Genomic DNA, 231948 nt, shown 5'->3' with positions numbered 1-231948 from the left:
TAAAATGTGAGCTCCACTTGGGGCAGGGACTGTGTCCAAGTCGATTTGTTGAATCCACCCCAGCACTTAGTACAGTGCCTGGCACAAAGTAAGTGCTTAACAAATACCATTATTATTATTATTATTACCATAAACATTATTATTACTATAAACCTGCCAAGTAAGAGGTGTCAGCACTCCCTCCTGCTTGTCATTTTGGCCCCTCAGCAATCTCAGGGCCAGGATGCCCTTGGGGCTGCAATTCCCAGGCAAGTATGGGAGCTGCCTTCAGGAAAGTTAGATAATGGATAATGCCAGTGCTCTCAACCTGAACATGAAGAGTGGGAGCTTTAACTGTTGTTTCTCAAAGAACTTGGCCTAGCTGCACACCAGATGTTGAAATATTATTCAAAGAAGGGGCATGTCAAGCCCCATTCTCGTTTCAGGTGGGAGACCTGAGTTCTCCAAGACTCATTGGAATCCTCTGTTCCATAGCCTTGCCACATGAAGATGCCTGAAGATTATTTTTGAAATTAAAGAATCCTATGAGGGCTGTTGCTGCAGACTCCCACCTGAAAAAAAAATCCTAGCTGGGCTTATCAAAACAACCTTGGAGGATATTTCCTTTGGTTGTAAGTATGAAAAGAAAACACTGCTTTACCAGTAACTGGTTCATTAAACAATGTTTCAAGGAAGAAATGGGCCTCACTGTTACTTTTCTCCTCATCAGGCCTACCTAATCAGGCAAATGCCTGAAATAACATGCCTGAAAAGTTAGTTCCTAAAGGACAAGAACAGAGATAATGCCTATTTATAACATAGTAAAGGCTCATTGGTGACAGCTTGGAAAATGCTAACCATGGAAAAGGCTTCATTGTCGTCATTCATGCCTTAACTCCAGGGGGAAATTGTTCACATCCAAGCATTTGTTCGAGGGGTGATGAGTTCTCTTTTTATTTAACAATAATTGTGGTATTCGTTAAGTTCTTACCATGTGCCAGGCACTGTACTAAGCGCTGGAGTGGATACAAGCGAATCAGGGTGGTTGTGGGGCTCACAGGCTTAATCCCAGAGGAGTGAAATGACTGCCTAAGTACACACAGCAGACAAATTGCAAGGCCAGAATTAGAACCCAGGTCCCTCTGACTTCCAGGCCTATACTCTTTCCATTAGGCTTCTTTGCTTTTATATGGAAAATTCTGGAGAAAGATGGAGGGTATAGTGGCCAAGAGAGAATCCCCATTCTAAAGATGAGGAAATGGCAGCCCAGAGAAGTTATGTGACTTAACTGAGGTCACACAGCAGGCAGGTGCAGAGAGGGGATTATAGCCCTGATCCTCCAACTCTCAGGTCTGAGATCTTTCCACTAACTACCTAAGAGCTTAGTACAGTCCTCTGCACACAGTGAGCCCTAAATAAATACTATTACATGATTGGGAAGTATAATACAATAGACATGCTCTCTGCCTTCAAGGAGTACATGCTAGTGGTGTTTACAACCTAGTGATGGCTTGCACTGAGCCATCTATACTTTCTCAGCTAGTTCCCCTTTAACCAGAGTTGTTAAAAAGAATGCTTGCTAGGAGGGATAGACAACCATTAGGATTTACTGCTCTGCAGAGCTAAGCCAGATCAGAATCTCTTTGGGTGAAAGGCTGAACAGATCTGGATAAGTGATTAATTTGGGGTTGGTTTGTTTTTTTAATCATATTTGCTAAGCACTTACTATGGGCTAGACCCTGTACTGGGCACTGGGATAGATACAAGCTAATCAGGCTGGACCCGTCCCATGTGGGGCTTCCAATCAACCACATGTAACAGATGAGGTAACTAAGGTATAGGGAAGTTAAGTGACTCGTCCAGATTAGATACCAACTCCCTTCTGGCTCCCAAGCCTATGCTGTATCCACTAGGCCACACTGCTTCTCTGAATCTATTTTGATGCTGTGAATTCAGGAATCTTGAGAAGGCAGAGTCACATCCAATTATTACAAGCATGTTGGGGGCTATTAGGATGGTTATTAGGCTTCCTGGACCTATTTAGAGCACATTTGGATGACATGTAAACTTAAGTGGGAGGGTGTTCATGTTCCCTGCCCATAACAAGCTTTCAATCTAGAGGGGGAGACAGACATTAACATAAGTAATTTACAAATAGATACATATGCTAATAATATGAACAGCTACAGTATTTATTAAACACCATTTGCCAAGCGCTATCATAAGTGCTGAGAAGCAGCATGGGCTAGTGGATAAAGCATGGGTTTGGGAGCCAGAAGACCTGAGTTCTAAGTCCAACTCCACCCCATGCCTGTTGTGTGATATTGGGTGAGTCACTTAACTTCTCTGTGCTTCAGTTTCCTCAATTGTAAAATAGCGATTCAATACCTGTTTTCCCTTCTACTTAGACTATGGGCTTCATCTGGGACAGGGATTGTATTGGACCTGATTAACTAGTATCTACCCTGATTAACCAGTATCTAGAGTAGGAGCATCCCTCAGTGGAAAGAGCCCGGGCTTGGGAGTCAGAGGTCATAGGTTCTAATCCCCACTCTGCCGCTTGCCAGCTGTATGATTTTGGACAAGTCACTTCACTTCTCTGTGCCTCAGTTACCTCATCTGGAAAATGGGGATGAAAACTGTGAGCCCCACATGGGACAACCTGATCACCTTGTATCACCCCCAGCGCTTAGAACAGTGCTTAGCACATAGTAGGTGCTTAACAAATACCACCATTATTATTATATTACCCCAACATTTAGAACAGTGCTTGACACAGTAAGCACTTAGCTGATAGCCTTAAAAAAACTCTGGGGTAGACATAGGTTCTTAGTTCCAAGCACTTCATACAGTGCTGGGTACACACAAAGCACTTAATAAATACCACTGATTGATAATCAGGTCAGATCTAGGCCCAAGCTCACATGGGAGGCAGACTTGCTGGCTCTTCCCCTCAACAGCAATGGGTTGGAGGAACCCAGGGGGGCCTGCCCCCGGTGCTGTGGTTTTTAGGGAGTTGGCAGTAGTAGTGCTTTGTGCAGTAGCTGCCCCATGCATTGAGGAGTGTTTGGTCTCGCCCCTGCCCCTCTCTTCTGCCCAAGATCCTGGGCAGGGGTTCTAAGAAGAACCAGATCTGGTTCCTGAGTCAGAAACTGCCTACCCTTAGCCAGTGTAATTCACCTTGGCCTTCGATCTGTGGACTAAAACCTTCTTTCTGGATCATGGTTGGTTCTCTGGAGGATGGGGTTCTGGGGTTCTGATTGCAACACTCCTAGCCGGTGGAAGAATTAAGACTGAACAGCTTGTGCCCAGTCACAGAAGGACAGGGAGGTAATTAGTGGGCTGATCCCAAACACTTCTAGCCTGTTGCAGGTGCCCTGACTTGCTTTTAAATGGCCGGATGATGAAGAGGCCTGGTGAAAGGGGTGCCTAGGGAAGGTGGGGATAGACTCCCTCCCTATCCCTCCCTCTCCCTCCCTATCCCTCCCTCTCCCTCCCTATCCCTCCCTCTCCCTCCCTCTCCCCCCCTTCCTGTCCATGTGTCTGCCAATCAGTCAGGGCTGGTTGTCTGGGGATGTGTAGTTCTATCCAGACCCTTCTCGGTTTCAGCAGCTGCCTCTGGAGGGAGCAGGGGGCTGGCAGACTTTACAGCGACTTGAAGGATTGAGTTCCTGGCCCTCCCTGGAACAGAATGGGGCTTGTGATCAAAGAGGGTCTGGCTGAATCATCCTCCCAGGATAGGGAATGGCTAAAATGACTGGTGTGTGACCTGCATGCCTCCTCTCCCCTCCTCTCTCCTCTCTTACCACACACAGACACATAGAGACCCAGATGGAGACACAAACAGAGACTTCCCTAGAGATATGCATACTGCCCCAGACCAACATATACACCTTGATGCACATACAGCAGTTGGGGGGAGACTTCCATAGAGACACCCTGACCAACCCACACTCTTCCATACACACAGCAGGTAGGTGAGCTGCTGACAGATCCCTTGAAGATCACTCTGCTCCTCTAACACCAACCTACTCTCTTATACCTCAACCTAAACACCAACCTTCTCCCCTGGAACTCCCTTCCCCATCTCATCCAGCAGTCCACCACTCGCCTCACCGTCAAAACACTCCTGAAAAAATCACATCTCCTCCAAGAGGCCTTCCCAGACTAATATAAATATAGATATGTACATAAGTGCTGTGGGGCTGGGAAGGGGGATGAATAAAGGAAGCAAGTCAGGGTGATGCAGAAGGGAAGGGGAGAAGAGGAAAGGAGGGCACAGTCAGGGAAGAACTCTTGGAGGAGATGTGCCTTCAATAAGGCTTTGGGGCCGGGGGGGAGTAATCGTCTGTCTGATATGAGGGGAGGGCATTCCAGGCCAGAGGCAGGACATGGTTGAGAGGTCAGTGATGAACTAGATGAAATGGAGGTACATTGAGAAGATTAGCATTAGAGGAGCGAAGCAGGTGGGCTGGGTTGTATTAGGATAGTAGTGAGGTGAGATAGGAGGCTGCAAGGTGATCCAGTCCTTTAAAGCCATTGGTGAGGAGTTTAGTTTGATGTGGAGGTGGATGGACAACCACTGGAGTTTCTTGAGGAGGGGGAAAGATGACCTGAACAATTTTGAAGAAAAATAATCCGAGCAGCAGAGTGAAGTATGGACTGGAGTGGGGAGAGACACGAAGCAGGGAGGTAAGCAAGGAGGCTGATACAATTATCAAAAAAAAAAATTGTGGTATTTGTTAAGCGCTTACTATGTGCAAAGCACTGTTCTAAGCACTGGGGGATACAAAGTGATCAGGTTGTCCCACGTGGGGCTCACAGTTTTAATCCCCATTTTACAGATGAAGTAATTGAGGCCCAGAGAAGCTAAGTGGCTTGCCCAAAGTCACAGAGCTGGCAAGTGGCAGAGCCGGGATTAGAGCCCATGAGCTCTGACTCCCAAGCCCGCGCTCTTTCCACTGAGCCACGCTGCTTCTCAAGGAGGGATAGTATAAGTGTTTGGATTAACGTGGTAGCAGTTTGGGTGGAGATATAAGGGCAGATTTTAGCACCATTGTGAAGATGGAACCGACAGGATTTTGTGGTGGATTTAATATGTAGGTTGCATGAGAGAGAGAGAGGAGTCAAGGATAACTCCGAGAATACAGGTTTGGGAGACAGGAAGGATGGTGGTGTCATCTACAGTGATGGGAAAGTTAGAGAGAAAATAGGGTGATAACTGGAGGGAGCCATGGGGTCAAGGGAGGGTTTGTGTTTTTTTAGGATGGGGACGTATGGGCATGTTTGAAAGCAGTGGGGAAGAAGCCATTGAAGAGCAAAAAGTTGAATGTGCCAGTTAGGGAGAGAAGAGAGAGAGTGCTTATAGTTTATCCTACATACTCCTGCTGACAGTAGTTTCAGTACTGGTTTCTCTCACTGTCCCCACCCCCCCACCAAATATTTGTCAATAATTTTTGTCTGCCTGCATTCCCAATCTACTGTACACCCCTTGAGTAGGGATCTTGTGTCCTATTTTTGTTGTGCTCTCTGGATTTAACCTATAGGGCTTAAAATAGTGCTCTGCAAATACTAGGAGCTCAATAAACACTACTGATTTATCTGAAGCCATAAAGGCCAAGTTGAATTTAATCAGGAATTCAGATTTTAATCTCTTCCAAGAATCTTAACTGGGTTCTTCTGCTGACGTGGGCAAGTTAAAATAAAAGCTAACTAAAGGGATAAAGCAGCTTCTATCTAAGAATAATAGTTTATTTGTAAATAAGCTGATGGGGTTTTTTTCTGGCATTTTAGGGACTAATCCACCAGTTTTTGGAAGAAGCAGAATTTTCCATTTTTTGTGGCAAATTTTACCCTTCCTCCAGCCAATATAACAGCAAAGCAAGTGCCACTTGTGTCTCCTTTCAAGATGACCTGCACTTTCTAGGTCCTGCTATCTCTTCAATCTGCAGAGAATCAATATTTAAATGTCTGCTTACTGGAAAAAAACCAGTGTAAATTACATCCACCAGGGAAGGCAGATTTCACCGAAATGTGGAGCAGAGATACAGAAGTGGTTCAAGTGTGCAGAAAAAAGATGCCCTTTGGGTCCTCTTGCCACATGGCAATGCAACACTTCCATGACCTAGTGGATAGAGCATGGGCCTGGGAATCAGAAGAACCTGGGTTCTAATCCCAGCTCCCCCATTTGTCTGCTGTGTGACCTTCACTTCACTATTCTGTGCCTCAGTTACCTCCTCTGTAAAATGGGGATTAAGATTGTGAGCCCTATGTGGGACAGAGACTCTGTCCAACCTGAACATCTTGTATCTACCCCAGTGTTCCCCTCTCGGGATCGCACCTGGAGAGTTTCCAGTACTCTACCAGTCTCCACTACAGGAGGGAAAATCAAGCAAAGGCATACTCATTCCAGTTCTAGCTTGGTCAAAACCCACCTGTACTGGGCAGCAGCGGCATGGGAGAGAGTCGAGGGTGGAAACTCAAGTTTACTGCACTGAAGAAGGCAACGGTAAACCACTTCTGTATTTTTACCAAGAAAACTCTATGGATACACTACCTGAATGACTGCAGGTGGAGGTGGGGTGTTCTGGGAGACATGTGTCCATGGAGTCGCTATGGGTCTGAAATGTCTTAACAGCTGGAGACAAGATGGAGATCCCAGTGCTTAGAACAGTGACTGGCATATAGTAAGTGCTTAAAAAATACCGTAAAATAACCTTCCCTACAGGTTGATTACCCTCTCTCAGTTGCCAGACCTCCTCTGAAATTGGGGGTTTAGTCCATGAAATTCCCACTGGGCCTTGTGCCTTTTGCTGACCAGGACGTTCTGTCTAATGTGACTGCCCTAGCCTGGATGGCATGTGATCATCCATCCCAGGAGAATTGAGGCCACTGACGGAGAGAGAGTTTGAAGAGGACAGATAAATATAGTCACCCCCTGGAATACAATATGCCGTGGCACTCTACTCCATAAATAATAGAAACGAGAGACCGGAGGAAGCTGGTGGAGTCAAAATGAAGAATTTTCTCTCAGAAGATTAAACTCACAGCACCTTTGAGGAGAAGGAATGAAGAAATAGATGTAAGTTTCCTCATTAAACCCAGGGAAGGAAGTTGGTAGCCTTTGGGTCTGCATAAATGGTGGCCTGAGCATTTCTGCTGTCGAGCTCTGGGAATTGGGAATCTTTCTGGGAGTCAAGGGTCTTAGTTGAAGGGGAGCCCTGAAACTGAGGTCCTGGGAACCTAGTTATTGATTCAAGAAGGCTGTGACACCAGCATGGCAGCTACCAAGACAATCTAATTCTTCAGTATGCAATTACCCAGATACCTCTCCGGGGCTTTGCATCCAGTAAGTTCAGAGCTCTTCTTAGGATCTGACGAGTTTTCGCAACAACCCTATAGATCATGGGCCTGGAAGTCAGAAGGACCTGAGTTCTAATTCCGGCTCATCCACTTGTCTGCTGTGTGACTTTGAGCTAGTCACTTAACTTCTCTGTGCCTCAATTACCTCATCCTTAGAATGGGGATTAAGACTGTGAGCCCCAAGTGGGTCAGGTACTGTGTCCGCCTGATTAGCTTGTATCTACCCCAGTGCTTAGTTCAATGCCTGGCACATAGTAAGTACTTAACAAATACAAAAAAAACCACCCCTTCATTCATCAGGGAATATTGTTTTTAGTGATGTGTACCAAGCAGGGCCATCAGTCAGTCAATCAAACAGTGGTATTTACTGAATACTTACTGTGTACAAAGCACTGTACTAAGCACTTGGGAGAGTCCAATAGAGTTAGTAGACACAATCGTGGTCTTTAGGGAGTTATAGTGCTTACCTGGATCTGGATGATAATTTCAATTCTGTGTCCCACCTCTTTTTTTTTTGGCATTTGTTAAGCACTTACTATGTGCTAGGCATTGTACAAGGTGCTGGGGTGGATACAAACTAATAGATTGGACACAGACCATGTCCCATGTGTGGCTCACAGTAATTAATCCCCATTTCACAGATGGGGTAACTGAGGCTCAGAGAAGTGAGGTGACTTACCCAAGGTCATCCAGCAGACAAGCGGCAGAGTCAGGATTAAAACACAGGTCCTTCTGAGTCCCAGGCCTGTGCTCTTTCTACTAGGCAATGCTGCTTCTTTACCTCTTGCCTTCTGTTTATCCTACCCCACTCATCTAAAGGAATGGGAGCCTGCCCTGCCTCCTCTACTATACTGTTTATTTATTGTGGTATTTTAAGCGCTAGGGTAAATAGAAGATATTCAGGTTGGACATAGTCCCTGTCCCAAACAGGGTTCATATTCTAAATGGAATGTGTCCTCCAAAAGGAGCCTCACATGGCTCTGTATGGCTGACAGACTAGAACAGCTCCCTCCCCAACACTGTGAGTCTGCTCTCCACCCCAGGCTGCTTTGGCTGTGGGTCCTCTTGGGACCAGCACTGTACCCACCCCAGACATGGAGATGGAGGCTCTTGTTCCTCCGAGAATGTACAGTGGGACAGTCCACCCCAAAGCCAGGGCAATAGTCATCCTCAGGGTAGCCTAGTGGAAAGATTATGGGCCTGGGAGTCAGGAGACCTGGGTTTGAATCTTGCTTTGCCACTTGTCTGCTGTGTGACCTTGGACAAGTCACTTCACTTCTCTAAGCCTCAATTTTCACATCTGTAAAATGGGAATAACCTATTCTCCCTCCCCCTTAGAATTAGAGCCCCATGTGAACAGTATTTGATTTTCCGCTACTGTAGCTACCCAGTGCTTAGTACAGTGCTCGGTTGGAAAATAGTAAGCTCTGAACAAACACCATAATTAATACTAATAATTGTATTTGTTAAGCTCTTGCTATATGCCAGACACTGTACTAAGCACTGTGGGGGGGTGGCGATACAAGCAAATCACTTTGGACACAATCCCTGTCCCAAATCGGGTTCACAGCCTTAATCCCCATTTTAGAGATGAGGTGAGGCCCAGAGAAGTGAAGTGACTGGTCTAAGATCGCATAGTACTCATGTAGCAGATCTAGGTCTAGAACTCATGACCTCTGACTCCCAGACCTGTGCTCTGTTCTGCAGAAGCACAGCCTGGCAGAATGTTGGAGAGGCTGTGGGAATCTGCAGCTACCTGATGTCAAAAAGAGCCTAAGGGATAGAGGACCGTGCCTTCTAATAATTTCACTGCTTTTGCTTTTTTTTCACACTAGCCCATTTCCTATTTGTTCCCCTCTGTCTGTCCCCTCTTGACACTTTGAGTTCATGAGCCCCTCCAGAGGGCAAGGTCCAAGTCTGATTAAACAGCTATGTGGTTTCCCCAGTATTCAACACCACACTGCACACTCTGAATGCTTTGATGACTGGTTATTGTTGTTTCTCCTCTACCTGCCTGCCCCACCACACTTGTCTTTAGAGGCATCCAGGAGAGCCCAGACTCCTTCACAGGTTCATACCAGAATCAGTCGGTTGCACCCCCAGGGAAAATCAGGTTCACACTGCTAGTTGAAGCAAGATGACCAGCTTTTATCAAAGTGCATTTCCTTTCCACTTGCATTTCAAGAGATTTCTGAGGTGAAGGGAGATTCTGCCCAGAGATCTTTCACCTCCACTGACAACAGAGTCAGAGGACAAGTGTTTCCCTTTGGAATGTAAATCCTCCAGCGTGGGGACTGTCTTTTGCCTCTCAGACATGCTCCTTAATGTCCAGGATGCCAGTGAATAAATGAATGCTCTGACAAGCGGATTCAAGTGAGCCATCCGCAGTAACTTTCTGAGAAGGTGCGTTGTTAACCTCTGGAAAAGAGCACTAGGTTAGGTTGTGGATGCTCATTTAATGATGATCTTTAAGAGCAGGATAGATGACTCTGTCTTGGATGGTGCAATCAGAGGGCTGCCCTGGATGACCCCTTGAAATCCTTTTGAGAGTTAGTGTTGTCTAAATAAATTACCTTTTCCTCAACTTGGAACACAACACATCATTCAACTTGGCAATGTCCCTTTGAGGTAACTAATCCTAGGTTCCTTAGAGAGAATTTGGGGATGGAGTCCATAAAAAAGCCCTCCTTAGTACTTGGAGAAGGAAATGGAAATGCTACAAAAGGAAGTTGGTCACATCTTCACTTTACTGCCAATTTTCTCACTGTACCTCAATTTCATCTATCTCACCGCCGACCTCTTGCCCACATCCTCCTGCCTCTGGTATGGAATGTGCTCCCTCTTCATATCTGTCAGACAATTACTCTCCCTTCCTTCAAAGCCTTATTGAAGGCACACCTCCTCCAAGGGGCCTTCCCTAGCTAAGCCTTCCTTTCCTCTTCTCCCATTCCAGTGTCACCCTGACCTGCTCCCTTTATTCATCCCCTACTCCTGGCACTTATGTACATATCTGTAGTTTTATTTCTTCATATTAATGTCTCTCTCACCTTCTAGACTGTAAACTCATTGTGGGCAGGGAATGTGTCTGTTACATTGTACTCTCCCAAGCACTTAGTACAGTGCTCTGAACACCTCTGAAATATAATTGACTGACTGGCTGACTGACACCTTGGGGGATGTGAGGAAGCCATGGCGAGCAGCTGGAAAAGCAGGGTGGTCTAGCGGAAGGAGCATGGGCCCAGGAGTCAGAGAACCTGGGTTTTAATCTTGTCTCTGCCACTTGCCTGCTGTGTGACCTTAAGCAATTCACAAAACTGTTCTGTACCTCAGTGTTCTCACCTGTAAAATGGGGGTTAAATACCCATTCTCCCTCTTATTTAGACTGTGAGCTCTGTGTAGGACAGCAACTGTCTGCCCTGCTTATTTCATGCTTACTATCCGTGGCACATAGAAACTGTTTACCAACTACCACAGTTAGTATTATTACAGAGAAAGGCGCTTGCTAAAGGTAACCAAAACCCAAACGACTTTAGGGTAAGAATGAAATCTTTTTAATGGTCAACAATCTTACAGAGACACCCAAGAGGTGTTTCATCCTTACAGAAACCTAGAACTAAGGTCAGGTCAGATTTTTAAAACTTCAACCAAATTGACTGGAAAAAGAAAATACCTCAGGCACTCACCTCAGTGTAAAAGCTACCCATCTTGGCTTGTACAATTGAATAGGCCCCTCAAATAAAGGGCTACTTTCCAAGAGAAACCTCATGAAATTTTTAAAAAAAGATGTTTATTTCCATATTTACAGAGGAAAAGACAGATCATTTTCAAGTGCTACGTAGGGTTGCTGGGGGAAGGAGGTTCAAACCTAGATGCCAGCCACGCCTCACAATGCAGTCTATTGAGTAGCGCCTCAGAACTCTTCCACGCCTGCAGATGCTCTGCTTCTTCCCACCATCCCATTTTTATCGCAGAGCCTCTGGCACTTCCACCTACAAGAAGAGTGGACAGAATTTCTCATTCAAATGGTCTACAGATAGGGGCAGAGAAACACATTAGCCTGTCACATTCCTAGTCCCAGGGGGCTGGGCCCGAGTGGGAGTCACAGTCAGTCAGTCAATCTTTTTTATTGAGTGCTTACTGCGCGCAGAGCACTGTACTAAGCACTTGGGAGAGTATGATATAACAATAAATAGACACGTTTCCTAGCCACAACGAGTTTATAGTCTAGAGGTGGAGTTGGACAACAATATAAATAAAATGACTGATATGAAAATTATTGCTGAGGAACTGGAAGGAGGGATGAATGGAGCAAGTCAGGGGGACAAAGAAGGGAGTGGGAGAAGAGGAAAGGAGGGCTCAATCAGGGAAGATCTCTTGGAGGAGATGTGCCTTCAGTAAGATTTTGAAGGGGGCAGATCATTGTCAGAAATGAGGAGGCCGCGCTCCACTGCCTGGCATTTTCAGGCCTGCCCTTGGCCAGGGACTTGGAAGCCCAGGCCTCTGGCAGTGCCACAGCAGGTCATTTGGAACATCGACAAGTATTTTGGGAGCCGGCGGGGCCACTCCATGGGCAACAGAGGCTGACAGCCACTGGGCTAAATTTGGGCCAGCTGGGCTCAGGTTACTCACCCTCTTTAGCTGCCTTATGCTGCTTCCCCGGATGGCGTCCATGAGGCTATCATGCAGGGAGCGCTGAGGGGTGGATGGCCGCGAGCTCTCTTCCATCTTCTTCTCTGGCACGGTCTTTAAGGAACTCTTTATCTCCTTTAACACATGGTTCTGGGACGACTTCTTGCCCTTCTTGCCCTTTTTGCCCTTTTTCTGTCCATTCAGAAATGCCCTCTCTTGCTCTTTGATGACCTCAGCAATGTTCCTGGTGGGTAGCTTCTTCTCTGGGGGAGGTGGTGGTGGTGGAGGGGGTGGTGGCGTTGATGGGTGGGGAAGCTGCGGGGCCGGTGGTGGGGGCGGGGGCGGGGGTGGCGGTGGCGGGGCGGGGGACGCAGGTCGGCTCCTCGCCGGCTGGGCCTTCTTAGGCAGCTTGGGGGACGACCAGGGGGACGGCCGCGGGGAGGCGTAGGGGGACGAGCCAGGGGTCCCCCTCTGCCAGACTTTGGTCCTGAGGTTGGCCACACCCTCGCCACCTTCCAGCTGCTTCTGCTCCTGCATCCGCTTCTGCCTCTGCCTGTCCATGTTCCTGGTCAGAATGCTCGTCATGCTCATCCTTGGGCCGGCCAGCTCAAAGTGGTAGCCCAGCCGGATCAGGGTGGTGTTCTCTTTCAGCAGCTTGGCGATCTCCATCTCCACCTGGCTGCCCATGATGTGCCGTTGGTTGTGGAATCGCAGTTCGGTCAGCACCGTGTTATGCTGCAAGGCCCTCATGATGGCCAGGATCCCCTTACCGGTGATGAAGTTGGACTCGATGTTGATGTTTGTGATGTGCCGGTTGACCTTCAGCATCTCTGCCAGGGCCATGGCTGCGCTGTCGTCAGCCCGGGTGTTCGCCAGGTTGAACGTCCTGACCACTGTGTTGTCCTTGAGGGCCTCGGCGAAGCGGCTTAGGGTTTGGGTGGTGATGTTCTCAATGTTGTTCAGGTTGACCTCGGTGGTGTCAGGGTCATTGGCCTTGACCTTGTCCAGAGCATCTTCAATGACGGTGGGGTTACCGCAAGGATGGATGGCGGCGGGGGATTCCGTGTTCCTTCCCCCATGGCCATTGGTCAGATTTATGTTTTCTATTTGGCTTTTGTATGTTTTTTGCTTGGGGTCGTCAGGACTGCCACTTTCACTCCTGGGTGTAAGCCCACAGCCCTCCACTCCGGCGTTCTTTTCATCCACCTTACGGTCTTCATCGCTTTCCTCCTCCTCCTCCTCTTCCTCTTCTTCTTCTTCCTCTTCTTCGGTATACACCTCTTCAGAAACCTCACTGTTGCTTTCGGTAAAGATGAGTTCTTCCTCGCTGTCATCTTTGTTGTCGTCTTCCTTCGTATCCTAAACGGCAAAGTCATCATCAGCCATTACACTATGGTTTTCTACAAGCTAAGCACCACCAAAATCAGGTGCTTGAACAAACACAAAATGGAGGCAGTCATATAAAGAATGATTCAAAGAACATCTATGCATATAGGTCCAGGCTTTAATATTGAAAAAATAAAAAGCTACAGGATTCTCCTTTCCCTTTACTTCCTTGATCAAACAACCCAAAAGACTGAGGCCCCAAAGGAAGTCCAGGTACGAGTACAAGCTGAATGCATTTGATAGGAGGTTCCATTTTGAACTTTCTCCTCACAGTTCAGGACATCAGAATGCAAAAGACAGCCGTGTCTCTCTCAAGTTTTAGAAGTTCAAGGTGGTGTGTCTGGTGACCTTTTCAGATGTAAATTTAAATTTCCTTCCCATGCTGGATTCAATGGAGACCTGAAACTTTTATAACTACAAGATCAATTTTCTTTATTGCATTTAAAAGTTTTGTCTTTTTTATCATATTTGTTAAGCACTTACCTGTGCCAGGCTGGGGAGGATACAAGATAATTGGGTTGGACCCAGTTCCCATACCACATAGAGCTCACAGTGTCAATTCTCACTTTACATACAAGATAATGGAAGCACAGAGAAGTTAAGTGAGTTGATCAAGGTCACACAGAAGACAAGTGGCAGAGTTGGAATTAGAAACCAGGTTTTCTCTGACTTACAGGCCTTTGCTCTTTCCACTAGACCGTGCTGCTTCTCAATCTCTCTAAATCATAAAGGTAGAGCAATTACAAATTGTCCCTTATGCAGGTTAATCTGAAGCCCAGGATGAAAGAGCTGGTGAGTGACTTTCAGGGGAATGAACTCTTTCTACAAACTACAGTTGCTACCTCCTGATTAAAAGCTCCTTACTACATCTAACTACTCATTTACCCAATGGTCAAATGAATTAATGTACAGTTTGTTTAGCTATAAATTAATTTGACCATTGGGTAAATGAGTAGTTACATTTTGAAACCAAACCCAGAATTAGATCCTTATTTTTTAAAATGCCTGTTTGGGAAATGTACAAGACTTCCTAAAACACTTATTTAATTTAGGATTCCTCCTCCTAATCTGGCTGGGCAATTCCCACTTAACACACCTAATTCACCTAAATGTGGTTGGAAGAGTGTGGAATCATTCCTGAGCATGTTGTGGACTTGTGTACTAAGGAATTTAGAATATAAATTTAATAATAATAATAACAACAATAGAAACTACAGATTGTTTAACAGAAGCAGTGCAGAAAAAGCTTGGGTTTGGGAGTCAGGGAATCAGGGTTCTAATTCCAGGTCTGCCACTTGTCTGTTATGACCTTAGGCAAGTTACTAAACTTCTCTGTTTCTGTATTTCTTCATCTGTAATTCTATCTGATGAATTGTATATTCTCAAGCCTTAGTACAGTGTTCTTCACATAGTAAGTGCTCCATAAATTTGATTGATTGGATACTTGTTCTTCAGAGACTCTGTGGGGCAGAGACTCTGTTAACCCTCCTATCAACCCCAACACTTAATAAGCTACTTAGCACATAATAAGTGCTTAACACATACTGAAATTATTATTTACATAGCTGCAAAAAGGTTTTGCCCCTCTTGCATTTTTTTACTACCTTCTCTCTGTCCTCCAGTGAGTGCTTTGGGATGAAATTTCCCAACACTGCTTTTAAACACTGATGAGTAGAACTCCTGAGCCCCTAGTACAGTGACCTGCCCTCAGTAGTGCTCAATAAATACACTGATAGAGCTAATTGATTGATAGTAGGATTTAAAACTTTTTAAACCAATTCAGAAAGAATTCCCTCCTGAGGTAATACTAACTTAGTTGGTTATTGATGCTTTCATCTCCACATAGTCTCCATCCCAGAGGAGATTTTGAAAAGACTAAGACTTTATTCATAGTAACCTCAGAATCAGAGTCCTGCTGGCACGGAGCTAATGAATCCTGCCTTGCTGTCTCCTTTATACTGTTGGAGCCTGTTAATAATGATTGTGTTATCTGTTAAGCACTTACTTCGTGCCAGGCAGAGTACTAATCGCTAGGAAAGGTAAGAGTCAATCGGATTAGAAATAGTCACTCTCCCTCTCAGGGCTCACAATCTAAGGACATGGGGCTCACAGTCTAAGGACATAAGCCTCACAGTTGAAGGACATCGACACTTGTATTATAAGGTCATGGAGCTCACAGTCTAAGGACCTTGGGTTCGCATTCTAAGTTGTTCCAACTCCAGGGCAGTGACTCTTGAGAAGATAACCTACTGCTTTCCCTGGTCTAGACTCCAGACTAATTGTGGGGTAGGGATGAGTCATAGAAGAGGTCAGAGGGTAGACCTGGTTAAAAATAGACACTGAGGCTAAAGATAGAGATATGCTGAGCAAGAGGACAGAAAGAGCAGATGGTTGAGAAGGGAAGTTGCTTGGTCCCCAGGGGCCTATTAGAGGAATCATGGCATTCCAGAGACAAAGCCCCTCACCGTTAGGAAGAGTCTGGGAGCAGAAGTGGAGAGTAGGCAGTTAGTTGAATCTGCCCAGGAGTAATTAACCAATTGATTTGCTCAAAGTGTGAATCAATCAATCAGTGGTATTTACCAAGTGCTTACTATGGGCAGAACATTCTATTAAACCTTTGGGAAAATACACTGCAAGAGAGTTGATAGACATGATCCCTGTCCAAATAAGTAGAAGCCCATCCAGATTTTTCTCATCCTCCCAAATCCACTTTGAAGGCTAAATCATCTATCAGGGCCCTCTGCAAAGAGCCTAGCAACTAGGACACTGACATTTCTTGAGGTTTGGCAGACTCAACCAGAGAAAGCCAGAGAGGAATCAAGAGTAAACACAGATTCTCTAAAGCCAACCTGAAGACTTACACTTCTCTAGAAAGTCAAAGATGTGGATGAATTGATTGATATTAGTGTTTAAGATGAATTGCTGAGAGCAACCAGAATCTTCTACCACTTGTCTCTATGTGACCTTGGGGAATTCACTTCTGTATGCCTCAGTTCCCTCATCTGTAAAATGGGGATTAAGACTGTGAGCCTTATGTGGGACAGGGACTGTGTCCAACCCAGTTACCTTGTATCTACCCCAGTGCTTAGTACAGTACCCGGCACATAGCAAGCACTTAACCAACACCACAATTATTATTATTATTATTAGTAGTAGTAGTAGTATTGTCATTAGCAATGGACAGACCTTAGTTCTGAGGCCTTGGAACTGGGTACCTACACAAAGAGCTGCGTTCCAAGTGCTGGTGGTTTGATCAGTGCTTTGCACATGTCCTAATCCTTGCCAGTCATGTATTCACAGTAAAATGGGTGAAATTAGCTATTCTGCTGGGTAAGGTGAGGTGGCACTTGGTTCTGTGACCTTTGGGCACTTGATATTCATCCCACCCCCAACTCCGCAGCTCTTATGTACATATCTTTAAATTGTATATTAGAAAGTCCCTATTTGTATTAATGTCTGTCTCCTTTCCCTCAGCCCACAGCATTTATGTACATATCTTTAGTTTATATTAATTTCTGTCTCTCCCTCTAGACTGTAAGCTTGCTGTGGGCAGGGAACTTGCCTACCAGCTCTGTTGTATTGTACTCTCCCCAGACTTAGTACAGTGCACTGCACACAGTAAGCACTCAATAAATGCTTTTGATTGATCGATTGAGGTAGGCAGTAAGAAGGATTAAAGGCAGCAGCAAATAGGCATAGAGCTTTGCTTTTTCCTGAAGCAGCATGGTGTTCATGAGACTGGGTTCTAATTCCAGTACCATCATTTGCCTGCTGTATGACCTTCTACAAGTGACTTAACATCTGTGTTCCTCAGTTTCTTCATCTGTAAAATGTTGCCCTCCCTTCCTCTTAGACTTTAAGTCCCTTTGGGACAGGGACTAGATCTGATCTGATTGGACTGCACCTACCTTGGCACTTAGTGCAGTTCTTGGCACATGGTAAGAACTTAACAAATACCACTCTCATTACTAGTAAGCTTGTGAAGAGATTGGGGCATAGATAAGGGAGTCATAAATCAAAGCTATCTTCAGGGCAGAGCTAGGAAATAACCGTCTGGCACCTGGCTAGGGGAGTAAGAGAAATCCTCATTATTCTTGGGTTGTGAGACCCTTGAGAGGCAAGGACCGTGTCCAATTCGCCCCTCCATATTCAGTCTGTCAATCATATTTATTGAATACTTACTGCATGCACTGTACTAAACACCTGTGAGAATACCACAACATAACATACCCATTCCCTGCCGACAATGAGTTTACAATCTATTGTGTATTCTCTCCCAGTGCTTAGTGCAGTGCTATATAAATACTATTGTAACTATTCTTTTGACTTGCATTGGTGGAATGTCAGTGATTCGCCAGGTCCTCTAGCGAACATTAGTGAACATCACTGCCATCATCCTTTCCGATGCCTGCCTGCCACATTAATTAGGAGAGACTACCACACAACCTCATTTGACTCTAGCTATCTGATTCTCCACTGTCTGAAGAGTAGTATCCTGGTCCAAATATCTTCTAGGCAAAACTATATCTCCTGCTCATCTTCTCCTCCAGGGGCTGTTTGTTGCTTTTGCAATCTCTTCTAAATTTCCCTGATATATAAATCCTGAGTTATAAACTTTCCCATAAAATTCCCCTCTCAGAATCCACTTTTAAATCCATTCACCAGATGTTTCCTTCCTTCTTCCAATGTGAGCAGTGATGGCTGGAACTCTGTCCCCAGAAATCAAGATTTCCCCTGGTTAGATAATAACTGTGATACTTAAGTGTTTATCATGCATCACTGTTCTAAGCGCTGGGGTAGATAAACTTTAATCAGATCAGACACAGACCCATAAGGCTCAACAGTCTGAGAACGAGGGAGAACAGGTATCAAATCCCCAATTTACAGATCAGGAAACCTAAGCATAGAGAAGTAAAGTGAATTACCCAAGGTGCCTTAGTAGGCAAATGGAATTAGAACACTGGTCCTCAGGTTGGGTGAAGGGGAAACCTACAGGGGGGCACTATACTGTTAACCCAAAGCCACCAGGCAGTTATGGGGGCTCCATTTGGGGCTCCATTTGGAACATAAGGGAGATGTTGCCTTTCCCAAGCAAGATCTGTTGAGTGCCTTCACCTGAGTATCAAGTCACATCTTCTCTCCCATCCATATGAGCCACCCAAATCTTTATAGGGACCTGGAAGCTGCCATGATAAATGCTGGTTGGTTTAGCCTATATCACCCTCACCCTTGGGGCGGTGGTGGAATACCTCTAAGAGGTTGCTGTTTTCAACTCCAAAGAGCAGCCACAGAACAGGCTGTGACTTTCACCATCCTGGCTAGTTCCAAAGGAGTCTCTGCCACTCCTGAGCCAGCAGTGTCATGGCACAGAACCCCATTAATCAATTAATCAATCAATCAATGGTATTCACTGAATGCTTACTGGGGGCAGAGCACTGGGCTAAGTGCTTGGGAAGGTACAATATAATAGAGTTGATAGAAATGATCCCTGCCCACAAAGAACTTACAGTCTATTGTCTATATCAAAGCAAAGATGGCTGTTGCTTGAAGTCTCTTCAGTGACGGGCCCCATGCTGAATAGTTTCTAACAGCTCCATGTAAAACACCGATTAGGAGATCACTAGCCCCAGATCATTGTGCTTTGAAATTCCTTTAGTGTTCAGTCTATGCCAAGAACCCCATCAAACGCTTAGGGATTCCTTCTCAGCCCTGTGCAACCCTAATAATAATAATAGTAGTAGTATTTGTTAAGCATTTAATATGTGTCAGGCACTGGGGTAGATACAAGTTAATCAGGTCGGACACAGTCGCTATGCCACCTGGGGCTCACAGTCTAAGTAGGAAAGAGAAGAGGTATTGAATCCCCATTTTACTGTGATGAAACTGAAGCACAAACAAGTGAGTTGCCCAAGGTCACACCACAGGCAACTGGTGAAGCTGGGATCAGAGCCCACATCCTCTGACTTGTAGACCTGTGCTCTTTCCACCAGACCACACTGCTTCCCTGTAAACCTAGGTCTCCCTTATCTGGGCTCATTGTCTCTGACCCTGCTCCTTGGTTCCCCCTCAGAGCTCATCACTGTCCTTTCTCTGGTTTTTGTTTCTAGCCTCAGGGAAGGGTCCCGGCCCTCTTTTCTACCCTTTTTGGGCTGGTTCTTCATTGACGTGAATAAAGAGTCATAGTTATTGCTGGACCTGTTGTCACCGCTATGATTGGTAACAACCACATCTATCATCTTGGAATAATCCTCTGTAATGGAGCTCAGACAGGAGGCTCCAGCTGGACGTACTGACACCTCTCTGGCCAGCCGCCCTCCCTGCCTCAAGGTCTGTAGACCACTCGCTCAATCCATTCCTTTCCCACCCAGTTTTCCCCACCAAAGCCCGAAACATTTCTCTTTCTACCTAGTTTTTTTCCTTCCCCGATTCTCTCTATTCTCATTTCCAACTAAGAGTTTTCACTTTTCCAGGGGTCCTAGAGGCAGTAGATAGGGAGGAAAAGGGACATGAAGGAGTTACAAGTATGAGAAAACTTCATGGAGTTGGGGGCCTATGGGAGGTTGGGGGTTGGGGGTGGGATGGGGAAGGGTGTCCAGGTCTGAGGCTCCTACCTTATCGCACTCCCCCAGCCTCTCTTTTTCCAGGAGCTTCTTAGTTTCTTTCTCCCAGTAAGCCATCAATGCCTCCCGACTGAAGTTCCCTGTGGGGGTTTTCTCCGTCAGACTCTTTTGCCTCATTCCCACTGGAAGGCTTCGGTTTGGCTCTATGTCCTCCAGCTCCCGCTCCAGCTCCTTCAGCTCCTCGGCTGACAGGGAGGCCAGGAGCTCGTCCTCGTCGATGGACTCATATTTACTGAGCTCTCGCCGATAGCCGAAGGCAGACATCGTCCCTTCCTGGCTGTGGGAGAACTGGGAGAACTCGGCATGCAAGGCGGCCGGATCTGGCAGGTGTGGCCTGAGAGCTTCGGGGACTGTTCCACACACTGGCTGGGACACGCTTTTAAGAGTAGAGATACAGGGTTATGACAATGCAGGGAGGAGGGGGGTGAAGCCATACACCATTTTAAGCCTCAGACGTCAGCTAGACATTTGAACACAAAGAATGTCACATCTCTAGTGGCTGGTGGTCTCTAAAGCAGGGGGATTATTAACACATTGACCATTACCATATTTAGCTTAGCCTGATAGTGGGAGAATGCCTCTCCACATGTACGGCAGCGAGAGGGGAAATGAGCAGGAGAACTACACTCACACACACAAACTCAGAGCAAGTAATTGCACTCACTTTGTATTCAAATAACAACAGAAGGAAATATGTTTTGAACCCCGTTGCCCGGGTGCCCGTGGAGTCTGAATTCTGATGGTAGGGAAGACTTTGGAGATAAACTATTACCAGGAGGTGGAAGGTTGGGAAAAGTCTCTGGAGTTTGGGTGGGAGAGGGGAGACCACTCAGTCACTCAGGGGTGCTCTGAGATGGCCAAGCCCTTACAGTCCACACCGGGGGAGCTAAACACCCTTCCCCAAGAGCTACAACCTCATGAAGCCTTTGACACTTCCCAAATGACTGTGAGGACTTCTCAAAGCAGGAGGCTTTCCCCTGAGGCGAAAAATGGGAAATGAGTGTGAAATTAATAGGACTTCTACACACACACACACACACACACACACACACACACACATAATTATTTGACTATTTTTTGTGTCCCAACTCATTTGTCTGTATTAACTGTATAAAAAACCATTTCCCCTCCTTTCCCCACTTGCCCCAGACCAGTTTCCCATGGTCTATTTCCCTTTCCTCTATTTCACCCTGCACACCCATCCCCCACCCATCCCCAGCCCCCCTCTGGACTCTATCTTCCCCGCAAAGCCCAATCCAGGCCCAATTCCCTACTCCAGACACCCCAACACACAGCTACCCGCTAATCCAGGTCCCAGAGCTTTCTCCAGATTTTCTCTGGATTTGTTCTAGGACTATGTGTGTGTGTGTGTGTATAGATGTGTGTGTGTACGGATGTGTGTATGTGTATGTGCTTGTGTGCACGCACATATACAAGAGTGTGTTGGTGTGAATGAGGATGTGTTTGGGTAAGTGTGTGAATGTTTGTGTGGGTATGAGTACAAACAAATACATGTGGGGATAAGTGAGTGACTCCAATAAGTGAGTCTCTTCAGTGGAGTGACAGCATATATGTATGTGTGTCTGGTTGAGTATATTTGTCTCTGACTATGTATTCCTAAAACACATTTTAGGTTTTTTCATTTATGATTTTCCCCAATTAAAAAAAATTATCTATTTATAAAATGGGTATAGCTTTGAATATGTGTTTTTCTATGTATACACCTAAACATTTACATAAACATTGCAATAATAATAATGATCGTGGTGTTTAAGTGCTATGTGCCAAGCACTGAACTAAGCACTGGGGTAGATGCAAAATAACCAGATAAGACAGTTTCATTTGGGGCTCACAGTCTAAATAGAAGGGAGAAAAAGTATTGAATCTTCATTTTACAGATGAGGAAACTGAGGCCTAGAGAAGTTAAGTGACTTTTTATAGTACTTGTTAAGCACTTAATAGGTGTCAAGCACTACTCTAAGCTCTAGGATAGATACAAGATAATCAAGACAAGACATAGTTCATGTCCTATGCGAGGCTCACAGTCTTTGATCTTTGATCTCATTTTACCGATGAGGTAACTGAAGCACAGAGGAGTTAAGTGACTTGCCTAAGGTCACATAGCAGGCAAGTGGTGGAGCAGGGGTTAGAACCCAGGTTCCCTGGCTCCCAAACTCAAGCTTTTATCCACTAGGCCATGCTGCTTCCCGTAAATTAAGTGACTTGCCCAAAAGCACTCAGCAGGCAGGTGGAAAAGCTGGGATTAGAACCCAGATCAGTACAGTAGTGTGTACTGAGCCCCTACTGAAGGCAGAGTCCCACACGAGATGTGGGGGTGCATAGAGAAGTATCATATGATCCTGGCCCTCAATATGCTTTCACACTACTGAGAAAGACAAGCAGATGTTAATGAAGGAATATACCTTCATAAAACCCTCTCAGGGTGGCACCTGGAGAGTTTCCAGCACTCTATCAGTCCCGACTATGGGAAGGAGAGTCAAGCAGAGGCATATCCATTCCATTCCTAGTATGGCCAGTGGCTAGCGAGTGGAAGGCAATTTGCTACAAATCAAAACTCACCTATGCTGGACAGCAGCAGCTCAGGAGAGAGTCTAGGGCGGAAACTCAAGTATACTGCAAGGAAGGAGGCAATGGTAAACCACTTCTGGATTTTTACCAAGAAAACTCTATGGATATGCTACCAGAATGATTGCAGATGGAGGTGGGGTGTTCTGGGACAGATGTGCCCATGGTGTTACTATGGGTTGGAGATGACTCAGCAGTATAAGTCAAGACAAGACCTTCATAAAAACAACATGCAAATAGGTACAGATAATAAACACAAATGGGCAAACACATTAATAACAAATAAACAGATAACTATTTCTGAATGCTGAGTTGTCTGGGGGTTGTCTTGGTTTAATATATACACAGAGTCTATATTCAGAAGGCATACAAACATCCATCTGGTATGCATATACACATGGCCATATGCATATGTGTATATTAACATCTATGAATGTGAATGTAGTATAAAATCTTTCACATATATAGAGCACATTCAGTTCAGCAGGATAGTGATAAATGCTTTGGCAATGAATATTCATTTATGGAAATTGTATTAAAACCACCATGCTGAGAGCATACATCAGATTCCCTGTCTTAGATGATTCTATTTTAAAAGAATTCATGTGGAACAGTCCAAAGCTGAATGTGACACAACAAGGGGAGACTAACTGAATTAAACTGCGCAGAATTGATCTGCTTTCTTTTTTCAATGGGGATATATCAATCAGTATCAATCAATAATATCTATTATTTCTTATTCAGTGCAGAGCATTGTACTAAGTGCTTGGGGAGTACAAAAGACTAAATAGGCATGATTACTGCCCTCAAAGAGCTTTCAATCTAGCAGAGTGACAGGAAGATAGGACTAAAATAAATTACAGGAGGCAGGGAAGCAAAGTTTAAAGATATGTACATATGTGGTCTGAGGAGGAGGATGGGAGTGAAGAATAGAAGTTCTGAAGTGGCAGTAGGTGGGGAAATAGGTTGGAGAGGCGAGATGAGTCGGATAGCTTGAAGCATCATCTTGAATTTCATCTCAAGTAACTTCAATAGGGGTGGAGCACAGATCATATTTTCAAAATATTGTGTGCATGTATGAATGGAATGGTTCTAATTAATATTTGTTTTTTGATTACTGCTTATATTCATGCTGCTTTTATTAGCATAATAAATGGATCTCCAATCAAAAAAGGAGTATTGAAGGGCTGGTTTTTTGTTGATTTTTTTGGTGTTTTTTTAATGGTATTTGTAAAGTGTTTACTATATGTCAGGCACTGTACAAAGCACTGGAGTAGATACAAGATAATAGGGTTGGACACAGTCCCTGTCCCACATAGAGGTCACAATCTTAATCCCTATTTTATAGATGAGGTAACTGAAGCCCAGAGAAGTTAAGTGCCTTGCCAGAGGTGACAGCTTATAAGTAGTTGATTCAAAGTTCAAACTCAATTCTCTAATCCACAGAATTTGGAAATTCTTCTCCCCGATCTTGGTGTTTTTGCACTGGTTAGTACTGATACTTGAACAGTAACATTGGACATTCCCTGCCCAGCCAGTTTGGCAACACCCCAAAAGCCATGCCATTAGGCAGAGCTGCAAAGAGGTGAGACTTCTGGGGATATTGATGATGGAGCCAGGCCTCAGAGACTATTCCTCTCTCCCCTGGATCAGTTATAAAGATCTGAGTGTACCCTAAAACCTACCCAGCAAAGGCCCAAATCACTTTGCGGGAAGTCTGATCTAGGTTTTTCTTTTTTCAGATGGTATTTGTTAAGCACTTACTATGTATCAGGCACTGTACTAAGCGCTGGGGTGGATACAAGCAAATTGGATTGGACACAGTTCCTGTCCCAAGTGGGGCACCAGAGTCTCAGAACACATTTTATGTGGCTCTGCGCAAAGAGCCTGGGCTCAGGAGTCAGAGGTCATGGGTTCAAATCCCCGGCTCAGCCACTTGTCATCTGTGTGACTTTGGGCAAGGTGCTTAACTTCTTTGGGCCTCAGTTACCTCATCTGTAAAATGGGGATTAAGACTGAGAGCCCCATGTGGGACAACTTGATCACCTTGTATCCTCCCCAGTGCTTAGAACAGTGCTTTGCATATAGTAAGTGCTTAACAAATGCCATTATTATTATTTTACAAATGAGATAACTGAGACTCAGAGAAGTGAAATGATTTGCCCAAGGTCACAAAGCAGACAAGTGGCAGAGTTAGGATGAGAACCCATGATCTCTGACTCCCAGGTCCATGCTTTATCCACTATGCCATATTGCTTCTCGTTACTAAGGCTTTCTCCAGCTGCCCCATGTTCTAGTTCTCAGGCAGAAAAGAACACCTCAAGCAGAAAAAAACGTGGTTTCTAGATAGGCCCACCTCAAGTCTTTCTGACTGCTTTATTACTTCCCCAGTCTCAGGTGACTACAACTGCTGCTTCAACCTAAAGTAGAAGCAACTTAGAAAGTGAAGAAAAGCAGAGTAGGAATTCAGGCCATTGCTTACCCAGCTGAAAAAATATCCCAGCCACTGCCGATGGAGGCTGGGAAAGGTTCAGAAACACCTGGAGCCATTTGGAACTACTTGAGTAGCTAAAGATACAAAAGCTACCATATCTTGTGGAGGCAGTGAAAGCCGGTGAGTTTTTTTATGGTATTTGTTAAGCCTTTATTATGCCCTTACTATTTTACTACTGTACTAAGTGCTGGGGTAGATACAAGATAAGTTGGCTATAGTCCCTGGCCCACACAGGGCTCAGAGTCTTAATCTCCATTTTATAGATGAGGTAACTGAGGCACAGAGAAATGAAGCGACTTGCCCAAGATCACACAGCAGACTATGGTGAAGTCAAGATCGAAACCCAGACCCTGTGACTCCCAGGCCTGTGCTCTTTCCACTAGGCCTGCTGCTTTTCACTGAAGTATTATGAAGCATCATTAGGCCCCAGCCTATAACCTAAAAGAAAGGCTATGAGTGATAAGAAGCAGCATGGCCTAGTGGATACAGCATGGGCCTGAGCGTCAGAAGGACCTGGGTTCTAGTTTAGACTCTGCCACTTGTCTGCTGTGCAACCTTGGGCCACACACTCAACTTCTCTGTGCTTCTGTTACCTCATCAGTAAAATGGGGATTAAGACTTTGAGCCCCACGTGAATCAGGGACTGTTTCCAACCTGATTTGCTTGTATCTTCCCCAGCACTTAAAACAGTGCCTGACACACAGTAAGGGCTTAACAAATACCACAACTGTTATTACTATGAGCAAGAACCACTTCCAGCCAGTAGGATTCAGTGTACCACAGGTTGTAAACTAAGACCAGAATTCAGGTAAGACACAGGACAAATGGGCACTTCTAGTTTGGTTTGCTCCCTGCGTGATCTTTTTATACTGGGAAGCCGTGTTGGACTGACCTCTCAGAGCTCTCTCTGTCTCTAGACCTACTTTCTAGTGCCCCTTTCTCTCCTCTCAGCCTGAGCCCGGTGAGGTATTACAATGATGATGAATAATTCAGTTTTCTGACTCTTATAGGTTACAAACTTCTATGCCCCTGAAAACAATCAGCTTGGATGTTTTCCTCTTTACTGTAGTTCAACAAGATATCAGTTTATCTCAAGGAGGGTCTCAGGTGGCTTTGGGAAGTCTGATGCTCTGGGACTAAAAAGCAGTCAGAGTTGGCCTAGTTCTACAAATTCTTCAATTCTGCTTTTTTCCTGGAGTAATTCTTGGCACTTCTGTGACTACCCCAGCCAAAAATATTACACTCATACAGTCACACCTCTGTCTTCTTTTTCATCTCTCTCTTCTTTCATCTCTCTCCCTCCCTTTTCTCTCCCCTCTCTCTTCTCACACACTTCCATTTCCACTTCCATTTCAGAGAATCCCCATGACTTTCATTTAAGCTCAGTTCTTTTGAAAATCTTCAAATTCAAAGACATCTTTTTCACCGGGTATCTTGCCTATCCCATTCCCTATTAATTACCTGTCAGGAGGAAGTTTTATCAAAATGATTCAATATCACAGTGAGTCACTAGTTTAGAATTATACCATAAAAAATAAATTCTGCATCTCAAAGGTGTTATCTAAATATGAATGAACATATGACTCCTACATTTAAACATCTTTTTAGACCTAATACTGCATGGCCCATCAGTGTATAATAACAATAATAATAATAATGGTATTTGTTAAGCACTATGTACCAAGCATTGTTCTAAGCACTGAGATAGTGCTTACCGCTCCTGTTCTGAATTTCTCTGCTCCACCTGATCTCACAGTCTAGGCAGGATGGAGTAGGATTTAATCATCATTTTATAGATAAGGAAACTGAAGCACAGAGAAGTGAAGTGATTTGCCCAGGGCCACTCAGCAGACAAGTGGTAGAGCTGGGATTAGAAGCCAGGTCCTCTGATTCCCAATCCAGTACTCTTTCCATTGGTTCATGATGCTTATCTAAGGTATGAAAGGAGAAGCGGTGGGGTTGACAAGAATGTGTTCACAAGAGTCAAAAAATAATTGTGGGCCCTTTTTCTCCACTTCAGTGGGCAGCTAGCAACAAGCTTGGCAGCTTCCAGGTCTGGATCATTAAAACCTCAAGAAGTAGATGTTCTTTTTAATGAATGTTCCATTCATGGTGTTAGATTAGAAGAACAATCCATTCTTTAAACAAGAAGTGTCTTGGGTTTAGAGTTAGATTTAGACACCCCATGCAAGTGAATCAGAAAATGGAACAAACTGAACTTTTACCTTCCTGTTTTAGATTCCTTTCTCCTCCCCCTCCCCTTCTTGAAAATCCTTCTTCAACAGCCATTCCACCCTGTTCCCCCCTCACCACCAAAACCACTAACTTGACAAAATTCAGAAAGAAGGGTCAAGTCATTGCTTCTTTCCACCTGATCACTAAAAGATAAATCCCCAAAAGATCAGCATTCAAAAATGTAATAGAAAATTTCTTTTGAGAATTTCTCTAACTGTAGCCCCATTTTCTGGAACCCAAAAAGGCGAGGGAAAGAAGGAAGGAGAAATAACAGGCCTCTTACCTGTGCCATGGACCACTGCCTTGTTAATGAAGTCCACATCCAGGCACTCCTGCTTAAGTGCCTTCTGATACCCTATGATAACAGGAATATACCCACCTGGTGCCAGGTGTGTGGAGGGGGTGTTGTGTTTGCAACTGCTGGTCTGTAGCCAAGGTAGCAGTGTAACTGATCAGGAGTTTACTGCAGCATTTATCAGGGGATCTCTCTGCTCTCCATTACTGGCCAGATCTCCACCAGAGTCCTTCTAGATCAACTACTGCCCCAAAATGACCTGCCAGAATCGCAGTGGGGCAATAGACTGCAACACAGCACAGTGGAAATGATTTCCCGTGACAGGCCGACCAAGGAGAAGCACAAGGAACAACATCCAGAAGCACCGGACACCACTGGTAGGCCCAAACTCTGGTAACTTGGAAGGCTTTGAAAAGTTCGCCAAGACCTATGGCTACCCAGAATGCTCTGGCTGCTCCTGTCTGCATGGGAGGTGCTCTGTTCCATCTCCTCCCCATTGACTGATTTTGTCTCCCTGTCTCCCTTCTTTTCTCCCTCCTTTTTTCCTCATCTTTTTTACCCTAGCCTAGCCCTCTCCTTCCCCTGTAGCTATCCCTCTCGGCTCTCAGCTTTCAGTACGTGCCCCTGGCCTCTACCCGTGTCTGGGTCTTCTCCCTCAACCTGACCCTGGGAGCCTCACTAACCCTCAGTCCTCCCACCATTAGCCTCCCACCAGTATCCAGAAGTCAGGCCTCCTCCAGACCCAAGCCTCTTCTTCCCCTTGGGTGGTCAGTGATGGCACTGCGTGGGACTACTGGACACCCAGATGCATGTGATACATCATACATCATATCAGGCCCACACTATAGCATAATGACATACAGAATGTTTCACAGAAATCCATTGGAACCGTGAGCTTTTCTCCAGGGTGGAATCCCTGACCCCCATTTTGCTCTAGAGCTTTTGCACTCCCCTTCCAGTCCCCTGGAATACAGGGACCACTTCTGAACCGTGGCAGGGGAAAGCTATGTGTTTATAAATCAATACACTAGACATGAAGGCCTCCTGTGCTTTTCCATTCATTCATTCAATTGTATTTATTGAGCGCTTACTGTGTGCAGAGCACTGTACTAAGCATTTGGAAAGTACAGTTCGGCAACAGATAGAGACAATCCCTGCCCTTTCCATAGTAGGCAGAGGAGAGACCAGCTGAAAACTAATCTGAAACTAGATGAATGGTTAGGTTACAAAATCCCTGAAGCCAAGGATCATATTGACTTATTTTACTGTACCCTCCCAAGTTCTTAGTGCAGAGTTCCGCATTCAGTAAGCACTCATAAAATACCAGATTGATTGACTGATTGAATGCCCACTATAACATCCTATCCCTATTTCTCCTGTGCCCCCCCATCCCCCGTAGATCCACCTTTGCTATCTCAAAGGGCTCCATTTCCCTTCCTCCCTCAGTCTTAGGTCTGCCAGGCTGCCTGCCCCATCAGGGATGGTTGAAAACAGCAGCCTGACATTCAACGGGGAAAATGCACTGGAAAATGCACTCGAGAGGAAAGTCAGACAGAGGTCAGACAACACCCAAACAGAGCAAACAGATAGGGCAAGTACCGGCAATGTTCTTTACTCCTGAGTGATTGGCGGCTGACAAAGAAATGCTAGCAATGTCAGCTGGCTGCAGTAGGCAGTGAGTCCCTGTTTTTCTCCCCCAAATCTTCAGCTTCTCCACGCATCTGCTACTTGGTTCTTGCTAGCCCTGAACAAGGTGTTCTTCTCACACCTCCTTAATACTCTGGCTGTCCTAGAGAGCTGGAATGTTACTTGCCTACACAACTTGTGGGGACGTTGTATAATGCCACTTTCTTCCACGGCTGGATTACCTTCAACCAGCAGGCTGAGCCAATTTTTATGATGCCGGGATCGGAACAGAGCTTCCATGGGTGGCGGGAAGGGGTCTTGAGAATGGTAACATCCCTGGAGACGTGATTTTAATCAATCAATAGAATAGATTGAGCACTTACTCTCTGCCGAGCACCATATTAAGTGCTTAGAAGAGTACAGTAAACACAATCCCTGCCCTCAAGAAGCTTACAATCCAGCAGAGGATTTGTATTTGTTAAGCCTTTATTACATGCCCTATTATTTTACTATTACACTAAGTGCTGGGGTAGATACAAGATAAGCAAGTTGGCTATAGTCCCTGGCCCACACAGGGCTCAGAGTCTTAATCTCCATTTTATAGATGAGGTAACTGAGACACAGAGAAATTAAATGACTTGCCTGAGGTCCCAAAGCAGTCAAATGGTGCTGCTGGAATTAGAACCCAGGTCCTCTGCCTCCCTGGCCCATGCTTTTTCAACTAAGCAACACTGCTTCCCAATGTACATATCTTTCAACTATGTTTCTTCTCCTTGGAATTCATTTTAGTTTCCATGTCCCCCACTAGACTGGGGATTAAGATTCTGAGCTGATGTGGGATATGGCCTATGCTCAACCTGATTATTTTGTATCTTCCCTAGCTGTTAGAACACTGTGTTAGGCACATAGTATGTCCTTAACAAATATCATTTTAAAAAAATCCATCTTAGTTTACCCATCGCTCCATCCCAGAAATGGGTGGTATTTACGAGATTTAGATTTCTTTCATATGTCCTACATTGAAACTTTGTTTTCTCAATCTGGGTCCAATTCTCTCAATGCAAAGCCCCGAAGTTTCCCTGGGGTCTCTAGGCTCAAGGCAAGAGTGACTGCTATGGTCTGTGAAAGAAACATCAGTCAATCTACCAGTGATATTTATTGAGTGCTTACTGTACTGTACTGCAGAGTACTGTACTAGGTGCTTGGGAGAGTACAGTACAACAGAACTACTAGCAGACATGTGATGCTGGGGAATCCAAGAAACTGAGTGGACTGTTTGTTCTCTGTAAGTGGCATTCATCTTAAACAAATGCCAGTGGGAAGGACATTAGATTGATGAATCCATAGTACACTCCACTGAGAGGACTATCACTCTAATACTGTAATGCTGGCGCTTAGCACAAGGAAATATTATTAACAGAGAGAGGAGTTCTTGTTGCCCTAAACAAGTGTCTACTGGGAAATCTGAATTTAGAATTTGATATCTGGATCCAAGACCAAATTATGAGTCAGGAGTTTCTGAGGAAGAAACTGACAAAGAGAAGCAGATTTGAGTAGGCTTGTTAGGTTATTCCAGCTACAGCATGACACCCTTTAAGCTTGGAAGAGTCAGGACAGATTTCAATTTCTAATTGGATTTAACAATTAAAAATAACCACCCACACGAACCTTGGAACTGTCTTCCTTGAAGTATCTTTTCTTTACACTGCCTACTCCTAGATTCTGCTAATGTAATCAGGAACCGCATAACTACATCAAAGGGAATATATACTCTCTAATAGTAACTGTGAAATATTTACACAACGATTGGCATAATTTTCATAGCCCTTTAATTAGTTCTGTGGCCTACAAATTTCTTTCCTAGTCCTGAAAATGCTTCCATGGCTCTGGATGCTTTTAGGAGGCACGTTACTCTGACAGGCTAATTGAAATTATTTTTAACCGTGGAAATGGACACCTTCTTTAATTAGAGAATGTGTAAGTTACACTTCACGACAGCCTGCTGAAAAACACAAGCCAGTGAGGATTCACAATCCGCTTAGTCTCCCCAGACCCCTTGAAGAAGGTTGAACCGACCACACATTAGTTCTGCAGCAAGTGAAATGAGAGCTGTGGATATATGTTTGGCTTCTTGTTCAGTTCCTCAGCATGATGCAGCTGTTCGGTTCTCCCAGATAATGTATCAGATTCTCAGAGAAACAGAAACATAATTACATAGAAACATCTCCTCCCCCTTCTGACCCTGCCTCCTTATAAAACCAGAACACCATTAGTGAAAGCTACAGTCCGGTGAAAGAAAGGACGTGTTTCTTTAGGATACCACTGATTGCTTAAATGACACAGGCAGTCAAGTAATTTTTTTTCCACTTCTGTTGGTACCAGGAATCCCTTTTTATAATCGTCTGCAGCACAGATAACCGAGCACAGATAATATTTTTCTCAGCTCATCCTCCTTAGAATGAATGAAAGACTGAGGCTGAAAAAGGCAAGGTTACCAAAATGTATTTAGCCCCTCACTTTGCTGATGTTTGCTTCTTTAGAACCATGCTTACGATAAGTCATGTGGCAGGATCTGATTTGCACCCCTGACCAGATTCAAGTCCCATTGCTTTTAAATCAAGCAATCAATGGCATTTATTGAGCACTTACTTTGTATAGAGCATTGTACTAAGTGTTAGGGAGAGTATAATATTAGAGTTGGTAGACAACAAACATGAAATACCATTTAGATATAATAGAGTTGAAAACAATATTCCCATAACAAAAGCCATTTACAGAATTAGAAAAAGATTTTTCTTTTTCTAATCCACCTAAAGACCTGTATATTACACTCTCAAGCCTCATTAAAAAATTCTAAAGAAGTACACTGAGGAAAAGAGCCATAATTAAGGAAAAAAATACATCCAAAAAACCTCTTTTCAAATTATGACAGCTTCAGCCCTTGTCCATAAAGGTCATATTCCTTAAATAAGATATAGGCTTTGATGAGGGGTGGTACAGGAAGCATCTCGATTGATTCTGGTCTCCACAGCCTCTTTACTCCCACAAGTCTCCGTATTTTCAGCCGACACAAGTGTTTTAATGAATAGGGGTTCTCTAAAAACAACAGAAACCCCCCCAAATGAAGAAAAATTTAAATTGTGATTAAATATAAAGCAGATTTATAATATCTAAATTACCTGCATTGCAGTGACTTTTCCCTTAGAATGCTTGATGCCTCTTTGATAAACATATATGGACTACTTTCAATCTGATGCAATTTTCTCAGGATAATTTTTAAGTGTTTACTATGTGCCAGGCACTGCACTAAACACTGGGGTAGTCACAAGATAATCAGGCTATTCATGTTCCCTTTCCCACCTAATCCCTGTCCCTGCCCCACATAGGGCTCTGAGTCAATCTCCATTTTATAGATGAGGTAACTGAGGCACAGAGAAGTTAAGTGACTTGCCCAAGGTCACACAGAAGCTAGGATTAGAACTCCGCTCCTCTGATTCTCTGGCCTGTGTTCTTTCTGCTTGGTCATGCTGTTTCTTTTTATTTGACTCCCTAATAAATACACCCTAATAAATATGTGCTGCTTTATTGAAATTAAGAAATGGTGACTGTCAGTGACTAAGAATGTGTTTCACCTGATTCAAACACAGTCAAATTATATACGATGATGGCAGCTACTCCTGATTTATTTTGCAGCGAGAGTTCACGGGCCAGTTTAGTGCTTCCTATTTTAAGAATAACTATCTCACTCTCCAGCCTAAGAATGGGTGGTATGTCTGTCTCACCATCTTCTCTGCTTCTGCCTCTGTTTTCTGTGATTCTTCCATATGTGTTTATGTCCTCTGCCCTGTTCACAGTAAGTCCTCAATAAATACTACTGATTGATTAATGTTCCTCTTCTCTTTTGGTTTGTGGTTTTGTCTTTGCCTTGACTCTTTCTCTTTCTGTGTCTCTCTTTGCATTTCCACTACCTTGACTCTCAAACAATCTATCAATGGTATTTATTGAGCACTTACTATGTGCAAAGCACTGTACCTAACCCTTAGGAGAGTACGATAGAGTAGATAGACCTGACCCCTGCCCACAGATAGATTAAGAAAGATACAGACATTACTATAAATTACAGATGGATAAGTACTTAAGTAGGACTGGGGGTGGGGTGCCTATGGATGCATGAGGAGTGTAGACCTTATCTCTGGATTTCTGCTTTGTTTTTCCATAGGCATCTCTCTATCTGAAACACTGTCTCTTCCTAAGCATCCATCGCTATTTATTGAGGACCTACTGGGTGTGAAGCATTGCACTAAATGCTTGGGAACGTATACTAAAAATAGAAGGGGCAGTACCTGCCCTCGAGGAGCTTATCATCTAATGGAGATTTCAATCGAATGTCTTTGTTTTTGTTTTGTCTGCATTCCTGTTCGTGTGGATCTTTGGCTTTGTTGCCCATCCCAGAATGAGTGGCAGAGGTGGTGCAAGGGCAATTAGTCCCAGAAACCAATGGGACATAGCTCTCTCAGCCTGGAAGAAGTTGGTATTTGTTAAGCGCTTACTATGTGCAGAGCACTGTTCTAAGCGCTGGGGTAGACACAGGGGAATCAGGTTGTCCCACGTGGGGCTCACAGTCTTAATCCCCATTTTACAGATGAGGGAACTGAGGCACAGAGAAGTTAAGTGACTTGCCTACAGTCACACAGCTGACAAGTGGCAGAGCTGGGATTCGAACTCTTGAGCCCTGACTCCAAAGCCCGTGCTCTTTCCACTGCGCCACGCTGCTTCTCAGAAGTGAATTAGAAGTGAATTCACTAAGTGAATTAAGGCGTGGAACAATTGCAGTAAACCAATCAATGGTATTTATTGAGCACTAACTATGTGCAGAGCACTGTTCTGAGTGCTTAGAAGAGTACAAACAACAAAGGAGTTCTGCTCCCTAATCGGAGTTCTGCTCCCTAATCCTTCCCCTAGATTGCGGTGATCTGCAGATGGAGCAGGCCATCCGCTGGTCTATTAGTTCAGGTCAACACCACCTAAAATCTGACCTGCCTGGCTCCATTTTTCTTTGCGTTTTTACTTAGCCTTGTCCCCTTTTTTAGCCAAATTTAGTGATAGGATCAATTGTTTGATATGACATTTACTTACTAACTCTCAGGACCACACTCATTATATGGTAATTGGTGTTTATACTCTGAAGTCCAAGACATATTTGGATGGCCTACCATCTGCTTGTCAGGATTGCCCCAAATTAGCTCTTGGGCAATTCCCCTTCACACTAAAGACTTGGTTTCTTCAGATCAAGTTATTTTTTTCACAGATGACTTTCTCTCACTTTCCTTTTGCTTTGGTGTAACTCAAATTGCACCTAAAATGGACCAATTTTTATTAAGGACCAAAAAAAACCTCAAACCCTCACCACAGATTATGTCATATACAAACTTCCAAAGAAAGTGGTGCATAAATTACAAACAGACAGTAAAATCTAAAAAGAACAACCTTATTCTCACCTGTATCAAAGAATTCCTTTTGGTAGAAACTAATTTTAGAGGATTAGTGATATCATCTAGCAGGAATGTCATCAAATGCCATCAAATGAGAAGAAGGGTAGCTTAGTGGTTAGAGGATGGGTCTGGGAGTTGGAAAGACCTGGGTTCTAATCCCAGGTCCACCACTTGTCTGCTGGGTGACCTTGGGCAAGGCACTTAACTTCTCTGTGTCTCAGCTACTCATCTGAAAATGGGGATTAAGACTGTGAGCCCCACTTGGAACATGGACTGTGCCCAACCAGATTAGCTTGTATCTACCCCAGTGCTTAGTACAGTCAGTGCCTGGCACATAGTTTTTAGCAAATACCATAAAAAAAAAATGTGGTTCTTCTTTATTATGTATTCTAGAGAGTAGTAAACACTGGGAGAGTCAGAGGCCACTTACCACTTTCTTCCATGGATGATATTTGCTAAGGTGAAAGCCCAAACATTCTTGAAGATGGAACAATATGTGGAGCTGATAATTATACTGAACACAACGTCAAGAATCAATCCATCACATTTGAGCGCTTACTGTGTGTTCTGCATTAAGCACTTGAGAGAGTACAGTCTATCTTACAGACTCGACACAATAAAGAAAATTCAAAGCCAAGGTCAATTATGATGTAAATGTTATGAATGTTTAACTCAAGAATCTTTGGTACCCGATAAATTGTGATAAAGTACAGATTTCACAGGCAAAGCACAGTTACCTAGAATTTGTCGGATATCTGGCCATTCTTTCTGAACCTCCAGGGCTGTCTTCAGTTTACTACACAATGGGACATAATCTGTGTAATCTATCAAAATTCGAATGACGTGTCCCACAAGATGCTTCATCCAGGGGACCGTAATAAACTCGCAGAACTGAAAAAAGTTAAGAAAAGCATTTTAGATATTTAAAACTCTCTGGGTACAAGACATCTGGCCATTTGGCTTCCATGAAGTTATAAAAAGTTTTTTGACCAACTGGACTAGGAATAGTTCCCTCAGTAATTCTCATTTCCAAACTCCAAATCATTAGATGACTCTTGTCCCCAAGCAGAGCTCTGAAGGTAGTATGAGCTCTATTTTGAAAGGGAATGCTCAATCAATCAACCAATGGTATTTATTGTTTACTGTGTGCAGAGCACTGTACTTGAGAGAATATGATCAAAAGAATTGGTAGACACTTTCTCGGCCCACAACAAGCTTACAGTGTAGACAAGGAGGCAGACAATATTAATGTTACAGATATGTATACAAGTGCTGGGGCTGAGAGTAGGTCGAATATTTAGGGTATAGATCCAAGTGCATAGATGATACGGGAGAAAGGGAGTCAAGGAAAAGAGGGCTTAATCAGGGAAGGCCTCTTGGAGGAGATGTGACTTAAATAAGGCTTTGAGGGTGGGGAGAGTGGTGGTTTGTTATATATGGAGGGGAAGGGAATTTCAGGCCAGAGGGAGGATATGGAAAGGGTCGGTGGTGAGATAGATGAGATTTGGGCACATTGAGCAAGCTGGCACTAGAGGAGTGAAGTGGGCAGACTGGGCTGAAGTGGGAGATCAGTGAGGTAAGGTAGGACAAGGTGAGCTGTTTGAGTGCTTTAAAGCTGATGGTAAGGAGTTTCTGTTTGATGCACAGGTTAATGGTCAGCCATTGGAGGTTCCTGAGGAGTGGGGAGGCACAGACTGACAGTTTTTTTCAGAATAATGAGCCATGCAACAGAGTGAAGTATGGACTGGGGTTGGGGTCGGTGGGACAAGAGACAGGGAGGTCAGTGAGGAGGCAGATGCAGTAGTTAAGGTGGGATATGATAAGTGCTTGGAGGTCTGAAGGCAGCATGGGATCCATTTTGAGAGGAAATGCTCAGTCGGGGAATAGAAATTAGGCTTCAATTTAATCCTCTATCCTTGCCCTCCACCTGCATCACATTTTGGATAAGTTTAAACCAAATTGTTTATCTTTCAACATAATTATTCAGATATCAGCTCTGCCACTTGTCAGCTGTGTGACTGTGGGCAAGTCACTTAACTTCTCTGTGCCTCAGTTACCTCATCTGTAAAATGGGGATTAACTGTAAGCCTCACGTGGGACAACCTGATTAACCTGTATCTACCCCAGTGCTTAGAAAAGTGCTCTGCACATAGTAAGCACTTAACAAATACCAACATCATTATTAGATATAATAATATCATTTTGCAGAAGACCAGGAATTAAAGCTGTATTTTCCTCCTGCTGAAGTTAAAGCAATTCACAACCCATGTGGATACCACTATTTTCTGAATAAAAAAAGGAAGAAGATGGCCAACTTTCTTTCACTGTACACTAATCTTCATTCAAATAACCTCCACAAATCTAGACATTCCCACTCCTCTTGGCTTGCTTCAGTTCAAAAGAGATAAAAAGGGACTTACTTCTCTTTCTTTCCTTTTATATTTTCATGTCTTTGAGAGCCAAAGGACCGAGAAATAGAAATGTTCATGATTATTAATAGCCTTCCTTCCTTCTTCTGATGCACATGTTCCAAGCACTTCACTAAGCATTGGCATTGGGGTAGATAAAATGCATTCAGATACAGTCCCTGTCCCTCATGGGGCTCACAATCTAAATGAGAAGAACCCAATTTTACAAACTGAGGCATATAGAAATTTAGGGACTTGCCCAAGGTCACACAGCAAGCAAATGGCAGAGCCAGGATTAGAAACCAGGTCCTCTAACTCCCAGGCCCGTACTCTTTCCACCACACCATACTGCTTTTCTAAGATATCTTCCAAGGCACAATTACTTTCATTTTGGAGTCCCTTCTTTGTAAGCAATTCTGAAAGGATAAACTAGATTAAGGAAGAAGATGATAAAATGGAGAAAAATAGAGAGAACTCCACTTACCGGATTATCTTTTATTATGCTAGATGTCCATCCTGGAAGGATCTCCTCTTCTATTGAAGACCAGGCAAACGAATTTCCAAAGATGTCCCCATGCATGCAGTCAAAGCACATCTCCACCTGATAGCCATTATTTAACAGGAGTCTTAGCATCACCTCATCAGTCAATGCGTACTGAATGGCACTTGGGAAGCGGGTGTCATTCACGAGCATGAAATAACAATTGACATTGGCTCCGTGAGACAGCAGCAGACGGACGATTTCATAGTTTCCGGCTCTCACGGCCACCAGGAGGCAGTTGAGGGGGTCTTGGTTTGGGTCTGCCCCAGCTTTCAGGAGGGTCTCAGTGCAGAGGATGTCATTGTTGGATACAGCAAAAAACAGGGCAGTCTTCCTCCCGTCATCGTAGTTCTCCGCAACGTGGTCAGCCAGGAGGGAATCGACATCAAAACCATTTTCAATGAGCAGTTCCAGGCACTGCACATTCTGACCTTCTGCTGCCGAATGAACTGGACTCAATCCGCTTTTGTGGATTGCGTTTTGGGATGTGACAGGAATGAGGTATTTCAAGGCCCTGAGAAACCATCAAATAAACATCCATGGGGTGGGGAGAAGGAAGAAACTAATCTACAGTTCAGAACAAATCTCACAGACTGCTCTAACTTCTGCCTTCTTTCTCCATATTCTAGACCTGAGGGATTGAGGCCTTGTCTCTCATTCTCTTAAGGCTTTCTAGCCTTCTATAGGATAATGTTCTATCCAGCAAGGTTGGGGTCATTTTTGGCCTGGGATTCTTTTTTCTTTAATGACTCCCATTCCGGAAAAAACATCTCTATTGTGAACTGGATGGTATTTGCCTCTAAGCAGTTAGGCATGCTGCCTCTGGCCTGGAACTCCCTCCCCCTTCATATCCAATGGACACCAACTCTCTCCACCTTCAAAGTCTTATTAAAATCACATCTCCTCCAAGAGGCCTCTGCCAACTAAGCCCTCATTTCCCCTATTCCCTCTCCCTTCTGGTTCGCCATTGAACTTGGGTTAGTACCCTTTATTCACCCCACCCTCATTCCCACAGCACTTATATACAAATCCATAATCTCTTTTAATGTCTGTCTCCCCTTCTAGACTGTAAACTCATTGTGGGCAGGGAACACATCAACCAAATCTGTTATATTGAACTCTCCGAAGCGCTTAATCTCCCAAACGCTGAATACAGTACTCTGCATGCAGTAAGCACTCCATAAATAAAATGAATTAATTGATTGAATCAATCAGTGCTTGATTCAAGAATGCAAGAACATTTGTAATACCATTCCTAGGTCCAAACCAATGGACCATAATATGTCACCAGAACCAGAGACCAATGTCACTTCCTCTCTCCAAAATTCAAAATTCCCACCATCCATCACCTTCCCATGCTATCCGACCTTAGGGTGGGATTTCAGTGGGAGAAATAGAGTCCTTGTACCACATGGGGCTTGATCTAAGTGGGAGGGAGAATAATCGGGCCCTTCAACCCAAGCCCACAATCTTGTCTCTGTCAGTGGCACCAGAACACTTGAGACACATCATTTGATGGTTGCCTCCTGGTTATCCATCCGTCCGATGAAGGAAACTACTTTCCCTAACTTATTCCCTCTCTGTGCCTCCCTTTCCTTCTACTGAAAAATATACGACTTTGTGAAACATAAGAATCTGAGAATTAAGGTGCAATGCCATATTAACATAGCAGTGTGGCTTAGTGGAAAGAGCCCGGGCTTGGGATGAGAAATTGTATTCCCTCTAGAGCAGGAGATTGATAATGGACATTTGAATTACATTAATCATGAAACTATAGTATCTTTGGGCCAGAAAGGATATAAGTGGTCGCTGTGGGCAGGGAATTTGTCTAATGTTATATTGTACTCTCCCAAGTGCTTAGTACAGTGCTGTGAACATGGTAAGCACTCACTAACTCTTGGGAAAGAGTTCGTGGGTTCTAATTCCAGCTCTGCCACTGCTGTGCTACCTTGGGCAAGGCACTTCACTTCTCTGTGCCTCAGTTACCTCATCTGTAAAATTGGGATTAAGACTGTGAGCCCCACGTGGGACAACTTGATTACCTTGTATCTACCCCAGTGCTTAGAACAGTGCTTGGCACATAGTAAGTGCTTAACAAATACCATCATCATCATCATAAGAGACCTCTCCTTGAATTCTTAACCTGAAAAGGATGAGAAATCACATCTCATGAGAGGGATGTTTGCTCCATGTGTCCCTTTACATAAATCTAGTGATGGTATTGAATGATTACATGATCCACCTCAGCTGGGTATTATTTTAAGATGGATTTTCCATTAAATTGATTGATTGCAGGAGCCGATTCCATGCAGGATCAGCCGGGTTTCTAGTAGTTTCTAGTTACAGACCTTGCACATTTAACAGATTCATTTATTCACCTAGAGGTGTTTGAGTGACATAACGAGAGCTTGATCTCTTTTCAAGGCTATCGAATGTGAATTTAACACCTTGCTCAAGGCTGCGCACCCTGCCGACACTCACCAAATACCTGTGGATGAAGAACGTGACGCTGATGATGAATTTATGAACACTGGGAGGGAATCCAAGTGAACTCCAGTTATATGTCAGTATCCATTTAACTTTGCTACTGTGGCTGTTGATGGAGCCTGAGCCAAACTATTTGCTAACTTGACTTTTTGTGTGTGGAAGGCGTATTGGATTACATGCACCATCTTCCATCTCAGGATGAGTGTTGAGCAGCTTTTCGTTAACTACCGAGGAAATGAAGCCATATTTACAGATAAAATTCCTTCAGCTCTGGGTACATCCCCGAAACAGAAAAAAACCCTTCTTTGAGCAGAATCCTTGGGAAGTTTAGTGAGAACAGCAAAACTCTGAGACTCGGGGTCCCCGTGCCTTACTCACAGGTAATGTCCCTCGTAGGCGGCTCGATGGATAGGGAGATGGCCAGCCTTGTTGGGGACATTGCCACTCCCTCCGTATTCCAACAGGAGAGAAATACAATCCGGATTGCCACCTCCTGCTGCCTCAAACAATACTGAAGCCCCATCATCTGCCAAAGCAAAAACATCACCACCTAGAGGAAAATGCAAAACTATGTAAGCTCGTAATCATAATAATTATGGTATTTGCTAAGTGCTTACTATGTGCCAGAGACTGTACTAAGCACTGGGGTGGATACAAACAAATTGGGTTGGATACGGTCCGTGTCCCACATGGGGCTCACAGTTTCAATCTCTATTTTACAGATGAGGTAGCTGAGGTACGAAGAAGTTTAGTGACTTGCTCAAGGTCACAAAGAAGGCAGGTGGCAGAGCCAGGATAAGAGCCCATGACCTTCTGATTCCCAGGCTGGTGCTCTATCCACTATGCCATGCTACTTTTCACTACACCATTCTACTTCTTACTATGCCATGCTGCTTTTCACTATGTCATGCTGCTCCTCATGGGCAGGGAAAATGTCTGTTAATCGCATCATATTGGACTTTCCCAAGTGCTTAGTACAGTGTTCTGCACATAGTAAGCCCTCAATAAATACCTTTGATTGATTAATTGAAGAAAATCATACATTGATTTCATATTTTTTATTATATTTTTTAAGCACTTGGTCTGTGCCAAACACTGTTCGACACAGACCCTGTCTCATGTTGGGTTCACGATCTAAGCATAGAAATTGGATCCCCATTTTACAGATGAGGAAACTGAGACCCAGTTGCCCAAAGTCACACAGCAGGCAGGTGGCAGAGCTGGGATTTAAGCTCAGTTCCCCCGATTCCCAGGGCCGTGCTCTTTTCCCTAGGTCATGCTATTTCTCTGTGCTGTTATTTTTCCAAAGGGCTTCCTCATCACTTAACCCATCATACCCTCACAACATCCCTTTGAGGTAGGGCAAGGTAGGCATGATAATGGCTGTTCTACAGATGAGGAGGGTAAGGGACTTGATTAAAGTCATCCAGGAGGTCAAGGATGAAGAGCTAAAAGCTGAACTCTTCTAACTTTCCACTAAACCACTCCCATTGCAAAGAACCTGGGAGAACTCTCCCCTGTTTTAAAAATTCATTGAAATTGTATTCCCTCTAGAGCAGGAGATTGATAATGGGCATTTGAATTACATTAATCATGAAACTATAGTATCTTTGGGCCAGAAAGGATTTAAGTGGTCACTATGGGCAGGGAATTTGACTGTCTATTGTTATATTGTACTCTCCCAAGCGCTTAGTACAGTGCTGCAAACACAGTAAGCACTCAGTAAATACAATTGACTGACTAGAGGTCATCCAGTCAATTCTCCTGCCTCCCAGCAGACAAGCCGAGACCGTTCCCAGTCAGAGAGTGTTATCATTTTATAAGGACTATGCCGACTCCTCTCTACTTGTTCCAACTGTAAGACCCTGCTGCATACCTTTATGGATGAGATGTTCTAGCACGTCACTGTGACCAAACTCTGCAGCAACTCCCAGAGGTGTGACCCCATATCCATCCCGCAAGTGGACGTCGCCCCCATTTTTCAGAAGCAGAGCAACTATGTCTCTGCGGCCTTGCTTGGCCGCTTCATGCATCGCAGACCATCGCTTGACGCATGGCTGGTGGAGGCTGCTGTTATGCTTAATCAGAGTGGATACCATGTCATAAGAACCCCTTTGGACAGCTTGACAACATTGAAAAGGAAAAACAAGACTGCATTAGGGTATCTTACTGCAAACATTCTGCGAAGTTTCCATGAAAAAGATCATCCAAGTTCCCCAAAACCAACTAGAAAGGTCCCTTTCAATTCTCACCCTCCTTCTTCTTCTAGTTAAATATCTAAGGAGACATTGGCTTGGTGATAAGAAGCTATCACTACCTGCTCTTCAAGACCAAACACTTTTCTTTGGAAAAGCCAGATTTTCCTGGAGAATGCTTGCTCAGCAGAAAGACAGAATGACTTACATGCAAAGTCTATAAGGGTACATAAAATCCTCTGAGTTTTGGTCAAGCTGTTCTGTTTCAACAGCTACTTATTAGCCCTGTAATCAATCAATCAATCAATCAATAGCATTTATTGAGTGCTTACTGACTCTTAACTGCCACTGGATTAATCAGGAGCTGAGAATGAGTAGCTGAATAATGTTTGATTGCTATTTCCCATGGAGCTACAAACCAAAGTCAGATTGGTGAACCACAATGGAGACGGATGAACTGTAGTAGGGAATGGACAGGACTCCAGCGGAAACAAAAGAATAGAATGAAGGTGAAGTTGAACAAGGGCTTTCTTGTGGCTCAATTTGTTCAGGCCCAGCTCAACTTGGAGTGTGGCAGGTCTTCTCCCGCTTTCTCCATATTCCCCTTCATCTAGCGAAGTCTTCCTGAGCTCCAACACCTGAAGAAGCTTTATCTTCTTTTTCTCCAGTCCTTTCCCAGGTCTTTGGTGTGACTGTGTTTCAGCCATCCAAAGACAGTGTCAAAACTGATACGTCATGTCCTCTCCTAGTTGCCTGATGAAATGCCATCAGGATGTTGGGACTCCCCCTGGGTCAGTCCCACAAGTGGAAAACCAGATGGCCTTGGCCTTGCAACAAGTCATAGGTTCAACTCCATTCAGCACTCCCAGGGTGAGCAAGGGGCTCATTTTTAACCAGTGCCTTTAAGAGCTAGAAACACCTGGAGAGTCAAACTGAATGCTGGAGGGAGGTACCCCAACAAGCAAGCCTTCTTCACCCACCCACTCTCTGTAAGGAGAATAATACTAACATTGGCATATGTTCAGCAGTTACTATATGCCCAGCACTGTAATAAGCGCTGGAGTAGATACGAGTCAATCAGGTTGGACACAGTCCTTGTCCCATAAGATGCTCACAGTCTAAGGGGAAGGGAGAACAGGTATTGAATCTCCATTTTATAAATGAGGAAACTGAGACATAAAAATGTTAAGTGACTTATCCAAGGTCACACAGCAGGCAGTTAGCAGAGCTGGGATTAGAACCCAGGTCTTCTGACTCCAAGGCCCATGATCTTTGCATTAAGCCATGCTGCTTCCCCGTGTCTTCTCTGAGAATAACCTCACGCAGCAAGTCTCAACCTCTAGTCACCAGGAGCTGTGGAATGTGAGCTATGCCCCTGGGAAAACAACTCTTGCTAAGGATCCCGGCATCGGCAGGAATATCCCGGGAAGAGTCCAGAGCTACATTTCTGAAATGGTTTTTTGAAGACTGTAGGCATATTTGTAGTCTTGTGACTTTGTCATTTAGAAGGGGCCATGTATTAGGAAATGTCAGCAAATACCAGGCTTGATAACCTTGCAGCACTGAAGACTTACTTCACTTAGTGGTTTGGAGTTTCATTTTTCCAGCAGATTGATTTCTTCAGAATATGTTAAGGAGTTTCTCTTTAAATAAATCTGTTGAAAATAGTTCCTGGCATTTAGCTCAGATGACTAAGTAATAGCCGTATTCAAAGGCAAATTGATTTTTCAATCAGCCTGGGTTAATGCACGATCTTTACTGCTTAAATGGACTTTATTATGCCAAGTGACATACACTGATTCCCCACTGCAGTATTTTTTTTTGAGCAAGAAGAGGAAACTTTAGAAGCTCCTGTAGACTGTAAGGTCCTTTTGGGCAGGGATAGTGACTCCCCCATCTATTGTATTGTACTCTCCCAAGCGCTTAGCATAATGCTCTGCAAACAGTAAGTGCTCAATAGATATCACTGATTGATCAACAGTTTGAAGTTTAGCACATCCACTAGCGCCATATATCCCTAGGGAAGAATCCATGGCCTCCTTGATCTGTGGGGCAACAATCAATCAATCAATCAATCAATTGAATTTATTGAGCGCTTACTGTGGTGTAGACCACGGTTCTAAGTGCTTGGGAGAGTACAATACAACAGAGTTGGTAGACACATTTACTGCCACAAGGAGCTTACAGTCTAGAGGGGGAGATAGACATTAATATGAATAAATAATTTACAGATATGCACATAAGTGCTTGTGGGGCTGAGGATGGGACATAAATATGTGGCTCTCTGAAGCAAAGTAAGGAAGTGGCTAGTCTCTGCCTTCATAGTATTAGTGTCCCAACCTTGAACTTTCTGCCCTTAAAGCAGAAAGGGAAAAAGTTTGATGTGCTAGGATGTTTTCCTAGGGACTCTGGAAGGGGGACCCCCATTTACCCAATACATGGAAAAATGCCTGGGTCCATTCTAATGTGAGTCATGAAGGTAGGTGAGAAGCAGTGTGGTCTAGTGAATAGAGCATGGGTGTGGGAATCAGAAGGACATGGGTTATAATCCCGGCTCCACCACTTGTCGCCTTTGTGACACTGGGCAAGTCACTTAATTTCTCTGTACCTCAATGACCTCATCTGCAAAATGGGGATTAATGCTGTGAGTCCCATGTGAGACATGGACCATATCCAACCTGATTATCTTGTAACTACCCTGGAGCTTAGGACAGTGCCTAGCACATAGTAAACACTTAACAAATACCATCAATACATGGTGGTAAGTGAGCTTTTGGGTCGGTGAGTGGTTTAGCATCTCTTGAAATCTAGAAGTATAGGGAATGAGTTCTGCTTCTGTTGTATTGTACTCTCCCAAGCTCTTAATACTGTGCTCTCTGCACATAGTAAGCGGTTAATAAATACCATCAAATGATTGAGATGAGAGGTGGAGAGGAGGCTGCAGAGAACACCAGGAGCAGAGGTTGTGGGTTCTAACCCTGACTCTGCCACTTAGCTGAGTGGCTTTGGGCAAGTCACTTAACTTCTCTGTGCCTCAGTTACCTCATATGTAAAATGGGGATTAAGACTGTGTTGATCCCCACGTGGGACAACCTGATCACCTTTTATCTACCCCAGTGCTTAGAACAGTGCTTGGCACATAGTAAGTTCTTAACAAATGCCATCATTATTAATAATGGGGAACAACTGGCTATGACAGGCTATGGGGAGGAGGTGGAGTGGGTCAAGAGGTCATTTATTTACTTATATTAATGTCTGTCTCCCCTTCTAGCTGTAAATTCATTGTGGTCAGGGAATGTGTCTACCAACTCTGTTGTTCTGTACTCTTCCAAGCTCTCAGAACAGTGCTCTGCACACAGTAAGCACTCAGTAAACACCACTGATAATGATGATGATCCTGGCTCCTTCGCTTGCTTCAACAGTCATCCTCCTCCCAGGAGAGGGCTGGGCTGATCTGAGGTGGGTGAGAGCTGGGGGAGGGGAGGGGACGTGTCAGTGGTTAGACTAATCCCAAAGCAGGTTGAGAAGCTGTTACCAATCAGTAGAGGGGTTTCTCCTTTGCCGTTTTTGGTGTTGGGCCAAACTCCCTTTTCCAACAAGGTCATTACGTTTCCCACCAGACCAGAGTTGATTGCCAAAGTGAGCGGTGTTTCTCCATCGCAGGTCTTGAATTCCCAGAGGGATTTGTAGGAGGCTTAGTGGACAGCATTCAGGGCGGGGAAGACAAAAACAATATTCACTTGAAGCACAGTATCAGTAATGTTCTCTGCCCATGTCAACACATTTAGGTTACCCATCACGAAACACGTGCAATACACTTCAAGGGAGTATCAGTCACAGGTGCCAACTCCGTGAGGGTAATGGCTGGAGGAGAAAGGTCGGGGGAGGGGAGCGAGCCCCCACAGCTTTGGCAACCAGTCTCCCAGCCTCACATGCCCCAGATCTCTGAAAAGACCCGAGATTTTCCAATGAGAACTGGAAGAGCCCCAAACAATGGCTTACTGGCCTGCTCGTTCCTTGACGTTCCCTGTCCCCCCTCCTCCTATCCCCAGCCCCCTAGTATCTCTGACCCCTCTGCTCCTGCCCTCAAATGAAAAGCTGCCACCTCAGGATCAGTGCAAGTCCCGTAATCCTGGCTGAATAATAAGGCTTTCTAATTTCATTGTTTTTGCAATCTGCAATTGTTTCCTAAAGCCTGAGGTTTTCTGAATGTGGCATTAAAAACTCTGAGGGGTTTGTTGCTCTTCTTAAACTCCAAGAGTCAGAGTGACCTAGTGAAAAGAGCAAGAGATCAGGAACTGGAAGGCCTGGATTCTAATCCTGGCTTTTGCCACTTGCCTGCTATGTGTCCTTAGTACAGTACTCCGCACACCATAAGCATCTAATAAATATGATTGATGGGTTAATTGATTGACCTTGGGCAAGTTTCCTCATCTGTAAAATGGGGATAAAAGACCTAGTCTCCCCTCCCCTTAGATTGTGAGCCCTATGTAGGACAGGGACTGTGATTGATTGGAGTATTTTGTATCTACCCCAGTGCTTAGCATATAGTAAACATGATTGATGGGTTAATTGATTGACCTTGGGCAAGTTTCCTCATCTGTAAAATGGGGATAAAAGACCTAGTCTCCCCTCCCCCTTAGATTGTGAGCCCTATGTAGGACAGGGACTGTGATTGATTGGAGTATTTTGTATCTACCCCAGTGCTTAGCATATAGTAAACATTTAACAAATACTGATATAATCATTGAACAACCCCATCCTGCTCTGCTTTGCCCTTGCTTTCTGTTGAGCTGGGGTCATCTCAGTCTCTCCTACTGTACCCTGTGTCTCCCTGGGGTGGGCCAGATAGTTTGGGGATTTTGGGGGAGAACGGGGGGGAACGATGGGAGCTCCAACTCACCGTCCAGAACTATTTCAAGGATCTGCTGAATGGGCTGTACCGCTGCTTCATGCAACGGGAACCATCCTCTGTCATCAGCTTCATCCAGAGCATATTTATATTGTGTACAGTCTTGTAGTTCAAGGATTTGCCCTAAGAGAGACAGACATGATTGGTAGTAAATAACAGCTCTCAGGATAGCAAATATTTTATTTCCAGCCAGACAAGTTTATCTGGATATACCTTGTTTAATGGCTTCTACTAGCTTTCTGTTTTGGTCACTGGTAGGCACAAACCTATTCAATGGAAAACATAAAGCAGTTAAATTGTAAGTTTCATTTATGGCATTTCAACCTCAAGCATTCTGAGAAATTGTGATTTTCCTGGATTTTTCACATGTGGTTGCTCATGAGAATCTGTGCACTGATTGATTTGTTAGTCATCCATCAATTTCTATAGAAGCCTCAAAGGAGAGGATTGTGGGTGTATTTTGGGACAGATACTAACATCTGGAGTACTGTGGCCTGTGGCCTATGGCCTGCAAAGTTGTGTTGTTCTTTTTGGGAAATTCAAAGTTACCTCTTGGAGGAACAACTGTTCTGCAGACAAACCTGCAGAAAATCTAAGAAGATGCAACTTGAACTGTGCCCCAAATCCTGTTTAAAGCCACCCCACCCCTCTCATCCACTCTGAGGAAGGTGCTGCTCAGAGAACACAGTGTAGAGAACACAGTGTTCTGGACAATTGGTCATTGCTCTTGCCATATTGAATTAATCGATGTGCCTCCATTTGAGGCACTGGAAACACAGGGTGGGAGAAGAGATTGTACTCTCCCTAAGCACTCCGTAAATGCTCAGTAAATACCCTGGATTGATGGATTGGTTGATTGATTTGAGAATCGTCCCTGGATTCTAGATTTTGGGCCAATTTCCAGGAGGCCACTGAAAGTAAACTTTGTACAGAGCATGTGGAAGCAGGTTCACCTCAAAGTAGATGGAACATCCATTCTTGACATCGTTACTACCACTATTATTATTGTATTTGTTAAGCGCCAATTATGAGTCAAGAAGTATTCTAAGCACAGGGGTAGATTACAAGTTAATCAGGTTGGACACAGTCCCTGTCTCACATAGGGCTCACAGTATTAGAAGCAGAGCGAACATGTATTTAATCCCCATTTTATAGTTGATGAAGCAGGCACAGAGAAGTTGTAACTTGCTCAATGTGACATAACATGTGGTTGGTGGAGCCAGGATTAGAATTTAGGACATCTGACCCACAGGCCCATGCTCTTTCCACTAGGCCACGCTATTATATTAATGTCTGTCACCCCATCAGGACTGTAAACCCGATATGGGCAGGAAATGTGACTGCCAATTCTGTTGTATTATACACTACCAAGCATTTAGTCCAATGCTTGGCACATAGTAAGTGCTCAATAAATACCATTGATTGATTGATTGATTGTTCCTGATGACCTATGGCACAATGGGTGATGGAGATGATCTGCTGTGCTATTGTCTTCTACTTTTTCTGCCCCTTTTGTCCCTTTCTAGTACTCCTCCTCATTTCCCTTTCTCACTGTCCATTTCCTCCTCTGCTTGAAATCCCTCTCTGCCTCACCCTGCCCACAGAGTGCTTTGTCTGGAACCTCATTGGTCAGTCTGAGCTCTGCAGAATGGGTGAGGTGAGGACTTCCCCCCTGCACCATGCCTCTGTTCCTTCTCCGCACTCTTGACCCTTGTCTGCAACCCATCCACCACCTCTGCCCCCAGACAGGGCAAAACTGGGGGCAGGGCAGTGGGCATGGAAGTAAACAGAAAGATGGGAAGGGTGGTAGACGGGGCTATTGTGGTCCTCTGAGGCCACTCACCCAACTGGGTTTGCTTAGTGCTTGGTCTAATCCTGCAGGTTGGATTTGGGGTTGGCGGGGGCGGCGTCATAGGGATCTAAGTAGCCCACATGGGCTCCACCAGTCCTCTCACCAAGGTCTCTGTCTCCAAGTCTCTCTCTCCATGGTCCCCATGGATTACCACCTTCCTGTTTGGGTGGTGAAATACAGTCACACGGAAAACTTGAGCCAGATAAAGTGGCCACTGGGACCCCTAGTGAATATCACACTAATGGACACATATTCCATGGCATGCATTAGGCTGGGCATGCAACACAATGGATTGACTTTGTAGGCACCATTTTGCAGAAGTCTTTCTGAGGCTACCTGAACCTAGAGGGATTATCCAGGAGGAACTTCCTAAATCTCTGTGAACCTGGACACTGTTTTGTTGCTATGGGCATCAGTCACAAGATGCAATAAAACAAAACCAGCCACGAATACATCCGGGGCCATAGACTGACTGAAATCCAGACCACCCAGTATAAAACCTGACAAATAACCATTCTAGACTGAAGGCAGAGATCCAAGCAGCCTAGATCCCAGGATCTTGATGTGACTTTAGATCCATAGACTTGAATTTTTGCACCCTGATTGTTATGCCATAAAATTCAGTCCAAACCAAAAGTCTGCTTTTTGTCCTGAATAATCCTGTTGGACTACCTGAATTTCTTGAATTCACCAGAGAGCAGGCCATTCTCTAAATCAATCTACACATGGTCAGAACATGGCAAATCCCATTGATTGATTGATTGATTGATCAATCTGTGCAGCATCCATCTGACTCAAGGGGAGTCTCCCTAATCTCCCAATACTGAAAGCTCACCTGGAATGAAGTTTAGCCCAACACTGCCCAATAGGTCAGGACCTACAACCACATTTCCTGCCTCTTCCCTTGGAAAGTTTATGGAAGTTGATTCGCTCAGCATTCATTCATTCATTCAATCATATTTATTGAGTACTTGTTGAGTGCAGAGCACTGTACTAAAGCATTTGGGAAAGTACAGTACAACAATAAACAGTCACATACTCTGCCCACAATGAGCTTACAGCCTAGAGCAGGGAGACAGACATCAAGACAGACATATAAAATTACAGATATGTACATAAGTAATGTGTGACTGGAGGGAGTGGGAGATGAGGAAAAGTGGGGCTTAGTCTGGGAAGGACTCTTGGAGGAGATGTGCCTTCAATAAGGCTTTGAAGAGGGGTTTGAGGATGGGTATTCCAGGCCAGAGGCAGGACGTGGGCTAGGGGTCGGTGGTGAGACAGATGCACAGTGTGACTTGAGTCACAGTGAGAAGGTTAGCACTAGACAAGTAAAGTGTACAGGCTGGGTTGTAGAAGGAGACAAGTGAGGTGAGGTAGAAGGGTGCAAGGTGGTGGAGTGCTTTAAAGCCAATGGTGAGGAGTTTTTGTGGAAATGGAGGTGGATGGGCACCACTGGAGTTTTTTGAGGAGCAAGGTGACATATTCTGAACGTTTTTAAAGAAAAATGATCTGGACAGCAGAGTGAAGTATGGACTGGAATGGGGAGAGACAGGAGGCTGGGAGGCCAGCAAGGAGGCTGATGCAGTAATTCAGGCGGGATAGGATAAGTGACTGTAGTAACATGGCAGCAGTTTGGAAGGGGAGGAAAGGACAGATTTTAACGATGTTGTAAAGGTGGGACTGGCAGGATTTAGTAATGAATTGAATATGTATCAGCAGAGCAGATATACATGCTGAAGAAACTAATGCCTCCTCACAGAGTCCAGAGGACCCTGAGGAGAAAAAGGAGAAATGAAGCCATAGGAAAAAAAGCTGGGTTTGAAAGGCACATATAAAATAGTATTTTTCTATAAAATATTGCTTTGTATATTTCAAAAATTACTTATGGCCCAAAGTTTTCAAATGGAGTCATTTGAGTTTTTTTTAATAAATAACAATGTATTCTGAAAGCAATATTTGGGGGTTTGTTTTCCCTGGGGTACAAGCACAGTGTGGAATGGGTTGACAGTTACACATGTCTTTTCAGCCACACCTGCTGTAACAGATTGGACCTCAGTAGAGTCATCTTGAAAAACTAAAGATAGTTCTCATCTCTCTCCTCCCCATCTCTCTCTTTCTATCTCTCTTTTTAGCTCCATATAGATATAATGTATAAATAATATATATATATGATACCCCCAAAATATCCAGCCCCTCTACTTTTATTCATTTTATTCTAGCCACTGATATGTCTCATCCATTTTTCTTTGTAACTTTTTTTGTTTTCGATTTACAAAGGATTTACAGCATTTTGCCCTTTCATTATTGGTCATCTGGTTGAGCAGATGAGTCATATTGTACCCATTTTATAGACTAGCAAATTGAGTCGCAAACAGATTGTTTAGGCTATGATGAACAAGCGTTTAGGTTATGATGGGCTATTGGTAAAAAAGGGAACTGGATTCCCGAGTCTTGTGGACTTCTACCTCCAATTGTTTTTCAAACTGACTGTTCACATGGAACCTGGGAAATGTTCCCTTCATCCCCTTGTGTCCCTGACATGTTCATAATATGAACAGATGACAGTTTATATATTTGCCACTTTCCAATTGTGTGCTTCAAGGGCGGGGTAGCACCAGGGCCTAGCTTAAAGAGCATGGACCTAGGAGTCAGAAAGACCTGGGTTCTAATCCCAGCTCTGCCTCTTATCTGCTGTGTGACCTTTAGCAAGTCACTTCACTTCTCTGGGCCTCAATTACCTCATCTACAAAGTGGGAATTAAGAATGTGAGCCCCATGGGGGGCATGGACTATGTCCCACCTGATTAACTTGTATCTATCCCAGTATTTAGTACAGTGCCTGGCACATAGTAAGCACTTAACAAATACCATTAAAAAAAGTAGGAAGAGGAACATGAAATCATTTTGTGAATGCTATTTATATGTTTCTTTTAGGTAGTCAAGTCTAGATGCTTTTCTAAACAACTGAAAAATATTTCCAACCATTCTACATAAGGGTGCTGCTCTTAAGGAGGTGTTTTTCATCCATTTTAGCTGATAGTTCATCACCCACACTTGCTTCACTTGTACTATTACCTTCCAGGATAAAGTGCAGTTGCTGGCTTGCTGGCTTCAGTGGCATCTTGAATACTAAGCTGAATGTCATAGGAGGTTAGGCAGTCTTCTTCGGAACTGTCATTTTCCTCCATGTCTTTGTATCATGTGGAGAGAGATCATTTTGCTAGTGTCAGTATGTGACAATCAATCATTCAATTGTATTTACTGACCTCTTACTATATGCAGGGCACTTTACTAAGAGCTTGGGACTTTACTAAGAGCTTGGAACAGTACAGCACAACAATATAACAGACACATTCCCTGCCCACAACAAGCTGACAGTTCAGAGGGGGGAGACAGAAGTATAAATAATTTACTGTTATGTACATAAGCGCTGTGGGGCTGGGATGGGAGGTGGGGGGTAAAAAAAGGGAGCAAGTGGCAGGGAGCAACACTTATAGTTTACATAAAAGCTGCAAGATGATTGGCTGGAAAGGTATTTGGTCTTCTCTCATTCTACCAACAAACCCAAGAAAGTCCCAACAGATGGCCTGAAGCCAAATCAATGTCACAAGAGATTTAGGGAACAAAAATGTGCCAAGTCAGGTCTCCTTTGTGTGATTTCTTTTTTAATACAGAAATGAGAATTAAATGCCAATTACTTGTCCTTCCGTTGACTGGGCAGGCAGGTGTTGTACTGTTGGGAGAGAGGGAGGGTTTTGTGACTACTCTCTTCCTCCCTGCTCTTGACCTCTTCTGATGCTGCTACTACCAAAGCTCTTCAGTTACTCCAGTGGGGCCCCTTAGTGCTTGAAAGCCTGAGAGAGAGAAAGGGAGAGAGAGAGAAAGGTGAGCCAGAGGCAGCATGAAAGAATAGAAGCAACCACTCCTTTCAAGTCTCCTTTCTCCTTATAGTTAGTATCTCAGTGGGAAAAGAGGAATTTCACAAGTTGACCAGTGTAATCTCATTCTCAGGTATTCTTGGGGCAAGGGAGATTGAGGGAAAACTGAAAATAGAATCAACTGACAGCTTCCAATGTCCAATAGCCTCATGGGACACTGGAAGATTTTGATATCTTGAGATTTAAAAGATGGTGCTTGCCCCTGAAAGAAACCCGAAAAAGGAAAAATTATAAAATGGTCACAAATGCCTACTTCCATTACTTTCAATCAATCAGTCAATCAATTGCATTTATTGAGCTCTTATTTTGTGCATAACACTGGGCTAAGACCTTGGGAGAGTACATAGTAGACTAGATTATAAAGTCCTGAGACTGAGTGGGGCTATGAATAAAGGGAGCAAATCAGGGTGATGCAGAAGAGAATGGGAGAAGAGGAAATGAGCACTTAGTCAGGGGTGGCTTCTTGGAGGAGATGTGCTTTCATTAAGGCTTTGAAGGGCAACCACGAAGGATCGGGAACCCTCAATCTTCTCATTTTATTTTTACGGCACTCGTTAAGACTTACTATGTGCGAGGTGCTATACTAAGCGCTGGAGTAGATACAAGCTAATCAGGGTAGACACAGTTCATGGCCCATGTGGGGCTCACCGTCTTAATCCCCATTTTACAGATGAGGTAACTGTGGTACAGAGAAGAGAAGTGACTTGCCCAAGGTAACACAGCAGACAAGTGGTGGAGACATTAGAACCCAGGTCCTTCTGACTAACATGCTTGTGTTCTAGCCCCATGCTGCTTCTCTGATTGAGGTCTACACTGATTGAGGTCTAAAACCCTCAATTCCCCCCAGACTTCTTCATGTTACCTCAGCAGCTACTTCATGGTGAAATGAAGGCAGATAGAAGAAATCCCCTATGGCTGTTCCACAGCCCCATTTTAGGCAATGCAGCCTGGAAGGGGAATCCTGGGTAACAGCAAGAGTGCTGGGTAAGAGAGACAGCAGACAGACCAGATTAGCATGCAGCAATCAGACACTGGGCAACTCATTGGAATCAAAGATGCTATGACTCTCGTGAAGATGAAATATGAGGTGTGCAACAAACCCCAGAGACAAAAGGGGGAAAGACACATGTTGTCATTGAAGCCATCATTTTGGGATCAGAAGCCCCTGGTCCATCAGTCTTGAAAGACAAATACCACCAACCTCTATGTGAATCCTGGGCACTGAGACCCCTCGGAGCCTCCCGACAGAGTCAAATGTTGTATGTTCCTAAAGACAACCCCAAGTGTTACTTTATTTCCAGGACCACACATGCACTGGGTCTTTGCAGGCTGCACAGTTGCCTAATGAACACACACTGGTAGTGTTGCCTGAGAACTAGTCATACCATGGAGTTAGAGGGATTGGATGGCTCAGGGGATTAGTAATGAGAGCCTGAGCTTTTCGCCTCTTTAAATCCCAGGGTTAAATCTAGCTCTGCAAGGCTCTTCACTCAAGGTATTGCCACAGGATGGAACTTCCCAGGATAGTGGGGCTGATTGCTGTATGGAGACTGGAGACCCTGTCTTGCCTTTTCTAAGTACCTAGAATTGGGTTATTGAAAGTGACAGTAAGCTCCTTGAGAGCAAGGATTGTGCCTACCAATTTTATCATAATCAGTCAGTCGATCATATTTATTGAGTCCTTACTTTGTGCAGAACACTTTCTAAGCTCTTGGGAGAGTACAGTATTACAATATAACAGACAAATCCCCTGCTTACAACGAGCATACAATCTAGAAGGGAAGAAAGATGTTAATATATATATATAGAAGGTTGCAGATATGTACATAAGAGTTGTGGGGCTGGGAGGGAAGATGAGTAAAGGGAACAGGTGCCTTGCTCAGAGTAAGTGCTCAATAAATAGCACTGATTGATCGATTAGTGACCTAATTTGTATTAGATCATGGTATTTAAGCACTTAATATGCACCAGGCACTGTACTAAGCACTGGGGTATATTCAAGCTAATCAGGTTGGACACAATCCATGCTCTATATGGTGCTCACAGTCTTAATCCCCATTTTATCGATGAGATAACTGAGGCACAGAGAAGTGAAGCAACTTGCCCAAGATCCACAGCAGACAATCGGTAGTGCCAGGATTAGAATCCAGGCCCTTCTGATTCCCAGGCCTGTGCTCTAGCCACTAGACCATGATATTTGGTATAGTTGTCTGCACAGAGTAAGTATTCTTTGAGCACTTATTCTGTGCAGAGTACTACACCAAATAGCATATTTGATTGATAGCTGATTGATTCACTGGTGACCTATTTTTGTAGATCAAAAGTTGGGGGTATTGGATTAGTGCCATACTCCAGGGGGGTCCTGTGGTAGATGGGAAGCAGTAAATACAGTTCCTGTTACAATTTCAGATCACTACAGGGACTGCCCACTGAAAAGCCCCAGACCACACAGGAATCGAGGGAAACTTTTGAAAATAACATTAGCAACTCGGCCTAATTATTGTCAGGCGTTCTTATCCATAAATCTAGGAAAATTCCCATGATGCTCCTTCCCAAGCTTCTGATGATTGATTAAATCTTCTGTGTTGTCACCAGGAGGCAGGGCTAGAGTCAACTGACTGGCTCTTTTACCTACCCAAAGCTCCAACTGCCCTGCAGGCCTCTGGACAAAATTCCAGGATTGTCCTGTGGAAACATCAATCAGTCCATCATTCTAATTTATTGAGCCCTTACTGTGTGCAGGGCATTGTACTAAGCGTTTGGGAGAGTATAATACAACAAAAACCAGACACATTCTCTGTCCACAAAGAACTTACAGTCTAGAGGAGTAGACCTAAATCTATTTTGGAAGGCTCTATCTACCTGAGAGGAATAGTTGAATGTAGTTCTGCCTGGTGATTTTAAGAAAGACCCTCGATCAGCACTCTTCACCACTCAGGTGTGGTACTGATACCATCCTTTGTGCCCAAAAGTCCTCCACAGGGAGACTGGAAATCCTACTAGATCCAGCACTGGAATTAAAACCACACTTAGAAAGGCACAGAAGATTTTAACAGTAAAAATTCCCTTTAATATAAGAAATCTAAATTATCTAAAGCAAACAATCAATCACTCATTTTTATGGAGTGCTTACTATGTGAAGAGCACCATACTAAGCACTTGGGAGAGTACAGCATAACACAGTTGATAGACATGTTCCCTGCCCACAGCGAGTTTACAGTCTACAAATCATCTTCGTCCTCCCTTAGCAAAGTCAGGACTAGTACCATCTAATACCCTGGGAAGTCATTTGAGAAGCAGTGGGGCCTAGTGGAAAAAATACGGACCTGGGAGTCAGAGGACCTGGGTTCTAAACCCAGATCTGCTGTTTGTCTGCTGTGAGACCTTGGGCAAATCACTTAACTTCTCTGAGCCTCAGTTACCTCATTCGTATAATGGAGATTAAGACTGTGAGCCCAGTGTGGGGCAGGGACTGGATCCAACCTGATTATCTTGTACCGGCCTCAATGCTTAGTACAGTGCCTAGCACATAGTAAGCTTTAACAATACTATAAAAAAAGTCACTATGGTAGTCCAAAGAGTAAGATCATTGAAAAGCATAGAACTTGACAATCTCTTGAGTCTGTTCCTGTCTTTGATTCTCAGATGACTAAACCATTCTCTGGGAGCAAATTTATTGCCCATGTTAGTAAGGTGAATTTGCTTTTGACCCTTGAGTGTGCTCTGCAATTTCCCTAGGAGAGTCCATTCTCTTTGTGGAGGGTCACAAGGGTCACACTCTGTGATTGGCTGCTTAAAGGCAGAGTCAAAGTAGCTCCACTTGGCATTTAGCATTTTTCACCTGTGGAGTCCGATAGGCTCCTCTGTCATTTGAATAATCACTGGAGAGCAGCGCTGACCATGAGCGCCATTTTGTGGCTGAGGAAATCCAGGGCCAGAACTTAGATCGCCTAAGAATGGCAGTTCCAGATCACAGTTGGAGACAGAAGTATTTTAGCCCAGGACAAAACACAAGATTTACCAAAGTTCTCAGAGAGCTTTTGTGTCGGGACAGAACCGAGAGTCCCTTAGTCTCTAAGGTCTCTTTGAAAACCCTCTGGAAAACATCTCCACGATCCATTGCCTTAAAGGGAAACAGACATGACTCTTGCTTTTAACAGCCAGCTCTCGCAATAACTTCCCAAAATAAAAAATAGTTTCTGGGGACACATGAATCTTTATTTTGACCACTGGGCAACGGGGTGTTTTGTCGCTGAGGGTGGACTGGGGTGTTCTGAGGTAGCCTCCAGCCTGTCCTTTTGTGTCTAAGTAGATAGCCTACACATAACTGTCCAAAAAGAGGCTATGCATGCCAGTTGGTGACCACAAAGGGACTGGGATGAACAGAACTAGAGATTCCAAGGCCAGAGGCATGAGCCAGCAAGACGTATAGAACATGCTATAAAAGCAGCATAATCTAGTGAAAAGACCACAGGCCTAGGAGTCAGAGGATCTGGGTTCTAATCTTGGCTCCATTGCTTGTCTGCTGTGTGACCTTGGGCAAGCTACTTAACTTCTATATGCCTCAGTTTTTTCATCTGCAAAATGGGGATGCAATACCTCTTCTCCCTCTGCGGGAACTGATTATCATCATTAGCGCCATTTGGTACCTGATTATCCTGTGTCTACCCCAGTGCACAGTACAGTCCTTGGCACATAGTAAGCACTTAAATGCTACAGTTATTATTATGCTATGTACCCCTTGAGCACTTTTATACTCACCCCAGCCCCACAATATATAAATAATCTTTATTAGTTCCCTTATTCCTAATCCATTTTAATGTCTGTCTCCCCCTATACACTCTATGCTGAGGGTAGCGATCATGTCCACCAACTCGGCTGTATTGTTCTCTCCCAAATGCTTAGTACAGAACTCTGCACATGGTAAGCACTCAATAAATACCATTGCTTGATTGATTTGTTGATTGATCATTGTCCAGCAGATTATCTAAAGGACTTGGAAAACACACCAGTTTCTCTGCGACCCTGGAAGTGGAAGCAGCTCTTCACACACAAGCTTCTACAGAGCAAAGCTGAGGTCATCATCAATGGAATTTATTGAGCACCTTCTGGATGCAGAGACCTGAATTCTGCAGAAGGAAAGTTCACAGTCCCTGCCCTCTAGGAGATTCTTTTCTCATTCATTCTGCACGTATCCTTGGATGTTGAACAAATATCACTTCAGCTTGATGTGAGGGATGTAGTGCTTAGTACAGTGCTTTGCATACTTAAGCGTTCAATAAATACCATTGACTGATTGATAAGGAGCCACAGAGACCAAATCTACATGGGAAGAGTGAGTCCCAGACATTCTTTTATGGATGAGGGAAGAGGTCACCACCTCAGCATTCTGGCCTGAGGCAGCAGATAATTTGGAGGGGAGAGGGGAGAAGAAGGGTTGGAAGGGGTGATACCACAACTTTTGATGGTGCTTTGTGAGACATGAAACTGTGACTTGTCCAACACAACAGACAAGTGGAGGCTCTTGGGTTAGAAACCAGGTCCTCTGACTCCAAGACCTATGTTCTTTCCATTAGGCCATGCTGGTCCATCTCCTCACTGGATGTCTCCCTCTGACCTGCTAGGAATTTTGGCCCTTACAGTACCTTTATCTAATTCTCACTCTCCATTTAGCCCTGATGCAACCAGAGGGTCTGCTATGTGACATTGGGTAAGTCACTTAAATTCTCTGTGCCTCAATTACCTCATCTGTAAAATGGGGATTAAGACTGTGAGCCCTATGTGAGGCAGGGATTGTGTCCACCGGATACACCTATTTTGTATCTACCTCAGTGCTTAGTTCAGTGCCTGGCACATAGTAAGTTCTTAACAAATACCACAGAGAAAGAAGGGGAGCATAATCCAGAGTCATGGTTCTGTCACAAAAATTAACTTGTTGTCCACCCCCCTCAAATCAACAACTGTTTAGGGTTAAGATCAACTGTGGAACTGAACTCTAAGCCAGCCAAGTCTTGGAAAGAACATTAGAAAACATTGTTTCTAGTTTAATTTATGAGTGAGAACAATTCTCCTGCCCCTCTAACATACTTAGGAGAAATTATTCAACAATTCACAAAGTGACTCAATTCCAGTCTCCTAAAAACCCATGGGCCATATTTGTTCAAGGCAAAAGTGTTTCCCCAAGATAATCTCTTGGAAAAAATCCGTTTGGGGTTCAGATCTACCGAATTAAACATCAAGCAGATTTCTAACTGGTGGGAATGACACTGTGTAGACAAGACTCTTTTATGGATGAGGGACTAGGTTGCGACCTCAGTATTCTGGCCTGAGGCAGCAGATAATTTGTGGGGAGAAAGGGATAGGAAGGGGGATACCACAGCTTTTGATGGTGCTTCTGAGCTCTCAGAGTTCTCTTTCCCAGGACCCCATTATCAGCCTCATCCCAAGAACCCTGTCTGGCCAGATTCATTTTGACCTTTACCATACCCGGTCCTGTACCCCCAACCCACCACTACCAGTGGACTCTGAGGAAGGCCACAGAAGACAGGCAGCTGGTGGTAAGGGATTGAATTTACCTAGAGTTCTTTGTATTTAGCCCATTTGGAAAGAAATTTGCAAATCACATATGAAATATCAAATATGTCTCTCTTAGCCACAGAAATAAGGTTCAGTACTTCATCTGCCACCCGACCAGGGCCCCTTCCCACCCCACTCCCAGCATGCACCATGTAAGTGTTGCTCCAGTCCTTGCCAACTCCATAGGATCTTAAAGGCGAGTCACTGATGACAGAAGACCTGGCATTCAGGTGGCCTGTTTGATTTCCCCCATTTACAGAAAGCTGTAAGTTCCCCAGGGACATGGCTCATATCTTCTAACTCTATTGTACTCTCCCGAAGGCTTACTACAATTATGGTCAAAAGGAACTGTGAGACTTTGGAATAGTCCAGAGACTGGAAGAATTTACCTCCTCCAAATCCAAATGTTTAGGTGGGTCAGGCTCCCATTCAGGATACCTGGCCTTTGCCTGTAAGGTAGTCCATGCTTTCCTTAGAGGACAGGAAGGAGGAAGAGGGTGGCCCGTTATGAGAAGCAGCATGGCTTAGTGGAAAGAGTACAGGCCTGGGAGTCATAGATCGTGGATTCTAATCCCGGCTCTGCCATTTGTCAGCTGTGTGACCTTGGGCAAATCACTTAACTTCTCTGTGCCTCAGTTTCCTCATCTGTAAAATTGGGATGAAGACTGTGAACCCCTTATGAGACAACCTGATTACCTTGTATCTACCCAAGCGCTTAGAATAGTGCCAAGCACATAGTAAGGGCTTAACAAATACCAACATTATTATTGTTATTATCTTCACCCTCCCTTTGCCTTGCCTCCTAATGACATCAAAAAGGATAGCACTAAATACTGGAAGCCCTAGCCCCAAGTGCTGTGCCCTGTGGGAAACACTGACTAGCTTACTGGGCAGTCCCAGGGGAAAAGTGTACACACACACACACACACACACACACACACACACCCTTTATATTAATAAATGATGCCACTGTTGTTGAAGAGTTTACCTATGACGTGAAAAAGCTAATGTGGGGAGGGCAGTTTCAACCACCCAAAGATTGCCCCTTGCTATATTGAGGTAGTTACTGTTTCAGTACCTCGTGCTGTTTCCATTTTTACCTTCAGCCCTCTGAGCCTCTTTAAAGAAAGGAAAAGAGGGGCTCGGGAACCTCATTAACTATTTGGCTCCTGGTCTTGGGAACCAGCTTTGGTGCTGTGGGGTTGTGGGATGGTCAGTGATGAATCAGCTTTCAGTCAGCAGCACACGTGTCCCATTTGACAAGTTACATCATCTGAGGAGGTTGCCTTTCCCACAAATCCCCTCTCTCCACCTCCCTGCTGATTTCCCCCTACCCTGCCAATCGGCCTTGAGGTTTAGACCACCATTACATAAATAGTTCTGGAAATTCTGTTTACCCCTCTGGAAAGAAAACTGTTTAAAATAAGGGTCTGGATCATGACATTTCCTCTGACAAAAGTATTTAAGCTTGAACTAATTGCTTCATTCTTATTTTATCCTTAAAACATGCAATCATTTGCTAAAGGAAGGACTTTGATTCTGGTTGACTCACGTTTGTCTTTCAAAACCGTTTGTTGTCCCTACCATCACCAATCAGTAATCTGAAAAAAAAAAATCTAAAGCACCTTTTCCTAAAGCTGCCTCTGGCACTCTCCCAAAGCCTTAAATCTGCAGAACGCAGTGGAAATAAACTTCCAATGCAAAATGAATCAGCCCAAGATTTCTTACCATTAAACATCCCAGGGATGTGCTTAGGAACCCGAGTGTGAGTGGTGATAATCCGAGTTGATATTTTAAAAACAAACCAAGCCACCCTGGCTTTGTGTTGTAATTGGTCAGATTAGACATACAAGTCTGAAGATGATATGCTCGGCAAAAGAACCACTCATCTCTGCCTAAATCTGGATTTGGCCAGCTAAACCGTCTTCCCATCCCAATGCTAAGCTTCTTTGCTGTTAGGCTAATTGGAGAGGTACAAATAAAACATTTCAGGTTCTCACCTTTGTGATTGTTTGTGATTCAGGTCCTGTCTTTCTAGCCAACAGGAACAGAGGCCCCTGCAAGCCAATGTGCTCTGCAGTCAATCTAAAATTAAGTCCCCAGTTGGTAGTTAAATTAAGACCTGACCTTGTAGACCTGAAACATTAGCAGACACCAGCATACAGGAAAGTTTTACACATGACTTCTCTAGAATCTCATCAAAAGTAATGCGAGCTCTGCCTGGTATAATAAGATTATCTGAGCCCTGATTGGTTTAAAAAGATATAAGTAAGAAAATAATTGACCCACCAATATAACCGAGTGCACTACACTTGTTGAAAGAACAAACCCCAGCAATTTACGTTGTTATACAAAATATTTTAATCCACAAGACAGTGGCCCAATGAAGAATGGAATGATTCTTAAGCCTAATTTCCATAGTTATTTCATGCTAAAAAAATCTAGTGCCTAAAATAATAATAATAATAATGGTGGTATTTGTTAACCACTGTCTGTGCCAAGCATTGTACTAAGCAGTGGGGTAGATACAATACAGACCAGACCAAATCCCTGCCCCACATGGGACTCGCAGTCTATGGGGAATGAAGAACAGGTATTTAAATCCACATTTCACAGATGAGGAAACTGAAGGACAGAGAAGCTAAATGACTTGCCCAGGGTCACACAGCAGTCAAGTGCGGAGCCGGGATTAGAAACCAGGTCCCCGACTCTTAGCCCCATATTCTTCTCAATAGTGCCACAAAATTCTCTCCAGTCCTCAAAAGCCTCCCAAAAATTATCTCTTCCTCTCCACATCAAACAACTATGCTTGTCTACTGATTCTGACTCTCCATTAGCTCTCTTCCCCTTACTAACTACTGCTCTTCTCCAACTATATTCCAGCTTCTACACTTTGTTACTTTGTGACTCTTGCTCACATCCTTCCTCTTACCTGGAACTCCCTGCCCAACTCAAATCCACCAGATCTCCTCTTTCTCCCTCTCAAATCTTTCCTGAAACTCTACTTTCTTAAGGAGACATTATCTGATTAAATTCTCCCTTCCAAGGTGTGTCTATCCCACAGCTGCCCTTATTGTTTTTATGCCTACCTTTACCGCTTATGCATAATCATGATTTATATCAACTTACACTTATTTATATATCTTCCTTACATCCTGCTATAAACTGCTGGAGCTTTGTTTCCTTTCTCCTCCAACTATTTGTGAAGGTATTCGCGTTGTCGGTCTTCCCCATTATATTGAAAGCCTCTTAGACTGTAAGCTTGAAATGGGCAGAGAACACATCTGCTAATTCTGTTGTACTTTCCCAAGCACTTAGTACAAAGCTCTGCACATAGTAAACACTCAATAAATATCACTGATTGATTGATTGAGAACAGGAATCATGTCCCTTTACTCTACTGGACACTGTAGCTACTCGGTAAATATTATGGATTGACTGACAGATTGATTTCAGTTTTTTTGCTGGGTCAAGTTTTCTATAATGGTAGGCTAGTGACTTTTCAGATTCAAGGAATCCTAATGCCTAGATTGTATTTGATTACTAAGAAAAACTTCAGAACATCCAGTCTGACGCAAGAGTTCGGAGACTTTATGTCAGTCAAATCCAGTCAACCTCTCCTAAGTGAAGTCCTTAGGATGTAAGTTCCAGCAAGTTACATTTCTGAAAATGAAGAGGGAGTGGATTTGGGAAAGGGGATCCAGGAATGTCTCCTCAGTACAGTGTTGTATTAGAGAATTTTGTTTTTATTCATTCAGTCATTCAATTATATTTATTGAGCATTTACTATGTGCAGAGCACAGTACTAAGTGCTTGGAATGTTTCTAGTCTTCCCCATTTATAGGGTTTCTTTCCAAAGGAGGAAAGCAGTAATGAACTTCCCAGTGGACATTGCAAAATCTAGTGCCAAACTTCCCTTTGATTAATGTCTGTTGCCCCCTTGATTAATGTCTCTTACCCCCTGTAGACAGACCATAAGACTCCGTGGGCAGGGATCACATCTACCAACTCTATCGTATTGTACTTTCCCAAGCATTTAGTATAGTCCTCTGCATCCAGTAAGCACTCAATAAATACCATCAAATGATTTGCTGGAAATTTAGGCCTCACATGGAAGGATATCAAGACAGTTTACTGATCATGTTCCTTAAAATCCTGGAACAGTCTTAGAACAGAAGAGCGTGGGCTGAAAGCAGGGATGATGTACCCGGCCAGTAGATGGAGTACTGTGGGCATTGGTTTTTATATCTTTTTTACCAATTGTATCTACCTCAGGGCTTAGGTCAGTGCTTGGCACATAGTAAGTGCTTAACAAATGCCACAGTTGTTGGTATTACTGTACTTTATGGTGACCCCTCAGTTTATTCTGTGTAATTATGTTTCCTCTCTGCTTACTGATTTATGATTGCAGACTCCTTGAAGACAGGAAATGTGTGTCTTCCTTCTGTTCTACTCTTCCAAGCACCTAAAACTGTGCTTTGTTCAGTGCTTACTATATGTCAAACACTGTTCTAAGCGCTGAAGAAGGTACACATTAATTGTCAGACACAGTCCTTGTCCCACATGTGTTCACGGTCTAAGTAGGAGAGAAAACAGTCATCCCAATATTACAGTTGAGGAAACCAAGACAAAGAGAAGCTGATTTACCCAAGGTCATACAGCAAGCAATGTATTCATTCACTCACTCACTCACTCACTCACTCACTCACTCACTCACTCACTCACTCACCCATTCATTCAATAGTATTTATTGAGTGCTTACTATGTGCAGAGCACTGTACTAAACGCTTGGAATGTACAAATTGGTAACAGATACAGTCCCTACCCTTTGACAGGCTCAATCCAAACTCTACCAAGTGTCGGCTGTGAGAACTTGGGCAAGTCACTTCTCTTCTCCGGGCCTCAGTCCCCTCATCTGTAAAATGGAGATTAAGACTGTGAGCCCCACTTTAAAAAAAAAAAAACACAGGAAAGCTACATATAGTGAAGCTGGCAACCACACGCATGTCTCTGCTATCTATAGAAGGTGATGCTTGTCCTGTCCCCAGGAACACAATTCTGGCAACAGATTCAGGGAAAGGCTGAGATGTCTGGGGCATGGTGCTAGAAACTCTTTCCTTGGCACCACCCATATTTATTTTTGGAACAGGGAACTTCGGCGGAGTGGAATATGGCTCTGCAGCAGACACTGACCTTTGTTTTCACACTATTGGTGCTGGTGAATGACTATCCTGGGGGAATGTGCGTTTCCCTGGGGTAGATATGTTCTACATGAGTGTTCAGCAACTCCCTACACCTATGAAGAGTGAACTGCAGCTCTAAACACACTAACTTCATGTGAAGTGCATGTTTACATCAATCACTTGCCATGGCTTCCAATGCTTGCTTCCAAAAGGCTCCACCTGTTCCCAAGTGTCTGCCTACCACATGATTTTGTTGTTGTTCAAAATAAGCCACCTTATCTCGGATGACCGCATGGCGGTATAATCTACTGTTGTTGCTTCCGAGTTGTTCACAACAACTTTAAATCGTTTCAAGTTCAGATTCATTGGGCGGGCCTGCACGTCGGTCTGAGTTGATGTTTTTGTCTCAGATTTTCAGTACTAACGGAACATTCTGCCTAGGTTTCCAGCACTGTTGGATCGCAAGGTTGAACCCGGCAGTGAAGACACTCAGACCCTTGTTTTATCCTCACAACACCAATGGGAGACAGGGAGAGGCAGGTATTATTGTCTCCATTTTATAGATAAGGAAACTGGAGGACAGAGCGGGCACTCTCTCCACTCTCTCCACCTTCAAAGCATTATGAAGGTCACATTTTCTTCCAAGAGGCCTTCCCCAATTAAACCCTCTTTTCCCTGGCTCACTTTCCCTCCTGTGTCATCTATACACTTCGATCTGTGACCTTTTGGCATTTGTTATTTGCTCCACACCCAACCCCACACCACTTACGTACATAACTTTAAATTATATATTATAAATTACTTATTTATTCACATTAATGTCTCTCTCCCTCTCTAGACTGTACACTTGTTGGGGGCAGGGGACATGTCTAATTCTGTCCTATCGTACTCTCCCAAGCACTTAGTATAGTGCTCTGCACAAAGAAAATGCTCAATAAATACGATCAATTGATAGGTTGAAGTAACTGCCCCAGGATTAAACAGGCCGGCCCGGGACAAAGCTGGGACTAGAACCCAAGTCTCCAGACTCCCAACTTTCATTCTCTTTCCACTAGACTATGTTCTAGCTGTAAATGATGACACTGTGGGGTGATACTGTTATTCAAGCAGATATACATGCTTTATTTTTACATGGTTTACTTGACCCATCTGATTTACAGATAGCTACCCCTTTGTGACATTATGGAGGATTTGGTCTAGCACATTTTTTTCTTCCTATTTTCTTCCAAAAGCAATCCAGTGAAGTTTAACTTCCTTGAACAAGTCTCTTGGTCTCAATCCATGTTATTTATTGAGTGTTTAGTGTATGCACTAAAGGACTTTAGAAAAGAACCAACAACTTAATTTTAACTACTACTGGATGAATTCAAATTGTCCTAACTTTATTTTTCTTCAGCTCAGGTGGAAGTGGCTACCTAATGAGTTTGCCTTTAAAAACTGTGGATTTTGCAGATGCACAGTTGTGGATAAAAATTGTCCAGTTTGGAGGTCTCCACAGCCTAGATTCACCTAGGGATGGACAGCTTTTAAATAGGGTGGACACTGACAGCACTGCAGAATGCCGGACACACCAGTGCTGACTCTGTAAAATAACTTGGATTACTTAAGGAAGGGCATCATCAGGACACTCAGAAACACACTCTAACAGGTTCTTTGTGGAAGTTCACAGGAGCTCCTTAGTTGCTGAACGTATTGCTGAAAGTACAGCTGATCCCAGCATTTTGTTGAGTTTCTCCGCTAGAGCCCTGTAAACATGGGTCTCTCTTCCGAGCCACAGAACATGGCAGCAGGAGCTGAGGCAGAGGAAGGCAGATATATGCCATATCAGTACTGGACAGGGGACAGATAATAATGATAATAATAGTAATAATAATAATTATGGTATTTGTTAAGCACTTACTATATGCCAGGCACTGTACTAAGTCCTGGGGTGGATTCAAGGCAATTGGGTTGGACACAGTCCCTGTCCCAGTGTGGGGCTAACAGTCTCAATCCCCATTTTACAATGAGGTAGCTGAAGCGCAGAAAAGTGAAGTGACTTACCCAAGATCACACAGTAAACAAGTGGCAGAGCCAGGATTCGAACTCACTACCTTATGACTCCTAGGTCCCTGCTCTATCACGATGCCACAGCTGGAGATGCAGTAAAATCATTTAGTAAAGGACCAGGATGACCACTTAGATCTTCAATTTATATATTTATTCCCAGTTAACCAAAAAAATGAATTTAAGTTCAACAGCAAGTTTATTTTTACAAATCTGTAAGGCAGACTAGCAGGAAATGATTTTTTAAGTTATTGCAGGGATATTGTATCCTCACTGACTTTTCACAACTTGATATTCTCAATCCTAGTGAATGTTTACCCTTTAAAAGGAATTAAAGAATGGTGGCATTCATTAAGCACTTATCAAGTGTTAAGCCCTGGTGTAGCTACAATGTTATCAGATGGGATAAAGTTCTTGTCCCATAGGGGTCTCACAGTCTATCTTATTCCCATTTTCAGATGAGGAAATTAATGTTGGTATTTGTTAAGCATTTACTATGTGCAGAGCACTGTTCTAAGCACTGGGGGAGATACAGGGTAATCAGGTTGTCCCACGTGAGGCTCACAGTTAATCCCCATTTTACAGATGAGGTAACTGAGGCACAGAGAAGTTAAGTGACTTGCCCACGGACTGAAGCCCAGAGAGGTTAAGAGACTTACCCAAGGTAACACCGAAGGCTCACAGGAGACCTGGTATTAAAATCAGATTCCCTGATTTCCAGTCCCATGCTCTTCTCACTACACCACACTGCCTCCTCTCATTTGGGTGTACATTAGACAGTGATAATTAATTTGATGACTTTTGAAGAAAGAAGTGAGTTGTTGAGCTATAGTATCAGGTGTCATTAAAAAGAGATCCTTCCTTTGTCTCCAAACCACTGCACCTCTGGTTCCGGTTTTTGCCACATGAGTATTTGGGGGGTGAAGAAAGTTACACTATAAAGGCAGTAAAATATTAGCCTCTAAATAAATGCACCTTTCTTTATACATCTGTTAGCTGTAAAATGACATCTCCTCATCGTGCAAGTTTTCAGAGCTTTTCCAAAAATCGGCAAACAATTCTGGCTCAAGCAAGATCCAATTTTTAATGGACTATGACTAGCAGCTTGGCTTAGTGGAAAGAGCACGGGATTGGTAGTCAGAGATCATGGGTTCTAATCCCGGCTCCGCCACTTGTCAGCTGTGTGACCTTGGGCAAGTCACTTTACTTATCTGTGCCTCAGTTACCTTATCTGTAAAATGGGGATTAAGATTGTGAGCCCCACATGGGACAACCTGATGACCTTGAATCAACCCCAGTGCTTACAACAGTGCCTGGCACATAGTAGGCGCTTAACAAATACCATCATTTTTACAGAAGCAGCAAGGTCTTGTGGCAAGAATATGGAGTTGTGAGTCAGAGTTCGTGGGTTCTAATTCCAGATCCGCCACTTGTCTTCTGTGTGACCTTGGGCAAGTCATTTCACTTCTCTGTGCCTCAGTTACCTCATCTATAAAATGGGGATTGAGATTGTGAGCTCCATGTGGGATGGGCTGTGTTCAACCTGACTGCCTTATATCTACCCCAGTGCTTAGAACAGTGCTTGGCACATAGTAAGCACTTAACAAATACCATAATTATTATTATCAATATTAATTAAATTCAGGCTGCATCAAATGAGTTTTCATCATCCCCACCATCAACATTATACCGTATTTGTTATGTACACACCATGATCCAAAATATTCATAGTAAGATGCTAATTTGAAGGGTTCATCTAACCAAATCAAAGGTCAGATAGGCATCCATCCTCCCCAACTCCAAGAAAAACACTCTATGGGAAAAACTATCAATCATCAATCAGTCAGTGGTATTTGTTGACCACTGTTCTTAGAGTAAATAGACATGATCCCTATCCTCAAGAAATTTGCAGCCTAGTGAGAGAGAAAGACACTAAAATACATTACAAGGTAGGGTTAGCAACTATGTATAAGGATATGTATATAAGTAATACTGATGGGTAGATACAAATTCAGATATTGAAATGGCACAGTTTTCAGGTCTAAGAATCCCTTCACTATTGTGGAGAAGCCAAAGGTATTTAAGAGGATAGTGGAAAAGCTAGGATGACCAGAGTCTTAGGCAAATTCAAACAGATGGAGATTTTAAAACATACAATTACAGTACTTTATTTCATTTTCCCAGGCTCTATGCTCAATGCAGACCTTCTTTTTGTAAAACTGAATTGTTCCTTTGCCATTTTGCAACATAAATTTAGATAACAGGCTGATCCTGGCAAAAGGCTGATTGAATAGCTCTCTTGGAATTTCCTTGAACCACAAGATCAGCTTGTCTTTCTGAAGAATTTCAACCTCAATCTTGGTTACTCACCATCTCCCCTCCCAGCCTTTCCCTTGCCCTGTTTAGATTAGAAGAAGATATGCCCACAGCCAAACTCTAGTCCAATCCCTGGGAAGCATTTCACTGGGCAGTATTAAGGCAGGGCCCTCTGTCTCCTAGCAGGCCTGGCCTCAACATATAATGTGGTTGGTCTGGTTTAGGTCTATCTTCTGGCCTAGCTGTGGATCTTCAGATTCTCAGGAAGCTTCTTCAGGGGAGGGAAGTGACTGGCAATTTGAATTCTAGAGATAGAAACTTCCTGAGGAACAGTGTCTCCAAATGGTCAAGTGGACTGCTCCTTAAAAATAAAAAAAAAAACCAAAAAAAACCTTGACCCCATCCAGAGTAAAATGGTTCTAAAGTGGTGAATGGATGCTCTTTATTGTCTGGCAGTTTAATATTTCAAGGGTAACTGGAGAGCAAAGCAGAGGAATGAATACAGAGAGCAGGTCTTATAATAATAATAATAATAATGATGATGGTACTTCTTAATTGCTTACTATGTGCCAAGCACTGTGTTAAGATCTAGGGTAGATAGAAGCAAATCTGGTTAGACTCAGTCCCTGTCCCACGTGGGGTTCACAGCCTCAATCCCCATTTTACACAGACCCAGAGAAACTGAGCTGAAACTCAAACTGCTTAATGAAACTGAATGCTTACTGTGCGCAGAGCACTGCACTTAGCACTAAGACAACAGAGTTGGTAGACGCGTTCCCTGCCCACAAGGGGCTTACAACCTGGAGGGGGACACAGAGGTTGCTGCTGCTGCTGCCACCACCACCGTCACCAACGGTCATCCTAGCTCTAAGCACAACCCTTAATGGCTTCCTCCTCCAGCCTACTGGGTGACGGGATGAAAATCCAAGAGGTGTGACTGTCCCGCCAAAGATGGAATTTTCCGTCGCTTTGGCCCATTGCCTAAGCCAGGCTACACATGTCAAGGCAGCATCAATTTCAAAAAGTTGTGAGAGGAGGGGTGAAGAAGGGGACACCAATGGAGGAGCCATGCTAGAAGCATATGAAGTCTAGGTGGGCTTAGGACACGGACACACACACACAAACACACACACAAATACACGAAACTTACAATTGAGTAAGATTTCCCAAGGATCTTGGCTCTGGCCGACTCAGGTAGACTTGGGTAGGATCAGGTGGGAAGGCTGAGGAATACACCCTGAGCACGCATTTTCCTGTTAAAGCCCTGCTTATTCTGTTCCACTTCCTCTTCCCTTCCGACTGTTGTAAACACAGTCGGGTGGGTTAATTAGCATGCCAGTGAATGAACTGAAATATACTAATTACCCCGTGATGCTAAATTGGAATATGAGGATGTGGGGAGTACAGAGGGTTCCCTTATAATTGCCAATAAGCTGCCCGGAAGCTGTTTGCCCTGATGTGAGGGTCACTCCCTAGAACCCTGTGTTGAGGTTTGCCATTCACTCCTAGCTCTTAGAGCCAGGCTGAGAGTTCCTGGCTACTTTCTGCGAGCTGAAGGCAATGAGCAGATGAAACTTCAAACTCATGACTGCCGATCGGATTGCCAGCGAATCAACAAAGGTCAATAACAAAACCGAGGTCAGTTCCAACCAGCTAAGGGATAAGGGTGGCACATTGGTGTCAACTAGCTCCATCTAGTCTAACAGGAAGAATAAATAGTATCTGTCTTGTCTTTTTGTTAGATCGCCCGGGCTTTTGACCTTTTCCTAAATTCTTGGTCATAGACACAATGAAGAAAGACCTTGATCATAAATCAGGACAAAGGGAAGAGTCCAGAAGGAGGAGAATGCTATAGGCTCCCGTTTTCCTACTGGAGAGAGGTCTCCTTTTTTTAATGGTATCTGTTAAGTGTATAACATGTGTCAGGCACTGTACTAAGCACAGGGGTAAATACAAGATAATCAGGATGGACACAGTCCATGTCCTACATGGGGCTCATAGCTTTAATCCCCATTTTAAAGATGAGGTAAATGAGACACTGAGAAGTCGAGTGACTTGCCCAAGCACACATAGAGAAGTGGCAGAGCCAGGACTAGAACCCAGGTCCTCTAATTCCCAGGCCCATGCTTTTTCCACTAGGCCATGTTCCTTCCTTACTGTGTAGAGATTAGAGTCCCATATTAGCTGAAACCTTAATCTGATGGACCTTCATTCCTTGATTGCCCCTACAAGTTTCTTCAATGTAATTGTAAGTTAAGGTTACAATACAACAGGTACACTATCAAAAATATGAGTTCAATAAATACTACATTTAATGTTGGTATTTGTTAAGCGCTTACTATGTGCCGAGCACCGTTCTAAGAGCTGGGGTAGACACAGGGGAAGTACATTTGATTGATTGATTGATTCATGTCTATGTAACCATTTCCTATCCAAACTCCTCAGCACAACTTGATATAAAGAAAGGGTGATAATAATAATTGCATTTATTAAATGCTTGCTATGTGGTAAGTACTAAGTGCTAAGCACTGGGGTCGATGTAAGATAAAGGTAATCAATTAGGACATTGTCCCTGTCCCACATAGGGCTCATGTCGAAGTAGGATTACTCAATCAATAAATCATATTTATTGAGTGCTTCCTGTATGCAGAGCACTGTACTAGGTGCTTGAGAGAATGCAATTTAACAGAGTTGGTAATCACGGGCCCTGCCTACAGTGAGCTTACTGTCTATAGTGGGAGACAGACATTAATGTAAATAAATTACGGATATGTAATGTCCTGTGGGGATAAGGGAGGGGGTGAATAAAGGGTGCAAATCCAAATCCAGAAGGGAAAATACATATTATTTCTGGCTAGCAGCATCATTCCAAGGTTCGAAAATGGTCTGATGACCGTCCTTTTATTGTTCCTGAACCTCCTTCAGTCAGGTGTAATAATAATACTACTAATAATGAGAATGTTAATTGTTAAGAGCTTACTATATTCCAGGCACTGTACTAAGCACTGGGGTGGCTACAAGCAAATCGTGTCGGACACAGTTCCAGTCCCGCGTAGGGCGCACAGTCTTAATCTGTGCACAGAGAAGCAGCGTGGCTCAGTGGAAAGAGCCCAGGCTTGGGAGTCAGAGGTCATGGGTTCGAATCCCGGCTCTGCCACTTGTAAGCTGTGTGACTGTGGGCAAGTCACTTCACTTCTCTGTGCCTCGGTCGCCTCACGTGGACAAACCGATTACCCTACAAGTTCCACCAGCGCTTAGAATAGTGCTCGGCACATAGTAAGCGCTTAACAAATACCAACGTTATTATTATTCATCTCCACTTTTCAGGTGAGGCACCTGAGCCCCAGAGAAGAGATTTGCCCAAGGCCACACAAGAGATAAGTGGCAGAGCCAGGATTAGAACCATGATCTCCTGACTCCCAGGCCCTTGCTCTTTCCACTATGCCAAGCTGCTTCCAAGTGCTTGGAAGAGTGCTCTGCACATAGTAAGCACTCAATGAATACCAATAACTGATTGATTGGGAGGGTAGAGGCCAGAACAGCAGTTAGGCTGGTTGACAGCCCGATGGATGCCCTGTGAGATATGCTTTTATCACCACCTGCTGGTAAGATTCCTGCAGGGCCCAATGATGACATCCAAGAGCTCTGGTTCTTTGAGAACCCACAAGGCACGACAAAGAGCATTCTGCACAGGCCAGGGCTTGAGTTCCGTGGATTGTGCAGCAAATAATCACTGAGTATCAGGGGCTACTTTTATATCACTTTATCCTAGTTCTACTTGTGCTCTTGGGGAGAAGAAAGGCTCCTCGAGAGAGAGCTAAATATCACAACTTTAGCATTTGGATGAAGTTTTATCCTGAAATTCACCAATTTCACTTTAATTTTCAGATTTTTTGAATCCAAGACCAGTAGGTTCATTTTTAAGGAATGATTTGAGATGCACAAGGATAAAAAACATTTTAAACTCTAAGCTCGTTGTGGGCAGAGAATGTTGGTATTTAAGCGCTTACTATGTGCAGGGCACTGTTCTAAGCGCTGGGGTAGATACAGGGTCATCAGGTTGCCCCACGTGAGGCTCACAGTCTTAAACCCCATTTTACAGATGAGGGAACTGAGGCACAGAGAAGTGAAGTGACTTGCCCAAAGTCACACAGCTGACAAGTGGCAGAGCCGGGATTCGAACCCATGACCTCTGACTCCCAAGCCCGGACTCTTTCCACTGAGCCACGCTGCTTCTAAACGCTTGGCAAATACCATCATTATTATTCTTATTATTACTGAGGCCTAACCCTCCCTGGCTCTGCGTTTACCGCGCATGCGCCTTATTCTCACTGCCTTGCTCTGCTAGATTGGGGAGCGCATGCGCATTCCTACTACTACCCCCCCCACACACACACACACACGCGCGCGCGCGCGCGCACACTTCTGTCTTTCTCCCTCCCCTCCGCCCCACGAAGGGCAGATTAATCGAGCCCGGCTCTCCGCGTCTCCTCTCCTGAGGGATCCCAGGGGAGACAGGGGCTGCTCGGGGATAGATTGAGCGGGTCTGGGCTGGCTTCCTAGAGAGCCGCGGCGGCGCATGCGCGGCGGCCGCGACCATGGCGGGGGTGCTGAAGAAGGTGAGCGGCTGGAGGTCACGGCGGGGCGGCCGTTAGCGGAGCGCGGGGGAGGGAGGAGAGGGGAGAAGGCGGCGGGGTGGAGCGGGACTGATTGTTGTGTTTGGTTTGTGCAGACCACCGGTCTCGTGGGCCTGGCCGTGTGTGCGACCCCTCACGAGGTGAGTGACCGGCCGGGGGTCGGGGGGCGAGGGGTCGGGGTCTGCGCCTGCGCGGGAAGCCGCGGACCGTTACCTGTCAATCATCCCTTCCCCCGAGGGCCCGTCCCGCTACTCAGCGCGCACCTCCTTTGGTCCATCCCGCGCATGCGCCGGCCAGGGCTTCTGATAATAATAATAAGCCTAGTAATGAGGGTGTTTGTGAAGCGCCTACTGCGTGCAAAGCACTGTTCTAAGCGCTGGGGGAGATCCAGGGTCATCAGGTTGTCCCACGTGAGGCTCACAGTTAACCCCCATTTTACAGATGGGGGAACTGAGGCACAGAGAAGTTAAGCGACTTGCCCAAAGTCACACAGCTGAGAAGTGACAGAGCTGGGAGTCGAACCCATGACCTCTGACCCCGAAGCCCAGGCTCTTTCCACTGAGCCACGCTGCTTCCCCGATACAAGGTGATCAGGTTGTCCCCCGTGGGGCTCGCAGTCTTGGTAACTAAGGCCCAGAGAAGTGAGGTGACTTGCCCAAAGTCACACAGCTGATAAGTGGAGGAACCGCGATTAGAACCCATGACCTCTGACTCCCAAGCTCGTGCTGCTTCCACTAGGCCACGCTGCTTCTCTAGAAGGGGGAAGACAGACAAAACAAGTAGGCATCAATAGCATCAAAATAGATAAATAGAATTATAGAAGTCACTTCACTTCCCAGTGCCTCAGTTACCTCGTCTGTCAAATGGGGGTTGAGATGGTGAGCCCCACGTGGGGTGGGGACTGTGACCCACTCGATTTGTTTGTAATAACAGTAATTATGGTATTTGTTAGGCGCTTACTATGTGCCAGACAATGTACTAAATGCTGGGGTGGCTACACGCAAATTGGGTTGGACATAGCCCCTGGCCCACATGGGGCTAACAGCCTTAATCCCCATTTTACAGATGAGGTTACTGAGGCACAGAGAAGTCAAGTGACTTGCCCAAGGCCACAGCTGGCAGAGCCAGGATTAAAACCATGAACTTCTGACTCCTAGGCCTGTGCTCTCTCCACTACACCATACTACAGTGCAGTGCCTGGCACATAGTAAGCTCTTCGCAAATACCGTCATTATTATTAGTTTACTTCCTTTTCATTTATTTTCACTTTTACTAATTGGATCCGTGGTCCAGTGAAAAGAGCACGTCCCTGGGAATCAGAGGACCTGAGATTTAATTCCTCTGCCACTTGCCAGCCATGGGACCTTGGGCAAGTCCGTTTGCTGTGCCTCAGTTTCCTCAGCTATAAAGTGGGGATGAAATACCTGACGTCCTTAGACTGAGAGGTCCACGTGGGACAAGGGACTGTGTCTGACCTGATTCTCTTTTGTGTAATAATAATATTGATGGTTTCTGTTAAGCACTGACTGTACTGTGGGGCAGGCGCTGTACTAAATGCCGGGGTGGATACAAATCAGATTAGACACAGTCTCTGCCCCTCACAGGGCTGACACTCTTAATCTCCATTTTACAGACGAGGCAACTGAGGCACAGAGAAGTGAAGTGACTTGCCCAAGGCCATACGGTGGACAAGTGGTGAAGCTGGGATTAGAACCCATGCCCATCTGACTTTAGGCTTTCTCCAGCGCACCATGCTGCTTCCCAGGATTACCCCAGCAACAGTATTTTTGAAAGAACAGGGTGATGACATCCAGCCTTATTGCTAGGACTAACAATTTTAACATCCTTAACTTTCCCTTACTTACTCATTTATCCCAAACCTTCTTGAACCTGCTACCAGCATAACTTCCTGGAGTGACATTAATTCACACCCATTGGATGAAGTGTTCCCCTTTGTTTTGAACCTGGCACTTTCAAGCTTGAGTGGGTACCTAGGTTTTGGGGATTTGTGAACAGCAGTTCTGCATCTGTTTGTCCTTTCCATTATCCTGAGGAATTTAGGAGGGTCTGTCTTTTCTCGTGGAGCCAAAACCACGTTTGGTCCAAGTCCCAAACTTTTTGGTCCCCATCAAACATAGTGGTTTTCAAGGTCTGGAATGAAGGTCCCATATTATAGGAGAACTGATTAATTGAATGTGGATCTTCCAGAGCATCATTTTTAATGTACATAATCTTGTTTTTATCAGCAGTGCCTTGAGAATTAGATAGTTATTAACCTGTCCCTCTCATTTATAGTAGGGAGTAAGACCAAAGAGCAGTTCTGTAGACTCTCAGTTCAATTTTCTTTTTATGAGGTTTCACTGACTATAGTCAATGAATAGTATTTATTGAGCATCTAAATGACAGAGAACTATACAACCCCGGGGAGAGTACAGTACAGGTAAAAGAGACAATCAGGAGCTAATAATCCTAACAGGAGATAGATCCAAAATTATTTTCAGTTTCTCCACAACCCTTTCTGAACCTGCTCCTTCCTCTCTACCCAACTGCTCCAGTTCAAGCTGTCAAGAATAAAATGCTTTACCAGCCTCCTCCTTGGTCTCACTAACCTCCATCCTCTTTATTCTTCAGTTTATACTAAACTCTGCAGCTCATTTGATCTTCCTACACCATCATTCTGCTCACATCTGTCTCCTCAAAATCTAATGTGAAATTGCAAAATAAGAGAGTGATTGGAACTGGTGAGGCAGATTTGTAAGTTTTCCTCAAGGATCTCAACAAAGCTTCAATGCGTGGCTATTTAGACTTTTAATCGATCATATTTATTGAGCGCTTGCTCTGTGCAGAGCACTGTACTAAGAGCTTGGGAAAGTACAATATAACAGTTGGTAGACACATTCACATTCACTCCCCTTCTTAAACAACTCCAGTGGTTGCCTATTAACCTCCACCCCAAACAAAAACTCCTCACTCTAGGCTTCAAGGCTCTCCATCACCTTGCCCCTCCTACCTCTCCTCCCTTCTCTCTTTCTACCACCCACCCCGCACGCTCCGCTCCTCCGCCGCCCACCTCCTCACCGTCCCTCGGTCTCGCCTATCCCACCGTCGACCCCTGGGCCACGTCCTCCCGCGGTCCCGGAACGCCCTCCCTCCTCACCTCCGCCAAACTGATTCTCTTTCCCTCTTCAAAACCCTACTTAAAACTCACCTCCTCCAAGAGGCCTTCCCAGACTGAGCTCCTCTTCTCCCTCTACTCCCTCTGCCACCCCCCCCCTTTACCTCTCCGCAGCTAAACCCTCTTTTTCCCCTTTTCCCTCTGCTCCTCCACCTCTCCCTTCCCATCCCCACAGCACTGTACTCGTCCGCTCAACTGTATATATTTTCGTTACCCTATTTATTTTGTTGATGAATTGTACATCACCTTGATTCTATTTAGTTGCCATTGTTTTTACGAGATGTTCTTCCCCTTGACTCTATTTATTGCCATTGTTCTTGTCTGTCCATCTCCCCCGATTAGACTGTAAGCCCGTCAAACGGCAGGGACTGTCTCTATCTGTTGCCGACTTGTTCATCCCAAGCGCTTAGTACAGTGCTCTGCACATAGTAAGCACTCAATAAATACTATTGAATGAATGAATGAATGAACTATATGTAACTAATGTTCTTTTGTCTTTTCAGAGGCTGAGGATATTGTATACCAAAATTCTTGATGCTCTTGAGCACATCCCTCAAAATGCAGCTTACCGAAAGTATACCGAACAGATTACAAATGAAAAACTGCAGATGGTGAAAGAGGTAAGTTCAAGTCTGTCTCTCTATAAATTTATACTTATACTGAACTTATATACTCTGGGAATTAATTTGTACTTGCCTCATTGTATATCTAACTCCAGGATTCAGAAAGCACAGGTGGTGGGCAAAGTAAGCTCATTGTGGGCAGAGAGAGTGCCTATCATTTCTTTTGTATTGCACTCACATAGAAAGTGCTCAGTAAATACCACTGATGATGGTGGGCTTGTGAAAATTTTGCTTGATGGCAGCAAATGCACTTCCCAGGGCCTGTTCTGTTGGAAAATTCCTCAGTATTATTTTGTTTTCCTGGCATGATTGGAGCTTGGAATAGTGAACAGTAGTGTCTTGTTTGTTGCCAAGTGTCTGTCTATGCAGTCCTTCAATGCCATCCCTTTTTTTCCAGGGGTTCTCTCTATCACTTCACAGCTGGCTCATTAGCTGTCCTCCATTCTCTTCTTCTCCTTCAGCTCTGACTCCCTTTCTCCTTTTCAGCCTTTTCTCCAGCTCCCCCTCCTCACTCTACTCTCTTCTCTTAGACCCTTAATGATGCAAGAGGCTTCAATAATGAATGGAAACAAGTTTCAAAATCAAATATAGAAAAGAAAATGTTAGATGGTTTTCTAAAACCATTTATACAGGGGCTGTTTGAGAGAGGCATGGCTTCTTGGCTCATGGGTTCTAGGCTACCTTTCCTTGCAGACTTGGTCAGTCCAGGCTTAAAAAAATCAAAGCAAAGCCAAGAAAACGCACCCTGCTAGGTCTTCTAAACCCCACAAGTCCATATGTAAGAGACTCGTTCTGGGCTAAGGCATAAAGCAAGGGCCCATTCCAGGGAGAAAGCCTAGAAACATTTCCCGTAGGTGCTTCTTGGCAAGATTGTTCAGAGCAGCACAGAGATTTACCATCTCCTTACTCTTCTCTTCCCCCAGCCCATTATGGAGGAAAAATTTCCCTGTCTAACTTTTCCAAAGACTACATGCCTTTATCTGTTCTCCCCCCTTATTGAGACAGGGATCAGTGCCATGTTAGGCAGTGGAGCCTTGGCCCAGGACATGATTTAAGCATGAGTTACAAACACAGGAGAGCAAACTATTTCAAGGAGCCCTACTGTCTTTAAAACCCATGGCCAGATATTCCTAGAATCTAATGAGCCCCAGACCAATTCTTAACCTGTTAAATGTAAGCTTGAGCAGGCAGTATATGTTGTTTTTGTGACTCTTGATTTTGAAGCATCTTGATGGGAGGGGCTGGGCCTATAACTTGATAGTACCTACTAGCATCCTTGGCACACTCAGAAGGGTGAAGAATCATAGCATATCACAGACTATTACTGTGATCTGGTTTTGATTTAATATCAAAGTCCCTCACATCAGCATTACAGTAATGGTTGCCAGGTCATGCAGAAGTGTAATTCAAAAGGTACACTTTCTGATTTCCTATCCTGCTCCCTGAATATCTAACACTTCAAAAGGCTCTGGCGCCTTCACCTGGTTATGAGCACCAGCAACATGTGCATTTTAGATTCGGGTTCTGTATTTGAAGGCAGGTGACTGAACATTGCTTACCCACTACATAGATCCTAGGATCTCAAGTCTTCTCTGTAACCTATAGTTTAGAATAGTGGCACATATTAGCCTGTTTCTAAAGCTTAAAAAGTCAGGTGGCAACCTTAAAGTGCATTTACTAAGTTCTGCCTCTCCTTTCCTTTAGCTGAGATTTACATATGCACAAGTAATTTGGTTGTCTTCTTGAATTTTACAAATAAAGTAAAGGTGAAATGTTTTGGGATGGATCTTGAATGGAAGCACAGTCATAGTAAAGATGTAAACAAAAGCCCCTAATGCATAGGATAGTATTACCTTCTCTTAGAGTTCCAATCAGTCAGTTGTATTTATTGAGCACTTACTGTGTGCAGAGCACTGTGCTAAGCATTTGGGAGAGTACAATACAAAAGAGTTGATAGACATTCTCCATGCCCAAAAGGAGCTTACAGTTTAGAGGCTGGGACAGGCATGGTCCTGGGAGTCAGAGGACTTGGGTTCTAATCCTGGCTCTGCCACCTGCTTGCTGTGTGACTTAGGGCAGGTCACTTAACTTCTTTGTGCCTCCATTTCTTCAATTGTGCAAGAGGGGATTCATTAACCTGTCTGCCTCCTCAGACTCTGAGCCCCAAGTAGGGCAGGCCTGGTGAACTTGTATCTACCCCAGCACTTAGAACCGTGTTTGACACATAGTAAGCACTTAACACAAGTCCTAATTGTTGTTGTTATTGAATTTAAAAAATGCTCAGTGTTTGTCTCATCTGGCCCTAATTCCCTCTTGTTTCATCTTTCCCCTTGCTGGCACTGGAAGCTTCCCAACACAGTGCTCTCTCCAGGCTAAGGCCCCATATCACTCCCTGTGAGCCTTCCCAGCACCCTGAAAGGTCGGAATGACTTAAAACCATCCCTGGGGCCCTGGGTGAATTGGTGGGGATTGGGAGAGCCCAGTCCACCAGCACCCTGAGGGCAGCCGCTGTCAGCCAGACACAATCATGATTCATTCGGGGTAACCATACCCGGCAATCCTACTCTGGGGCCTGCTGCGTAGCCCCCTTCTGTCTATGGCATATGCCAACATGCCAGCGCCATTCAAGTAGGAGGAGCCTGTAAGTCTGTTGGGGTTCAGGTTTATCTTCAAACAAAAACACATTGTTTCTCCTGATCTCCAGTTTAAATGTTTTTCTGCACTTTGCTTGTATTTGAAATTCTAGGAAAGAGATGTACAAAAACTGGAAGACAGACTTCAGGGAGGCCAGATTGAAGAGGTGATTGAGCAGGTAAATGAAGAATGTCAGTGTTGAGTGTTTGCTAAACAAAAAATTCAGACTGTCCTCATGAAAGGAAAGGTGATAAGTTTCTTGTGATTCCAGGACTTTTCGTGTTATCCTTTCATTTTGTACTCTGCTTTGTAAAGTTGCCTCCCCTTGAGTGATGCTGTGTCATTTTTACAAATGAGGGAGTTGAGCACTTTTTAAAAAAAATTACCGATTACTTAGACTTTGCTTCTCTTCATATATATGAGGGTCTTCAGAAACAGATGAAAATCCCACTGTCTCCTGCATCAGCATGTGGCTGCAAGGGTTCCAGGAGTCGATGAAGTTTGTACTAGGATGGGGAGCTAAAAGAGTGATGGAAATCAGCCTGCAGGATCTTAAAATTGTCCTTCAATATTCACAAAGATCACTAATCTCTGAAATTCCTTTCTCTTGCTAGATTTCAATCTAGTTTGTAGCCCTTGAAAGGGCAGGTCCATGTTTCAGATGAGGAAATATAGGGATTTTCTTGTAACCTATCCCCTGGGAACCTGATTTTTTGTGGGTGCAGTCCAGCTTCCTTCCTACCCCACTCCTTCCTTATCCAGCCCCTAGTCTGTCATTGGAGAGCTCGTTGTGGGCAAGGAATATGTCTGATGTTATATTCTACTCTGCCAGGCACTTAGTACTGGGCTTTGCACACAGTGCTCAATAAATACAATTGAATGAATGAATGTTGCTTGTGAGCTTCTGTGGCAGAACTGTTGGGCTATGGAACGTTCCATAGTTAGTGAAGCTGGAGCTCTGACCACTGACTGAACACTCCTGCCAGCTCAGTGGTGACTACTTGTAACTAGCATGTCCTCCCCTCTTCTTCCTCTCCCCTTCTCCCCCGCCAAGGAGCTTAAGGCAGGGATGGAGGGTCTAATTCGGACTCCACGTGTTTCTTTGAGAACTGTCCCTAGGGCTGGGATGGTTTCAGGCAAATGTCTTCAAGGGCCAGATCTTTTAGGGATGGATTCCAAGTCCTTCCAAATCCTTTTCTGTCTCGTCTTCTTGTGGGCTCTCCTACTGACACTCCTCAGAAGGAAGCTCAGGTAAGGATGCCAAAGAGACACATAGATTTAGCTGTGGAGAGACAGAACACACCCCAGCCATGCCCTCAGCCCTGCCTGGCTGTGCACTTTTGGCTGAGTGGAGATACATTTTCAGGCAGAGTGGGCAAGGACCTGGTGCTCTTGAGGGAAGGGTCCCAAATCACCCAGCTTTACTGCCCTTGTTAGGAGGGAGTTGCAAAGGCCCAAGTATGGTTGTGTGCAAGGCCTGCTTATGGTGGGACTTTGGATTGAGGAAATGGGCATTTTCAGAAATGTAGGCTTCAGATTCCCTCGTATATTTCTGCATTGCATATTGTTGAGCCTCCAACTGCCTGATGTGCCTAAACTCAGGTCTATTTGGGAGTCTTACCTGATTTGGTAAAACTTGTGTTCTTCTGATTGCTATTCTTTGATTAATTTAAGTGTGTCTAAATTTTTTAATGATAAAGGCATTTAAATGTTGGAGAAGCAGCATGCCTAATGGATAGAGCAACACCTAAACCCGGTATGGGCAGGGATTTTCTCTCTCTTGCTGAATTTTCTTTCCAAGTGCTTAGTACAGTGCTCTGCACACAGTAAGCACTCAATAAATTTAGTTGAATGAATCAAGGACCTGGTTTTAATCCTGGCTTTGCCACTTATCTCCTGTGTGACCTTGGGCAAGTCATTTAACTTCTCTGTGCCTGTTACTTCATTTGTAAAATGGGGATTAAGACTGTGACCCCATATGGGATAGGGACCGTGACCAACCTGATTATCTTGTACCTACCCCCAGCATGTAGTACAGTGCCTGGCACATAGTAAGTGCTTAACACTTAAACTGTTTTAAGAGTCCTAAATGGAAATATAGGTTTGGTCTCTTTGCAGTTGGATCCTTTCTAAAATAAACATATGAAGAGTCTGATAGTTTTGACTATGTCACTTGACAGGCTTATACTTCATCCCTATTTTGTGGGCACAGTTTCTCAGCATCATGGTGTAAAGATGTCCTCTTGAATAATGTTAATGTTGAGGTCAAAGGCAGCATTGCAGGTTTCATCCACTTTGGAGTTATAGGAAAATTTATTCCCAGCTCACATCATTTGCTCAAGTTAAGTAAATGGTTGTCAGAGCTGGGTGATTAGCTGGACATTTAGCTCAACTGATGTTTGGGAGTTGGTGGCTCACAAATATGCAATGATGAAATCGGGACAGTTGATAGTGTTTATGAACTTTCAGTATAAATTTGATTAGAGTAAGTAGATGATCTTTATGTTTGTGCCATTTATCCACAGGCTGAAAGTGAATTAAATCTGGCCAGGAAGATGTTGCAGTGGAAGCCCTGGGAGCCTTTAGTGGAAGAACCTCCTGCCAACCAGTGGAAGTGGCCAATATAATCTATGGTATTACCTCGCATTATTGTGAAATCACTTAAATAAATATTTCCATCAAATAGTATGGCAAATGTATTTCTTTAAAGGAAACAAGGATTTGGTAAAGGGTTCGTCAAGTTCAAAGGAAGTAAAATCCCTTTTTAATAACAAAAATGGTGGAAGATGAAGTTTCCCATTAGTCTCAAACTCCCTGAACACTTTTAAAATACCACGCTAAATAACTCACCATGTAATCCTTTCTCAATCATACTTATTAGGTGCTTACTGTGTGCAGAGCATTGCAGTAGCTCTTGGAAGAGGACAACATGAGTTCAGCAGACACAATCCCTGCCCTCAAGGATCCTCTCCCAGTTAGGTCCTGTAGGTTTTGAATACAATTATAGATTTTTAAAATTCAGTGAGAAACTTCTTCCTCTTCTGGTGAAAGAAATCATGGCATTTTTGTCAAAGTCTTTGGATCCTTTTTAATTAGTCTACTCTCTGTTTGATTTATTTAATGACTTCCCAAATCTCTTTAACATTCCCATGAGAAGGTGATGTATTGTCACATGTCTGAGATTGTAACATTTTGGAGTGAACTGGGGAAAGCTAGTCCAACCCAGGTGGCTGCTATTTACAAAATAAATATTCATCTGCAGCAAAAAGGAAAATCTAGAAAACAAACATGGCTGGGAGATTTTTTTAAAAAAAGTCTTTAAACATTTTCTTAGAGTAATTTGAAAAGGAAAGGGTCAGATCAAATCATAATAAATTATCTTTCATTAAAGCCCTCTTTTGCATTATTCATGTTTTAAAAGACAAGAAAAGTAGAACAAAGAGGGTGGGGACTTGCCCAAGTCAGTGAAAGAATGAAAATTAAAATTCAAGATTATATTAGCTACCTTGAAACACTTTGTTTAATTGAAACACGCTTGCTTGTAGAATAATTTTGAAGATGGACATTGCCTCAGAAAAGATTGCAGGAGAGCCATTTGGAAAAAGTGGCTAAAGGGAAAAAGAAGAAAGCCTCAAGTCTCCTATCTGAAAATAAAGGGAAGCAGACAGGCCATTAAAACCTCTTAGTGCTGATATGAGCATAGTCCTGTCTGGGATATATCTCTTGTTATTGTTCTACATCCTGTTACAAAGATAGGTTATAGTTAAGTGTGCTTCCTTTCTGAGGAAGAGCAAAGTGTCTTAGCAAAAAGATACGATTGAATAGAGGTATATTTTTTACAATAGTGAGTGGCTGAGAAGTGCCTTCTGATTAGTGAAGATACAAAAGCTTAACTAAAATCTCATTGGTTAAACTGAAAATAATTGAAGATTGAGCCAGACCTTAATTTAGATCCTTTGACTTAGTGAAGGAACCAAAACCCAAATTTCATATTTTCTGGAGAGGACATATTGCCAAATAATCAATTTAATTCAACTACCTCTGCCCTTTTACCAGCACTAAACTCCCTTATCCCAGAAGAGGAAAGTCTGGTGAAGTAGGCAAAGAAAAGCAAGCGATTTTATGGCAGGGGAAGCTTGCTAAAGAAGGATGATTCTGGAAGCTCTCATTTGACCAAAATCTAAGGTTTGTGTTCTCTCTTTAAGCTTCTAAATTACTCATCTGATTTCATCACAACTTAATTTCTGCCCGTTCGTCTTGGGCTCTGCTGAAGAGAGAGTGGCCCTCAAGAGTTCACCCAGTTGAGTTGAGATGGCTGGTGGAATGAGTCAAAAACTGACTCCAATTGCCGACTCTGGGAATCGAGCTTCGTTTAGTCTCTAGCTTGCTGCCCTCTTCACTAGTTCCTAACCCTCAGAGCAAACCTCACGTGAGTTGCCGGTGAAGGTGAAGGCACCGTATCCACACTTCCCTCCCATCCTCCCTCATTCCCTTCCCCGCCGACACCGTCACCAGTCTCTTCTGATCAGACTTATAACTGAAAGTTCATAAACGCTATCAACTGACCCGATCTCATTGTCATATATTTGTGAGCCACCAGTTTACAGACATCAGGTGATGAACCCTAGTTTGAGGTAAACACCCAGCTCTGGCAACCATTTATTCATCTTAAGCAAATGAGGTGAGCTGGGAATAAAGTGTACAAAGACCATGAGAGAGCAAAACTTGGCTTTGCTCTTGGATTTATTAATGACAGATTAAGATTATTCCCAATAAATATTTATTATATCATTTCCCAGTGTTCACATTGTTGGCTAATCTCTGAAGCCACATCTTGTCCCTTTATATTTTTTATGTGTCTTCTCTCCTCACATTCAACATTACATAGTTCTGGGCTACCAAATGATATTCACAGTTGATGTCCCATGCAGATCCCACCCCTAAAATTGCCTCATCAGCCACTCTGCAGTAATAATAATAATAATGATGGTATTTGTTAAGCGCTTACTATGAGCCGAGCACCGTTCTAAGCACTGGGAGAGATAGAAGGTCAGCAGGTTGTTCCACAAAGGGCTCACAGTCTTAATCCCCATTTTACAGATGAGGTAACTGAGGCCCCGAGAAGTTAAGAGGCTTGCCCAGGGTCACACAGCGGACAAGTGGCGGAACTGGGATTAGAACCCATGTCCTCTGATTCCCAAGACCGGGCTGTTGCCACTAAGCCATGCTGTAGTCATGGTGCGGTAGAGACCAGTGCTATAGGTTGGGCCAGTTGTAGAATGGAGAGGCCAAGCTCATCACTCCAGGGCGTTTCTTGGGAGTAACAGGTTAGTAACGGGACACTTAAATTCTACAGAAGGCTCCACCCCTCATTAGCCAGGCAGGTATTCCTGGGAACACAACTTGTGCAGCTGCCTGCTTTGGATGCTCAGTCTCCCAAAATATGTGCTTTCCATCTTGCAGGAGGGTCCGCTACCAAAGCACCATGGCACATGAGCAGGGCAGACTTCCTAAGACATTGTTCTGGCCTTCAGCAATATTAATGACCAATAACTGTCATTAAATCCATCAGTGGTATTTATTAAGTACTTATTATGTGCAGAGTTCTTGGGAGAGTACATCAGAAGTAACATAATGAACTTACAGTCTAGAGGTGAAAATGCTTAAAATGTGCAAGCCCTGGGGAAGATACAAGATAAGCAGGTCAGACACAGTCCCTGTCCCACAGGGGGCTCATTGTCCAAGGGGGAGAGAGATTGGGTACTGAATTCCCGTTTTACAGTTGAGGAACCTGAGGCACAGAGAATTAAGTGATTTGCCCAAGGTTACACAGCAGGCAAGAGGCAGTCGAATAGAAACCCGGTCCTCTGGTACTCAGCCGTGTGCTCTTTCCTCTAGCTCATGCTGCCAGGTGTTTTTTTGTTTTGTTTGGTGTTTTTTAATGGTATTAAGTGCTAACTATATGTCAAATACTGCTCTAAGCACCAGGACAGCTACAGTTAATTTGGTTGGACACAGCCCCTGTCCTGCGTGGGACTCACAGTCTAAGTAGGAGGGAGAACAAGAGAACTGAGGCTCAGAGAGATTGGTTAAGTGACTTGCCCAAGGTCACACAGCAAGCACTTGGCAGACTGCAAATTAGAACCCAGGTCCTCTGACTCCCAGGCCTGTGTTTTTCCCACTAGGCATGCTGCCAGTTCTAGTTAGCAGGTGAATGTGCTGGTCAGGATGATAGGCCCGAGTTAGATCGGAAGTCTTATGTATGTTTTGCAGGGATGGTCCGGTCACTGTGGCAAAAATGTATGTCGGTTTGGGTTGATTGGGCAACTATATACTTGAACTGCAGATGATGGTTGGGAGTCTCCAGCATCTTCCCACCCTCAAATCATCTCCAGCACCTGTTCCTTTCCCCAGGGAATATCCTAAGACTTTATACACTCTCCTTCTCCTCACCCTCCGCTTCCCTGTGCCGTTCCCGAGTGTCCACTCCACAGTTCTGACCCACATTTTTCTGAATATCTGCACAAACAGGAGGGCTTCTCAAGTGGGCTTGGGAATTCATTATGCTAAATACAGATGGACTAGCTGAATAAATGCTTGCTGCAGCTCATTTGTTCCCTGAAAGTTAAGCAACGGGAAACTCCTTAGATCCCAGAAAATCAGAGGACAAATAAATAATATAAATCCTTTCAAGTTCATAACAGTAAAGATTCTTCTCTTCGGGCAGATGCGACTTGATTCTGAGGCTCATATTTAAATCTTACTGTGATGCCTATTATGAGGTTCTGTTGCTTTTCATGCAGGTTAACAAACCCAGGTGTCCAGGTGCTTTTTAGAAAAGACTGAGCTGGTCTCTCCTGATTCTGTAAGTAAGGATCCTGTAAAAAGTTATTTGTGAGACTCACTTCATGTGATGACAGAGAGGCATTAGTGTTCTTCTTGGGAGATATTGGAATTTTGCTACCTTGGCAAAAGTTTTTCTCATCTGTAGGCACCGACCCTTCACTGGGCAGATGCTGCTGAATTGTACATCGCCTTGATTCTATTTAGTTGCCATTGTTTTTACGAGATGTTCTTCCCCTTGACGCTGTTTAGTGCCATTGTTCTTGTCTGTCCGTCTCCCCCGATTAGACTGTAAGCCCGTCAAACGGCAGGGACTGTCTCTATCTGTTGCCGACTTGTTCATCCCAAGCGCTTAGTACAGTGCTCTGCACATAGTAAGCGCTCAATAAATACTATTGAATGAATGAATGAATGAATTGCTATTCTTCCTTCTCTCCACAAGTGCATTAGAGAAGCAGCGTGACCTAGTGGGTAGAGAACGGGTTTGGGAGGCAGAAGGGCCCGGGTTCTAATTCTGGCTCTGCCACTTGTCTGCTGCATGACCTTGGCCAACTCAATTAACTTCTGTGTGCCTCAGTTACCTCATCTGTAAAATGGGGATGAAAACTGTGAGCCCCATATGGGATATAATAATAATAATAATAACGTTGGTATTTGTTAAGCGCTTACTATGTGCCAAGCACTCTTCTAAGCGCTGGGGTAGATACAGGGTGATCAGGTTGTCCCACGTGAGGCTCACAGTTAATCCCCATTTTACAGATGAGGTAACTGAGGCACAGAGAAGTTAAGTGACTTACCCACAGTCACACAGCTGTGACTATGTCCAACCTGATCAGTTTGTATTAATGATAATTATCGTATTTGTTAAAAGCTTACTATGTGCCAAGAACTGTTCCAAGCACTGGGGTAGATACAAGGTAAGCAGGTTGTCCCATGTGGGGCTCACAATCTTAATCCCATTTTACAGATGAGGTAACTGAGACAGAGAGAAGTTAATTGACTTGCCAGAAGTCACACAGCTGATAAGTGGCAGACCTGGGAGTAGAACCCACAACCCCTGACTCCTAAGCGCATGCTCTTTCCACTAAGCTATGCTGTGGGAAGCAGCATGGCTCAGTGGAAAAGAGCCTGGGCTGCTGAGTCAGAGGTCATGAGTTCGGCTCCCAGCTCTGCCACTTGTCAGCTGTGTGACTGTGGGCAAGTCACTTAACTTCTCAGTGCCTCAGTTCCCTCATCTGTAAAATGGGGATTAACTGTAAACCTCACGTGGGACAACCTGATTACCCTGTATCTACCCCGGCGCTTAGAACAGTGCTCTGCACATAGTAAGTGCTTAACAAATACCAACATTATTGTTATTATTATCTGCCCCAGTGCTTAGTAGAATGCCTGGCACATAGAAAGTGCTTAACAGATGCCATTAAAAAAACACGACAATACCTTTAGAAAAAGTGCATAGCAAAATTCCCTCAAGCTATTCAAGTAGATATTTTGCAAGATTGTATTTGGAATGACTTATATTTTGTCTACCCAGTCCCATGCCAAATTCTTCCTTAAGCTTATACCCTACTTGTAGGGTATAGCCTTTGGAGAATGTTTTTCAAACGTTTTCATTCATCAGCCCTCCAAAAGTAGCAACAAGTTTTTGTACTTTATAAGATTTATGCTTTTCGGGTTTAAGCCACTAGGTGGTAGTCTCTATAAAAGTTAAAGCAAGATTCGTTTTCTAAAATAAATGAGGAACCGTTATGAAGGGGAGCCGTATTGGGTGTTGGAGGAGTCACTTTCAGAGCAATAAACACTGAGATGGGAAGTGACTAATGACTAGATTAAGTAAAGTAAAGCTAATTTACATCATCCAGGAGAATTACTTGTACTGACATTTATTCTTTAGACTTTTCTTTGTTTTTAGCCTGTGAAATACAAACATTTCTTGTTTGGAGTCTGAAGAAGTGCTCACTCATGATACAGTGATGAGGATTACTACCTGAAAATTGAAGATTTGTTTGATATCTTTCATCTAGTCTCATCTCCCCTATCCCCCATCTCTTTTTAGGAGGCTAAAATGGGATTTTCTGTCCTTTGGAGGCTCCTTTTATAAAAAGTTAATCTTCTCCCACCCACAAGACTAAGTAAAGTTCTACCCACAGCACTGAAGATACTATTCTATGGCACATCTTACAATCCTAACCAAATCACACCTCCTACCTAGTCTCAGTCAACTTGCTAGGTTAAGGTCTAGTCATAGGAGGGAGAGAGGGAGGGTGGCGAGACTTCTTCCATCATGGAACAATGATGCCTCCGATTCTTTTTACTTCTACTGTTCAAGGATTTGGTATATGAGATACGGCTCGCATGAGGGCTGGCGATTGCAAACAGTAAAAATTTCCACTCCATCAAGAATTCTCTTCTGCTTCGAGGTCACATATTTTCCCCGTCGCAGCATCAGCCTCACCAAATTAGAGAAGGGTGGCCGATTTCTTCTCTAGAACTGATGACAAGTGGCCTTGTCCCCAGCCACTAAAGACAAAAATGGGAAATACTAGCCATTCTATGCATGAAGGAAGGAGCCTGATTCTGCCCCACTTGAAGGAAATGAGAAAGGCTCACCTCAGCAGATACCATTGGTTCTCTGGGACAGTCACCTTAGGCTTTATAACCTGAAGTAGGACTTTATCACCCTTTCAGTGCCCAGCCTCTTCACTATTTCACTAATAGCTTAACTATTTACTCAGCTTTTACTGCCTCCAGCTAATTCTCACCTCCTTTCTCAGCTCACAACTTTTAAGAAAAGCCAACAGTTTTTTCACTCTCACAGAACACAGTTCCCCCTCAGACTTATTCTGCTCAGACTATTAATGAAAGGATAAAGAATAATAAAAAAAAAGAACAATCCCATAAGATCCTGCTGTAATATGAGAATCCCTAGACTCCTCAGTGAGATCTCCAGGTAATATGTTTTTCACAATTTTAATTTTAATGGTATTTGTTTGTCACTTACTATATGTCAAGCACTATTCTAAGTGCTATGGGAGATTCAAGTATATCAGGTTGGACACAGTTCCTGTTCCCATGAGGGCCACAGTCCAAGTAGGAGGAAGAACAAGCACTGAATCCCCATTTTATAGTTGAGGAAACTGAGGCCCAGAGAGATTAAATGATGTGCCCAAGGTCACGCAGCAAACAAGTGACAGAACTGGGATTTGAACCCAGGTCCACTGACTCCTAGGCCTGTGCTTCCACTAGACCATGCTGCTTTTCAAATTCTACAATAGAATTCCTCTTCAGAATTCTTTATTTATTTGTTATTGTGTTATTGGTATCTCTCAAACACAATATTAGCAATCTAGGTTTATATATCTGTAGTCTTTCGAGCTTGAAGAAGGGGCAACTGGTGATAAAATTTACCTACAGGAGTGTGTATATAGGTTGCTGTAAAGGCCAATGCAGGATTCACAGTCATAACCACACTGCAAACACATAAACATTTCTTGGTTGTGTTGTTGTGTTAGTTGTTTATGGGGTCTGTGGTGCTGTTTTTGGTTTTGCCTTCCTTGTCTCAATCCTTGCAAAAGCTACTCCAAAAGCCGCATCTTCCTTGCCTGCAGTGCACCACGCGGACTATCTCAGGCAAATAACTCTGGTTTAAAGCTGAAAAGCTGCATCATCTGAAACTTTTTACTGAATCAATCAATGGTATTGAGCATTTACTGTGTGCGGAGCACTTTCCTGAGCATTTGGGGGAGTACAGTATAACAGAGGTGGTAAGATACGGTCCCTCCTGAATCCTTAAAATATTACAATCTTTATTACAAAATTTATTACAATCCTTAAAATATTTCCTCTGTCTTCCTGGCTTTTGGTTTCTCAATTTCAGATCACCAGGCAACAGCTGTCTGGTTATTCCCTGTCATCCATTCTCCTCTCATGTTCCACCTAGTGGAGCTTTGTTTGGTTGAGCAAAGCTTCAGTGCTAGGAGACAGACTTCATTGTTTGTGATTCTGTCTTGGTATTTGATATTGAATAAAGCCGAAATGTGACACTGATGCAACAAATTAAGGTTACCTGAGATTCAGGGGAAAAAAGTTCAACAAGAATTGTATCAGCCAGGCAGAAGTCCATATGTGGTCCAAGTTCAATAGCACTCGAGGACTCCTGGATACCTTCTTGAATGGACTTTTCAGAGGCTTCAAAGGGAGCCAAAGGAGAAAAGTCCTTATACAAAAGGAACATGAATAGGATAAAATAAAGAGTTGTTAATTCTCTTGGAAGTCCTTTTTAGTCTGGAACTTGTCTGTGAAGTCAGAGGAAATTTTGCAGGCATCATTTAAAAGTGCTTTTTTGAAGATTTCATAAAGCGTTGCATATGTCATGCAGGAGGAAATGAAATGTTAAAAATATATCGAAATGCATAATTGGTATTTAAATCCTAGTCACTACAGGATCAAATACTATATAGTGGAGTTTGCTGAGAAGGTTATAATTTACTGTTAAATTCAATTTTCACTATATGATTGGTAACAAAAAACAGTGCAACTTCTCTGCAAGTGTCTTACCATCTGGGGCTTTGATAAGCACTTATTATCAGGTTATACTAACCATAATGAAAATACCTGAATAATAGATGTTATGATTACTTGATGCTGTGTTTAGCCATCCTGGAAGCAAATTAAGCGTACATTTTAGAGCTGAGATTTTTTTTTTCCTTGTAGAACCAATGTATTAATATTTACTACAGTTAGATTGCTTTAATTCACAGACAACCAATATTAAACCAGGCGCTTACCACACCAGTAATGCATATTAGTGCAAAACCATTTATAGGGCTTTTCATCCAAGGCCTTCAAAAGGCTTTTACAAACATTTGATTAAGCAATACAGTGCTTATTCAGAGGTGTTATTTACATTCATTTCAATTCATCCCATAGATAGGTAGGCAGAAGCTTCACAGCTGATTCATAATAAGGCTCATTACTTCCTATTATACTTTTGCATGATTCCTGCTTTGGGACTGCTGATCTCTTTGCAATTACGCTTGAAAGATATATGTTCGATACCTAAGCCATAATAAATATGTCAAGGAAACTGTTAAGGGTCTGATTAAACCCACACTCGAGGAAATTGAGTTGACTCTATTCTGAACTTCGGGGTTTTAATGTGAGCTTAATGAGAGATCATACTATGATGCATGAACTGAATCGCTTGCCTGTATACCCAATAGATGTTTGAAGTTTTCTCTCCATGTATGGAATTTCCACTGAGCAAGTGATCCAGCTAGGTATCAGGTGTGCAGTAGATTTGTTATTCTGTCCTTTCAGTAGGTGGAAGTACAGAAGCGAATCCACGTCTTGGTTTAAATGATCTGAGAAGCAGCATAGCCTAGTGGAGAGACCACGGGCCTGGGAGTCAGAGGAACTTGGGTTTTAATCCCAGCTCTGTCATTTGTCTGCTGGGTGATGTCGAGGAAGTCACTTAACTTCTCTGTGCCTCTGTTACCTCGTCTGTAAAATGGGGATTAGGACTGCAAGCCCCATGTTGGACATGGACTGTGTCCAGCCTGATTAGCCCATATCTACCCCCAGCACTTAGTGTAGTGCCTGGCACATGGTAAACGTTTAACAAATGCCATTAAAAACTGCCACAGAATTGCATATCTGGCCAGGCCAAAGAGAGGGAAAGTGTGTCGAGTGTGAATAATAGCACTGTTATTCAATGGATTTGGATTATGCAAACCAAAAAAAAAGGCAATGGTATTTATTGAGTGCTTACTGTGTGCAAAGAATTATATTAAGCACTTGGAAGAGTACAACACAATAGAGTTGGTAGACACCTTCCCTGTCCACAGCGAGCTTACAGTCTAAATCCATGAACTATTCAGCCCCAAGTCACCGGTACACTTGGCTGTGGCAGTGGTAGGGGGACAGTGACTCTGCACAGAGTTGGCCTCAGGAAACACTCTTGATGAGGACCACTGGCATTATGCTGCAGTCGCGTTGATCAATGCAGGAATTCCTGCAATCCCTTCGCGATGTCCAGCACTCCAGCCTGCCTACTCACTTGCTACAACCATTCCCCACACTGGAAACTTGACTGGCAGAGACGAGAGAGTGAGAGGGGCGCTGCACGAATCAGCACTTAATCAGCACTTGAATCAATTTTTTCAGGCCAGCTGTTTGTTCCAAAATCTCCGCAGCTCATCGGTCGCTTACATCGGGAGACTCCAATTGCCACCCATCCTTTTATTGAATGGTTACTGTATGCAGAACCAGGGTGCCAGGCACTTAGAGAGTGCAATAAAATATAGAGCCCCTGTCCCCCAGGAGCTTACACTGTGAGTCCTTTGGGGCCAGGGATCATGTTTAATTCTCCGTGTATTTCTTTTCCCAACAATTAGTTCAGTGCTTTGCACACTGCAGGAGCATGATAAGTAGTAGTATTACTATTACAACAATCTAAATCACCACTGCTCATTTCATCTTTTCCAATGTTTTTGCTTCTCTCCCAATATTAAAACGACAATGAAAAGAAATCATACTAAAAAATCAGCCAATGTACCGCACTGTAAGGGCTTGAGAGAGTGCAATACAACAAGGTCGGTAGACACGATCCCTGCCCTCAAGGAACTTACCGTCTAGTCATCATAGGATTGAAGAGGTTGAAGATGAAGAATAATCATCTTTCCTGTTAGCTTAAAGGCGAGGAGATAGGTAAGTAGATGGATACATAAAGAGACCTTGTGTTTTGGCAATCTAAAATCCCCAGAGAAACAAAACAAGCAAGTTACATATCAGAGGATCCTTTCACACGGGACTCCTTACTCATGACTAACAGTAAATATCATGACCAAAATCAAAATCAAGCCTAAATCCAGTAAGTAAGTTTGAACTCTTTGCACCTTTTGCCAAGGGAAACACTTGATTTTTCTCTCTTTTTTCCTTTCTTTTCCTTCCTTTTGTTCTTCCCTAATTTCCTTTGCTTGGCTGCCCTAGGCAACTCCTGGTTTTCCAGTCCCTTCTGTTTTCAACCTTTGCTTTCAAGGCAAAGTTCCTTCTCCATCTTTTGACCTCATCACTACCTGCTTAAACCTTTCTCATTTGATCCAGACTCCTTGGTTCTTCTTCTTCCTCATAAGGGTCTCCTGATCCACTTCGGTCTCTGCTCCCTCTTGGTCCTGAACTACCATAGTTAGTTCACTTTGCCTGTACCTGATTCAGAGCCTCTTCTGCCCAGCTCTCTCCATGCTTCCTGCCAGTAGCTTTTTTAAGACTGGCTTTTGTTAACTATGATCAGGAAACCCTGGCCTGTCCACGGTAAACAGCCCTCATACTGTGTTAGGATTAGTAGTGTTGCCTACTGAAAAGAACCCAGTCTTGGGAGTCAGAAGATCCAGTTTCGACTTTGAGTTCTGCCACTTGCCTGCTGTGTGACCTAGGGGCAATTGCTGACTTCTACGCCTCCGTTTCCTCTTCTGTAAAATGGAGATTAAATACCCGTGTTACATCCCCCTTGAATCGTAAGCCCCATGTGGGACAAGGACTGTGTCTAATCTGATCATCTTGCACCTACCTCAGTGCTTGGCAAATAGTAGGGGCATAACTACCACAATTATCAATTGTACTTATTGAGTGCTTACTGTGTTATTATAAGAGAATAAGACTAGTAAAAAATAACTCTGTTGGGTAGATTTATGGTTTAAAGTTTGTAAGATGATATATGAACACTTTGGCAAAGACACATGATGTTTCCAAACACAAAGTGCAGCTTTTTTTATGTGACAGGCCTAAATTCATAATCTTACACAGCAAGGGTCACATTTGAAATATAACAGTGGCAACTACTAGCGTTTTTACTGAAGAATAAATTACTGTAGTTACCCAAACCATTTGAAAGTCAACCCAATTAAAAGTTATTGTTAATGCAAAATGAAAATTTATGAAATTATGCCCAAAAGCCTATTAACTGGGCTATAAATTCTTCATGGCAAAAATCTAGTCTTTAGCATGCTTTTAAGATTCCCCATAGCCTTACAGTGTTCTTTAAATCCTAATAAGGAACAAGCATAAATGGTGAAGTGACTAAGAAGAAGTTAAAACTGAGCTGGCCTGTCCAAAGAACAGTGGATGTAGGTTGAAAGCTTGGAGGATTGGAACTTAAAGAGTTGATTCAGTGCTCTGCACACAGTTAAGTGCTCAATAAATACAACTGATTCATTGATTACTTTCACTGTCACCTTTGATCAGTCCCAGTCCTTCCCCTGCCTGGAACTTCTTCCCTCTTCAAATCCACTAGACCTCATTGTTTCCCACCTTCTCAGTCTTCCAGAAACACCACCTCTTGCAAGAGGCACTTCCTGCATAATAATGATAATGATAATTGTAATGATAATAAAAATAGTTATTACTGTGGTATTTGTTATGCACTTACTTTGTGTCAAGCACTGTTCTAAGTGCTATGGGAAATATAAATTAATCAGATTGGACACAGTCCCTTTCCCACATGGGGCTCACAGTCTAAGTAGGAAGGAGAATAGATATTGAATCCCCATTTTATAGTTGAGGACACTGAGGCACAGAGAAGTTGAGGGATTTGTCCAAGGTTACACAGCAAGGAGGTGGCAGAGCTGAGATTAGAACCCAGATCCTCTCACTCCCAGGCCTGTGCTCTTAAAAACTAGGCCATGCTGCTCCCTACCTTCTTTGGTCTTGTCATCCCATTGGCTACCTTTAATAAGTTGATTTGATAATTGTGGTCTTTGTTGAGCACTTACTGTGTGCCAAACATTGTGCTGTACATACAACCAGATCAGATTCAGATCCTGTCTCTTAAGAGGTTCACAGTCTTAAGGGGATGAAAAACAGGTGTTTAATCCCCACTTTACGGATGAAGAACCTGAGACACAGTGAAGTTAAGTGACTTGACCAAGATCACACAGCAGGCAAGTGGCTGAATTGGGATTAAAATCCGGCTCACTTGACTTCCAGTCCTGGGTTTTGTCCTCCTTAGAAAGTGAGCCCTGTGTGGGACAAGGAGGCTTCCTGACCTGATTATCATGGAGCCATCTCAGAGCTTAGTACCGTGCTCGGCACAGAATATGCACTTAAATACAATTTAACTCTGAGTTATTAACTCTGCAAACATTCAGATCAGGTGAACTGGTGCAGTGCTGTGCATGCATTGGTAGGAGGGTAATTTTGGGGGGATTTTAATTGGCCTGCTGGAAGTCTTATACCACATGCCTAAGGGCTTTATCGTTGTTTGTTTTAGTAGTATTTGTTAGGCACTCACTATGAATCAAGCGCTCTACTAAGCACTGGGGTTAGATACAACAAGCTCATCAGGTTGGACCCAGTCCATGTTCCACATGGGGCTCACAGTCTTCATTGCAATTTACAGATGAGGTAACTGAGGCACAGAGAAGACTTGGCCCAGGTCATACAGCAGACAAGAGATGGAGATGGAATTAGAACCCAGGTACTGGTTCCCAGGCCCTTGCTCTATCCACTAGGCCACGCTGCTTTTAAGTTGTATCTACCTCCAGACACAAAGGATCTGGAATCTTTTATTATTCTTTTAGTGTTATTATCATCATCAATAATTATAATAATTGTGGTGTCAAGCACTTACTATATACCAGGCACTGTATTAAGCGCTGGGGTAGATACAAGCTAATCAGGTTGGACACAGTCCCTGTCCCACATGGGGTTCCTGGTTTTAACCCCATTTTACCAATTAGGTAAGTGAGGCCCACAGAAGTTAAGTGACCGGCCCAAGGTCACACAGCAGACAAGTGGCAGAGGACGACTTAGTATCCTGGTCCTTCTGACTTCCAGGTCTGATTTCTATCCACTAGGCCACACTGCTTCTCACTCCCTGGTTCCGGGGCGAGATTGATGCTATTGATGCCTGGTTACTTCTTTTGAAGCCCGTCTCCCCCCTTCTAGACTGTGAACCCGTTGTGGGCAGGGATTGCCTCTCTTTATTGCTGAATTGTACTTTCCAAGCACTTAGTACGGTGCTCTGCACACAGTAAGCACTCAATAAATATGATCGAAAGCAGTGTGGTTCAGTGGAAAGAGCGCAGTCTTAGGAGGCAAAGGTCATGGGTTCTCATTCCGGCTCCGCCCACCTGTCAGCTTTGTGACTTTGGGCAAGTCACTTCACTTCTCAGTGCCTCAGTTACTTCATCTGCAAAATGGGGATTAAGACTGTGAACCTCATGTGGTACAACCAGATTATCCTGTATCTACCCCAGCGCTTAGAACAGTGCTTGGCTCATAGTAAGCGCTTAACAAATACCATAATTAAGAGCCCAGGCTTGGGAGTCAGAGGTCATGGGTTCTAATCCCGACTCTGCCGCTTCTCTGCTGGGTAACTTGGGGCGAGTCACTTCACTTCTCTGGGCCTCAGTGACCTCATCTGTAAAAATAGGGATTAAAAAATGTGAGCCCCACGAGGGACAATCTGATGACCCTGTAATAATAATAATAATAACAATAATGGTATTTGTTAAGCGCTTACTATGTGCAGAGCACTGTTCTAAGCACTGGGGTAGATACATGGTAGTCAGATTGTCCCACGTGGGGCTCACATTTCTTAATCCCCATTTTTACAGATGAGGTCACTGAGGCACAGAGAAGTTAAGTGACTTGCCCAAGGTCACACAGCAGACAAGTGGTATAGTCGGGATTAGAATCCACAACCGGTGACTCCCAAGCCCGTGCTCCTTCCACTAAGCCACGTTGCTTCTCTACCCCAGCATTTAGCACAGTGCTCTGCACATAGTAAGCGCTTAACAAATACCGTAATTATTATTAGAGAAACAGCATGGCTCGTGGCAAGAGCCCTGGCTTAGGAGTCAGAGGTCATGGGTTCGAATTGTGGCTCTGCCACCTGTCAGCTGTGTGACTGTGGGCAAGTCACTTCACTTCTCTGGGCCTCAGTTCCCTCATCTGTAAAATGGGGATTAAGATTGTGAGCCTCATGTGAGACAACCTGATTGCCCTGTATCTACCCCAGCGCTTAGGACAGTGCCCTGCACATAGTAAGCGCTTAACAAATACCAACATTGAGAAGCAGCATGGCTGAGTGGAAAGAGCCTGGGCTTGGGAGTCAGAGGTCATGGGTTTGAATCCCGGATCTGCCACTTGTCAGCTGGGTGACTGTGGGCAAGTCACTTGACTTCTCTGGGCCTCAGTTCCCTCATCTGGAAAATGGTAGGAAGACTGTGAGCCCACGTGGGACAACCTGATTACCTTGTATCTCCCCCAGCGCTTAGAACAGCGCTCTGCACATAGTAAGCGCTTAACAAATACCAACAGTATTATTATTAGTGAATAGGAAGGAAGGAAGGAATGATTCTTGATGTTGTTTATTGCTATTGTTATTGTTTGTCTCCCCTGATTAGACTGTAAGCCCATCAGAGGGCAGGGACTGTCTCTATCTGTTACCGATTTGTCCATTGCAAGCGCTTAGTACAGTGCTCTGCACATAGTAAGCGCTCAATAAATACGAATGAATGAATGAATGAATGAATGAACGGGGCTGGCTAACAGGCGGGCCGGGTGGAAGGGCTCCCCCTGGTGGCGAGAAGAGGGAGGCGCCGGGCTCCCCGCCGCCCTGGGCTCTGCTCCCGCCGCGCTCCCACCTCTCGCGAGAGTTTCCCCTCCTCGGCCGTTTGCCCGGGCAGCGAGGGGGCGGGGCCTCGGTTGCCATGACACCGCCGGCAACAAGCCGCGGAGAGGCCGAGCCGGGCCGGCGGAGAAGGAGGTAGGGGAGATGGCCCGGTCCGCCCACTTTCCTACCCCGTCCCTCCTCCCTCCCCCTGTTGCCGATTTGTCCATTGCAAGCGCTTAGTACAGTGCTCTGCACATAGTAAGCGCTCAATAAATCCTATTGAATGAATGAATGAATAATCGGTAGGCGGAGCGCTGGGCTCGCGCGGCCTCCTGGGAGTTGTAGTCCCGAGCACGTGGCCCCGCTCGCTCACCCCGCTCCTCCACCTCCTGCTCCTCCACCTCCTGCTCCTCCACCTCCTGCTCCTCCACCTCCTGCTCCTCCACCTCCTGCTCTCCACCTCCTGCTCCTCCACCTCCTGCTCCTCCACCTCCTGCTCCTCCACCTCCTGCTCCTCCACCACCTGCTCCTCCACCTCCTGCTCTCCACCTCCGCTCCTCCACCTCCTGCTCCTCACCTCCTGCTCCTCCACCTCCTGCTCCTCCACCTCCTGCTCCTCCACCTCCTGCTCCTCCACTCCTGCTCCTCCACCTCCTGCTCCTCCACCTCCTGCTCCTCCACCTCCTGCTCCTCCACCTCCTGCTCCTCCACCTCCTGCTCCTCCACCTCCTGCTCCTCCACCTCCTGCTCCTCCACCTCCTGCTCCTCCACCTCCTGCTCCTCCACCTCCTGCTCCCCACCTCCTGCTCCTCCACCTCCTGCTCCTCCACCTCCTGCTCCTCCACCTCCTGCTCCTCCACCTCCTGCTCCTCCACCTCCTGCTCCTCCACCTCCTGCTCTCCACCTCCTGCTCCTCCACCTCCTGCTCCTCCACCTCCTGCTCCTCCACCCTCCTGCTCCTCCACCTCCTGCTCCTCCACCTCCTGCTCCTCCACCTCCTGCTCCTCCACCTCCTGCTCCTCCACCTCCTGCTCCTCCACCTCCTGCTCCTCCACCTCCTGCTCCTCCACCTCCTGCTCCTCCACCTCCTGCTCCTCCACCTCCTGCTCCTCCACCTCCTGCTCCTCCACCTCCTGCTCCACCTCCTGCCTCCTCACCTCCTGCTCCTCCACCTCCTGCTCCTCCACCTCCTGCTCCTCCACCTCCTGCTCCTCCACCTCCTGCTCCTCCACCTCCTGCTCCTCCACCTCCTGCTCCTCCACCTCCTGCTCCTCCACCTCCTGCTCCTCCACCTCCTGCTCCTCCACCTCCTGCTCCTCCACCTCCTGCTCCTCCACCTCCTGCTCCTCCACCTCCTGCTCTGCCCTTCAAGCCATAGGGCAGAAATCACCAAAGCGTCCATAATTCCGGCCGTCCAGATCTGAAGATGTATCCTTAACAAAATAGCATGGGTTTTATAAACCGCAGGAAAAAAAAAAGATCTAGTGGGAGCTTCCAGTTTTGTGCAGACCTACCCTGATGCTCTCCAAAGGGGCAAGAGGAACAAAACTCCTGCCCAATTTCTTCAGTTTTTCCATTGCTTCCTAGATCTCTTGAAAAACATGGGGAAAAACGCTTAGACTGTGAGCTCCATGTGGGACAGACCGTGTCCAACCCAATTAACTTGTGTCTGCCCCAGTGCTTAGAACAGTGTTTGACACATACTAAGTGCTTAACAAATAGAACTACTATATATATATATATAGAGAGAGAGAGAGAGAAATAGAACATATATACTGAGGAACTGTTGTTAAATTCAGGTGCAGGAGGATGCCTAATTGACAAGCTAGAATCCCTACTTTCATTCATTCATTCATTCAATAGTATTTATTGAATGCTTACTACGTGCAGAGGACTGTACTAAGCACTTGGAATGCACAATTCGGCAACAGATAGAGACAATCCCTGCCCAATGACGGGCTCACAGTCTTCCAGTATTACAGGATGCAGTTTGGCTTTTAGATATTAGCAGAAGGTTTTCTGCTGCGTGATGGCAGGATATTTAGCATTTGATGTCCGTCAGTGGTATTAATTGAGCATTTACTGTGTGTAGAGCACTGTACTAAGTGGTTGGGAAAGTACAGGTCAACAGAATTGGGAAATGTGATCTCCACCTAATATATGTGGAGATATATATATACATATATACAAATATATATATACAAATATATATATATATGTGACTTGCCCCTAATATATATATATATATATATATATATATATATGCACCATGCATTTTCTAGCAGTAGGAGTAGTTGGAGTACTTACTGAACACCCACTGGGTACAATGGACTGTTTTAGGAGCTTGGGAAGTGCAGAACAAAAGAAAGGTCTTGTTTTGTATGTAGAACCCCTGCAATGGTAGTTCCTTAATGAGGCCCGAGGAGAGCTGCCCCCAGCCGGATGTAGTGGAGAGTAGAAGAAGACACAAATTCCCTTTATGGTTTATTTTAAATCCACCCCTACTCTCTTTCCCTTATAAAAGACTGTGCCATTTCACTGTGATACATTTCATTTGAGCCAGGCTGGTGTGGGACAATATGAAAACTTCATGAAGCAGTTTTGGACACGTACAGTGTTTTTCTGGCCTGGTTGTTTAAAGAAAAAAATCTCCTAGAAGGTCTTGATATTCTGAAATTAACAGACCAGCTCCTCCCTCTTGCTCTCTCAAGCAGCAAGGAAAGCCTTGCATTTTTTGGTTGGTGGTTTCTGGTGAAGACTACAAAGGTGAGATTCTTCTTTAGCTACTGTATAATCAGGCTTCCCTAGGGGGTCAAGGTAAGAGTGGCCACTGATAGCACCCAAGAATATTAGACAATGCCTCTATTTGCCAACCCGTCTTCCTCCCCTCCTCCCCTAAAAACACACTTTCAGGCAAGGTATAGACCAGCTGCCTGCTGGATGAAAGGATGAATAGTTATTCTATTATTATTATTTTCATTATTTATTATTATTATTGTTACATTTTAAAATGTTTTTTAGGGGCCTGCTATGGGCCAGGTACTGTACTAAGTGCCGGGGTAGATACAAGCTAATCAGGTTGGACAGAGTCCAGGTCCCACATGGGGCAGATGAGGTAACTGAAGCACAGAGAAGGGAAATGACTTGTCCAAGGTCACACGGCAGACAAGTGGCAGAGTGGAGATTAGAAACCAGGTCCTCCTGACTCCTAGGTCCGTGTTCTATTCACTAAGCCGTGCTGCTTCTGTGTTTCTTAAGTGCTTACTATGTGTCAAGCACTGTTCTAAGTGCTGGGGTGGATACGAGTTAATCAGGTGGGACACAGCTCCCGGCCCACTTGGGGCTCACAATCTAAGTAGGAGGCACAACAGGGATTGAATCCCCATTTTAGTCAAGGTAGAATGCACAAAGCTCATTTGATTCCCCGGTTTCCTTCTGAATGGATGGACAGCGAAGTGGACTGCACCTCTGCGTTATCCTGTGTGCTTTTCTGGATGGAAACACCGCTGACCTTTCATCCATTTTGAGCACTGTGGGTTGGTCCTTTCGAAATCCTTGAGCTTTGAGAACCCTTGTTACATTTCCAACTGTGCCAATGCTTCCTCTACCGAGAACAGAAGTTTGAATCAACTCAATACCCTGGAGTGAAAAAGGAGCCAGAAATTAAATGGAGCCCCCCCCCCCCCCCCCCCGGGGAGCAGAGGGGCCGTCAGCCCTTTGGGAGGAGCAGTAACTCTTTCAACAAGGAGGGGGCCATTCGTAAATACACTGCAGCCTTGCACACTAAATCGTTCCCGTGAAGTTAGTGCTCTATTCATGGGGCCAATTACCAGGAACGAGGAACTAACTCTGGGGCCAGGTGGAATTGGGTTCATTAACTGTGTTCTTCATGCCATGCAGTTGAACTTCCATTTGCAGCAGCAGTTACTAAGCATCTGTATGCAGAGAACTATTCTGTGGACTTGAGGAACATCCATTGTAAGTGGAAGACACTAAACCTACCCTTGAAGAATTTACCCTCCAAGGAGGGAGGGAAGTAGCCACAAGTTACCAACTGAACCATAAGTAAAAGAGGATGAGCATGGAAGCAAATGATGAAAAAGAGCCCTACAAGTAAGTAGTTAAATTATTAACATAAGTAAAAGAGGATGAGCATGGAAGCAAATGATGAAAAAGAGCCCTACAAGTAAGTAGTTAAATTATTAACACGCAAGCAGATCTAGGCAGGCTTGATGAAGAAGCTGATGGGGTGGCATGACTAGGACGCTAGGGATCGACCAGAGAACGCTTGTTGGAGAGGCAGCTATTTGGGGGGCTTCGAAGGAGGGACGGAACTAAATTGGACAGAGCAGAGAGAGAAGGGCGATCATCGGAAAGGCGTGAGGAATGGGTTGGGAGTCATGAACAAGGTATTGTTGGAATGGTTAGTTTGATATCCCAGTGGTTTTCTTAGAAACATCACAGTGAGGTACATTCAGTTCTGCCAGCACACAATTCATTGAGCATTTTCCTTAGACTGTGTCAGCCAAATTAGGGAACATTATTTCACCATCACACGTGGATACAACATGTCTCAGTATCAGAAGAAACGGTCACGCTCATGCACGTGGTATAGGATCCAGGGAGAATATTACAACTCGAGTGTTTTTTAGCACAGGCTTCTTTCTGCAGGAACAGAGCCACCTGCATTGTAGGAGAACTGGGAGCATTCCTATCCTTGTCAGTGCTAATTATCTCTCAAACCTGGATTTCACTGACACTGTCCTCTCCTGCTTCTCCTCTTACCTCTCTGGCAACTCAATCATATTTAAGGAGCACTTACTGTTTGCAGAACACTGTATTAAGAGCTTGGAAGAGTACTGTATAAGAGAGTTGGAAGATACATTCCCTGCTCCTCGGTCTCTCTCTCTCTCTCTCACTGACTCTTCCTCTGCCTCCCACACTTAACTCCAGAGATCCGTCAAGGCTCCATTCCGGTTCTGTTTGCCATCTACATGCACTCCCTTGGAGAATGCATTTGCTCCTACAACTACAACTCCCATCTCTACCTGAATGACTCCCAAATCTAATTCTCCAGCCTCAACCTCTTTCCTTTTCTACAGTCTAAATTTCCTCCTGCCTTCAGGATTTCTCTATTTGGATGTTCTGCTGTCATTAGAAGCAGTGTGGCTTAGTGGAAAGAGCCCGGGTTTGGGAGTTAGAGGTTGTGGGTTCTAACCCCGGCTCTGCCACTTGTCAGCTGCGTGACTTTGGGCAAGTCATTTAGCTTCTCTGTGCCTCAGTTACCTCATCTGTAAAATGGGGATTAAGACTGTGAGCCACATGTGGGACAATCTGCTTACCTTGTATCTACCCCAGCGCTTAGAACAGTGCTTTGGCACATAGTAAGCACTTAACAAATACCATAATTATTATCACTGTTACCTCCAACTCGACATTTTCAAAGCTGAACTCATCTTTCCTCCCCAAACCGTCCCTGCACCCCCGGCTTTCCCATCACTGTTGACACCATCACCAGCCTCCCTGTCTCAATCCTGCAAATTTGAGATTTTCCTTGACTCATCTTTCTCCTTCTATCCACATAGTCAGTCACCAAATCCTGTCTGTTTTATCTTCACATTTCTAGAACCCATCCCTTCGTCTCTATCCAAACTGCTACTACGCTAGTCCAAGCTGTTGTCACATTCCGCCTAGATAACTGCATCAGCCTCCTTGCTGACTTATCTGCCTTCAGCCTCTTCCCTCACCAGTCCATACCTCACTCTGCTGTTCCGATCGTTTTTATTAAAAAAAAAAACAAAACCCTGTGCCCATCTCCTCACTCATCAAAAACTTCCAGTAGTTGCCCATCCATCTCCACATCTATCAGAAACTTCTCACCATTGGCTTTAAATGATCAATTCTCTCCCCCTTACCTACAAGGGAAGCAGCATGGCCTAGTGGAAAGAGCATAGGCCTGGGAGTCAGAGGACCTGGGTTCTAATTCCAGTTATGTCACTTGTCTGCTATGTGACCTTGGGCAGGTAACAATTTATCTGTGTCTCAGTTTCCTCCTCTGTAAAATGGGGATTAAATCTACTCTCTGTCACTTGTCTAATATGTAAACTTGCGCAGGTAACAAGTTATCTATGTCTCAGTTTCCTCATCTGTAAAATGGGGATTAAAACCTACTCTCGCCTACTTAGACTCTGAGCCCCATGTGGGAAAGGGACTGTGTCCAACCTGAATACCTTGTATCTATCCCAGCACTTAGCTCAGTGCTTGGCACATAGTAAGCTCTTAACAAATTTTGCCCTAATAATAATTATTACGCACCCTCACTCCTCTCCCGCTACTTGTTCTACAGACCAGCCCTCTCTCCATCTTCAGAGTCCTACTAAAATTGCATCTCAGCCAGGAAGCATTTCCTAAGTTCTCATCTCCTCAGCAGGTTTTTCTTCCCTACTATATCACCTGTGCACTTGAATCCTCACCCTCAAGCTCCTGGGTATTCACTACCCTCCCCTTCCCCCCCAGCACTTACATACATATCCTTCTACTTAATTGCTTTCCCTACCTGTAACTGATTTTAACTAAATTATAAGCTCCTCGAGGACAGGTATCCTTTCTAGTAACACTGTTGTACAGGAGCACAGTACAGTGCTCTACATACAGTAAAAACTCAATAAATACTATTGAATGATTGATTATCACTTCTAAATATCTTACTAAAGTAATAACCCTTAACCAACCTTCTACTGCCCTTCTCCTCTCCTTCCTCTGCATGACCTTTTTCTTGTGCATCGTGCTCTGTTGATTTACACTAGTTCTTCAAATTCATCTGATGTTTTAATTCCTAGGTCCCTAGAAATACCCTCTCCTTTCTATTACAGTTGCAAAGATGAAATGTGCAGAGGGTCTGTTGCTTCTTCTTGCCAAGGAAGGAGACTATTTAATGATGCTGGTGGTCATCACTGGCCCCTGTGTTCTCCCTTCTTCCTTCCCCTGGCAAACATCCATCATTACCCCGAGAGAAACCATTTATGCCTCATCCTGTTACCTAACATTCCCTCATTCCACAGGCTTTTCGACAAAACACGTTGTTCCGATTTTGTGAGACTTCTAAGTGGGTCTAGATTTACTTCCTTTCTGAAGTCTAGACAGATGCATTTTTGAGACTAAGCCCTGTGAAATGGCTTTGAAAATTTCAAAATCAATGGAAGTCGAATGGTGAAAAGCCCCTTTGGACTGTGAGAACTTTCATGACCCTGTCTCCTACATTCTTGTTAAACTCATCTGCACAGAAAAAGAATATTTTAGGTCTGTGGAAGAGAGGTTCTTCTGAACTGCCTCTGTCTCCTCTTTGTCTTTTCCTGAACCCTCAGAATCTCGCCATGTGTAAGGATATTCTTGCCCCTGCTGTGATTTACTCTCTACTCTTCTCCAAGAGGGACTTAGAGTAACGTGGGGAAGCAGTGGGCCTAGTGGGAAGGGCATGGGCCTAGGAGTCATGAAACCTGCGGCTCCAGCACTTGCCTACTGTGTGATCCTAGAAAAGTCACTGAACTTCTCTGTGCCTGCTTCCTCATTTGTAAAAATGGGGATAAGATCCTTGTTCTCTCTCCCCCATAAACAATGAGCCTCATGCGGGGAAAGGGACACTGTCTAATCTGCTTAGAGTGTATTTACTAAGTGCTTAATATTTAGTACTTATTAATAATACATTATAATGATGAAAATTTGTGGTATTTTGTTGTGCGCAGGGAACGTGTCTGTTGATTATTATTGTACTCTTTCAAGCGCTTAGTACGGTGCTTTGCATACAGTAAGTGCTCAATAAATTCAATTGAATGAATGAAAATCCTTACTATGTGCCAAATACTGTACTAAACGTTGGGTAGATACAAGATAATCAGATCCCACAAGAGTCTCACAGTCTTAAGTAGGATGGAGAACCAAAATCGAATCCCCATTTTGTAGAAGAGGGAACCGAGGCCCAGAAGTTAAGTGACTTACTCAGGGTCAGACAGCAGGTACATGGTGGAGCTGGGATTAGAATTTAGGTCCTTTGACTCCAAGGCCCATGCTCTTTCTACTAGGCCACACTGCTTCCCTAAGAATTATCACTAATAATAATAAAAATAATAAAAAATTCAAAAGGAACTTCCAGAATAGTATAGTATGAATTATTTATTTATATTAATGTTTGTCTCTCCCTCTAGACTGTAAACTCGTTATGGGCGGAGGATGGATCTGTTAATTCTGTAATATCATACTCTCCCAAGTGCTTATTACACTGCACATAGTAAGTGCTCAATAAATACCACTGGTTGATTAAGATGCACAGCAGTGAAAAGTTTGAGTAAGCTTTTGTCTGGGGTTGACTGTGAACCCAACAGCCTCTCCTTTCAAGCTTCTCTTGGCTGGTCTTGAAATCAAATTTTTCATTCACCTCCTATCTCTGTGGACATCCATCCATCTTTAAAAGGGCCCACAACTAGTGCCCAGTTAGATTTTCTTTGCCATTTGCTAAATAATCTCCAGTTTTACTTGGAGCAGGGAAGTGCTTGCCTGTACGTATATTTCATGCTCTGTAGCTGCACTAACTCAGAGTTCCGCAGCCCACCCGATTTCTCCTACAGGAGGCCCAGCTCACTGCAATTGGAATGACATTCACGCTCTGCCTTTGTGCTCCCTGTGGCGGGGGGATGTCCTGGTGGGCCTACTTGTCTTTTCAGCCCCTGCTCCTGTCACCTGACCTCCCCGAGAACCAGTGGAACCTGAGAATCCCACAAGGACTCAGGTTCTTTTACTGAGACACAGGCTGATGATTTTCAGAAAGAGGGTGAGGAACTCCAATAAACACGGTATTGATTTGTCAGCCCCACACGGTCATTTTTCTTTTAATTTTGGGCCCAGAGTAATTACTTTTCTGATGAATTCCATTCTCCTTAAAGGTGAGTGCCTGTAGTAAGGTCTCTCTTTTTATTAAAAGTTAATTACTCTTCCACGACTCAGTCAATGTAGCAAAACCCATCCGTGGGCAATATCAGGATTTTAATGATGGGGTTTCCTGTGGGAATGACTTGGTGATCAAGGGTTAACCAGGCTGAGTCAAGAATAGAGGCCCTGCTGGGCTGGGCTGTGACATCCCCTCACCCACTGCTGGGGCCAGTCAAGGTGGTCAAAAACACCTTACTTTTGACCATAAAGCTGTCAATAACCTTGCCCCCTCCAATCTTATCTGTCAGATTTCCTACTACTACACTTCGCCCCTCTAATCCGAACCTACTCACTGAACCGCTGTCCCATCTATCTCACTGCTGACCCCTCACCCACAGCCTGCCTCTGGCCTGGAACTCTCTCTCCTCACTTCATATCAACTATAAAAAAGATTATTACAAATGCATGGGAACAGACAATTACTCTCCCCTCCTTCAAAGCCTTAATATAAGGCACATCTCCAAGAGGCCTTTCCTGACTAAGTTCTCCTCATTTCCTCTTCTCCTACTCCCTTATCAATCAATCAATCATATTTATTGAGTGTTGACTGTGTGCAGAACACTGTACTAAGAGCGTGGGACCTTCTGCATTGCCCTTGAACTTGGATTTGCACCCTTTCTTCACCCCACCCTCGGCTCCACAGCTCTTATATACATAGCCATAATGTATTTATTTATACTGATGTCTCCCCTCTAGACTTTAAGCTCACAGTGGGGCAGGGAATGTATGTACCCAACTCTGTTATACAGTGCTTTCCCAAGTACTTAGTACAGAGCTCTGCATACAGTAAGCGCTCAGTGAATACAATTGATTGAAGGCTAGACCCCAGTACTGCCCATCTGGTCTCCTGCAGCAGCTCTGTTGGTCGGTAAAGGGAAATAAGAAGGGACGAGGCCAAGCCAGGGGAGTTTGAGAAATTGCCTGGGCACTAAAATGGCCAATCACACTCTCTGCTCAGTTGCGACCGTGTTGACCTCAAGAATATCCCAAAGAGTCTACACTGTATGGCAGGGGATTCTTGGTCCAGAAACGATCTGTTGCCTTAATGTAATCAATCTGTTTTCCCCTCTTGCTTCAGGGAAATGGGAGATCCAGAGGAAAGGGGTGAGAATCAAAGTGGAGAAGATGCTGCAGACACAGGCCAACAAGTGACTGGGAGTGAGGCTGCCCCTGAGAAGGAGGGAGCAGAAGAGGAGGGGGCAAAAGAGGAGGCGGAACAGGAGGAGATGGAAGAGAAGCCTGCTGCCTCATGGGACCTGGGACATCACCCTGGGGACCTAGAACCACCAGGAGAGGAGCTAGAGGAGGCAAAGGAAGAACCAGAGGTGCCAGACATGTACCAGGAACTAGAATTTGAGGAATCAGGAGAACTCTTTGGAGATCAGGAGCTGCCCAGTACAGACGACCAGCTTAGAAGCCAGGAACCCCTCCGGGACGAGCAACAAGACATCGGAAGAGAAGCTGCTGAAATTCAGGGCGAGGTGACAGTGGAAGAGGGGCCAGGCCCCACAGATTTCCAGACTGAGCCAGTGGAGGAAGACTTTTCCCAGGTGTTTCTAACTAAGATGAAGGCAGTCCAGGAGATTTTGCAGTCTCCCACGAGTCTGTTACAAAAGATGACAGAAGCCACTGCAACAGGTATCAACTCTGGAAGATGAAGGGTGGACCTTTTTATGGCTTCCCAAAAGGTGGACACTGGTCGTTGGGTGTCCACAAGGGACAGGTGGGGAAGAATCCATCTGCACAGGGAAGGATTGGCCCAGTTCTGTGCTCATTATGGGCAGGGAACATTTCTGTTAATTCTGTTGAATTGTAGTCTCCCAAGTGCTTAGAACAGTGCTCTGCATATAGAAAGTGCTCAGTAAATGCCATTAATTGATTGATCCATTTGGGATTCCTCATGGAGGCAGCCTTGTGGCCATTTGGATTTTCAACCGGAGATTCTCTTATTTATGCTGCTCCTGCTCCCTCCTATCCCAGCCAGGAAACCAGCTGAAGCAGCCCTGGACTGCCTTTTTTTTTTCCAAGGTATTTACTAAGGTCTTACTATGTGCCAAGCACTGCACTCAGGAATTGGCGTGGATGCAAGCTAATTTGGTTAGACACTGTCCCTCTCCCACATGGGGCTCAAGGTCTTAATCCCCAATAAATCACAGTATTAAGAGCTAACCCCTCTGATTTATCCAGGCCAGATGCCATAATGGGATGCATTTTTCTTCTTTTTTTGTTTCTTAGTTCAAGTCCTGCTAATCCCTCTCCATCAGAGGATCACAGTGTCTTTTAATGTTGGCTTTATGCTAGGACTCCTCAAGCAGCAATTTGCCAAACAGTTAAACGTTCCTCACGATGTCCTGCAGTTCACATTTGGAGGTATGTCCCAAGAACCAGAGAATGTCTTCTGGACTTTTCTAAGTTCTTTAGCTTGAAAATATCTCATAATAGGGGACAGAATAACAATAATAAAAATGAGTGATATCAATCGAGTGCCTAGTAGGTCCCCAGCACTCTTCTAATCATGATGGTAGGTTCAAGATTAGACACAGTCCCCGTCTCACCCGGGGCTTGTGATTTATATGGTTCAGAGCAGAGCATCTTTATATCAAAAACAGGGCAGGAACTGTAGATTTCAGATCCAGGCTCTGAGGAAGAATCCTCCATCCTCTTGGTCCCAGAGACCAGAGCTAGGAGACTGAATGACTGTTGGGTGAGCCAGAGACTGAACTGTTCCTTTTACGAAGCTAAGCCCTCCTCCTTCCATCCCTCCCTCCGTGTGTATCTTCCTTGCCGGGGTGTTTGCCGTTAACATTTATCAGGCTCCCTCTGTAGATTTTTACCTCTTTCATTAGCAGAACCTTCAGAACTCCACTCTAAAGTATTATTTGGGTTAAACAGACCCTGCTTTAGGACCCAAATCTTCCCCTGTACCATCCTTCACTGTTGGACATCCCTAATTGTCTTCGAGTGCTATTAGAGTTTGTCCAAGAATTGGCCAGGCTACTCCAGTTTTATTAATCCGATAGGTGATTTAGACTCATTGACTCTTGGCTCAGTAATTAATGATAATTACGATAATAATGACAGTAATACTAGTGGTATTTGTTTAAGTGCATACTGTGTGCAAGGTACCAAACTAAATGCTGGGGCAGATACAAAATAACCAGGTCAAACACAGTCACTATTCCACAGAGGCTCATAGTCTAAGAAAGAGGGAGGGCAGATATTGACTCCCCATTTAACAGATGAGGAAACCGAGGCACAGAGAAGTGGTATTTGTGGTATTTGTTAAGTGCTTACTATATACCAGACACTGTTCTAAGCACTGGGGTAGATACAAGGTAAACGGGTTAGATACAGTCCCTGCCCCACAAAGGGCTCACGGTCCTCATCCCCATTTTTCAGATGAGGGAACTGAGGCCCAGAGTAGTGAAGCAATTTGCCCAAGGTCACAGAGCAGACAAGTGGCAGAGCTGGGGTTAGAGCACAGGTCCTTCTGACTCCCAGGCTAGTGCTCTATCCACTAGGCCATTGCCCAAGGTCACTCTGCATTAGCTTGCAACTGGGGGAGAGATTCTTCAGTCTATTAAACTGCATGGGGATTCTCTGACGATGTATATCTTGTTGTTTGATCTCCTCAGGGCAAGCCTAGGCGTGGTCAGCTCTGTGGCCTAGGAGGCAGTGCTGCTGCTGCAGCTACCTCTCAACTCAGGCTTCCCTACATGGGGCCTGAGAGCTGAACAAGCTGATATTAATACTACTCCTAATTATTACTAATAATACTAACAATGCTATTTGTTATTATTATTGTAGGAAGCAGCATGGTTTAGTGGAGAGAGCACGGGCCTGGGAATCAGAAGGACCTGGGTTCTAGTCCCGGCTCCTCCACTTGTCTGCTGTGTGACTTTGGGCAAATCACTGCACTTCTGTGTGCCTCAGTGACCTCATCTGTAAAATGGTGATTAAGAGTGTGAGCCCCAAGAGCAACAGGGACTATGTCCAACCTGATTAGCTTGTGTCTACCCCAGCGCTTAAAACAGTGCCTGGCACATAGTAAGCACTGAACAAAATTCCAGTAAAAGTATGCTGGTCATACTACAGCTGACCCTGGAAATGTTAGAATTATGATGTCATGCTTTTCTTCATCACAGGGGTCGAGTCCCCACAGGCATATGTAATTGAGGCACACTCTCTCAGGTATTTGAGGCCCAGACCTGTGTTTGGTCTGCAGTGCAGAGAAGGCAGCCCAGATGTTCCATCCTCAGTTGGACACATCAGTTCATACATTCATTCAATTGAATTTATTGAGTGCTTACTGTGTGCAAAGCACTGTACTAAGCACTTGGGAAAGTACAACAATAAACAGACTCATTTCCTGACACATTGAGCTTATTTGACAGACATCAGTACAAATAAATAAATTACAGATAAGTACTTAACTGCTGTGGGGCTGGAAGGGGGGGAAAACAAAGGGAGCAAGTCAGGATGATGCAGAAGGGAGTGGGGGAAGTGGTAAGGGAGGGTGCCTATCAATCTGCTTGCCAGCTGTGTGACACTGGGCAAGTCACTTAACTTCTCTGTGCCTCAGTTACCTCATCTGTAAAGTGGCGATTAAAAAAATCTGTGAGCCCCACGTGAGACAACCTGTTCACCTTGTATCTCCCCAGCGTTTACAACAGTGCTTTGCACATAGTAAGCGCTTAAGAAATACCACCATTATTATTATTATCTGCAAAGGGGATGGAAATTCAGTAGTGACTTTGAGCAATAGGAGATAAGACTTTGGGCTAATAGTGACTGTTATCTAGGAAATATCTATCTGAAGAGAAACCAATAAACATGTTTGGGGTAGAAGCACAGGATTCCAAGAACAGTATATTTGTGTGTTTTGGAATAGTAAATAAATATTCTACAGCATCTTCAGTTACCTGCCATATTATAATTGCCTTGGGTGTTAATATTTGCTTAACAGTTTTTGATTTAGAGTTAAACTCCTGTCATTTTAACATTTTTGATACTGTTTCCTCATTCTCTTTTCATGTTCAAGAAGGATTTTTGCCTGAATTACTCAGCTGTCTCCATTCTCTGTTTGCTTTGTGAATGGAAACTTGTGCTTTCAGCCCAACCACTTCATCCATTCCATCTTCTGGGAAACAATCAAGGGAAATTCAGGGGTCAGTTTGAAGAACCCATAGAAATTAACAACCCTAAGTATCTGGTGAGATTTTAAATCTGTCCTTACAGCTTAGAGCATGGAGAGAAAATTTCAATTAAAAGATAATGAGGAACAGCATTTTCAAATTAAAATGAGAGCTGCTTAGTTTTAAATTAAAAACTTTTTTGCAAGTAATAGCAGCCCAGGGCAATGGTAACGTTTTACATAACGTGAGAACTCATCTCATTACAAAAGACCTATTTTTCAAGAACTGAAACTCGGTAGCCTGAATTTTTAGTTTATTTCCTCAGCAGACTTTTCTTCCCCTTCTCAGTATGGGGTACTTGTAACCTGTTATAGAATTACTCTCTCATCCACATTGATACGATTTTAGAGACAAGCACTATATACCTTCAGTGTCTTTCAGACTGCTGAGTCAAAGTGGGAAAGAAACCCACTTCTGTTCCCGGGACATATTTTTTTAATGAGAAATTATGATTTCTTCAAAGAAATTTCTTGATACCATCAGAATAATTTTGTTCCATTTTGAAAACCTGATTCGGTTTTAATGGAAGAGGCGAAACAGGAAATTGTTTCGTTTGCATAAAATGCAGCAGACAAATGGATCTTGATTAAAGGAATCGATTTTGCGACACTTTACACTAGATTTCTTTTTCTGCTTCTTTCCCAGCTTTGGCGGAGGGCAAAAAAAAAAAGATGTTGGCTTTGCCAGAACAAGGAGGAAAGGAATAGGAGGGTATCCGTGAGGTGAAATTAAGAGGGTCACGAGCTCCAGGCGGAGGAAAGAGGTTAGAAGTGGGTCAGAGATATTAGCTCTGAGTGTGAGCACCTGATTTGAAATGGAAAGCCATTTTTTAACTCTCTTCCTGGGTTGCTTTAGAGCTTTGGGCATATTTAACCAGTTGGGGCCTGCATGTTTGTCTGCACAGAGTGAGCACTTGATCAGTGCCACTGATTGATTGATTGATTGACAAATACAGACATACAGATCTATCCATCCTTCACTTCTGTAGTTTCTGCTCACATGGCCCTGATCAGTGGTAGGAGCGCTTTAGCTCATGGTTCTGAGCAGCAGCAGGGTCTGTTTTGCTTCTCCTGTAATGCCTCAGCCTGAATCATCTTTTCTCTAGCTCAGTAAGTCTCCAACTTCTGGGCTCTGCAGATATTTTTAATGGAGTAAAGGACCTGAAGTTTCCTTACACCTCCAGACCCAAGTCTTTTCCATCATCATTATGGATATTTAATGAGGGCTTACTCTGTGCAGACCACTGTATGAAGTGCTTGGGAGAGTAGAGTACAGCAGAGTTGGTAGATGTGTGTGCTTATAGTTTAGAGGGGAAGAGAAACATTAATATAAATAAGTAATTTATAATAAATGATTTATAGATATATGCCTAAGTGCTGGTGGGATATCAAATATCCAAAGGTCACAAAGCCACAGGGGAACTGGATGTGGAGGAGAGAGACTCTGTGGCTGGGTTTGGTGAGGCAGACTTTTTAGGGGCATGAGACTTTTTTAGAGGTACTGACCTCCCTCCTCTTGTGACTGTCAGCCCCTAGTTAATAATAATCATGGTGTATTAAGCTCCTACTGTGTGCCAAGCCTTGGGGTAGATGTAGATATCAGATATTGTCATGGGTAGAGAATGTGTCTACCAACTCTGTTGTATCGTGCTTTCACAGTCATGCTCTGCATGCAGTAAGCGCTCAATAAATACCATTAATTGATATCAGGTTGGACTCAGTGTCTGTTCTACATGGGGCTTACATTCTAAAAGACAGGGAGATCAGTTGGGGAAACTGGAGCACAATGAGTTAAGTGACTTTTTTATGGTATTTGTTAAGCTCTTACTCCCTGCCGGGCACTATACTCAATGCTGGGGTAGATACAGACTTATTTGGGTGGTCCGAATCCCTGTCCCACATGGGAGCTCAGTCTTAAACCCCATTTTACAGATGAGGTAACTGAGGCACAGAGAAGTTATGTGACTTGCCCCAGGTCACACAGCAGGCTGGTGGCAGAGCCAGGATTAGAACCCAGGTCTCTTGACTCCCAGTCCCATGCAGTTTCCACTAAGCCACACTGCCTCCAAGTTCCAAGCAGCTTCTTGGAAACTGTGCATGGTGTTTAGAAGTAGAGAGCTGGAGCAGCAACCTGGCAGAGTTGCCCAGGGGCTTGGGATAGGGACTTAAAGACTGGTGGGGAGGGGGCTGGTTGGGTTCACATTCCATCCCCGGAATCCATGGGGATCCCAGCATAAGCACTGTTACTTTGTTGTAAAATGATGCTGTCACTCAGCATGAGAATCTCTTTCAAGCCTTGCCTTCTCCCTACCTGGCTTCGGCTTTTAGAAGATTGATGAGTTAATTGAGTTTTCAGCAAACCCCACTTAGCTCTGTGTGCCATTTGGAGAAAAGGCCCGATGACAGTACAAATTATTCTTATTTCTGGTTTCTACCTTGCAGAAGTGCTGGGGAGGCAATGTCTAGAACCACCCCGAGGTCTATCTCTGGTGCTGTTGATTTGGGTCTTGATTTATGTGATCCACTAATTGCGTTCTGACCGAACATTAGTCATTTTATGTTAGTAGTAAGCACAAAATTCCTTGGGAGTAATTTAAGCACTTTGATATTCCTCCCTCCCCGGGCCTTGTGCTCTGCTGCTGTTTCCCCTGTCTGTAGTTTCCTTTAATGTCTGTCTCCCCCACTAGACTATAAGCTTCTTGAGGGCAGGGATTGTATCTATCAACTCTATTGTATGGTGGTCTCAAACAGTAATGCTCTGCAGACAGTCACTACTCAATAAATACCACTGATTGATTGATTGACTGGTAACTTGTTCACATCTCTTCAGTTCTTACACTCTCTATTCTCCAGCTGCTCCCATGAGAAGTCATTTGACTCCTCTGTGCCTCAGTTTCCTCAACTGTAAAATGGGGATTCAATATTTGTGCACCCTCCTACATAGACTTTGAGCCCCATGTGAGACAAGGACTGTGAGATGATTAACTGATATCTAGAGATATCAAAGGAAGCAGCGTGGCTCAGTGGAAAGAGCCCGGGCTTGGGAGTCAGAGATCATGGGTTCGAATCCTGGATCTGCCACTTGTCAGCTGTGTGACTGTGAGCAAGAATTAGTTCAGTTTTGTAAGGCACTTAGTGCACTATAGTTCCTTCAGGTAGTTGTTGGGGTTTTTTGTTAATGGCATTTGTTCAGCACTTACCATGTGCCAGGCACTGTTCTAAGCCCTTGGGTAGATACGAACTAGTCTGGTTGGCACCAGTCTATGTCCCACATGGGGTTCACAGCTTTAACCCCCATTTTATAGATAAAGTAACTGAGGCACAGAGAAGTTGAGTGAATTACCCAAGGTCACAGAGCAGACATGTGATGGAACCGGGATTAGAACCCAGGACCTCTGACTCCCTTGCCCATGCTCTTTGTCACTTCCAGATGACACTAAAACCAAGCTGACTTTGAATTTAAGATGGACCCCTAAAATAATAATAATAATTGTGGCATTTGTTAAGTGCTTACTATTTGCTAAGTATTGGGGGAGATACAATATAATCAGATCAGACACAGCAGTGTCCAATTCAGAGCTCACAGTCTAATTGGGGGAGGGAAAACATATTTAATCCCCATTTCACAAATGAGGAAATTAAAACCCAGAGAAGCCGAGTGATTTAGACAAAGTCCCCTATCAGGCAAGTGGAGAAGTGGAATTAGAACCCAGGTCTTCTGACTCCCAGTCCTTTCCTTTTTCCACTAGGCCATGCTGCTTCTCAAATCTGATCCTTTAGAATGGAAAATAATTTTGTAGAATAGTCATTCAACTCTGGTATATGTGTAGGGGGGGTACTGTGCTCTGACCACTCTACTAAGCGCTTGGGAAAGTGCAATACAGTGGAGTTGATTGACTCCTACAAAATTATTTTCCATTCTAAAGGATCAGATTTGAGAAGCAGCATACTTATTCTCTGCATTTCTTGCCCTCTTTTCTCTGCTTTCACTTTGTCTTCCTCAACTTCTTTGTGTATTCTGCCTCTTATCTCTGCCTTCTCTGTGACTATGGTTGTCCAATATTCCAGTAGTATTTCTTGAGCACCTAATACATGCAGAGTACAAAGGAGAAGATAAGGCTCAAACTCTTGAAGAGCTTATCCTTTCATGTCTGTTCTACTCCTTGTTTGCTTCCATTATTTTATGGTATTTGTTAACTGCTTACTATGTTCCAGGCACTGTACTTAGCACTGGGAGAGATAGAAGCAAATCAGGTTGGACACAGTCCCTGTCCCACATGAGGCTCGCAGTTCTCAATCCCCATTTTGCAGGCAAGGTGAGGTCCAGAGGAAGTGACTTGCCCAGAGTCACACAGCAGACAAATGGCGGAGTCAGGATTAGAGCTCAGGTCCTGACTCCCAGGCCCATGTTCTATCCATTAGGCCACGCTACATGGAAGGGAAAAGGGTGGGCCCTGAAACCAGGGGTGCGAGGGAACCTTCAAAGACCCCAAGGATGCAGAGAAAAGCATAGGAGCTGTTTGATTGAAAATTTCACTTTCACTGTGAATATTTTTTTTGGGAACCAATTTGAGTCTTGTTTTTTATTTTCATTGCCTTACATGTTTCGCATGTAATTGCTATCTCTCCCACTTCTTTCATTGTTCATCTGGCAAGCCAATGCCTCTGATTCTTTTGGAACTTCAAGTACCTCCCAGATGGCTGGATAAAATAATTTCTCTCCCCTTGCTTTCATTCTGCCTTTTTGTCATGAGATTTATTTCTGTTTAACCTGGCACTTTTGTTGAATGGAGTTGTATTTTTCCAGTCTATTTTTTTTATTTCTTATCAAGATGGTCTTGAGTTTTGTTCTATATAATTCTCTGTCTTTTTAAACACTCTCAGTTGTGTATGGCTCTTAATTACTCTGCCCCCCTTCAAAGCCTAATTGAAGGCACATCTCCTCCGAGAGGCCTTCCCTGACTAAGCCTTCCTTTCCTCTTGTCCCACTCTCTTCTGTGTCTCCCTGACTTGCTCCCTTTATTCATTCCCCCTCCCAGCCCCACAGCACTTATATACATATCTGTCATTTGTTTGTATTTATGTCCCTCTCCCTACCTCTAGTCTGTAAACTAGTTGTGGATGGGGAATGTGTCCATTTATTGTTGTTATATTGTATATATATATACTCAAGCGCATAGTACGGGGCTCTGCACACAGTAAGTGCTCAGTAAATACAATCGAATGAATGAATGAATTGAGCTTTGAGAAAGAATTGAAGATATAACTCCCTTTCTCAGAATAGCTTGATAAGTTTCAGCCTGGTCCGAAGAGATTCTTTGTACTGTTTCATGTACCAACACTCACTTAAAAAGACTCAAAGACTTTTTTTAACAGACTTCAGAAGGTGTTTTACCTTCTGCCATTTCTTAACCGAAAGTCTGAAGCTTCAGATGATAAGGATACTTGGGCATTCTCATGTCTGGGGCCATAAAAAGTTTTATGATTCACAGTGACCCCCCCCCCCCCCCACTCCCTAGCTCTCTGTGGAATGCTGGTTGAGGAAGCAGAACAAGTAAGGCAGGGATCCTGTCATGCTAGGATTTGTGCAGGATAGAGCGAGGGAATGGAGGAAGAGAGGAAGGATGATCAGAGTGAAGGTTCTCCTGAGGAAAAGCAGTTACCTTGCTCTCACCAACCCGTATAAGCCCCAAAGGGCTGAAATCTTCACCCTGGAATATTCTCTGTCCATGGTCAGTATTCCGTGGATCACAGGAAACCAGGGAGAGGAAAAAAGGAGCAGACAAGGAATTGTCACTGGGCCAACCAACTATTCAAAGGGTAAGACTACCAGTTTACATGAGTCCTTTTGTCATAGATCAATGGGTGGTAAAGTGAAGCAGGCAAAGAACTGGAGAACAGCATGGCATAGTGGAAAGAGTATGGTCCTGGGAGCCAGAGGACCTGTGTTAATAATAATAATAATGTTGGTATTTGTTAAGCGCTTCCTATGTGCCGAGCACTGTTCTAAGCACTGGGGTAGACACAGGGGAATCAGGATGTCCCACGTGGGGCTCACAGTCTTAATCCCCATTTTACAGATGAGGTAACTGAGGCACAGAGAAGTTAAGTGACTTGCCCACAGTCACACAGCTGACAAGTGGCAGAGCTGGGATTTCAACTCATGACCTCTAGCTCCAAAGCCCGTGCTCTTTCCACTGAGCCACGCTGCTTCTCTGTGTTCTAATCTTGGCTGTGCAACCTGCCTGCTGTGTGATCTTGGGCAAATTACTTAACTTCCCTGTGCCTTAGTTTCCTGAACTGTAAAATGGGGATTCAATCCTGTTCGTCCTCCTACTTAGATTGCGAACCCCATCTGGAACAGGGACTGTAAGGAGCCTGATTAACTTGTGTCTACCCCAGTAGAACAGTCCTTGACTCAAAATAAGCACTTAACAAATACCATTGCAAAAGAAAAAGACTGTTGAAAGTGTTGCAATGCTAGCAGCTAAGACCTCATGATCAAGTTTGGGAAACTTGGACTTTTTTTTGTTTCCACCTTTCGGAGAAGATAAAATTGATGGTTGAATTCTATTTTCAGGGCGAATTATTAAGGATAACGAGACCCTAATGAGTGTTGGAGTGCAGCCCCAGGGAACCATCCAGCTAGAAATGTTTTCTGTAAATCCAGAATATTATCCCATCAAAACAATGGGGATTCCACTGGAAACAGTCATGGCGGATGTTATAACCGTCAGAGTACAAGCAGGTAAATTATTTGGTTTTCTTCCCGTGCCTGTTGGAGAATTTTTCAACAGTGAAACTTGATCATTGGACTCTGATTTCATTTGGGCAGATTCTGACACATTCCAAGATGTAGCTGTTGAGATCAAAAAACCAACCTATCATAAACCATTTCTGGGTGGATACAGACACAAAGTAACAGGCATAGAATTTCACAATGCAGGGACCCAGACGGTTCCCAAAAAAATACCTGAAAGGACAGGTATATTCTGCAGAGAAACTCAGGTAATATTTTCCACCTTCCACTAGGATTTTTGAGTAAATGTCAAAGTTAACTTGGTAGAAGAAATGGTGAGAAGTTTATAATGATAGGAAATGACTATCATTTAAGTAGATATAGAAAATATATATTGCCATTATAATCAATATTGTTTAAATAGAGAATATCATTTAAATACTATATTGAATAAAAACTGGGAACCAAATTTCTTGTTTCCTCAGATTTGGGATTATATTGTTGAAATTCACCATAGCAATTACAAAATCCTGAGAGCTCAGCTTTCATTGTTGTTTCAGCCTTAAAGTTTGTCTTGACACCATTTAGATTTTTATTCCAGACGGCTATAGAGAAGAATAGCATCCAACAAACTAGAAATACCACATCCACCCAGATGACTAAAATTGGTGTGTACGTGTCCAACCTGACCGACAAACTAATAAAACCAGGGACGTATATTACAGCCGACGAATACCACGCACGGCGATTGAAAGCAGTGAGTGAATTTCTATTTGCATGACTGCTCATCAGCAATAATGATAAAATGGACAGAGAAGAGAATATGAATATTTTGCATTTGTGCCTCAATGTGGGCCTTCACCCTTGATATGGAAATGGAATGGGGGGCTCCAAGGGAAGGATTTCTTTCTATTTTACCAGAATGTTCTGGCACAGGGTCTTCTTGCCAGGCCTCTCCCAGAGCATATCTCTCTCTTTTCACCCCTCCCCGTTCTTCTCCTCCTCCTCCTTTTCCTCCTCCTCTCCCTTCTCTCCAGAGCAGCTGACCTGCCTACCTCATCATAACTTCCCTCCCCATCCCCACTGGGCCTTTGTTGTTGGGTTTTTTTTAACCTCAACAGGTGGGGCTAAGGAGAGAGAAAAGGGAGTGATGTGCTATGGGATTGCTGTGGTGGTCCCTCCTGAGGGCAGTGGAGCTGGAGAAGAGGCCTCTGTCCCCACCGATCTCACAGTTATCCCTCTCAGGGATGGGGACCCCAGTGTGTGAGCACAGGCCAAGGTGCTCCCAACCAGAAAGACAACCATCTCCTCTTTGCTCCTGCAGAGGGGAGTTTCTCTGTGGTGTAGCCTGCCCTAAAAGTGAGGGGGAAAAGGGTCCTCCTGCTTCTCCAATGCCTTTGCCCCCTGTAGAATCTGCACAGAGGAGTAGGGCAGCCCCTTTCCAGGGCAGCTTGTTGATAAATACATACAATGCAGAGATGGGAATCATAATTAATGGCTTTGAGAGAAAAATATGAAGATTCAGAATTTCAGAGTTTTAGAATATGGAGTTGTGAATTCGGGCCCTCAGGAATTTCCACCCTGCCTGGCTTTAGTTCCTAGCTAGCTAGCTTGCAGAAGTCAGAGAATTGATCACATCATCAACTCCCATTAAACTCCAACAGCAAAATCTGGCAACCCCACCCCCTACCATGAAAGAGTGTCTTTCTTGCTGCTTTTTTGAAAAGAACAGGACTGAATGCAGCCATATGCCTTTAAAACGGTCAGAGATCTGCCATTTTCTTCAGCATTGCCTTCTGAGTCCTCACTGTCTCCCCACTTTGATTTCCCCAAAGGTAATAGTGATCCAGACCTATTACCGAAGGTGGCACGCTCAAGAAGTAGTGAAGAACTTAAAAAACATTAAGAGGGTGAGGTTGGAGTGGGAAGAAAAAGAAAAGAAGAGAAAAGAAAAAGAATTGGCAGAAAAGTTACAGCATGAGTATGATCGGAGGTGTAACCCCAAATTGAAAGAAGACTTTGAACTGCTTTACCACGCCTTAGAAGGTAAATGGAATTCAAACGAGACTTCCTGGAAATGGCTTTCATTTTTCTCCCCAGCAGGGGGAGGAAATGGCTAACACAGGCTGGTATCCCTGAACGTTTGTTTTCACTACGCGTTTGTACGAGACGTGATGTTGGAAGAAATGATAGAGCAGATGCGCTTGGTTTTAGTCAGGACCCACGTACCTTAAGGAGAGTTTTTCTTAACTTGAGTTTTGTCAAGATTGTAAAGCCCATATTATTGGAGAACTGATTGTTCATGGAGAAGAACTGGCTGAGACTGAACAGCAGAAAAGCAGTTTTAGGAGGAATACTTTTAGGAGGGTACTCGTGACAGTACCATCAGTGGGGTGAGAAGAGCTGCTCAAAGCAGCCATCAAGCAAATCCACCCCTGGCCCAGTCGGGAGGCACAGTGGTGCAAACAGTCACATGACCAACATACCCACCTTCAAGGGTTCAAACACAGGATTTTCAGCTGGTCCCAAAATCTTATGGCTCAAAATAATAGTTGTAGATCCCCTTTAGTGGGACTGAAAAGGAGGATATTTGATTTTGCATCAATAAGGAACATGTGGTGTGTTCCTTTTTAAAATCCTGTTTTAAAATAAGTGTTGGTTTTGCCTCATACAGACTTGGCCAGGCCCATTCCAAAATGATTCCATAGGAGGCTGGGTGAAAGTTCTAAAATCAGGATAATCTTACCAAAACGGGATCTAGAAGGTCCATCCAGGAGGAGAGTAATCAATCAAGCAGTCAATACACTGAAATTTATTAAGCCTTTACTGTATGCAAAGGACTGCAATAAGTGCTTGGGAAAGTACTATACAGTGGAGTTGGTAGACACAATCCCCGCTCTTAAGGAACTAACAGTCTAAAAGTCCCTAATGCGAGCCATCCACTTAAACCATTGTATTCAGGTACAGAGAGAGGGAGAGAGGGGCATGGAGAGAGAGAGAGAAAAGTGTCCTGATGTTGCTGGCTTGAACTCTGCAGCCCCTCTCTTGCTTGAACCAAACTAAGCCATCCTAGAGCTGTATTTTGTTTTCCTGGAAACTTTAGAGTCTTTCACATTCTCCTGGTATCAGCGGAGTCCAGCGGTTAAGTCATTGAGACAGTAATAGAATGAGATTATGGCTCCCCACAGATCTGTGAAAAGCAATAATGTTGATCGCAAGATTGGGATTCGCTTACTCGGCCAGTCAGTACTGAAACGGAACTCTATTCCAAAACTCATGAACCAGTCAAAGCCAGAATACATGAAAATCAAAATAATCTCTGTTTTTCTGGAATAAAAAAAGATAGATACAGTATTTTTTTATGTTCCAGTATAAAACATGAACTTTAGGATACAATATTTGGATCAATCAATTAATCAGTCAATCAGTGGTATTTATTGAGTGCTTATTTATTGGGAGAGTACAATCTTATTTATTGAGAGAGTACAATACAACAGAATTGGTATAACATTCCTTACCCACAGTAAGCTTATTTGTGTTCAAAAAGGGGGAAAGATGGAAATAATGAAGCACATCTTACAGAAATGGAAGGGAAATACACAGGCCTCTTTTCAGGTCTGATTTTTTATCCCATTTCTATTTCAGGTATTTTTTGGGTGCTCACTAAACTCAGTTTCTTAATCCGAGAGATGCACTAAAACTCATTATGAATAGTTACTGTTTCTGAAATTACTGTCCCCCTGTGGTATTGTACCATATTATTTTGTCTCTTTATGCTCCTTTTGAAGCATCTTAGCAAAGCTCTTTGGTCCGTGACCTCTGCACCCACCAACTCAAGATAAAAGAGAAACCAACATTTACAGATTTAAATAATCTTTAGAGATTTTGAATAAGACTTTTGATTCTCTCTCAAATGGCATCCTCTTGAGGAGCAGCGTGGACTAGTGAATAGAGCATGAGCCTGGAAGTCAGAAGGACTTGGGTCCGCCACTTGTCTTCTGTGTGACCTTGGGCCAGTTACTTAATTTATCTGTTCCTCAGTTACATCATCTGTAAAATGGGGATTAAGATTGTGAATCCCACATGGGACATGGACTGTATCCAACTTTATTAGCTTATATCTGCCCAGTGCTTAGTGCAGTAACTGGCACATATTAAGTGCTAGAAAATACCCTAAAAAAGTTAGGGAAGACTTTAATGGGGAGGGGTTGTGAAGGGGATGAGAGCTGGGTCACAGATCACATATTTGGTGGGTCCAGTCATATTGGGAGGTTGTATTTGGTATTGTTTCAAAGAGATAAATCCTGGTATCGGTTCTATTTAATATCTTTACCGATGAGCCTGATAAAGTAATTGATAACCAGGTTTATTAAATTAGATGAGATTAAATTGGGTAAGCTTGGTTATCAATACTTTGGAAGACAGGAATAGAATTCAAAGGGACCAATAATTTGGAAAAATGATCCTGCTAAGAACAGGATGAAATCCAGTTAGAACAAGCACAAGGTAGTTAGCTTAAAGCAGAAAAAAAAAGCAAACCAACTCAAATGTAGGCTGGGGGGATGCTAAAAGTACAGTTCAGCAGAGAAAGCCTTGAGAAAGACATAATTGAGTCAGTGATGTCATACTGTGATTAAAAAACCATCATGACCTTGGTTTACCTCAGTTTTGTCGGGAGAAACTTTTCTGCTATATTCTACACTGGTCAGATCAACCTCTATTTAGAATCGTGAATTCAGTTTTGGTCAGCAACCTTTAAAAAGATGAACAATGGAGAGGGTACATAGGAGAGTGGCAGAAATGGAGAGGGGCTGGAAAATGGGTCTCGGAGGAAACATTAAATGAATTGAGATAGTTAAGGCTGCAAATGAAAGTATTAAATTAATCAAATAGTATTTATTGAGTGTCTACTGTATACAGAACACTGTACTTGTCATTTGAGAGACTGCAGTAGAGGTAGGAGAAATGAGCCCTGTTACTGAGCAGTTTGAAGCCTAGATGGGGAGATAGACACCCAAAAAAATTTACAGATCAAAAGAAGAATATTGGTGAGGGCTAAAGCAATAGGATATGTACAAGATATTTGTGAATACATAAGTGTGTGGCCAGAGTAAAGTGCTGGAGTGGTAACTGTGGGGATAAGATAGGGGAGAGGAGAAGTCCACTGGGGAAGGCCTGGAGGGGAGGACATTTCAGCAGGATTTGAAGGGGGAACTTATTTAGACTGAGCCCCATGTGGGTCAGGGACTGTGTCCAACCTAATTCACTTGCTTAGAACAGTGTTTAACACATAGTAAATAATTAACAAATGTCACATGCACAAAAAAATGGGGACCGTTAATGGTCTGGCACAAGTGAAGGGGAAGGGAGTTCCAGGCAAAAGGAAGAATATGGATATGAGAAGCAGCATGGCCTAGTGGATAGAGCACAGGCCTGGGAGTCAGAAAGACCTGGGTTCTAATCCTGGTTCCACCACTTGTCTGCTATGTGACCTAGGGTAAATCATTTAACTTCTCCGGGCCTCAGTTATCTCATCTGTAAAATGGGAACCAAGGCAGAGAGCCTCATGTGGGACAGGGACTGGGTCCAACATGATTAGCTTGTATCTACCCCAGCACTCGGAACAGTGCCTGACACACAGTAAACACAAAACAAATACCATAAAAACCATAAAAAAACATGAACAAGGGGTCATGGCAGGGAGATTAGAGGAGGCGCAATGAAAAGGTTAGATTGAGGGGAATGAAGAGAGTGAGTAGTAAGGAGAGCTCATTCGGTGCCTTAAGTTAATTGTCAGGAGTTTCTACTTGATGCAGAGAGGAATGGACAACCCCTGAAAGATTTTGAGGAGAGGGGGCACTTGTTGGTTATGCAGAATGAAGAATTTAGTTAATCTCAGCTGCAGAGTGAAATAAAGACTAAAGAAGGAAAAAACTGTCGATGGAGAGACCTGTGATGAGAGTATTGCAGTAATTCATTCATTCATTCATCCAGTCATATTTATTGATCACTTATTGTGTGCAGAGCACTGTACTAAGCACCTGGAAAGTACAATACAGCAATGAAAAGAGACAATCCCTGTCCACAACAGGCTTACAGTTTAGAGGGGTCAAGCTGGGCATAATTAAGGGGTATCTTAATTACAATCTTCAAATACATGGCTTTTTATGTGAAAGATGTTAACCAGCTATTCTCCATGACCAGTGAGGACCACACTTAAGGAATGGGGCTAAATTAAATCAGAAAAACTTTTGACAAAACAAATAAGAATTTCTTGACCATCAGAATGAGAAATCCTGGAATGGATCACAGTAATGGAAAGATCAGGGTACTAAGAGTCAGGAGACCTGAGTTAGAGGCACAACTCCTCCACTGGCCTTCTTTGTGACCTTGGGTAAGTCACTTAACCTCTCTGAGCCTCAGTTTTCTCATCTGGAAAATGGGGATTCGAATCCTGCTCTCTTAGACTGAATCCTGTGAGGATCAGATTGGGTCTGATCTCATAACTTTGTGTCTACTCCAGGATTTAGTACATAGACCTTATTGAAATTTTTAAAGAAGGGCTTCCAAGAGAGGTTGTGGAGGACAGAGAAAATCTTCATCTCTGGCAATCTTCAAAGAAACACAGAACAAATCTGTCTTGGGTGATAAATAAGTCACCTGCTTGAAGGCAGGAGACCGCATCAGATAATCTCTCCAGATCTTGTCCAACACTGTGATTCTGGTCATTCCAAGAGCTTACGACACAAGACAGACAGTGATGTCATAAGCAGAGACATCAAGGATATTTGGACGAATGAACACACATTAAAAGCAAAGTAGAATGCTTATATTTTGTGCAGTCAAAGGAATAAATGCACCTAATGAGAGACTGAGAGCTTTGAGAACATATAATACCAATTCTGTTGTATTGTTCTCTCCCAAGTACTTAGTGCAGTGTTTTTCACACAGTAAATGCTCAATAAATACCATTAATTGATGGATTAATGATTATTGTGGCATTTGTTTAGTGCTTACTACGTGTCAAGCGCTCTTGTAAGCACTGGGGAAGATGCAAGATAACCAGGTTAGACACAGTCTATTGATCTAATCAATGGCCCGTGGCTCCTTTTTTCATGAACATAAGAAAAAGAGTTAATTATTTTAGTCAGAGCAGCATATGAGGCACTTTCATATCATGGACCAACATATCGTAATGAGTAAATAGCCTGTTATTGTTTCATCACTCCTAATAATAATGATGGTGATGTTTGTTAAGCACTTACTCTGTGTCAAGCACTGTTCTAAGTGCTGGGATAGATACAAGCTAATCAGGTTGGACACAGTCCATGTCCCACATGGGGCTCAGTCTTAACCTCATCTTTACAGATGAGGTAACTGAGGCCTAGAGATGTTAAGTGACTTGCCCAAGGTCACACAGCAGACAAGTGGCAGAGGCAGGATTAGAACCCAGGTCCTTCTGACTCCCAGGCCCGCTCTCTACTCACTAGGCCACACTGCTTCCTTGACCCTGCTTCTCCTCGCTTACACTCTTAGATTGTGAGCCTCTTGAAGGACAGGGATCATGTCAAATTTCCACTGTGTATTCTTTTCCAGCATTCATAAAGTGCTCTGCACACAGTAAGCTTTTAATAAATACTATGACTACTTAAAGTACACCAGGTTTTGAATCAGTGGCTTTATAATGTTCTTTCAGCCTTCTTATTTACACATCATTTGTGGTGACCTCTTTGGTATGTATTTCTAGGAAGGTGAATATTTCTAATGAAATATTCATTCAAAATAAAATGAGACCCCAGTGACATTCTTTGTGTTGAAATTGTATGTGATCTGGTCCTGTTGGAATTTGCATGTCCCACAATCCATTGTTTGCCAATTACTGCTGCCCATTCCCCACCCATTATAACATAATAGTTGGACATGAATTACAGCAAATAAAAATTACTTTGAACGATGTTCCTGACATATAATAAAGTAGGATTAAGTGGCTTAATTTGGGAATGCCCAGAAAAATGGAAACGGTTCCTTAATCTCAATAAATAAGGGAAGCACATAAATTCAGCAATGGCAATAGTGACCGAACCAGAGACAGCTTTTCCTTTTAAAGGCTCTGTTCCATGATTGCATTGTTTGTAATGGGTAGGTGGACCAATTTTTTTTTCCACTTCATTTTGTTTGGGTCAAATCACCATCCCATTTTGCAGATGATTAATCAGTGACAGGCATTTTTTAAATTTATCAGGTGTGAAGTAAATATGTGATGCTTCCTGACTTAATTTCAAAGCATGAAAGCTATTTTTAAAAGGAATTTAATCTTACGGGTTTAAAACATTGACAAATAAATACACTTTGACAAAGTGTGACCACAGAAACATTCAGTTTGCAAAGAGTTGGAGTTCCTTATCGAGGTTCTTTCATAATTTCCCCACAGTCTGGAGACTGCAGCAAATTGATGACATTAACCACACTTATAGTGGGGCGGAGAGGAAAGCAGCTCTCTGTGAACTTCTGGAGGAAGAAACTCAATTGATTGCTTCCATTGGGGAACATAAGCTCATCGCCAATGAGGAGAACCAGCGCAAGTCAATTCAGTTCTTTTTGGATAAGGTTAGTGAAGTCACTGCAATTTGAATGTTAATGTTGCTAGAGTTCAAAACCTGTTAAAATAACTGACTAGCAGAGAAGATTGATTTCCTAAAATTTGTTTGGCTTGTTTGGTTTTTTGAAAAGGTGTTCTTGCTTGAGGGTAATATAATGTTGGTATTTGTATTTGTTAAGCGCTTACTATGTGCCGAGCACTGTTCTAAGTGCTGGGGTAGACACGGGAATCAGGTGGTCCCACGTGGGGCTCACAGTCTTAATCCTCATTTTACAGATGAGGTAACTGAGGCACCGAGAAGTGAAGTGACTTGCCCAAAGTCACACAGCTGACGAGTGGCCGAGCCGGGATTCAAACTCATGACCTCTGACTCCAAAGCCCGTGCTCTTTCCACTGAGCCACGCTGCTTCTCTAATATGCGATTCTACATTTAAACTGACCCTTAGGAAGGATGGGGAGTCTGAACATCATTACAATCTAGGGTAAATTAAAACTACCAGATTAAAATTTACTCAGGATATGTTTATTACAGAGGAAAATATACTGGAGCGCAGAATCAGTCAGTCAGTTGTATTTTTTGAGAGCTTACTGTATGTAGATCACTGTACTAAGTGCTTGGGAGAGTACAATATAACAGGCACATTCCTTGCCCACAACGAGTTTACAGGCTGTATGATGTTTCTGCTCTGAATGTAGGGTAGGTAGAGTATTCTGTGGATTTTCCAATGATTGTTTCACCGTATTGCCCTGAGTTACACCAATTCCTAGCTGAAAGAGGCTTCCGCAGAGATGTTTGGTCAGTGTTTCACCCTACTCAACCAGTTCTGAGCTGACTGAGAATCTGATCCAAAGTTCTTCCCTGTTCCTAGAAATCAAATCAGTGGTATTTGAGTCCTTACTATGGACAGAGCACTGTACTAAGTGCTTGGGAGAGTACAATACAACAAAGTTGGAAGACACATTCCCTGCCCATAATGAAAGATACAAGGAAACTACTTTTAATGCTTACTGTGTGCAGAGATGTAAGCTCATCGTGGGCAGGGAATGGGTCTACTAACTCTGATATTATACTCTCCCAAGCACTCAGTACAGTGTTTGTCACACAGTAAGTGCCTAATAAATACATTGTATTGTTTGTACTAAGCCCTTGGGAGAGTAGAATGCAACAGAGTTGTTACCTGCCCACAGTGAGCTTAGAGTCTAGAGGGCGAGATGGATATTAATATCATTAAATGATTTATAATACATAATTTATAGTTATGTACACAATTAGCTAATAGATTAACAGATAATAATAGATTAGATAGTTTAGATACTGGGACTGCCTGTTGGATGCTAAACCTCTTGTTGCCATAGTGACTAAATTCAGACTAAATTCTTTTTCTCAGCCTGATCTTTCTCTCACAGTCAAAACCAAGACCAGGAAAGAGTTAAAACAATTAGGGCACTTAAATAATTCTCCCATGTCCCAGTAGTTGTTGAGGGGTATAAGAGTATATTTGAGTATACCCCTATAGAAGAGACTTGGTATAAAGTCCACAGATCCTGTTCCTTGTCAGAGCCCCTCAACGCCTTAATAATAATGGTGATAGTATTTCTTAAGCACTTACTATTTACCAGGCAATGTACTAAGCGCTGGGGTGGGTACAAGCAAATGGAGTTGGATAAAATCCCAGCCCTAGGTGGGGTTCACAGTCTCAATCCCCATTTTACAGATGAGGTATCTGAGGCACAGAGAAGTTCATTCATTCCATTTAATCATATTTATTGAGTGCATCATATTTACTGTGTGCAGACCACTGTACTAAGCACTTGAGAGAGTACAGTGTAACAATAAACAGGCACATGCCCTGCCCCAAGATCACCCAGCAAGCAAGTGGCAGAGCTGGGATTAGAACCCATGACCTTCTGACTCTCGGGCTTGTGCTGCTTCCCCGGCAATGAGCTGCCTGGAGAGTATGTGGAGGCTCCGCCCACTCTGTCGTCCCAACAGACGTCTGTGCCCAAGTGGGCCAGTTCACTCTCTTTCTCACCGTTTCCTGCCTCATCTCTCAAGGGTGAGAAAAGTGGCTCTCTTGCCCAGTGGCGAGGGAAGGCCCTGGAGTCTGGAGGTGGTGGAGGGGAGGGAGCAATTACTGTGTCTTCTGGAGCTAGAAGGCAAAAGTCATGTTCAGTATTTAATCAAGTTATTCTACAGTTCTTTAATAGTTAGAGTCCTGCATCCACTAGGGAAATTCAGCTACTTCTGGAGTGAGATATAGCACCTAGCCAGCAAATTAGACCTGGAAATGAAGCAGAATGTAATTTAACCAAAGCAGGTTCTAGGATGCCTTTTGAGGCTTTAGTTTAACAGCCACCTGAGAGCCTTGAGTTCTAATGAAGAATGCCCTTCAGAGCCCTAATGCAGCCTAGCTCTATATCATCCCAAAAGCAGTGCCGCTCTATGAAAAAATAGCTTTCAGCATGAACTGGGCACCCCAGAAGCTGCTAGCAACGTAACCTAGTGGAAAGAGCACTGGCCCGGCAGTCGGAGGACCTGGGTTCCAATTGCAGATCCGCCACTTGCCTGCTCTGTCACCTTGGGCAAGCCACTTAACTTCTCTGTGCCTCAGGTTACTCATCTGTAAAATGGGGACTAAGGCCCTATTCTCCCTGCCTCTTACTCTGTGAGCTCCATGTCAGGGACAGGGACTGTATCTGACCCATGTATCTTACATCTATCCCACCACTTAGTGTAATGCTTGGCACATAGTAAGCACGTAACAAACACTATTATCATTCTTAATATTTTTAGGTATATAATAAGGGTAGTAGTATTAATAGTAAGGGATTATAATGGAGGAGGCTGGAGATGTAAGCCTTTTTCCAAGATTAGAATATAGCTGGCTGGTTTCGACTTGCCATTTCGAGAGCTTTATGTCCTGGTCAGCAGCGTGGCTCAGTGGAAAGAGCCCGGGTATGGGAGTCAGAAGGTCATGGGTTCGAATCCCGGCTCCGTCGCTTGCCAGCTGTGGGACTTTGGGCAAGTCACTTAACTTCTCTGTGCCTCAGTTCCCTCATCTGTAAAATGGGGATTAAAACTGTGAGCCCCACGTGGGACAACGTGATTGCCTTGTAACCACCCCCAGTGCTTAGAACAGTGCTTTGCACATAGTAAGCGCTTAACAAATACCACCATTATTAATCATAAAGTTTTGTGATACACCTGCCTGCACTTATGTAAAAATAGCCTCATACTCTGCTTCTCCCCCTATCTGTAATGTATTTTAGCGTCTGTCTCCCCAACTAGCTTGTGAGTTCCTTGAGGGCAGGGATTGGATCTACCAACTCTCTCTTCTATGTGCTTATTAGATTACTCTGCCCTCAGCAAGCACTCAATCAATCAGTGGTATTTATTGAGCACTTATTGTGTGCAGAGCACCGTACTAAGCATTTGGGAGAGTGCAATACAGTAGCTTATGATTCCTGCCCTAAGCCTAGTACGGTATCCTGCCCACAGTGCTCAATCAATCAATGGTATTTATTTAGCACTTAGTATGTGCAGAACACTGTTCTAAGCCCTTGGAAGAGTACAGTAGAACAGAATAAGCGGACAAGTTCTTGCCCATAATGAACTCAGAGTTGATAGACATGATCCTTGCCTTCAAGGAACTTACAATCCATCTAAATAAATACCACCGGTGGTTGAAAAGAGTGCAAATTTATGAGTTGGGACTGGCTTCTTTTGTCCCTGAAAGATGATATTTATTAAGAGCTTATTATATGCCAGGCACTGCACTTAGCGCTGGGGTAGATGCAAGCTTTTGAGGTTGGACACAATCTCTCTCCCACATGAGCCTCACAGTCTTAATCCCCATTTTACAGATGAGTTAACTGAGGCACAGAGAAATTGAATGACTTGTCCCAGGTCACACAGCAGACAAGTGGTGGAGTCGAAATTAGAACTCAGGTCCTTCTGACTCCCAGGTCTGTGCTCTTTCCATTAGGCCATGCTGCTTCTTGATTCTTTTTCTGTAGACATAATGATGAATGAGCCCTGATTACTCAGACTTTGAGGGGGTGGGAAGTTCAGGACTAGAGGGTGGCAGGGGGCAGAACACTGTGATGGTTTCTGGATGTTTACCATATGTTCCTCTTTTGCAGTCACTTGGATCTGAACTTCTGTGCCCTTCAGAAGAGAGGGAAAAAAAATCAAGCTCATTGTTCTAAGTAAATTGACTAGTGGGAGGCATTTTGTTTACCCGAAAGAATATTGAAGGAAACCATTCTGCAGTTCCCCCAAAGGACTGGTTCAGACCAGAGTTTCTGCATTTTTCCAAAAACACAAATGAAAAAGTCCAGACATAAGCATTAATAAATGTAAAACCCAGCTTGGGCATTCCAGTATTTGAGTAATGGGATCAACTAGAGAGGAAAATGATTTTCTTATAATGGAAATCATTCTGGAGAAGTGACTTTTCAGTTAGAATTTTTTTTTGAATGGTATTTGTTAAGCACTTGCTCTGTGACAGGCACTGAACTAAGTACTGGGATAGACACAAGCTAATCAGGTTGGATACAGTCCATGTCTCACATGGTGCTCAAAGTCTTAATTCCCATTTTACAGATGAGGTAACTGAGGTATGAAGTAACTGAGGAACAAAGAAATTAAGTATCTTACCCAAGGTCACACAGCAGAAAAGCAGCAGAACCAGGATTAGAACCCAGGTCCTCTGACTCCCAGGCCCTTGCTCTTTGCACTAGGCCACACTGCTTCTCTCTTGCTCTGTCTTCCAGAAAACCCATTATTGCTCCTTTTGGGGAGAGAATTATCCTTTTTTTATGGTATTTGTTAAGCACTTACTATGTGTCAAGCACTGTTCTAAGCGCTAGGGTAGATGTAAATTTATCAAGCTGGACACTTATGGGCAGGAGAAGTGTCTGTTATATTGTTATATTGTATTCTACCCAGTGCTTAGTACACTGCTCTGTACATAAAAATGCAAGTGACTGACTGACACAGTCCCTTTCCCACTTATTATGCCAAGAACGGGGTCCATGCCCAGTAGCTCTTTGGGAACGTCAATCTTAAAGTGGATGTCCTTGAAGGAGGGCATCGATAAAGAAGTAGCATGGCACAGTGGATAGAGCACAGGCCTGGGAAACAGAAAGTCATGGGTTTTAATCCCAGCTCCGCCACTTGTCCACTGTGTGACCTTGGGCAAATCACTTCACTTCTCTGGGCCTCAGTTAATTCATCTGGAAAATGGCAATTGACCCCACAGGCGACAGGGACTGTGTCCAACCCGATTTGCTTGTGCCTTGCCTTGCAGTTGGTAAGTGCTTAACAAATACCACAATTACTGGAGAAGCAGCATGCTGTAGTGGATAGAGCATGGGCCTGGGAGTTAGAAGACCATGAGTACTAATCCCGGCTCCATCACTTGTCTGCTCTGTGACCTTGGGCAAATACTCTTCTTTCTGCCTCAGTGACCTCATCTGTAAAGTGAGGATTGAGACTATGAGCCCAACATGGGACAGGGACTGTGTCCTACCCAAGTTGCTTGTACCCACCTCAGCGCTTAGTACAGTGTCTGGCACATAGTAAGTGCATAACAAATACTATAATAATAATTATTATTATTATTACTATTGTACTGTACTCTCCCAAGCCTCTCTGCACACAGTAGGTGCTCAATAAACACCAATGACTGACTGATCGATTGACTGACATCAACTGTTTGTGAGCGAGTTGGTACAAAGCAGCCATTGAGAACCCTCCCTTTCTGCCACGAGCCCACCCACTTATCTTCTCTCTTGGGTCTTGAGGCCACCTCCCTCAGCCCGTCCACAAAGAGAGGCTGCCCTCTCCAGCCCCCAGGCCAGGCTAGCCATACTGGACCAGGAGACCAGGCTTTGGATGGTGATTTGTCGAGCCTGCCTGAGGAACTTTTTGTTCCAGTGGTGTGGTGTTTCAGTGAACAATGAGATAAATGATCACTATTAGCTAAAGCCCAATGACTCACCAATCAATGAATATTGATCCCACCCTCAAATTTTCTCATTCCAAAAAAAAAGATCAATTGGATGATTTTCTAGAACACCGATAGAGGAATTTGTAACTTTGACCTGTGTGACAAATAACATTCCTGGTCTTACTGTCTGCAAGATTTCCCAAGTTACAAGAACTCCACGCCAAAGCCATCAGCCAGATTCTAATTCCCTGTTCCCCCTTGTGAAGTGAAACTGGACCCAGGACTGATTTTGGCTCACTGGGGTTTTGTTTTCTTTTGTTTCACTGGAGTCCTAACCATTCTTCTGACCATTTCCACTGCTTTGACTCTACTGCCTTTTAAAATATGACTCTGGGTTAGCTGTGTCATTTGATTTAGATTATTTTCTAAATTATGATTTAATTTGAGACAAAAATACAACTTCACTTTGTTTCTTTCCATGGAGAGTTGCACCTGATTTGAGCAGAGAACTCTTCTGTAGACTCAGCCACAATTTTTTTGGAAAAGAAAAGTGACTTATTGACCAATATATTTTTTTAAAGAGGCTTAATATGTGCCCTGAAAGGCTTCAGAAAAGAGAGAATAAAAGCCTTGCATTAGGCCCTTAGTGACTTTCTTCAGAGACATCTCCAAACACTCTTTTACATTCGTTTCCTTCCCTTTTCTATTCCCACTTGCTGTTCTAGTGTTTCGTCCAGTGCTCTCCTCTTTTTCATTTGTTGGTATTAAAGTGCACCTCACAATAACCCACCCTCCTGAAACAACTCATAGAATGAGGTAATTGTGCTTTTCTTCTTTCTGCCAAGTGCACCCATGAGGAGGGAGCAGGAAAGAAAATCTGCATTTGAAATTTTTTAGTGCCCACCACAAACATTTCCAAGCCAAACAGTCTGATCTAGGAGGCCAAATCCAGATGATCCCAACCCTGTGTTTCAGGGTTGAGATCGATGAGACCACCATTTTAGCTTGGATGCACTGTCTCCTTTCACAGGATAATGAGACAAAGCTTTCAAGCCCCAACACCCTTCAGTGATAATATGGTCTGAAAGACTGAGCCTGTTAGAAACTTTGCCCTTGAAGCTCATGCAGTAATAATAATAATGTTGGTATTTGTTAAGCGCTTACTATGTGCCGAGCACTGTTCTAAGCATTGGGGTAGATACGAGTTAATCTGTCCCATGTGAGGCTCACAGTTAATCCCCATTTTACAGATGAGGTAACTGAGGCACAGAGAAATTAAGTGACTTGCCCACAGTCACACAGCTGACAAGTGGCAGAGGCGGGATTCGAACTCATGACCTCTGACTCCCAAGCCCGTGCTCTTTCTACTGAGCCACGCTGCTTCTCTATTGCAGGATTACAGGAAGAGCCCAGTCTTTTCTCTCATTTCTCCCCTAGGGAATTGAGCTGGGATGGCCACAGTGCTCTGTACACAGTAAGTGCTCAATTAATATGACTGAATGAATGAATTGTCTGAGGCTGGGGCCTGGGAGAGGAATCCAACTGGAATATATTCATGTCTAAAGCAATCTCGCAGACAACAGTGTGTGATCATTAAGACTTTGGGTCTTAGAACGTTTGATTTAGCTGCTTGGTCGCTGGGTCAGTCTACCTCCTTTTGTCTGTTGTGGGTAGGAAGCCTACCTTCCCAGCTTTCAAAATACCAGGACTCTGGTAGCCATGGTAAGCAAGGACTATTGCCCAAGGACCCATCCCCCTACAAATACTGTTCAGTTTTAGCTCTCGATGTTCTCAGTTTCGATTCTTTTTATCTCTAATTAGCTCTCATTATTCCTCTTCTTAATTCATCCTTATTATTCGATGTATCTGCCTTTCCCCAACATGAGGGACAAGAAATAGGATCTTAATTGTTTATTTCGTGTTTACCCTAGCATTTAGTATGGTTTTAATAATGAATGTTCAATAAATTCATGATTATTGTCATTATTATTAGCACTATTATGAATAAGAATACATAGCCAGTGATTCTGCAATCATTAAAAAAGTGTCTTCCTTATATGGCACTTTGAAGCAAACATTAAACTTAGATACGAGGTACAAATTAACCAAAAAAGCAAAACCCACCTAAAGAGACAAATGGCTGTTTTTAATTCAGGGGATCCTGAATGATTTAGGTTGTTATAATTGGATATTTCAGGTCCCCATCATATTTTAATGACTTTTACATTTGTTCAGTCGGTTTCTTTATTAACCCTAAATTATTTCATTTCAGATTTACATCTGGTAATAATCTAGTGCTGGGCTTTTTTGTTTTGTTTTGTTTAATTTGAACAGGAAAAAAGTCCTGAAAGGATTGACTTCCAGCTCAGAGCCTGACTAAGAAGCTAATGTTGGGGGGGGGGGGGGGGCCGGAAGAGAAGGGCATGGATGAAGGAGGAGGGAGGGGATGGGCAAAAGGATGAGGAAGGTCATGGAATAATCAGATTCCTTGATAATATTGCCTTGAGGCTTTGACTAGATTTTGAAGGTAGCATAAGCAAGGCATTTCTTCAAAATCTTCCTCCCTCAACTTATCTGTCCTCTAATTCTGCTCTGTTCATATTCATTGGAGATACCTATTGAGCCTCCTTTGGGTGGCATTCTCCTCCCCCAATAGCATTCCTTCATTCTGGTGCAGATAAGCCCTGTCAGCTCCTCTTGGTGTCATACCAAGACTGGGAATCTGGAAGTTCAGTCAATCAATCAATCAATCAGTCAGTGGTATTTATTGAGCTCTTACAATGTACAGGGCACCGTACTAAGCACTTAGGAGAGTACAATACAACAGAACTAGCTAGCAGGCACATTCCCTGTCCATAACAAGTTTTCAGTATAGAGGGGGAGATAGACATTAATATGAATAAATACAGTGCTTGGTACATAGTAAGTGCTTAACAAATGCTGTTATTATTAGAGTGCAATAGAAAAGCAACATAAATTCCAATTGAAGAATGAAAACCCCTTCTTATTTCACCCTGGGATCTTAATTTCTGCCTTGCTCCATGCCTCCCTCCAACTGTCCCCATCCCCCCAACTCAGTACTGATTTGAACTTTACTATGAAGGAAATTCAAGACCAGCAGAGCAGTCAAGAATAAAGTGTGGCTTCGAGTAGTCACAGGTGCTAATATCAGGCACTAATCAGATTAAAAATGCATTCAACCAGTAAATTAAGCTATTAATTGAGAAGGAGCTTGGCATAGTGGATAGAGCATGGGCCTGGGAGTCAGAGGTCATGGGTTCTAATCCTGCATCTGCCACTTCTTTGCTGTGTGACCTTGGGCAAGTCACTTCACTTCACTGGACTTTAGTTACCTCATCTGTAAAATGGGGATTGAGACTGAGTCCCACCTGGGACAGGAACTGTTCCCAACCCAATTTGCTTGTATCCACCCCAGTGCTTAGTACAGTGCCTGGAATATAGTAAGCACTTAACAAATACCATTATTTCTATTGCTATTGTTAATAATAGTAATAATAATAAATAATTCCAGGAATCAAACTCTTGAAGGAGCCTAGTCTCTTGGCTAGCCCAGGTTTAAAAATAAGTGCAGATAAACTCACCTAACTACGAAGGAAGTACAGGCAGCGATGTCCTTCTGTGAAGTTGGATGACCAGTGCCTCCATCTAGTTCATTATCATCAATAGCACTTATTGAGCACTTACTGTGTGCAGAGCACTGTACTAAGCACTCAGAAGAGTATGATTTGACATAGCTGATAGACACCTTCCCTGCCCATAATAAGAGATCATGGGATGGGAGATGTGTTGTGACAAGTGATAGCAAATGATAGGCAGCCACAAAAAAAATCACATTGTTTTTTCAATGTTTCCTTTCCCATTTTTCTTTTTTTCTCCCTGATACCTTTTTTGAAGCCCTTTCCATCCCTCTATTGCCCCGTAGTGTCTCTGTGTTATTCCAATATCACTGAAACTCAGTAGAGCCTCCAAAGATTTCTTGGTTATCGTGTCCCATCTTATTTGCTCTTCCCTGGACTGAGCAGTTCCCTGCTATGTTTATGCCTTTGTCCCATGTAAAACTTGCATACTGTTTTCTAGTCCTGTGAAATAATCCTCTAGGCTATTATTGATTCGCTGATCAAGTGTTTGTCATTTTCCACATTAACCTGGACTGCCCTCAACTACTCTAGCATCCCAGTCCCTTGTTTAACTCTGTAGATTATGTATTCAGCCACTCACTACTTAATGCCCTAGTTATGGACCTGAAAAATGTGACTGGTTATTGAGCGAAATCCATTTTCCCACAAGAATTCATGTAAACGGGGAGGTTAGGTTCCAGGGAAATGTATTTTTCCAGACCAAAGATATGATATACATATTCAGTGGATGTCCCAGCTGGATTATAGCCAGGGGGCACTCGTGGCGAGCTGGGAGGGCATAAGCAATGTTCTACAGACCCAGTGAAGCACATTCTGTGGAATTATGATAGAGGTGCAGGCTGTTGAGAGACAATTGCGACAGAAAGGTCAGACCAGAAGGCAGTAAGGGGGTGTTCTCCTTAGCTGGGAGGGGGTCTCTCCAAGACTGGGATCTTAAGAGGCCATCTCAAACAGAACTAGCTCTCGGAGACTGCAAATGCATTAGTATAGTGAGGAATGATATTCACAGGCACCCAGTGTGGCTGAGGGCTGATGGCATGTCAGCTTTTGCAGCCCAAACACATGGATAAGATTTTACCAATATGTGCATCCTCTGTGAAAATGAAGGAGAGCTTAACTATGAGTCTAGGTTTATATAATCCCATCTTTTAAAATAAATGTGATATAGACTGTAAACTCATTTTGAGCAGGGAACATGTGTGCTAATTCTGCTTCATTGTACTCTCCCAAGTGCTTTGTATGGATCTCTGTGCATAGTAAGCACTCAATAAATGCCACTGATTATTGACTTTTGGTGAAAGTTTTCAATTGTTTTAAAAAGCATATTACCCCGATGATGACAGTGAAGCTTTGTTGAAATGGTGGAGTCAGAAGATGGAAAATATTCAATTCAGGACCCCGAAACTCACATTTTTTCCTGCTTTTCTTCTTGCTGCTTTGGCTGATTCAATGAGTATTTACTCTGTGCAGACCATGGTATTAAGCACTTGGGAGCTTAGTTCCCTGCCCACAAGGAGCTTATAGTCTAGAAAGGGGACAGAACAACTATTTGGAAGACATAGAATGCAAATTCTCTAGGACTAATTGATGCCAATGTTTTTGAAGTGTGCAGCACCAAAGACCTGGAGATCATTTGATGGGAAAATAACTGAAATGGATACCCAGTACACGATCAGAGCCAAAGAGCTGCGGGACATCTACAGTTGCATAGTAATGAAAAACCTCTCTCAGGACGAGAGACTGGATGTGCTGCTCACACTCAAGCATACAGTGAAGGTACTTTGCTTTTCCTTCCTGCTCTCAGGTGGAGTGTTTGGCTTTAAACTTGCAGGGATTCCCTGTCGTGGGACTCATAAATTAAAGTGTTGAATTGTTTTAATGATATGCAAAATTTGGAAATGAAAGGGAAATGAACCTAAATGTAGAAACTGCTTTGAGAAACAGGGTAGCCTAGTGGGAAAAGCATGAGTCTGGGAGTCAGAAGAATTGAGTTAGAATCCCAGTTCTGCTGTTTTTTAATGGTATTTAAGTGCTTACTGTTTCAAACATTGTTCTAAGTGTTGGGGTAGGTACAAGTTAATTAGGTCGGACACAGCCCCTTTCTCTCATGAGGCTTACAGTCTATGTAGGAGACCACACAATTGCCTGTTGTGTGATCTTGGGCAAATCACATAACTTCTCAGAGTCTCCATACCATCATCTGCAGAATGGGGATTCAATTTTGTTCTCCCTCTCCCTTTGACTATTAAGCCTATGAGGGAATGTCACTGTTTATGGATGTATTATTCTTTCCCAAGTGCTTATTACAGTGCTCTGCACAGAGTAAGAGCTCAATAGATATGATTGAATGAATGAATGACATAACGTATTGTATCAACTCCAGTGCTTAGTACAGGGTACATAGTAAGTGTACGATGTACGGTACATAGTAAGCACTTAACAGATACTACTATTGTTACTATTACTATGGTTGTTTATGTATTTAAATTTTGTTTCCACGTCTACCCATGGTATTTTTTTTGGTTCTTCCTTTTCTCCAATCTACTGATTGACTTGACTGACCTAGCCGGGAACTAGTTGACATGAGCTCTCCAAAGGCTCTCAGTCCAGAATCTTAACTAGTCCATAGACCACAGCCCAAGCCTCCAGGCCTAGATCCACATCTCTCTGGAAAATTTTGTAATGGGAGCACAGACTGTAAGCTTATCATGGGCAGAAAATGTGTCTGTTTATTGTTATATTGTACTTTCCTGCACGCTTAGTACAGCTCTCTGCACACAGTAAGCACTCAGTAAATACGATTGATTGAACGCATGAATACATTGGTAGGGATCTGCTTTGCTGGCCCTGGAAAACACTATAACATGATTTTTGGGGCTTGTAACCTATTCTGTAAAAAAAGAAACAATGAAGAGGAGATGTTTTCCCTAATGAATTTTCCCCACAAAAAATCCAAATAAAGCTTGAATTGATCCCCAAAAAGCACCATAAAATTTAATGCAGGGAAAAGGGTTTCTAAACAGAGTATCCCCCTAGGTTATGAAGTTTCCACACGTAGTAAAACAACAATTTAGAGAGCTTTTTCTAATATGTAGATTCGGGATTTTACGTTTACAGCATATGTGTTAGTAGATCTAGGGTGATTTTTCCTAAGCTCTATTACTGACACTGTTACATCCAATCCTCCGTTTTCTACCTGATTACTTTATCTGATTCTTTCCCGTCACAGTCATATGGTACCACTTTGCTCAATCAATCCATCAATCAGTCAGGGGCATTTATTGAGCACTTATTGTGTGCAGAGCATTGTACCAAGCATCTGCAAGAGTGCACTACGACAGAGCCGGTAAACGTGTTTCCTGCCTACAGTAGAGAGGACATGTTGTCAATAAACAGAGCTACTCTAGATCTACTGATACACACACTGTTGACAAGTCTACATATTATAAAAAACTCTCTATAGTAGAACTAAGGACTTTGTTGTGGAAATTTTGTGACATGGGGAATAGTTTGTTTAGCAACCCTTTTCCTTCAGGCAGCACCTTGGCCCAACCTAGATCACCGATCACCCAACTTCTTTTCAGTGCATCTCTTGCCCCAAGAAGCAGCATGGCCTAATGGAAAAAGCATGGGCCTGGGAGTCAGAGGACCTGGGTTCTAATCCTGGTGTTCTGCCACTTGTCTACTATGTGACCTCAGGCAAGTCATTTAACTTCTCTGTGCTTCAGTCACCTCATCTGTAAAATGGGGATTAAGACTGTGAGTGCTATGTGGGACACGGACAGTGTCCAACCTGATTATTTTACATCTACCCCAGTGCTTAGTACAACGCCAGGCATATAGTAAGTGCTCAGCAAATACCATAAAAAAAAATAGTGGGCCCCAAAGAACAAGCAGATACAGTGCCATACTTGGTCAGACCTATGACCCATGCAACCTAATATTACGTCTCTGACTGTGGCAATAGGACACTAGGAGGAATTTTTTTAATGATATTTGTTAAGTGCCTACTGTGTGCCAGGCACTGTACTAAACGCTGGACTGGGGTAGATACAAGATAAACAGGTTGGACACAGTCCCCTTCCCACATATGTCTCACAGTCTTATTCCCCATATTACAGATAAGGCAACTGAGGCACAAAGAAGTTAAATGACTTTCCCAAGGCCACATAGCAGACAAGTGGCAGAGCCTGTATCCTCTGACTTCCAGGATCTTGCTCTTTCCACTATGCCACAGTGCTTCTCGTGAACTATGTGAACTATGGAACTATGTTCACTATGTGTTAACTGCAGTATGGATGTCCCATATAACATCCCTGACTTTTCCATTGTGTACTTACTGTTCTGGAGTTTATCTCAGACCTTTCCTGCAACTATTGGTATTTTCTACCTTCCCATATTTCTGTGGTAACAAATATTGTATGCTTACCAACTGCAGATTGAAAATGATTTCCTTCAGTGTGCATTGAGCCTACCACCTCTTTGCAACCACCCTCTTTCTTGTTTTAGAGATAACATCATGTTGGTGCATTTGGTAGGCCGATGAGACTTCATTGTCCTCCTTTACATCAGCTATTCTTCTATACCCATTTGGTTTGACGTAGCATTGCTTTCATCATAGGAACAGGAATGTAAGCTGACCCAGGAAATACTTGAATTGATTGACAGAGAGGTTGACCTTATGATGAGAGGAGTAAAAGACTGCAATCTGGAAGGACTCAGAAAAAGAATCACCACATTATTTCTTCAGTACATAAAAACACCCACGTTTAACCCTGAAGTGGCAAGAATACTGAAGGTACTATCCCTTCTTACTTGGGTCCTAGCCTTAAAATTGCAATACCTGATTTTAGGGAAGGAAAACAGAAATAGTTATAAGATCAGATGGCTATGCCTGAAGCAGTGTTGGTCTACTAGGACCATGCTATTCAGTGAGCCTCCAGTGTAATGTCTAGCAAGTCATTTATCCTGAGAGGCAAGTGTGCACCCAAATGAGATAAATAGCCTTTTATGGGTCATCCAGTACATCCTCATCCTCGGGACATTTCATCTCTAAAGGACTGTTTTTCTAGTTCTTTGCAGTTGAATGAAAAACATTACAAAATTATGTACCTACAGAAGCATACTTGATGAGGAGAGAGAGAGAGAGCAGAAGGGGAAATTGAGAAGGAAGAGGGGAGTTCAGAAGGGAAATAAGAGGCAGGAGAAAGTAAACTCAGACAAGTTCTGCATCTCCTCAGGCCACAGGCAGGCCTGCCTCAGCCATAGGCCAGGAACTAAGCCTCTAAGTTCTCCCTCCTTCATGTTCAACAATCACTCTCCCCATCTTCAAAACCGTATTAAAAGATTGTCTCCTCCAAGACGCTTTCCCTGGCTAAGCTTTCATTTCCCCTATTCTCATTCCCTTCTGCATCACCCTTTAACTTGGATTTGCTCCCTTTATTCACCCATCCCTCAGCCCCACAGTACTTGGGTTCGTATCCATAATTTTTTGATTTATATTAATGTCTGTATCCTCTCTAGACTGTAAACTTGTCCTGGGCAGGGAACATGGCTCCCAACTCTTATTCTGTACTCTCCCAAGCACTTATTTCAGAACTCTTCACCATAGTAAGCACTCAGTCAATACCACTGATAAACTGCTAAATGAACATCACTCAGTTGTCTTTCTCCATCAATTTTCATCCTGGATGATTCTGCACCTCTTCATCCCGCCTCACGTCTAGGTGCCCCAAGATCCACTGAAGCTCTACAAGAACGTTCACTTTTGCCGCAGCTGCAAAACTTACTTGCCCTCGACGGAATTCTCCATCTCCACCACCACGTTGCGCCAGGACACCCACTGTCGCCAGTGCTGCAAGCTGGACAACGAGGCACGGTGCCGAGAGGCCTACCTCAAATTCAAGCTGCTCCTTAACAACCTCAGGAAGTCAGAAATCAACTACGAGAACAAATCCGCCATCACTTTCCTCATACAGGTATGGACTGGGGCCCCAGAGATGTGTTTAGTACTGTATTCGACACCCAGTAAGTGTTCAAAAAATACCATTGTTGGATTGATCGATTGATTTTCTCTCCCACTGGGGCCAGTGTTTCTCCTGGGCATTTAATTCATCTCAGCATGGCACACTTTTCACACTGTCCTTTGCTAAGGAGAGAAGAAGGTGAGGGAATCAAGAGCAATATTTCATAGTCCTGCAGTAATTCCATTCCTTAAACTGCCCCCTCCCCAGGCTGAGATTGGTTCCCAAGTCTAACACTGCCCAAGACCCAAGATGGAGAGAAAGTGATTTAAGGAGCAGAATTGCTGCCATGGCTATAGTTTCTGGTTTGTAAACATCCTTGCTCCAACCCTGGGACCCCTCTGAAAGATCGGTCCCAGGCAGATGCCGCCTTCACCCGACTTTGACCCAGCTCTGAAGCTTCTTTGCAGAATAGCACTATTGTCATTATTATTATTATTATTATTGTTGTTATTGCAGTACTCATTAAGCTCTTACGATGTGCAAGCACCATACTAAGTGCTGGGATAAATTCAACTAGATATTTAGTTTGGACACAGGCCCTGTCCCCCATGGCACTCACAGTCTAAATAATTTTCTGCAAAACTCTGAATTTGGGAGATTAAAAGGATGCTTGGGTAGCCAAAGGATACTTTCAATTATGTTTAACTTAATTTCTATTCATTTATTCAATCATATTTATTGAGCACTTACTGTCTGCCGAGCACTGTACTAAGCACTTGAGAATAATGGCATTTGTTAAGCGCTTACTATATGCTAGATACTGGCTAAGCACTGGGATGGATACGAGCAAATCGGGTTGAACACAGTCCCTTGTCCCAGGAGGAGCTCACAGTCACAATCCCCATTTTACAGGCGAGATAACTGAGGCAGAGAGAAGTTAAGTGACTTGCCCAAGGTCACACACAACAGACAAGTGGCAGAGCCGAGATTAGAACCCATGACCTTCTGACTCTCAGGCCCGTGCTCTATCCATTACGCCATGCTGCTTCTCTAATGAGTCCTTTGAAGGAAGCACTTCTTCTTCATCTACCCGTGGAAAGTGAATAGAATTTATTCCCACAGGGAGCAGGAAATATCAGTAGGTGCTATAAGGGTTTGGATTAATTCATGGCTGAGCAGACTGTCTCAATCAGTCAGTCAATGGTATTTGTTGAGCACTTATTGTGTGCACAGCACCTTACTAAGAGTTTGGGCTAGTAGAGTACAGCAGAATTGGTAGATACGTTCCCAGCCCACAGAGAAAATGACCGAAATGGTTCATTGGAGGAAAATTAGGGATGGAAGATTGTCCAACTCTAACCGCGAGGATGAGGATGAAGCCTATGAGGGCACCTATCACATGATACTTCCAAGCATCGTGTTTCCACAGTCAGAATCAATGTGTCCTGGGCTGGGTGAAGCATCCAATGATACACTTCCATAATAAGTAAAATGATTAGGCTGTTGCTATGTCAAGCTTTGGATTCTCCAGTTCTCTAATCTAATAGTTAAAATTTGGAGGCAATAGCGACTGGCAGAGAGTATCAGCAGCAAATGTACAATGATTAAAATGAGGATAAAGATGAGCTACATAAAAGAAGTCTACTTGGAGAGTGGTTTCTTCGCCTACCTAGGTGATTATCTCTAAGATGTCATTAGCCTTTAAGAGTGAGTTCAACCACTGCAAACAGGATTGGTCCATTATTGCAGCCATTGCCCTGGGGGATAAGCTATTATCAGGTACCTCTTGGAGATTTGTCTTTCCTGAAATGACTTCTTTTCATCCCAGCAGAGATCTATGGAACAGTGACCATGTACTCATTATTGCATAAATTCGCTTTTGCATTTTATGTCACTAAATCTAGTTTCCAGGGTTTGGCATCATTTGTATTTGTCATCAAGAAAAAAGTGGAGGTGTCACAAAATTGAAAGATTCAAATGAACAAAAATGAATACTTTGGAAATGATTTCCCATGTACAGTGTGGATTAAGCATTAAAATCTACTATAGATTGCTCATCGTAAGCCTCTGACAGGGTCATTTTCTTTCTGTCTTCCAGTAGCAGACTATTATTTTAACAGCAGTGGTGACAAGTTTATAAGTTCACTTTTTTCAACTGCGTCAGTATTTCTATTTTAATATCGGGGAGGATTTTGGCTGTTTTGCATTAGTGGGGTTTTTATGTTAAAGCTTCTTATAAATTACTAATACTTCTTGTATCACTTTAGTAAAGAGAGCTGTCTTTGCTCTCTGAAGATTTTGTGGCTGATAGGTGGGTTTCTGTCTTTTCTTGTTGGAGGGGCTGAACAACCCATATGGGTCCAATATGCCATTCCTCATTTTTTTCTTATGGTATTTGTTAAATGCTTACTACTATGTGCCAGACACTATACTAAGCACTGGGGTAGATTCAATTTAGTCAGGTTGGACACAGTCACTGTTTCACGTAGGGCTCACAGTCTTAAACCCAGTTTTACAGATGAGCAAACTGAGGCCCAGAGAAGTGAAGAGCCTTGACCAAGGCCACACAGCAGACAGGTGGCAGAGCCTGGATTAGAACCAAGATCTTTCTGGCTTCCAGGCTAATGCTCTATCCACTAGGCCAAGCTGCTTCTCAAGATATTTTATCCCCATTTATGTATAGGGTCTTACCCAAGGTCACCCAGCAAGCACGGTGAAGCCGGAACTAGAGCCCAGATCTCCCGATTCTTAATCCTGAGGTTTTTCCACTAGGCTACACCATCTTCCTGGTGAGGTTTAGTGGAATACTAAACTATTACATGGTTTTCTGGCTGCTATATCCTAGGAAGGACAAAATAGAACTGGAAAAGGTAAGCAGAATAGTCAGGATGATTTTGGTGAGGGAAATAGCAACTTCTCTATGAGGGTAGGCTGAAAAGATTAGGACTGCAGTCTGGAAAGGCAAAAACTCTGAGGGGACAAGATTGAAAGTCCAAAGAGGCAGTTTCAAATCAAACAAAACCCTCCTTTACCCAATAGATGATACATGTATGGTATTCGTTTTCACAGGAATTTGTGGAAGGATGAAAGTATAAGCAGTTTCAAAGGGTTTGGTTAGAGAAACATCATGGCCTAGTGGAAAGAGCAGGGGAAACAAAGGACCTGGGTTCTAATCCAGGCTCTCCCAATTATCTGCTGCATATGGCCTTGGATTAATCACTTGACTTCTCTGGGCCTCAGCTACCTCATCTGTAAAATGGGGATTAAATCATCCTTCCTGCATCTTAGACTCTGAGCCCCATGTGGGACAGAGACTGTGTTCAACCTGATAAACTTGTATCTCCCTCAGCACATAGAACAGTGCTTGACACATAGTAAGTGCTTAATAGATACCATTAAAAAATTGTGGATGCATTCAGAAATGGGTTACTAGAAGGAAATTAAGTGATGAAGAAGGAAAAAGTGGAAGAATTTATTTGGTTCAGCACTAAAGATAAGAAGTCACCGTCACTCAATTCTTCCAAGCAACTGGTTGCTACCGTTAAAGTCAGAATTCCGGTCTAGAAAGCCCATTGATCTCACTCATCTTTTTACCATTGGTTTAAATTCCTTTCTCACCCATCTTTTTTTTTTTTAACCAGAGCTACTAACAAGCAGCAAAGTTGACAGATATAAAATTTCCCTCCTTCCTCTTCTCTTGCCTGTACTAAGGAAAGAGATGCTAATAAGCTACAAAATGCCCAAAGGCTGGCAGGAGGAGGGAGGAGGTAGAGAAAATCTGCCTGGATATCAGACTGGAAACTCACCTGGTTAGGCTCAGCCCCCTGAATAATTGAGAGTTGGCTGTAAGTCAATATTGTTATCTTTAGCTACTTAGACACAGATTCCAAGGCAGAGAGAGATTAAATGATTTCCACAAAGTCACTGAGAAAATGGAAGCCCTTACCACCGCTAGACTGTAAGTTCATGCTAGCAAGGAATATGTCTGTTATATTGTTATATTGAACTCTCCCAAGTAGTTGGTACAGTGTTCTGCACACAGTAAGTGCTCAATAAATATGACTGACTCTTTCTACCACCATGTATCCTGGAGGCCCTCAGCTAAACTGCAAAGCCATGAGATTATTCTCCACTTGAGTCAGTCAGCACTTAATAAATACTAGTGATGATGATGGGGCTAATAATGATGAATCAGTGTGCAGAAAATGTCAAAGTTGGTCTTTTGGACTCTCATATGAGCTACACTATCATATAATTCTTTTTTAAATAACTAAGGACAAATAAAAACATTCCAGGCCTAATGAAAGAGAAGGAGATAAAAGCCATTTGAGATCACTTGCAAGCCATAAGATTTAATGAAATAAACATCAAAGACATTTCATCCAAAGCAACACTCCCATTAAAGTGGCTATGTGGTCAGTACTCAACATAGCCATTCTCTCGAAAACAAGCTTGCAAGCAGTCCACAAGATTGTAAACTCTTTGAGGGTAGGAATCATGCCTACCAACTCTATTGTATTCTTCCCAGTGCTTAGTACAGTGTTCTGCACACAGTCAGCACTCAATATATTACCATGGAATAATTGTGGATTGCTTCTTCCTCCAGCTACCGGACCTACAGTACATAGTGGAGAAAATCTGGAAATGTCAGTCAGCTCTCAGTGCTTGCAATGATCTCTATAATCTAACCATGGTCAGGTGGGATAAGAGCATTGAATGGTCACCTTGGAACTGTATCCTTCTAACCAAAGATGAGGCCGCTGCTCATCTCAACTTGAACAGCATTGAAGAGGTAAGGTGGAATAAAGATAATAATAATATTTCTAAAGTGCTTACTGTGGGCCAAGCACTGTACTATGCGCTGGGTTAGACGCAAGACAATCAAGTTGTATATGATAAAAATAATTGTGGTATTTGTTAACCATTTACTCTGTACCAGGCACTGTTCTAAGCTCTGGGGTAGGTACAAGATAATCGGGTTGAACACAGCCCTGTCCCAAATAGAGTCTGAATCCCCATTTTATAGATGAGGGAACTGAGGCACAGAGAAGTGAATAACTTGCCCAAGGTCACACAGCAGACAAGTGGTGGAGCCAGGATTAGAACCCACATCCTTCTGACACCCAGGCCTGTGCTCTTTCCACTCGGCCATGCTGCTTCTTACAGCAGCATGGATCGCTGGGGATCACATCTAAGTAGGAAGGAGAAGGGGTATCAAATCCCCATTTTGCAGGTTAGAGAATTGAGGAATGTGATGGAACCGGGATTAGAACCCAGATCCTCTAACTCCTGAGCCCTTGCTCTTTCTACTAGGCCACACTCCTTCCAAAGATGAAGATATTGCTGAGATGGGAACAGCAGCCATTAAAGGCACCTAGACTACCTTATAGTGCACATGTGAAATTCCTGATGAGTAGTGTATTTCATCCACAGAGCAGGTATATCTGCTGCTTGTTTAGGATATAGAAACCCATCTGCTCTTCCTCAGAAGGTATTTAGATTTTACACCAGTAATCTCACATGTGGAGGAAAAGAATGATGGAAAGAAGCCCATGGAAAAATGTGCTCTCTGACTCTAAGTCTCTCGGCACAGATCATTTGGTCCTGCGGAGTAGCAAATTAATTCTTCCCATGTTCACAAGTGTGTTTAAAGGCTAACTGTTTCCAAGAGTGGCAGCGAGCTGGAGAACCCATTTGCCTCACCAACTCCTGTTCTGTCTTCCCTTCCACCCCCACGCCCCCGGCCCCCGGCCTGCCAGTAAAGTCAGTCAGCCAACCTCTAGTTTCAGCCTGGATTCCAGGGGGCCGCTGGCCTACCACAAAGAGTCCAAAGCGACCCCCTCATTAATAGAGCGGCTCAGGATGAAGCAGCCCACGCTGAATAAATTACCCTCTCCCCTGAGGGCTGTCGCCTTCAGAACAGGAGTCTTCTGACACTGTTTGGGAATCTGTACCACAGTCTCCGCAATGTAAAGGCTGTTGATCCAGATGACGAGGAGAGGGAGAAAGGGGAAGGTTCAGTCAGCGGGTACCCTCACAAGGGTGACGTTCCAAAGTTGTAAATGCGGTACAGAGGAAAAAAAAAGCTGTGGGAGGAGGGGTTTGGCTCTCTGATGAAAAGGTTATACTTAGAAAATGGCAATAGTTCTGGCAAGTCATGGGTCCATCCTATGTGGAGGTGTCTGGGGCCTGTTCATTAATTCATTTCTGGCCTGTCACCGAAAGGCAAATCATTTCACAAAGAGAAAGTTGCTGACGTCCTCCAGCCTTTCAATCATTTTTATTGAGCACTTACTATGTGCAGAGCGCTGTACTAACAGTTGGAGAGAGTACAATACAACAATAAACAGACACATTCCCTGTCCCCAATGAGCTTACAGTCTGGGTGGGGACACACTGGGAGCAGACATCAATACAAATAAATAAATTACAAATATGTATATAAATGCTGTGGGGCTGGGAGGGGGGAAAGAACAAAGGGAGAAAGTCAGGGTGACACAGAAGAGAGTGGGAGAAGAACAAAGGAAGGGAAGGTCTGGGAAGGCCTCTTGGAGGAGATGTGCCCTCAGTAAAGTTTTGAAGTGGGGGAGAGTAATTTTCTAGCGGATTTGAAACAGGAGAACATTCCAGGCCAGAGGCAGGATGTGGGCTAGGGGTTGGCAGCAAGTTAGGAGAGATCGAGGCACAGTGAGAAAGTTGGCATTAGAGAAAACGAAATGTGCAGACTGGGTTGTCGATGGAGAGTAGTGAGGTGAGGTAGAAGGGGGCAGGAGTCGGAGTGCTTTAAAGCCAGTGGTGAGGAGTTTTTGTTTGATGCGGACGTGGTTGGGCAAACACTGGAGTTTTTTGAGGATCAGGGTGACATGTCCTGAATGTTTTTGTAGAAAAATGATCTGGGCAACCGAGTGAAGGATGGACTGGAGTGGGGAGAGTACAGTATTACAGGGAAAAGGAGATAGTTCTCTGCACACAGTAAGACACTCAGTAAAAACAATTGATCGATTCATTACTGGAGAATCAAATGAAATGTTCTGTTGCTTATTTATAGAGTACTCGGTATTATGCCAAACCATCTTAGGTCTAAAGTACCTCCAATTCAGGCAATTTTCCCAGTGTGGCCTTATAACTTAGTCGGTCAACAATGTATAATGCAGGCCCACTGAGGCAGAGTACAGTTCCAGACTCTGAAGGAAGCTACGTGGAAAGAAATCATATAGCCAGCCACCTCCAGAATGGAGTGTTGCCTAATGAATAGAGCGCGAGCCTGTGAGTCAGAAGAACCTGGGTTCTAATCCCGGCTCTGCCACTTTGCTGTGTGACCTTGGACAAGACACTTAATTTCTCTGTGCCTCATTTGTAAAATGGGGATTAAGACTGTGAGCCCCATGTGGAACAGGGGCTGTGTCCAACCTGATTAGCTTGTGTCTGCCCCAGCGCTTAGAACAGTGCTTAACTCATAGTAAGCACTTAACAAATGCTATTGCTATTATTAATATTAATGTCTAATTGGAGAGAAGAGACACATGCAGTCACATCCAGGGATACAGCTAGCACCCCCCAAATTTCGGTTGTACGTAGTTATGCACAAGTGTTAAAGTGGGGGAGAGGGTCTGGAGGAATTGAAGTCACTGGTTACAATTCCTTCCTCCAGTCAAGGACCAGAGAAGGTCACACCTTTGCCCATGCTCTGAAGGCCTAAACACTTTCAAACTCTTCAAGCTTTCAGGCGACTCCGTGTCCATTTTAATAAAGAAATAAAAAAGGGTCCCCATATCAATACTTCAATCTTGTTAATGTTTATTAGTGCTTAAATGTCTTTAGTATCAGGAAACAAGTGATAGAGAAAGACGTGGCTTGACTCTATGGACTGCTAGAAAATTGATAGCAATGATTCAGACTGAATACAGAGCAGATTGGAAGGTGACTCAGCTCGTGAATGAAGGGCTTTTGTTTTTCTTGAGTAGGATGATTGCAGGGAGGGAGACAGTCCAATGACCCTTTAAAGAACAAGGTCCAACTCCTCTGAGGGGAGTCTCTCTCAGCAGGCCTGGAGAGGTCTTTATGAAGGACAGCAGTCCCTAGCCAGATTTCTACCAAGATGACCTTTCTCCCAAATTGCCCCTTCAGGTTGCTGGGTGGCCGGTAACTGCCTGGCAGAAAAGGCATTAGCTTTGCAGCATACAGGGTGGGAAAAGAAAAAAAAAGTACAGTGATGAAAGAAAGGAAGGGATGTGGATGGTAGGGAGGCTAAGGAGAAAAAAAAAAGAGCTGGGTTAATGCTGGGAAGAAATGAAAGGCAGAAGTGGAAGTGGGGGCGGCGGAAATACAGTGTAGATGTGGAAGAATAACGTGAACCAGCAAAGAGATTGAAGAATGGGGAAATGTGACCTGATTGTTGAAAAAGAAGAGTGGTCAAAGAGGTGACAGTTAGCCACAAAGGAGGAAACTTCCCTGCTGACCTGATGGATCCCCTAGTTAAATAGAGGTGGAAGTTTCTTCTGAGATGTTTAGCAGACTTTGGAGAAAAGCAGAGTGGCCTAGTGGAAAGAGCAAAGGCCTGGAAGTCAGAGGACCTGGATTCTAATTCTGACTCTCCCACCTGTCTGCTAAGTAACCTTGGGCAAATCACTTAACTTCTCTGTGCCTCAGTTACCTCATCTATAAAATGGAGATTAAGACTGTCTTCCCCATATGGGACATGGACTGTGTCCAACCTGATTAAGTTGTATCTACTCCAGCTCTTAGTTCAGTGTCTGGCACATAGTAAGTGCTTAACAAATACCACAGTTATTATTATATCAGGAAATAGAGCTGAAGAGTGGGAATTTTTTGTATAGAAAAAGCACCAGGGAAAGAGAGTCAAGGAGGCTGAAGAATCATGTCATTATCCAATTGCATTTATTTAGTGGAGAAAGATGTAAAATGTAAGTGGAAACTATGTCCATGGAGGAATTTCTGGTGAGGGTAAATGAAGAACAAAGCACATACGGAGTCAGAAATATTAATGGATTGGATGCCACATGGAAGGAGAGAGATACACCAAGTAGAAAAGTGAGTGACTTAAGGGAGACAAAGAACAGGAAATTTGAAAGAAATCAAAGCAAACATTTTTCTTTTCATTCTCTCTCTGGCCGAACCAAGCTACTGCCCCAACACAAGCCAGATCCATTCAGGGAACTGGAAATAACTTCTGCCAGGGGCATTGAACCTTTTCAGGCAAATTCTGCAGTAGTGCCTAAACAGAAGCCACACCTGAAAGGGTTAATGCACTTCCTCAAATGCCAAAAAGACTCCCACTGATAATTTACGTCCAGAAGGAAGCCTGTTAGATAGTAAGCTTTTCTTCCAAACTGTAAGCTCCTTTTGGTCAGGAACCGTGTCTACCAACTCTGTTACGTTGTACACACAGCACACACTAAGCACTCAATAAATACCATCGATTGATTGCCAATCCGATAGAAGGGACATTAAGATGGAGATGCTTCTTCCAGGTCAGAAAGCTTGTTGTGGGCACGGAATGAGTCTGCTATATTGTTGTATTGTATTCTCCCAAATGTTTAGTACAGTGCTATGCATTCAGTAAGCGCTCAGTAAATACGATTGACTAACAAACTAGAGGTTGACGGAGTAAGACAGGGAGAAGAAGATGAATTTGGAAGTCACCAACATGGCTGCTCAAGTCACCAAGGATGCGGAAGTAATGTTCGCCTAAGAAGCCTCGCTGAATTTGAGTAATTGTTTTTTTACAGGAGTGCTGTTGTTTTAAGTAGCCATACCTGCGATGCTTAACAGAACTGGGATTTCTTCCATTTCAGGGATATGAAACGTTATTTATTCAGAGGATCAAACAGAAGCATGTCCTCGCGAGGAATCATTTCGCTCACATCCCAGAGGTGTCCTCGTTTTTACCCAGCCAGTTTGAGGAGGAAAAGACGAGCATGGATGCTCTTTCCCTGGCCGAGTCTATGCTCGCTAATTCAGAGATGAAATAATTTAAACAGCAGAAGTGTCCTCAGTAAATAATTTGAGAGAGTGGTTGTTAGGTAACATAAAGCATGGTTTCTCTTTAGGGTGGCATAATTCTTGTGGATAATACAGCAAATTATAAAAAGTCACATTTTCCTGCTGAAGTACTTAGTTCTTGACTAAAGACCAGTAAGATTACAGTCTAATGTGAAACTGCCTGATGGGTTTTCAAATTAAAAAACAAGTATTGAGCCTAATATATCAAGATATATTATTTCAAAACTTGCGATTTCCTTCTTTGAAATTTGTTTAAAGAACAGAGACTACCACTGACAGACATATCTTTTTAAAACATGTAACAAGAGCTGAATTTGAGAAGTCCCAAGGAATTAGGTTAGCTATGAAGAATCCCTTTGCAGTGATTGTTATAGGCTGGAATGCCCTTTCTTGGAAGCTTGTAAAAATAGGATTGGATTAGATACCATCTGCAAGGAGGGTGTTAGGTCTAGTTTGAGGAGGGTTTTGTTATCCATTTCTCATATCTTGCCCTGTAAAGCGATCTTCGGATTGGTTGGCAGTGGGCCCCATCTGACCAGTTTCCCATCGTGCCTCATTTTGAATGCTCTCTGGAGTTGCCTGCAGCAAGGGTGGGAGAAGCAGCTCTCCAGGGCAAAGAAAGCAGGATCCTTGGATATCTTGCTCATTTAGGTACAAATGTAACATAAAACAATCTCTTTTTCGTCAACCAAGTCATTTATGTGGATGGAGAACTTACACCAGACCTGATCCTGTTCACCTCTCTACAGTGCCTGCCCCTTCCCTTCACAGACCCCTCTTTTGGAAAGCAACAGGGCCATATGCTGAGGTGATATAATACTTTGCTTACTGGGGAAGTCCAGAGTCAGGGCCAGTAATGCCCAGAGTGTTCATCATGACAACTGAGGTGAATATGACCTGACTCTGCCTTCTTTGCTCCAGATAAATTCCCTTTTTTCTCCAAGAAAAAGAAAATGGATTGCTCAATTGAGCCTACCTTTCTACCTCTCCTCTTTCTCCTCCTTTCCTTACTATTCCCTTTCGTCTTCTCCCCACCTCCACTCTCTTTTTTTCCTTCTGTTTCCAGCATTCTTTCCCCTCTTTTCCCTCCTCTCCATTCTCTAACTTTATTTCCTGCTATTGCTTGCACTTGCAGTTGTCAGTAGTCTTCCCAACCTGTATGTTTTTTTTCCAATTACTAGCAACTATGCAATTTGACCCAAATAGCAATCTTTCCAATCTTTGTATTTCTATTGTGCAATTCAATCATCCTCTCAAGAACTTCAGGGGACTCATTCCACCTCTAAATGGAAATCCTCAGGAAATATTTTCATGGCTTCATGGTGTAAAATTTGTCAGACAAGTGGGGATTTTCAAAGAATCAAATGGAATATTTCATGAGACCATCTAATGGTAATAATAATATTCCTTTGATAGAGGGTGACTTTCCTTGCAAGAATGCTCTGTGCTCACATTTTTACCTCCTTTTATCCACCTATCATTCTTGAAAGGGAGGAAGAGGTAGGCACTATTAGCTCCATTTTATAGATTGTGAAACTGAGTCAGTGTCAGCAGAAACTAGAATCCAATTTTCTTACTATCTGGGCTCTTTCCACTACAGGCAGGCACCTGGTTTTATAATCTTTTTTTTTTTAACACTGGATATTGAACATCACCTGGAAAGGACTCTCCAGTATGAGTATGAGCGCCTACTCTTCTCAATCCAATCAATCAATCATTCATTCATTCAGTCAGTCATATTTATTGAGTGCTTCCTGTGTGCAGAGCACTGTACTAAGCTCTTGGGAAGTACAATTCGGCAACAGAGACAATCCCTACCCAACAGTGGGCTCACAATCTAGAAGGGGGAGACAGACGATCAATCAATGGTATGTATTGAGCAAGTACTGTTTGCAGACTGCCGTACCAAGCCCTTGGAGAGTACAACCCAACAGAGTTGGTAGACACATTCCCTGCCCACAGTGAAGCAACCTAATAGAAAGAGCATGGGCCTGGGACTCAGATGGACCTGAATTCTAATCCCAGCTCTGCCGATTGCTTGCTGTATGACGTTGGGCAGATCACTTAACTTCTCTGTACTTCAGTCACCTCATCAGTAAAATAAGGATTAAATCCTCCCTCCAATTTAGACTGTGAGCCCCATGTGAGACAGGGACTGTGTCCAACCTGATTAACTTGAGTCTACCCCAGCGCTTAGAACAGTACTTGACCCATAGTAAGTGCTTAACAAGTACCTTTAAAAAAAAAAAGAGAGAGCTTACAGTTTAGAAAGTCCAGAGACAGAAAGGAGTCCTGGAGTTGAACACCTAATGAAACTTTTTTTAGGATAAGCAAAAAGCCCAGCTGCTGTCTCATTGTCACAATGTGTTTTTCGTCTTATTGTTCCCTCGGATCAAATCACATGTCTAAGATTAGCTATACTTAGTTCTAATTTGATGTCTTCCCTGTTTGTTTTGGATTTCTAATCACTCTATAATTTGGCCTCCCTCTCATCTCATCCTCCTTCCCCACCTGCTGCCTCCTCTCCCTGAGTTTAGTGGCAAGCTGCATGCAAAGAGGAATGTTCCCATGCAGGAGGATCCTCAGAGGCCCTGGGAATGCAAGGCAGAGCTGAGAACTGGAAACTGGGCAATCCATTGTTTGCCCTCTGTCTAGTGCTATTTTAAAAAGCAAAACATTTTACAATAATCGCTCTCTAAAAGGACAGCCAGGATAATAAAGCATCAACCTGTTAATTAAAGCAATTTCCCCAACCAAGCTATGAAATCTAAGGATTAGTGGTAAAATAGTCATAAAAGCTATCTTAAAAAAATCCAGCTGTAAAAAAGTAGTTTTGCTTTAAAACCACTGAAATGTTAACAGCACAGACTCGTGCTTCATTCTATCCTTTGTTACGTACAATTAAAAAAAATACACCTATTGCTATGAGGATTTCTAGTTAAGTACTGTTAAAAAGAAAATGGTTATTTGCTCTGAAAATATGTGCTTGTCACTATTTTGAATAAATAAAAATCTCAAGGGGGAGAAAGACAAAAACCTGTTTAGCAGGTAGTAACAAAAGGGCCAAGTGTTTCATTCATGGGAAAAATAGAGTTGAACTCCAAGTTCTTCTGGTTTGAGCCAGCCAGATCAAAGTTGGGCTGTTCTTTTCCAGGCTCACATCACTGTGGTTTTTGTGCATCTGTTTATTTCGGCATCGTGGAGATTCAGGTTCCCATACGTACCTGATTCCATGAAAGACTGTTTGCTGAGATATTTCTGATCAGAGTTGAGGAAGACTGCTATTGCAGCTGTATTTTATGTAACTCTACTGATATTTCCTGTAAGAGTGTGTCTCAGGTGATGTTGCATACAAAAAGCCACTTGTCTGCTGTGTGACCTTGGGCAAATCACTTAACTTCTCTGTGCCTCAGTTACCGCATCTGTAAAATGGATATTAAGACTGTGAGTCCCATGTGGGACATGGGTTGTGTCCAACCTGATTAGCTTGTATCTACTCCAGCACTTAGTACAGTGCTTGGAAGAGAGTAAGTGTTTAACAAATATCATTAAAAAAAGGGGTTAACTATTTCAAACTGATCCATTCATGTTTCCCATCAGTTTCAGTTATCTGCTGCTTAAATTCCTCCCTCCAAGAAATCAGAATGCACTCATTGGAAACAACAGTTTGTATTTTTATTCTTTGCATCTTAATGTACCATCAAGACTTCAGAACCAGAAACCATTTTCCACTTTGCCATTTAGCCAGAGGTTAGGAGTGGAAATAATTCTTCACAGGTCTGTGAGAGTCTTCTAGGTGAATCTGAAAGGGCATTTCAGAGTCTCCCCATGGCCAAGGGACCTGAGATCAAGGAGCAGGGTAGGGTTGAGGAGGTGGAAGAGCAAACCTGCAGGAGACCCACCCAGAGTACTGCTATACTGAGAAAAAAAGTGGGGAGGAGGCACTGGCTATTGTTGACTCCCTTTCTGCTCATGGTCTATATCAACAGGGCCAAAATGCTATGAAGGTGGTGGCTGTAGCAAGGAAATTGATTTGACTGGGGGAAGATGCCATAGGTATGATAGGGTTCAATGGATGTGTTACTCCCTTTCCTAACCAGGACATCATCTAGGCCCCTAAACAAAGAAGTCCACCTGCAAAGAATTTCCATTCACCTCCTTAAAATAAAGATGAGGGCCAGTGTCAGTTTGATTTGCCATCTTTTACTTGTTATCTTTAAGATTCTTAATAGCTCACCTCTTTTGGTGCTTATTAACTAGAGTTGGCTGGAAGATCACATAGTCGTTAGCATGACCTATAATCAAATAGGTATCGATCATACAATATAAATAACCTCTTGGATTTTTCCTTAATGCAGACTCTTCCCTCCTTGCCCTCCAGAAAATGTCAGGCTGCTTAGGAAAAGTTTAACCCTTTGGGGCCAACAGAAAGAGAAGACTAAATCCTAAATATTTTGATCTGCTTCTCTCCTCAAAATGGGCCCAGCCTTTCCCCTCTTGACCCCCTCCTCCAAACACAGCTCCTCGTCCCCACTCCACAGCTACCCTAGGTCAGGAGCTGTTGACAAGGCTGCCATAGTGTATTCTGGCTTTGGACCCAAAGGCCTGAATGAGTTAATCTTCACAAAAGGCCAGAGGCTCCCAGGGAGCAGCCTCAAAGACTGGTATGTTTCATCCACTGGCTGCAGAATAATCACAAAGAAAGACATTGATTTCCCAGCCCCTTTTATTCTAGTGTCTGGAAACCAATACTGTGAAGATGAGACCTAAAGGGACTATCTATTAAAGCCCCCGAAGGAAGAGATTGCTTGTTTTAAATGGCAAAATGACATGCCTGGGGCATATTCTTCCCAGAAGCCCCTTTCATCTTTGAGCATCCAGGTTTGTTGTCCTTTAGGACTACTGTTTTCACTGTAATGTTGTTGGCATGAGGGTTGTTTCTCATCCTCTCATTAAAGGCTTATGTGGATTGACTTGGGTCAGCAATGATTGCTTGACAGAAGATGATCTGCTAAAGCTAATGTTGAAAGCAAGAGGAGCAACAACAATTAGGGATTATGCACTACTTGCCACTGCTGGTGTTTTTTCATAAGAAAAGGGAGTTAAAAAGGCCAACTTCTGGGTCTGAGCTTGGCTATGAAAAGGCTGAAGAGTCCTCAGTTATCTTGGCTCCAGAGACTTTGAACATCTCTGAGGGATTTCTCTGTGGCTACTCAACTCTTTAAAAAAAAACTTCCTTCTCCTTAACCTTCCCTAACCTAGGTTCTTGTTCTCCTTTCCTGTTTTTAATGGGCTGATGGCTTTTGGAGGACAGTTTTTGAATTGTCTCCACACCCATATCCACAATTCCTCCTTTTGAGTTCTTCCTCAAAGAAACTCCAGTCCTACTGCTCCTTGATCCAATCAAGCAATCAATGGTATTTATTGAATGCTCACTGTGTGCAGAACACTGTACTAAGTGCTTGATAGAGTACAACACAGCAAATCTGCAATCTGACTGAGCATGAGCAATTAGAGATTGGAATCTTAGAACTCTTCATGCTGGGTTCTCATTTTCATACCCATGGTTCTCAGTGTGCTGACTCTTTTGAAGCTACTGAATCTTGGAAACAAGGAAGGGGTCCACAGGAGGCAGAGAGACATGGGATCCAGATCTTAAGAAAGCCAGATGGCAATTCAGTGAGACTAGTCTCCCTGTCTGACCCTCAGAGGGCAGCTGAACCCAGCATCAGAAGATGGGATCTTTGCAGTGACCACTGGTGAAGATGAGATGGGGCTGTGCTGTCACAGAAAGTATCATGGTGGGACATGTGATGGGCATCCTCATCCATGCCTTTCTCTCATGGAGTTACCATTTGGGCCGGTAGGTGATAAGCTCGCCTTTAAAAATAAGACTGAAAGTAAAAATAAACTGTCTTTCAGATTCCGTGGTTGGATTTCCTGATATGCAATTCTGTGGGCCATATGGTAACTTCTAAAGATATATCTCATGGGCAGAATTCATGCATAAATTTGCACTGCCAAATTAACTTTCTTCCTGCTTAAGAAATGTAAAATCCTAATTGGGGTGCTTCCCCCCACACCATGGATCCTGCCTTCATGGGGGAACGCCCTCAGAGAAGACCTAAATATCCCTCCAACCACCCACAGATCCACCATTCACACAGTGACTGTTCAGACATTTTTGCAGTGCAGAATCATGAAAGGGAAGTTCCAGAAATGGTTTGGGTTAAGATGGGTAATCACATCCTTTCAGATTTCCTTGCTGGCCATCTCACTCAGGCTTCCTCATTTAGATTTTCCTAGGTGGAGAGATCTGCAGAGTGGAGACATTCCGTCTAATTTTAAACAGAAAACTAGAAAGCACAAAACAGCAGGTGGCTTTTGTTCTGTCAGGTGAAATCAAGCATGGCTCCAGGAAATCTAACCAAGTGGTACTTCCCATATAATAAAGTGGGAGTTTTAGGAAGTTTGGATGGAAATAGCTTTTTGTCCTTATACAAAGAATCTATAGACCATTACTATAACAACACTTTTGTTAAATAATGACAAATAAACATCAGGTGAAAATAACCACTAAATACACAGTTTCAACTTATTAGAGGACGGGTGCTTATCCATGGGATGATGATGAAATCTATTTCCTCCTCTGCTGAGAATAGAACAGGAAGAAATAGAATTAGGTGGCAGCATGAGTGATGGGGGCTATGTAGAAGGAAAAATATCTTGACAAGGCAGATTGTTAGAAGTAGAAAGGGGTGGCTGAGGGAGGCGGTGAAGTCGCCTTCTCAGGATGGATTGTCAAGAGATGGGGGTTGAGGTATAATCAGGTCTGAAGGTGGAGGAAATAAAAATAGATGATCCTCCTTAAAGTCCCAGGGTGCATCTTTTTAGAGCTCGAGATCTCTGCTTTCATATGGGGGATCTAAGCAGGAAAGCATATTGGTACAGCTCACTGTGTCCTCCTCATTCTGCCCCATCTCCTTGAGGGAACAGTCCTGTTCATTCCTTTTAGCCATAATGAATGCTTTTGTTCCCTTATGACAGAAAAAAAATTAATTCCAAGTATAAACAGGCCAAGTCTGCTTATTGATCATGTCTCCAAGAGTCCCCTCAGGATTCAATGACTTTGACGTTCCTAACTCCATAAAAGGATATTTACTTGGGCCAAGGATGAGTGGTTCTCAGCAAAGAAGGAAGTCTCTTTTGCTCCTCAGGGATGGTGGAAGAGGTGCTCTGATCAGAGAAACAAAGGAAGGAGGTCCTGGTTGAATAACAGCAGACTGGTTGAATAGCAGCTCCGTTCAAAAAGAAAACTGAGACTGAACTGTGAGGGATTTCTGTTGCCTGTATAGGCAGATCCTTTCATGCCTTACACATCATCAAGTTCCTTCCAAGGTCTTTAAATAGTTTGAGAACAACCTAAAAGCAAACTCAAAGCAGATAAATTCTGTAATATTGTTTCTCCTTATTACTTATATCCAACCATTTCCATACTAATATCATTGAGAAGCAGCATCACCTAATAAGTAGAGTGTAGGCCTGGACTCAGAAGGCCCTGGATTCTTATCTAAGTTCTGTCACTTGTCTGCTGTGTGACCATGAGCAAGTAACTTAAACCTCTGTGCCTCAGTTACCTCATCTGTAAAATGAGGATTAAGACTGTGAGTCCCATGTGAGCCTGATTAACTTGTATCAATTCCAGTGCTTAGTACCATGCCTAATACGTAGTAAGCCCTTAATAAATACCATAAAAAAAATCAAGGGGTATGTTATTGTTTGAAATAAGCTAATCATAATATGTTGATACAAAGCAGCCACAACCTTTCTTTAGAACTTCGGGAATGTTGATGCTGGCTGGAAGTTGTAGTTTGTTTTTTTATGGTATTTGTTAAGCACTTACTATGTGCCAAGCTCTGTACTAAGTGCTGGAGTAGATACAGTTGAATCAGGTTGGGCACAGTCCAAGTTCCACATGGGGCTCACAATCTTAATCCTCATTTTACAGATGAGGCAACTGAGGTCCAGAGAAGTTAAGTGACTTGCCTAAGGTCACACAGCAGACACATGGTGGAGCCAGAATTAAAAACCAGTGTCTTCTGACTCCCAGGCCCATGTTCTATCTATTAGGTCATGCTGCTTCTCTAGATGCTTCTGTTGTGACTGCTGAACTCTGAACAATCATGCCTGGGTGGTGGGGAGATTAAAGGCAATTAATCAATCAATCAATCAATAGTATTTACTGAGTACTTATTTTGTGCAAAGTGTGGTACTAAACTCCTGGGAGAAACAACAAACAGAGCAGATATGAACCTGTCCTCAAGGAACTTTCAATCTAGTGAGGGAGACAAACATTAAAATCAATTACTCAGTAGTGGGAAGCAACTGGCCTCTTAACCACGATGTTCTGTAGGTCCCCTGATATTGATTCTTATCCTTGTCTTTCAGTGTTTTTCTTTTGTTGTTTTGGTTTTACAACTCCTCAAGTGTTTGTCACCAACCCTTCTCCCTTGTTCTTTGATTAGGAGCCTCTCAAAGTCCAGGGACCATGTCTGATTCTCAACTAGGTTCTTTTCCCAATGCTTACTACAGTGTTTTAAAGGCAGTAAGCATTTGATAAATGCCATTATTCCTACTTATCTTACTGGCACGGTTCCAGAAACATTCATCTCTGAGTCAGAAGTTTTCTTCTGCAAGGGATGGAGAAAAGTAACAAAACTTTTTGAATTTTTCCAACCTACATTCATCATGTCCATTTTATGGAATCCTATTGCCTCCTGACCAGAAAAGCTTCTTATTCTAGGGATCATCTTGGAAAAAGGGGTTCTTCTAAAATAGTCACATGTCCTAAACTTTGAATTTCCCCTGGCCAGGCTGCTGGGCACCGGAGATGAGGATCCCCAGAAACATTCCGGGGAAGGTTCATGGCCTGCCTCTCTCCAGCTGGGGCTGAAGAAGCACCATCAACTTTCCTGGAGTCCCACTCTATTTACAGCACTGTTGACATAATGCTGAGGGGAGCTGCAAAGAAGGTAGCACCCCGAGTTCCTTTTCTTGAAGCACTCACAATCAGAAGGAGGAGAATGGGCAAGCACATAATAATGTTGGTAATTGTTAAGCGTTTACTATGTTCTAAGTGCTGGGGGAGATAGAGGGTCATCAGGTTGTCCTATGTGAGGCTCACAGTTAATCCCCATTTTACAGATGAGGTAACTGAGGCACAGAGAAGTGAAGTGACTTGCCCACAGTCACCCAGCTGACAAGTGGCAGAGCCAGGAGTCGAACCCATGACCTATGACTCCGAAGCCCAGGCTCTTTCCACTGAGCCATGCTGCTTCCCCTAAATAATAGTCATGTACAATTATGATTTATTCATAATAATTACGATACAGACTACACACACATACATGGAATTTTCCTTTGTATTTGAGGATCACATGTAATATGTCGTAATAGTATTCATTAAGCAGAATAACTTTTCATTATTTTCCCATAGATTGAAAGCTCACTGAAGGTAGGGAATGTGTCTAACAAATTTGTTGAATTTTACTCTCCCAAGCACATGGTATGGTGCTAGGCACACAGTGAGCACTCAACAAATACCACTGATTGATTGATTGAGGGATTACTGTGTGCAGAACACTGTACTAGTCTTAGATCTACTGACAGGGATTTCTTTCATGAGCATCCCTGAGAAACTGTCTCACTTTATCCACATTGTATCAATCAATCAATCATTCAATCACTGGAAATTTTTGAGCACTTTCTGTGTGCAGAGCACTGTACCAACTGCCTGGGAGAGTACAATTCAACAGTGTGTTCACATAATAGAACAGGGTACATTTGTTAGCCCCTCACCCTGTTGGGTAGATGAGAGTTTGATGTCAGGGCAAATCTCTCCAGCCCAAAAGCTAACCAGAGGCTGACCATTCCCACAGGTCTCAATTCGCACTCGCTAAAGAAGTCCAGAATCTCTCCAGAATGACTGGATCAAGACAGGGCTGGTCTGGAAAGACTTCTTAGAGGAAATGAGTTTTGAGTTGCATTTTGAAAGTAAGAGAAGCTGCTGTCTTCAGAAATTTCCTCATCTTGCTCATCTTTGATGGGAGCCAACAGTTTCACAATCTGTTGCATATTTGTGTGAAATCCATCTGTAAGCTATGTGTAGCATCTCACTTTTGAAAACAACTGCAGTGGGTTGCTTTTTATTAATGTGCTTTATTTTACATATTTTTATGTGTTGGCAAAGTATAATGTATTATAGATGCAAGAGTTTCCAAGCTTTTCTTCAACAAGACTACACCCCTGATCACCATGGTGTAGGTGCAGTTTCTGCTGCTGTTCATGGATGCAAATTCCAGCTGGTGCACTAATTTCTGGCTCATTCCTAACTAGAACTGGTCTGCCCCTGATTTGAGATTTTTAATTATATCACCAGGAGCTTTCTCAGCATCCCAAATTCAATTCTTTTTGTGCTTTGGAATTGTCAGCCGGATGGACTCCTCCAGAAAAACTTACTGTGTTCTGGAAATGATGGTTCTCTGGAAGGGAAGGGAGGAAGGAAGGAGAGAGTTCTCAAATTAGTCATTCAGTGGGCTCCACCAGGAAACATCACTTTATTTTTAGTATTGAGCACATTTTATTCTGGCTCAGTATGGATTAAAACGAAATGTTTCCTTTAGGTTTTCTTCAGACTCTGCATATGAGTCGTCGGTACTCCTCTCCACTCTCACGGCATTCTGCCTTGGCTAATACCTTTTCCCTAGAGTTAAAAGGTTACTGAAAACCTTGTCCAAGAAACTTCGCTTGGCTTCAGGTGGCTGTTGGTCAAAACTCTTTTTCGTCATTGCTTAAGGAACGCCCCAGAAGGGAGAAAATGGTGCAGCAGGACTGTTCTTAAAGGGAGAAAATGGTGCATCAGAACCATTTTCAGGAGGGAGAAATGGTGGTGCATCAGAGCCTTTCTTAAGAGTGGGAGAGTGGTGTATCAGAACCTTTCTCAAGAGGGAGAAAATAGCACATCAAAACCTTTCTCAAGAGGGAGAAAGTAGTGTATCAGAACTTTTCTCAAGAGGGAGAAAGTAGTGTATCAGAACTTTTCTCAAGAGGGAGAAAGTTGTGTATCAGAACCTTTCTCAAGAGGGAGAAAGTGGTGCATCAGAACCATTTTCAAGAGGGAGAAAATGGTGCAACAGAACCGTTCTTCAGCTCTTACAGGTAGAGGGCAGACTGCCAGTGAGTAGAAAGAATGGGAATAGAAGTGAAGCCCCACCACTCTTGGGACTGATGTATGGGGATTTGTGCTGTACGTTGCAGCAGCCTTTACCCCCATGGTGTGGCTGGTTTGGATGATGAATGAAGCATGGAGCAGGGAATTTTAAAAAATATTTAGAGCACTGGGGACTTTGTCATTCTGGGTCTGGAGCTGGGGAGGGGAAGTTAGTTTTGATCAATCAAGTAATGGTATTTAATGAGCACTTACTATGTGCAGAGCCCTCTACTAAGTGCTTGGGAGAGTACCGTACAACAGAGTTGGCAGACACATTCCCTGCCCACGGAGAGTTTACAGGCCAGAGGGATGCTTGAAAGTTAGAGTTGTATGTGTTTGTCTTTCCCTTTTGATTAACTCTTCATGGACAGAGAACACATTTTTTTTTTAATATTCCCAGGCACCTATTATAGAGCAATGCGTGAAATAGGCACTTAGCAAATGCTGGTAATGTTACTACTACTACTCTGAAAACAACTACTACTACTAGTAATAATAATAATAATTTTGGTATTTGTTAAGCGCTTACTATATGCCAAGCACTGTTCTAAGCGCTGGGTAATAATAATAATAATAATAATAATGTTGGTATTTGTTAAGCGAGCTTACTATGTGCAGAGCACTGTTCTAAGCGCTGGGGTAGATACAAGGTCATTAGGTTGTCCCACGTGGGGCTCACAGTCTTAATCCCCATTTTATAGATGAGGTAAGTGAGGAACAGAGAAGTTAAGTGACTTGCCCAAAGTCACACAGCTGATAAGGGTCAGAGTGGGATTAGAACCCATGACCTCTGACTCCCAAGCCCGGGTTCTTTCCACTGAGCCACACTGCTTCTACTACTACTGTGGCAGCTACTACTACTAGTACTACTACTAGTGCTAATAATAATGATGATGGTATTTGTTAAGTGCTTACTATGTGTCAAACACTGTTCTAAGCCCTGGAGGAGGTACAAGGTGATCAGGTTGTCCCATGTGGGTCTCACAGACTTAATCCCCATTTCACAGATGAGGTAACTGAGACACAGAGAAGTTAAGTGACTTGCCCAAAGTCACACAGCTGACAAGTGGCAGAGCTGTGACAACTCCTACAATACTGCTTGCTACTACTAATACTACTGTGACAATAACTACCACTAATTGAACTATATACTACTACTATTACTGCGACAACTACCACTACTAGTACGACTGTATGATCAGACTCCATGGGAAACATTTGGGCTAGCACAGTCAAGGCCGACCCCCACTCCATCCTGCCTCGTTAATTGCACAGCGCCGGCATAGTGCCAACCCCGAGAGGGAGGAAGTCGGACCTGCCGGAGGAAGGAGGCCCCACAGCAGCAACAAGATCGTACGGTGAACGACAGCCAAGCACACACCGCCTCGCGAATCTTGGGGCCCCAGAGATATCGGGAAGGGAGCATCAAGTCAGGTGGCCGATGCCTCCCCCTCCCCCCCATCCAGGGGCCCCTTTGCTCTTGGCACACCCGAGGGGATATAAGGCAGTGCGTGCTGGAGGAGGGTGCGGTGTGATCTCTCCAAGTCCGCCGGCGGCCAAGGACTATTCTGTGGGTAAGCCCCTCCGCGTCCCACTCTAAATAAACCGTCAACCTGGACTTATCCACCTCTTTCTTCGGTATTCTGTTACAGTCGATATATAGGGGGCAGGCAGTCTACGCAGGCTCCGGTCCCACCCGGTCCAACGACTTACTACTATTACTATTACTACTGCTACCGATAAAAGGGGCTGTTATGGCCTGTCGGTTGATCTGACAGTGATACCCGAACTCTCACAGGACTCAATGAATCCCATTTGGCTTTGGGATGGGCTAGATTCCTCACCGGACCATGATGATTTCCAGGGGTCCTTCCTTGCTCTCACAGCATTCTGGTTTCTTGATTTTCTGCTTTCCACTTCTGTCTTAGACTGGCCTGCTCTGCTTTCTTCCATTCTGAGGAAATGTAAATCTCTGTTCGTATTTCCGATAAGGTTCCGGAAGGAATCGCAAGAGTGAATTCAGGAGGTAACAGCAATAGGAAATATGTAAGAGGGCTTCATGGCCCTGGGGGATGGGGAGGAGAATGTAGAAGAGCCAACCTCCAGTTTACTGTGAACATTTTCTCTTCATGAATATTTTTACAGTATTTGAGCTAATAGGGTCGGAGCAAATTGAAACACTGAGTACTGTTCTTTCACCTACTGTCCTCTGAACCCCAAAGGATACAGCTAATTTTCCTCATCTCATCACCCTCTTCCATAAACCCTTAAGGTTCAGTGGCTCTGGTTCTTGCCCCTCGAGTACTCTTTAGCATGTTCTCAGCCCTTGTAATAAAATTAGTCCTGGGCTACTGGCTCCTGCTCTTCCTCAGTGTCGCACTTGAATTATCTCTACATCCCAAAGTAGGGATCCTTGTTTTCTCTCCTTGTTTCATTCCCATTCATTAAACAATGTTTGCCAAGCCTCTGCTGTGGGCAGGGCACTTTACTAGGAAATAATGAGCATAAAAAAAAATTGAAGAAACAGTTCCTATCCTCAGAAAGTTTACAATTTGGACAAAAATCCCCAGAAGAGCCCACTCAGGGAGATTACAGTCCAGGTCCTAGGATTCCTGACCTATGACCTCAGGCCTCCTGACCTATAACCTCAGAAAAGGGAAGATAATCACTGCCAACAACCCGGTCCAGGAGGAAAGAGTGCCCATGACCCTCTGGGGGTTTTCCACCTGGTTGTGAGGCAAAGGAAGAAAAGTGGGTGGAAGTTTGACAACCCCTCGTATAGCCAGCAGGCCAGGCACTGAAACCACCAATCCAGGACCTCCATTCTTAGAGCCCCACTGCCCACCACTGTCACAGATACAGCCAAGTTAGAGTGACAGGTAGAATAGAGTTGAAGCTTGGGTAGGCAGAGTTGAAAACAACTGGTACACTACTCATCCCCTACAAAGACTTAGCAGAAACGACATTCCATCAGCCGTCCTTAGCACTTGTTTATTATCAATCAGTCAATCAATCATTGGTACTTACTGAGTGCTTACTTTGTGCAGAGCACTGACATTTGTCCTTGGGAAGAGGACAATAGAACAGAATTAGCAGGCACGTTCCCTGTCCATAACAAATGTCTTTAGTTTCTTTATTTTTGTTCGCTTTTCCTTTTTCCGTTGTATCTATGTTTTCTACTTCAGTTTCTTTTGTATGTATACAATCAGGGTCCCTGATTAGACTCTAAGCAACTTGAGGACAGGCATAATAATAATAATGATAAAAATAATAATAATTGTATCATTTGTTCAGTGGTTACAATTCGCCAGGCACTGTTCTAAGTGTTGGGGTGACACAATCTTAATCCCTATTTTACAGCTCAAATAAATGAGGCACAGAGAAGTTAAGTGACTTGCTCAAGGTTACACAGCCGACAAGTGGCATAGCTGGGATTAGAATTCATGTCCTTCTGACTCCCAGGCCTGCTCTCTATCAACTAGGCCATGCCTGTGGCAAAGCCGGGATTAGAACCCAGGTCCCCTGACTCTCAGGCCTGTGCTCTTTCCACTAGACCATGCCACTTCTCTGGGCTGCTTTCTTTTTGAGATAGCTGTTTTTGATTTATGGGTTGATAGCTTCCCCCTCATCCCACCACTCCATACTCATCTCAAAGAACCAAATAGGCAGTTCTTTGTTCTATTTCCGTTCTTCATCCTTCTAGCTTCCTTAAGAAACTGCTGAACAAGGACTCACTGTGGTCTCCCGCCAGCCCGAGCTCAAAGCTGAGAAAATGGCCTTTGTAAAAACACAAAGGGTCAAAAAGGAGCATTTCATTCATTCATTTAGTTGTATTTATTGAGTGCTTACTGTGTGCAGAGCACTGTACTAGGCACTTGGAAAGTACAATTCAGCAACAAATAGAGACAATCCCTACCTAACAACGGGCTCACAGTCTAGAAGGGGGGATAATAATTATGGTATTTGTTAGCCGCTTACTATGTGCCAAGCACTGTTCTAAGCACTGGGGTAGATGCAAGGTAATCAGATTGTCCCACATGGGGCTCACAGTCTTCATCCCCATTTTACAAATGAGGTAACTGAGGCACAGAGAAATGAAGTGACTTGCCCAAAATCACACAGCTGACAAGTGTCAGAGCCAGAAATAGAACCCATGACCTCTGACTCCAAATCCCAAGCTCTTTCCGCTAAACAACTCAGCATTTGACAAAAAGCAGCAGAGGAAGGAGGCAGAAAGGTGGAGCCTGAGTTTCTGTCCCTACCCTCAGGTTTGGAGCTTCAGGAATTTTAGTGTTCATATGGTTCCATGTCAGGCAGTGAAATAGCGGGAAGCTGGAGTAGGTCAGGACACCATGTGGGTCCGACATGTGGGTCCGATGTGGGTCCGACGTGAATGGAGTTTCCTGGGGTGATTGACCCAGAGTTTGGCTCTGGCAAGAATGGTCTCTCCTCCTATGGGCAGAGCTGTTGGACATTCCAACACCCAAGTTAGGCTTCCTGAAGGGATTGGAGTTTGTTGACACAAAACAGCCCCAGGTAATATCCTAGCTGGTTCCAACCACTGCAGCTTCAGCCAGAAAAATCCGACCTTTCTTCCCTCTTAACCCCACCCCTCATAATCTCCAACACTTTGCCATCTCCACAGCCTGGTTCAGTCCTCAACTCTCCCTGCGAGGTCATGGCAGGATGTGGCTTGAAGTCCTTCGCCTCTCTGCTCAGCCTCCTCGGGGGACTGCTTCCAGCTAGTCAGGCAGCCGATCATGTCCCTTGGGTGCTCTGGTCGACCCATAGGTGAGTAGAGACCAAACCCAGGTTCCCTCTTTCCTGTACTTGAAACAGAGATCTCAGGGGAGGCCAAAGGGAGGTCAGGTGAGCCCAGGTGGGAAATGGGGGAAACTTTCTGCGAAGGGCCATATCTCTGGGAAAGGAAAAAAGCAGACCTTCCTATGAAGCAGCATGGCCTAGTGGATAGAGCACAGGCCTGACAGAAGGACCTGGGTTCTAATCCCAACTCTGCAGTTTTTCTGCTGTGTGACCTTGGGCAAATCACTTAACTTTTATGTGCCTTTTAAAAATAATATTTGTTAAGTGCTGACTGTTACATTTAACAGTATTATAACAAATAATATTTGTTAAGTACTTACTTAGGTGCTGGGGTACATACAAGGTAACCAAGTACCTCATCTGTAAAATGGGGATTGTGAGCTCCATGTGGGACCTGGACTGTGTCCAACCTGACTAATTTGTATCTATCCCGGCACTTAGTACAATGCTTGGCCCATACTAAGCACTTAACAAATACCATAAAAAATGACCTTGTTTGAATCATAGAGACAGGGCAGCCTGGGACAAGGCAGTCCATATGGAATTTAGGGACAGGATGGGGGCTGTTTGTGAGACAGTGTTCTCACTTGCAAAATGTTTTTCAGGATTATATCTTTGCAGACAAGACTGGGAGTGAATTGGCAGTAAGCTCCTATTGTTGACAGGGAAACTGCAGCTTAAAATGGCTTTATCAGTAGTCTCCTCAGGGATGTATTTTCTATAATAAAGATGGCCATTTATCCCAGTTTAGCTGGGACAATCCTGGATTTTTGTATCTTAATCAGGCAATTTTAGAAAAATATATATGTGTCTAGGAATTAGGGCTCTTTAGACTGTAGGCTCGTGGGCAGGTAACGTGTCATCCAACTCTGTACTGTACTCTCCCAAGCTCTCAGTACAGTGCTCTACACCTAGTAAGTTATCAGTAAATACCATCGATGATGATGCTGATAATGATAATACCTTGGCTGAACCAGTTAGCATATTGCAAACTGCCCATTCCCCTTCCCTCATGCCCTGGCCCTGCCTTCCACCCCCGCCTTTCTAGGCAGGGTGCATGTCTAATGTGCAGACCCACAATCATCCTTCGTGAGAAAAAGATCGTCAGCAACACCTCTTTAATTTCCATCAGAAGATCACAGTCTGTGCCGGTTGAAGTGGATGTTTTTAGTAGCTATCCGTCCTCGCATCCCTTTTTAACAGAAATGCACAAGACAGAATCCTTCCTCTCTCCCCTGGAGTCTGTTTTTCCTAATGGACTGCTTGCAGAAGAACCCAAACCTTAACCTCACATAAGTGAAAAACAGGGGCCCTGAATGCTGCGTGTTATGATTCTTCTCCTAATTGCTCCTGCTCCAATACACTGGATTCCAAACAACAGCACTTTTCTTTCTAAAGGCCAGAGATCTGGACAGATATTACTCTGTGCTGCCTCCAGGGCCTTTCTTAACATTCTGAGTTACTCCTCCTCTGCTCCCAGGCTAAGGATGCTGAGAGGGGACTGTAAACAGATGGTCTTGATGTAGTGTGCCTTGACTTGAGAGGTTCCTTCTGATAGCAACAATCTTCATTTGGGGAGCAATCGTCTAAAGAGAACAGGGAGTTTTAGAACAAATCTAAGAACTCTGCTCCAAAAGCCCCTTTCTACCTAGTATGTGCCTGCCTGGTCTGTGTGCTGCTGTTGTCTTTCCGCACTCCTTGATCAAGCAGTTTTGTTTCAACTGAATTCCACTGAACAGTAAAACTGTTTCTTCTGCCCTCTTTGCTTATCATGTGCCATTTGCTGTATGTGTTCATTCATTCATTCATTTAATCATATTTATTGAGTGCTTACTGTGAGCAGAACACTGTACTAGATGCTTGGGAGAGTACAGTACCACAGTAAACAAACACATCCCCTGCCCACAGCGAATTTACAGTCTAGAGGGGATCCTGCTGTCATCATTATGCTGTATGCTGTGTGATATCTGTGTCTCAATTTCCTCATCTGTAAAAATGCCTGTTCTCTCTCCCCTTTAGACTGTGATCCTGTATGGGTCAGGAACTGTGTCCGATCTGATTATATTTTATCTACCCCAGTGCTTAGAACAGTGCTTGCCACATAGTACTTGGTACTGGATCTGTGCAAATACCATATTAAAAATAAATAAATTATGAATATGTACATAAGTGCTATGCGGCTGAGGGAGGGGTGAATAAAGGGTATAAACCCTAGTGTAAGAGTGATGCAGAAAGGTGTGGAAGAAAGGGAAAGGAGGGCTGAGTTGAGGAAGAATTCTTAGAGGAGATCATTTTTTAACACCTAAGTGCATAAGAAAGATTAGATAAACCAATGGTCCATCGAGCCCCAAACAGCCCACAATGCTCTCTCCTAAGGGGACAGGGAAGGAGAATCAATGAACTGGACAGTTATTCTCCTTGTTGTACATCCTTTAAGTCCATCCCTAACCTTCACCTCCAATCACGGACTTTTCATCAGAGAATCCATTTGAAACCTTCCCAAGTCTTCTAATAGTCTTAACCTTTCCTCTTTAATTATCCATTGTGTCTGACATCATCCAATCTCCCCTTGAACTTCCTATTGGCATTCTGGTTCAAATCATTCCTCCCAATGGTTCTGGAATGGTCTTACCTGTTAGCTACCCCTCCTGCAAGGAAGAAACAGAGGGAAATGACTTACCAGAACCAGGAGATAGCAGACTTGAGAAAAAAGTCTCAAAGCTCTCGGAAGAGTATATTAAGCTATGGTCACTCTGTTCAACCCTCTGGCTCAATCAATATCAGCTCAGGAAAGGACATTTCTTCCACTGGGAGTTTGGGGTTAGAGTCGAGGAAGAAGTGACTCATAGTCATTGCTCTAAAAGGGGTTCATGGCTTCACCCAGCAGAATGAACTGAATACCAACATAGGACAGAAAATAGTATCAAGGAGCTATGGAGCAGAGCACTATACTGAGCAATTCTAGGTGCAGAGAATTATACTGACAATCTCCCCTGTGCAGAGCACTGTAAGATCATTGCGCGCAGAGAACTTGTCTACTGACTGATGTATTGTACTCTCCCAAGCACTTAGTACAGAGTTCTCCCCATAGTAATCACTCGATAAATACTACATGATGATGATGATGATGATGATTATGAGGCATTTGGTATAGTTATCATGGTGCTATATGTAAGCACCTACTGTGTCAAGTAGATTATTAAGCACTGGAGTAGACGTAAGATAATCAGGTTGGATGCAATCCTTGCCCCACATAGAGGCTCACAAAAGTGTAGAAGGTGTAGTGCCTGCCCACAAGGAGTTTACAGTCTAATGGATAGCAAGGTGAAATGAGAGGGCCAAGGGATTGAATAGGCAGGTTGGTAGGGGATAATGATGAATTACTGTCTTGTGAAGCAGAGAGTAGAAAACAACAGTGGGAGGATGAAGCTTTAGTTTGGGAGGAGTTTCAAGGGAAGAAGAACACCATTCCCAGAAAGTTGCCCAAGGTACCAGAGAGCAAAGTTGGCAGAGTGTTTGCTTGGATGAACTTTAAACTAACTACACTCACTATTGCTATGACAACAATAATGCTGCATGTGACTGCTGTCATCGAGCATATCTGGTCTCAGAAACCTATGTATATTGAAACATTTAATTGTTTTTACCTGAAGCACAAAAAACACAGAAGACCTACGAATTGGGGTACCTCAACCTGCAACCCGACTCGTTTTATAAGCAGGCTCTTAGCGTTCTCCAACAGGAGAAGATTTGCAAAATTCTCGAATGATTTATCAGTAAGAGTTAGAGAGTAATTCAGGATAATGTACTGAACATGCCAACTCTGGCATGTTTCTGCTTGTTTACTGTCCAAGCAGTGATGCTTAAGAGGAGCTGATTTCTATGGGCTGATTTCCCCAAGGGGTGGCCCTTGGGGAGAAACTCATTAATGAGCTAAGCAGGCCAAGTTGGTAATGCTAATGAACCATGGCTGCTATCTCTTTGGGGCAAAGAAGTTCTTCCCCTGAGCCCCAAGTTTTGAGGGACTCGGTGGTAAGAGAAATTGACTACCTGGCCACTCTGGTCATCTAAACGACCCTTCCCCTACCTCACAGCAGCTGGAAACTAACCTAAGAAATGTCTCTATTGTCATGTGTATGGGTGGGTGTGTGTTTCAGAGAGAGAGTATGTATGTGAGTGTGTGTGTGTCTGTATGTGACAGAGGGTATATGTGTGGTCCAGGTGCATGTCTGTGTGTGTGAGAGAGGAAAAGAAAGTATGTGTGAGTCTGAGAAAGAGAGCATTTGTGTGTGTGTTGCTGTGAGAGATTGTGGGTCTGTATGTGTGAGAGAGTGTGTGGTGAGTGTCTGTGTCTATACGTGTGAAAGAGAGAGTATGTGTGTGTATCTCTGTGTGGGAGAGTGGGTGTGTGTGTCTATATCATAGAGAAAGAATAGGCGCATGAGTATGTGTGTCCGTGAGAGAGAGTGTATGTGTGCAGTATGTGTACATGTGTTTGTGTGTGAGAGTGTGTGTTTGTGTGTGTGCTGACTCTTGAGATACTTTCCATGGTTGCAGCTCCCATTTTGTCAGAACACTGCCCCAGAGTCCTAGCTGATGACCTATCTATTCTAACACTTAATACAGTGTAAATACTTACTATATGCCATAAGTATTATTTAGTGCTTTTTAAAAATAGTATTTGTTAAGTGTTTCTACGTGTCAGGGTCTGAACTAAGCACCGCGGTCGAAACAAGTTAACCAGGTTGGACACAGTCCATGTCCCAAAGACTTATAGTTTAGGTAACTAAGGCACAGAAAAGTGAAGTGACCTGTCCAAGGTCACAGGGCGGACAGATGACAGAGAAGGATTAGTACTTAGGCCCATACTCTTTCCACTAGGTGGGACCATTTCTCACATCTCATGCAGTTTTCACTTTTTGAATGAGTTAGAGATTTTCCAATCCTTTGTGGGCAGTTTGGGGTAACTAACAGTAAGGTAAAAGAAGTTCTCTGAATAATGCTTAAGCTACCCAATTGGATTCAGGGGAAATCCTAGTGAGCTGATGATCACTGGGCTGTCCTGGACCACATTGGTGTCTTCTGAGGAGCAACTGGAGTCAGAGATGATGACTTCTTTCAGATTCTGTCTAGTTCTGGAGCATGGAACTGGGGAAGCGGAACCAGAAGCCGGACCTGAGCCCCTCTGTCCCTTTGCTTTTCTCTATCTTTTTCCCTCTCACTTTGTAACTTCTTTCCTTCACCTTTTCACCAAGAGCTTGGCGTAACAACGAGGTCAGTAGACTTTGAGTTCCCATGTTCCTAAACTTAAAGATCTCATTAAATCCTTACTGATCATTAAGAAAAAGGAGTCTGTCAGGGTGGGGATGTGACTCTGAGAAGGATGAAAGTGGCAGCCTTCTTGAGGATGAGATAATCTTCTGAAATTCGACTACCCCAGTGATCCTGAGATGCATTCACTAAACTTTGACTTCTAGGTTCTGGTGAGGTGATCTAGTGAATGCCAAGAAGCTGGGAAATCTCACTGAATCTTTGAGGAAATGGCCAAGGATAATTGAAGATACTAGATCCAAAGATGCCATTTGACTTCAAGTCTGGCACTACAACTGTATATATTCACCCTTAGATAAGTTGGAAAGAAGGGTGGCCTAATGGAAAGAACACAGGCGTGGGAGTCAGGGTTTTTGGGTTTTTATTTTGGTTCCACCACTTGCCTAACATGTCACCTTGGACAAGTGACTTAACTTCTCTGTACCACAGTTCCCTCATGTGTAAAAGGGAGATGAAATTTTGGCTCTTCTCCTTAGACCGTGAGCCTCATCAATCAGTCAATCAATGGTATTTATTGAGCACTTACTATGTGCAGAGCAATGTATTAAATGCTTGGGAGAGTACAATAAAATAAGTTTAGTAGACATGTTTCCTGTCCACAAGGAGCTTATAGTCCTCTAGAATCTAAACTCCACATAGGACAGGAACTGAATCTGACCTAATTAGATTGTGTCTACCCCAAAGCTTAGTAAGGTGCTTGGCATATAGTAAGTGCTTAACAAAACCACTATTATTAGTAGTAGTAGTATTGGGTGGTCATGACTGTACTCTGAACAAGGACATTTAAGCCCCAAATTAAACTCCCAGAACACTGAATGCTAATATCCTTTTTGCTATTCCTCCTGCTGCTCCTTCAGCTACTGGCAGTCCATGAAAATCTAGTAACCATTAGCTGTACTTGATGATTTTTACTGAGATGTCGCTCTAGACTGTAAGCTTGTTAAGGGCAGGGAACATGCCTGCTTTTTCTGTTTTAGCGTAATCTCCCAAGTGCTTAGTTCAGTCCAGCACTTAGTGCAGTGCCTGGCACAAACACCATAATTACTATTATTATTAAAGTGCTCTGCGCGAGTTAAGCATTCGATAAATACAATAATGTTGACTAGATATGAGCACCTTTTTGCAGCAGGCCGAACCTCTTTTTTCTCTGTCTCTTGCTGTCTAATAAAGGCAATGAATAAAAAAATAACAAACCACAGACTAACATGACTAAAATCTACAAGCACAGAATAGGTTTGTGCCCTCAAACTCTTTATTAAACTTAATCACAATCTCTTTATCTGCACAACATCCACTGTAAGCCAAATTGCCATGGATAGTGAAATTAAAAGGAACAATCCTATCCCCTGACTGCCATTATGCAGTTGTCAGTAAGTAGGGCTATTTAAAAGCAGACGCTTCTGAGAAATGAAATTATGTTTTTAATAAAATAGATTTGTAGTTTAGTTCCCCATGAACTTTCCAGAATAGTTGAGAGATGTAACAATGGCTATAATGGGAAATCTGTGTAAAGTAAATAAGATCAAAGGGATCGTGATCTCTCTTTCCTTTTTCATTTTTTGGGGAAGTGTGTGTTGAGGGGTTCTGCTTCTGTTTAAGAGGATTTACTGCTCATCAAAGTTCCTGAGTAAAATTCCAGAAAGGATATCAAACCAAGTCTAAAAGAAATCAAAGGAACAATCGATATGGATGGGGACTTTGTCCAACAGTCTAATGTAGTACCTAGCTTTGCCTCTGACACTAAGAATCTTATGTTAATTAAATTGTTTTGGTAATGCTGCATATCATTTTTAGTGCATCTCCTTTATATCCCAGTCACTGAGGCTAGGTTGAAATAAAACTGTTAGGAAGTCTAGACTTTCAACCCTATATTTAGATTTTCTTTTTATGAGTTTTTATAATAATCTGGAAGTTCTTTTAGTAAAGAACTTTTAAATTTGTCAGCAGCATCATCATCAGTAGTTATTAAGCCTACTGTGTGCAGTGCACTGTCCTAGGCCCCTGAGAACATATAATAAAAATAGTAGATATGGTCCCAATCCTCAGGGGGTTTACAAGTTAATGGAGGAAAAAGGTAGACATAAGTTATTCACAGATAGTGGGAGACAAAGAAAGAATGAAGATATAAAAGAAAAGAGCTCATGTATGTCAGGTTGGAATAGCTATATAACTAATTGAATGTGCCATTCAATATATGTAAATAGGTGTGGAGGTGGGATATAAACACCTAAGTGTTGTATAGTTGAAGAGATTTGTGGGATGTTGAAAATTAATTTGGGTAGAATTATTGGGGGAGTTGAGATATTTAAGAGGGTTTTAAGGGTGAATCCCCACTCAGGGTCACACCTGGAGAGTTCCCAGTACTCTACCGGTCTCAACTACAGGAGGGAGAGTCAGGCAGAGGCAGATCCATTCCATTCCTAGCTTGGCCAGTGGCTAGCGAGTGGAAGGCAATCTAAACTTACCTGTTCTGGGCAGCGGTGGCATGGGAGAGAATCAAGGGTGAAGACTCAAGTTGGCTACACAGAAGGAAGCAACAGTAAACCACCTGTGTATTTTTACCAAGAAAACTCTATGGTTCCTCTATCAGAATGATTGCAGATGGAGGTGGGGCATTCTGGGAGAGAGGTGTCCATGATGTCGCTATGGGTCGAAGACAACTCGACGTCATAAGACAAGACAAAGATGAATAGGAAATGTGTTTACCAAATCTGTTAGATTTTACTCTCCCAAGTGCTTAGTACAGTGATCTGCACACAGTAGGTGCTCAATAAATGCCACTGATACACTGATTGATGAACAGAGTTGTGACTTGGTGGATTTCAAGGGGGAAGGAGTCGCAGGTGGGAAAAATGGTGGGGGGGCAAGAGATCAGCATGGGAGAGTGGCATATAAAGAAGATAAACATAGGAGGTGTGAGGAATGCAAACTTGGAGAGCTCCTATGTAAGATGGAAAGAACTGATGGAGAGCCTTGGAGGATAAACATTGTCTGAGGCTTGTAGGTTACAGAACACTGAAACAGATGCTGTTTTTATCCTCCAGGTGCTATAGAAGAGTAATAGTTGAGAAAGACCCCAAGTAGTTTGGATCTTGCTTTCATCTGTTACCAGTTTTCATTTTGGTTGCCAGTCCTAGTTCCTAAATCATGCTATGATTTTTCTCTTATTAAACTAAGACTTCATTGAAGTTGTCTGAAGTGTGAATTTAGCCTCACGCCACTTAAAATGCTAGGTTGTGGTTTTTTTAAGATGATCCACTGCAAAAATAATGTTTTAATGATCTCGCCCATAATTTTTTCCTCTTAAAATTGAAGACTGTTTAGAACTCTTCTTCGCAAGGGTGAAATATCAGTACAGAATAAAGGATCATTCTTTTTTTTTTTAACAAATTGAAAAACTCCTTTGGAGACCATTATATCAATTTGAGACTTCTTTACTGAACATTTGATTTTAAAAAGTACTGTATTGTTTATCCTTAAGGCTAAATTCTACTTTGAGAAAATGTGTTATGCCACTTTCATTAACTATATTAAAGTATTTACTAGAGGTCACTACAAATCTTTCTACTTTTGGAACAAGTGTGAAGAAGAATAATTGCCAATTTATTTGCAGCTCATTATGGCCTCTTCAGCCTGCATTTCATGAAGGTCATATTATCTCAAAGCAGGAGCTACACGTGTTACTGAAACCAGCTATTACCCAGCATTCCCCAAATCTTGTATTATTTCTTCAAGATGAGGTACGTAACTTGTTCCATCTTTTAGATCCAGAGGAGCACCTCTGTGTAATGAGCTGGGATGCCACTGCCGAACTGACACTTTATTTTTATTTATTTTTTGTTGTTTTTCAGCTCAGTATAGATGACCTCACATATTTCAGCAGTGACTGTAGATCTGAGAGGTCACTCAGCAATATTCAGGCAAGTACTACTCTTTCACATGCTGCTTGCACAGTTTGACTTCTTGGAAAAATAAATGATGTTTAAGCCAAGTGGCCGAATTTATATTTTCTTAACAGGGTCAAGTAATAGGATGGAAAAGACTGAACAATCAAGTTCCAGTCTTGAAAGAAGAGTGGTAAAATGGCTTGTTTTTCTAATTAGACATTCTTTACTGAAATCCTCCTTTGGTACGACTCTAAATAGGGCACAACGTGTTTGGGTAAAATCAATCCAAAAATAATTGTTCAAAAAACTATCAGCTATTAAAAGTTTCAGCCACTCCTACTCCTACATGACGATTTTTGGTCTTGGCCTGCTTCCTTTACTGCCCACCAAGCCCTAGACGGGCTCAATTTGAGCTGGGCCAGGGTGAGTGGGGTGAGCGCAAAGAGCGTTGCACTTTGGAGGGTCTCCTCCTCCTCTCTTCCTCTCACTGGTCCAGGAATGCCTGCAAGATTCTTGGTCCTGAAGTGGTCCTCTGCTAACTTCGTGGTGATCCTTATGGGAAATTGGGGCCAGGAGGGAAGGGAAAGGAAGTAAGGCACCAACACGTTTCCTTAACCTCCTGCCAGAAGGAAATTCAACTTCCATGAGCCCTCTCTTGCCCTAGGACCTTCAGATTCCCAAACAGATTTGTTAATATTATTATTATTATAATTATCATTTTGGCTTTACCACTTGTCTGCTGTGTGACCTTGGGCAAGTCACTTAACTTCTCTGTGCCTCAGTTACTTAATTTGTAAAATGGGGATTGAGACTGTGAGCCCTACATGCAAACAAGGGTCTGTGTCCATCCTGATTTGCTTGTATCCTCCCACCCCCAGCATTTAGTACAGTGCCTGGCACATAGTAAGTGCTTAACAAATACCACCTTGGGCAAGTCACTTAACTTCTCTGTACCTCAGCTGCCTTATTAGTAAAATTAGGATAAAGACCGTATGCCCCAAGTGGGACAGGGCCTGTGTCCAACACTATTATTCTGTATCTATCACAGTGCTTAGAACAGTGCCTCACATATGGTAAGCACTTAACAAATACCATAATTATTATTAATAATAATATATTTGTATAGTATAGTAATAGTACTTATGTACATATTCATAATTTATTTATATTAATGTATGTCTCCCCATATAGACTGTGAGCTCACTGTGGGCAGGGAATGTGTCTACCAACTCTGTTATATTGTACCCTCCCAAGCACTTAGTATAGTGCTCTGCATACAGTAAACATTCAACAAATATGCTTCATTGATTGATTATATTTGTTAAATGCTTATTGTGTATCAAGCACTGTGTGCTGTGGCAGATCCAGGTTAATCAGGTTGAACACAGTCTCTGTCCCACATGGGGTTCACAGTCTAAGTAGGAAGGAGTTCCCCATTTTATAGTTGAGGAAAGGGAGTCACAGCAAGCAAAGGATGGAGTGGGAATTAGAACCCAGGTCCTCTGACTCCGAGGCCCGAACTTTTTCCACTAGGCCACACTGCTTCTTTTCACTGGTCCACAGCAAACAGAAGCCACAAAATCCAAACTCTTCCCACATTTTGCATGGGATCCTTCAAATTTTTTTCATTCCTACTTCCTTCCATTTGTAATTAGGACAGTGATCACTTTAAAGAGAAACATGACTGAGTTTTCCATTTCTGCATTGCAGGAAATTCTCTCAGCATCAGCATCAGCATTAGTTTTACCTTCTGTGGACTCCAAAGCTATCAGTCACGTGATGGACCATCTCCCCAAAATAGCCGACTGGAAGCTAACACATGTAGAGGACTTTAATGTATCTCACCTGGAGGTAGATACCAGAAAGCCTAACTTATTCATAGTGACACTCCAGTCTGTCAAAAGGTACAGAATGACATTCAAAACACCTAAATCTTTTTCTTTAGGAGTAATAGTATTTATTAGGTGCTTACCTACCTATTATCTATTTGGTAACCATGGGAAAATAATTCTCAGGTGGGAATTAAACAGGGTGCCTAGACTTCAAGGAACTCTAGACTCACTCTAGGCAGGGAATGTGCCTGTTATATTGTTATACTATACTCTCCCAAGCAGTAAGTATAGTGCTCTGCTTAGAGTAAGCTCTCAGTAAATACGATTGACTTACTGCCTGACTCACAATAAATGGCAAAATAATTAGGCCAATTGAAAAAGTTCAAACAGTAGTTAACTTCAAATATTCCCCCGCAAGGAAAAAAAACCATTGCTTTTAGATTGCAAATATAAAAAACAAATGGATTTTGCAAATAAATTAAATAATTATCTGGCAATCTAAATAGTAGACTTAGTTCAGCATATAGGCCAACTTTTAATTTTGAGGGCAGTGACAGAGTGGGGACAGGGATTTTTTTTGGCCGGGTTGGGGGCAGGGGAGGCTAGAGACTGGAAGGGTACATGGTTTGAAGAGCTAATGGGAGAAAAAGCCACAGTTTTGGGTCTTTCACCCCTGTCTGTAAACTCTGAGATTTTGTCAGAAACTTAGGATGTGTGAGCCTGGCAGTCAAGTGCAAAAGGCCTGAGGGCCATAGAGTTGATATCTATAATTTATAGCCTTCTTAAGGTCAGAATTAAATCCATCAATATTTTGGCTCATTTACAGCAGGTCCCATTTAAAGCCCAATTCCACCTGCCTCAGTCAAGTTTTGTGATTCCAATTTTCAACTGCCAATTTCCTTTCTTGGTCATGAGCCCAATACTCTATCCATGGTAGGCTCTCAGGAAGTTCTGGCTAATTGCTACATTGGGCTAATTTCTTTGCTCTGAATGAATTGAGACAAAGACCTTCTATTGCCCCAGGCCCTGGCAATTTCTCCCCAAATAAATATTTAAAGAATTTATATCCTAGCATCCTACAGAATTTTGTTTGTTTCTACAGAAAATTTCAATTCAAAAATGATTATAAATACTCATGGAAACTCTCTGGTGCCTTCGACAGCTGAAAATTGTACTTGCTGATGAATTGCTCTGAGATGCTGCCCTTGCCATTGGGTTTATTTTTGTCCCTTCAGATCTCCCAGGATCTGTTGCATTAGCTTTCCTTCATTTTACCTTGTGGAAAAGTAAAATTTGCAAAGCTTTTTGGCAGTAACCACTTGGCACATGACATCTCTTTAGCATTTTGCTGAATTGAGAGGAGAGTTCTTGTACCCAGTAAAAAGGTTTGATAGAGACCCCAAATTCAGGGGCTTTATTCCCAGTTCCTGTGCTAAACTAGTTTGAGACCATCTTAAATCAAAGCAAGAGTGTAAGAGAGAAGTTATTTTTACATTTACTAAGTCCCTTAATGGGAAATATTACTTTCAGAACCTAGAAAAGATCCCTCTCACCACTGATGAAGTGATTGAAGGATTACTTGATTGTTGACCTATATGTGTGGGACAAGATTGACAAATTTGTATATGAGCCTCCATTTCCTCATCTGCAAAATGGGGACACTATCCTTACTTATTTCTTAGTGAACTTCTGATGATTAATAACCTTCTAAAGATAAGGAGAAAAGTATGATGGAGACATGAGAAATAATTACAACATGAAAAAAACTTTTTAGAATGAATTGAATCTTTCCAATTTGCAACTCAAGATTATACTGGTTGGAAAATCCTAAAACAACCCCAACAATGATGAACACAGTGATATACATCAACTCGGTTTTAAGCATGGATTACAGGAAATCAATATTATTTCTTCTTCTTCTTCTTCATTCCTGTTGTGGAATTTTGTGTAAAGTTAATGTTCTGATCTTTTTCTAGACAAAGTGGCAAGTTTCCTACCCAGCCTTTCATTGAGAATGGTGAGTAATACTTATTTTTACTTTCCTGTCAGATCTGAAAGCTCCCCTAGTATTTTTTAGGCCATTTGTTAAGCACTTACTATATGCCAGGCACTGTACTAAGTACTGGGAGAACATACAAGCTACTCAGATTGACACAGTCCATGTACCTCCTGTTGCTCACAGTGTAAATCCCCATTTTAAAGATGAAGTAACTGAAACACAGAGAAGTTGACTTGTCCAAGCTCACCCAGCAGAGAATTAGAAGAATCAGGATTAGAGCCCAGGTCTTCCTGACTCGTAGGCCTGTGCTCTATCCACTATACCACAGTGTTTCTTGATTCTGATTAGATTGAGGGTCAGGAACCATGTCTGATTCCCACCATTGTACTCTATCCCAGTACTTAGTAGAGTGCTTTGAAACAATAAGCTGTGTGACTGTGGGCAAGTCACTTAACTTCTCTGTGCCTCAGTTTCCTCATCTGTAAAATGGGGATTAAGATTGTGAGCCTCATGTGGGACAACCTGATGATTCTGTATCTACCCGAGCGCTTAGAACAGTGCTCTGCATATCGTAAGCACTTAACAAATACCAATTAAAAAAATAAGTGCTTTATAAATACTACTACTTCTGCTACAGCACACAATCAGGAGTTTCAGGACCTGGAGCTGACAAAGCTAAAAATCAGTCACAGCAATCCTTAAATATCCTCAGAGGCAGAGGGTAATCTGCCTTGCTACACACACACACACACACACACACACACACACAAATCTTTGATTTAAGCAGCCTTCTAGGGGCTACTGGGTGGTTCAGATGGAGCCTGAATTATTCCAGACCTAAGGTCATTGGAAGATGCTAAGGAGCAAAAGAGGGAAGGATTTGGGCTCTGGATCCATTGCCCCGGATTGAACTGAACCCCGGCACTCAAGAACCACCCAGACTCTAGAGTCCCCAGACTGTCCAGTCACCCTGAGGACTACAGTCAGAACAACTCCAGTTAATGGCCCTCACTGCAGTCATTCACAGAGTAGAATCCCCAAATCCCCAAGAGGAAATCGGTGGCACTCGGGGTTATACATTGTATCAACCAAGCTACTCTATCCCTGGAACAATTCTGTTGCCTCTAAAAAAAAGTTTCAATTTCCTTTGTCACCCCTTTCAAATTTCCTCTATTTCCCAGTCGAGTTTCTTTTTCTCCAGATTTTGTGACTGCCAGGCCATGCTCCATCTCATAATAATAATAATAATAATTGTGATATTTGTTAAGCATTTACTATGTGCTGAGCACCACACTGAATGGGGTAGATTTATTATTATTGATATTGATATTAATAATAAGAACTGTGGTATTTGGTAAGTGCTGACTGTGTACCAAGGACTCTACTAAGTGTGGGTTAGATGTAATACAAGCAGATCAGAAACGGTTCCTATCTCACCTGAGGCTTAGTCTAAGAAGGAGTGAAAGGTATTTTATTCCTATTTTTCACATGTAGGGAAACTTAGACGCTGAAAAGTTTAGTGACTTGTCCAAGATCGCACAGGAGATAAATGACAGACTCAAGCCTACAACCAGGTGTTCTGGCTCCCAAGCTCTACCCACTAGACCACACTGCTCCTAATATGCATGCTAGGTGAGCCTTATCCAATCCATCAACATCTAGATCAGGAGGACAGCTGTAGACAGGAGGCCGAGGCCTCACCTCCTCGAACAAGACCAACCCTAAGAGCTTGATTTATACACCACCTCGCCTTTTACTGCTCTCTCCCCCACTCTCAACATTAGCAGCGAAATCCGGGCAACAGCAGGGGGCAGTAGAGCCTGTCACAGCAAAAAGGAGCTGCTACTGCTGCTGTTTTCAAAAGCCGCATAATAAATATGCTTCCTTTCTCCCCTCTTTGCCCCCTATCCACCGACACGGGTCTGGGACCTGGCACTTCAAAAATATCAGCAATCTGGATGAATTTTTCCTACCCTCTGGCGGATTGACTTTTTCCCCATGTTCCTGTGTTTCCATCTCTGCCTTGCCACTAGCCCTAGATTTTGTCTGGAATGAAGGAAAGGGATGAAACTAAAGGAAGAGATGCTTCTAAGCCCTTTTGACTTTTGCATCCCTTTTTCCCTTCTTCTTCCCCACCTCTCCAGTTCCTCTAGACTGTAAGCTCGTGTTGGCATTGTCTCTTTTTATCGCTGTATTGTACTTTCCAAGTGCTTAGTACAGTGCTCTGGAAACAGTAAGCGCTCAGTAAATATGATCGAATGATGAATGAATGGAATTCTGTCACCATGGCCTAGTCGAAAAAGTGTGGGACTGGGAATCAGGAGACCCTGGGTTCTAATCCTGACTCTGCCACTTTCCTGTTGTATTACTTTGGGAAAGCCACTTACCTGTCACATGCCTCAGTTTCATTGTCTGAAACATGGGGATTAAATACCTGTTCCTCCTCCCCCTTAGTATGTGAGCCTAATGTGGGTCAAGGGCGGTGTCCCGACCCAGTTATCTTTTATCTACCCCAGTGCTTAGGAAGTGCTTGGCACAAAGTAACCACTCAATAAAAGAGAGCAGCAGGGCCTAGTGAATAGAGCACAGGCCTGGGAATCAGAAGAACCTGGGTTCTAATCCCAGCTCTGCCGTTTGTCTGCTGTGTGACCTTTGGCAAGTCACTTAATTTCTCATGCCTCAGTAATTTGTAAAATGGGAATTAGGACTGTGAGCCCTATGTGGAATAGGAACTATGTCCTACCTGATGATCTTGTATTTACTCCAGTGCTTAGAACAGGGCCTGGCACATAGTAAGCAATTAACACATACCACAGTTATTATTTTTTTAACAAATGCCACAATTATTATTATTATAAGTCTAGGAATGAGAAGAACAATGAAGTAAGGGGGCCAATGGTGGCACCAAATATTTATAGATGCTTCTTTGCCAGCACCCATCAAGTTGCATGTAACACATCGAGTTGCATGTAAGTTGCATGTAGTGGCTCTGCCACTTGTCAGCTGTGTGACTGTGGGCAAGTCACTTCACTTCTCTGTGCCTCAGTTACCTCATCTGTAAAATGGAGATTAAGACTGTGAGCCCCACGTGGGACAACCTGATTCCCCTGTGTCTACCCCAGTGCTTAGAACAGTGCTCTGCACATAGTAAGCGCTTAACAAATACCAACATTATTATTATTATTAACACATGTAATGTAATGAAACACAATATGCCAGCGGGATGTCTGAAGGACACCCAAAAAAAGATTCTTTGCAGAAGTTCACAGAATCTATTTAATTGCCCAGTGCATCTCTGTGTTGACCCCTGAGCCCTTCCTTTTCTCCAGAGGCACTACAATCCCTTATCAGTTCCCTATAATCCCAGCCACCACCACAGAGACTTTGGACTCCTCAACAGGAACTGAAATGGAGGGAGACTGGAGGTTAAAACATAAAAATGCTGGACATAGAGGCATCTGAACAAACAATCAATCAGTAGTATTGATTGAGCACTTAGAACACCATACTTAGCGCCTGTGAAAGTACACTATAAGAGAGTTGTAGATCCGAGTCCTACACACAAGGAGCTTACAGTCTGTAGTGGGAGACAAACATTAAATAGATTACAAATAGCAGAAATACCAGAGTATAAGGATATGTATATAAGTGCTGTGGAGCTGGGGTGACCATCAAAGTGCTTAAGGGGTACACAGCCAAATACAGGGTCGGTGTAAAAGGAAAGGCAGAGGAAAGGAGGGCTTAGTCAGGGAAAGCCTCTTGGAATATATGTGAATTAGGAGGGTTTTGAAGGTGGAAAGAGTGGTGGACTGTTGGATATAAAAGGGGAGGGAGTTCCAGACCAGAAGAGGATGTGGACAAGTGGCAGATGCTTACTGGACAGGGGTCAGACCAGTTGAAAAACAGGCTGTGTAGTATGAACCCAGAAAAATGGCCACTCTAGTCTGCTGCCACATGGTCAGAAACTCATTTCTGGGCTATAGGGTGAATTCCTTTGTTTCCGGAGGCCCAGAAGAGAATTAGGCTCTTCCTGGATGGGCAAGATGTGGACAAAAGTGCCTCAATTTCAAAGTGTAAGGCCCAGTTTTTATCAAAATATTTTCCATTAAAAGCAATGCTCATGCACAGTTTGGGTTTTATTCAGAAGTGGTTATAGCTTCAGAGTGTATCTGTGTATGCACATTATTAATAGCTGGAAATGTATGGAGCACCAACATAAAAACAATAATAATTGTAGTGTTTGTTAAGCACTTACTATAAGCCAGGCACTGTACTGAGTGCTGAGATAGATACAAGAAAATTGGGTTGGACACAGTCCCGGTTCAATTTGGGGCTCACAGTTTTAATCCCCATTTTACAGTTGAGGTAGTGAGTCATAAAGAAGTGAAGTGACTTGCCCAAGGTTACACAGCAGACAAATGGCAGAGCCGGGATTAGCACCCAGATCCTTCTGATTCCCAGGCCTGTGTCTATCCACTAGGCCACGCTGCCCAACATGTCCTGGACATGGCTCACTAAGTACTGTGGGAAAACGAGGGGCCGAGCAATCTCAATTAGCATGACTCCAGATGGCTGTGGTTGAGAAGGGCATTAGGGATGGGCATTAGGATGAGCCAGGAGGCTACCTGAACAGTGTACCTTTGTTCTGGTAACCTGGACATGGATGTGAAAATTTACTTTTTTTATTCTCTGCCTCCTCCCCTTTATACTGTAAGCTTGTTTTGGGCAGGGAATGTGTTTATTGTTCACATTTAGTATGGTACTCTGCACATAGTAAGTGCTCAATAAATACAAATGAATAAATGAATGTGGAGAATGGGGCCCACAAATGAAGTCAAGTTGGGAAAACGTCCAACAATAGCCACAACAAAGTGAAGTCCTGACACCAGCATCACACCCCTGGTTTCTCGACTTGAAGCTGATACCATAAGTTCTTGATGCTATAGGTAACGAGGTTTTAATAGCATTTGGGTGGATCTCTGGAAAGACAGGGTCACCACTCCTCTGGGTTTCTACCATACAGTCTGTTTTTCACACATTATGATCTAGTGGAAAGAGCACAGGCCTGAGACTCGGAAGACCTGAGTTCTATTCTTGGCTTTTGCCCTAGCTGAATTGGTTGATGTCCCCTTTATCAGTTAAAAAAGAAAATCCTAAGGCAATCTAGGAAAATCCTAGAGTCCTATAGCAAGTCACTTAATTATTCTCTACCTCGGTTTCCGCATCTATAAAATGAAGATTGAATGCCTGTTCTCCCATCCCCTTAGACTGTGAACCCCATGTGGGGCAGGGACTGCATCAGACCTGATTATCTTGTATCTACCTCAGTGTCTAATACTAGTATCATAATTAGCACTTAACAAATACCATAATTAACCTGTCTGCCTCCTGCCCAGCCCTCATATGGCATCTGAAGACTTCATGTCCAGTATTTTTATTTTCAATGTCCAAACCTTCTCCAAATTGCTTTTACAGACAAGTACCCCAACTCAAAAGGGACACCCAAATTCATAGGGACCAGGAAAGAAAGGATATTGGAGCAACTGGGGAGCAGGGCAGGGTACCTTAGGTTCAGCATATTCAAGCAGAGATAGGCAGACTTCCACAAAATGGTGTCTGTATGATGTGTCATCATGTGGGGTGCCTCTCTGGATCCAGTTTCTTTGAGTGCTGGCTATCCTACCTCCAACTGTAGCAGCAGGATATTTGGAGGGAGGTTATGATAGTTGCTGAATGGGGAGGTCATCATTAGATCTCACTGCAGGGTTACTCCACAGTGAACTGGCTGACTGTCAGAACTGAAAGAACTCGGTCATCACCTATGAACTCTAGAATGTCACCTGTCCTCTGGCATAACAACGCCTCTAGATTAGTCTAGAAATCAGACAGGGTTTATTTCTGTTTATTCTAATGTACGCCTAATTGTGCAGTGGGTTGAGTGGGGAGAAATAAGATGAAAGGATATTGAATATTTAAATATTTGTTCTTGAATTCATTCTCTAACCTATTGCCCTTGACTGTGTTCACGTGACAACTTCCTTGAAGAAACAGATTATCATGAGGCTCTTCCAGAAAGCAGAGGTCACTGATATTCTTGGTAACTATAGCTACAGTTGACTCCCGTTTTCATGGGATGCTGAATAATTTATCTTCACCTCAGAAGTTATTTGAAAGCTTTAATGATACAACTACTTGTTTACCAGACAACATTCCCATTGTTGAGAGTTAGCAATGATTTTCTTTTTTAAATGATAAAAGGGCCATCAACCAATTCAGCAGAAATGAAGTATGAGTGTTAATTCCTTGAAATGTCAAGAACACATGTTTTCATTTTTATAGAAATCACTTATTTTCTTGAAAAAACAATTACCTTCCTCTTTTAAAAACAGTGGACTCCATTTAATGATCATTCTAAAAACTAATTCCTGATAACCATCATCATTTTTGAAGTTATCGCTAAGCTCCCCAGACTTGACAAAAGTCTAATGGAAAATTGATCTTTACGCAGGCCACTGCACTCCAAGCTGGCCTCCAAGCTAGGAGAGACAATCACAGTGGCCTGGAAAGGTTAAGAGGATTGAGAGGGATTATGGGATTTGGTGATGTCTTCTCTGTGGCCTTGTCACCATACTGTCATGCATGTGACTGAGGTGGGGCCTCAAACCATGAAGCTCCAAAATCTTGACTCGGGGGAAAGGGCTGCAAGGATATCTCTGCAAATCTGGGCCACGCAACACTCCGGTAGCCTCCACAGTGGAGAAGATGGTGGGGTGTAGGGAATAGTCCCTCTCTCTTTGCAAGGACTCTGAAACCTTGAGGACAGGGCTCATGTGTACTTACTATATTGTCCTCTCCCAAGCACTTATTATGGTGCCCTGCCTAAAGTAAGTGCTCAGTAAACACCACTGATTGATTAAAGACTCTCAAAGCCCAACCGAGTAAGCAAAGAGTTCTCGCTTGGCCCCTGTGCTTCTGAAGAGCCACCAGGGGTTTTATGCCAGGAAAGTGAATAAAAGCAATATTCGCTGTGGCCACTTAGAGCATTTCAGAAAACAGGACAACACTTTGCTGACTCCCTTAACAGCGGAGATAAATTACAACACGTGGAGCCACTGGTTCCCCTTCCAGGCCCCTATAAACACAGTATTCACTTCCAAGCCACTGCATTCAGCAGCAAGAGCTGAGGCAAAAGTAGTTTGGGTGTTTAAAAATAAAAGTGCTGGCCATAAAAGCACCTGGTGCTGTATAAACAACAGATAGAGAACTGCCTAGATGGAAACTGTCGGGTATAAAGAGGATGACCAGCCATCCCAGCCCTACCTCGGGTTGTGAGAGACATGACGGAGGTCATTCTGTAGCTGCAGAGGATTCTGAGAGAGGTGGCAGTGTTATCTAATGGAAAGAGCATGAGGCTGGGAGTCAACTGATTGGCAGATCTTTAAATTCACAATCACCCTCCAATTTGAATTATCTGGAGTAAAATTGTAGAGCAACAGGAGTATGGGATTCAGTTTGGACCCTCAGCTATTTCCCCTAGCTCCGAGACCACATTTCATCTGCAGATGTTTACTCAGGCCTCCACTGGTCCCAGGTATCGGCTGTCCCTTTCTGCCTGAACAGTCTTCCCCGTCCTTAGCCCCATCGGGATTCAGCTCCGGGTGACCAGGAAGACTGGGCTCTTGCAGCATGGAAGAAGTTTGGCTTCAGCATTGATTCTGACCTTGGAGTTGTAAGAAAAGAACAAAGGGTAGAATGTACCTTTTTCTAAACTCAAGTTACTGATTCTTCAGGACTGTGTTTCCTTTGTCAGCAGGGAGTTCAGCTTGACTCGGTGGGTCACTAACTCCCATGATAGCCCCAATCTTAGGTTAATATGGTGAGTTTCTAACAATATCCTTTTAATGTCTACATCGGAAGGCAAATGACCATCATCCTTTGTTTTTTAGACAGAGTAATTAGAAGACTGACCACTATCTTGCAGAACCAAGGAGCTCCGTTTTCTGCTATTTACACTGCAGTGAGATCTTCAAGGGTAAGCACTATGAGAGACTTTTAAAGGAACTGTAGAAACGTACAGAACTCTTAAGAAAAATTTCCAGTGTCTAAAATGAAACCTTCTTGGTCTACCACATGGAAAGCACCATCTAAGAATGCCAAATTTTCTACATGTCATTTTAATTATTAATCGCTTACTATATGCCAAGCACTAAATGATAAATACAGGATAATCAAATTGGACTCATCCCTGGTCCACATGAGTCTCACAGTTTAAGAGGAAGGGAGAAGAGGGATATGATCCCCATTTTACAGGTGAGAAAACTGAGGCACAGAGAGGTTAATGTTTGACCAAGCTCACACAGCAGGCAAGTGGTGGAGCTAGGACTAGGACCCAGATCCTATGACTCCAAATTTTGAGTTCTTCCGATTAGGCCACACCATCGCCCATATTTAGGAACTCTATGCCTAAAGGGATTAGAGGCAGCCTTTGGAAAGGGTGCTGTGATAGCCCATTTAAGAGGGATGCAAATACAAATTTATTACTAGGCTTTTTAGGAAATTAAATCCTTAACAAGAATGTCCCATCCTCGAGGCTACTAGGGCTCCAAAATTACCACTGATTGACTGATAGATTGGGTTTACTGTGAAAATCAATCTTTCATTCATTCAATCATATTTCCTGAGTGCTTACTGTGCTTACTGTATGCAGAGCACTCTACTAAGCACTTGGGAGAGTAAAATATAACAAGAAAGAAATATTTCCTGCCCACAATGAGTTTACAGTCATTGAAAATATTTATTAAGCACCTACTGCATACAAAGCATTGTTCAAAATGCTTGGGGAAATGAAATAGAAGCAGGGCACATAACCTAATCTCGGAAGCTCTTTTTTAAGAGCAGAAATAATTTCTACCAAATCTCCCAAATATCGTACTCTCCCAGTGCTTAGTTCAGTGTTCTGTGCACAGTAAGCACTCAGTAATAGTGTGGGTGGGAGCTCATTTTAAATTAAGAGGAAGAAATAAAAGTTCTAAGAAGGAGAACATTTATACTTTTAGGCACACAGTCCAGAGGAAAGAGGTTAAAGTTCTGGAGAAAGAAGCAAGACCATGTTTTAAAAAATGCAGCCATTCTAAGCTCACCCAGAATTCTTCAGTGTGTGATTGTAATCATTCTTCAAGTTCAAAAGCATTTGAAAACACTCGAAGTAATTTCCAAATCATTTTGAACGAGACATATTCATTGAACCTCATTACTGTACGTTAGTCATTTATCGGCCACAGCTCAGGGGATGACAGGCTTCTAAAAACCAGTAGTCCCTCCACCCTCAGCAATCTCCCCCAAATTTCTCACGGTCTAGTCATAGAAACTTATTTACATCCTGATGTATATTATTTCTCTTTGTTTGTGGGTGGGAAGATTGATTCTGAGCTACTTTTTTTCTTGAGCCTTCCAGAAGCACACCAGCACTTGACAACAGAACGGGAAAGGTGGTTTCCATGGAATCCCATGCAGTCTGAGAGCAGTGACAGAGGGACAGACTAAGGGCAGGTCTATCTTTTGAGTTGAGGGTTCGGTTTGGGTAGAGGAAATGAGAATGAGGAAGAGGCATCACTCGAAGAAGAGCAACATGTAAGGGAAGTCATACTGCACCGAGATCATTCTCAATCTCTTTCACAGGCTTCTTGTCTGCTTCCCTCCTCTAACTGTGTGGGTTCCTCAAGGTTCAGTTCCTGGTCCCCTTTTATTGTCCACTCCCTTGGAGAACTCACTTACTCCCTTAGCTTCAACTACCATCTCTACATGGACGTTTCCCAAATCTACCACTCCAGGCCTGACCACGTTCCTTCTCTGCAGTTTCACATTTCTTTTTTTAATGGTATTTGTTAAGTGCTTACTATGTGCCAGGCACTGTACTAAGCTCTGTGATAGATACAAGCTAATCAGATTGGACACAGTCCCTGTCCCACATGAGACTCACAGTCTTAATCATTTAATAAATGAGATAACTGAGGTCCACAGAAGTAAAGTCACTTCCCGTAGATCACACAACAGATCCTCCTGCCTCCAGGACATATCTAATTGGATGTCATGCTGATACCTGAAACTTAACATATCTTTTGGACATCTTTTGGACATGTTTTGCAGAGCTCCTTGTATTCCCACCCAAATCCCTCTGCTTTTCCTATCACTGAAGACAGCACCACCATCCTCCCTTGTCTCTCAACTTTGTAACCTTGTACTGTCCTTGACTCGTTACTCTCTTTCTATCCACACAGTCGGTCATGAACTTCTGTTGGTTCTATAGCCACAGCATCTCTAGAATCCACCTTTTCCTCTCCAACCAAATGGGTACCTGCACTCATAATTTCCCATCATGATTGCTGCATCAACCTCCTCTCTGACTTCCCTGTGTGCTATCTCTCCGCTATCCAGTCCATACTTCACTCTGCTGCCCAGATCATTTTTCTGAAAAAAACATTCAATCCATATCTCTCTGCTCCTCAAAAATCTCCAATGGTTGTCCATTAACCTCCACATTTAATAGAAACTCCTAACCATTTGCTTTAAGGCACTCAATCTGTTCTCTCTCTCCTATCTAAACCTCGCTGACTCCCCACTATAACGCAACCCACTCTGATAATGCCAACCTACTCTTTGTACTTTGATCTCATCTACTCCATCACCAATTCCTTACCCATGTCCTCCCCTGAGAGTGGAACTCCCTTCCACTTAATACTTGACAGTCCACCACTCTCCCCACCATCAAAAACCTCCTAAAATCACATCTCTGCCAAAAGGCCTTTCCAGACTAAGCCTTTTATTTCCCCTATCCACACTCCCCTGAGTTGACTCTGAACTTGACTGTGTGCCCCTTGAAAACTTTGATACTCACCCCTGCCTCGCAGCACTTATGTGTATATCCATAAACTCCCTAATCTATTTTAATATCTGTCTCCCCCTGTAGACAGTAATTTCTTTGTGGGTAGGGATCATGCCTACCAACTGTGTTGTACTTTCCCAAGTGCTTAGCACAGCGTTTTGCACACAGTAACCATTCAGTAAATACCACTGATTGATTACCTTAGAGATCATCTGGCTTCATTTTGATAAAGATATTAAGAACAGAGGTATTGCTAAGCACTTACTATGTGCCAAGTACTGTACTAAGCAGTGGGGTAGAGAAAGTTGGGCTCAACGTCTAAGTAAGAAGTAGACCAGATATTGAATCACTACTTTACAGATGAAGAAAACAGAGGAACTGAGAAATAAACTGCCCAAGATTACACAACAGGCAAGTAGCAGAGCTGGGATTAGAACCCAGGTCCTGTCTCTCCCAGGCCCATGTTCTTTCCATTAAGCTGCGTTGCTTCTCCAGCATGCCTGTGTTTATGGCTCCCAAATTTCCCCTGCAGTGAAATGGGAAGAGATAATTCCACAAGAATTCTTATTACTGTAAACCTCTGGCTCCCTTGGTTCAGAATAACCCAAGCATATTAAATTTTTGAGTAGTGGGAAAACTAGTTTCTTTGACTTAGCCTGCAGGACAGGGTAACTAAATGATATTTAGGTGTGGCTCTCTTAAGGGACAGGCTAATTCTAGGTGTTTTTGCTCACATTTCAATCTATCGATGGCATTCATTGAGCTCCTTCCGGGTGCAGAGCATTTTGCTAAGCATTTGGAAGAGTACAAACACAGTAGAGTCAGTAGACACAAGCCTTGCCCACAAGGAACATTTCTACAATTCTTTTCATAATCAGAACATTTTGTGTCGTTCATTATTGCTAACGTTCATTAGCAATTGGAGTTTTAGTAATCCTGATGCTTAGCCATCATCCAGGAGATGGATAATGATGTTAAAATACCATTTATCCTTATGGAATTTATATCAGGGCCCTGAAGTTGTTATAACAAGGGGATGGCTCTAGGACCCTGAAAAATAAAATAAGTTATGAATGGTGTTTCAAGCTACAACAGCACAACTTCATTTGCCCAGCCCTTCTCTCTGGGAACGTCCAGATTCTCTGCACATGGTTCCTTCAGGATTTGATGGTGTTCACAAAGCCACTGGCTGAGGAGGGAAGAGGGAGAACCAGAGCCAGGAATGAGAAGAGGAACAGGACTTCCCCTTGTTGATTTTTCCAGGCAATCGAGATTTTTTCGGGTATCCACCTCATGCTTATAACCAGTCACAACTCTGTTATACTGCACTCTCCCAAGTGCTTAGTATTGAGCTCTGCACACAGTAAGTGCTCAGGAGATATGAGTAATTGAGTATTCTGGTTTTATGAGGCTATTTTGCAGTTGTCTTGCTATTCCAGACCCCCGTTGCTAGATCTTGGCAAAATTATTTTCCCTAACTTTAGCTTTCCAGATTCCTATTGCAGTCTCCATTTTTCAAAGTCAATACCTTGCTTCATTGCATTAAATTCATTAAGACAAGACCCTTTTTATATTTCTCAAATGCCTCACTTTGTGTGAATATTAACAAGTCCCATTTGTCAATAATTACATGCCTCAATAAAATCATCATCATCTGAGCTAACAGCGTAGAAGAGTTGGGATGGCTATTTCCAAACAATTAATCGACATTAAAGAAAAATGATAAAATAATTGTAAGGCCCACAGTACAGCCTCATCCGAGCTCTGTCAGATTCTCCTTCTCTATCCTGAAAAAAATGCAAATTCTTTGGAGTGAAATTCTATGAATGTATTCCAGAGATTTCTCTAAAGTGAAGAATCCAATATGAAGCACACTTCACCAATTGAAAAAAAAATGTGCTCCCCTGTATAGTGGCTTAGATAAAAACTCATGTAATTGCCAGAGAGACCTTCCAAGCCATGTTCCTATACCTCAGCAGCTGTAGCGGCAGCAGTAACATTCAATCAATCAAGAGCATTTATTGAGTTCTTATTGTGTGCAGAATAATATACTAAGTATTTGGGAAAGTACAATAACACAGAGTTGGTAGACAGGTTCTCTGCCCACAGGAAATTTACAGCCTAGAGGGTGAGACAGACTTCAAAATAAAGTACAGACAGACATAAGTGCTGTAGGACTGAGGGTTGAGTAAATAACAAGGGCTTAAGGGTACAGATTCAAGTGCACAGGTGATGCAGAAGGGAGGGCAAATGAGAGGTTTAACAGGAAACGTTTATTGGAGAAGATGTGATTTTGGGAGGGCTTTGAAGGTAGGGAGATATGAAAGGGAAGGAAGTTCCAAGCAGGGTAGGAGGGTGTGAACAAGGGGTTGATGGTGAAAGAGACAAGATGGAGGCACAGTAAGTAGGTTAGTGTTAGAGGAGTGAAGTGTGTGGGCTGGGATGTAGTGGGAAAGGAGCGATGATAGGTTGGCAGGAGAGCTGATTGACTGCAGTTTAACAGCAGCAAGAGCAGAAGTAAACTACTTCACTCATCCCTACAGGATGTTTACACAGGGTCAGGCAAGTGTAGAAACATTTGGAAATGTAAACACACTTGATGGCAAATTCTTTCTTCCTATTTGCAGTCAGGGTGTGCACCATCAGCATTTCAAGCCAAGTAGGCACTGTGGGAAAAGGGATGGGGAAAAGATACAGATCCTTTACTTCCTGTTAGAGGAGATTTAAATTTTCTCTTTCCCCACACTGTTCCCAATCCCTCTTCCTGGTGTTTCAAGGCAAAAAGAGTTGCTTGTTTTTAGCAAGGCAGGAGGGAAGGTTGGGTGGGAGCTGAGGTTGAATCCAGGGAGGGGCTGCCATTTCTTCAATCCCTGAACTACTGCCCAAGGTCTAGTGTGTGGTGGGAGCCATTTTAGGGCAGGGTTAAGAAGCTCCACCATCTTTTTTTTGTGGTTTTTGTTACGTGCTTACTATGTGCCAGACACTGCACTAAGCTATGGGGTATAAACTAATCAAGATGGGCACAGTTCATATTCCACATGGGTCGCACAGTCTTAATCCCCATTTTAAAGATGAGGTAACTGAAGTCCAGAGAAGTGAAGTGAATTGCCCAAGGTCACACAGCAGACAAGTGGTGGAGACAGAATTTGAACTCAAGTCTATCTGATTCCAGACCCATGCTCTCTTCACTAGACCATAATACTTCTCATTTAAGCCTGGAATAGAGGCTTTATGTTCATATAAAGCCTTCCCTGTGAACCATAGTAATGTGGCCTAGTGGAAAGATCACAGGGCTGGGAGGTCGGAGACCTAGGTTCTACTCCCAGCTCTGCCATTTGTGTATTGTATGACCTTGGGCAAATCTCTTTACTTCTCTGTGCCTTTGTCCTCATCTGTAAAGTAAGGATTTAAACGCCTGCCCTCCCGTCCCCCTTAAACTGTAAGCCCCATAGGGAACAGGGAGTGGGTATTCATTCATTCAATTGTATTTACTGAGTGCTTACTGTGTGCAGAGCACTGTACTAAGCTCTTGGAAGACTACAATACAAAAATGAACAGACACATTCCCTGCCCACAATAAGCTTACAGTCTAGAGGAGAGGAGACAGACATCAATACAAATAAATAAAATTATAGATATGTGCAGAAGTGCTGTGGGACATGTGGGGGGGGAAGAGCAAAGGGAGCAAGTCAGGGCAATGCAGAAGGGAGTGGGAGATGAGGAAAGATGGGGCTTAATATGGGAAGGCCTCTGGGAGGAGATATGCCTTCAATAAGGTTTGAAGGCAGGAAGAGTAATTATCTGTTGGGTTTGAGGAGGGAGGGTGTTCCAGGACAGAGGCAGGATGTGGACTACAAGTCGGCAGTGAGATAGACGATATCGAGGGTAGCTACCCCAGTGCTCAGCACAGTAGTAGACAATTAACAAATGCCACCATAGTTACCATTGGCTTTGAGGTGTCTTTAAATCCTTCAGGCCTGTTCTGTCCCCTCTGTCAGCAAGTTAGAAGGGAACAGCTAAGCAGGTCTTTGAGTCACAGGGTCAAGACTGGCTCCGGATGGTCAGTAACTGAGATACCTGATTTATGTCACAACCTTGGAGGGGGTGGGTAGTGACGGGGTGGATGGAGCTTATGCTAAAGGGGACCCATTTGGGGAACAAGGGGCCCCCATGGGGAAATGCTCTTGTCTGGGACATTTGAAAGTGGCTTCAAAATGGCAGCCTGGCTCCCTGGCTTGTCTTCTGGGTTACCTTGCGCAAGTCATTTAACTTCTCCGTGCCTCAATTACCTCATCTGTGAAATGAGAATTAAGATTGTGAGTCCCATGTGGGGCAGGAACTATGTATCCACCCCAGGATTTGGTACAGTGCCTGGCACATAGTAAGCACTTAACTAATAGCACAATTATTACAATAATTTTTATTATAATTACATCATTATGTTAATGGGATTGGACACCCATTCTCCTACACCCACTATGCCATGAGAAGCAGCATGATGTAGTGGATAGAGTACTGGCCTGGGAGTCAAAGGTTCATGGGTTCTAATTCTAATTTGGCCACTTGTCTGCTGTGTGACCTAGGACAAGTCACTTTACTTCTCTGTGCCTCGGTCACTTTACTTCTCTGTGCCTCAGTTACTTCCTCTGTAAAATGGGGATCAAGATCATGAGTCCCACGTGGGAAAGGGACTGTGTCCAACCCAATTTGCTAAGTATAGTGCCTACCACATAGTAAGCACTTAACAAATACCATTATTATTATTATATGACATCATCTGGAGCAGCAGTAGAGAAAGAGAAAATTATTCCCTGCCTCAAGGAAGCCATATATCTGAAGCCGACTCTGGACAGGGTTTCTGAGGAGGGCAGAACAGCTAAATTATAGCAGATTGGGTTTGAGAGGGAAGGGCTCACCTCCTCCACTCATGACTAAAATAACCTGGTAGCTACTTCGACCGCCAAAGGAGGTTTGGCAGAGGTGGTGGAGGAAGTAGGCAGATACCACAGGAACTGGGGGAGGCTAGTGATAGGCCACAATTGTCACACTTTTCTCTGACTCTCCCTCCTCTCTCCTCCGCAACCTTCCTCCCAACTCCCTCCCCAGAAGCAGACCATCTTGTATCTACCCCAACCCTTGGTATAGCATGTGGCGCGTAGTTAGTGCTTAACAACTACCAAATACCATCCAGGAGAGGGCACCACACCCCAGATGGTATAAAGATTTAAGTAACCAGATGTCCCAGCTGGAGTGGGATAGTCCTAAAATCTGCCTGTCTGCCCTGCCATCCACAATCAATTTTTCCAGGCACATTTTTGTGTCCCCCTGCCAAAACACCAGTCCTTTAAAGCAATAGCCAAGTGAGAAATGCCTGCATGAGCTGATGAGAAGAGTAATATTGAGAGGAGATACAGGGATACACCAGCAGACACCTCCCTCCCTGTGGAGATAGAGTGGCTTTGGATGGCATCATTTAATACTAGACACATATTTGCCCACCCACCAGAGAGAGATATTCGTAACACAATGCTCCGTGAGTTATGTAATAGCATCTTCAAGAAACGAGGAAAGGTTCTCGTGTGGAAATCCACAGAGCTTTGAGCACGAGCCTCCCTCGCTGTGGGGTTATGGCATTTCCCTCCCAGGTCCCTGTAAACATGGCACTGCTACCAAACTGTGGGGCTCAGTGGAAAGAGCAGAGGGGCAAGGAGGATGAGTACTTGAAATAAAATGAACTGACATACAGACACCCAGGTCTATATCAATATGGAGGGAACACACCAACTGAAAAATGAACTGTCCAGTTTAAAACTGACCCCTCTTCATGTAGGTGGACGGGGTGGAGGGACACAGAGGGTGAAAGATGCCCTCTTCTCCCTGTTCTCCCTCTCTCAGGTCCCTCCATATCCCTTTCCTTTTCTTGCCTTTCTCTGTTTTTCTCCTTCTTTATGCCAGCCTCATCCCCTTTTTAGTCCTTCCCCATTTCTGTTTCCCTACACCCACCCTGCCCTGCCCATATTTTGGCTCTGCTCCCTTTAGTCTCTATCTCACTCAAAGTCACCAGAATCCTGGTTAAATTTAGTAATTAAGTAAATTTAGTAATTTAATATCTGTCTCCCCCACTAGAATGTAAGCTCACTGTGGGCAGGGAATATGTCTGTTATATTGTTACACTGTACTCTCCTAAGTGCTTAGTAGGGTGCTCGGCCCACATTAAGCACTCAATAAATATGATTGACTGATTTAGTAAAGACCGTACCGACTCTCTTTAGCTGTTCTCTCAGCTCCTCCCAGCAGCCGGTGTTCCAGAAACTGAGGACAAACCATGGCCTCCATAACTTTCCCTGCCCTTTGTCCTCAACTTGTGAATAGTAACCACCTCAAATATTCTACCTTTTGCCTGGACGTGCATTACAGTTCCGTTGAGCAACACATTGTTCCAAACCACAGGGAGACAGATCTTTCGTTCTGAACAAGTGGCAGAGATGAAAGCTAAAAGTAGATGTTATCCATTAAAAGAACCTCAAAGCCCGGGAGGAGATTAACTCATTAGAAAGACAGGCAGTGGGAGTATTGACAGGATCCCATAATTTGTTTCTTTTCAGGCACTCTTTGGAGAAATGCAGTTTTCAAATTTTCTCTTCAGAGTGTGAGAAATACAGTTTTCAAGTTTTCTCTTCAGAGTGTAAACTCCTTGAGAGCAGAGATCATGTCTGCTAATCCTGTTGTGTTGCATCAATCACTCAATCAAAGGTTTTTACAGAGACCTGACTATGCAGAGCACTGAACTAAACACTTGAGAACATGCAATACAACAGAGTTGGTAGACGTGATCCCTACCCACAAGAGCTTACAGACTACAGGGGGAAACACACTGAAATAGATTACGGTTAGGGGAAATAGTAGAATAAAAGAATTAGAATATAAGAATAAGTGTCATGTGGCTGCGGTGCTTTTCACAGTAAGAGCTCCATAAATATCACTGACAGATTGAAAAGGTTCCCATGGGGAATGAACCACACTCCACACATCTTTCCTTCACCCTTCACACCTCAAGCTGTTTTTTCTTTCATCTTCTTGCTCGTCCTCATCTCTTTCCCATCTCTTGTTCAAAAAAAATCAGCAAAATCCCTCTCCCTCTTTCCATCCCAAAGGTTCTTCCTCTGAGTTCTCCACTCCATCAGAGCAGTAGACCCTCTGTGGGCAGAGAATGCACCTTATGCTTCTGTTCTACTACCTCCCAAATGTTTAGTACAGTTCATGTCATTCAGTAGGTGCTCAATAAATTCCATTACTTTTACCACTGTCCGTTTCTGATTTCCCCTGATTTCCCCATCCAAATGTGAAGAATAGATAATCATTAATTTCCTAAGAGCATTCTGAGGGATTGTCAAAGGGCCATCAAAGAGGTACAAGGGAAGACAGTGGGTCCTAGTGGGAAGAGCACAAGATTGGGGGTAAGGGGACCTGGGTTTTAATCCCACATTTGCCATTTGCCTGTGTGTGGCCAAGGGCAAGTCACTTAACTTCTTTGAGCTTCAATTTCCTCATCTGCAAAATGGAGATTTAATACCTGTTTTCTCTCTTACTTAGGCTTTGTAATCTATCTGTGTCTAATATATTTATAGTACATCTACCCCAGTGCTTAGTACAGTGCTTAGCATATAGTAGGTGCTTAACAAATACTACTATTATTATGAGGAGCTGCAGTAGCAGCCTACCCTTGCCTCAGGTCTGCACAGGTCTCTGTAAATTTGTGCCCTGGCAAAGTTCAGCCTTAGGGAAAAGTCAGCAAGACTTTCCGCAGGTCTGGGGAGTGGTATTGGTACCAGAAGTGCTTGGACACGAACAAGCAGAGAGGGTTATTTCCTAGAGAAGCAGTTTGGATGTGAAATCTGTGTCATCACTCTGCCTGAGACCTGCTGTTGTTTTTGTTCTTTGATGTCTTTGTTCACTACCATATGCTGGGGAAACTGCACAAGTTTGTAAATAATTCCTGTTCCTCTTATGGTTGTATATGTTTTCTCCTCACCTTTCTCTCTGCCTCAAAAACACAAGCCAACAAATAAAAGGAAAAAAAAGTTACCAAATTTTCCTCAGAAATGACCCCAGTGTGTGTTCCAAGTTTCTTTGACGATGACACAGTGCCAAACCTTAGCACTGATCGACAGTTTGGGTTTTGGGTTTAATTTGGTAGGCTGAAGGGTCTTCTCGAGAGATGGAGTAATAATCATTCATAGTTGTTTTATCCTGTTAGCAGTCCTTCTCTTGAAGTTCTTAGTATTTTTATCTGGTGCTTCAAATTCCAACACCTCTTATTGGCTTCTCAAGGCACACAGCCAGAGAGAATGGCCTCTGCCTTAAAGGTGTTGAAAAACTAGAGTGAGTATTAACTAGGGTGGATTAGTAAAGCTCATCTTGGCCTCACAACTTCTGTCACCAGGCCAAGCCAGGATGAGTGATAGGTAATTAGACATGTGCAGAATCCCTTTCCTTGGCAGGATCTGAATCGTGTTGCCGTTAGAGAGTTGATCCTGATGTTGGGAGTTGATATCTCAGCCAGACAGAGAACCAGTCAGTGTGACTCCCCGCTCCACCTCACATGTAGAATTTCCTACATGTGTGTTGAGCACTATGTGCCAAACACTGTCTTGAGCCCTGGTGTAAGTGCAAGATAATCACAGTCCTTGTCCTACATGAGGCTCACAGTCTAAGGGAGTGAGAGAAGAGGTACTGAATCCCCATTTTATAGAGGAGGAAACTGAGGCTCAGAGAAGTTAAGTGGCTGGCCAAAGGTCACTCAGCAGGCAAGTGGCAGAGCAGAAATTAGAATACAGGTGCCCCAACACCTAGACCCCTTCTCTCTCTAGCCCCTAGTATAGGGCTTGGTGTAACCGATCAATTAATCAATCAGTGGTATTTACTGAGCCTTGTGCTGAGCACTGTACAAAGCCCTTGGGAGAGTATACTATAACAGAACTGATAGACGGCTTCTCTTCCCTCAAGGAATTGACAGTCTAATGGGAATTTATAGTCTAGAGGGCACATATTAAGCATTCAGTAAGAGCTGGTTCTGCTGAAACGACACTGAATGAGGGGAGTCTAAAAATGAGGGAAAACACAGGTCCATTTCCTCTAAAGGGATGACACAAATTTTCTTGATTATTTTTATCCCCTATCACCTCTTCTGATCCCATAGTGGTCCAAGCCAGGCAAACTCATGCCAAAACTGCTTTGCCTACCCATCCCCATTGAGATTAGGAGTTTTAACCAGTTAAAAGAGCTCATTGGGCCAGGTGAGAGGTGAGGACAGAGGACATTAGAACATGGAATTAGAACATGGACAGATAATGCCAACACCAACAGCAGTCCTAAAAGAAAAAGAGAATCTCCTAAGGTAAAATGGAACCTCCTAATGTTTAACTAGCAACTCTGGGGGGAACGTGGAAACAGATAATTAACTTGACTGTCTGGTGACAAAGTGAAATTCCTGGAATAAAATGTTTTCTAGAAACTTTCCAAAGGGCAGCTTGGCCTATTTTCAGAGCTGAAAACTTTACACGTTTCATCCACTTTGGAAGTGATTTCTGCCCTCAGCTGAGCCTGTGCATAAAGATTATTTTCGACTAAGTCTTGCTTGTAGTGGCTTTTATTGATTTTTTTTGTAAGCTTTACATAATTATTACATAATTATCCCTCCCTGTCAGCACTCTACCTGAGTGATTAAATACTCAGGTCCAAATAAGAGACAATACTTTTTCTATTTGCATTCCTCTGAAACACCAGTGCTGCTTTAACCATGAAGCTTGGGGCATTAACATTATTGTGTTTGAAGACTTTGCTCATTGATTTTCTTACACAGGACAGAGAAAAAGAAAAGTGCAACATATAGAATAGATATTGAATATTGACAAATGTTCTGGGTTGAATTTATCTTTAACCAACAATCAGTCTACCACTTAGGGTTATGGATTTAGAAGAGATGTGGCTATTCAAATGTTTCTATTTCACGAACGTGTTATTGAAAATATATTTTTTTCGAATCAATAGGGAACCGTTAGACAGAAACATAAATAATGAAAAGAATGTTCTGTCTAGAATTGAACAGCTTGTTTTGTAAATTTAATTTTTGCCTCCTTGGATGAAAGGACAAAAATAAACTCAAAATAAAAATAGGTAGAAATCCATAATTGTTATGAGAAGGATCTCTATTGATTTCAGTCCATGCTCCAAAAATTAACAAACTTAAAGCAAATATTATCAAGATATGAGTTCTTTCCTTGGAAATCAAATCATAACTCTCAGCTAAAGCTGTTGCTTTTCATTTTGGGGGTGAGCAGGGATAGTCAGATAGAAATGAAACATCTCATTGTCCAAAAACCAAGGGTTCAAATGGGAGTGGCCCAGGGAAAGAGTGGCAGGGGAAATAGGAATGGAGGGGCAGTCAGCAGAAACAAACTCCACAGGTCTACACTAATCAACCTTTCTAAGGAGTCAACAGAGCATGGAAACCAAAAAAAGGTGTGTTGGAGGAGGGCTGGCTAGCCATTTAGAGAACAAAAAGTGATAAGGGGTCAAAGCCTGTTGTTTCTGGTCATTCATTCATTCATTCATTCATTCAATCAATCATATTTATTGAGTATTTACTGTGTGCAAAGCCCTGGACTAAGCGCTTGGGAGAGTACAAAATAACAATAAACAGACATATTCTCTGCCCACAGTGAACTTACAGTCTTGTTGGGGAGTCTAGCTTCAGAAGGAGGTAGATTTGTTGTAAAAAGAGATATTGCTGGCTCATTTACAGGAAAAGAAGATGAAACATTAATCATCCTATATGGACATATCATAATCTGTACATGAAATGGTTTGTATATGAGGTTGTTCACACAAGACCACGGTATGTTACTTTTGATGACTTTTTCCTGACTTGCATACATAAAGAAGAACATTCCTGTTAGCAATCAGTTTTAATTTCATCTTGCAGAAGAGTCACATTGCCTATTCCAGGTGCTGGAGGCAAATAATATCAATCGATCATATTTATTGAGCATTTCTATATGCAGACCACTATACTAAGTGCTTGGCAGGGTACAGTATAACAGAGTTAGAAGACATGTTCCCTCCCCACAATGAGCTTACAGTCTAGAATGATAATGATAATAATAACAACAAAATTTGAGTGCTTACTATGTGCCAAGTACTGGAATAGATACAATACAATCAGATCAGACATAGTCCCTGTCTCACATGGGGTTCATGGTCTAAGAAAAAGGAAAAATGGATATTTAAACTCCATCTTCAGATGAGAAAACTGATGCACGGGACAGTTATGTGACTTGCTCTAAGTCACACAATAGGGAAGTGGTGGAATCATGGTTAGAAACCAGTTCTCCTGACTCTCACCCCCATGCTCTTTCTACTAGGCCACACTGCTTCTCAAAAATTAATATTTTGTCATAAAGATGCATTTAACATCACAAGCTTGGAAATAACAATCTTGTATCAGTCAATAGGTCAGATTTATTAAGCACTTAATCTGTGCAAAGCACTGTACTAAGTGCTTGGGAGAACAATGTAACAGACACATTCACTGCCCACATGAGCTTACAGTGTATAGGGGAGCCAGATATTAATATAAGTAAATAAATGAATTACAGATGCATACATGAGTGCTGTGGGGCTCGGAGGGGGGATGAATAAAGGGAGAAAATAAGGGTAATGCAGAAGGGAGTTGAAGAAAAGGAAAAGAGGACTTAGTAAGGGGAAGGCCTCTTAGAGAAGATGTGCCTTCAGTAAGGCTTTGAAGGTGGGAAGAGTAATGGTCTGTCCGATGTGAAGAAGGAGGGCGTTACAGGCCAGAGGCAGGATGTGGGCGAGAGATCAGCAACAAGATAGATGAGATCCAGGTGCAATGAGTAGATTGTTATTAGAGGAACAAAGTCTGGGGGCTGAGTTGAAGTAGGAGAGTAGTGAGGTGAGAAAGGAAGGGGCAAGGTATATGCTCTTTGAACTGGAGGACAGCTGTAGTGGTGAGGATTCAGATGTCTTAGATATCACCCTACTAAATCTGCAGGAAGAGAATCTTGATTTTATTTCAGGAGTTCAAAGGGTTTGATTCGTGAAGGGTAAGAAAAATAAAGAAAGTTATCTTGGCTAATGAGTGAAAGAGAGCTCTGTCAATTCTATGAATCCAAAAAAGGTTGTGAATTGGGTGCATTATTAATTCCTGTGACAGTAACTAGGAACAATGAGATGGCCACTAGATTATAAGCCCCTTGAGGGCAGAAACTGCATTCTTCATTGCAGTTGCATTTTCTCAGATAGTGCTGGGTTCTGCACACATAATGTGCTTGTTGGATACTCTTGATTGATGATAATGAATGCACTGGAAATGTGCTGAAGAACACGTTAGTTGAATGAATGGAAATCCTTCCTGACAGACGACAATGAACCCCACAAGAATAGAGGTAGAAAATTTAGTCCTTGAATGATTAGAAATTTGATTGGGTTAAAGGCAGCGATGATCTTACTGCAGAGAGCCATCTGAACTGAAGTTTTAGGTAGACCAGAATCCTTCTGTACTTTTTAATGGTATTTATTCAGCATTTACAGTGTGCCAGCCACTGTTCTAAGAACTGGGGTAGATGCCCTTTGTTGGGTAGAGACTGTCTCTGTTGCTGAACTGTACTTTCCAAGCACTTAGTACAGTGCTCTGCACACAGTAAGTGTTCAATAAATATGATTCAGTGAATGTATGAATAAAAGATAATCAGGTTGGACACAGTCTATGTCCCCGTGTTCTTATTTTACAGATGAGGAAACTGAGACTCAGAGAAGTTATATGATTTGCCCAAGTTAACATTTTAGACTAATGGCAGAACCAGAATTAATAATAATAATAATAATGATGATGGTATTTGTTAAGCACTTACTATGTGCCAAGCACTGTTCTAAGAGCTGGGGTAGATACAAGGTAATCAGGTTGACCCACGTGGGCCTCACAAATTAGAACTGGGTCTCCTAACTGACAATCCTGTGTTATTTCCATAAATCCACTGTGCTTGTGTGCTTAGTTTCAGGACTTTATTGGATTTTATAAACCTCTGAAGGCAGGGATTTGTGATGCTTCTCATGGGGGCTCAATCAATCAATCAATCACTGTGTCAGCCTCCTCTATGATCTCCCTTCCTCCTGTCTCTCCACACCTCCAGTCTATTCTTCATTCCCCTGCCCGGATCATATTCCTACAGAAACGCTCTGGGCATGTCACTCCCCTCCTCTAAAACCTCCAACCTTTCAACCTATCAACCTATCAACCTTTGCATGAAACAAAAACTCCTCACTCTTGGCTTCAAAGCTCTCCATCACCTTGCCCCCTCCTACCTCACCTCCCTTCTCTCTTTCTACTGCCCACCCCATACACTCTGCTCCTCTGCCGCTCACCTCCTCACGGTCCCCCGTTCACGCCTATACTGCCATCGACCCCTGGCCCACGTCCTCCTCGCTGTCCTGGGATGCCCTCCCTCCTCACATCCATCAAACTAACTTTCTTCCCCTCTTCAAAGACCTACTGAGAGCTCACCTCCTCCAAGAGGCCTTCCCAGACTGAGCCCCCCTTTTCCCTCTGCTCCCCCTCCCTTCCTCCTCTGCTCCTCTCCCTTTCCCATTCCCCTCCCCTCAGCTGAGCCCCCTTTCTCTCTGCTCCTCCCCTTTCCCCCTTCTCCTCAGCACTGTGCTCATTTGTATATATTATTCATTACCCTATTTATTTTGTTAATGAGGTGTACATCCCCTTGATTCTATTTATCTTGATAATGTTGTCATGTTTTTGTTTTGTTCTGTTTTGCTCTACTGTCTGTCTCCCCCTTTTAGACTATGAGCCTGTCATTGGGCAGGGATTGTCTCTATCTGTTGCCAAACTGTACATTCCAAGCACTTAGTACAGTGCTCTGCACATAGTAAGCACTCAATAAATACGAATGAATGAATGAATGAATGAATGAAGCTCTTCCTAGATGCAGAGCACGATTCTAAACATTTGGGAGAGAGAAAACAATAAAACAGAGTAGGGAGACATGATCCCTGTCTTCAAGGAGCTTACAATTGAGTAGAGGGGTTTACAAAAATTGGAAGCTCTAGGCTGCCTTTCTCTAGATGCTAGGATCTGCATAGTGGAAGAACAGAAAATTCACCAGTGTTCACCTTTTCTGCAGATCTACCCCTGATGATGTGATTTCCCTTGCTGGGGGTTCAAAAAGACTTACTTTCTGTGTCATTCATGATTCCAGATTCTCAGACGGCCCAGTGCGAAAGTACAATCAAGACGACAATTATTGGGGGTTGAAGCTGAGCAGAAGGTTCCATATCCTCCACTGAGCGTGACTGATGGCATAACAACCTGCATCTTGTTTTTCGCCAGTAGACTCTCCCTGGTGATGAACCACTCGCTCTGGGTGGAGCTCACCAACTTGACCTTCATTTCTCAGAAAGTAAACTTGAACGCATCTATGTGTTCCACCAACCAAACCATGTGAGTGTGGGGCAAGGCCCTGGAGTTCAAAATAAAATTGACCATAGTAATTCATTCATTCATTCATTCAATCATATTTATTGAGCACTTACTGTGTGCAAAGCACTGTACAGAGCACTTGGGAGGGTACAATATAACAATAAATAGACACAGTCCCATCAATCAATCAGTTGTGTTTATTGAGTGCTTTCCATGTGCAGACACTGTGCTAAGTGCTTGGGAGAGTTCAATGTAATAGAGTTGGTATACATGTTCTTGACCTCTCTGCTGCCTTTGACACTGTCGACCATCCCCTTCTCCTCCATACCTTATCTCACCTTGGCTTCACGGACTCCGTCCTCTCCTGGCTCTCCTCTTACCTCTCTGGCCGGTCATTCTCGGTCTCCTTCGCTGGCACCTCCTCCCCCTCCCATCCTTTAACTGTTGGAGTTCCTCAAGGGTCAGTTCTTGGCCCTCTTCTGTTCTCCATTTACACTCACTCCCTCGGTGAACTCATCCGCTCTCATGGCTTTGACTACCATCTCTACGCAGATGACACGCAGATCTACATCTCCGCCCCTGTCCTCTCCCCCTCCCTTCAGGCTCGCATCTCCTCCTGCCTCCAGGACATCTCCACCTGGATGTCGGCCCGCCACCTAAAACTCAACATGAGCAAGACTGAGCTCCTCATCTTCCCTCCCAAACCCGGTCCTCTCCCAGACTTCTCTATCACCGTGGATGGCACGACCATCCTTCCCGTCTCTCAGGCCCGCAATCTCGGTGTCATCCTTGACTCGTCTCTCTCGTTCACCCCACACATCCTATCCGTTACCGAGACCTGCCGGTTTCACCTCCACAATATCGCCAAGATCCGCCCTTTCCTCTCCAACCAAACGGCTACCTTACTGCTACAGGCTCTCGTTATATCCTGGCTAGACTACTGTGTCAGCCTTCTCTCTGACCTCCTTTCCTCCTCTCTCACCCCGCTCCAGTCTATTCTTCACTCTGCTGCCCGGCTCATCTTCCTGCAGAAACGATCTGGGCATGTCACTCCCCTTCTCAAACAACTCCAGTGGTTGCCTATCAACCTCCGCTCCAAACAAAAACTCCTCACTCTAGGCTTCAAGGCTCTACATCACCTTGCCCCTTCCTACCTCTCCTCCCTTCTCTCTTTCTACCAACCGCCCCGCACGCTCCGCTCCTCTGCCGCCCACCTCCTCACCGTCCCTCGGTCTCGCCTATCCCGCCGTCGACCCCTGGGCCACGTCCTCCCGCGGTCCTGGAACGCCCTCCCTCCTCACCTCCACCAAACTGATTCTCTTCCCCTCTTCAAAACCCTACTTAAAACTCACCTTCTCCAAGAGGCCTTCCCAGACTTAGCTCCTCTTCTCCCTCTACTCCCTCTGCCACCCCCCCTTTACCTCTCCACAGCTAAACCCTCTTTTTCCCCTTTTCCCTCTGCTCCTCCACCTCTCCCTTCCCATCCCCACAGCACTGTACTCGTCCGCTCAACTGTATATATTTCCATTACCCTATTTATTTTGTTAATGAATTGTACATCGCCTTGATTCTATTTAGTTGCCATTGTTTTTACGAGATGTTCTTCCCCTTGACTCTATTTATTGCCATTGTTCTTGTCTGTCCGTCTCCCCCGATTAGACTGTAAGCCCGTCAAACGGCAGGGATTGTCTCTATCTGTTGCCGACTTGTTCATCCCAAGCGCTTAGTACTGTGCTCTGCACATAGTAAGCGCTCAATAAATACTATCGAATGTTCTTTGTCCACAAGAAGCTTGCAGTCTATCAGTTGATCAATCAGTCGTATTTATTGAGCACTTTTTATGTACTAAGCACTTGAGAGAGTAAAATACAACAGAAATAAGTGTTACATTCCCAGCTCCTAATGAGCTTACAGTCTAGAAGGGAGATAGACATTAAAATAAATTACAGATATGTACTTAAGTGCTGTGGGGTTGAGAGTGGAGTGAATAAAGGGTACAAATCCAAGTACAAGGGTGAGGGAGAAGTGAGAGGGACTTTGGGAAATGAGAGCTTTGTTGGGTAAGACCTCTTGAGGGAAATGTGATTTTAAAGCTTTGAAGGAGGGGAGAGTGATGGTTTGTCCAATATAATGGGGAAGGGAATCCCAGGCCAGAGGCAGAATGTGGGTGAATAATCGGCAGCGAGATAGATGATATAGGAACTAAAGAGTGATTCATTTAATCATAAGTATGTATTGAGGGTTTACTTTGTGCAGAACTTTAGGCTAGGCACCTGGAAGCATGCCTTTGAAGTAAAATACTCTATCCCTGCCCTTGAGAAGCTTGCAGTCTAGTGGGATCAATTAATCAATAATAACTTGAGTGGTTACTGAATGCAGAGCACTGTACTAAATACTTGGGAGAGTAAGATGTAATCCCGGCTTACAATGAGCATACTGTATGGAGGGGGAAAGAGACATTAAAATGAATAAATAACTTTCAGATATATACATAAGTGTCGTGGGGTGGAGGGTGGGGTGAATAGCAAATGCTCAAGGCATACAGAACCAAGTGCATAGATGACACAGAAGAAAGAGGGAGCTCAGGTAAAGAGGGCCTAACTGGGGAAGGCCTCTTGGAGGAGATGTGGTCTTAATAAGGCAAAGGCAGGGAGAGTGGTGGTCTGGCATATATAAGGGAAGGGAGTTCCAGGCCAGAGGGAGGAGGCAGGAAAGGTGAGGTAGACAAGATTGGGACACATTTAGTAAGCTGGCACTAGAGGATCAAAGTGTACGAGGTGGGCTGTAATAGGAGATCAGTGAAGGAAGGTAGGTAAGCTGATTCAGTGCTTTAAAGTCTATGACTGGCAACCATACACTGTACATTGTACATATATGGTAGGAACTAGAGGGAAAGTACAGATATGATTGGATATAATTGGTGTTCTTAAGAGTGTGGAAAATGAAATGAATGAAGGAATAATTCAATAAATGAATAAATAGTGATGAATCCATTCAGGACAGGGCCCTTGTCATAAATAGCTATCTACCACTAGTAACAGAGCTTCCTGCTGATTTTCCCTGAGCTTTCCTACAATAAATATGGTTTGGGAGTAATCCTAATTGCCTGGATGACATTTCTTTCTGGGTTCTGATGTGTCATTGCTCTTTCCATTTCTCCTCCTCCTCTTCAGTAGCTTTATGAAATTCTGTTAGAAAAAAATTCTGGGATAACACATAACCTTTCACCATTTCCTTCATTGACTCAGTCTCTCGGTTCCACTCTTCTGAATTGTCCACGGTCACAGAGGAGAATCTGATTTCATTTTAATAACACAGTACTGAGTATCACTGCAAGACAAGAATTGGGCCAATTACCTTCTCAGTGTCTCTTCCCTCTGACTCACCTGATAGAGGCAAATCAAAGTTTTCTCACTGTGGTCAGGCAAAGTATCTACCAACTCTGTTATACTGTACTCTCCCAAGCGTGCTTAGTAAATACCATTGACTGATTTGCTGATTACAGTATTCTGCACACAGTAACCGCTTGCTAAATATGACTGGTTGATCAATTGAATATGAATGTGATATTTCCCCCACATACTTTCATTTCATTGTTTCAGATCTTGGTACTCACACTGTATTGCTGAAAATTTCTTTAATGAGCACCATAAGGAGCTAATTAAAATGAAAACCAGTAACATTCTAAAACTTGTCTTTATTTGTTCCCTATTAGGTTGTCCTTGAAGTATACAGAACCCACAAAGGGAGTCAACAGCCTGGAAATACAGTATGTTTATGACTTTATTTATAAACTCTTTGCTTTCATCTCACAAATTAACTTACTCCTCTCTGGGCTGTAAGCTCCCCTCTAGACTGTAAGCTCACTGTGGGAAGGGAGCATTTGTCTAGTCTTGTTTTATGCTGTCGAGTCATGTCTGACCCATAGCAATGCTTTGGACACATTTATCCAAGAACACCACATCCAACTGCAATCTTTCCGGTAGTGTATCCATAGAGTTTTCTTGGTAAAATATGGAAGTGGTTTGCCACTGCCTCCTTTCACACAGTAAACTTGAGTCTCTGCCCTGGACTATCTCCCATGCTGCTGTTGCCCAGCACAGATGAGTTTTGACTTGTAGCAGATTGCCTTCCACTTGTTAGCCACTGGTCAAGCTAAGAATGGAAAGGGGAAGACTCTGCTTACCTTTCCCTCCTGTAGTTGAGACTGGTAGAGTACTGGAATCTCTCCAGGTGAAGGTGACGGTAACTTGTGTCTTGCTAGTGTTGAACTTTTCCAAGGGCTTAGCACTTATTAGGTGCTCAGTACATGCTGTTGATCGATTGGCCCTTGCCTTTATCTTCGAGGAGCTCTCAATCTATTAGGGTGCACAGGCTGACATGAGTTGTATAAATGCAGTGGGAACAGGGGAAAAATAGAGGAAAAATATAAATGTAACTAGTAATGACAGTGAAAATTGTGTTTGTTAAGTGCTTAGCACACAGTAAGCACTTCACGAACACAAGCACTGGGGTATATACAAAATACACATGTCCCATATGGGGTTCACAGTCTAAGTAGGAGGGAGAGAAGTTACGTGACTTAGCCAAGGTCTCACAGCAGGTAAATGGTGCACCCGGGAGGAGAACCTAGGTCCTCTGACTCCCAGGCCCGTGCTTTTTCCACTTGGCCATGTTCCTTTCAGCTAATACCATTACAACTCATTCAACCTCTCTGTGCCACAGTTACCTCATTTGTTAAATGGGGATTATAACTATGAGCCCCATGTGGGACAGAGACTATGTCCTTAGTCTAGTGGAAAGAGAAGTCAGAAGACCCTGTTTCTTTTTCTGGCTCCTCACCTGGGAGGACTTCTTGGGCAAATCTTTTAATTTATCTGAGCATCATATCCTTTAGACATTTGATATTCACCATACCCTGAACCCCTTAGCACTTATATATTTCTCTAATTGATGTATTTCTATTAATGTCTGTCTCCCCATCTAGTCTTTAGCTCCTTGTGGGCTGGAAATATGTTTACCAACAGTGTTGTATTGTACTCTCCCAAGTACTTAGTACAGTGCTCTGCACACAATAAGCACTCAAAAAAATCATTGATTGATTTATTGATCAGTTTACTTGTCTGTAAGATAGGGATAAAATTAACTGTGAGTCTCATGTCAGACAGGGACTCTGCCTCAACTCATAACCTTGTGTCCACCCCAGGGCTTAACACGTATGAAGGGCTTAATAAGTGCTAAAATTAATGTAGGCACTCTGAACCCCTTTGAACAAAAGCAGCAATAGTTAGGAAAATTTATTGCCAGAGTGGCATTGTGAGAGGACAAAGGAGGTATTGGGAGTAAGAAGACTAAGAGTTTTCTGTTTAGGATTAGTACTTTGCATTTAGTACAGTCCTCTGCACGTATAAGCATGCAATAAATATGATTGATTGAATGAATGATTGATTCTTTTCCTGGATCTTTCTTTGTCTTGCTATGATGCTACATTAGGCAAATTAGCCAGTATTTCTGCTTCCCCAATTTCTTCATCAGAAAAACAGGAACAATCATCTTTCCCTTACTTTACCTCACTGGGATTTGGATTTTTGAGATTTGGTTCATGATATAATAAATGTGAAAGTACCTTGAATTATTTGGCAGAAAATGCTCAATTCATCCCAAGAGTTTTTGGGATTGTACACTGGTGAGAAGTTTGTTTGATTCTATTTGCCCTTCTATTAGAAGGATTGGGAACAAACTAAATTTTTGTTTTTATTGGTTATAAAGGAATTCAAGGGCTAATCAGCGTGGAAATTTAAATTATAATTTTTAAAGTAAGAGCATTCTGCATAAATATCTTTCTACAATAATTGCATTTTCTTTGCTAGATTCCCCAGTAGATTTTCAGGTGGTTGAAGGATTGATTATGACCCCAACAAGGATTTTTATTTTTATACCCTCTCCTACACATATTGAAAACAGAAAAATTCACATTCTGGAAGATATGTCTTGAAAATGGTCTCTTTATGAAAATAAACACACATTTTTTACCATGCTTGGAAGAACAGTGCAATGAACAAAGAATCCAGGGCTTTTTGCAAAAGCATTAGGAGAAATTGAAATCCCATTTAAAGAAGGAAGAAGCATTTAAACAAATTCAAAACATGGTCCCCGAAGTACCTTAGTTGACAAATCCCAGAGGCAATGATTCCACCTCTGCTCATATTTGCAAAGTACAGTTCAGACAGTAAAGTGCAGGTGTTCACAGAATGAACAAACAAAATCCCAACCAGAAGTTTTGAGAGTTGAAGTTCAGAGCCAGGTGCTGTACTTTCCATGATCTGAGATTTCCTAAGAGTGATTTCTCTGGACCTCTGCTGTCCTGGTAAATTATTTACTGGGGCCAGGTATCTTCTTAAAAACAGCTTTTGAAGAAACCCCAGAATAGAGTTTGCAGGCAACAAATGTCTTTGTGCCTTCTTCCTGCTATAAACCCACCAAAAGAGATAAATCGTTTTCCTTTCAAATATAATTGAGAGAAAAAAACCTAAAACTAGTGGTCCAAAACAAGAGAAGGATATCACTACAGAACCTTCTGGTGTCTTAATACAGAGAAGCAGTGTTGCCTAATGGTTATATCATGGACCTGGGAGTCAGAAGAACCTGGGTTCTAATCATGGCTCCACCACTTGTCCGCTGTGTAACCTTGGGCAAGTCACTTAACTTCTCTGTGCCTCAGCTTCCTTAACTGTAAAATTGGGATTAAGATTGTGAGCACCATGCGGGACTATGTCCAATCTGATTACCTTGTATCTGTCCTGGCCCTTAGAATAGTGCCTGGCATGTAGTAAGCACTTAACAAGTACCATAAAGAAAAATGAACTCAATTACCGAGGTAAGGAGAGTGTTTTAAATCATTGACATGGTGGAGGGATTACCTTTGAAAGGTATCCAAAAATAGATTCTCAGGTCAGAGTATCTTCAGCTGAGGAGAGAACAAAGACTTTGACAGGCAGATTTAGAAAACTGCCATCCAGGCACTAGGTCAGAAGATCCCTGCACTCCTGGACCAAGATAACCAATTTTTTTGGTCAAATGCCAGGAGAGGAATGAGACACAAAGGGAGACATGACTGTGGTTGATCTGAATGAATTTTGTCTCTACCCCTCCAGGGGTAGAGACCCGCGCTTGCCATACAGTAAATACTTATCAAGTATGGTTATTATTATTATTATTACAAACAGGGTGCTGGAGAAGGGGAGAGCTCTGAGAGTTGGCTTCTCTCTGTTCCTGATCTACTAGAGAAAGAGCTTTGACACTGGATGTTTCCTTATTGTGACAGAGGTCCTGCGTTAGGTAGGACAGTCATGATTTGGGAGGTTCCATGTCTAACTCTGTCAGTCTTTCTGCCTTTCTTTTCATATTACTCAAAACTGTCAGCGCCTCTCCTCCAGGTCCTGATTCCTAAAACTTTAATCATTTTCATTATCTTCTCTGGACCCCTTTCTAGGTTTACCTATATGTAAAAAGCAAAACTGAACCCAACATCCTAATCATAAATAGGCTATATATCATGACTGAGCCAAGTTAGACTGTCCTGGACCGCCTTAGAAAAATAGACAAATGGCCCAGAATGGGGATTCATTCATTCATTCAATAGTATTTATTGAGCGCTTACTATGTGCAGAGCACTGTACTAAGCGCTTGGGATGAACAAGTCGGCAACAGATAGAGACAGTCCCTGCCGTTTGACGGGCTTACAGTCTAATCGGGGGAGACGGACAGACAAGAACAATGGCACTAAACAGCATCAAGGGGAAGAACATCTCATAAAAACAATGGCAACTAAATAGAATCAAGGCGATGTACAATTCATTAACAAAATAAATAGGGTAACGAAAATATATACAGTTGAGCGGACGGGTACAGTGCTGTGGGGATGGGAAGGGAGAGGTGGAGGAGCAGAGGGAAAAGGGGAAAATGAGGCTTTAGCTGCGGAGAGGTAAAGGGGGGATGGCAGAGGGAGTAGAGGGGGAAGAGGAGCTCAGTCTGGGAAGGCCTCTTGGAGGAGGTGATTTTTAAGTAAGGTTTTGAAGAGGGAAAGAGAATCAGTTTGGCGGAGGTGAGGAGGGAGGGCGTTCCAGGACCGCGGGAGGACGTGACCCAGGGGTCGACGGCGGGATAGGCGAGACCGAGGGACGGCGAGGAGGTGGGCGGCAGAGGAGCGGAGCGTGCGGGGTGGGCGGTAGAAAGAGAGAAGGGAGGAGAGGTAGGAAGGGGCAAGGTGATGGAGAGCCTTGAAGCCTAGAGTGAGGAGTTTTTGTTTGGAGCGGAGGTCGATAGGCAACCACTGGAGTTGTTTAAGAAGGGGAGTGACATGCCCAGATCGTTTCTGCAGGAAGATGAGCTCCTTCTGCAGGAAGATGAGGAAGGAAGGAAGATGATGCAGGAAGATCTTCTGCAGGAAGATGAGATCCATGGAATGGGGATCATTCCAGTCACACCATCCACATGACTTTGCACGGATTTCCAGCTGCTCTTCTTCCCTTTAAATGCTTGTAACCCATATCTGGACTGGACCATGCATTCAATTCCAGCTCCATAGCTTTCTGGCTCTTGTATAGATGTTTCAGAACATGGAGGGACTTTAAACTCCACCCAAATATTTGCCATAAGGAGAAGAGAAGGCTGGCAGGGCTGGGATGGTGCCCCAGTGTCCTGTTACAGAAAAGATAACCTAGTCTCCATATTTAATGAAGGCCTTAACAGTGCTGAGGAGGAGAGTTGCCCCTGCTTCCTTCATTAGTCAATAGTTTTAACTAAGCATTTACCATGGACCAAGCACTGCAGTAGGCATTTGGGAGAGAACAATACGACAGAGTTAATAGAGGTAATAACTCTACCGCAAGGAGTTCACGGCCTAGGGATTTACCTACTCTAAGGATTGAATTTCTCTTTACATGTTGCCATAAGAATGCAGGGTCTTAAGATACCTTCCTAGAGGACACCTCTGTTGGATATAAGCTTGGGAAATACTCTCCAAATCTCCTCCATCGAGTGGCATGATCAGAGAACTCTGCTTTGTTAAGGAAACATCACATGATAAATAAGTGTCTTAATGCCTGAGGTAGACAACAATCTATATCTATATATATGTATATATATATGCATATAAAATAGTATGAATAATCAATAATCAATTATGTTTATTGAGTCCTTATTGTGTGCAGAGCACTCTATTAAGTAGTTGAAAAAGTACAATAAAGTTGGTAGGCATGATCCCTGTCCTCAAGAAACTTACAATAAAAGGAGTTAGGCAGTTATTGAAATAAATTACAGATAGGGGAAGAACAATAAAAGGTCATGTACATTCTCTAGACTGTAAGCTTGTTGTGGGCAGGGAACCTACCTACCAAATCTGTTGTATTATACTTTCCCAAGAATTTAGAACAGTGCTCTGGACACAGTAAGAGTTCAATAAATACCATTGGTGATAAATAAGTACATAAGTGCTGTGATAGTGGGAAAAAAGTGATTATCAAATTGCTTAGAGATACACACCCAAGGGCATAAGTGACTCAGAAGAGAGAGAGAGAATAAGGTAGGAAGACCAGCCAGAGGTTAGTCAGGGAAGGCTTCCTGGAGGAGATATGATTTTAGTTTTTGCAGATAGGGAGAGTGGTGGTCTGTCACAAAAGAAGGGGGAGGGAGTTCCAGGCATGAAGGAGAGTGTGAGCAAGAGGCTGACTCCAAGAGAGACTAGATTGAGACATGATAGGTAGGTGGGTAGAAGGAGTGAAATATATGGGCTGGGTTGTAGTGAGAGAGAACAATCAATCAATCAATCATATTTATTAAGTGTTTACTCTGGGCAGAGCACTGTACTAAATGCTTGGGATAGTACACTATAACAGAGTTGGTAGACACATTTGCTGCCCACAAGAAGGTTACAGTCTAGAGGGAGGAACAAAAATAGACAAGAGGGAGAGGGTGATTGAGTGCCTTAAAAGTAATGGTGAGGAGCTTTTGTTTGATGCAAAGATGAATGGGCAACCACTGGAGGGTTCTGAGGTGTGGGGAGACATGCATAAAGTTTTTTATTCAGAAAAATGATCCAGACAGCAGAAGGAAGTATGGATGGGTTGAGAGAATGGCATCAGGGTAGTCAGTGAGGCTAATGGGATAGTCAGGGTTGAATAACAGAAGTGCTTGTACCACTGTAGTAGCAGATTGGATGGAGAGGAAGGGGCAGATTCCAACAGAATGTGGGGACTGACAGAATACATATGATGAAGGAGAGAGATGAGTCAAGGATAATGCCAAGATTGTAGGCTTGTCAGACAGGGAAGGGTGGTGGTGATGTGAACTAAGATGGGAAAGACCAGGGGAGGAGTTTGGGAAGGGAGAAAAGAAATTCTAGTTAGTTTAAGATGTCATGAATTAAGTGAATATTGCAGGTGAAAAAGGGGAAAATATGTGCTGTAGAGATTATTGCGAAAAACAGAATTTATAGGACTCAAAGCACCCTACAAGCAACCTCATCGAAAACCACCCATCCATCTCCTTAGAATGGATGCAATGAAACTGCAAATGGAAATCTCCTTCCAGTAGGCATTTGGAGACTCCCTTTCCAAGGGTAGAGAAATGGCTGGCTCAGAAAATCAAACAAGGGTATAATAAACCAGCAGTGACCCCCATTAGAGCAGCTGCAGTAGGTTAAAAAAGGGACAGAAGGGAAATCAACTTGACTTTGAGAGACTTTTTATAATGCCCCATATAGCTCAGCCTTTAATAACGACTACAGTGGGTTTTCAAGCTTTCTGAGAAACACTATGCTTCCAAGATTGAAAGGTTGGGAGAGAGGGGAACTGAAGAGTCCAGTTTCCACTCCAGTTGTGAAATTTGCATAGGCCTCCCCTCATTTATAAAATCTCCTTCCCCTCCCTTCCTTTTCCCTTCTTTTCCTGAAGGCTCTCCATTTCCCAAATTGAATTAATCAATGGTATTTATTGTGCACTAACTATGCCCGGAGCACTGTACTAAGCACTTTGGAGAGTACATTACAACCAAACTAGCAGTCCATCATGAGCTTACTAGGAAAACAGACAGCACATACTCTTGGACTCTGGTCCCAAACAGATTGCCACAGAAAGAAAACATAAAAGGAAACAAAAGTGGAGCAGATAACGTAGTATTTCTTTTCAATCAATCCATGGTATTTATTGAGCACTTACTATGCACAGAGTATATGTGCACATATTTATAATTATAATTCTATTTATTTTTATTTTTATTAATGATGCATATATATCTATAATTCTATTTATTTATAATGATGCTGCTGATACCTGTTTACTTGTTTTGATGCCTGTCTCCCCCCTTCTAGACTGTGAGCCCATTGTGGGAAGGGATTGTCTCTATTTGTGCTGAATTGTACTCTTCCAAGCTCTTAGTAGAGTGCTCTGCATACAGTAAGTGCTCAATAAATACGATTAAATGAATGAATGAATGAACCAAGTGCTTGTGAGAGTACAATATAACAGAGTTGGTAGACATATCCCCTGCCCACCACAAGCTTACAAACTACAGTCTTTGGGCTCATTTTTTATTTTCCCTAGTCTTATTGCCTGATTATGTTCAATTCCTGAGTATGTGGGCCAGTGCTTATTTTCATCCTTTTAGAAAGGTGGCATTCTAATGTTGTGACATGGTACTCTTCCTCCAAGTTGTTCAATTTAGACAGACATCTGAGTAGAAGTGGACTATGTGTAGCAGAATCAGGTAGAAAGTCACTGTAAGCACTCAAGGATTTATGTGTTGAAGGAGAGAGGCAAGTTGAAGATAATGCCAAGGATGTGGGTTTTTGAGACAGGAAGGATGGTTGTCATGTCAACTGTGAAGGGAAAATTGGTGGAAGAGAAACTTTGGAAGACGAGACAGAGAGTCCTAGTTAGTTTAATATCATCATCATGAGTGATATTTATTGAGCACTTACTGCCTGCAGAGCACTATACTAAGCATTTAGGAGAGCGCAACACAACAGAGACTGTAGGCACGTTGCCTGCCCACAGAGTTTACGGTCTAGAGGATGTTATAATTAGTCCCCATCCCCTCAGATTGTAAGCTCCTCATCATCAGGAGGGATTTGTACCATTCATTTACCCCACCCTCAGCCCAAAGCACTTATGTACATATCCATAATTTATTTATATTAATGTCCATCTCCCCCTCTAGACTGTAAGCTCGCTGTAGGCAGAGAGTGTGTCTACCACCTCTGTTATACTGTACTCTCTCAAGGGCTTAGTACAGGAGTCTGCACACAGTAATCATTCAATAGGCTTGATTGACTGATGGATTGATTTTATTTCCGTTGGAAGTTGGAGGACATTAAATGCTATAGCTGCTGCTGGTGTTGATGTTATTGCCGCCGCTGCTGCTGCTACCACTTTTGCTGTTGTTGTTGCTGTTGCCGCTAGCACGCAAGCAATAAGAGGAGATTTTCTTCATTCCCTGTTAAATGTGGTCTTTTGTCACTTAGAAGCTCAATATTATTTAAGCATGTGCCTTTTCAGATTGCCAACTCTGACTACCTACAGATGCCATTGCCAGTTCCCAGTGTTGATGCCAGATGGTGGCATGGCCAGTGGAGCTGGGTGACACTCCTGTCTCTGGCCAGGTCTGACAGGGGTTAATGGTGCTTATCTCCAAATTGGTTTGAAAACACCACATACAGATGGGAAAAAATTATCCAGAGTCCAATATGGCCAAACCACCAGTTCTCCTAGTTTTTTTGTTGCCTGCCAACAACCACAGACCGGAGGGAAGGGTCATCGGGGAGGAGTGTTCCATGGAGGATGGTGAGGAGCAGGATAGTGGTTCAGGACTCCAGAGCTGCATCCTTGGCACCACCAACCCAGAAGGGAAAGCTTGCCCTGTCTTGGGTCCACTTCTTACAGGTTTCTCTGCAGTTTAGCTTGGCAATTATATGGCCCAATTAGAGCAGTGTGGCTTAGTGGAAAGAGTATAGTCCTGGGAGTCAGGCGACCTGGGTTCTAATCCTGATCCTGCTACACTTGCCTGCTGTCTGACCTTGGGCAAGTCACTTAACTTCTTTGTCCCTCAGTTCCCTCATCTGCAAGATGGAGATTCAAAACCTGTTCTCTCTCCTACTGTGAGCCCCAGGAAGGCCCTCATTATTTTATTTTCAACCTCAGGGCTTAGTACAGTGCTTGACACATAGTAAGTACTTAGCAAGTACTATAGTTATTATTATTATTGGTAGGAATCTATGGAGCACTGCTGGAAATGAGGCTTTTAATTATTTCTGCACAAAAGTACTATTCCTAGACTCCTTACCAGGCTCTTCTGGGAAGGTCAAAGGTCAAATCCTCCAAACCACTTGCAATCATCATTCAGAAGGTGAATAGTTAAAAGGGAGAAAAGAAACTGGTCCTCTTGTTCTACCTGAAAAAAGACATCGAGCCAAGCATTTTAGCATTTACTTTATCTCACCTGCTAAGGGGTAAAGAGCTCTGGTTTAAGAGTTATCTCATTTGTTTTTAGATTGTTTGTCTTTGTACTAGATAGCATGAAGTGACTCTTCACTGGGACTAAATAAAATTACTTAAAAACAAGTGAGCTGCCCAATTTTCCCAGACTGACAGAGAGTAAAATAAAATTGAGTCATCTGCTATGTCATGACATATCGCCTCATTTATTTCATTCTGTCACAATTTTCCTCCAGATTTAAAATGACCAGCAAGTTCTACACAAGTTCTGGTCGCAAATGGTTTACTTTAGATTCGGTGGAGATTTTACAGGACAATAGAGAAGCTGCTCAGTTTAAGGCATCAATCATCTCAGCTCCTGTGGAGTATTCATTTCACTGTCAGCTGGTGGGAACAAGTCCTCGCTATGGTGCCTGGCTGATTCCCTCCAATAATGAAGCAAGGAGCTGGGACATTGTCATTTCTGAATTCCAAGTGAGTACCCTCGTTCACCTGAGTTGCAATTCCAGTGGTTATCATTGACAGGAGTGTGCCTGGTCTACCATTTATTCATTAACACCCTAATTTTTTGTTCAACTCTAAGGAAATAGAAAGTGTTTTGCCCTGAACAGTTGGCTGGAGGTGAATTATTGCAAGGTGGCCTAACCAAATGTATAAATTAAGGTAAAGGTACCACATTCAGATTTAATGATATTTTTATGAAAAACCAATGACTTTGAAAATTGTATAGCAATTTTATTTTTCCAAAGCGCTTTAAAAACAGTGATCTCATTTTAGCCTCACTGCATCCTGGTGAGGTAGGGAAAGGCAGGTATCATTATTATTCCCATTTCACAGGTGAGGAAACTCAAACTCAGAGAGGTCAAGAGATTGGTCAGAGGTCACATGGGAGGCCTATGGCACAGCCAAAACCAGATCCCCAGTGGTCCAAATCCCAGATGAATGGTGTTTGATAATGCTGTTGCTACTGATTGTCCTCCTCCTCCTCTTCTTTTCATTGTTCTTTTCAGTGCAGTGGGGGAGAACTTTTAGGTTTCAGGATTTATATATTTATAGAAACCACTTTCCCTGGACTTCTTGAGAGCCTCACATGGGTTTAATGCCTGCTGGCCACAATTTTAACACTTTTTTTAATGGTATTTGTTAAGCACTTACTATGTGTCAAGCACTGTTCGAAGTCCTGGGTATTTACATGTTATTTGGGCTGGATGCAGTCCCTTTCCCACATGGGGCTCACAGTCTAAGTAAGAGGGAGAATGGTAATTGAATCCCCATTTTACAAATAAGGAACCTGAGTCACAGAGACATTAAGCAACTTGCCCAAGGTCACTCAGCAAGCAAGTGGCAGAGCTGGGATTAGAACCCAGATCCTCTTACTCTAAGACATGCTCTTTCCACTGGGCCACACTGCTTCAGGAGATGTAAGCATTTCCAGCCCAACTCTTCCCCAAAACTGGCTGAGCAGAGCCACAAACAGGATTCTCAAAGATTCCTAGTAGGGTCCCTTCCAATTCTGAATGGGAGTGTGTGTGTGTTGGACTTCAAGAAGAAGGATTACAGTCAATGAGAGAACAGGGAATAGAGTCCTTCAAGGAAATGAGGAACGGTCTGAATGACCCTGTCATGCTTTAGAAGCCAATCTACCTGAACTGCTAATATTTTGAGGGCCCCCATCTGAATGAATGGTAACTTAAATGACTTTACCTTAATTACTTGTTCTGTGAGTGAATGCAAAAAGCAGGTTTTCCTTTGCCAAGAATGGCTTCTTGCTCGTAGTGAAGAAATAAAAAAAAGCTAGGCCAACGGACATGTGTTCTCCTAATACATTTATCTGTGAAAAGGAGATCTATACCTATAACACCTATGATCAGAATGCTTCTGAAGGTTCCCTTAATGTGTAGTTGGATGATTTGTTGCATAACTCAGAGAAACAGATTTCCAGGCAAAGTGTCTTATCTACCCAAGTGGAAAAGAAATAAAGGCAGGCCCACAGAAGTGGATATTTATGGAAAATTATTTTGTACAGAGCCTGACCTGTCTTCTGAATGGAGGCCTGTTGTAACTGCTCCACAAGGCCACCCTCATCAATCTGTTTTTCTTTTTTCATGGTATTTGCTAAGTGCTTACTCTGTGCCAGACATTGTACTAAGTGCTGGGGTAGATACAAGATAATCTGGTTGGATACAGTTCCTGTCCCACATGGGGATCAAAGTCTTAATCACCATTTTACAGATGAGGTAACTGAGACCCAGAAAAGTGAAGTGACTTTCCCAGAGTCACCCAGCAGACAGGTGGCAGAGACAGGATTAGGACCCAAGTCAGCTGATTTCCAGGACTGTGCTCTTTCCACTAAGCCATACTTCCCCATTCTGGATCTCATTTCTGCTGTGACTACTAAATATATGAAAGAATATCGTGCATGGTATCCTTAGTAGGTTGGACACCTTGCACTATCCTCTGGATGATGCTTTTCAACAGAGGCTTCTGGCTCAAGTTGACAATAAATTGCATGATAATGAGAAATCAGTATGATGTGCTATATTAGGTGAGGATAAACTCTTATTTTATTTCTTCTCAGAGAAATATATTCTGAGGAGATTCAACAGGTTTTGTAAGAGAACCAAACTTAAAATATGATGGTTTCTTTTTGTTACTCATACATTACTCTTCCCTCTTGTGACAAAGGCTTTTTTCCTGACAGAATTTCTAAAACAAACATCATAGTTGGCCTCTGGTAAGAAATAGCCCTGTGAGTGGAGATCTGTCCAACATCCAAGCAAGGGAGAGAGATGATGGAAGGCTAACCCTAACCCTAACATTAGCTGTCCTAAAGCTGAAGACTCTTTTTGCTCACTACCTTAAACTTCTCCCTGTGTCTTTTCAGATCCAAGCATTTGGAGTCCAAAACAACGTGTTCTCATATGCCAGTGACTGCAGTGCTTTCTTCTCTCCTGGAATTTGGATGGGTCTAGGGGTATCTATTGTCTTCCTATGGATTCTGACATATGGAATCCATATGATCTTGCAGCTGACCATCAGCAGTAGATATGACGACCCCAGAGATACTCCACTGTCCGTTCCTCACGCAGAATGAATAACGATTGATTGACTGATTGAATGAATGACAGAATATCCCTGCCTCAATTCACAGTTACCTTTAGCTCTTTAGCAATTCTCTATAGCCATCTCCTTCTTCATCCTGAATGGTATCATAGCAAATCTATATTTTTTTCTAATGGCTCGTTAGCATAATGATGAGGAAATGTTAGTCTCAAATACATTGAAGTCCAGGCAATAAAAGCTTCCCTGAAAAAGTAATCTTGCTCTCATCAACAATGATAATTCTGCCAGCTGTTACCTGCTAGTTAATCACAGGCAGAGATAAGGGCCAGAGGAAAAGTCAACCATCCCCAAGACCCGAGACGGTCATTAAAATGACCAGCAGTGTCTGCCGGCAGATTCATTACCTCTATTAGAAAAGCACATTTTCAAGTTATGCTCAAGGGCTCTCATTTCATGGAAAATAAAATGTTTATTAAGAAATTATATGCAGAAAGCTGTTCACTCTCCCTGAAAGATGTTTTTCCCACCTAGAAGAAAGAAGTCAGCCATATTGAAAATGTTGGAGATTAATAATATTCTGGAATGGAAGTGTCTGGATGGATGATACACTCTTATTTTAATAAAGTCAGGTGAATAATAGTAGGGATTGTTCCATCCAGGAGCGCCTCTTTCTCCTAATAGTAAAATCCCTTAGGAGCTAGGACAATTCTCGAAATATCTATGCATGTATAAGAAATTTAGACCCAGCCCATGGGGAATTTCAGGTGGAAAAATATCATCTTATTCTCCTTTTAGTGTAAGCTGGTCCACCTGGCTCCCAGGAATTAGTACAGAATATCTGTTCTACTGTTGGTTGCTGTCCAGATTGTTAAGGTCTAAGTAATAATGCATCTACTACTCCCCCTTCCCTCTCCGACAGGCCCCAAGGATGGCATAAGTACCTTCTACGTCCACTCAGCCACACAAATTAGAATGCTTAGTACAGTACTCTGCATACAATAAGTACTCAATAAATACCACTGATTGATTGAATAGAGCTGGAGAGGTAGACCAGAAATGAATTGTCCTGAACCCAGAGGAAGCAGGGCATGGGCAGCTGAACCATCCTGGGCTTGACCCACCTGTGGCCACAGTGACATGGAGCCTCTTCTGGTGATTATTATTATAATAATATCCAGAAGAATTATTATTCCCCTAGTTCCGGGACAGGGTTGTTGTCAACTCTGCAGTCCCATCCCAGTTTCTAGAGACTGCTCCACTCAGACCCCTAGGTCCCTGCCACAGACTAGTAATGCCCTCAAGTCTGGGAATCTGAATTTCCTAGAATTCCATTCCTATACCACATCTGGGACTTTTCCATGAATGGCCTCCAGTTTGACTACATCTTTCAGCATGTGAGGCCACTGCAAGCTCTAGCCTGCCTGCCCATGAGAAGAGACTCTAGTCTACCACCCAGCATCATAAGGGAAGATCTCTAGGCTATAATGCTCTCAAGATGTTTAAGTTATTGTCTGAAATGATGGAATAATTTGATACCCATTAGCTTCATGGGTTTAGAGAATCAATCCCTGGTGAGGCTCTTCTGTGCTTTCACTACTGAGGCACACAGAGCTGTTCCTTTCTCTTTCCCTCCAAATGAATCTCACTTTGTTCTTCTTCATCCTCATGTTCACTCACTTTTATATTACTTTTTAATTTTTTTTTTTGTTAAGTGCTTATTATGTGCCAAGCACTGTACTAAGCAGCTGGGATAGATACAAGTTAATCAGTTCAGACACAGTCCATGTTCCAACTAGGGCTCACAGACTGTTTCCTGGCGGGCACTTGGAATGACTTCCAATTTAGAATAAGCCACGGCTCTGTGGCGATGTCATTCGCTCTCCCTCTTCTAGTTTTCTATAAACCAATTAAATTGAAGGTTGGGTGATCCTCCTTCAAGTGGCCATCTCCTTCTTGTTGTTTGCAAAATGTCAGAATGGCTTGCATTAATAGCATCTCTTTTAAAAACTGTGGGGAATGGAAAAAAACCACCCCGAGAAACCACCCTCTTCTCCTTTCTTGTCTCAGCATCCCATTAGCTCCCAGCCTTTCTTGGAACCCCACATTCATCTTTTTCAACCTCACTTTAAGACACCAGACATCATTTCCTCCCGTCAGCCCTAGACCCAGAGAAATGGAATAATAATATTCTGAAAATGGGGCAGTGAAACTCAAGTGAGCTTTCAAAACAGTCCATTTGCCCTTTCTCTACAGGACTAGAATTTATTAACCCAGAAGAGTATATGGATACATATAGAATCTCTGACAAACAAGCTTGGGATATGAAATAAGCTGCATAAAATGCAATGAAACCACCCAGATATATGTCTCCTCCATGTGTAAGTAATTCATTTTGATAGTCAGTCTGGCTCCACCTAAAGTCCTGCCTTTCATATTTGTTAAAACAACTGCTTGAGGATCTGTATTCATTTCTCAAAAGCCAGGCAAAAACCCGGGAAGATCAGAGAAGGGCGTAAGTGCCATTTATGCTCCCTTTATGCAAGGGAAAGCTGCTTATCTGTTTGGAAAACGAGCCATCACAGTGAATTTGTGCTCGCTCCATCATTTCCATAGCAACAGACTTTGATCTAACAAACCCAGAAATTCACTGCAGAATCAGAAATAGCTTAGGAAATGGAAATGGGAATTCAGAAAGTTGCTGGCAAAGTACACAAATGACTTTTGCATCAGTGTTTTCTCTCTCCCTCTTTGTCCCTAATGTAAAGACTGTAAACTCACTGTGGGCAGAGAATGTGTCTGTTAATTATTCTATTGTACTCTCCCAAATGTTTAGGACAGTGCTCTGCACACAGTAAGCGCTCAGTAAATGTGATTGACTGACTGACTCACTGCTTTAAAATGAGATTATTCCTGCAGTTTGGGAGCTTCAAATTCCAACTCTGCTTTTGTCCCCACCTCCAAGATTCCTAGTTGCAGAAAGAAGCCATGGGAAAAAAATCCACCACTGATCTAAATTACTACTTTCTGTGGTAGAAATTGGTGTGCACTGTCCACAAAAGAGCATCTTATATCTACCCCAGTGCTTAGTACAGTGTCTGGTACATAATAAGTGCTTAACAAGTACCATTAAATAAAAACAAGAAAAACATGAAATTAGTGAAGCCCTAGGTACCTCACATTAGCCTTAAGGAGGATGGTTCCTTCAAACTGAGGGGGATATATTGGCTCACACATAATTTTAAAAGTCCTCCATATTGTTTCTTAGGACTCTAGAGAATCCTGGAATCACTGGCTTTCCAGTCCACTATTTCTGGGATGCTATTTCTTAAATCAGTCAATCAGTCAAGAGAAGAAATTTCCGGCATTCCTTTACTACCAGCAGGGCCACAAAAAGACTGGGTGTTTATGATATCAAATACTTATAGAATGATCATTTCATACTTTATGGGTTGTGTAGTCATGATTTCTATTATCAAGGGAAATAGAGTTTTGGATTGCTAGGCTGGTAGGAATGGATCTAAGACCCATAATATTTCTTCAGTTCTGGTGATTCAGATTACTGTACTTCCTATGAAGGAACACAGAGAAAATAGTTTCAGTGGACTAAGTGATCTGGATTGACTGCATGATTGATGTGAAATAGGTTAATAGCATTTATTTAGGTGATGGTAATGTTTAATAGATGGAACACCATATTGTACCTATCTTTTTACAGCTATTTATCTATAATTGTGTAGCTATATAGCTATAGATAGGTATATATGATTAAATTAAGTGATTGATTAGATTTTTATCAGTGTGAGAGAGTGTGGCTGAAAAAACTGATGGGTGTCATGTACTCCCTTCCCCATTGTGTGCCTGTAATGATCACAGTTGCATTTGCTACCCACAGAGTGTGGTTCTGATTGCATTTCAATTCCCTGTTCCCTGGATGTCATGAACCTCCTAGAGCCTTTATTTCAAGCCAGAAATCCCATTTCTCTTTGCTTTGTGTTGGGATGATCTGTTCTCTGCTGCTATCTCTCAACCGTCTATTATGCCACATGATTTTAAAGTTTTCTGAATGTGTTGCTAAAACATTTGTTCCGATCACCTTGGTAACAATAACCCAATTTCAGCTCATCATAGAGCTGTTGTTTGAATGTGATGCTGTTATCCATCAGTCAATCAATCGTGTTCAGTGACCACCTACTCTGTGCAAAACAATGAGCTAAGTACTGTTGGAGAATATAATGGAGTTAGTAACTATGATCTCTGATTTCAAGGAGCCTAAAATCTAGCTGGGAAGATAAATGCTAAAATTGATTACAGATAAGATGGGGTAATAGAATAAAAATATATATACAAAAGTGCTACATGAGGCGAGGTGAGTTCTTAAATACTACAGTGGCGCAGAAGTGCTGAATTAATTATGCTATTTGTAAAGGGTTTAGTATTTGTCAAGCACCATTCTAAGTGCTGAGGTAGATAGGTTAAGTAGGAGGGAATACAAGCACTGAATTCTCTTTACAAATGAGGAAACTGAGGAACAGAGAAATTAAGTGATTTGCCCAGGGTTACACAGCAGGAAACTGGTCTAGCTGGAATTAGAACTCAGGACCGCTAACTCCCACACCTGATCTCTTTTCACTAGACAATACATGCCTCAAGCGCTGAAGTAGCAGTTGGGAGGATTAAAGGTGGGGATATGAAAAATAAATCAGGAAAGGTCTCCTGGACCAGGCTGATGATCATTATTCTCACATGTTCCATCCAGAGAAACAATGTAGGCTGGTGAAAAGAGCACAGGCCTGGAAGTGGGAGGACCTGGCTTCTAATTTTGGCTCCTCCACTTGCTTGCTGTGTGACGTTGGGCAAGTCGCTTAACTTCTCTGTGCCTCAGTTCCCTCATCTGCAAAAGAGGGATTCAATACCTGTTATCCTTTGGAACCTGATTATCTTGCATCTACCCCAGTGCTTAGCACAGTGCTGGGCTCATAGTAAGTGTTTAACAAATACCATAATGATTAGTATTATTAGAGAAGCTTCAATTTAAGTAGACAGAAAGCTTCTAGGAACTCATTATTTGTGATCCTTTCTTGCCATTAATTTTAAAGTTCCATACAACACCTAGGTAGTATGGGTGGAACTTTCCTGGAATCAGCCGTGGTCTCTACCACAGTTTCTGTCACGTAGCCATAAAGAAGGGTGGACACCTTTGGCTCTAAATCCCTTCAGTTTGGTCTAAAACTCAGTGGCATAGATCATTAGAAAGTTTAGGATCATTATATACCATTATGGGGCAGAAGGATCATTCTGAAATTGCACTTTTAATTAAAGGATTAATTAGTCAGAACCTAATTGGAGCTGAATTATATTCCTGGATTTTCAATCTGCTAGCTTTTTGCTTCTTTTTGTTTGGTGGATTCAAGGGGGTAGTGGATGCAAGGAAGGGGAGGAAATGTTCTCTTGATTGCAAATGCAGAAGTGCTGCTGTGGAGGATTGGTATTCCAGTCACCTGCTTGTTGTTGCATGGATCTAATGATACCTTCTTTTCCACAGGACTTTGATTCCCCCGCCACCTGACCCACTGGTGGTTTTCAGTAACATCTCCCAGTGCCCTGGATCCTCTTGGTGTTCCTGCTCTGAGACCTCTCTGTGTCCTAACCTCTCAGTATCACGGCTCGAATCTACACCAAAATGGCCGAGACACTTTAGCCCTTTGACTTTACCTCTGATTGGCAGAGTTCTAAGTCAATTCCATGTAAGGCTTTAGCACCTGCCAATTAAACTTCCCTCAGGGAGGGTCAGTTAGGAGTGAATCTCCTCCTGCGTTTCTTCTCCCTTCCCTGAGTGTGAGGGCTGGTTGTGGTGAGTTCATCTGTCAGCAGGGAACATGTCTACCAACTCTGTTATATTGTACTCTCCCAGGTGCTGAGTAGAGTTCTCTACACAGTAAGCACTTAATATATTTTTAATACATTTGATTGATTTATTTATTACCACAGTGACACCAATGTTCTCTCACAACTCCATATTGTTGGCAACATGTCTGTGCAGTTGGGGTAGCCTGAACGTCCCTCCTGTACCTCAGGGAAGACTCCTAAAAACAGACAAGACTATTCCAGTGAAGCAGGGGAACTAATTTTCATTCTTTCTGAAGTAGCAGCCTTCTCCTCGTTGCTTGGCATAGTTCTTTTTCTGAAACAGCAGGAATCAAAGGAATACAGATATTATGTTCATCACTAAATTGCTCATGGCTGTCCTAAGCAATGAGGTAGATCATTGTGCAAGAAGGGAGCAGTGAGAAGAAATTCATTCATTCAATTGCATTTATTGAGTGCCTACTGTGTAATTAGGTTATAGCATTAGTTACTCACTTCTCTGGAGTGCTTTTTTTTCCTTGCCCCCTCTCCAGGGGTGGAACTGTTCAACCGTGAGAGCAAGTTCCAGACTTCAAGATGGAAGTCCCAGAATCCCTGGTACTGCTGGGACCAGGATAATAATAATAATAATGTTGGTATTTGTTAAGCGCTTACTATGTGCAGAGCACTGTTCTAAGCGCTGGGGTGGACACAGGGGAATCAGGTTGTCCCACGTGGGGCTCACAGTCTTCATCCCCATTTTACAGATGAAGTAACTGAGGCACAGAGAAGTGAAGTGACTTGCCCACAGTCACACAGCTGACAAGTGGCAGAGCCGGGAGTCGAACTCATGACCCCTGACTCCAAAGCCCGTGCTCTTTCCACTGAGCCATGCTGCTTTTAATCACAGGTCTCCTCCCTTTGCCAATGCTCGCCCCATTGTTTTGGGTACCAGTCTCTCTCCAAATGAATGTTGGTTGGTTTTTATTATAAATAATAATAATTTTAAAAAACAATAATAGTGGCATTTGCGTGGCTCAGTAGAAAGAGCCTGGGCTTCGGAGTCAGAGGTCATGGGTTCGACTCCCGGCTCTGCCACTTGTCAGCTGTGTGACTGTGGGCAAGTCACTTCACTTCTCTGTGCCTCAGTTACCTCATCTGTAAAATGGGGATTAACTGTGAGCCTCACGTGGGACAACCTGATTACCCTGTATCTCCC

General features: G+C 43.3%; 5 protein-coding genes across 15 annotated transcripts; 3 read left to right on the top strand and 2 right to left on the bottom strand.

Moving 5' to 3' along the window:
* Nucleotides 1-10869: 10869 nt before the first annotated feature.
* LMOD2 (leiomodin 2) lies at nt 10870-20390 on the bottom strand. The gene is made up of 3 exons (XM_001508322.6): nt 19968-20390; nt 11971-13329; nt 10870-11330 (listed from the first exon to the last, which is right to left on the bottom strand). The coding sequence occupies exons 1-3, from the start codon at nt 20238-20240 to the stop codon at nt 11304-11306; spliced, it is 1659 nt and encodes a 552-aa protein (XP_001508372.2). The 5' UTR covers nt 20241-20390; the 3' UTR covers nt 10870-11303.
* Nucleotides 20391-31558: 11168 nt separating this feature from the next.
* ASB15 (ankyrin repeat and SOCS box containing 15) lies at nt 31559-61678 on the bottom strand. Its single transcript, XM_001508258.4, has 11 exons — nt 61613-61678; nt 52797-52952; nt 52174-52288; nt 47461-47513; nt 47239-47370; nt 45871-46029; nt 42017-42262; nt 40519-40690; nt 37597-38167; nt 35442-35595; nt 31559-32308 (listed from the first exon to the last, which is right to left on the bottom strand). The coding sequence occupies exons 3-11, from the start codon at nt 52284-52286 to the stop codon at nt 32136-32138; spliced, it is 1773 nt and encodes a 590-aa protein (XP_001508308.2). The 5' UTR covers nt 52287-52288; nt 52797-52952; nt 61613-61678; the 3' UTR covers nt 31559-32135.
* Nucleotides 61679-73665: 11987 nt separating this feature from the next.
* NDUFA5 (NADH:ubiquinone oxidoreductase subunit A5) lies at nt 73666-82914 on the top strand. Its single transcript, XM_007670688.4, has 5 exons — nt 73666-73776; nt 73890-73934; nt 77473-77589; nt 80339-80404; nt 82752-82914. Exons 1-5 carry the CDS (start codon nt 73756-73758, stop codon nt 82851-82853), a joined length of 351 nt encoding a protein of 116 aa, XP_007668878.1. The 5' UTR covers nt 73666-73755; the 3' UTR covers nt 82854-82914.
* Nucleotides 82915-98770: 15856 nt separating this feature from the next.
* On the top strand, nt 98771-154001 carry IQUB (IQ motif and ubiquitin domain containing). 11 transcript variants are annotated; one of them, XM_039913302.1, is made up of 16 exons: nt 98771-98836; nt 101247-101449; nt 102584-102744; nt 102818-102869; nt 108744-109303; nt 109901-110035; nt 119440-119607; nt 119695-119867; nt 120200-120355; nt 121434-121644; nt 128030-128205; nt 139416-139586; nt 142432-142608; nt 143537-143788; nt 148383-148568; nt 153592-154001. In XM_039913302.1, exons 4-16 carry the CDS (start codon nt 102832-102834, stop codon nt 153766-153768), a joined length of 2580 nt encoding a protein of 859 aa, XP_039769236.1. In that variant the 5' UTR covers nt 98771-98836; nt 101247-101449; nt 102584-102744; nt 102818-102831; the 3' UTR covers nt 153769-154001. The 11 variants fall into 11 exon arrangements, with proteins under 11 accessions (XP_039769236.1, XP_028930020.1, XP_039769237.1 ...); XM_029074187.2 differs by lacking the exon at nt 102818-102869 and adding an exon at nt 106885-106967 and having other exon boundaries at nt 102584-102796; XM_039913303.1 differs by lacking the exons at nt 101247-101449; nt 102818-102869 and adding an exon at nt 106885-106967 and having other exon boundaries at nt 102602-102796.
* Nucleotides 154002-166509: 12508 nt separating this feature from the next.
* On the top strand, nt 166510-225368 carry LOC100076268 (V-type proton ATPase subunit S1-like). Its single transcript, XM_029072867.2, has 13 exons — nt 166510-166642; nt 167061-167094; nt 168772-168849; nt 169617-169859; nt 178837-178963; nt 179075-179143; nt 180821-181014; nt 182919-182959; nt 190888-190973; nt 208112-208353; nt 212048-212101; nt 222059-222296; nt 224707-225368. The coding sequence occupies exons 1-13, from the start codon at nt 166510-166512 to the stop codon at nt 224914-224916; spliced, it is 1749 nt and encodes a 582-aa protein (XP_028928700.2). The 3' UTR covers nt 224917-225368.
* The last annotated feature ends 6580 nt before the right edge of the window (nt 225369-231948 follow it).

Source organism: Ornithorhynchus anatinus, chromosome 10 (genome assembly GCF_004115215.2).
Source record: "Ornithorhynchus anatinus isolate Pmale09 chromosome 10, mOrnAna1.pri.v4, whole genome shotgun sequence".
Classification (NCBI taxonomy): Eukaryota; Metazoa; Chordata; class Mammalia; order Monotremata; family Ornithorhynchidae; genus Ornithorhynchus; species Ornithorhynchus anatinus.
Note: the sequence above shows the minus strand (reverse complement) of the source record. Positions and strands in the feature narration are given on the sequence as shown.

What these genes read in the sequence shown, in the direction of transcription:
- LMOD2 (XM_001508322.6), bottom strand. Translation starts at nt 20,240, where the DNA reads ATGTCTGCCTTCGGCTATCGGCGAGAGCTCAGTAAATATGAGTCCATC. An exon ending in GGCTGGGGGAGTGCGATAAG is followed by an intron (nt 13,330 to 19,967) that starts GTAGGAGCCTCA and finishes TTTGCCGTTTAG; the next exon opens with GATACGAAGGAAGACGACAA. An exon ending in GCATAAGGCAGCTAAAGAGG is followed by an intron (nt 11,331 to 11,970) that starts GTGAGTAACCTG and finishes CTCTTCTTGTAG; the next exon opens with GTGGAAGTGCCAGAGGCTCT.
- IQUB (XM_029074184.2), top strand. Translation starts at nt 102,759, where the DNA reads ATGAGCATGGAAGCAAATGATGAAAAAGAGCCCTACAA. An exon ending in GATGAAAAAGAGCCCTACAA is followed by an intron (nt 102,797 to 108,743) that starts GTAAGTAGTTAA and finishes CTCTTGCTTCAG; the next exon opens with GGAAATGGGAGATCCAGAGG. An exon ending in GACAGAAGCCACTGCAACAG is followed by an intron (nt 109,304 to 109,900) that starts GTATCAACTCTG and finishes TTTGTTTCTTAG; the next exon opens with TTCAAGTCCTGCTAATCCCT.
- NDUFA5 (XM_007670688.4), top strand. Translation starts at nt 73,756, where the DNA reads ATGGCGGGGGTGCTGAAGAAG. An exon ending in TGGCGGGGGTGCTGAAGAAG is followed by an intron (nt 73,777 to 73,889) that starts GTGAGCGGCTGG and finishes TGGTTTGTGCAG; the next exon opens with ACCACCGGTCTCGTGGGCCT. An exon ending in AACTGCAGATGGTGAAAGAG is followed by an intron (nt 77,590 to 80,338) that starts GTAAGTTCAAGT and finishes TTGAAATTCTAG; the next exon opens with GAAAGAGATGTACAAAAACT.
- ASB15 (XM_001508258.4), bottom strand. Translation starts at nt 52,286, where the DNA reads ATGGAGGAAAATGACAGTTCCGAAGAAGACTGCCTAACCTCCTATGAC. An exon ending in AGAAACCCCTCTACTGATTG is followed by an intron (nt 42,263 to 45,870) that starts GTAACAGCTTCT and finishes AATGTTGTCAAG; the next exon opens with CTGTCCAAAGGGGTTCTTAT. An exon ending in GCATAATAAAAGATAATCCG is followed by an intron (nt 35,596 to 37,596) that starts GTAAGTGGAGTT and finishes AACTTTTTTCAG; the next exon opens with TTCTGCGAGTTTATTACGGT.
- LOC100076268 (XM_029072867.2), top strand. Translation starts at nt 166,510, where the DNA reads ATGCCTCCCCCTCCCCCCCATCCAGGGGCCCCTTTGCTCTTGGCACAC. An exon ending in GTGCTCTGGTCGACCCATAG is followed by an intron (nt 169,860 to 178,836) that starts GTGAGTAGAGAC and finishes ATTTATTTGCAG; the next exon opens with CTCATTATGGCCTCTTCAGC. An exon ending in TTGTCATTTCTGAATTCCAA is followed by an intron (nt 222,297 to 224,706) that starts GTGAGTACCCTC and finishes GTGTCTTTTCAG; the next exon opens with ATCCAAGCATTTGGAGTCCA.